The sequence below is a fragment of the Anolis sagrei genome, chromosome 5, assembly GCF_037176765.1.
Source record: "Anolis sagrei isolate rAnoSag1 chromosome 5, rAnoSag1.mat, whole genome shotgun sequence".
Classification (NCBI taxonomy): Eukaryota; Metazoa; Chordata; class Lepidosauria; order Squamata; family Dactyloidae; genus Anolis; species Anolis sagrei.
In genome coordinates, this window is record NC_090025.1 from 161,614,141 (window position 1) to 161,852,012 (window position 237,872).

Genomic DNA, 237,872 nt, shown 5'->3' on the forward strand with positions numbered 1-237,872 from the left:
TTCCTCTCCATAGTGTTACTTTGTGTCCCTTTACTGCCTCAAACTTCTCTTTCGATAAACCTTTCTTCTCCCGGGCTGCAGATAACTGCCGGCCCTCCCGGAATGCGATTTTCGCATCCCGGGGAGGCCGAAACTGCACTCCCTTAAACAGCGGGTATGGAAACCCTTCGGGGCCCCGTATCTGCGAGTCAACGGATCGCTTCTAAAATTGTGTCATTCTTCTCCTGGGAGAATTCTAATACTAATGGCTATCTTAGTTTTGCTCTGCTGCCCCGGGAATAACCTTTTTAGCCTCTAAAACCCCAACCTGGCGTCCAGCTGTTTTTTCAAAGATGTTGCCTTGCGGGAGCCTCTAAATTCTAGCTCGATATCAGGAGTTGAAGTCCAAAACACCTGGACGGCCCAAGTTTGCCCGTGCCTGGTCTACTGGCTGTTAGGAATGGTGGGAGTTGAAGTCCAAAACACCTGGAGGGCCCAAGTTGGCCTGATCTACACTGTAGAATTAACACAGCTTGAAATCACTTTAATTGCAGTGGCCCAATGGTATGGAATAATGGGAACTGTAGTTCGGTGAGGTACTAATACAGTACTCTTTGGCAGAGAAGACTAAAGATCTTAAACTACAACTCCCAGGATTCCATAGGATTGAGCCCTGGCAGCCAAAATAGTTGTCAAACTGCGTTAAGTCTAGAATGTAGATGGGCACAAAGAAACAAGGAAATTCCGTCTTCTACACAAGGTCCAGGAGCCTTCTCTAGTCTAGAACCCAATTGGTAAGGAATGCTGCTTCCTGGTGCCTTCCTCAAACGGCTTCAAACGTTTGGTTATTAAAAACTACAACTCCCATGATGCCTCGCGACAAAGGCGGCTGCGTCGCGAGGCACGAAATTGTGACCTCCCCCTCCCGCTGCCCACCCGCCTCAGTCTCTGAGCCACCCCTGGCTGCACGAGGAGGGCCTCTGGGAGGACGAGGAGGAGGACCAAGATCCACTCTGCGCAAGCGCAAGAAACAGAAGCGCTAAGACAGCGAATCACCATCCAGGAAACAAAACTGCCGGCTTTCAAATCCTCCGCCTCCTGCTAACGCCATCCTCCTCCCCCTCTTCTCCAGAGGCAAGAGCGCGGCGACGTGAAGGGCTGCGATCGGGGGACTCCGCAGGTTCGTGGGTTTGATTTATTGGAGCACGTTTGACTAAACGGCGGAAAGAAGCGTGGGAGGGTGAGTTAATTATTTTTGTTCCTCTGAAATAAAGTTTCCTCGCGTTTCCCGGCAGTTTGAGGAAGGAAAGACACGCTGGCGTTTGGCCCCAGGGCTACACGTGTGGGCGCATCCACACGTCGTCACGGTACACGTGTCCTGGGCTATTACAGACCGGGATTGGAAAGCCTATCCAAAACTGATCAGTTTCTTCCGTGTGTGACGTCACGCCCCGTGGGACCAAAGGCCTGGGCAAACATGGGCCTTCCAGGTGTTTTGGAGTTCAACTCCCATCATTCCTTACAGCCTCAGGCCCTTTCCTTTTCCCCCTCAGCCGCTTAAGCGGCTGAGGGGGAAAAGGAAGGGGCCTGAGGCTGTGAGGAATGATGGGAGTTGAACTCCAAAACACCTGGAAGGCCCAAGTTTGCCCATGCCTAGTCTACACCGTTGAATTAATTAAGTTTGACACCACTTAAGGTGTCTCAGTGGTGTGGTATCATGGGAGCCTCAACAAACTACAACTCCCATTGAGCCTTGGCAGTTCAAGCAGGACCAAACTTCATTAATTCTACAGTGTAGATGATTATATAAATGATGACAAAAATAAATTGGAAAATGCATAGGAAAGGGATAGTAGTAGTAGTAATAATAATGCTCAGATGATTCATTGGAACTTGTGCCACAAATACCATCTGCCTGTCACAAAGAACTGGTGGGATCACAAGCCGGGAAAAGTTACAGAGAATGAACATGTCAAACTCCTCTGGGACTTCTGGATTCAGACAGAGTTTTGGAGCACAATACTCCTGACCTCATGAGTATGGATCGTCGATGTTGCAATCCCAGGTGACAGCAGGATTGAAGGGAAACGACTGGAAAAGCTGACACGATATGAGGATTTAAAGATCGAACTGCAAAGACTCTGGCACAAGTCAGTCAAGGTGGTCCTAGTGGTGATCGGCACACTGGGTGCAGTGCCTAAAGACTTTGTCCTGCACTTAAACCCAATCGGTACTGACAAGATTACCATCTGCCAGCTGCAAAAGGTCACCTTACTGGGATCAGCACACATTATTTCCCGATACATCACACAGTCCTAGACACCTAGGAAGTGTCTGATGTGTGATCCAATACAACAGCCAGCAGAGTGATCTTGTCTGCTATGGACTCATCTTGTTGTGTTTCAAATAATAATAATAACAATAACAACAACAACATTATTTGTATTCCACCCTTTCTCCCTGAGAGGACTCATGGCGGATTCCAGCATAACAATGGCAAACATTCAATGTCTTCATAAAACACACAATACTAATACGAATAGTAGGGATATCAGATCAGCCCCCAACCTCATAATATTTCGTAAAAAAGTTAAAACTTGGCTTTTTGTGCAAGCTTTCCTAAATGCAGTGTAGCAGACAAACTGATCTTTGGAACAACTGGACAATGCGATGAGATAATGATTTTAGTAATGAGACGCTGAGGATTTATACTTTTATGGGTTTTATTATTTTATTTAATGTTATTTATGCTAAATGTATTAATTGTTTTTACGTTATTGTGAATATCAAATTGTGCCATTTGCCCTGAGTCACCCTTGGGCTGAGATTGCAGGATATAAATATGGTAAATAAATAAGGAACCCCCAGTGGTGTAGTGGGTTAAACCGCTGAGCTGCTGAACTTGCTAACCGAAAGGTTGCAGGTTCGAATCCAGGGACTAGTGTGAGCTCGTGCTGCTAGCCCCAGCTTCTGCCAACCTAGCAGTTTGCAGTAGATCAATAGGTACCACCCTGGCAGGAAGGTAATGGTGCTCCATGCAGTCATGCCAGTCACATGACCTTGGAGGTGTCTATAGGCAATGCCAGCTCTTCGGCTTAGAAATGGAGATGAGCACCAACCCCCAGTCAAGCATTGTTAATGTCAGGGGGAAGCCTTTACCTAGTAAGAATAGTGAGGAATCAGGAGCGGCTCATTGCCTCCATATAGTAAAAAAGTTGATATATGATTCGTGATTTCCATGAATAATTAAGAAATAATGCAGTTGCAGTCCTTTTTGAATTTCAGAAGCGATCCTAGTTGGATGTATTGTTGAAGGCTTTCATGGCCGGAATGACTGGGTTGTTGTGAGTTTTCTGGGCTGTATGGTCATGTTCCAGAAGCATTCTCTCCTGACATTTTGCCTGCATCTATGGCAGGCATCCTCAGAGGTTGTGAGGAGGTCTGTTGGAAACTAGGCAACTGCTAGACCATTAAATCCTAATCAAGGTGGCCAGTTGAAACATTCACACCTACCTCAAACAGACAAGAGTTCTTTCTCCCACCCTGGACATTCCATAGATATATAAACCCCATTTTCCTAGTTTCTAACAGACCTCACAATCTCTGAGGATGCCTGCTATAGATTCAGCTGAAACGTCAAGAGAGAATGCTTCTGGAACATGGCATACAGCCCGGAAAACTCACAACAACCCACTGATCCTAGCTGGCCTTGTGGATTAAGCGCAAGTAAAAGCCAGTAAATACTACACAATACTGGTCCTATCAACTACAAATGGGCTGCTCCATCTCCAAATTGCATTTCTGACAATGCAGCCAAACTCTGTGGGTCAGTGGAAACATGTGAGGAAAAGGGACCTTTTGAAATAATGTGTGTTTAGCGCTTTGAAAGAGATTACTAGCAGTTTTTGTATTGTGCTCAGAAATGCTACACAAAGCTGTTGTACTGCAGTTGCAAAGGGATCCCTTACGTAAACACAAAGTACACTACAAAACCATTATTTCCTAAAGCTGCCACTTGATTGGGTTACTGTGAGTTTTCTGGCTATATGTCTATGTTCCAGAAGCATTCTCTCCTGATGTTTCGCCCACATCTATGGTAGGCATCCTCAGAGGTTGAGGGGTCTGTTGCAAACTAGGCAAACTACATTTATCCAGCATCTGCTAATCCCCATGAATGCTGGTTAACTGAGGCCCCTTCCACACAGCTGAATAAAATCCTACATTTTATGCTTTGAACTGGAATATATGGCAGTGTGGTCAATGATAACCCAGTTCAAAGCAGATATTGTGGGATTTTTCTGCCTTGATATTCTAGGTTATATGGCTGTGTGGAATGACCCTGAGTCTACTGTAATGGATAAAGGCAATTCTGGAGGTGGAGGATGAGGTTCACAGCTGGCATTCCCTCTCAATTCAGCTTTTCTCCAGAATCATCAGGTGGCAATGTGCTGTCGAAGGTTTTCATGGCTGCAATCATCAGGTTGCCTCCATCCTAGACATTTCACAAACATATAAACCTCACTTCTGGTTGCTGGATAACTGCTATTAACAACTGGCCTAGCTAGTACTATACCATATCATTAACTTTCTATTGACTTGTTCATGATATTGGAATACTTTAATTGAAAGCAAATTAAGTCAAAAACAAACATAATGTAACATTTCTACTAAAAATAATTTTGTTTTATTTAAAGTATTTCTTCCATCTATTTGCTGGTTGCTTGAGAGTCTGGTTAACTGAGAGTCTACGGTATATTGAATCAACTTTCATAATGATCATCAATATTTTTATCTTGACTACTCTCAGCTTGTCAAGTCCAAGTTTAAGTTCTCTACAACTTCCCCAAAACAAGACGGCAACTGTTATTTGTGTGTGGAAAATTGTCAGAAAATTAGGACATTCCCTCTCAGTGGTTTCATGTCAGTGGTGAATACCTGACATGGAGGAAAGGGGCAAGATGGAACGCAGAGGAACTCTGTAGCTCAGAATTGGCCAATTGCAGCACGCCGTGGGGGTTTATTTTCTGCCCCTAGAATCTTCTACAGGCCGTCCCCAAGTTACAAACATCCGACTTACAGGCCACTCATAGTTAAGAATGGGGGCGAGACAACAGGAAGCGAGAGAAATCTATTCCTAGGAAGGGAAATGCACCCCTGAAAAAGTTATCATGGGAAAAAGGTGTCTCCGCTGAAGCTTTATCACTTCCACAACAAACCGCATTTTTCAAAATCCAATCATCACAGGGACAGAAAGTGAGGTGAAATCTTCTGAAGAGGGGCACAGGCAGCAAAACAAACACCACAAGGGTGTTAACCCTTCCCTATGCTTTCCAAAACACACACAGAATCTAACTGTATTGTTAATTTTGTTACTTGATTGTGCTGTATTGCGTGTTTTATATCCATTGGATATATTATTGTTTATTCTATTTTATGTAATTATGGTATTGACTTATTTATGTTGTAAGCTGCCCCAAGTCCCCTGGGGAGAGGGGGCAAAATATAAATTAACTTCTTCTTAATCTTATTCTTATTATTATATGGCTGGAGTTACACTTTTTAAAAGTATCTGTTCCAACTTACATACATCAGCTCACTCACCCCAAGTATTGCAACATTTATACTTAATATTTCTTGTTTTACCCCAGCTTCTCCTGATTCATGCTTCTGATATTCCATATTTCTATGTGTTTTGCTGCTTCAGGCTTTCCTTTCAGCTCTGAGCACATCACCAACTGACTGTCCTTTCAGTTTGAGTCCAGTTGCATCATTAGACGTCAGTGGCTACTTGTAGTTGTCCTCTGCTGAACCCCAGTAGCTTCCTGAGTGTCTTTTGACCTGAAGTTTTCAATTTCTGGCACTGTTGCTTGCTTCATCATAAGGTTTTCATGGTAAAAGTCATTCAAAGCAGGTGTATCATGCCTCCTTCTGCAGATTCCTAACAGGTGTTAGTTATGGTGCCACTGCCATTATCTCTTGAGAGATCCTCCACCAGTGTCTCTCTCATGCATCTTACTAGTCCGTCTGTTTGGCTCATTTTAGTTTGGCTCCTCAGCAAAAAACTATCTGGTGTGGGAGGCCATACCCGAGTACTGCTGGCATCTGCATAACCTCTTGCTTCCAGGAGCCCACAATCCCACCACAATGGAAAGGGTGGTGCCAAGGCTGAATCATTGCCATGTACTTAACTTGCTGTAGTAAGCTGCCTTGAGCACGTGGAGATGCAGGTTATAAATGTGTTTTTGAAAGACCAACATAAATACTTGAAAGGATTACCACTGATCACAGGTGCGCTGCTTGCCTCTGGCATTGTGTCCACCGACGCAAGGAGTATGTGAGCTGACAAATGCGTCTATTGATGCCCCCAAGTTTGTTGAGATGGCCACATGCCAAGTAGGTTGCTTACTTCCCTATTGATCTTATATAAGAAAAAGCCGCATCTCATTAGTAGTAGGGCAGAATTTGATATGCCTGCAGTAGGCTGATTATTTTTTAATTCTAAATGTACTTGTCAGTAATGTTGTTTAAGAACATAAAATGCAGTTTATTGGATTAGACCCTGCTTTTTGGTATCTTACACACAGCAAGCAATTATATGCTCATAGGAAGGCTGTCTCCTGTTATCTCTTCCCAGAAACCAGTATCCCAGTTGGGTATTGTGTTCCAACCTGAAGATTCTGTTGCATTTGGGTCTTTTAGCTAAAAACCATGTGTCAAAGCAACACATCAGGTCATGATTCAGACCTGAACACAGGTGCTTTAAGATGTAGTTCACATAATATTAATGCCAATAAGGTATAATTAGTTCTGTAAGGGAATGTGATATCTCAAGTCTAAAAATAGTGTGAAGGTGATCTTTCAGAATGCTGTAGCAAAGATATTGCTGTAGACATGCTCTGAAATGATGAGAGAAACAGTATTTCTTAATATTTAGGCAATAATATAGATACAGAACATTTTGAAATAATAACAGAGATTGCATAAGGGGCCTCAAGGGTCATCTGGTCCAACCCCCTGCCCAGTGCAGGATAATAATAATAAAAATAGTAATAATAATAATAATAATAATAATAATAATAATAATCTTTATTTATACCCCGCCACCATCTCCCCAAGGGACTCGGAGCGGCTTACAGGAGGCCAAGCCCAACAGAACATCAATAAAACAAAAAGCAATAAACACAAAACAAGAAATACAATACAATTAATATAAATCACATATAAACAATAACCAATAAAGAACAACACATAAGGATTTAAAAACCTGTGGTCGGGCCAAATGTAATAATTAAAAAATTTAAAATTTAAAAAATAAATGCTGGGCATGAACGAGGTAGGATATATCTGGTATAGGGTTTTAAAAGAGATGAGGGAGCGCAGCCAATCCTAAACCTGTAGTAAAGTGCATTCTGAGGACATATTGCTGGGAATTTTCCTTATTCTGGGAAAGTGCACTGGACCAGCCACGTTTTCAGGCTCCTCATAAAGACTGCCAATGTTGGGGCATGCCTGATGTCCTTGGGAAGTGAGTTCCAGAGTCAGGGGGCCACCACCGAGAAGGCCCTCTCCCTCATCCCCACCAATCGCACCTGCGAAGGATTGTCTAGGATCTATATTATTATTATATATATTATATTATAACTTTATTTGTACCCCGCTAGCATCTCCCAAGGGATTCGATGCGGCTTACAATAGGCCGGAGCTCAACACAATACAACAACACAATACATAGCAAATAAAACAGTTAAAGCAGAAAAACAATAGCAATAGCAATACAACTGGACATTATTAAAAACTGAGTTGGCCGGAGTGGGGTACAGGGTTAAAAGTGCTGAAGTGTCGGAGGGATATGGGATTAAAATATAAGTGCAGTGTGCAGTGAAGGTGATCTTGACTCTACTAAAGTGCTTCTGGGCTTTGGTAGTGGGGTTCCTAATCTGAGAAGGCACGTTGGAACAGCCAAGTTTTCAGGTTCTTTCTGAAAACCGCCAAAGTAGGGGCCTGTCTGAGATCTTTCGGGAGGGCATTCCAGAGGCGGGGAGCCACCACAGAGAAGGCCCTGTCCCACGTCCCCACCAAACGCGCCTGCGACGTGGGCGGGATCACGAGCAGGGCCTCTCCTGATGACCTGAGTGAACGTGTGGGTTCATAGACTGTGATGAGGAGGACCTTCTTGCGGCAACCCCAGAGGCACTCCAAGTGGCCAGATACTGGTCAAAGGACATTTAACCAAATACCAAATTTACAAAATCTGTGTGGTTTTTTTTTCTTTTCTTTTTTTTCTTTTTAATCTCTGTGTTTGTTTTGCTCTGTTAGAATTGTAATACAATGGTTGCTGATGACACGATAAATAAATATAGACTGTGATGCGGTCACGCAGGTAGGGTGGTCCCAAACCGTTCAGGGCTTTGTAGGTAAGCACCTGCACCTTAAATTGGGCTCGGAAAATAAACGGCAGCCAATGGAGCTCCTTAAACAGGAGGGTTGACCTCTCTCTGTAATGGGCCCCCGTTAACATCCTGGCTACTGCCCGTTGGACCAATTGGAATTTCTGAGCCGTTTTCAAGGGCAGCCCCACGTAGAGCGCATTGCAGTAATCCAGTCTGGAGGTGACTAAGGCATGGACCACCCCAGTCAGATCAGCCTTAGCGAGGTACGGGCGCAGCTGGCGCACAAGTCTTAGTTGTGCAAAAGCCCTCCCGGCCACCGCCGACGCCTGAGCCTCAAGCGTGAGCGATGAGTCCAGGAGAACTCCCAAGCTGCGGACTTGTGGCTTCAGGGGGAGTGTAACCCCGTCCAACACAGGTTGCCACACTATACCCCGGTCTGGTTTGCGATCAACCAGGAGGACCTCTGTCTTGTCGGGATTGATCTTCAGCTTGTTCGTCCTCATCCAGATGGACACAGCGGCCAGGCACTCGTCTAGCACCCGAGAGGCCTCCTTGGAATTAGGTGGAAAAGAGTAGTAGAGTTGTGTGTCATCTGCGTAGAGATGGCACCCAACTCCAAAACTCCGGATGACCTCTCCCAGCGGTTTCATGTAGATGTTAAAAAGCATGGGAGATAAATAGAGCCTTGCGGGACCCCACAGGTCAAAGGCCAGGGGTCCGAGCAGGCATCTCCTAGCTTCACCATCTGGGTTCGTCCCTCCAGGAAGGACCGGAGCCACGACAGGACCGTGCCCCCAAGACCCATCCCAGAGAGCCGACCCAGAAGGATACCATGATTGATGGTATCGAAAGCCGCTGAGATGTCCAAGAGGACCAGCAGGGTTACACTCCCCCTGTCCAGTCCTCTACGGAGGTCATCCACCAAGGCGACCAAGGCTGTCTCGGTGCCATGACCAGGCCTGAAACCAGACTGTGCCCGATCCAGGTAATTGATGTCATCCAGGAAGCCCTGGAGCTGGAGGGCGACCACCCGCTCCAGCACCTTACCCAAAAAAGGAAGATTGGAGATCAGTCTGTAATTGTTCAGCACTGTAGAGTCAAGGGACGACTTTTTTAGGAGTGGACGAACCACAGCCTGTTTCAAGTTAGATGGAAAAATCCCTTGCTCCAACGATGCATTAATGATCAACACAAACCAATCAACCAGCTCCTCCTTGGCAGATTTATTGAGCCAGGATGGGCAAGGGTCTAGAGCCGAAGTGGTCGCCCTCACAGCCCCAAGAACCTCCTCCACGGTCTCAGGAAGAACAAGCCGAAAAGAATCCCACAAAATTGGACAAGCAGATGCCTCGGTCACCTCCCCTGGCACTGCGATGAGATTGGAGTCGAGCTCAAGACGTATCTGGGCAACCTTGCCTGCAAAATGGTGTGCGAAATCGCGACACTGAGCTGCTGTGTCGTCAGAGATCTCGTCCACCACAGGTAGGTGAAGGAGCTCCCCAACAACCCGAAACAGCTCTGATGACCTATTTGCTGCAGACGCTATCCGGGCGGTCGTGAAAGATTCCCTGGCCGCCCGTATAGCCACAGAGTATGCCTTAAGAGAGGCCTTAGCCCGTGCTTGATCAGACACGTCCCGAGATTTCCTCCACTTGTGCTCTAGCCCCCTTCTCGTGTGCTTCATCGCAGCCAACTCCTCGGTAAACCAAGGAGACGGCCTGTCATGACGCAACGAGACGAGGCGTTCGGGAGCGATCGTGTCTATCGCCCTGGACATCTCCCTATTGTAAAGATCGACCAAGGCGTCAACAGGATCGCCAGGTTCCATGGCAGGAAGAACCCCAAGATTCCTCAGGAATCCATCCGGATCAATCAGTCTCCTGGGGCGGACCATCTTAATTTGTCCTCCACCCCTGCGAAGGTTGGGGGTCGCAGCAAGCCTAAAGCTGACCAGATAGTGATCAGACCATGACACTGGAAGGATGTTTTGTTCTTCCACTCTGATCATTCCACTATCCGCCACAAAAACTAGGTCAAGAGTATGTCCAGCCTGATGGGTGGGTCCTGATATAATTTGTGACAGTCCTATGGTCGTCATGGCGGCCATAAAATCCTGAGCTGCGCCAGACAAAGAGGTCTCAGCATGAATGTTAAAATCTCCCAACATCACCAAGTGCTGGGAGACCAGGGCTGAATTAGAGACCACCTCTGCTAGCTCAGACAGGGAAACTACTGGGTCGCGGGGTGGGCGGTACACCAGCAGAAACCCCACACTGTCACGGTTCTCCACCCTCAGGTGGACACACTCAAACCCAGGAGCTTGCGGTACAGCGCATCTGGTCACGGCGATGGATTGCCGAAAGACCACTGCGACCCCTCCTCCCCGCCCCTCTTGTCTGGCCTGCTGATGCACCCCGAAACCCGGTGGGCACAGCTGGGTGAGATTTATTCCCCCCAGCTCATCCAGCCAGGTTTCCGTGATGCATGCCAGATCCGCTCTCTCATCCAGAATCAGGTCCTGAATGGCAGAGGTCTTACCATTAACGGATCTGGCATTGATCAGCAGGACCTTAAGACCGAGGGGACTGCCATGGCGCCTACCACTTCCTACCTTCTCCAGGGTCGCAAGAACTCTGTTGTGCTTCTCCCTGGGATAATGGTGACCCAGGATCTCTAGCTAAAGCACCTGTGTGTTCAGCCCACAAGTAAAACATAAAATGCTGCCTTGCCAATTTAAAACTGTACCATTTCTCTATATTCTGTCCTGACTACTTGTAAAGCATCAGTTCAATTGTGACGCATCAATTCCTTTAAGAGCAATCCATAATCTTTCATGATCTATACAGTCAGCCTTTGCTATAATCTCTAAGACATAACAGTAGGCAGTGTTTCTTCTGATATATGGTGTCTAAATACCCTGAAGGCATCATATCCCATGTGAAGCACAGGAGAACCAGGCCTGGGTAGTATTCGGGTGGGGAGGTTCTCAAAGAATGCCAAGTGCTGTAGGGTATAGTTCATAGGAAGGCAGTGGCAAGCTATATTTAAATATTCTTTGCCTAAATAAACCCTATGAAATGCACGTGGTTGCCATAAGTCAACAGAGAACTTGAAGGCTTATGCACACATAGGCAAGAACAAAATCTGGCTACCAGTATTAAAAAATTCTAAAATTGCAACAGCAAAAACAGCAGAGAGAAAAACAGGCAGGGACATCTAATCACCTTTCAAGAAGAGTTTGCTCCAGGCACAGTCAGCCCATTGTATGCTAATCAAGGTGGTCAGTTGAAAGATTCACACCTAGCCCAACTTACAAAAGCCCTTTGTCTCACCCTGGTCATTCCACAGATATATAAACCCCTTTTTTCCCAGTTCCAGCAGACCTCACCTCTGAGAATGCTTGCCATAGATGCAGGCGAAACGTCAGGAGAAATGCCTCTAGAACATGGCCACATAGCCCAAAAAAACCCACAAGAACTGAAGAACTTCTTTGTTTTCATAGGTCATTCTAACTCTGTTTTGGTGCCACACAAACCAAAACTTTCCTTTTCCTCAAAGCAAAAGGAAATCAATTACTTTCATTATTAGGCAATGTCTATTACTTTATTCCTTTTTTTAAGTTTAAATTTGTATTGTTGTGTCACATGATGTCAGATTTGGGGAAAACGCTTTTCTGAAGCAGGGTTCCTTGTTCAGGCTCATTCTAGGTTTGCCGGTGCCTGCAAAAGAACCTGATCATAGTATATGGTTGGGCAAATATTTATTTCCTATGCCACTGACAGAAGTAGATATCAAAATAAGTAATCCATTTTTGAAAATAAAATTAAAACATGTTGTATTTTCCCCATTACGGAATTTTTCTGACTACATTCCAAGTATTAGAATACTTAATTATGAAGGTGAGTTGTGTGGCAATCAGGAATTGGACAGGAGGAAATAGGTATGTGTTGAATAGATGTGAAGCAAATGTGGATGTGAGCTCCTGGATTCTGCTTGATGGTGATTTCTTTCCTCCAGCCAATGTGTTTGATCCCTTGTTCTAGTTCTTCCCGTCTTGTACTTCCAGTCCTCTGTCGAAACATGCTGACTCTGAATGCTAAACCAAGCTGCATTATTTATGTGGAATTTAGCAGAATCATTGCGAGATACACTAGTAAACTCTGACCTCTTTTCAGTGGCTGTTTTATAATCCATGACTATTAGAACTGGGTTGGGCAATTTTTTTATCCTTTTATTTTCTCCAGTGATGCGTGGCATGGTTTGCTTGCTTTGATTTATATATGTAAATATTGCTGTTTTCACAAGATGTATTCACAAGGATGTTAGACTGTTCTGATCGCATCTGTTATTTTCTGGCAGCATTGTATATGAGGTTAGGAAGTAAGACCTTATTATCATGTTGAAGTTTTAATTTTATAATGACTTTACCCACAGTTTGAAAAGATTGTATTTGGGCTACAACTCACAGATTCCATCAGCTGATGTAGTCCAGATTGACCATGCTGGCTGGTATATTCCGGGAGTTATTTTTCCAAATCCTGGTTGCCCCCTTGCCTTACTTCTTGGTGTGCACAATCTCTTGCTCTCCTTTTATTGTGCACACCAAAAGAGAAAAAGAGAAAAGAGCAAGGGTTTGAACTATACAATCCCTTAGTTGTGAAACAACATGTTCAGAGTACTTAATCATAATTTTGGCTGCCTGACATCATGGTTTGTCACAAAATGGCTAAAATCTACTCCCTAAGAATTGTCCTGCACATTCCAAATAAATGATAGATAATTTTTCCTTTTCTTCTCCCAGCATACTTCTCAGTTGGTGACAGCAAAGGTTGGCACAATCCAGAAATGGCCTCAGAAGACATTACAAAATTGGCAGAGTCACTTGCTAAAACCCAAGTGGGTGATGGACAGCTGAGCTTCAAAGGCAAGAGTCTGAAGCTGAACACTGCAGAAGATGGTAAGAGAAATAGCACTGCTGCTGGTGTCATTGTTTGTCCTCAAGAGAATAGATCTTGCAAAAGTACAGCCCAGAATATGTGAGTGGTTTGGGAGCTAGACAATGCCTCTGGGAGAATACAATTTTCATTTCTTGTAGCCACAAACCCAGTGGGTGACCTTGGGCAAGTCACACAGTCTCAGCCTTAGTGGGAGGCAATGGCACATACCTCTGAAAAGAAATTCCTTTGAAAGCCACATGATAGGGTTGCCTTGGGTCACCATAAATTGTTAACAACTTGAAGGCAGACAACAACAAAATTATTGGATTACACTTCTGTAAACATGAATTTTGGTTAGAAAAAGAGTAGATAAACTGCGGCATCCCAAATACTTTTGTATGTTAATTGTTTTATGTTAATGATAAGAACAGATGGGTAGAGGAAGACAGCTTACATTTCCGAACAGCATCTCCCCCTATGAACCATCTTGGAGATTATGATCTTCTGGGGAGGCCCTTCTCTTGGACCCACCTCCTTCACAGGCACAACTGGCGGGAACGAGAGACAGGGCCTTCTCAGTGGTGGCCCCTCAGCTCTGGATCTCCCTCCTCAGTGAAATTAGATTAGTGCCCTCCCTCTTGGCCTTCAGAAAAAATGTAAAGACAAAGGGACCAAGCCTTCGGGCACTAAAGTAATGCAGTACAAGAAATTAATAGGACATAAGTGCAATTGGCGATAGAAACGGCTTCGGATTATAATTCTTGATTTTGTGATTTTAATGCTATATTAAGATGTTTTAAATTCTATATTTTAATTTTAAATGTCTGGTTATATTCTATTTTTAATATGACTGTAAGGTTTAATGTATATGTTATCCTTTTAGTTATTTTTTGGTTTGTATATATGTTGGCATTGAATTTTACCATTACTTGTTGTACACCGCTTTGAGTCCCTCCCCCCCGGATGAGAAAAGCGATATATAAATGCAGTAAATAAATAAATAAAAGAGCACTGGACCACATTTAGACCCTTCTTCCTATATACACACATCCAGTTCTCTCTTTTCAGAACTTAAACTGACTTTAGTTTGTGCTTTAAAATCATAGTGGGTTCTGGTGAAATAGGACTTACACAGCTCAAGGTTTAATTGCTGCAGACTGCTAGCACTGGAAGTAATGGAATTCATGCTCAGGGAAATAGCTTGTGTTTATTTTGGTTTATTATGCCGATATATATATATTAACCTGAATCAGGCCCAAGGGCAACCAAATGGGATAATGATGCCTAAATGATTATTTGTCAGTTTTTGTATAACTATAGTATAGTAATCCAATCCCTCAGTCTCATATTTTAAATGAGTTGAAGAAAGCATCACATAGTGTCTGAAAAAGAGACTCACAGATCTTATTTCCAGGGTCTCAAATGTCTTGTGGATGTAATAGAACTCATAATAATGTATTTCAAAGTTCAGTCAGCTATCATGGTTCTGTTTAATTTATATTGTTCTAGTATCTGGGTTATTTTGCCACAAATCACTTTTCATATTTTTGTTGCTAGAAGATAAGGAGAATTATGCTGAAATTGGGTGATGGGAAGGGGGGGGGCTGCAATAAGGATATGGAGTGGAAACTTCAAGGAAGGGTGGATACGACTGAAGTAGTGTTGGATTCTAAGCAAGCCTTTCACTTTGCTCTCTTCTCATTGATGAAGGCAGGTCTTTCAGCATAATTCTCCTTGTCTTCTAGCAACAAAAAATATGAAAAGTGAAAAAAAAATTACCTGTCATCATCAATGAGAAAAGAGCAAAATAATTTAAAAAAGTGAACCGTTCCACATTTCCAGATTCATACATTGGTTTCTGATCCATATTTTGTAATCAGATCGTTAGGATGGATGATTTAGAAGCAATTTTTCCAGTTTGCTCTTCCATGACAAAATTACTAGTTATAAAAGGGCAGAGAAGGTGAATTATTTAGAGGGTGTTTTCTAAGGTTTCACAAAACTTTTGTAAGGAGCATGGCATCTCTGCCCCTCCAGTTGTTACTGAACTGCAACTCCTCTAATCTCTTGGACACACTATTAGGGATTGTTGGGAATTGGGCCAAACTTAGTCATTGTTTCTGCAGAGCTTTCGAAACACCCATATACCTCAACAGTCACTATAAGTACTGAAGTCTTAATTTTAGAAAGACATAATACTTTTCTTCCTCCATGCAGCTGAAGAAGTGATTAAAGAGATTGAAGAGTTTGATGGTTTGGAAGCATTGCGCCTAGAAGGCAACACCGTGGGAGTGGAGGCAGCAAAGGTCATTGCCAAGGCTCTAGAGACAAAATCTTTACTCAAGGTGAGAATACTTATAAATGAAGAATAGTGGAATAGTGGAATAAGGTCTGCCTTGTATAGTTAAGCATTCTCCCTCTTCCTGGCCACCAGACCTCATTGTTTTCTAGTTGTATTTATTTACCATATTTATACCTCGCCCTTCTCACTCCGAGGGCGACTCAGAGCGGCTCACATATAGGCAACAATTTGTTGCCACACAAACATACATCCAACAAAATCACATATAATTAATGAAGGATTCCCTTCATTTAGTGGCTGGGCAGGATGAAGACCAAGCAGGCATCCCATTGGCTTCGTTCCTGCAGCTAGCATCGGGAAGAAGACATTATCCTTGATTTCTGTAGATCCCACAGGAGGTCTGGGATGATGTTTTCCTTCCGGCAGAATGGAGCTGGCTTGCTCCCCTTATTGTCTACCGGCCACTAAATAGTCATAGGTAGGAGTGATCAGTTCAAAGAAGAGGCAAGTGGCTTGGATCATACTGAATGGAAGCAATTATTTTCTCCAGATACCGCAGCCCAAAAATTACACACATAGGTGTGAGTTGCAATTACCCCTGCCATTATCCTCTTACAGTTTCAGTTAAACAAAGTACTGGTGTGGAGATATGTCTAATACTTACTCCCTGGTTAGCAGGTGAAGGAGTCTTAAAACTATTTGGTGGCATAATACAGCTGCATTAGCTGTATTGAATTGTATAAGCATTCTAGCAGCTTCCACAATTGAATCTGAAAAATGCAAATCACAAAGAAATTAGTTTTCATAAGCACCGCTCTATTAACCAGGTGGGAACCTGAAGTTGCAAAGTCTATGAAGATTTCTCCTTCATTGCAATCTATATTGTAAGGCCAAATATCACTACATTATTTGGAGGAACCTGAAGAAAGGGCAAACTGGTAGTGTAAATACTGATCCATATCCATTGTTCCAGAAAATGTTATTTTTCCAAAGAATCAACAAAATGTCAGGAAGATTGTGCAGTAAACTCTATGCCTACTCTTGCTATAGGAATTATTCTACAGCCGTTTCCTCTCTTTTGCTGCAGATCTCCTAACCACTTGTACATGACAAATGTAACTATTTCTAGGGGAAGGCTGATGACTGTATGAATGAATTGTATTTTGAGCTTGCTGCTGTGCCCTAATTTGAGTAATGAATAAAACAAGAGTCTTGCTGATGCAACTTCTGTTATCAAAGTTTGTTTGGGAGATGGGATGGGGATGAAAACCTTTAAAAGATGTGTGAAATATTTTTAAGCTGGATCACAACCTAATTGAGGTAGCAGAGGTTTTTTTGTAATGGATGATCGCTGGGCACATAGATATTTTGTTTCCATTTGAGGCTTTCAACAGACAGAGATGCAAGCAGAGTTCTTTTAACGATAACAAGTTTGTTTCCTGATAACATTTCTTGTCAAGGGTTAAAACTTCAATAATGTTTCAGAGTTTGTATCTATCTTAAACTTATAATCTTTAACTGTTTCTTCATAAATTATATTGTTTCATATCTCTCTCTCTATAATAACAGTTTACTTTCAAAGAAACACAAGCCTCAACAGTTTCTAACTTCCTAACATTAGCTTCTGCACTCAACACTGACTTCTAACAGTGTCACGGCTCAACTGACTTCTCTAATTGTCATCCTATTTAAAACTGAACATTCTAAACCATCACCGAGTCAGTCACATGACATGCAGCCCCTTCCACGGCTTTAGGTATATAGAGATGAGGTAACTGCAAACTACCAATAGACATATACTTCAGAATATAAATTGACATATTACAAAATAGACAAACATCAAATAGAGGAGGCTAGTGAAGGTTGTTTCCTCCAACAGTTTAAGCATATAATATATATATAATATGGGGTTTTTTTTTATTGTAGAAGTGTCATTGGAGTGACATGTTCACTGGGAGACTGCGGTCAGAGATTCCTCCTGCTCTGGTAAGTACAACTTTGGCTTTTAATCTGATCCTCTTGTCAACTTCATAATATTTAAAACGCGGGGGGGAGGGAAGGTGATTACAGCCAGTCCAGTCCCTGAGTTACAAACATCCGACCTACGTACGTCTCATAGTTACAAACGAGAATGAGACAACAGGAAGTGAGAAAAATCTACCCATTGGAAAAGAAATTAATTCCTGAAAGAGTTATCATGGAGGAAAGTGTTTGTACTGAAACTTTATCACCAATCCTTGTTTCTAAAACAAGACATTTCTCCCCAAATTCCAGTTATCACAGGGACAGAAAGTGAGGTGAAACCTTCTATATGTTAAGTTCTAGAACATTGGTTCTCAACCTGTGGATCCCCAGGTGTTTTGGCCTACAACTACCAGAAATCCCAGCCAGTTTACCAGCTGTTAGGATTTCTGGGAGAGGAAGGCCAAAACATCTGGGGACCCACAATTGAGAACTACTATGCTAGAATGTCATACGCTCCTTTGTAAGAAGAGTTGACATAGTCAATTGACCTTAAGGCTCTCTTGCAGATGTCTCTTGGAGATGCCCTAATTACTGCTGGCTGCCAGCTAACAGAACTGGACCTGAGTGACAATGCCTTTGGTCCTGATGGGGTGCGTGGGTTTGAGCCCTTGCTGAAGAGCCCAGCCTGTTTCACGTTACAAGAACTCAAGCTGAACAACTGTGGGATGGGCATTGGCGGTGGCAAGGTAATGCATATTTCCTTGGTCCTTTCTAATGCATAGTAGAATCTTGGGTTCTGATTTCCCTGGTGACTTGTTTTCATTCTGGTGTTACTATTGTAGGTTGTTACCCTGATGGAGCTTCCATAAGCTGTTCGGAAAAGTGTATTTGGAGGGGAATATATTGCCTTGTTATGGCTGCTCAAGAAGAAAACTTGACTCAATTCTTTTACTTGCTGTAGATCAGTGGGTCCCCAGATGTTTTGGCCTTCATCTCCCAGAAATCCTAACAGCTGGTAAACTGGCTGGGATTTCTAGTAGTTGTAGACCAAAGCACGTGGAGACCCACAGGTTGAGAACCGCTGCTGTAGAGTATTCTTGGAAGTAGCAAAAGATTTCACTTGTCACAAGTGGTTAAAGAAGCCCTCTTCTGGGAAAGTATTTAAAGAAATAGAAGATATAATGAACATTAAAATAGAAAGAAGTCCTAGTATAGCTTTATTATCATTATATAGTAATAAACAATTGAAAAAAGAGGATAATTATAATTAATAATAATAATAATAATAATGATAATAATGATAAAGAAGCGATAACAAATGTATTAACAATAGTAAGACTGCTTATAGCAAGGAACCGGAAAAAGAAATAAATATACAAGTAGAGGAGTGGTACAAGGAAGTATTGAAATTGGCAATAAATGATAAGTTGACATGTATATTAAAAGTTAAAAGAGGTATATGGAAACAAAGTGATTTTGATATATATGGAGAAAATTTATTGAAAAAGGATTAAAAAATAAAGAAGGAAAGTTACCTCCACAAGAAGAATTGACATTTTGGACAGATGATATGTAAAAGCTGTGGCTTGGGAGGGGGGAGGGGAGCACAGTGGTGAGGGATAGATAATATGTATAAGCAGAAAAATAACACTAGATGCCAAAAGTATGGTAGGTTGTATTGAATAATATGTATCTGCTGTAAAACAAACAATGTTTAACAAATATATTAAACCATGATAAAATAATAAAAAATATTTTAAAAAAGAAGCCCTCTTCTTATCTCACATGCAAGGTAGTATGAGCTGAGGCCACATTACAAAACGATTGCCTTTTACTGACTTAAGCTACCTTCATGATGTTACAGTTTGCAGTTGCCTTGAGAGATGGGTAAAGTTTCTATGTGACCTAAAGGAATAAAATCTCTCTGCCCAAAATGAGATTTTATCATTGTAAGCAATCTAGTAATTTCTGTTGTTGTTTTTGTTTTGTTTTTTTTTAAGATCTTGGCAGGAGCTCTGAAAGAGTGTCACAGAAAGTCAAGCGCTCAAGGCAAGTCTTTGGCTTTGAAGGTATTTGTAGCTGGAAGGAACCGCTTGGAAAACGATGGTGCAACTGCTCTTGCTGAAGCATTCAGTGTAAGTACAGAGAACAAGGGCTTGAAACAAAATTGTTTAACTGGATATTTGTTCCATGAAATGGGAAGGTTTTCCTATGTTAAGATAGCCAGATGAATATTCTTTGAAATCTAGCATAATTAAATGCTATTTGTCTTTTTAAAAAGATTTCTACTACTCTTTCTTGCATTGAACAGTTTAGGGTGGTGGGCAAATTAGCTGAAGTATCAGATACTGCTTTATGTCTAGCTATTGATAGTACTGATGTCACAATGGTTGCTTCAGTGGAGCATCAGCGAAGTCCTTTTACTCTTCCATTCTGGTGTAACATAGAGAGTGTATTGGACACTGTATTGGTCCAATCGATAGGAACAGCACAGCAAGAGGAAGTGACTATTTGTGTACAGAACTATCTCAATTTACAAAGCCTCTGACATAGAAGATCTTTCTAACAAAATCTTTGATGTCTGCCCTGCTCCCTCAGGTTATTGGGACTTTGGAAGAGGTTCATATGCCACAAAATGGAATCAACCATCCAGGAATTACAGCCTTAGCTCAGGCCTTTGCAGTCAATCCTTTGTTGAGAGTGATCAATCTGAATGATAACACTTTTACTGAGAAGGGAGCTGTGGCCATGGCAGAGGTGAGTTCCTTTCAGTTACAACTTTGCTTGTATATATTAAAAGCAATTTGGGGTTACAAGTCCTAACAGATAAGAAGCTGCGGTCCCCTTTCTCCTGCGTCTTAAGAGACTAAGTAAGAAAGAGTGCTGTACAAGGAATTTTGGACATAGAAGCCCAAAAAGTTATAGCCACCCTCAATAAAGTTGCCAACCTAAAATGACTGAGTCAATATAAATGTACCTTTCAAATTACCAACTACCTAAAAAGGCAAATGCCGAAACATTTTAGGGAGGTATTCACTCAAACTAGATTCGATCAGCTTGATACAATGGTCAGATATCAGAGATTTAACAGCATCTCTTATAATGAACGGATTTCTATCTGCTGAGCTCCTGAAATTGAGGATATAGCACGCATATTATTTGATTGTAAATTGTATCAGAAGATGAGAGACTTCTACCTTGGTCCATATATCACACGGAAAGTGTATTGGGAATCTCACATCAGAACAACATATTTTATGTGTGGCCAAGACCCAAAATAACATATAAAACAGCTCTGTATTTAAGCAAAACAATACGTTTAAGAACCACAGATGTGGGGCTGATCGGGGTAAATTGTAGGGGTGATAAGGAAATATGATGTACATTCTCAGATTTTTCATATTTATTTACTGTATTGTTATAAGTGTCTTATTTTAACTTACTACATAGAGTGCAATCAAGTTTTATCAAGCCTGGTTGTTTGATATTGTGATATAGCCTAAGGGCTAATCAATAAAATTATTATTATTATTATTAATATTATTATTATTAAGTCCTAACAAGATGTAGGAGAAATCACACTTCTGTCAGCATTTTGTCTTTCATCTACTGAATTTTCAGTTTCCTGCATTCTTTGTCCTTCTCAGACACTGAAGAAACTCCGACAAGTAGAAATCATCAACTTTGGTGACTGTCTGGTGCGTTCAAAAGGAGCTGTTGCTATTGCCGAGGCCGTTAGTGAAGGACTTCATAAACTAAAGGTATTAATTATAGCTTAGTCTTGTACAACTCTATTATTAGGCAACATAAAAATTAGCTGTTACTTATTTGGGAAGACATAGTCATTTCTGTTGTATGGAGAGGGGTTGTAAAGTAGAGAAATAATGATGTGTCTGGTTGGCAGTGCTCTTACTGGATTTCAGTTGAGTCAAACTGTAGCCTTAGTAATTTGAGCATTCCTATAAAACCATTCCTTTGTCTTTCAGGAGCTCAATTTGTCCTTCTGTGAAATTAAAAGAGATGCTGCTTTGATTATTGCTGAGGCTACCGAGGACAAATCAGAGCTGGAGAAGCTAGATCTCAATGGTATGGAAGAGTGTTGGTGACAATGTGCTCTAGCATTAACTAGGAGCTTGCGGCAAAACTGTCAGCTGGTTATTTCAGATAGTTACATGAAATTGTCCTAGTTCCTTCTTCAAGCTCCTCTTTTGCTTGACAAATTCTGAATTTATTACCTGCTCCATGTAGCTTTCCTTCTGAGGTTTCTGTGATCTCGTTCGGAGCTTCTAAGCTATGTAAATTTTCCCATCGTTTTTAGGGCCTGGCCTTGTGCAGGTCTGTTTTAGTCTTTGCGAATATTTTGTACTTTCACAACAGCTTAACTGATATGTGTCAAGATTGCAACACATGCAGTTATATTATGGATGTTTTTTTTAATGAAAAGTCGGCAGTTCGAATCCGGGAAGCAGGGTGAGCTCCTGTGTGTCAGCTCCAGCTTCTCGTGTAAAGACATAAGAGAAGCCTCGAACAGGATGATAAAAAACATCCGGGTATCCCATGGGCAACGTCCTTGCAGACAACCAATTCGTTCATACCAGGAGTGACTGGCAGTTTCTTAAGTCACTCCTGACACACACACACACACACAAAACCTGACCTAGCAAACCTGCTTCATTTGAATTCCTTTCGGAGAGCTATTTATTTGTTTATTTATTTTGTACATTTCTATCCCACCCTTCTCCCCACAAGGGGACTCAGAGCAGCCTCACCTAGGCATCAACAATGCTTACAACATATACATCAAATAATACAATAAAACAGTAGAATATCTTAAAACATCAAATACATCAGCCAATACATTCATTTACCAGATAATATTAAAATGCCAGTAAAACCAAAAATCAAACCGGGAAATCCAGTGTTGCAACCCAAATTCCTTTCCTATTGTCACTACCATCTAATCAAACACCTGGCCACAGAGCCAGGTCTTCAGGAGGGAGGTGGCCAACCTGATGTCCTTAGGGAGGGAGTTCCACAGGCGGGGGGCCACTGCCGAGAAGGCCCTGTCTCTCGTCCGCACCAACCACGTGGTGGACGAGTGATGGGATCAAGAGCAGGGCCTCTCCTGATGATCTTAAGCTTTGTCATGGTTCATAACAGGAGATACGTTTAGACAAGTAGTCTGGGCCAGAACCATTCAGAGTTTTAAAGGTTAAAACCAGCAAGTTCTATACTTGGGCATCCAGGTGAAATCAGAAGGCTTTTGTCAGTAGTTCTTTTATACCTTCTAACAGCTGTAGAGCTCTGTCAACGTATGTTTCTATTTTCTTTTTATAGGTAATTGTTTTGGAGAAGAAGGCTGTGAACAACTTCAGGAGATCCTTGAAGGTTTTAACATGGCAGAAGTGCTTGCCTCCCTAAGGTAAAGAATAAGGAGAAGTTAGAATAAGTTGATGTTACAAGGAAAGTGCTAGTGTACTTGTAATCTCCTTGTGAGATTCCAGTAGGCAACAGGCCTCTTCTTATATCTTCATGTATAGCTCTCAGATTTTCTAGTGCAATTTAGTGTTGTGACTCAGCTGGAATCTCAGAGTGATAATGTCAGTGACTCTGATGGGGATGATAGGTTTCAGATGCACAGTCAGGTGCAAAGTCATGATGTCCCTGTGTTAGATGAAGAAGACCAGGAACAGGGGAAAGAAGTTCAGTTGTTTCCCACAGCAAGGGATGACGCTGGGGAAAGTGAAACTTCTGAGAGCCAGGTGGAGTCAGGAAGGGAAGATAATTCTCAGCCTGATAATGAGGGAAAAAGCACTAACGAGGAAATTGACCTTGATGGAGCCGGAGGCTTAGATAGAGCTAATTGGTTGGAATTTAAGCTCCGAAGGAGTGTCAGGATTGCCAACAGGCAAGAGAGGGAGGCTCGGGGCCATAGAAACGCCTTTATGTTGTCCAAAGGGTATTAAATACGCTGTTTGAACATGCCTCACAGAGCAACTTCCCGCTTCATCCAAGAGACTTTGGATTTATCTTGCAGATTTCATGTTCATGTTTCAGGACATTGTCATGTTCTCATGGGACTTTGCCTTGCCTGTGTCTTCATGGATCTTGTTTGCCTACGTTACCTTGGATTGATCTTTTGAAATATACTTTTGCCTTTCTGAACTTTTTATCCTTTATTTTAATAAACCATAAAGACTATTGCTGGTGTGTTCTTTGGTGTCTTAAGAAAAGTGATTTTACCCTGAGGTGCGACACTGAGTATAAGTAGTATTTCTTAAAAGTCTGCTTGTCTGGCAGTGGTAATGATTTTACTGTTGTTTCTTATGTCCATCATTGCAAGAATGTGACAGAAGAATGAGATTAGTTTTATACTATCCAACTCCATCTTTTGGCTTCAGCATTTTGCTCTTAAAAATCTGCATTTCACATATGCGTCCTGTGAACGACTTGTTTGTTACGGCCGTCATTCATGATTGGGTCTAATGAATCATTGCTGATGTGGCAAAAATCTGCTTTCTATGTCTAAACAATATGGGAACATAAGGATTTGTTTTGCAGTTAATAATGTTTCCTGGAAACATCTGAGAGTGGGGGTGTTCTTAAAACATAGTGCATCTTGAACTTTTTTATGTGAAAAAGTAGCAGTTTTACCACTGCAGCAAATTCAGAAGTGGGGGACACGTGGGGGAAATAGAAATAGGTGAGATCTGGCTATGTTCATTCCCTCCTTACCAGCAAACTCTCGAGATCACACCAGCACTCAGAAGTGGGCCTTGACTTCACAATATTACTGGATAACATCAGGAATGGGTGCTGAGAGTTGAACCCCATCCCTGAATTCTATTTAGGGTTGAGTTGAGTGGCAAACATTTCTGTCCTTGAATAATTTTAAGGACCAACACTCTTTGGAATACATAGCAATTTTGCTAACTAGGTAGCTTTTGGGTTATTGTAGGTTTTTCGAGCTGTATGGCCATATTCTAGAAGCATTCTCTCCTGACATTTCACCTGCATCTATGGCAGGCATCCTCAGAGGTTGTGAGGTCTGTTGGAAACTAGGAAAATATTTGTGGAAAGTCCAGGGTGGGAGAAAGAACTATTGTCTGTTGGAGCTAGGTGTGTATATTTCAATTGGCCACCTTGATTAGCATTTGATGGCCTGACAGTTTTTAGATGTGGCTTGTTACTGCCTGAGGGAATCCTTTGTTGAGAGGTGATTAGCTGTTCCTGTTTGTTTCTTGTCTTGAGTTCCCCTGTGTTTGAGTTTTGTTCTTTATTTACTGTTATAATTTTAGAGTTTTTTTTAGTACTGGTAGCCAGATTTTGTTCATTTTCATGGTTTCTTCCTTTCTATTGAAATTGTCCACATGCTTGTGGATTTCAGTAGTTTCCCTGTGTAGCCTGACATGGTCATTGTTAGAGTGGTCCAGCATTTCTGTGTTCTCCAATAATATGCTGTGTCCAGGCTGGTTCATCAGGTGCTCTGCTATGGCTGACTTCTCTGGTTGGAGTAGTCTGCAGTGCCTTTCATGTTCCTTGATTCATGTTTGCGCAATGCTGCATTTGGTGGTCCCTATGTAGACTTGTCCACAGCTGCATGGTACATGGTAGACTCCTGCAGAGAAGATCCCTCTTATCCTTTGCTGAATATAGCTTTTGTTTTTGTATCATTTCTTAAAGTGTTGTTCCTCCGAATAGCTTTTACATCATGCAAGATTATTTTTTATCAGTTAGGACTTGTTTTTTTAATTATGAATCTATAAATCTGTAAACTATTATGTGCTAAATATCATAAATCTGTGTATGCAGTGTGTACAGTTATTTTTACACAAATTGTTCCACATAGTGATGATGAAGGTGAAGATGATGATGACGATGATGATGACGATGAAGAGGAGGAGGAAGAAGAAGATGAGGAGGAGGAAGATGATGATGATGAAGAGGAAGAAGAAGAAGAGGAACAACAACCTCGGGTTAAGGAAAGGGGCCAAGGAGAGCAGGAATTGCATACACCTCAGAAAATCATAGACACACATGTAAGTACATTGCTTTTAGATTAAGAGAATAAAATACTGTACATCTGCACATTGCTGTGTGGCAGGAAACTGCTGAAATTTCAAACCAGTTTTCTGTGCAAATATTTCCATTTCCAAAAATACATTGTGGATCAAATTGATTAATGAATACAACATTAGACAAACTTCAAGCTTTCAAAGTTACTTTCATAAGTGTCTGGGTAGCATGCATACATCTATAAGTGATGTAACTGCATAGCTATTTAAGTGTCCTAAAGTTGAGTGCATTATCTCTTTCTCATTCTTTATCTTCCTAAAACCTACGTAAAGAAATATATGCTTTTCAGATGTTATATCTTGCCAAAGTCAGAAGTGCGCCAGAAAAAATAATTTCTGAGCTTGAACTTGCTTGAAAATAGCATTTGAACCATATCAAGTGTACTTTTTATAATGTGCTTATCTGGTCAAATATGTAAATTCACATACTTTTGATTTTTCAAATTACATCTGAGTTATTTTGTTAAGAGTTTATACATAACATCACAAACTTTTCAGTTGTGTCAGCTAAATATGTCTAACATGCTACATCAGACCTCCTTTGCTTTAGGGCACTTAATTTATTTTTCTTGAAAGGCTACATCATGGATGATAGGTTTGCATGGAGTGGCAAGCCAGGGCAAGACGCCATGCTGGTGCCCACTTGCTTTCTCTGCTAGTGAGAACAGCTGAATAAACCAGGGCATGTGCTTTTCTGGTTTGTTCACCATCTGCATGTCCTTTGTTGCATTCTTGCAAGCTAGATAAATAACCCATGTTGTATTCCTTGATTATTTCTTTGGCATTGTGGGGAGAGAGAAACTGGATTGTAGCATTCAGAAGTAATAGTAAACCATGAAAGTAAGATCTATCTTTTGTTCACCTGCTCTTCCTTGTTTGCCATTCTCAGGGTGGCAGGCAGGAACAATCCACCAGATTGGGGTTAAGCCCTCTGTGTGCCAACTAGGCCGCAGTCCACCATTTTAAAAAAGTTATTCTCATTAGGACCACTTTCCTCCTCCGTCTGTTTTAAATATCCTGATTAGAATTTCTCTCTTTCCATTTCAATGAAAGAGAGGAATAAACATTTAGAAAAATAAATTTTTTGTTTGATTTTTTTTTTCGTGTCAGGAGTGACTTGAGAAACTGCAAGTCACTTCTGGTGTGCGAGAATTGGACGTCTGCAAGGACGTTGCCCAGGGGACACCCAGATGTTTTACCATCCTATGGGAGGCTTTTCTCATGTCATGAATCCTATTGGTTAATCTCATTTACAGAAGATCCACTGAATTATTTTTTGAATGGTGTCAGCACATATATAAATTAATGCATTGATTCCACAACTAGTTTGGGGAACAAATATTATACATGACTTAGTTTTACTATTAGTGGGAATTTTCCTTGATTATGTTGATTTGGATCTAGATTTAGTCATACTCATTGAAAGCAATGATGTTTAAGTTAGCTGTGGTTGCATCTAGATCCAACTGTTGCAGCCACTTCTGTTCTGGATCTGCTTTTTTCTTTCACTTTTAGTCCGTAACAGCTTTTGGTGAAAAGTGCTGATTTTCAGAGCTCTCTCTTTCCAGGATCCTCCTCCAGTGTCTTCTCCTCCGCTCCCTTCTGTGGATGTTGGAACTTTCTTAGCTTTTCCATCTCCAGAAAAGCTCTTGCGACTGGGCCCCAAGTGCTCAACATTGATAGCCCAGCAGGTAAGCCATTGGAGTTTTCCGCAGTTGTAAGTAAATGCTCTCTCTGATCAAGGTTATTGCTATCACCTTTTTAGCTGAAGTTGAATCTAGCATTTGGCATTTGGCATTTGGTTAATTCGGTGCAATGAATGTAATGATTAAAGGATTGGTAATATGGATGACGAAACTGGATCACGATTTTAGTCAGGAGATGCATTGGATTGTTATTGATGTGCGAATATTGTGTATTATGCTTTTATGGTTTTAAATTGTATACTGTTGACTGTTGTATTTTGTTGTAAACCGCGTTGAGTCGCCGGCTAGGCTGAGAAACAGCGGTATACAAGTATAGCAAATAAATAAATAAATAAATAAATAGCGTATCTTGTAGGATAGTCAACTTCCTGTGTCCGCTAATGATGCATCTATGGATTCAAGCTTCCACACCTTGAAGATAAATTTGTTTTCAATTCCAAAAAGCAAACCTTGATTTTGCATTTTATGTAAGGGATGCCATTTTACTATACCATTGTATATAATGGGATTGGAGCATCCACGGATTTTGGCATCCACAGGGACTTAGGGAACCAAACTCTAGCAGATAGCAAGGATTCATTGTGTCTGTCACTGCTATATAGCCTTAAGTTGCCGATAGGCTGAGAAAGGCAGTATACAAGTATGGTAAATAAACAAACAAATAAATATAGAATAATGTCCTGTAAATATAAAAGAAAAACATTAATCTCCAGATGCTGTAAAGGAGCAATGCACAACCACGTGTGTTATAAAATTGGGGACTTGTACAGGTGTATTAAAGTAGAATAACAATTGAAACACAATTGTCCCTTTATGACAGCGTTTCTCAATTTGGGGGTTGGGACCCCTGGGGGGGTCATGAGGGGTTTCAGAGTGGTCGCTAAAGACCATCAGAAAACATATATTTCTGATGGTCTTAGGAACCCCTTTGGCAGAGAAGGCTGAAGATCTCTCCACCTGTCCTTCTCTTCCTTTTTGGAAACACACAACAAATCCTCCCACCAAAATCCCTCCTCCGCTGTGATTATCCAGCCTTGCAGCCAGCCTCTCAGAGAAGGGCTATTTCTGAGACTCCAAGCAGAGAGGGGAGAGCAGGTGTGCTCAGTGCATGGCAGCATGGTGCGCATGTGCGGGTGAGGGAGAGAGTGCGAGGCATGGGGAAAGTTTGGCCCAATGCTATCATTGGTGGGGTTCAGAATGCTCTTTGATTATAGGTAAACTATAAATCCCAGAAACTACAACTCCCAAATGTCAAGGTCTGTTTTCCCCAAACTCCACCAGTATTCACATTTGGGCACATTGAGTATACATGCCAAGTTTGGTCCAGATTCATCATTGTTTGAGTCCACACTTCTCTCTGGGTGTAGGTGAACTACAACTCCAAAACTCAAGGTCAGTGCCCACCAAACCCTTCCAGTATTTTCTGATGGTCAAGGGAGTTCTGTGTGACAAGTTCGGTTCAATTCTATTGTTGGTGGAGTTCAGAATGCTCTTTGATTGTAGGTTAACTGTAAATCTCAGCAACTACAACTCGAAATGACAAAATAAAACCCCCAACCCCATTAATATTCAAATGTGGGCGTATCAGGTATTTGTGCCAAATTTGGTCCAGTGAATGAAAATACATCCTGCATATCAGATATTTACATTACAATTCATAACAGTAGCACAATTACAGTTCTGAAGTAGCACCAAAAATAATTTTATGGTTGGGGAACACCACAACATGAGGAACCATATTAAGGGATCATGGCACTAGGAAGGTTGAGAACCACTGCTTTATTACATTGAAAATAATTTTAAATCAAAATGCTTCATTTGAGATATAGAAATAGGCCCATAAATGCTGTAAATAAATAAATAATCACCCTGCATCATTATTTGATATACTTTGTCCATAGAAATCCAGCTGTTGCTTTTTTCCCCCTTTTTTGTGGAAAAGCTTCCTCACTATTGTAAAGCTGGAGTTTTGTTTCTTTTAGACAGATACATCTGATGCAGAGAAAGTTGTTAAGGTTTTTCTGAAGATCTCCTCTGTCTTCAAAGATGAGATACCAATAAAAACAGCAGTAAATGAAATAACAGGTAAGCATTTATTTCCTTTATCCAAACCTGATCACATTCAGGTTCTTAATAATCTTTCCCTTTTTGGGATCCTTACTAAGGATGGAAATTGAGGCTTAACACATCCTCTCTATATATAATTGTTGGACGGCCTGTTGTTTTTGAGAGCCAGCATAGTATAGCAGTTGGGATGCTGGACCGGGACTGAGGGGGACCAGGGCTTGAATCCCTGCTTGCCATGTGGCTTGAAATTTTGAATAAAGAAGCGTGTCCCTGAGAAATATCAGTCTAACAAACAGGAGACAGCAGGAGAGAAAGAAATAGATACAGACCAGTAGTTCCTAACCAATTTTTTGCCCAGGGACCACTCTCCAATATTAGCACTAAAAAGGTTACAAATTAGTTTGGGGTCAAGTTTAGATTCGGTTTGGTTATTTGAGGCACTGATTCAGAAAATTGCATTGGATAGAACACATCCACTCTAGTTTTTGATACAGAACATACACTATCCAGTAGTCGCCATCTGCTTGCCCACAGAAAACCATATTTAATAATCTAGAGCTAATGTGGTAGTAGTAATCTTTAGTGGGTAGACAGCCTCTGCTCTCTCAACGACCCCACTATAAGAGGGTTTCACGAGACCAGTCACTCTCATTGCCATATGGTGTCAAGGCAACGGTGTAGTAACAGTGAGGCTGCGGACTATATTTTTGTTTCCTGTCGTAGTCACTGCGAATCGTACATTTGGTAATCTCTGCACCTGCGCAGCACCATTCGGCAGGCGCAGAGATTACCAAATGTACGCATTCGCAGGTGACTACTCAGGAAACTACAGTTACAGGTAAGCAACTTATAATTCTTGTGGACCACAGGCTGAAAACCACTGATTTAAACAAAGAGCGGAATGGGGGAAGGGTTTTTCCTGTCAACTAACTCATCTGCCTATCTATTTCCTTGACGAGGACTATAAACTTGTGCAGGATGTGGTTGACTTCCAACAATAAGTCATAATAAACTTGGAAGAGCCACAATGTGCACAACACACACACACTTGTGTTTAGTAAGTTCCAAGTTTCATGTGATCCTTGGTGGTAATATGTAACTTGCAGAAGTTGTTGCAAGATACCTCCCCATCTTGGTGGTATGGGCATACCAAATCACCTTCTCTGTCTTCTGAGGAATCTGTATAAGGACCAAGTAGCAACAGTAAGAACTGACCATGGAACAACAGACTGGTTCAAGATTGGAAAAGGCGTAAGGAAGGGTTGTATACTCTCACCCAACCTATTCAACTTGTATGCAGAACACATCATGAGATGTGCGGGGCTTGACGGATGCAAGGCTGGGGTGAAAATTACTGGAAGAAACATTAACAACTTTAGATATGCAGATGATACCACTTTGATGGCCAAAAGCGAGGAGGAGCAGAGTAGCCTTCTAATCAAGGTGAAAGAAGCAAATGCAAAAGCTGGGTTGCAGTTAAACATAAAAAAAACCCAAGATTATAGAAGCCAAACTGATTGATAACTGGCAAACAGAGGGAGAAAACGTGGCGGCAGTGACAGACTTTGTATTTCTAGGTGCAAGGATTACTGCAGATGCAGACTGCAGCAAGGAAATCAGGAGATGCTTACTTCTGAGGAGGAGAGCAATGTCCACTCTCGATAAAATAGTGAAGAGTAGAGACATCATACTCGCAACAAAGATTCGCATAGTTAAAGCAATGATATTCCCTATAGTCACCTATGGATGTGAGAGCTGGACCACAAGGAAGGCTGAGCAAAGGAAGATAGATGCTTTTGAACTGTGGTGCTGGAGGAAAGTTCTGAGAGTGCCTGAGACTGCAAGAAGATCCAACCAGTCCATACTTCAAGAAATAAAGCCCGATTGCTCATTGGAGGAAAGGATAGTAGAGGCCAAGATGAAGTACTTTGGCCACATCATGAGGAGACAGGAAAGCTTAGAGAAGACAATTGTGCTGGGGAAAATTGAAGGAAAAAGGAAGAGGGACCAACCAAGGGCAAGATGGATGGATGGCATCCTTGAAGTGACTGGCTTGACTCTGAAGGAACTGGGGGAGGTGACGGCTGACAGGGAGCTCTGGCGTGGGCTGGTCCAAGAGTCAGAAACAACAACAAATGAATAATAACAAACGCCCCCATCAGATTTAACCAACATATCCAGTGTAAGAGATAATGGGAGTTGTAGTCCAAGCCTGCATAACCTCCCTGTCTGATAGAGGCTGCCCTATGGATATTACTAAAAAATTGCTACATGACACCTGTCATGTAGCAATTTCAACTGCAGTGGCTCATCAGAGAGATTACTTAAGTGGCTTTAAACATTAAAAGGATCAGCATGGGTTCAATCTCAGAGGAAGGATTACTCCTTATAATAGGCACCAGTCCACTCTACGCCCTGCCCTATCAATGGCAAAGGGGATTTTGAGAGAGTAGCGTGGCCATGGGGCACTCGGTGATCTCAAGAACTGCAGTTGGAGAATCAGTCTCCAGGGGTTAATATTTCATATGAATGTTTTGCTAATTTCTTGTCAATATTCTGGTTGTCCAGTGTTGTGATTGGAGGCTCTCGTGCCTTTAAAATGGAACCTGCCTCTCTCTCTTTTTAGATGCCGTAATGTCAGCAGCATTTTCATCAGCTACCTTCAATTCTAATGCTTTCATTACCAGCCTCTTGATTCACATGGGATTGCTCAAGGTGAGAAGAGAGGGAGGTGAATTATCATGACTGTGTTGTGCGATCTGTATGCATTTTTTTTTTGCATCTTTGTTGTGAAAAGGACAGATTTATCAATGATCTCTGTTTGAGGAACATATTCTTGTCCTCTTGTCCAGACAAACCTACTTTGTATATCTTGTGGTGAGAGATACTGTGAAACTAGTCTTAAAACACAACTAATGTGATGGCTTGTATATTTTAATCTGCTTTTGTTCCCCACCTTGGATCATGAGGTGGGGAGAGGCAGGTAAGAAAAGTATGATTACCAACCAATCCAATAAGCCTTTGCTGGCATATTATTATTATTATCATTATAATCATTATTGGATATCCTACATTGAGGTAGCTATTTTCATAGCATAACAGAAAGCATGCACTGCACAAATGCAAATTAACAACTTTGCATAGACAAAGCATGGATCAAGCAATGGTTGTGCCAAAAAAATAAACAAGAAGGTATATCTTCAGTGTCCCCAATAGATGTACTCTTATTGGGAGGGGGGGGGGGCGTAAAGTCAAGCCAATGTGGCAGTTACATTTCTCTCCTTCACCGGTTCTGTAAGGTCAGGAGAAACCCCTGGGTGGTAGTTTTGGAGGATGTTCAGTTTTAAATGCCATTTTAATTGTGTTTATTGTATTTTAACTTTTGTATTTTATATCACACACACAACTATTTAATTGATTTTTTTTGTATTGTATCATTTAAAATTGTCATTAGATTGTGTGGTTGTTAACCGCCTTGAATCCCAATAGGGAGAAAAGTGGGATATAAATAAATTAAATAAATAAATAAATGGCATAGGCCCTGTAGTGCTCCCTTTCTCTTGCTTAGGTAAAAGCATAACTAGGATTATATGAGATGTCTCCCTGTGCTTTGAAATGTTTGAGGCGGGACTTCAGGATGTTTGCAGAATATTTGCAATTCAATATGACCAAAAGGAGGGAGAGAGCTGTTGCCTTTAGATAGGCAATTTGCAAGTCAGAGCAAATGTTTCTGGTGTGTCCCAAGTATCGTTGTTCATTTCTATCTGACTCCTTCTTCCACTTTCCAGGGAGAAGAAAAAATAAAGGATTTTCCAAGTCTTCACGGCCCTCTGATGGCATTAAATCATATGGTCCAGCAGGATTATTTCCCAAAGTCACTCGTCCCAATTCTTACGGCTTTTGTCTCAAAGTAAGTATTGTGGATCCCAAATAGAAAACCTAACAGTTAGGCTGCAATCCATCATCCCCTCAGCATATTGTAAACATTCACATGGGGACCTACACAGGGCTCCTCTGATTTACTAAGAAGTTGGCTCATAGGCAGCAGAAGTGCAGGAGCATCTGGCCACATTCCCACAGCCAAATGCAGAATTATGACATTAGTGTCAAAAACCCCTGGAGGACCCAAGCTGAACTCAGTAGCGATCTCATTATTTCACATTTCACATATGTAGTGAAGCATTTCTGTGGTTCAGATTGCTCCCTCGTGGCCCAAAAAAAGGACATCCATACATAGGAAAACGGTGCACATGTAGATAGATCTGATTCATTCACTATATACATTACTGTTTGCTAATACCACGGTTTCATGGCAAATATAGTTAGTGGCATTGTTGTATTAAATATTTGTATTTTAAAAGACATTTAGACTCAGACTTTTCCTCTATTTCACAGCTACTTAAACTGTGGGTCCCGATCCCAAATGGGGTCCCTTAGTTTAGCTCAAAGTTGGGGTCATAAAAAAAATTGGCAACAGTAAAAGGTTTTGATGCCACCCGTTCACACAAATCTGGTAGGAATAATATGCAGTGTTTACAGTGGACTCTGCAGAAAATGCTTTGGTTGTACTCCACAAAAAGGAAAATCAGCCTGTTTTTCAAGCCTTGCCAATGCCAGCCTCCTTTTTAAGCATGTTGTGTTACATAATTTCCTATAGAGCATGTGTGTCACATCCAGGCCCCATGGGCAAAATGTAGCCCTAGATGTCATTTTAGGCGACCCTCCAGATACTAGGCTATAACTCCTGTATTCCTTCTCATTAGACATTATGAGTAGAGTTGATAGGGGTTGTGGCACACTGACATTGGAAGACCTCAGTTTGTTCTGTTTAGTCAATTATTGGGATTAGGATTTAAATACAAGGCTTAAGAATATGATGTCTGACATTAAAATATCCTTTAACCTTTACCCAAGTGTCTGACATTAAAATATCCTTTAACCTTTACCCAAGCGGGACCCCAAGTGCTGTTCGGTTAGGCAAAGGTAAAGGTTTTCCTCTGACATTAAGTGCAGTCCTATCTGACTCTGGGGGTTGGTGCTCATCTCCATTTCTAAGTCGAAGAGCTGGCGTTGTCCGTAGACACCTCCAAGGTCATGTGGCCGGCATGACTGCATGGAGCACCGTTAGCTTCCTGCTGGAGCGATACCCTTTGATCTACTCACATTTGCATGTTTTCAAACTGCTAAGTTGGCAGAAGCTGGCCCTAACAGCGGGAGCTAAGGCTGCTCCTTGGATTTGAACCTGCAACCTTTCGGCCAGCAAGTTCAGCAGCTCAGTGCTTTAACCCACTACCCCACTGGGGGCAGTGTTGGGTTACAATTCCCATTACAATTCCCCAGATCACATGGCAGATAATTAAAAGTGATGAGAGTTGTAGTTCAATAACATCTGGGGTACCGAACTGGGTAAAAACAGGAGGATTCTAAGGCCCCTTCCAAACAGCTGAATAAAATTTCACATTTTCTGCTTTGAACTGGAATATACGGCAGTGTGGACTCAGATAACCCAGTTCAAAGCAGATTGGGCTTGGCCTCGTGTAAGATGCCCCGAGTCCCTTTGGAGAGATGGAGGCGGGGTATAAAAATAAAATAATAATAATAATAATTACTATTATTATTACTATTATTATAGTAATATTGTGGGATTTTCTGCCTTGATATTCTGGGTTATATGGCTGTGTGGAAGGGCCCTAAGGCTAGAGAACATCTCATTCAGAATTGTAGGTCTTAATTGCTTTTGAGGGCATCTGTTGTTTGAATCTTAGTGCAAGTGAAATTATCATCCCCTTTATATTTCCATTTTCTTTTGCCAGACCCAACCACGCTTTAGATTCCTGCTCTTGCGCGCGCCACTTGCTGCTACAGACGCTCCACCATCTCTAACGCCGAGGCATCCCTGCCCTTCCTTCCTCCACGTGGGACATGCATCAGAGCACCCTTAGCCTGGAAAGGCAGCAAAGAACTTATAGGCGAGGCATTGTCACCGGGATGCCTGGTTGCTTTCTGCGAAAACAAGATTTGAGGAACTCTGCCATGTGTTTATATTTTAATGGTTTTGTGTTTCTTTTGTTGTTGGTTTTTTAGCTCCCTCTTTCCAAAGCGAACCCTGCATTTCCCAGTATCTCTCTCTTTTTGGAGGGAGGGGGGCATGGTTTCTCTTTCTCTGAGGGGAATTCTCCCTCAGCTTTTCTACATGCTGTTTTGCTGAAATTTCTGCTGTTGTCAAAGCTTAGGACTTGACTAAGATCCCAAAATATATTGTTAAAAGATAGCCTCCCTTGGGGTAATAGCGAAATTTTTGCATATTGCTTAATTGCTGCATTGTGTTCTCAGTATTCAGGTTTTTTCCTTCAGGCTTAGACCAGCACCAGTCATAAAACAATTTTGCCTTTTTGGGGGCTGTTTCTTAGCACTGTAGGGCCTTCAAAATGTATAGGATATGCTGTATATAGTCTTAATTTGGGGATATTTCTTTGCCTATTTGATTTTCATGTGTAAACTTTCATCCCCATCAATTTTTTTACTAGAAGGACTGATTATGGTTGGCCTGTATAAGATGTTTCTTCACATACATAAATATGTGCCCAATTAAAAAAGGTTTGGTTCATAATGAGCATAATCAGTTGTGACTCTTCTTCTGATCCTTTTCTATTTATCATTTCTCTTTCTGCTGCTTCTTAACTGATGAGATTTATTGTTTATGATTTGCCAGATTCTGTAAAACTTGTGGGCAGTGATTCCATAAATGAAACTAGGGTTAATCAAGCAGATGTAGAATTGAAATAAGCAGAGTCCTTCATATCACTGAAATAGTAGTAACTATTTCACTGCCATTTTAGCTATGTTGGAGCCCAATTTTATTGCCATTTAACTATTTTCCAGTTCAGACTGAACTTCATTGCAGTTCATTGTGTTTCTTCTTTTTTTACATTCTGCTTCAGAATAAGAGAAGGAAGCATGTTTTTTATCTCACATATTTTGTCCTGTCATCATTACGCTAAAATGTGTCCTTGCAATGGGACAAAAAGAAGGCATATATCTAGAAAAACCATTAGAGTAATTTCCCTGCAATGGATCAGATATATGTAATTGCTATATGTTTCATAGGCACTTACATGGGAACATTCCTTGTGGACTGTTTTAAAAGCAGATATAGAAAACTAGGGCTATTCTGATTGCCTGTAAAAGCAAATAGTGCTGCGTGCACTGTATAGATTGTGGTGGAAATAAAATCACATGTCGTTCACGTCTTTTTTTTTACCTTTATACTGCAATATTATTAATATTACATGTAATATAAAATATATAATTATTAGTATGATATTGTATTACATTATAATATTATCAATATTATATGTATATACAATATATTATATTATTAGAACAGTGCAGGAGACAAGGTGGAACTGTCCTCCTGGCCCCCTCTCTTCACTCTGGTCTTTTGAGGTTTTGTGCATTGTAACTCCTAGTCATTTATGTAAATGAGCTTAAAGACTTCAAATTTTATTTTCTTTTAAATCAGAGGCTCACATAGGTTGGTGTGGATGGAAATCTGGATGGCGAAATAGGTCTGCAGTCTATATTTTCTTCAGGCCATTGACTGGCAGCTGTCATATATATATGCTGATCATCCTCTAAGCTCTCGTAAACCGGCTCCTCTTTGGTTACCTTGAACTGAGCAATGCCATGGTGCTGAGAAAGCTGTCCGTCTTCATCGTAGTAGCGCTGAAACTGGATCGGTCGGAGCCACCACTTGTAAGAGGCAAAGGCGGCCAGGGCTATCAGTACCAGAACTGTAAAACTAACACTAATTCCCAGGACTAAGTTGAAGTGCTGAGATGGAGTGTGGGTAGCAGTGTGCCCCGATGTGCATTGCTGGGCTGCGGGAGCCTCGCACTCCAAAAGGTTCTCATTTTGGGGAATAACACAAACTCTGTAATTTGTCCCTGGTTGCAGATGGTGAAGCTCAACTTCTGTTAATCTACCAATTACTCGCAGGATATGCTGATCCACAGGAGACGTGCATCGTATTTCAAACTGGTCATGATCTCCAGAGAAAGACCATGTAACCTCAAGGACAGTGTTCCCTTTTGACCTTGTGCTGATGTTACTAATATGGTCAGAGAGGCAAGGATCATAGTTCTCCAGTCCATTACGATTATGATAGGTGGTTGATTTTATGGTGGCATCATTGTGAGCAGTTGGTCCTGCTGTGGAGGTCATTGTGTTGGTAATCGGAGTAGTAGGAACTGTAATAGGAAACGTGAGAGCAATTGTGGTTGAAAGTTCCTCACTAGTTGTAGTTGTGGCCTTCAGCATATTTGCAGATGAAGTGACTGAGTCAGGCACAGTGTAGAAAGGTGGGCAAGTCAATTTTTGTAACTGCAGGAGGGGAAAAAAAAAGAATAAACATTGTCTTTTGATGTGGTGTACAATCCTATCTCTAAGGTTAGTTTTTAAAAGAAGATTCTTGCTCCAGACTGGTATGTCACAATTAAATCAGATATATAAAGTGTTGCTCGGTTGTGCTGGAAATGACAACATTCATCAAGCCTTCTCTAGCAATCTGTTAGTCTATGATCTTGCTGCTTACTGTTTCCTGTATGTATGTTCTGGTGTGCAGCTTCCTTTACTCTTTGGTTTCTGAGAAGTTATAGAAGTTTCTGAGAAGTGCACTTTTTCTCTCCTTTTGACTATGTGACCTGTTGATAGCTGTTTTGTTAAAAGAGAGATGTCCTGACCAGCTGGCACAGGGAACCACCTTAAAGGTATTTGAAACTGGACTGATAAGTTTTTGGACCTGTGTATGCTAAACACACAAAAGTTAAGAGTAAACCAAATATGTTATTTCTATCAAAGTCTACTTTATTTTTGTCTCTTGAGTGCATAATATGAAGCAAATTGCTTTATAGGAGAGTACTTTTTGGGGGCATGATATAAACACTTCTAAAGCTCTGCTGTTTTTATGCACTGGCAAACCTCTGTTTTTCTGACCAATCAGAGATTGTTGGTTATTGTTAGAGGGCTGAGCTTTAGCACAGCTGGTTAATCACCAGCAGCAATAAGATCACACCCATCGAAAGGCTGACAGTTTGAAGTCCAGTCCAGGTTGGGGTGAGCACCCAACCTTCAGCCCAGCTCACTGTCTACCTAAGTAGTTCGAAAACAGCTGTGAGCTGTGAGTAGAGAAATGAGGCACCGCTTAAGCAGGGAGGTATTTTACGGCACCATAAAAAGGAAATACCAGAAAATGCCGATGATTTAAGGAAGGAGGAAGTCTGTAATCAAGGGCTCTTCATAATAAAGGATAGAGTGACAGAGCCCCCCTGTGGCCGGAATCAAGTACAACCTCCAGGACACAGAAGTTGGGAAAATGTCGACATATACCTCTATCTCTTGTCTGTCCTGTCTGTTTAACGGTATTGAATGTTTGCTGTGTATGTGTTCCATGATCCACCCTGAGTCCCTTTAGGGGTGTGAAGGGTGGAATATAAATGCTATAAATAAATATGAGTGACTGTTAATAGAGGAAAATATAAATAAATATTATTAGTTAATATAATATGTAAAATAAATAAATAAAATATAAATAAATATTATTAGTGACTGGTAATAGGGTAAAATATACAAAATAATTATTCCATTTTCATGCTTCTTTCAGTTGTCACTAAAAATTATCCATCTCCAAGGTTCAGATATATTAGATACTAATGTACGAAATTGCTATTCACTATCAGTCCCATTAAAGCAGTATTTCTTTACCAGAAAGCGCTTCTTGCTTATTAAAGGAAGGGGGAAATCAAAATGTAATTAACAAATAGTTAAATATTTAATACCAGACAGAGGAACCAGAGCTGAAGGTAGGATGTGAATATTTTAGATAACAGAACAAGCTGTAAATCTTTCTGATTTAAAAATCTTCACACATACATTACCTTCCCTAATGAAAAAATGTGGATGTGTGCGACTTTTTTTCACATGGAAGAGAATTTGAGGTATTGTTAGGGCAAAAAGGAGAAGGTTTTAAAAACCTCTAGCAAAATATAATTTTGCTTTTTCTGTGTATTTTGCAGTAGATCTTTGCCACTGTCACCATAAAGACAACTCCAAGTGATTTTTTAATTCAAATCCAAATATTTATCTAATCTCTGCTAATGGTAGGTTTTTGGTATGGAGGGAAAAATGCACACTATCAAAAATAGTAAAATGTATTAATTCATGTGTCTAGGATGTAATACTACGATTAGTTTTAAGTTCTGAAATATAATTTTGAAAAACAATGAGGTTAAAACATTAGGCCTCAAACCTCTGCAAAAGCAATGAGGTTTGACTAATAGTGATAAACCTTAGTTACAGTTGCTAAGGAAGATTGCATGTTTCACAGCTGAATATGAATATCCCCAATATTGGAGAGGGAAAACCAGATTGGTGTTCTGAGAGCCAATAATTTATATTGTTTCTTGGGTAAATACCAAAAAAGTAAAGCCTGCTTAGTATACTTAAGTATGCATATATTTTTTGCCAAAAGGTCATGGACAAAAAGACAAGAAGGTCAGATAGCACTATTAGAAGCAGTTGGAAATATAAATAAATAGAGAGTTGGAAAATAAAACAAATAAGAGATAGGAAAAAAGTGGTATGAGAAGAACTGCTGAGTTGCTGAACTTGCTGACCAAAAGGTTGGAGGTTCAAATCAGGGGAGTGGGGTGAGCTCCCATTGTTAGGCCCAGCTTCTGCCAACCTAGCAGTTCAAAAATATACAAATGTGAGTAGATCAAGAGGTACCGCCTTGGCAGGAAGGTAATGGTGCTCCATGCAGTCATGCTGGCCACATGACCTTGGAGGTGTCTATAGACAACGCCGGCTCGTCGGCTTAGAAATGGAGATGAGCACCACACCCAGAGTCAGAGTTCAGTAGCTCAGTGATTTAACTCGCTGCGCCACCAGGGGCTCCATGGAGAGATAAAATGGGTTATAAATAAACATAATCTTAATTTAAAATTTGGTAAGTCAAACAACACTGGCCAACACACAGTTTGCTACCTCAAATGTTAACCATTTCTAGATATATTTGACCAAAAAAAAAAAAGCACCAGTTTCCCATATACCTTATTTTTGAGATACAAAACATAGGCCATCTACCAGTCGCTGTCTGCTCGCCCATAGAAAACCATGATAATCATATCTAAGAAACTAGAGTTGATGTGGTCTATCTCAGGCATGGGACCAGCTGTTAGGAATTATGGGAGTTAAAGTCCAAAACACCTGGAGGGCCGAAGTTTGCCCATGCTTGGTCTTATCCAATGCAATTGTCTGAATCAACGCCTCAATTAACCCCAAGAACAGGACTACAAACCAGGACGCAAAGGGGGAAAAACCCTTTTGATTGAGCTGTGATTGCTAGACTTTCTATCGACAAATGTACGGTGCTGCTTCTATCTCCAGTGCAGTGGTTCTCAACCTGTAGGTCCCAAGATGTTCTGGTCTTCAACATCCAGAAATCCTAACACAGCTGGTGAACTGGCTAGGATTTCTGTGAGTTGTAGGCCAAAAAACCTGGGGACCCACAGACAGAACCATTGCTGTCGTGCCAGCAATTGCTTACCTCTACATTCACCAGTTGTTGTCCACGAAGAGCACTTGGGGAACTGCACTCCACAGGGCTGCGGTCTTCTTTCTTCACTTTCTTCTGCCAGGTACGAAGCCAGATCAAGTTGCAGTCACAACACCACTTGTTCCCAGTCAGATACAACGTAGAGAGATACTTCAGAGATGAGAGGGAGGGCAATGACTCTAAGCTATTGTTCCTTAAACTCAAAATTTCAAGCCTGCGCAGCCTTTTGAAGCTTAAGCTGGAAGCATCCTCCAGGTCCAGGCTTTCTAAGAAGAGCTCCTTCAAGGAGCCGAGCTTCCTCCCAAAGGAGAGCGACGTGAGCTCCTTGAGGGGGTTTCCACTGAGATGAAGGACAGAGAGTCGGGCAGAATTGCCAATTGCAACGGGCACGCTCTTCAGCCTGTTCCAATCCAGGAAGAGGGTGCGCAAATTACGCGGCAGGGCCTTGGCTGACAAGTTGACAATAAGGTTAGCACTGAGGTGAAGTTGGTAAAGCTGCTGGAGACCACTAAGGCCCACGTCTGAAAGTTCAGTCAAGAGGTTGTGGCTTAAGTACAGGACACTCAGCCGTTTCAGAGGGGAAAATGCACCTAGAAAAGAGAAATAACATGTTGATTGGTGAACCCAATATTGCCAGGCTATTATTTTTAGTCAACCCACCCTTGTTCCTATTGTGACAGAAGATACGGCAAAACTCACACAGTCCTTCATGGATTTTTAGAAGATAGAATAAAACTTGCAGTAAATGACATTAGCAACACTGGTGTGTGCTCAGCATTGCTAATGTCATTTACTGCAAGTTTTCACATTCATAATGGACTCTTATTTGTTCCAAAAATTAACTTGTGTTTGCCTTCAGTTAAGAAATCTCTGGTCTTATAATTATGGCAGGCTGACATTTTTAAAAATCACAAGAAACTATTTTTTTAAAGGAAGAAAACAAGAAAAATAACAAATAGCACCATCTTTATTGCAAATTAACTTGATTTCCCATCAAGGGAGAATGTTTGGGTGGTAGTATTCTGGTTTACTTGTTTTAAATCTTTGAAGAATACAGTCAACCTTCTGCAATGTTTCAACATTAATATATTGTTCTGCCCCCACGCTATCTTAACTATTTGGAAGGTGAACTGGCTGCACAATGAACAGATAAGAGACTTTATAGTTGGATCAATTTATTAACTGTCAAGAATTTTAGACTTGATCTCCTCCTGAGTCTCACTACAAAGTCTTTACGAGGAGAGGTAAAATACGGTATTTAAAATATAGACATAGTTATGGCTGAACTGAGGCTCTTGAAACTTTATTTTCCCTACGTGAGTGTGCTGTGAATGCGCACTATTGGTACTTCTGCGCATGCGCAGCTTTGCTCCGGAATCTTCAGTTAAAAATTTGAAAGGACTGACGGTTGGCCCCGCGCACGCTCCCCAGTACATTATAAATAGGACGCGGCTGGTCCAACCGCCTCCAGATCTCTTCATCCGCGCTAACAGCAGTAGCTCGGAATTCTTCTTTGTCTAGCGCTAAGCTATTCAACAAAATGGCAAATACTAAAGGTTTTAAGCGTTGCTCTTCCTGCCAGAGCAACTTTCCTGATAATGATGCACATTCTCTGTGCATTGCTTGCCTGGGTGAAGGACATTTGTCACAGGCATGTTCAATCTGCCAGTCCTTCACCCCGAAGACACGGAAAAACCGGGAGATTCGTCTGAAAGCCGCCCTTTATGAGCGGGCACTTCTCCCTGAACCTCAACAACATAAAGAGAAAGTATTACCTGAGTTGGCGATCCTGCATGCGGCCTTGAAAAAGCCAAAGTCCAAAAAGGCCGTTCAGAGTAAGGCGGCCTCGGCGAAGACGGCTGGATCCAAGGCCGCGCGTTCGCTGTTAGTTTCGCCCCTTAAAGGGGCAAGAGAGTCCCCTCCTCGTGGCTGTTCCGCTGGGTCAGCACCGGAGCCGACCTCCGCACGCCTCGCGCGGGCTCAGGAGGAAAACGAAACAGAAAGGGACTTGGAGTCGCAGACACGCCCCGCGCGTGCGCAAAATGAAAACGCGACTCCCCCGATGCCGACGCTCTCGGCGCCGGCTCCTCCCACTGTGTCAGCTGTTGGTCGTGGGGAGGAGCCGGCTGGCGCGTCCCTAGCAACGCTTCCCTCGACGTCGGGGATGTCCGTTGCAGCTGCCCTGACTCGGCGCCGGGGGCGCGCACCGTCGCGTTCCAATAATAAGAAGCGGAGGCGCCAGGAGTCGAGCTCAAGTGACTCCTCCTCTTCGTCTTCAGCCACAACTTGTTCGGATTCCTCCTGCTCTGCGAGGAAGCGCAGGCGTGCGCGCGCACGCAGAGCAAGATCCCTTACTAGAGCTAATGTGGAGGAGCACAACGAAGGTGGACGCCCCCTTCCTCACCCGGGAGTGTATGAGATAACTCCCCAGGGGCGTCTTGTTTATTGCGGTCCTCCCCCTGCCTGTTCTGCTTATCGTAATGCAGACTATGGACCCAGGAAACACAGTGGGAAGAGTGTGCGAGGTAGAGAACTCCTCCCTGTGCACCATGGCCATCAGGGTGCTTGTTGGGATCAAGGACATACACCTCTCCCATCGATTGCTGAGGACCTCCCTCCAGTAGATGATGATGACTCTGATTCTTCAATTGAGGTAGTGGACTCACCCATTGCAGACAAGGATAAAAATACCAACGCAAAGCGCATAGAGGACTACAACATGTTTGCTCAGTTGATTAGCAGAATGATAACTGCATTGGACATTCCAGCTCCAAAGCCAGTTTCAACAGTGGAAGATCCAATGTACCCTTCTGAAGAACAGGACGGTTCACCATCCTTGCTGCTTCCAACCCTTCCTTATTTATTGAAACTGACTAAGGTCCCCGATGTGGCCCCGTCGGCTGTTCCCGCAGTGCCAAGGAGGGTCGACCTTCTGTACAAAGTAGACTTGACACTAGCAAGCTGGATTGCCCATCCTACACAGCCGAATACGGTGGTGGCGGAGGCAGCTAGGGCAAAGAGACCTAAGAAATATTCCATAACGCCACCAGATAGGGAGGGCAAGAAGGTTGACTCACTTGGGAAGAAAATACATGTGGCTGCGGGTTTACTTGCCAGGATGGCGCATTATGCTACTTACTTTAGTGGATACCAGAGTTTTCTCTGGAACAATATGTTGCCCCATATTAACCTCCTGCCACCTGAGGACCGTCGTCTTCCAAAGGCGTATCAGGCCGAGGCATTGATACTATCTAGACTGCAGAAGGACTTCGCCAAGCATATGGCTGAGATATCGGGCAAGCTCTTTGCCACTGCCACGGCCATACGGCGACATGCTTGGCTGCGCAGTTCTTCATTGTCAGAGGAGAGCCGCTTGTTGGCGGAAGACCTTCCCATGACTGAGGAAGGTCTTTTTGACCCAACAACGGATGAAAAGATAAAGCAATCCCGGGAGGTTTTGCATGCTGCCAAATATCCATATCAGTATCCGTACCCATGGCAGCCAGGTAACTTTCAGAAGCCTCGGTGGCAACAAGCCCAGCCCTATAACCGTAGAGCGAATTACAGTGGATTTAACTCTAGTCAGGGCAATCGGAATAATTCCTCAAAATTTCAAACTGGCAGAAAACAAAATTATTACACAAAGCCTAGATATCAGCCATATCAATCTAAGGCTAAGGCCGCAGGTGGCACAAGACGTCGTCTTTGACGATTCCAATGTTGATGTTATCTGTAGCCCAAGGGGTGGCGTAAATGCCTCCATTAAACAAGTCAGTTACATTTGTTATAAGGATAGACTTCGGCCTTTTGCTGGGGCCTGGGCTGCGATAACTACTGATAGGTGGGTCCTCAAGATAGTTGAGGAAGGTTATTCGATAGAGTTTGTTTCGCAGCCCCCGTTGGGATATATAAAAACCACACCTGAGTCTCCAGCACTGCTGGAAGAAGTTGAAACCCTTTTGGCTAAAGGGGCCATTTCCCCCGTTGATAGTTCAATGTTTGATAACTGTTTCTTTTCTCGTTACTTTTTAGTGACTAAAAAAACAGGTGGTTTGCGTCCAATTTTAGATTTAAGAGGGGTGAACATGTACATTGATGCAAAGAAATTTCGGATGGTCTCTCTTCCTATGATCCTCTCTCTTCTAAATAAAGACAGTTGGTTCGCAACCATAGACTTAAAGGACGCATATTTTCATATTTCCATGGCAGAACATCATAGGAAATATCTCGCCTTTAAGGTGGGCGTTAAGGCTTACAGTTTTAATGTATTGCCTTTTGGCCTTACTACGGCCCCCAGGGTTTTCACCAAATGTATGGCGGTAATCGCTGCTCACCTCAGAACTAGGGGCGTTACGGTGTATCCATACATAGACGACTGGCTCTTGGTGGCAGACACGCGGGAACGCTTACAACTGCACATAGACCTAACTATTTCTCTTCTCCAGTCTTTAGGTCTCGTGGTAAACAGGGAAAAATCACATCTAGTACCTGTCCGCAAGATCCAGTTTATTGGAGCAATCCTGGATTCAATCCATCAGAGGGCGTTTCTGCCAGAGGACCGATTTTCGTCCCTCAAGTCTTTGGTTGTGTCTGCCCTGAATTCGAGGAAAGTGTCAGCAAAAAGGATCCAAGTCCTGTTAGGGCACATGGCATCTACGACTGCCGTTACGCCTTACGCCCGGCTTCGGCTAAGGCCCATTCAAAATTGGTTTCTGTCCGTTTTTCGCCCTGGCCTAGACAACCCCCATGTGCGGTATTGCATTCCGGAGAAGGTCCGGCGTGCCCTTTTATGGTGGACAGAGCCGGACAATGTGACTGTAGGCATGCCCTTTCAGGGCCCCGATCCATCTGCCGTGGTCACGACGGATTCCTCCATGAAGGGATGGGGCGCACATTACGAGGGTTTGACTGCCCAGGGTGTCTGGACACCAGAGGAATCTGTACATCACATAAATGTTCTGGAGTTATTCGCCGTAGAAAAGGCTCTGAAATCCTTCGAGATGGCATTGTTGGGCAAGGTAGTGCAGGTGGTCACGGACAATACTACGACAATGTTTTACATAAACAAACAGGGGGGAACAAGATCACAAGTTCTGTCACGCCTAACAATGCGCATCTGGAAGTGGTGCATAGCCAGAGAGATACACTTAGTGGCCGTACATCTCCCAGGGGAAGAGAATGTCTTAGCGGACAATTTGAGCAGGGCCCCCATGGCCAACCACGAGTGGTCTGTCAATCACAGGGAACTCAATACGATCTTCAAGATCTGGGGTTTTCCGACAATAGATCTTTTTGCGTCACAGGAAAACGCAAAGTGTCCCCTTTATTGTGCCCGCAGGAGGGCGGACTTCACCAGGGGGTGCCTAGGAGATGCGTTTCTACGCAAGTGGAGCAACGAATTTCTGTATGTGTTTCCACCATTCCCACTGCTCCCGAAGGTCATCTCAAAGATTCGGAGGGACAACGGGGACTGTATCCTGGTGTCGCCATGGTGGCCTCGCCAGCCATGGTTTGCAGCCCTCCTCGATATCTCCAAAGGGAGGTACAGGAGGTTTCCAAACAGGTTAGATTTGTTAACATCGCAGAACGGGAAGGTGCTTTACCCAGATGTCCATACATTGAGACTGACTGCCTGGAGGATCGCTCCAAGCAGTTAGGAACTTCCGACAAATTGTCTGCCCCAGTTAGGGCCATTTTAGACGCAGCGCAAAAACCATCTACAAAGCGCTCGTATGTGTACAAGTGGACACGCTATTCCCAGTATATGAAAGGAAGAAATCTAGACCCTGTAAATGCCCCAATCTCGGCGATTTTGGATTTTTTAGTCTCCTTGTCTAGTTCAGGATTGTCCTTGTCATCACTTAAATGTTACCTGGCGGCCATGTCATGGTATAGGAGGAAAGAGGGATTGCCATCCCTTTTTTCTGAATATTTGGTTAAGCTTTTCCTTAAAGGGTTCAGTAATGTTAAGCCAGCAGTGACTCCAATAGTTCCTTCGTGGAGCCTGGAGGTTGTACTTTCATCCCTTCAAGGTCCTCCTTACGAGCCATTAGCCACGTGTGATATATCGCACCTCTCTTGGAAGACCGCCTTTCTGGTGGCGATAACATCGGCCAGGCGTGTTAGTGAGATTTGCGCCCTAAGATCGGATGAACCTTACCTCCGGTTCCACAAAGATAAGATCGTGCTCCGCACGGACATTTCTTTTCTTCCCAAGGTGACGTCTTCCTTCCACATGTCCCAAGAGATAGTTTTGCCAGCCTTTTTTCAGTCACCCACTTCCCCTATGGAGCGTGGTCTCCACTTGCTGGACGTGCGTCGGGCAGTGGCTTTTTATCTTAATAGAACTAAAAGCATGAGAAAAACACCAAGGCTTTTTGTAAAATACAGGAAAGATGCCTGTGGCCTCCCTGTTTCTACTCAACGCCTATCTTCTTGGATAGTGTCTGTGATCAAGTTAGCTTACAAGAAATCGGGACGTGAGTTGCCGGTTGGTGTGAAAGGACACTCTACAAGGGCGGTGTCTGCAACAGCTGCCTTTTGGAAGGGTGTGTCTTTGGATGCCATATGTCGCGCTGCCACCTGGTCCACCCCGCTAACATTTGTGTCACACTACAAGTTGGATCTACAGGCCAAGAAGGATGCTGCTTTTGGTCGTGCAGTGTTGTTTTCTGCGGTGGCATGACTCCCGCCGTCCAAGGTGGGTAGCTCGCTAGTCTTCTACCAATAGTGCGCATTCACAGCACACTCACGTAGGGAAAATAAGAGGTTGCTTACCTGTAACCGTAGTTTCCCTAGTGATGTGCTGTGAATTCGCACGGCCCCGCCCATCCTCCCCGCAGTTTGTCATGCCTCCTCCTTCTGACTGCTTTAGCGGCGGAAGAGATCTGGAGGCGGTTGGACCAGCCGCGTCCTATTTATAATGTACTGGGGAGCGTGCGCGGGGCCAACCGTCAGTCCTTTCAAATTTTTAACTGAAGATTCCGGAGCAAAGCTGCGCATGCGCAGAAGTACCAATAGTGCGCATTCACAGCACATCACTAGGGAAACTACGGTTACAGGTAAGCAACCTCTTATTTCTTCTTATTGTCTCTTTCTTGTATAGAGTTCAACTGTCACTAAAGTGGTCTAAATATGTAACACTGGCTAGACTTGAATATACTGTAGAGTCTCACTTATCCAACATAAACGGGCCGGCAGAACGTTGGATAAGCAGAAGAGATTAAGGAAATGCCTATCAAACATCAAATTACATTATGATTTTGCAAATTAAGCACCAAAACATCAGGTTTTACAACAAATTGACAGAAAAAGCAGTTCAATACACGATAACATTATGTCATAATTACTGTGTTTACGAATTTAACACCAAAATGTCTTGAAACAGCTGTGGATCCAAGCGGGAGGCAGACTACATAGGAAAATGCAGAACGTTGGATGAACCAAGGTTGGATAAGCAAGACTCTACTGTAGATCTGACTGGACTTGAATACAGCTCTGACTAGACATGCTATTTGCAGCCCACCTCCAGCCCCAGCCTTTCTCTCTTTACCTTTCAGTCAGGAAAAGGGTTGACTCTTCCAAAAACCAGAAGTGCCTTGCCAGAGGCTCCGCCCCTGAGGGGATTCTTAAAGGGGCAGGGTGATAGAGGCTGCAACGAGGCTGTCTAGACTGACCCCCAGAAACTGTATATAACTATTAATCCCTCTAACAAAAAAAAAGAGCTCCAATAGGGGTAAACAGTGAGGGTCTTCATGGACATGACATCTTCTATGTATATAATAAAAGTCAGTGTTTGTATGCAGCGGGAGGGAGGGCGGTGTATGTATGTGGCAGCGTTCTGATTGGCTGCCACTTTCACAGGCCACTGTGGCGTGCATGAGCGACGAACATGGACCAAAATTGGCATACATAACCCCCATGACCCCCTTTACATCCTGGTGCGGTTTGGGGGAGTTGGAACACAGATTATGGGATTTGTAGTACCTTAAAATGCTTGGGCAACCACAGACCACTGTGGTCCCCACCAAAGACAGATCAAGACCAAACTTAGCACACAGAGCCCCCATGACCTTTTTATGCTTATGAACACTTCTAGCCCCCAAACCTCCTATCCCAGCCTCCTCAGACACTTCTGGTAAATCCTTGAGGGCTGGCTCTGCCCTGCTAGACCCCAAAGAGGAAGCCACCTTCCCTTTTCAACATTGGCCCAAAGAAAGCAGCTTTGGCCAGGGTCTTTGAAAAGGCACTGTCCTTTTACAAGGTAAGGCCCCACCATGGGGCCTTACCTTGTAAAATAGTGGTGGAGTTTGGGGAAGGTTGACCCAAGATTTTTGAGAAATATAGTTTATCCACATCCTTATGCATTTTCTAATGGGAGCATTCATAAAAAACAAAAGCAAAGACTGAGTTTTTTTCCTAAGACATAGCATAACAAATGACAAAACATATATTGCCTAACATCCAAAAACAAACAATACCCTTTTCAAATAACACGGGCACTGCCAGGTCCCCAAGCTAGTATATGATAAAATGGAGCCCCTGATGGCGCAGTAGGTTAAACCGCTGAGCTGCTGAACTTGGTGACCGAAAGGTGACTGATTCAAATCCGGTGAGCAGCATGAGCTCACGCGTTAGCCCCAGCTTCTGCCAACCTAGCAGTTTGCAAACATGTGAGTAGATCAATAGGTACTGCTCCAGCAAGAAGGTAACGGCACTCCATGCAGTCATGCTGGCGACCTGACCTTGGAGGTGTCTATGGACAATGCCGGTTCTTCAGCTTAGACATGGAGATGAGCATCACCCTCCAGAGTCAGTTAGGACTGGACTTAATGTCAAGGGAAAACTTTTACCTTTACTATGTTTTGTCAAAATGGAAAATTGGAAGAAGCAATAGTAATATTCTTCCTCTTCTCCCTCTCCACGAAGAAAACAATCTCCTTCTCGGGCTGGCCAGGAGGAGCCATCCACTACAACTGGGCCTCACCCCCGCCTGCTTCGCTCCGACCAGAATGGCAGGACCCATGGTTCCTTTTCAGTTGAGCCATTCAGGCCCCTCTTCCTTCTCCAATCCTGCCTAATTAAACGGTCATGTTTGCCCTTCTCTGACAAACCATTAAGATATGGATGTTAGTAAGGATAAATAACAGGGAAAAATTAGGAAAGATAAGCATAAGATATGTTTCTTGATAAGCTGCAACCCGATTTTGAAAACGAGCTCAGAGGCAACATCTCCAGAGTGGGAGAAGAACATAGCAGTAGCAATAACAGCTCTCCCAGCAAGCTGCAACTGTCATTTTGATAATGAGCTCAGATGCCTTCAAAATGGAGAAGAACATAGCCGTAGCAACAATAGTTCTCCCAGCAAGCTGTCACTGTCATTTTGAAAACAGGAGCTCAGAGGTGATGCCTCCAAAGTGGAGAAGAACATTGTAGTAGCAATAGTAACTCCCCTGAAAAGCTGCAACTGTCATTTTGAAATCAGCAGTCATTTCGAAAACTGAGGTGCTTTCTTCTCTCCCTTAACAAATTGATTTAGAGAATAGAAATAACTTTGGAGGGTGAAAGACTGAAAGAGGAATAAGTCATCTCCATTTCTAAGCCGAAGAGCCGGCGTTGTCCGTAGACACCTCCAAGGTCATGACTGCATGGAGCACCATTACCTTCCCGCCAGAGTGGTACCTATTGATCTACTCACATTTGCATGTTTTTGAACTGCTAGGTTGGCAGAAGCTGGGGCTGACAGCAGGAACTCACGCCCATCCCCGGATTCGAACCTGTAACCTTTCGGTCAACAAGTTCAGCAGCTCAGTGCTTTAACCCACTGCGCCACCGTATATATAATATTTTGCTGGTGTTGACACCCTAACTCCTGCTTAATATATAGAAATTTGATCCATTTCTACACAGGATGAAAGAAAGCCTGAAATAACCAAAAGCAGATAAGAAATTTCAGTCTAATGACCATAATACAAGCAAGTATGTGTTTCACTAATCTGTGATTTGTTCCATGTGTCAAATATGCTTTCCATGCTATATAAACTCTAAGATGTTTAAGAATGAAGAAGAGAAGAAAACAAAGATATGTCACAATGCTGCTTGAATAGCAGTACCTGGTGAAAGAGAAGTAATACAGTTGTGTTGCAGATGCAGAAAAACAAGATTGGTCAGATTTTCAAAGGTCCCCACTGGGATCTCTTCCAGGAGATTGTTGTCCAGATAGAGATGGTGCAAATTCATCATGCCCTGAAATGTTCCTGGCTCAATTCGGTGCACTCTGCTGCTTCCAAGGTAAAGGCTGGTGAGTTCGGGTAAACCTGGGAATGAAGTTGCTGGCAGACGGTCAAGGTGATTGAAGCGCAGGTCCAACTCTGTGGTGAAATGTGGGAGGCCAGTGGGCACAGAAGACAAGCTGGCGTTGGAGCAGCCTATGAACCGCTCTGTGAAAGAGCAGGTGCAACTCAGGGGGCACTCAAAAGCATCCAGAAGCGCTAAGTGAGCAAAGATCAACATCCATAGCAGCAGCAGGGCCATATTCCACCACTGAGCCATTATTCACTGTGCTGGAACTGCAAAGAAGATGGGGAAAGAGTTAGGTAAATACATTTGAAAAACAAGCAAAAGCTAGTGCTTGTAAAATCTGACTCTAGACGCCAAGTCAAAGTAGAGAGAGATTTATTTGGAATTAATACCTGAAAGAGGTAATGGGCTGGATGAGAAAAACAAATTGAAACTGAATCCAGACAAAACAGGTGTGTTTTGAGGACCGAAAGATGATTATGTACGCACTGGTAACCCCACATTGGTCTACCTTTGTACCAAGCTCAGAAACTCTAATTAGTTCAAAACGCAGCACCCAGATTGGTCACAAGAACATCTAGGAGTGAGCATATTACACCTATACTATAAAGTCACTCCACCGGTTGCCAATTAGTTTCCAGGCAAAGGACAAAGTGTTGAATTTGACCTTTAAAGCCAAATATGGTTTGGGTCTGGGTTACCTACAGAAACACCTTCTTCTGCACAATCTGCCCATTAGGACATTGGCATCCGCTTGTGTGCAACTACTCCAACCAGCCAGAATCCAGAGGATTTTTTAATCAGTCATCACATGACCGTGGAATTTATTTTTATTTATCGCATCAGAACCTAATTGAGAATATAATTACAATGCATACAAAAATTACAAACAAAGTTAAAAGCTTGGCATTGTACAAAATTTCCTTTGACCAGAAGCTTGAGGACATGAAAGAAGCCTCCCCGCAGGATAGTAACACATCCTTGCGTTCCCTGAGCAACGTCTTTGTAGACGGCTGATTCTCTCAAACCAGAAGCAACTTGCACCATGGGACCAAACAAACAACTGTGGAATGACCTGCTGGAAGAGATTCAACAGCTAGATTGGCTGTTAGAATTTAAGACACAATTGAAGACACATAACTCCCGGCAAGCTGACCCAGTCAATTTTGTTAATTTTAATCTTCATTTAATCAGTAGATTTTAGCTCTGTGTCTTTTGCTGTATGTCTTTTTAATAATGTTTTATCTCTTGTTTTAATTATGTTGTATCCTGCCCCGAGCCAAAGGGAGAGGCAGGTAATAAATAGTTAATAATAATCCACAAAACATGTGACAAAAATATTGGAACAAGTTATTAAAAATTCCTAATATACAGACAGGCACAAAGGAAAACGCACCGTGGAAAACAGCAGATAGAAGAAGCAACATTATCTTAAAAGTAATCATTGCCACTGGACATAATAAATTACAAGTCACATAGGAATGAGTTTATCTTGCTCAAATGGCAAAATAAAGGCCTTATCTACACTGATCATTTAATGCAGTTCGAAACAAATGTCAAACTATGGCAGCAGCCAGGTAATAAACTACCAAAAAGTGTGCGAAAGAAAGTCCTTCATGTAGCATCAGTGCTCTGTGGTTTGTGTAATTATCACCTGAGCCTCAAACTGGTTCCAGGACTTCCTATGCAATCATCTGCACAGTAAAACCACTTTCTTCAATACCATTTTGAAACTGCATTAAATGATCAGTGTAGATGAGGCCCAAGTCACTTTTTGAAGGCAGCATAATAAACATAGAGCACTCATGAGTAATTATTTATAGTTATTATATTTAAAGTTACTTTGAAGGGCATTTATTGGACGTCATAAAACGATCCTCCTCCAAACCTTATAACTTATTAATCCTACACTTTCTGACAAAATAAAATAATGGGAAGTGTTTGTTAAAAATTAAGAACAAATTAGCGAGTGACACTAAGAGACAGTTGGCAGGTACTGTAACGGACATTTGTTACAAACTACCTTTTAAACAGCAGAAAGAGTATTTTCAAGCAGCTATTCAACACCAGTAAAAGAAATCTCAGGGAAACTAACAGGAAGAGGGTCTTATGCCCCATTTCCTGCTTATACAGATTGCTGAATCAGTATATTTTAGCTGTAAATGTTGTCACTGATTGAACAAAAGGAGGAAGCTCTCACACCACGACTTGTGTACAACTCCCACTCCATCTTTAATCTTTAAAAAATGTATTGTACCTGTGTATGAACAATCATTTTGATTATATGATAGCATCCAACTTCCCAGTTTATTAGGGACAGTCTCACTAATATTCTACCATTTCATTTTCTCAGTTGCCCTCCCATTCATTTGCTATTCTGTTGCTCTCATATTTTATTGTGTTAGAGCAGGGGTCCTCAAACTTTTTAAAGAGATGGTCAGGTCACAGTCCCTCAAACTGTTGGAGGGCCGGATTATAATTTGGAAAAAAAAGAATAAATTCCTATGCACATTGCACATATTTTATTTGTAGTGCACAAAACACTTTAAAACAACACAATAATTAAAATGAAGAACAATTCTAACAAATATAAACTTATTAGTATTTCAATGGGAAGTGTGGGCCTGCTTTTGGCTGATGGAATGGGATTGTTGTTATTGTTGTGTGATTTCAAGTCGTTTCAGACTTAGGTTGACCCTGAGCGAGGGCTGGGTAAATGACCTCGGAGGGCCACATCCGGCCCCCGGGCTTCAGTTTGAGGAACCCTGTGTTAGAGGAAGCATCTCTGTAGTTAGACTCCAATTACTTAAATGTTGGGAAAGGACAGACAAAAGTTAACAAAACACTGGCTTATGTTTAGAAACAAAATCCCATCTATACCTATGTTGCCCATGCGGAGAACAGTATATATGATCCAAGCTTTAAGTATACATACTACTAGCTTCATGAGACACAGCAAGGTTTATTTAACATGCATAAGTTTACACTAAAAGGAAAAGAGAGAAGATATTTGAATTCAAATAATTGGTGAATTCTGATGAATAGCAAGTGAATGTATATTGTTTTAGAGTGCTGTTCTTAGGGTCCAAATATTACTTTCAGTGCATTAAAAGGTAAAGGTAAAGATTTCCACTTTACATTAAGTCTAGTCAAGTCCGACTCTGGGGGTGGTGAAGGCATTGTCCATAGACACCTGCAAGATCATGTGGCCAGCATGACTGCATGGAGTCCTGTTACCTTCCTGCCAAAGCAGTACCTATTTGTCTACTCATATTTGCATGTTTTCGAACTGCTAAGTTGGCAAAAACTGGGGCTAACTATGGGAGCTCACCCCGCTCCGCTGATTCAGACCGCTGACCTTCCGATCAGCAAGTTCTGCAGCTTAGCGGTTCAACCCACTGTGCCACTGCGACCCCTATTTGAGTGCAATACTATTGATCATATGTTTTGCAATATACTCTAAAGAGCTCTGAGGATTCCTTGCACCTTCATCAGCAGGATGAGAAATAAAAACACAAGGAAAGGCTCTTTCTAAATATAAAAATCTTTAGAGTAATAATATGGCTTAGCACAGGTGGAGTATTTGTGACTAATATTGCACAGCTGATTGTTTTATATAACATAATCTTTAGGGAAAATAGCCATCACACACACAATTATCAAATAATTTTGAGCAAAACTAGTTTCACATACCTGCCAGATGCAAAAATAACGCATTGCTAGAAACAACATGATGATTGCTAAGAAACAATGGAGTTAATGATAAGTAATCCAATTGCTGCATATTAAAAGATGAGTCTAGAAGGGCTCTGATTTGATAAGAGATATTTATTCCTGCTTGAGTGGACCATACCATTCAGATACTGGTTTAATAGTTGACATTGATTTCATCATGTCCAATCCTGATATATTTAGATATTAGTAAGATAGGAATTTTTAATAAATTAATAAATACTTTAATCCGGATAGACTCCTTATCCACTCTGCTATGCAACATTGATTTTAACCATATCCACTGTTATTAATCTGCCAAACAACCCCTCTCCCATTTTCCCAAACCACTTGCTTGTTATAATGCTAAATGATTGTTTTGGAGAGAGCGCACCAAATCCTGTGTGATCTTGGCTGCTAAGCAGGGTCAGCCCTGGTTAGTACATGGATGGGAGACTGACAACAAATTCTAGGTGCTGTAAACTACATCTGAAAGGAAACTAGAAATATTCCTTGTCTATGAGATTAATGGGGTAACCATGAGTCAACAACTGACATGAAGGCACACAACTGAATCAAACGCTAATTTCCTCTCTGCACTGTCTTCTCTCTGTTTGTTCTTTTTTACAATAATTTTATCATAACCCATCTGAGAACTAAATATCTCTTACCTGAACAGTTGTTCCTTATAGAGCTAGTACTGGAACCACTCTGCAGCTGAAATGCCAGACCTGCATCCTCCTTCCTCCCTTTCATGGTCCTCATTGAGCCACATGGTCCAAAGGAAACCCCAATGAAGCATCAGGGTTTCCTAGTATTGTTTTCTGGTGCAAACGGGAACTCAGAAGGCCTGGGGGAGAGGAAGACGAACCCCATCCCCCTTAAAATAATATATACATTTCAAAGGCAGTCCCCAAGTTACAAGTGGCTCATAGTTAGAGTGGGACTGAGACAACAGAAAGTGGGAGAAATCTACCCCTTGGAAGGGAAATTCAATTCTGGAAGAGTTATAATGGGAAAAAGGGGTCCCTGCTGAAGCTTTATCACCAATCCTTGTTTCCACAATAAGCCAAAATTTTATTTTTTTTAATTTTTAAATTTTATTGAAAGATGGTGTGATTACATGGAAATTTGGAGAATATTGTGAAGGAGATAGAAAAGTAGGAAATGAAATAGAGCCAGGGAAGGGGGAAAAAATAAGCCAAAATTTTCAATCAGTAAAATAAAAATCAGTAAAACAGAAATCTGCATTTAATTTTATCAGAATTTAAACATTTTATTGGCATGTATATGCATATTGATATGCATATGTATACATACGAGGGATATCTGGAAAGTAAAGTTACAAGATTTTTAAAAAATACAAATAATGAACATATTTTAATAAAGCTTATATCTATTGTAGCATACGTATTACATTATTTTTCCACATAATCACCATTCAGTTCAATACATTTCATCGTCTGTGCGACAGGTTTTTTGATGCTTGTGTCATAGAAGTCTCCCACCACCTTTTTCAGACAGTTTGCCACTTTGATTTTCACCTCCTCGTCATCGGAAAAGTTTTTTCCACCAAGGTGTTCCTTTAATTTAGTGATCAGATGATAGTCACTGGGTGAGAGATCAGGGCTGTGAGAGAGGTGGCTTAAAACATCCCAACCACATGAAGTCAACAACTCTTGTGTTGCATGAGTGGTGTGCAACATGCATTGTCTTGAAGGAGACAGATTCCCATTGTCAGCATCGATATTTGTTTTGGATGGTTCTGCAAAGTTTCTTTGTGGTCTCAAAATATCTTGCAGCATTGTTTGTTTCACCTCTTTCCAAAAAAATAAACAAGCAGAACCCCTTTTCTATCCAAAAAAACTGAACGCAGCAGCATTCATGCCCTTAGCATTCAGGTAGTGTATTATAGCACAAACTTCGCACTTGGTGGGAAACTGAATGAGGACGCTCATCTCTAACCTTCACCACAATGCCAGTTGATGAGCTACTGACGACCGGCACTGCTCATTCACTTCTACTGACTTCCCGTTACATGGCAGTGATACCAACTTCCACCTGCGAAAATTCTCTACGAGAGCTATGTACCTTGTAATCTTGCTTTCAGGATAACCCTTGTATGTGTATGAGATAGATAGATAGATAGATAGATAGATAGATAGATAGATAGATAGATGTGATAGGTAGGTAGGTAGGTAGGTAGGTAGGTAGATAGATAGATAGATAGATAGATAGATAGATAGATATTATAATGTCGATAGTTTGGCAATATATTAATTATGATTATCCAAAATGCAAGAAAAGTGGGCAAGCTATAAGTTCTCCAATAAATTTTAGTGGACAAGATAAACTTGCAAACAACTGATGGACAGAGAAAATTGGATCAGCCCAATACATCTCGGGAAAAATATATATTACCAGATAAACCTTTTTAGTTTTACAATCAAAAGAATTCCTTTAGTGAATCACTCCAATGAAACACTAAGAAATAAAGTGGGGCATTGTGGCATCATTCCACTCCTCAGCCCTTCATTGGCTGCAGGAGGAGTTCAGGCACCATCTGGGTGCTTTTGCACAGCCAGTGCCATGCGTTTACCGTGCTCTCAATTGTTGTAATTCAACACTTTTAACATATTTTTTTATTTTTTACTTAATTTTTTATCAAATAGATTTTAGCTGTGAGTTGCCTTGGGTTGCATACAGAGGGAAAGGAGAGGTATGAATGAATTAAGGACACAGAACAATGGATTCGGAGGGGGGGGGGGGAGATGTCACCTAAACATGAAGAAGCACTTCCTGACAGTAAGAGCTCTTCGGCAGTGGAATATGCTGCTCCCTCTGAACTAGGTGGGATGCTCCTTCTCTGGAGGTTTTTAAGCAGAGGTTGTATGGCCATCTGTCTGGAGTGCTTTGATTGTGTTTTAGACTGGATAGCCTGTGTGGTCCCTTCCGATTCTAGAGTTCGGTGATTCTATTACATTCCCTGAAAGAGTCGTTTTGGCTTTTCTACCATGGCACAACATTTCAAAAGAGGGGCTAGTAGCAATTCTTGGCCTAACCAAACCTCATTTACCAGTGGCAAAAGCAGCTATCACTGAATGCTTTACAATGTTACCGTTTCTGTTGGTAGATAGTCCTGACTAAAGCAAGAGGGTAACTCAGCCAAAATTGAATCCACATGTTCTATCTAGTGGTGCATCTGTGCTGTAGGATTAGTACGACCTGACACCACGTCAACTGCCATGGCCCAATGCTATGGGATCCAGTGATTTGTACTTTGGTGAGGCTCCAACACTCTTTGGCAGAGAAAGCTACAGACCTTGTAAAACTACAACTCCCAGTATTCCATAGCATTGAGCTGTAGCAGTCAAAGTGGTGCTAAACTACATTAATTCTCCAGCGTAGATGTGCCCAATCACAAATAAGACGTGAAGGCACTATCACCCTCTCATTCATGCATCCCACTTTAACTGATATACACATGGCCTCCAAGGCTGAAAATGATAGAGAACTTGAATGACTAGCAACCATTTAGCTATATGTATATATGCTCAATGTGATTGAATGGATTATATTGTTTGGGGTTTTTATTTTATTTCAGTGGCATAATAACTAAGATGCCATAGGTATTCGTGTTCTAGAGGAAGCTACTCCTTCCCTGCCAATGTTATTTATATTCGTGCATCCAAGAACTAGTTTGAATTACCAATTATTCAAATAATAATAATACACACACACACAGACATAGACATGAGCCTCTGACTAGCTGTGGCTGGAGCCTTGAAGGCTGTCCCTCTGGATGACTCCCCCCTCCCCTCCGTAAACTACGGCAGGCTAAACTGCGCATGCGCATGACTACCTGGCGGCTTTGGTGATGAAACACCCCAGAGCAGAGTCGGGAGGAAGCGGGGATGAGGTCAGCTCTCCCAAAGACAGGAATGAGCCCCTTCATTTGCATACCCATCATCCATTGCGGCGATCTACACGCATGTCGATAAGAGTTTATAGACACGACTCTTCATATTATTATTATCATTTAGTATCGTTCGCTATATTTTATTTCCAAACATTGTCTTTTCCGAGTCGGTTTTGTGTGCTCTCCCTCACTTCATTGGTCGTGGCCAAATTCCTGGTGTCTGCGCCGGGAGGGGTGCAGGTATACTCTGGTTTCTCTTCAGATCGTATAAATCTTTCGCCTTTTACTAAAGATTTCCGTGGAGAGGAACATTTATGAGTTTGTACTCAATTTTTTGAGGCTCTGCTTTAGCGGAGCTGTCTTTACATTGTCAAAAATAGACTTGAGATTAGTAGGAGTGAGACTAATTACTTAGATTGAGCATGCTGAAATCTGAGAATTAAGTGTTCTGAGGGGGGAGTGTTTGGGAAGACCTGCTATGGTGCCTCTTAGTACTCCTTGTGAAGTGTGCAATTATGTTCTCACTGGCTTAGTGTTTGGTCTTTTGCTGATGCTAGTTGTAAGTAGTGGTCATTCCCATGACCCCATTAAAATGTGTAAGGATGGAGGTGAACTATAGCTTTCAACGTCGTGGGTCACTTCCCCCAGGCAGGGTTCGCCAGTATTCGAAGTTCGACATGATCTGCCTGAATGCCGTGATCCAGATCCATCATCAATTCAAATCACAATGCTCTCTGGATGTGGGTGAATGTGGCACACTCTGTTCCTGTCGCATGGCAGGAGGGATCTTCTTTTTCTATCCCATCGCTGCTACCAATTGTAAAAGAAGACAAACAAATGACTATCTATCTATATACACATACATACACACACACACGGGAGCCTCCAGTAGCGGAGTGGGTTAAAGCGTTGAGATGCTGAGCTTGTTGACCAAAAGGTCACAGGTTCGAATCCAGGGAGAGGCGTGAGCTTCCACTGTCAGCCCCAGTTTCTGCCAACCTAGCAGTTCAAAAACATGCAAATGTGAGTAGATTAATAGGTACTGCTCTGGCAGGAAGGTAATGGTTCTCCATGTCACATGACCTTGGAGGTGTCTATGGACAATGCCAAGTCTTAGGCTTAGAAATGGAGATGAGCACCACACCCCAGAGTCAGACACGACGACTTAATGTCAGGAGACAACCTTTACTTTTATATATATAATACACACACACACACACACACACACACACACACACATACACACAATCCATATAAATAAAAATGTAATGTTAGTTTGTCGGATTAACATAACTCAAAAACCACTGGATAAATTGACACCAAATTAGGACACAATACACCTATCAGGCCAATTAGAGTTTTTTTTTTTTTTTGTCATGTCAGAAGCAACTTGAGAAACTGCAAGTCGCTTCTGGTGTGAGAGAATTGGCCGTCTGTAAGTACGTTGCCCAGGGGACGGCCGGATGTTTTTGATGTTTTATCATCCTTGTGGGAAGCTTCTCTCATGTCCCTGCATGATGAGCTGGAGCTGATAGAGGGAGCTCATCCACACTCTCCCCGGATTCGAACCTGCGACCTGCCGGAACAGGGGTTTAACCCACTGTGTCACTGAGGGCTCCAGGCCAATGAGTGACCATCACTCATAAAAACACTGAAAAATACAGTGGAAGGGACTGAAAAAACAAAAAAAAAACCCAAAAGACTCTACAGCGCATGCGCAAAAATGACTCTCCCAGCAAACAAAACAGACAATAGCATATATTCACTCTCTTCTGGACTACAGCTCCCAGCATCCCCTAGACCAGGCCCTTTAGGAGAGGAGGATGATCCAAATGCAGTGCCTCCAAGATGCAAGCTTTCTTCTCTTTGGATTTCTTTCAGAGCATCCCAACTTCCTATTCCTGGACTGCAACTCCCAGCAATTCTCCAGATAGATAGATTAGATAGATATGTAGGTAGATAGGTGGATCAGGAGGACTGCTGGGAGTTGCAGTCCAAGAATATGTAGAGAAGGAAGAAAGGGGAGAAAGAGGAAGGGAAAGAAAAGGGGGGGGGGAGAGGAAGAGAAGGAAGGAGAGAGGGAAAGAAAAAAAAGGTAAGGAAGAAGAGAAAGAAAGAAGGAGAGAAAGAGGAAGGGAATGTTTGGCCACAGCAATGCGTGGCGGGTACAGCTAGTATACATATAACCAGGGCAATGAGGAGACTAAGGTAGTGGTGGTGCGTGTTGCTGAGGCTTGACTTTTTCAATGTTTTTACCTGAGGCACTTTTTAAAAGGAGGAACTCATTACCCCAACCAGAATCCTGTCTTCCAATATCTTCAGCCGCCTTCTTATGAGGTCAATCTTCTCCTCAACAAATGGACATGAGTCTTAATTATAAAGAACTGATCAAGGAAATATTTATTCAAGGATTCACAGATGTACAAGGTTTGATGGTTATTCTGCATTCCTTTCAATGTTGTTACTGTTGACTTTGGTTAACACAAATAGTTGTAACAGTTTCCAATATAACTTTCAGTGTGGCTTTTACTTCCACCAGACTGGTTGTAAACTTATTTCACTGCAAAGTATCTCTTTTCTTAACTGAGAATTCAAGGCACTGGCTTGCCTTTTTCTCCCTTCAGCTATCCCCACTGAAGTTATAGATTACTAATAGGGTTTCTTTTCCCCTTAGCTCACGAGCTAACTGCTAATTTAAACAGGTCCAATTGACTCTCTAAACCAGTGTTTCTCAACCTGGGGGTCGGGGCCCCTGGAGGGGTCGCGAGGGGGTGTCAGAGAGGTCGCCAAAGACCACAAGAAAACACATTATTTTCTGTTGGTCATGGAGGTTCTGTGTGGGAAGTTTGGCCCAATTCAATCATTGGCAGGGTTCAGAATTTTATTTGATTGTAGGTGAAATATAAATCCCAGCAACTACAACTCCCAAATGTCAAGGTCTATTTTCCCCAAAACCCACTAATGTTTACATTTGGGCATATTATGAATTTGTGCCAAGTTTGGTCCAGATCCATCATTGTTTGAGTCCACAGTGCTCTCTGGATGTAGGTGAACTACAACTCCCAAAAATCAAGGTCAATGCCCACCAAACCCTTCCAGTATTTTCTCTTGGTCATGGGAGTTCTGTGTGCCAAGTTTGATTCAGAATGCTCTTTGATTGTAGGTTAATTATAAATCCCAGCAACTACAACTCCCACAGGACAAAATCAATACCCCCCCCCCCCAATCCCACCAGTATTTAAATTTGGGTGTATTGGGTCTTTGTGCCAAATCTGGTCCAGTGTATGAAAATACATCCTGCATATCAGATATTTACATTACTATTCATAACAGCAGCAAAATTACAGTTATGAAGTAGCAATGAAACTAATTTTATGGTTGGGGCTCACCATAACACGAGGAAGCATATTAAGGGGTCATGGCATTAGGAAAGTTGAGAACCACTGCTCTAAACACACAGGCTGGAAGCTCACAGCAACGCATGAAAGCTTTTGTCAACACAATTCCCAATTGCTTTGGATTGCTGCTGCTTGAATGCAATGCAATCTATATAACAACAGTGGGGATATGTATGTGGTGTATGTTGTTGGTAAATTTCTTATTGGCTCTCACTCCCGGAGAGCCCTGTGACACCCACTGATGAGGGATCTGGACCAGTCTTGGCACACAGACCTCCCCCCCATGACAAGCAGAAAATACTGGAGAGCTTTGGGGAGGGATTTACCTTGGGTGCTGGGAGTTCTAGTTCACCTTCTTCTGAGGAGTGCTGTGATCCTAAATGATGACACATGCGGACCACACTTAACAGGCAGGCCCCACTTTGAATACTGGCGGGATGTGGAAGGAATTGTCATGCAGACATATCATGACCACCTTTGAATACTGGCGAAGCCTGAGGGAAGTGACCTACAACGTTGGGAGCTATAGTTCACCCACAGCCTTAAACAAAGAATGACTACTCCTTATAAATAGCATCACAAAAGGCCTAACCCTGAAAACTATTCAGTATATAATGGCACACCTCACATGGAGGAGGGAGACTAAAAAGATCAAGGGTCTGGAGAACAAGCCCTATGAGGAGCAGCTTAAAGAGCTGGGCATGTTTAGCCTTTAGAAGAGAAGGCTGAGAGGAGACATGATGGCCATGTATAAATATGTGAGATGAAGTCATAGGGAGGAGGGAGCAAGTTTGTTTTCTGCTGCCCTGAAAACTAGGACGTGGAACAATGGCTTCAAACTACAAGAAAGGAGATTCCATCTAGACATAAGAAATTCCTGACTGTGGGAGCTGTTCAGCAGTGGAACTCCCTGCCCCAGAGTGTGGTGGAGGCTCATTCTTTCGAGGCTTTTTAACAGAGGCTGGATGACCATCTGTCGGGGTGCTTTGAATGCAATTTTTCTGCTTCTTGGCAGGGGTTTGGACTGGATGGCCCATGAGGTCTCTCCAACTCAAGAATTCCATGAAAGTGACAGTAAGAACCACCACACCATAGTCTCCCCCCAAGTACTTCCTCCAAAGAACATCTCCCAGAGCACCAATAAACTGCAGGAGTAAGACACATGTCAAACCCAATAACGCTGCAATAGGATCCTAATTCCACAAATCTTGAGTCTATTTTTGACAAGGTAAAGGCAGCTCCGCCAAAGCAGAGCCTCAAAAAATTGAGTACAAACTCATAAATGTTCCTCTCCACGGAAATCTTTAGTAAAAGGCGAAAGATTTATACGATCTGAAGAGAAACCAGAGTATACTTGCACCCCTCCCGGCGCAGCCACCAGGAATTTGGCCACGACCAATAAGGTGAGGGGGAGCACACAAAACCGACTCGGGAAAGACAATGTTTTGAAATAAAATACAGCGAACGATACTAAATGATAATAATAATATGAAGAGTCGTGTCTATAAACCCTTAACACATATCGACATGCGTGTAGATCGCCGCAATGGATGATGGGTATGCAAATGAAGGGGCTCAGTCTTACCTTTGGGAGAGCTGACCTCATCCCCGCTTCCTCCCGCCTCTGCTCTCGGGTGTTTCATCACCAAAGCCGCCAGGCAGTAATGCGCATGCGCGGAGTTCCTGGCGTAGTTTACGGAGGGGAGGGGGGAGTCATCCAGAGGGACAGGCTTCAAGGCTCCAGCCACAGCTAGCCAGGCGTATATGAATATATGTCTGTGTGATTATTTTAACAATTGGTAATCACAACTAGTACTTGGATGCGCGAATAAAAACAGCATTGGGAGGGAAGGAGTAGCTTCCTCTAGAACGCGAATACTTATAGCATCTTAATTATTATGCTGCTGAAATAAAAAACCCCAAACAATATAAGCCTTTAAATCACATTGATCATATATACTTATAGCTAAATGGTTACTAATTATTACAGTTATTTTCAGCTATGGAGGCCATGTCTATATTACTTAACTGGGATGCATGAATGAGAGAGTGATAGTGCCTTCACGTCTTATTTGTGATTGGGCACGTCTACACTGGAGAATTAATGTAGTTTAGCACCACTTGTACTGCTACAGCTCAATGCTATGGAATCCTGGGAGTTGTAGTTTTACAAGGTCTTTAGCCTTCTCTGCCAAAGAGTGTTGGAGCCTCACCAAAGTACAAATCACTGGATTCCATAGCATTGAGCCATGGCAGTTGACGTGGTGTTAATTCGCATTAATCTCACAGTGCAGATGCACCGCTAGATAGAACACGAGGATTCAAGCATGGCTGAGTTACCATCTTGTTTCAGTAAGGACTATCTACCAACAGGAACTGTAACATTTTAAAGCATTCCGTGATAACCGCTTTTATCACTTGTAAATAGTGACTGAGAGGGAAAAGGAAAGGACCTGAGGCTGTTGTTGCAGCATGAGAGGAATTATAATATCAAGAGAGATCCTTTCTGGAGAAAGAAAAGTGTGCTTTTTTCCAGCTGGGACTCTGGTGAGGAGCTATGTCCAAATTCAAACCAGAGTGCCCGATAAAGGCGTCGTCTGTGCCTTTTATAACTCTACAAATTTTCCGCCTCGCTCCTTGTCCGCGACGGGGGCCGCTGCCGAGCCGCTCCTCTGCCACAGACCGCCCGCCGCCTCGGCCCGACTTTGCCCGACGCCGCAGCCATGATTATCTACCGCGACTGCATCACCCAGGATGAGATGTTCTCAGACATCTACAAGATTACAGAAGTGGCCGACGGACTCTGCCTGGAAGTGGAGGGAAAGATGGTGAGCAGGAAAATAGGCGAAATAGATGATGCTTTAATTGGTGGAAATGCGTCTGCTGAAGGTCTAGAAGGTGAAGGGACAGAAGCCGCAGTTATCAGTGGCGTTGACATTGTAATGAACCATCACCTTCAAGAGACAAGTTTCACTAAAGAGTCTTATAAGAAGTACATCAAGGACTACATGAAAGCAATCAAAACCAGACTTGAGGAAACAAAGCCAGATAGAGTAAAGCCGTTCATGACAGGGGCAGCTGAACAAGTCAAACATATCCTTGCAAACTTCAAAAATTACCAGTTTTTTATAGGTGACAGCATGAATCCAGATGGCATGGTGGGCTTGCTGGATTTCCGTGAAGATGGCGTGACCCCATTTATGATTTTCTTTAAGGATGGATTAGAGATGGAGAAATTTTAACAAGAGATCAGCTCTTCTGGATCACCCATCATCATTATAATTGGCTGCTGCTCTATATTCATCAACAACTCTACAAATGCAAGCAAACAAAGAAACATGCTTCTACATACATTGACATCAGTCACTACGTCACTTTAGCATCATAGAAATATCAAATTCTATCTTCCAATATGCAAAAGGCATTTCTCTGTATTTCTTTCTAAAGAGCAGCATACAGCTAACAGCTTACATTCATCAATCAAGGGGCCTACTTTGACCTGTCAGGAGGGAGGGAGATAGGCTCCTTACTTAGAAGTTAGAGGCTATATTGTACCAGTCTCTGTAGAATGTATAGATAACAGGTCCCCCTCTTCTCCCCGTTTCAACATTCCTTCCCTGTCCTGCTGGCTTTCTTACACAGAGAGAACCTGATTTTTCTATACATTTAAGTTCTTGTCAAGTACATACAATATATGCATAAATAAATATCTATATTTCCAATATCTCCCTATCACTGTTAGGAATGGTGGAGTTGAGGTCCAAAACACCTGGAGGGCTCAACTTTGCCCATGCCTGGTCTGTACACACACATAATTTCATAACATTGACCCATGGCAGTGAAAGTAGTGCCTAATACTGTGATGGCGAACCTATGATGTGTGTCAGCACTGACACACATAGCCATTTTCGACGACACACAGCGCATGTGGACGCATACAGAGATGTATGGGGCCCATGCCGAAAAGGACTGCAGGAGCCGAGGATTAAACATTTGCTGTATTGTAGTGTAGACAGGGGTGGTTCAACGCATTACGCAAAGTAAGCATTTGCAGTATAGTTGATTTTGCCCAGGGGCGCTCTTGAAGTGCTCTTGGGGGAAAATAGACCTTGACATATGTGAGTTGTAGTTACTGGGATGTATAGTTCACCTACAATCAAAGAGCATTCTGAACTCCACCAATGATGGAATTGAACCAAATATGGCACACCGAACTTCCACGACGAACAGATAATATATATCCGTGATTGGCTGGGGGGGGGGGGGGCAAAATAACAGAACTCCGGCACAGAGCGTCTAGTTCTGGGACTTCCGGTTAGGCCGTTAGGGGATCTTTGACCTCACTTCCAGCCGGCAGAGCAGGGAGCAGCGGAATGCCACGGGGGACGCATCTCTCGGGGCCCTGTGATAGCTATTACCAGCAACACATAACCACAGTAACCATCATCCAATCTACTGTTCTGGGGTGTTGTGGATTTCTAATTGACCATTATTACTGAGATAAGTGAGGGGGAGGCTGGGAGAGGTGAGGACCTGTGCTATGGGTGCCGTTTCCCACCATTAATAGGCAGGTTAGTTAAAGAATTCCCCCTCCCCCTCATTTAACTTAGTTCATGGCAACCCACACAAGTTAAGTAATATCAAGACCAACAAAAGGGACTGACTGATTGATGAACAAAGAAATCACTAAGCAAGTAAGTTAAATAATTAATTTTTGGTTTATTAAATACAGTTATATGTTACAATTATACATTTTTCTTATTTAAACTATAAATATTGCAAAATTATGGTTATTTTCTTGAAGTGACACAACAGTCCACATGAAAGAAAGCTAGGAGTGGGTTGCTGTGAATTTATTTTTTTGGCTGTATGGACATGTTCCAGTAGCATTATCCCCTGAGGTTTTGTCTGCATCTGTTGCAAGCATCCTCAGAGGTTCTGAAAATGCCAGCCACAGATGCAGGTGAAGTGTCAGGAGAGAATGCTACTAGAACATGGCCACAAAGCCCAAAGAATCCCCTCACAGCAGCCCAGTGATTCTGGCCATGAAAGCCTTCGACAATATAGATCCAAGGGAGACATAGTTTTAAATATAATTTTAAAGGATGCTTCAAATGACTGTAAGTCCCACATGTCCTGATTTATAGAGGCCTTTGTCTGCAAAAATGAAAGAGCTGCCACAGGGAGGTGGATATTATCAAGGATTAATTCAACAGAGTAGAACTGGCTAGGTAACACTCCAATTTCTCCTAGCCACATGAAGTCTGTATTTGAAATCGAAAAGTAGATAAGACAGCGAATCAGGGTCAGAGGCATGAAAGGATAATTGTGCTATTGTCCTGCTTGTTAGAATTATAGAAGAGCCAATGAAAATCTGTATTAGCCAGCTTAGACCAATTAAATAATTGATCTTTGAGCACTAATGAGAATTTGCTTTTAATTTTCTGTTAAAGTTATAAAAAAAGCCTTGTAACCTGTTTCAGGGTATAACAGACCTTTTAGTGCAGTGAGCACCCTACTGTCGCCTATTGTTTTGGCCCACAATAAACAGCTTCTGCAGTTGGAATCCATCTTAGGACATATGTTCCTTTTTGCTGCCCTCATGAGCCCAAGGGGCTCATTGTGCAGCATTCTGGAGTGCTGGTGAGCCATTGCCCTTACAGATGTAGGCATCTTAGTAGACCACAAGCTGAACATCAATAGTGTGATGCAGCAGCTAAAAAGGCCAATTAGCCTAGAAGACTAGGCTATGGAGCAATGGATTCAAATTGTAGGAAAGTAGATGCCACCTAAACATTATGAAGAACCTGATAATTAAGAGGTGCTCAACCGTGGTATATGCTGGATGTTGGAATGTGGTGTATTCTCCATCTCTGGAGGCTTGTAAGCAGAGGCTGGATGGCCACCTGTCGGGAGTGCTTTGATTGTGAGTTGGTGGTGGGTCCTTGTGGTCTCTTCCAACTCTATAATTATATGGAAGCAAAGCCATTGTACAAGGAAAGATAGGACACCTTTTGCCAAAGTAATTATATGCAAATTACTCTTAATTCCAACATGTTATTTCTTCTTCTTTTCTGTTTTTGCAATGCATTAAACACACTGGAGGAGGAGATGCAGGGCAGAGTATCTTTTAGAACAAGTTGGGGAACTTTGGTCCTCCAGCAATACTTTATCATTGGCCATTCTAGTTTGGAGTGGAGGAAACTGGAGTTAAACATCTGTACGACCAGTTTTCACATTCCTATTAGGGTTTCATGTGTGCATGCCTGTCTGTGTGTGCCTATATCTGACACCAAATTAGCTCCAGAAGAAGGATTTTTTGACTTTGTGTAATTATAGATTGGCAGCCTGAAGGAAGAAGCAACACATACCAGTTTTACTATATAACATGAGCTTCCTTGTTTTTGTTTTCGTTTCTTATACAGTTTGCTCAGCTCAATACTGTGACAAAGAATCTAGTGTTAATATAAAGATTAATAGCCCATTAAACATGCCTCCCACAGCATCTGCGGCAATTGCAGGCCACACAAATAGCTATGAAGTGTGAGAGAGTGAATCCTTTTTTCCCCTTCGGTTTTATGGTGAATGTTCAAAAACAAAGGACTCTTCAGTGCACAATTTTTGTTTAATAAACGTTTTTTGAGATTGTTCTGAAAGTTGTCATACTCTTACTTTCAGTCATTAAAACATCTCAGATGTATTCCAAGCAGAAAAAGAGTATCTTCACCATATGGGAAACAAACTGCTTTTTGATCTTTCTTCATTGCCTCCAGTTTCTTGAACCTAGTGGAAAATTCCAGCCTTGTAAAACACAGTTCCTCTCCGAGTCAGAAACTCTCAGAACAATCATACATTGAAGAACAAACTATCTGTTGCATATTGAATTATGGGAATATTTAGAAAGAACACTTTATTTATATTCCGCTCCATCTCCCTGAGGGGACTCAGAGCAGATTTCAACATACACAAACGAGCAAAAATTTAATGCCTTTAATACAGTGAGAAACAATGACACAAATACACGAACAAAGGTAAAGGCTTCCCCTTTCATTTCTGGCTTCTGGAGGTGGTGCTCAACTCTGGCCATGGGAAGGTGCTCTTTTTCCATTTCCAGGCCGAGGAGCCTGTTGTCTGTAGACACCTCCTTGGTCGAGTTGCTGGCATGGCTGCATGGGCAGCTTTATAACCTTCCCACCGAAGCAATCACTTTTGATCTACTCAATTTTGCATATTCTGGAACTGCTAGGTTGGCAGGAGCTAGGGCTAACAGCGGTAGCTCACCCCGACCTGCAGGATCAAACTGCCAACCTTCTGATCAGAAGTTCAGCCACACAAAAGTTTAATCCATTGCGTCAACTGCTGCCCCCCATGAATGATGATGATGATGTTTATTTATACCCCACTTTTGCTCTCCACAAAGGAGGCTCAAAATGGTTTAAGAGGTTGTTCAATCCAAAACTACGGTACTTTGATGAGAAGTGAGCAAGACTTTAGTCTGAAACATAGGAGACATACAAACTCCCTCTACGTCCCACCTCGGAGTCTAAGATCCTCTGAGGAGGCCCTGCTCTCGACCCCATCTCTATCACAAGTGAGGCTGGCAGGGACAAGGAGCAGGGCCTTCTCGGTGGTGGCCCCTCACCTGTGGAACTCACTCCCCGGGGAGATTAGAACGGCGAATTCCCTTTTTTCTTTTAGAAAAAAACTGAAGACCTGGATGTGGGACCGGGCATTTAGACATTCTGGCAGCTAAAGAAAGACCTTGATGATGAGCTGGAACTGACGAAACGGAATGGATTTACGGAACTCTGTGTGCTGAGCATAGGATTAGTTTACTATTGTATTAGTGTATTGTTATGTACTGATGATTTTAATTTGTTAACTGTTTAAGTGCTGTATGTATGTATATTTGATATAGGCATCGAATTGTGCCTTCCTTTGTAAGCCGCCCTGAGTGCCCCCTCGGGGGTGAGAAGGGCAGGGTAAAAGTAACTGAAATAAACAAACAAATAAATAAATAAAACTGAGCCCCAGACTAAGAAAGAAAATACTATCTCTGTGATGCTTCCCACCAGCACCATTAGTAACAAACCCTGGCTCAAACTAAATGGGAAGGCACAAAAACGGGCAGCCGGAATGAGGAGCAGGGCAATGAAATATGCTTCCACCATCACCATCACTCCCTGCCTCTGAAATCACATCAGGACGGATGTCCCTCCACAAAGCCTGCTATTTCTCTGCTATAGAACTTACTTCTTCTTTTGCTGGTTTAGTCAACAATGCTGGGTATCAAGAGGAACTTGCCAAAAATTTGGCCCATCGGTTGAAACAGATGTAAATCTTGTCAGGTGGATCAATAACTAGTTGCAAAGCCACCTTCAAAGAGTTGTAATTAATGGCTGCATTTCAAATTAGAAGACAGTCTTAAGTGGGTTGCCTCACAGTTCTGTTTCTGGTTAAACACTAGGTCAGTGGTTCGAATCTGGGGAGAGTGGGTTGAGCTCCCTCTGTCAGCTCCAGCTACCCATGTGGGGACATGAGAAGCCTCCAACAAGGATGGTAAAACATCAAACATCCGGGAGTCCCTGGACAACATCCTTGCAGACGGTCAAGTATCTCACACCAGAAGTGACTTGCAGTTTCTCAAGTCACTCCTGACATGGGAAAAAAACATCAAAGTACTAGATGTTAAAAGGACATTGAGGTTATTGTTGATCATAAAGTGAACATAAGTCAGTGGTGTGATGTATCAGTTCTTGAGGAACACATGCAGAAGGCTTCTCTTGTGCTGAGGTCCACCTAGTGAGCTTCCTGCAGGTAAGTGACAAAATTAATCAAGAAATAGGTGATGGTCTTACAGAAGTGTCTCTAGGGCAGTTTAATGTTCATGCATATATAGAATTGAATGTGATAATTCTATAGCAATTTAAAAGCTTATCTCCAAGGCTCTACATGGATGCATTTTTACAATCAGAACTTACCTGTTTCTGCCCAGTTTCTAAGTAACAGCTGATGGGTTAATAGTCTAATCCTATACAGGTCTACTTAAAAGTAAAGCTCAGAGCATTTAATAGGCTAATGCCCAAGTGCATGTTTATAAGACTACAGTCTAAAGTGAATTTTGGCAGGAATCTGAGTGTGTGTGTGTGTTTGTAAGGAGGGGGAGAGGGGGAAAAACACTACCGTTGAACAACAGTTCATTCAGCTTGCTTGTAACTGCAGAGGTGCATACCAGGAAAATTCACAAGATTCTTGGAGGTTTTTTTCAGCGAAGAGCTCTTATACTAATATTTTATTCACTTCATTATCTTCATGTGAGAGAAGAACTAGGTAAGTTATGCAATATCTTTAGAAAAGGTAAAATGAAATAGATTTATTCAGAGAAGAATCTGTTAGTTGTGTTTTAGGATTTTGCTGGGGAAGTTTCCTGGTTGAAGAAAGTCAAGGTTCCTGGATACCGACTGTGTTTCTCCACCTCTCGCACATAGAAATTAGGTAGCTGTGCAGTCGGTCATTTTAAATTGTTGAATAAATTGCCAGGCCTCCAATCATCCTGGAAGTGAGAGAGATCAGTTAGCATCTTGCAAGCGGTGTATGTGCGGCTTCATTCTTGAAGGTTTCCATCTTAAAGAGTCTTTTGTATTTTAAGAAGAGAACCATACGGACAGAATTGTCACTCAGGAGATGAATTTACTGAGGTCTAACATCACTAATAACACTTCTTTGGTCTCCAGCTGGAATTAAATCCCCAGTTTGAGATAATATTATCCTGTTTTTACCCTCATAACGTAGTAAAACCTGCATATTGGCGTACTCAATGTGGTAGGCGGGAGACAGGTAAGTACTGTTGATTTAAAATAGACAAAAGCATATCAATTGGAGGGGAAGTCTTCTGCAATAGTTATGAATGTTTAGTTTAAGAAAACAATAATCAGCTTGCTGGCTTTTTATGAGGGCAAAACAACTATTTCCCAAGTCACCATCTGGGAAAAACAGGACCAAAATGTTATACTAAGGGATATGTAGTTTTAAAAAGGGAATTTTCATGGATGCTTCAATGACTGTAAATCCCCTATGTCCTTTGTTTGCAGAGGGTACTGACAGTATGAGAAAACGTTGCTGCAGTGAGGAAGTTACTTTTCAAGGACAAAAGTACATCAGGACAGAACTAGTTAGCTTGTACTCCCCTAATTTCCCAGCCGCTTAAAGTATCGACCTATAGATACTTTCTAACTGAGTGTTCATGGCTGGAGAACAATCAGTGCCATTGTTAAGATCCCACAAGTGCCTTCCTCTATGTTATTTATGGAGAGCCAATGAACATCTGTATAGCCAGCTTAGACCAATGAAATTATTGATTACTTTTCTTACTTACTTACTTACTTAGGCGATCCCTCATAGCTTGAGGATGATGGTCCTTCAAGGTGATGGTCCTCTTGGTGGCGGGTCTGTATGTGGCTTTGGAGCCCTATTCTTGATCCACATGTTCTCCCGCAGTGAGGACATCGGTTTCCAAGTGGAAGGCGGTCCCAGCCAAGGTTGGCTTGATGTGCCTTCCTCTTGGCATGTTTCTCCCTTTCACCTTCCATTCAAGCCTCTTTGAATTCCGCAGCACTCCTGGTCACAGCTGACCTCCAGTTAGAGTTTTCAAGGGCCAAGGCTTCCCAATTCTTGATGTCTATGCCACTGTTTTTGAGGTTGGCTTTAAGCCCATCTTTAAATCTCTTTTCCTGTCCACCAACATTATATTTCTCGTTCTTGAGTTGAGAGTATAGAAACTACTTTGGGAGGTGGTGATCGGGTATTTGCACAATGTGGCCAGTCCAGTGGAGTTGATGGCATAGGAGCATTGCTTCAGTGCTGGTGGTCTTTGCTTCTTCCAGCACATTGACAGTTATCCGCCTGTCTTCCCAAGAGATTTGCAGGATTTTTCAGAGGTAACACTGATGGAACCTTCTAGGAGTTGAGTGTGACGTCTGTAGACAGTCCACGTTTCGCAGGCATATAGCAGGATTGGGAGCACAATGGCTTTATAAACAAGCACCTTGGTCTCCCTACGGATGTCCCAGATCTCAAATACTCTCTGCTTCAATAGGAAAAATGCTGCATTTACAGAGCTCAGGTGGTGTTGTATTTCAGTATCAATGTTGACTTTTGTGGAGAGGTGGCTGCCAATCCCTCTAGCATTGTAAAAGGCGAAAGATTTATACGATCTGAAGAGAAACCAGAGTAGCATTGTAGAGGGATTGGCTGGTGCCTTCTGGAAGAGCACTTTGGTTTTCTTTATGTTCAATTGAGAGGCTGAGCTTCTCGTATGCTTCTGCAACAGTGTTTGGAGTGGCTTGTTGGTATTTTTCTGAAAGAGCACAGGTTATCATTAGCATATTGGAGTTCTATAACTGATGTTGTCATGACCTTGGTTTTGGCTGTCAGTCCGCTGAGGTTAAATAGCTTATCATTTGTCTAACAGATGATTTCCACTCTGGTGGGGAGCTCCCCATCAACAAGATGAAGTATCATAGTGATGAAGATGGAAAATAAAGTTGGGGCAATAGCACATCCCTTTTTGACACCTGATTCTACCTTAAATGGGTCACTTTGGGAGCCATTGCTGTCCAAGACGGTTGCCATCATGTCATCTGTATACCATGTCATCTGTACACCAATGAGAATGTGTCTTTAATTCTCTGTCTAAGTTATAAAAGCCTTGCAGCCCCATGTGGGGGTGTGACAGACCTTTTTATGCTCCATGATTCTGTCCCTATTGCTTTGGCCCTCAATAAACAGCTTCTGCAGTTGGGATTCAACTTGTGGTGTGTCTTCCATTACATTGCCCTCTTGAGTCCAAGGGACTCCTGGTGACGTGCAGAGAGCTGGAGGAGCGTCAGAAAACCATTGCCCCTACAATACCTGAGACAGGACAACACATTGAATTTCTCCTGAAAGTCAAGATGCATAGTAAACTAGGACACTTGAGGTGGAAAAATGTTGGGATTAAAGATGTAATGGTAATAATTACATAATCCTTTGCTGTCCTTTCAAGGTAACCACAATTTGTTGTCTGTGGTGGCTCCCTCATTTTATTCTCATGTTAGGACCAAAGAAAATAATGAGGACATGGGGATAGCACAGGGTTGACCCAAAATATTTTGCTGCCTGAGATAGAGCAGCAAAGGTTTCTACTAAAGTCAAGATACATCATACTCAAAGATTTGTTAATTGATGTTGACACAAAGTACAAAAAAAGCACCTCTTCCTTGCTTGTGTGGTTAACATTATAGCCACACTGCATGATTGTAGCATTATGATTCCACATTAACAGACACAGTTCCATCCTATGGGATCCTGTAGTTTGATGGGGCACAACAGGTTCCTGGCAGAGAGTTCAAGGGCTGCAGTTGAGGAGAATGTATTAATTATGATGTTATAGTTATGTGCCATCAAGTCGTGATTTACATCAGTTCTCTGTGAATCTATCACTGGGTTTTATTGGCAGAATTTGTTCAGAGAAGGTTTGCCCTTGCCTTCTTCTGAGGCTGAGAGAGCGTGGCTTGCCCAAAGTGGGTTTCCATGTTCAGGTGAGGATCTTGACCCTGGTATCCTAGTGTTTAAGTCTAATAAAATAATAATAATAATAATAATAATAATAATAACACCCACTAGGGAGCAGAGCAGAAGAGAAAACTGTTAAAAGAAGGCTCTCCGTGGACAGTTCTTGGAAAAAATTGAGAGCAAAATTGACAAGGAAAAAAACATGGATGTGACTCACAAATGAAACTTTGAAAAAAGGAGACCAAGGGCCTGATTCTTGCAGCCCAAGAACAAGCAATTAGAACAAATGCCATCAAAGCCAGAATTGAAAAAGTCGACTACAGATTCCAAGCATAGTCTCTGCAAGGAAGCAGACAAAATGATGGATCACATAGCTGCTGCAAGAAGATCGAGCAGACCGACTACAAGCAGAGGCATAATACCGTTGTGTCACAAATAACATCTGCCTGTGATAGAGAACTGGTGGGATCACAAGCCTGAAAAAGTTACAGGAAACAAACACATCAAACTATTCTGAGACTTCCGAATTCAGACTAATAGAGTTATGGAGCACAATACTCCTGACCTCATGATCATGGGAAAAAAAACAAAGTATGGATCATCGATGTTGCAATCCCAGGTGACAGCAGAATTGACGAGAAGCAACTGGAAAAGCTTACACGATACAAGGATTTGAAGATCGAAGTACAAAGATCGAACTGTCACAAGCCAGTAAAAGTGGTCCCAGTGGTAATTAGCATACTGGATGCAGTACCTAAAAACCTTGGCCTGTACTTAAAAAAGGCCACCCTACTCAGATCTGCATGCATTATTCACTGATACATCACACAGTCCAAGACACTTGGGAAGTGTCCAACGTGCGATCCAATACAGTAGCCAGCATAGTGATCTTGTTTGCTGTGTACTAATCTTGTTATACATTTAATAGCTAACAATTTGTTGCTCTTTCATGCTTACAAATAAAGTGAGTCTGCCTGCAGTAAGGCAACTTTCAGGACTGCAGACTGAGGACACAAGGACAAAGGAAGCAATGTGGAAAGAAGGCAAGGGAAAGTAAGGAAATGAACCTTTTGGCTCCAGACAGTTCATTCCGAAAATAGTATTGTTGTACTATGTAAAATACCCTAAAATAACAGTGCCCATTGAGGGGGCTGTTATATACATACATTGTGCTACAGAGTTTTTAGTTTGTGTGAGTATGTGACCAAAGAATGTTTATATCGGTATAATTTTACGTATTTTCTCTAAACTTCCTGTTGGCCTGAGATTGATGTTAACCTGCTGCTCGCCTAACCCAGCAACCTCCTTGATTTCACTCTTACTCTCAAGCTCCCTGTCATCCTTTCTGCAATAATTGCAGGGCTTTTTAAGATACATCAGGTCTCTATTTAAGAAATATAGACTTTTAAACACTTATTTCTTTGTAAAGTTAAATATACAGAATATGGTAGAGGATTAATAGTAAGTAGGAAGCAGCAGTGTCAAATGCTACAGCCTGTGATTTTAACCAGTTCTGATTCATAAGAAATAGAAACAATCGCCATCATGTCAAGGTTTGTTTGTTTGCAATGCGATGGGGCAGGAAGAAAGGTCTGGTAGGGAAAATCTATTTGGAGCCAAATAATTTGCAGAAATATCTTTTGAAAGGAGAAAAAATTTCCAAGGATTGAAATATACACTCTCAAAACAGTGAGCACAGAATGATGATGGTGATTTTTTGCTTTGAGGTGAAAACAATTTGGGGACAGGTTAATGATAAATTCAATGGGATATCTGAAGGGGGTCGTAGCTAGCTGGCTTGAAGAAAATGAAAATATTTTTTGCTTTAAAGGAACACCTTCAACACACACTCCTAGCACAAAAGTTAACTTGTTTATTGTTATTCAAGTACAGCAGCCTACCCCTTGACCTCTTATTTTCTAATGCAAATATGTAAGTGCTGTACTTGTTCAGTATTGAATTGGCTTTGTTCACGATGACTAACTAATCTAACAAAAGAAATCTAGAACGTTGGGAATGTTCAAGGCAACAGGATGACTTAATCATAGAACATCTCCATTCTTTTACAATTGGTTCAACCTCATTTGGTTTCCTTTATTCTGTTTCAGAAAATATATTTGCAGACTCATGGTTGTCAAGGTAAAATATATATCGGGGTCCATGCATCTCCTCAAACTTTGATGTGATACATACCGTTATGTGCAATCAAAGTCATCCTGCATTTTAACAGCTCCTTCTACAAAGAAGAAATTAATACAAAGATAGTAGAAATGACAGTATTACCCCTCCCCCCAAAAGAGGTAACAATTCCCCTAAGACACTATCTCTAACCTGGAACAAAATAACATATTAGACAGGTTTCAACATGACACAGTGGCCTGTTAAGTAAGAATTTAATATTATGTTCTATCTGTTGTATTTGTTGTTGAGCCACACCTCCCCCCACCCCAAAGATTTATAGAACACCAGGTGGCTTCAAGATATATGATTTTTTGAATTAAAAACTTTTTCATAGGCCTGGAGTTGCAAAATACTAGGCACTGGAATTGACTTAGTAGTAACTGTACCCTACAAAATTTTATCAAACCTAACCATTTAATAAAATTAATCCATGTGATGATTTTTGTGTAACTTGTCTCTTTTATGTACTATGTTCATTCCTTATGTACTATGTTCATTCAAATGAAATGTATCAAAATGTATATAGAAGGCAATCACCTCTCCATGCCCCTAATTTACATAATCACGTGAAAAAGGAGATGATGTCCAGGATCCCTCCAGCCATTTCCCAAGCCAGATAGCTATTAGATTCTTTGTGTATATATGTAGATAGATGATCCCCTTTGTCAATAAAACAAGGTCAGGATTTAACTTGAGTCTGCTGCTCCTGTGAAAGAGGGGCTTAGATGTGAATTCGTTAACTCTCTATGCTGGACGTCAAGCCCTTGTCTAAATTCACCACCTTTGTCTTTTGGGTCTTGCAGCTTTGTTTCACAGGGAACTGGACACTTGAGTTAATCAGAGACTCATCAGCATATCCAAACCATTATTTCCTCATGGACTGTGCCTTCCCAAGGGGTGTCTCTGCAATGGTTTGGTTATTTGAACTGCCCAACCATCAGTTGTTGTTCTTCTCACCACAAGAATCTCCTCCTGCAAGATGTGACAACAAGGGAAGCCCCAGCCAATCCGACCGCATACCCTAGCCTGCCTTTTCCCAGCCAATCAGGGGAGGGTGCAGGTAGTCTGAATAGCTGTCAGAACTGTATAAAATGTAATGTATTTCTCTGTAAATTCATATTTGCACCTTTTGATGCAAATTGCTAGCACTTGCATCCTTTTTGGCCTAACTGTAACAAACTACTGTTGCCTTCAACCTGGGGAGCTTGTTTCTCTGCCCTGACTGATTTGCTTTAGTGGATGCTCAATGGGCACAGTCCTCTCTAACTGTAATCCTAGCTAAACTTACTACATATTGACTAAAGCTGCAACAAAATTATCTGCAATCACTCCCCTAAATGACCATTCTGTGGCTGGTGGAAAGGCAGGGAGGTCAGAAAAGCATCTGGCTATCTCCCTGTATAGACAGTCATATACTAGTTACACCACTCATTAAGACTTATGGGGGACTGCAGTGGATCCCAATGGAAGATGCCATCAGTCATTGATGAAAGATGTTGTCTTCGAGAGTGGCATATTCTCTCTGAAGGCTTTTAAGCAGAGGCTGGTGCTTTGATTGTGTGTGTTTGTACATAGGCAAATTAGGTTGGATTGGATGACAACTGGGGGTTCTCCGGATCTAGTGAAATATAAATTGCCTTGGAGTCTCCTTCTCAGAAAGTGTTTGAACTGAGGCTGGATGGCTATCTGTTGGATATTTAGATTGTGTGTTACCGCATGGCAGGTGGTTTCCCTAATAATAGGGTTGGCCAAGATCTGTGGAAATGTCAACCTTACCCAATAAAGTTATTTTTTATTTAGCTACTTCCCAATATGTGGGCCTCTGCAAGCCTTCTCCTGGCAGCATCTCTGCTTGTTGGAAATATGGTTGCCGAGCGCTGCCCACGAATCTGCATCTGTGATCGCGTCAAGTATCAAGTCATGTGTTTGAACAAGAACCTCACTGAGGTGCCAGTTAACATCCCTCAGGTCAGTCTTTAAATATTTGAAAGGATGTCACATTGAAGAGGGGCCAAGATGGTTTTCTGCTGCTCTGGAGACTAGGACACAGAGCAATGGATTCAAATTGAAGGGGAAAAAATTCCAACATTAGGAGGAACTTCCTAACAGCAATAGCTCTTTGGCAGTGGAACACGCTGCCTCCTCGGAGAGCGGTGGAGTTTCCTTCTTTGAGGGTTTTTAAGCAGAAGCTGGATGGCCATCTGTTGGGGGATGCTTTGTGTTTTCTTGCACAGCAAAATGGGGCTGGGCTGGGTGGCCCTTGTGGTCCCTTTTAACTCTATGATTTTGAGGCCACTTCCACGCATATGTATAAAATCCCACATTATCTGCTTTGAACAGGGTTATATGACAGTGTGGACTCAGATAACCCGGTTCAAAGCAGATATTGTGGATTATTGGCCTTTTTATTCTGCATTAAATGGCTGCGTGGAAGGGCCCTGAGTGGTGAGGCAAGGGATACATCAAAATAGTGAGTCCTCATGAGGTTGTTTTCTCTTGCTAACCTCTCCTTCAGACTTGAAACTTCCAATACAAAATGTGGAAATGGCTGTAGCTTTTCCAACAGGGTCACAAGAACTGGATTCCTATGAGCCCCTTACCATCAGTTATCTTGGCTAGGCTGCTGGAGGTTGCAATCCAATGACCTCTGAAGGGCTCAAGGAGAGACAATTAAGCCAGAAGGATCTCTGTGACCTTCAGATCTGAGTAACAACAAATCCTTCTATTTATTTATTTTACTTGTGGGAGTTGAAGTCCAAAACACCTGGAGGGCCTAAGTTTGCTCACGCCTGGTATTGCGAACTTTCTTAAATTTGGAATTGGTCCAGGAATAAGCAAACCAATACTCTCATATTCTGAACTTGCAGCCTAAAATAAAATAGAAATATTTTTAAACATCCATTTTATCTCCCCCCCCCCCAAAAAAAAACCCTCAAGAGGCTTCTTAATACAAGGAAAGCATAATACCTATAGATCTACTGAGCTTCAGTCAAAGGAGAATTAACATTATAATTAGATTATCCCTACATCAAAAAAATGGGATTTACTGGGTTAGTTCCAGATCTAGGGAGACGAGCCACACAATAAAAGGAATAAATTCATTCAGGCTACAAGAAATAATTGTTGGGGCAGATAATGATATGCTTTTTATAAGCTTTAATATAGATTACTTTCACAGATATATAATCTGTTATATAAATTTGAGGGAATCGGTGATCTTGTCATTTGAACTTTGGACCAGGATATTGGGAGACTAGAGTTTGAATCCCCAATTGGCCATCTTTATATTTTATAACACACTGGGGAATTTCTAGAAGCAATGCTTTTGTAATTAATAGTGGACAGTTAATTGTGGATGGTGCTAACATTTTATCTGTGTAATATGCAGGTAACTCAAAGATTTGACCTTCGCCGTAATGAAATCAAAGTCATCCCTGCAGGAACATTCCTCCCTATCCCATATCTCACCCACTTGAACCTTCAGAAATGCAAGGTGGAAAGAATTGAGGAGGGAGCCTTCAGAGGATTAGGACGTATGGTTTACCTCAATCTGGCCCACAACAATATAGCCTTCATTTACCAGGAGTCCTTTGATGGTTTGTCTTCTCTTCGACAACTAATGCTAGAAAATAATCACATTGAAGAAATAATGCCGGGAGCTTTTGGACAGCTGGGCTTCCTCAACTTTCTTAATTTGGCCAGAAATTCTTTGGTGTATCTACCAGATATGGTCTTCCAGGGACTTCACTTGACCAAGTGGATCAATTTGTCCCATAATTCCCTCAATGTGCTTGCCAATGAAGCCTTTGGTGGGCTACCAAATCTAAGGAGGTTGAGCCTAGACCATAATGAACTGCAGTTCCTTCCCACCGATGCACTGTCTAGACTGTCAGGTACAAACAGGTTGGACTTAGGACACAATCCCATTGCTTATATCAGTGAGGAGGCCGTTCAGATGGCTTCTCTGAAACAACTCTTCTTGGACAACATGGTCCTTCAGGATGTCTCACACAGAGCTTTCACCAAGAGCCCTCTGCTTCATACCCTTGACTTGCACAACAACCAGCTCCTTGTGCTGCAGCCATTGACAGAAATGGCCCATCTGAAAAAGGTCAACTTGACAGGAAACCCGGTGCTTTGCACTTGTTACATGCGGCCTTTCAAAGAGTGGGCTGCCAAAAAAAGGATACACGCCGACGTGGTGTGTGCTGGCCCAGTTAGCTCCAGAGGAGAACATCTGGAATCTTTAAGGCCAACAGATATGACGTGTAGGGATCACGCCTTGGAAGAGAAGTTGCTTCCTAGTATGGCCACATTCACCAGGAGCTCCGAGGAGGATGCTGTAAAGTGTCCAAAAGGATGTACCTGTTCATCAGACTACCAGCATGTTAACTGCGACCGCAAAAATCTCCAGAGCATCCCCAAAGGATTTCCTAGCAACACCCAACTCTTGGACATGCGCCACAATGAGTTCCGCTCCATACCCAAAGACTCCTTCCCGGGCTTGAAAAACCTGACATCTCTTCACTTACAGAACTGCAAGATTGAAACCCTGCAACCCGGTGCTTTCCAGGACCTGAAAAGCCTTGTGTACCTTTACCTCTCAAATAACAACATCTCTTCTTTAGATGCGGCTGTTTTTAAAGGAACCGCCCAGCTTGCTTACCTCTACCTGGATCACAACAGATTCACACACATGTCCCAGGGTGCCTTTCGCTTCTTGCCCAACCTCTTTGCCCTTCACTTGGAACACAACTCCATCAGCCAAATTCCAGATAATGCTCTTTCTGGGATGGAAAAGCTACACTGGCTTTATCTAACGGGAAACCGCATTGCTCAGGTGTCTCCCAGGGCTCTGGGTCAAGCCAAGATGCTGGAGAAGCTTCACCTAGATGATAATTCTTTGGAGGAAGTGCCCACCAGGTTTCTCAGGGGACTGCCCACACTTAGTGAACTGAAGCTGTCCAAAAACCCTATAAAGCACATCAAGGACAATGCCTTTCTTCCCGTGGCAAGATCATTGCAACACCTCTACCTGGATAATACAGGGCTAGAACAGGTAAGCTGGAACAGGAGAGTTGGAAGTTGCATTGTCACATATGAAAAATTCGGGGTCTCTAAGACCACTTAATGTGGCCTCCTAGCCTCCCACAGCTTCGCACTTCTGCCCTTGATGGACCCATGGTTGGTCTTTTTGATAACTTCCATTGAGAGCTGTATCACACTGTTATGCCACTCTATTCCTCTTTAACTGTAGTGGCCATTCTATGGGATTTAGGGGTTTGTAGTTTATTGAGCTGTCTTGATCAGAATAACTACTCCTCCCTAATCGTGGATCAGTATGATTTTCAGTTTTGTATAATGACTTGAAATCATAAGAATAAGAACTTGAGAAAGCTAGTCCTGTAGACTACAACTATCATAAGCCACCAGGCATTCTGTTCAAGGAACACTGGGAGTTGCTACCTAAAAATGTAAGTTTTCCATGCTCTGATGATAATGCATTGCTGTTGTGAATGAATTCCTCACATACAACTTTTTCTAAATTTTCAGATTTCTTCTGGTGCCTTTGCTGGTTTAGGTCCAAAGATAAAAAGTATGTACCTGGAGAAGAACAAAATGCACACTGTGCCTGATTTCAGTGCCTTTACAGCTCTGGAGGTCATCAACTTAAGTGATATACCATTCCATTGTGACTGTCAACTTCTCCCACTACGCAAGTGAGCCATTAGCTTCTATTATTGGAGAATAACTATGAGGGGAAGGGGAATACTTGTTTCCCTCATTTGACCACTGTGATGTATTAGTTAAAGAGGAGTGAGGAAAATATTGCCAATATTTAGCCCCCAGTCCCCTTTTCACAGCTACCAAGCTCCCAAGTATTCCCTCAACTTTCATATTTCACCTAAAATGTTCATTATTTGTGTAAATTGGTTGAAAGCATGCGGTTTGCTTTGATTTTCCTGTCAGTATGTAATGTTTTCTGGTGTGAAAATAACTTATAGTTTAAACCAGGGGTCCTCAAACTTTTTAAACAGAGGGCCAGGTCACAGTCCTTCAAACTGTAGGAGGGCCGGATTATAATTTGAAAAAAGCATGAATGAATTCCTATGCACACTGCACATATCTTATTTGTACTGCAAAAAAAAAAAACCCTGAAAAACAATACAATAATTAAAACGAAGAACAATTTAACAATTATAAACTTATTAGTATTTCAATGGGAAGTGTGGGCCTGCTTTTGGCTGATGAGATAGGATTGTTGTTGTTGTGTGCTTTCAAGCCATTTCAGACTTAGGTTGACCCTGAGCAAGGGCTGGGTAAATGTCCTTGGAGGGCTGCATCTGGCCCTCAGGATTTAGTTTGATAACCCCTGGTTTAAACTGTATGGCTTCAGTAATGCATGGGCTAAAACAATAGAGATGTGGAGAATTGGTAGAGTGACACTTGTGAAAAGGAACTCTGAGCTGTGTAATGTGCTCCATGCTGCTTGCAAAGATGTGAAGGGACATGATCGGAGATTGTCTTGTATATTTTGTAAATAAAAGATAAAGTACCACTTTGGTCCTCCAGACATTTTGAAGCTCTTGTCAGCTTGACCAGTGGCCTCTAAAGTCGAAAATATCTAGAAGATCAAAGATTATGAACCCTTGCCTTGGAGAAAAGGATAGAAATGTAACAATTAAGATATCTGATCTCTGGAGTTGTAGTCCAACGTTCAAACCCATTGACTGCCTTATTGAATTCTAATTAAAAACTAGGAGAAGTTTTTTCCCCCAATTACAACTTTTAGAATCTCCACTTAGATTGTGGAACTGTAGTTCAACTTAACTTTCCTAAAGTTTTCAAGAAACTGCTTTCACATTTAAGTTAAGTAACTCTGAAAATATCTTTTGGAAGGCTGGGAAAAGAATAATGAAGACCTCCAAATGATATTGGACTGCACATCCCAGCAGCCCTACCTAGTAGTAAAGAATGATGGGAAATGCAGTCCAGCTGCATTGGGAACCATGATTCCTGTTCCTAGAAAACCTTCAGTGCTTGGATCAAATACGGAAAACCACAGAGAATGAAGTAAGATCCACTGATTATGACAAGCTGATATACTTAAGTTCTTCTCTTGCTTTAGAACAGTGGTTCTCAACCTGTTTGTCCCGAGGTGTTTGGCCTACAACTCCTAGAAATCCCAGCTAGTTTACCAGCTGTTAGAATTTCTGGGAATTGAAGGCCAAAACATCTGGGGACCCACAGGTTGAGAACTACTGCTTTAGAAAAATGCAGTATGGAGTCATTTAATGAAAGCATTATGACCCAGGAGCTACTCACTGCTGCATGACTTTTACCAATAATGGATCATCTAGCTGAGTAAGAAAATGCATTATATAGCTGAGTGACTATAAATATAGACTGCATTCAAATTTCTCACATTTTCCTCTTTCTCAGGTGGCTTGACAAGCTGAACCTGAGAGTAGGAGCCACGTGTGACTCTCCAGCTGCTGTACGTGGCCAAAAGGTGAAGCGCACAACTGCCTTCCAAAATTGCCGTGACTGGAGTACCAAGAAGGCCAAGCGGACCAGCTCAACTAAGGCCAAAACTAAGGTTGCAAGTAGGTCTAGTAAAAGGCAGCAAGCGGGAAAAAGACAAATGAGAGCAAGCAAGAAAAGCAAGGCATGAAAGGAAGCAAACCAATATTGCTGAAGGAAACCTCTTGATCTTCTCATCTATTAAAAAATTAAGTTGGAACAGCTAGTATCATCCACACTCATGGCCTACAAATTCACTCTGCTAGAACATACACTTCTTCAAAGGAAGAAAACAGACTTAACGTCATTCAACATTTGGTGAGCCTAAGATGTTAGAGAGTTGGCCAGCAGAACTCTGTGCAAAGATTTAAACAAAAATATATTCAGCAACTTTCAACACATTATAGTTGAAATATACGAACTGTTCAAAATACAAGGATATGCTTGTTTTGTTCTGCTTGTCAGGAAACAATGGAGAGTGACTTTGGAGATATAATAGAACATGTCCCTTGTTCTTTTAAACATGTCCTTGTACCCAAAAAAGGCCTTTCCCCCAAAAGGTTAGAAGTTTCCTTTTTTTAAAACAAATGCTTTGATCTTCTGAACTGCTAAATGTTATGCTCATTATTAAATTATCTGCTTGTTCTGCATTTCTACTCAAGCAACAATTGTATTTTGAGGATTCTTTAATCTAATTCCTTTCCTACAATGGGATTTGCCTTTCCAGTGGATATTGCATGCTTGATCAACATGGTCATTTAGCACAACTCTATGAGTCCATTCTTGGTGAATGACTGGTAGCTCCAGTCCTGTTAGGTCAGATTTTAGACAAGTTTCTTTATTAGACTTCCTCTCCAATAATTCACAGAACATTCTGCATCTATGTATGTGAAACTTTTTGTTGTCTGCACATGCTTAAACTAAATGGTATATTTAATTTTAATAGCAAAAATGTTAAGTCAAACACAATTTAGATATCCAACTGCTGATAAAAAGATAACTTCTATACTGGAGATAGCTAGGAAAAGAAAGATGTAGCTATCAATTCTTTATGCCAATGTGTGGGCTGACTTATAGCAGTCCTATGAACTTCACTAAGGTTTTCTTAGGCAAAGACTCAGAGGTAGTTTTATCAGTTCCTTAATCTGAAATATAGCCTACGCCACCGGCTATTTGTTAGTATTTATCAGGGCTGGCCTTTCTTAGCTTCCAAGATCAGACAGCATCTGGTGATTTTAGACATAAAAATTAGGCTTGTGCAATTCGGCTGGAGAGCAATCCATTTTTGGTATCTGAATTTCGTTGGGTACCCAGATCTGTTTTCAGGAGCCTCCTGAAAATTGACTAATAGAAAAATATGTTTTCAGCTAGGCAGCCGAATGATCCGGGAAGATTCGTCCAATTGGGAACAATGGGGAACTTACAAGGCTCCCCTTTCCATTCCTGGAATCCTGTCCTTTCTTCCTTTCAAGGGGGCCTGAGTTTGAGCAACGGGGTTAAGGATGCACCCTTCCTGGGCTCCTTTACTTTCTTCCTTTCAAGGGAGTCTGGGTTGAGGAACGGGTTAAGGAAGCATGAACTATGTACTCCCAAATAGAAGGGAAGCTTCACCCAGCAGCCACATGAGCAGTTTCAGGCAGAAAAAAACATGGCAGCTGAGCCCTTGCCGTTATAGCCACCCAGAGAAGCCAAAGAAGTCGAAGGAAAACAGTTAAAACGAATTGGTGCACAGGTCTAATAAAAATACTGCGTAGTACAGGCATGGGCAAACACCTGGAGGGCCAAATTACTGGTGTAGTATCATAGAAGGCGATAGAATGTACTGTACTCATAAATCAAAATAATCAAAAGTGTGGAACCTCTCACTCAGGAAAAGTTACATTTGGGCTCATACACAGTTATGATAGCAAAAATGATGACATCCTACAATGAAATTTTCTGGAAGATATATTGGGAGGATTAAATGCAAAGAGAGAAAAAACGTGAGTTTTGAACAGAACTGTGGAAAATCAGAGTTTGAAAAGAGATGAGGCTGTTGAACTAGACATGAGAATCTTACATGATAGGTGGTCTAAAATAACAAAAGGCTTCCACAAACCAATATGAACATAAGGGAAAGCATGGGCAGCAATGTTTGCAAACTTTAGCATGGAAGAGTTACAACCAGATTTCAATCATGCAAACAGGGCATTACTTTTGAGTACGTACATATGCTTTGGATGGCCGCCTCTTATTGAAAGCGCCATCTCACTGCAGGAATGAACATACAATGGAATGAATTCACCCACGACAAGTGTGGCATTTCCCTTTCAGGAGGTTTTTTTTTTTAAAGACCAGGACCATATGATGAGAGGACAGGCCTTAATTGCAGGGCAGTTGCCATTGTAGGAGCTTGGCCTTGAGTCTCTGATTCAAGTCGGTTTTAAATTCTTTCACTAGTTCTGGCACAAATCACACATGCCATTATCTACAGAAAGAATATTGCTAGGAAGCCCATTGTTAGTTTTAATTTATAATGCACTCTTTAAACTAACACCTAAAGGTAACATAATATAAGGTACTTTGTTACATGTGTACCAAATGTAAAAAGCAAAAGCATTAAATCACACTGAAGACAGACTGGCGGGGGGGGGGGGGGGGACGGGGACGGGGACACACCAGCAAAAACACATGGAAGAAGCCCTTTTCCCTTCATGTAAATGTGCATAGAATTCCTGCTGTATGAAACACCTATTTTTATTCTTTAAGAGTTCTATTTTTGCCTTGTAATTATAGTTTGTATAGTTTGGATGAATCTAATACTGAGAAATAAACATATTGAGCTCTAGAATACTTAAAAATGATTTAGTGGCCATAACTGAAAAATCCCCAAAATTTGCATGAAGAAACATGGCGTTTTTTTGTTTTCTGGGGAAAGTGGATCACTGGTATTCTATGTAGGAATAGAACAGACAACAAGAGCACTATAGCATATTGAGATCCATCTTGAAATCACGTCTACAGTACAACCCTGTGCATGTTTCCTCAGAACTAAAGCTATGTTCAAAATGGAGTTGGGTGGACATATTTAATAAAAATAATAATGATGATTAATTTATTACCTGCCTCTCCCTGCAGATCAAGGCAGGATGCAACAGCATTGATAGGAGAGATAAAATATTATTAAAAGACTTACAACTAGATACAGAAAGTTAAAATACAAGAAAGTGTGTGTAAAGTAACATCTTAAATACATCAGGGTCTGTTTTGGAATAAAGGTAAAGCAAAGGCGGCAGTTTGGAAGCAACACCAGAGGTAAGAAACCACATGGGCCAGAAGGAAGAGGAATGATGCTTCCATTTTGCTACTTGTAAGCTGTACTCTGACATCTTTCTGGCCCTTAGTCCTCAAACTGTTCTTAAAACATAGAGTGCTTAGTCATTGTGCATTATCTTGAACTCGTTCAAATATCTATGATGACCACAATCCTCAAACTCCTTTAAAGCACAGATAGAACTTAATCATCCATATGACACTGCTGCTCTAATTTAAAAAACAAACCTGCTCTAAAGCATATATTATTTAGGAACACAGTGCAGACAGGTTCTAAGCCACAGTGCTGTGTGTGTGTACAGACCATCATATTCCAAGGTAAAAAACCATCTTTTTGATGGTATCATTCTAGCACCAGGAAGAGCCAAAGCAGTCAAAAGGCTAAACCAGTAATAATCTGTGAATCAAAAGGACAGAAAACTCTACTTCATAACTTATGGACACACAACTTACTTTTATCGGGATCCTTACCTTATCTTGACTCCAAAAAGTTTTCTTTCTTCATTTCTTCTAAAGACTCTATTTTCTTTCAGATACAGAATCTCTTCTCCACTAAGCCTTTTTTACAGATTTTATTAATAAAATTTGAGTTTGTACAGAAAAAGAGACAAAAAAAAACTACACTGAGCATCTTGAAAAGTTTATAGTTCTTTTCCGATTTCCTCCTTTTCAAATGCCATTTAATTCAATTCATAGTAAAAGAAGAGAAAATGGAAAAACAATGGTCCTCTACTCCAGCTACTATCTTTTCAACTTCTTTCTAATAAAAAGCCATGATCTAAAGTAGCTTTATAGGAGCCAGGACTTCAAGAACATAGGTATGTTTATCACTGTTTAAACATGTATATATTTGTATTTTCCTCTTAAAAAAAAGAAAAATAAAAAGGGAAAGGGAAGGAAAGATGTTACAATATATGTACATGGTTGATGGCAGCAGCTCATATACTATTTAATTATCTTCATTTTTTTACCATTTGAACAAAGCAGAATGAGAAGAAGAAAGCATGCAACAAAAAGGGGGAAATAAAGACAATTTGAGAGAGAGCTGTGATGTGACTTGCAGCAACCACCTCCAACAACACTTTTAATACTGTAGTCCTGTAATTCTTTGGTGCACACATGGATTCTATCGTAAGTCTGAACTGCCTGAGAGGACTGCCTCCTCACTTCATGAACATAAAGCTTCTTGCTCAGTTCCTTGCAATGCCTCTTAGAAAGGCACTTTTTGCATTATTCTGTTTGATGTGTCCTGAGAACTTTATGGGGCGAAATCATATTCTACAAAAGAACTTTAAACAGCTCTAAAACTGTTTTGGACTACTGCCCATGCATCACGAGGGATTCTGGGAGTTGTAGTAAAAAATAAACTGTTACAGCCCCAAGTTTTTGTTTAAGCTCCCAAAAGAGGCCAGTGATTCCTTCCGTGTTTTTCCAGGTACTCCAGAGGACTCTGGAGTCTTTTCGCTGCCTGGTATTTTAATCCACATCTTCATCCTTCAAGTAGCTGAGAAGCATTGGTCTTGCTGGAGCTTTTGTTGCCATGCTGACTGATACAGGGAACCGTGAGGTTTCAAAATCCGATATTGGGGCGCAAAGGATTTCTTCTTTCACCTGTTTATTGACAGCTGACAGAAAAACAAAAAGAGGTGCACAGCAAAAAGACATTATAATAAGGAAACAATTCCCAGAGCTATTTTACACAGTAAAGGGAGTGGTAAAACATGCACTTGGTAAATGCCAAAGATTCCTGCCAGACAAGGGAAGAAAAGAAAAGAAGAATCACATAAATACAAATGCATCCCTATTCAAAGATCCCATCAACATTGTACTGAGATAATGAATAATAAATGGGCCTGTATATTACAAGAACCACCCATGAATTTCCAGTCTTCATTTTGTTGGGACTACAATAAGAAAATTACTTTCTATTTTCTAAACAGAAAATAAGGAGTTTTGGTCCTTATTGCAGCAGCAAATGGATTCTACACTGGATATGACACTTCAGTATAGCATGTTTGCAGTAATGCTAGTTTCAAAATTGCCACCAAATCACCAGAGACAAATTAAAGGAGGTATTTTGGATCAAGACATTTAGGAATTATGTAGTTGTTATCAAAACATTAATGTCAATACTGTATCTGGTAGTAGTTTTGCAATAGTAGGGCTTGCTTTTACTAAAGCTGGTTCTGAGCAAAACATGGATATTTCTTTTTAATTCTTTATACATCAAAATTTTGTTATACATGAAATACCTTCATTACTCTAGAAATGATACTTGAATCTCATTCTACTAAATAATCACTCCACACATTTTATTTCATAACTCATCCTAAACATCCTACTGTTTGATATAGTAAAGCTCTTCCTTTTGGAAATTGCTTAAAGCAACATCCCTGGAACTGATATGACACCATTTCTCCAACCCACAGGAAGCTAATGAGATAGCATGTGTAAATTAGTATTTTTCCTAACATTCATGAAGTGGCACATTTTCCTTACTTCCACCAGAAGCTGGTTTTGATGAAGTCTTGTTCACAGGCTGTGCTTCCTGCTTTGATTTTGAAGGCTCTATTCTTGAAGCAGCTTTTGTTTTCTCCTTTGCTTTTGGGGCAGCAATTTTATTGGCTGCTTGTTTGACGGGACGGGCTTTAGGAGTCGCCTTTTTCCCTTGGCAAATAGAAAGAAAGAAATCATACATTCGCCTTGTAATAATTTATATTTTACATTCTTACTCTGTACTTCCTTCAAAGAGTGCTGGACAGAAATACAGTAAAACCTCTACATAAGAATGTCAGGACATAAGGATGTTTTAACTTGAACACATCCTCACTCAGCCTAGAGTGACATTTTGACATCCAAACACCATTTTGACCTACGAACAGTGCAAAAGAGGCCTCTTGGCTCTCTAAACCAGTTCTAACAGCAAGGCAGAGAAAAAAAATCTGGACTGGATTCCTAGCTGGAGTAGCTCTGGCTCCTCTTGCTGCAAGGAAGAAACTGAGCTCCATGTGATTGCTTCCCCTGAACGTTCTGGGAGGAGTCCAATCCAGAGACTACATTCCTGAGATAGCAGTCCATCCTGGTGAAGCAGAGCTTCAATCTAAATGATAATAATAATAATAAACTTTGTTTATACCCCGCCACCATCTCCCCAAGGGGACTCGGGGCGGCTAGTACTGTATGTTTTGCTCCAATAAGAGAGAGGGAGAGAGAGCAAGAGGGGGAGGGAGGCTGGAATTCAAGTATGAAGAAAATGATGTTGTTTTACCTTACTGTACACTGGCTAACACATTTTGTTGCCTCAAATGTGCTTCCTTGCCATAGTGGCTGGATGAAACCAAGCACTGCCTATCTCTGAACATTGTATACATTATTTGCTATTTATAAAGTGAATTTTCTTATTTAAAAACATATAACAAAAAATGTGGGTGATTTTTGGGGGCCCGGAGCGGATTAATATCATTTCAATAGGGAAGTTCGCTTTGGGGTAAGAATGTTTTGACTCAAGAACATGGGTACGGAACGAATTTAATGTTTAAGTTAAGACATCACTGTTTTGCCTGGTTCTTGCTGAGATGAAAAGATTGTGATTTGGCTATACCGGGAAGTAGGTTTCTGAAAGGAGATATCATTTCACTGAGTGCTTCTCTGTTTTTTTTAAAGCCCTCTAACCAGAAAAGTAGGGAACAGGAAGAGTGGCTTTAAACTAAGCTGATCCCAATGTGTTAGTTTTCTGCTATGATGTGTGAGTAGACAGCAGCTCCATGTTACAATCAAAGATACTCACTAGAGCAAGAGAGGAGAACTTCTGGAACATCAGATTTTGGGGACTACAACGCTTGAAAATCTTAACTGGCTCCACAAAATTTCTAGGAATTGAACATCTGGGGAGGGGGGCAAACACCCTCAGTTCCTAGGCAAAATGGCCAATGGATAGAAGAAACAAAAAGATTCCCTTCTCTGCCATATAGGCATTTCCTGCTTAGATGCTGAAATGTGGAGGGAGAGGGGCAATAGGCAGCAGCTTCCCAACAAAATTGCTTTACACTATAAGACAGATACAGTCACAAAGAAATTGAACGAAGATATTAAATTTAGCACATCCTAGGATTATATGCCGGTGTAAACAAACCCAAAGGATGTTAACAGTATGTTAACAGGCATAATCCTGGAGCACCCTAAAGATCCGACAACGTTTTTAATTACAAATCCCATGCACATCATTTTTGCCATCATCCTCTATACTCAGTTACAGAGTTAGTGTTAATCTTATCATTCGTGAAGTCAGAGATTTTGCTAGCCGCTCTTTGTTCAGATACTGATTTCACAACAAAGCCTTCATGGATAAAAAGCTGGTCCAAACCCTACTTACGTTTCTTTCCAAATGGCTTTCTCTTTCTCTTTGGGACCTCTTTGGCTGGCACAGGGGACATGGGCTCTACTACAAGGGAAAAAAAGAGACTGTATTTATACAAAGTAAAAAATTCACTTTGAAGACATTGCAAGAAAGTTTCTAGATAAAAACAATTGTGATTAGCTTCAACTGCAGCTTGACAGGCACATATTATGTGAAAAGGGAGGAAGTTGAAAAGGGAGGTCAGGAACTGACAGTCCTTTCGTTCAGGCCTCCACGATTATCCTATTTCCAGTGTTTTCTCCTGTTGTATTTTTGCCTGATATATTTGCAATGGAGTACATGAATTAAGGAATGCATCCAAAAATCCAGAATAGTCCAAAGTGAGTGGATTGGGTGACTGTGTGATCAGCTGCACTTTCCAATAGCACATTCAATAAATAAACAATTTCTATCACTACCACATACATTCCTAGTTAATGTCAGGAAACAGAATGCAGACATACCATTTGTACTTTTTAAATATATTTTCACAAATAGGTTGGCTAAAAAGTTTGTTTAAATTTAAACACACCCACACATAGCCCAAAAAGGCTCAGGATATCATACATTGTACTGCCTTTAATATTTCATTCTAGAAAGCAAATCATTCAGGCAAGTGGTATCTAGTTAAGTAGACAGAACTATGATCTAAGACAAAATTAAGATTCAGAAGCATGAACCTCTGCTGATAGTAGAGACAAGTAACACTACAAAGTGACACTAAAGGAAGAATAACACTACAGGTTATCCCAGGAATGGGCAAACTTCAGCCCTCCAGGTCTTTTGGACTTCAACTCCCACAATTCCTAATGGCCGGCATAGGAATTGTGGTAGTTGAAGTCCAAAAGACCTGGAGGGCTGAAGTTTGCCCATTCCTGGCTTATCCTCTTTGCAATTACTGGAACCATGATAAGGAAAGCCACAAAACAAGGGCAAAACCTATCTTGGTTAGAGAACCTTTCTCCCAGAATATTTCATTTCCACTGTAGCTGCTAAGCTCTGGCATTACAATGTTCTGGAGCTTTTAAACTTGAGAAGATTTCTCATGCACAACAAAAAGAAGACCTTGTGATGGATAATGCAGACTGACGATCGTATTACGCTAGAATAAAAGGTTTATTCTCTTACCTGAGGCCACTGGTGGCTGCAGTTGGAAGCCTATCAGTTCACACCAACCCACAGGATAGATATCAGGGGACTCACAGTCAACCCACTGGTCATATTCACTGTCCCATCCATCAAAGTGGATTTTGAGGAGCCGATGGACCACGCGCTTCACTGTTGCCACACAAATCAGCCTGGGCTCCATCAAGTCTACAGCTTCCAGTTTGAAACCCACCCTGAAGCCATGATTTGGGCAATCCTAGAGTGAAGAGAAACAGAATAAATCCAAAGCTAGGTTTATACACACAAACACACACAAAACATACAGTTGTATACCTCCAAAATTCTTAGGCAATCCAATTCTAAAACATCTTTTCTAATATTTTATTATTTATTTATTTCAGGCTTAGAATCAAGATGGCTTACAAGACACCAACAAAATAATTATCTTACAAAAGTTAAAAAGGAATTACATATAATAAAATAGTTAAAAGGCTTACTGTATTTGAGCTGGTTTCCAATAAAAGAGGGACAGATTAAAACACTAACACAAAACAAAACAACACACCCTATATCTTTATAGTTAAAAATTGACACTGTAAGGCAATAAAGAAGTTTGACTATATAAGGCATACTTTCCTATTTCTTTTTAACTTTGCCTACTGTGAAATACCTGGGTGTATCCACTCTGGTTGAGTGATGTTGTAGTTCTAAGTACAAAATATGACTCATCTTGTACTTAGCAATATAATATGAATGTATTTTAATATGTAAATTGTTTTGTGCTTTGATATTTTACTGGAATTCAATGTCTTGATAGATCCCATTTTGGGTGAAAAACATAAAATAAATAAGGATGCATTTTACACCTGATCCCTTTCATTAACACATATTTTGATAACAGGACCTTCAAGACTCTGTCAGAGGAACCAGAATTCTTTACATTACTCCCAAAGTATATGTGTATCAAAACAAGACAAAATGGCACTTCATACGGAGCTGTCTGGTTTGGAGACATGCTGGTGCTTCTGTTCTCACCTTGATCCACTGTGGGGTACTTACCATGTTAAACAGACGTGCTGGTGCAGCTTCTGAATCAGTATCTTCTAGATAACTTTCCCAGTCAAAAGTGTTGGCATCATAACCTGAAGTATGAAGTTGGATGTTACTGGAACAAGACAGTGGTAGAACCATTCCCACCCTGCAAATCAAGACCACCAGAAAAACTACTGGTGGCATTATTTGCTCTTCCTTTACAGAAAAATGCAAGACTTCTATGGCCTATTTTTGTGTGGGTAAAAATGCTATGGGAAAATCTTGGAGTACAGCACTATGGAGTTTACGGCACTACAGAGCATTTGTACAATAGCGATTTTGCTCCCAGAAATCACCCCACTAAAATTTTGAGAGATTTCTCAAAGTACCATACCAAAAGGCCATTCATTTCCCATGGCGTGGATTTTTAAAGGGGGGGGGTTGGGGGTGTGCAATGAGTAACAGGTGAATATCACAGATAAAAAAGAAATTGCATTCATAGTGAATTCTTTTTGGATCTAATATGTTAACTGTGTAAATTGTTGCTTCCAGGCTCTGATCTCACCTTTTGGGAAGGTCAGCTCAATGCCATTCTTCATACAGAAGCCAGCAGGGAAAATGGAATGCAAGGAAGCATGGTAGCAAAACCAATCTGAGCCATCTCTTGAAGCCACACCATCAATACCAATCATGAGGTAACCATCTAAAAGGACCTGAAAATAGGAGGGAAAAGAGAGCTCACACTCAAGTCTTTCATCCTGAAGCTCTTTCTATTTAAAAATGTCACCAGAGTAGAGAGATGGACTAATGGAGGTGGATTGGATTAGGTGCTTAAGGCCCCTTCTACACTGCCATATTCTCCAGATTATCAAAACAAATAATCCACGTTATCTGCTTTGAACTGGATTATATGTGTCTACACTACCATAATCCAGTTTGAAGCAGACAATCTGGATTTTATGTGGCAGAGTAGAAGGGGCCTAAGATTAACAATTTTGATACTCTCCATGTCTCTGTCAAATACTTTTTCTTGCTTTTCTTTCACAGGAAAAACCAAGAAAACTAGTGAAATCCAAACACGTTAAAATTATAAAATACTGAATACAAACAGTAACATACTGAGACTCTTAAAAGTTAAAGTGGCAGAACAGAACATGATTATTTAGAGAAGGAACTCCAAAATCTCATAGCAGGGCTCCTTCTGTTTCTGTAACAGTTCCGGTTGTAAACCCAAAGCTTACACACCAATACTTCAGACAAACTATGCCAAGAGCATCTGATATGCAAGGAGAAAGTTTGTATTACTGTGCTTGGCTATAATTGCTCTCTTTTTTTCTCAGACCAGCATACCTTGTAAATAGTAGCTACACAGATGTTGCCCAGATTCAAAGGGTCAATGGCTTCCAGTTTCATGCCCACTTCAAACCAACTGCCCCCTGGGTAGACAGCACGCACCTAGAACAAATTAGAGAATGATATATATGTATTGTTTTTAAAAAACTGAGAAGCTTGACTCAGGAGACCAGGGGCTCTAAATTTATATTTTGTTCATCTACGGTTCTGCTGGGTGAGCTGTAGTTTCTCCTTCACTAGCTGCTGTATGGAAAGTACAGTGACCCACATCATTGATGTTGCAAAAGCAAATAAGATAAACTCAGTAAAGAGTGTTGTCAAAGGCTTTCATGGCCAGAATCACTGGGTTGCTGTGAGTTTTCTGGGCTGTATGGCTATGTTCCAGAAACATGCTCTCCTGATGTTTCACCCACATCTATGGCAAGCATCCTCACAACCCCTGAGGATGCCTGCCATAAATGTGGGTGAAACATCAGGAGAGAATACTTCTGGAACATGGTCATAAATCCCAGAAAACTCACAACAAAGAAAAGAGTTTTTATCTTGTATTTCTTCTCCACTGAACCTGAAATATAAGAAAATAGGTCTTAAGTAAACCTACTGGGCAAGGAATTATCGACTGTCATTAAAATGTCCAATATAGTCTAAATAAACAATTGCTTTTTCAGACACTAAAAGTATGTTTTTGAATCAAGACCTTACTTTCTTTTTCCTGATTTCTACCTGATTTCAGCTCACCCAGATGTTCTATGCCATCTCCAGAGAGTCCATTGTTCTGAGCATGAACTCCATGGAAGCTACCAACTTGTTTCATATATGAGGAGACTGATAGGTCCACAAATCATAGTTCTGGGAAGGGTGCAGAGTTTTCCCCTCTCCCAATCAAACACTGACCCAATGATAGTGATGGACACAAGACCCTGACGCTTTCTTACCTTTTTAAAGAGATATGGGACAGCATCACAGTAAACCTTCCGGAAGGTAGGGTGGTTTGCCATCTCACTGCCCTTTTCTTTGAATAAAAATGTATAAAATAATATCATCAAGAAAAAAAGGATGAATAAAGCTAGTTACTTGTTATCTTTGATAAATGAAGCAATTTGTGATTTCAGCAATATATCAGCCTGGTTCCTTATTCTCACAGCCAGAAAAATTGCAACAGATTTCTACATACAGTTATGTATCGTGTCTTGGAAGAGAATAATTACATGAATACTGATATAAGAATAAATGTCTACATGAAAAAAGCTTTGAATTAGAGGATGAGCAAATTAGGTGCACGAATTAACTAGTTCATTTGGCAATTCAGAAAAGTGAACAGGAAGTAATAAAGATGCCTCTAAGGTATGTACACATGCTGAGAATAGACAAGACATACACAATCTGGTGACACAAAAAACATTTTTAACTTACACCAACACTCACCTGCTTTCTTTATGAAATGACCAACTCTTTTGGACCAGCCCACAGGGTGAATTAAGGGAGTCCACATGTGGCACCAAAAATCATCATCACTGTCCCCGTCCTCATAAAGGAGTCTCAAACGGCCACCAATCACACTGTCCACTACAGCCACACGTGTCTGGGAAACAAGGTTCTTGTCTACTACTTCCACTCTCATGCCTTGACGAAAAGGATATTTCATGTTCTCAGTCATCTAAACAAAGATGAGGACAATCACTACTGTGTTCCCTTTTGTATAAACAGCTGCCCCTCAGTACATCAATCACTATCTGTACTTTCATGTTTTTCCTTCCGCATTGCAGCCTCACAGCTATTCTTGAATGAGAGATGCCACACCAGTCAAGCAAAATCTCAAATCAGATTTGATTTTTCCTAACACTTTCCTTGACGAGTTTGTCTAGTTCAGAGCATTTAGATGTATCAGGTGGTGTTATAGTTTATGGTATTTTTAAAACCTTTCCTGCCTTCTAAAACCCCAGAGCAGGGTACAGAGTGTGTCTTCTTTTTGTCATTACAGCAACTTTATGACGTTGGCAGAGATCACAGAGTATGGCTGGCCGAAAGTCATCTATTGGAAAGAAAGAGCACTCCAAATGATCAAGGGACAAGAACAATTCCCTTACAAGACATATTGTGATGTTGGAGGCTTTTTAAGCTTAGGAAAAAAGACAAATAAAGGAGGGAAATGTAAAAAGTTACATGTGATGAAAGTGATCAGGAGAAATGTGATTCTGTCATAATACTAAAACCCAAGGTCATCCACTGAAGCTGAACAGTTCAGGAGAGATAAATTGCAGCACCTGTTTTCACAATGCAGAGGTAAGAACTGTGGTACTGATTGCTACCTTCAATAGTTTTAAAAAACCCTGAGCTTCTATTTGTGGCAGATATGTACAGGGTGAGGCAGCATAACTTCCTTTTTTTAAATGTGTGCCATTCAGTCGGTTGAAGACGTAGTGGAGCGCTAGTGGTCTCGTTCAAGAGGCGGGAGTATAAAGTTTTGTCCTGACACAGTTCGGTCACCATCATGCGTTGCAACAGTGAGGAGCATGCTTTTTGCTGTTGAGGCCTACTTTTCGAGTGGATTTGGAGTGGCCGGCCCGCTCTCCAGATTTGGCACTTGTGATTTTTTTTCTATAGGTTTTTTTTTTAAACCCTGTGTTTATGTGAACTGTCCAAGGACCCTACAAGATCTGAAGACCAACATCCAGGAAGAAATTGTCAACATAACGCCTGCTATGCTGGCAAGAGTCATGACAAATGTCAGAAATTGGTTTACTCAGTGTATGGAGAATGGAGAATGGGGGATGTCACCTACCTAATTTGATCTTCAAAACTACGTAAAACAAAACTTTAGGTATGCACCTACATTATAAAAAAAATTGAAAAAAATCTGATTCATACAATGGGTTTTATTAAGTTTTGAAAAAAGGAAGTTATCCTGCTGCACCCTGTATTTCCTTGCATAATAGAAGAAGTATCCCTTTGAATACCAGTTGCTGGGCAGCAAAACCGGACAAGTGCCACCACCCTATATCTTGTTTATGGGCCTCTCATAACATCTATTTGAATGGTATATTGGAATCCATATCCTATGGTCTGACTGTACATTTTGGTCAAACAGGCAATACATAAATTCAATCCCGTAAGGCTCTTACTGACTTATGGCTGAATAAGGACTTGAACTAGACACAATATGGTATTCCTATCACTATACAATAACATCCTTTTTACTTGGAACTAAAATGATCCAGTTAAAACTTCAAAACCAACATTAGTTGATTTTCCCCATAAGCACCCCACACGAAGGTTTATGTACTACATCTCTGGCAAATAGGTAAAACAGTTTGACACTATAGCTGCATACTATGATGTCCTGCTGCAGATTATATGTCTGGTACAAACGCATTAGGTGTCCTTAAATAAGCCACTCACTTTTTGGACCCTCCATCTAGAATGTGGGGTCAATGCTGATCAAATTCAAAAGGTAACTTTCAGGTTCAATGAGGTAACAGAAAATAAATACTTAGAGCTGTTTTTTAAAACTACAGAAAAAAAAATCATATATTATAAAACAAGAAATATTCAGCCAAATCACCATAGCTGTGCTTATTCAAAAGCAGGCTCCATAGACTGCAATGGGACCTATCTTTCTGTGTGTTTAATTTCTTTTAATAATTAAACACAACATCAAATTTGAGCTATTAATAAATAACTTAAACACAAAGGCATTCTGTGTCTCTATATATGTGAAGATAAAAACATCTTATTTTGTAATTCAGTGGCAATCCATATTTATGCAGTGGAACTTATTTTAAAGCAATCTTGCAGCTTTTAATAATATAGTCAAGGCGAAAGATTTATACAATCTGAACATAAACCAGAGCATATAGTCAAGGTCCTGAAGGTGTAAAGCGTCTACAAAGGGAAAGTATTCTTGACGCTCACTGCCTAATCTCCTTTCTCTAAGCCTCAAAAGGAGAGAGCAAAAGGAAGTAGTAGAGCATAAGGCAGCCGGCTCCCTTGTCCCCTGCAACCACTAAACAGCCTTTTACAATGGACAACCAGGAGATATAGCAATTCCAAATAAGCAGAGCTGTGGAGTGCATGTTTAACTCAGAAGCTCGCAAAACCTGTACAAGCTCTTCCTTATATCCGCCATCTCACTAGTGAGAGGCACAGATAAGGTAAGAAAATCCCTTCTGGCCAAAAAATGCTTTTCAAAACATTCCAGCAGGGGGAGCTTCTTCCTCTCTTCTCTCCACAGAAATTATAGCATATCTCATATACACTTCCAGAGGAAAGAACTGCGTCTGAGACAAGGCAACGAAAACAATGAATTAAAATAGGACTTTGTTCTTTATTTAAAAGCTTTTGGAGCTAGAGCACGTTATACCAATACATTGTTTCAACATCTAGATGAGAATTCAAACTACTTTACACCATTCTATGTTTCCAAATGCTTTGAACTCCATAGTAAAAGGTTTAGGTTTCCATTTGACATTAAGTCTAATCGTGTCCAACTCTGAGGGATGGTGCTCATCTCCATTTCAAAGCCGAAGAGCTGGCATTGTTCGCCGATGCATGGATGCATACCTTCCCACCATGGTGGTACCTATTGATCTTTTCATATTTGCATGTTTTCGTCTGCTAGGTTGGCAGAAGCTGGGGCTAACAGCGGGAGCTCACCCCTTCCCAGATTTGAACTGCTGGCCTTTTGGCCGGCAAATTCAGCAGCTCAGCGGTTTAACCTGCTGCGACACTGGCAGTTCCTGAATTCCATAGTTATAAATGGCATAACCAAACCCCAAGATTTGACATACTTAAGGGCCCTTTCTTCCATGACCAGGTTAACCTATACGTCTGTCTCCACCACAGTTTCTAGGCAGACATAGGCTTTATAAATAATCTTCAAAAGGATGGACAAATAAATATATGTTAAAGAAGGTTTCTTCCTCACCTTTATATGGAAGTCCACTGGGATGGTTCTGGATCCCACAAGCCTTTTCATGAGGTACTCCTTCCAGTTTGTGAACTTGGAATGTATTGCTGCCCAGAAAAGTATTAAGAGATCCAACATAGTTAAGCTTTTATACCTTCAATAGTACACAGAATTACACAGAGTTACTTCCCCAATTTTATGGGTGAATTTAAAAGCCTCTTGAAGGTTCTTAGTTTGCCCACTGATAACATTCACCTGCATGCCCTTTATTTTCAAAAACACCACAAGGTCCTTGAAGGGGAGATTCAGCATCATCTAAATTCAATCTAGAGCTTGGATACATTTTTTTCAGACAGAAACTCCCAGACATTACAGTCATGCTGGCCAGGGACTTCTGAGTGTTGTAGTGTCACAAATGTCATTCTTCCAAGCTCTAACTGCAACATACTGCTGCCTTGAATAAGTACACAAGTTTTCCAATCATGGCCTTTGGACTTCAGTATGTATTGTTTTACACACTTCTATATATAGTTTTATATGTGTTGTATTATTTGTTGATAGAAAAGGAGGGGTAGGTGAGGGGATTTTAGTCCAGAAAAGTAACTTCCTCTAACTTTGGATAACACTGAAGATACTTACTCTGTGGGGGGACCAAGATTTTACTGTTAATGGCACACCAGCCTATAGGGTGCACGTCCACAGTGCCCAGGTTGACCCAGAAATCATGGCTGGAATCATTCTCAAATCCTTCGTAACGTAGCAGTGCCTTGTATCCTACCATGATTGAATTTTGAAAGAAAAGGAAATAAATAAATAGATAAATAACCACTGTAACCACTGTTTTCTGACAACTGTAACAAAGCGTTCTGTAGGAAAACTTCTCTGCATGTCAGAATTCAGAAGAGTTACTCTTTTCAGACTCCAACTCTCAGAATCCCACAGATAAAATATATATACCTAGTGGGTTCTGGGAGCTGTAGATTTTATCATACTATGTTTCCAAATGGCTTAGTTCACGTAGAAAGTTGTAGTCCAGTAACGCAACTTTCTGAATCTGTATCTCAGGGTCTGGGCCATTACATGTCTCCTATCACAAGGCTTCTGTCAGTAGTTTTCAAAAACTGTTTTATAACCCGCTGTACTTTGCCCTGCAGCCTAATATAGTCTAATAAAAGCATTCCTCAATCTTATGGTTGACACACAGCACAGCATGGCAATAATCTCCTCATGGGTAGGAGAACATATTGCACCCATGTTACAGTTTCCCTCCAGTTTAGCATCTCCACAAATTTACTGGTTAATTTGGACACAGATCAACGCACCAAAGCAATACAACAAATGGTCATGGAAACAACCATGAAGAGAGACGACTATAGAATTCATTTATATGGTAATACTCCCAGTGAAGAAAGCATGTAATCTTGGTTTTATTTCTGACTCTTCTTTATCTTTTATTCCTCACATCCAGTTTTCAGTGAAATCATGTATTTTTCTTCTTTGTAATATTACCCAAAATGAAGTATTTTCTAACTGCTTCCTCTGCAAACTTAGAATCTTGGTTATTTCTCATTTTGATTATTGTAATATTTTTGAACTGGATTTCTATTATTTCAAACTATCCCTCAGTTTCTATCCAACATTTTTCCTGTCTATTGGTGATCACTTTTGATATCTCATCATTGATTGCCTGTCTCTTTAAAGATTTAGTAAAAGTTTCTTGCTTTAACATTTTAAGCCTATACAACTAGCGTCCTCCTGTCTTTCAGCCCTCATTTCTGCCTAGCAGCCTACCACTTCACCAGAACTTTGCTGTAGGAAAACTACATTTCCTCAAACACTCCAAGGTTTTCTCTTCCTTGGGTTGGCTTTATTCTTTTTCATTTGCTGCTCAATATGCCTGAAAGTACATCCCTGAACATTAATGAACTGCTGTTTCCTTAACTGTTTTCAAATCTCAACTGAAAACTTTGAACTTAAGTTTAATATTGTTTTATAACTCTATTGTATGCATTTGATAGTTCATTTTTATTGTATTGCATTGGATTTTTGTATTTGTATCTAGATAATTCATTTTATAATTGTATTGTATTACTTTTATATATTTTTTTCTTTCTCTTAACTTTTTGTGTGTAATTGGATTTTATCTACCTCCTTCAGAAGACCCACCTGCAATCTTAATCACAGAAGCAATCCAATACACACGACTGGGAAGGACAGCATCAGAGTTCAACACTTCTACCTTCATTCCTTTTATTACATCCTCCCACTGGTCATAAAGAGGCACCTGCAAGATGGAAAGTTTGGCGAAGAATGAAGCCGTTTGGGGAAAAAAACATGAAATGAAAAAGCATAGAAAGAACAGAAAATCGTTAGCATTATTTATATATGTTTATATTCAAGATGGCAGGATAAGTGTATATTAGAACTGGTATAGTAGATAATTGGTAGATATCTATAAAGATGTGAGATGTGTATTGTTTTTGACTCCATTTCTAATCCTGACGGAATCCAAAAGTCCAGGAAAGGAGAAGTGGCATGCGAAATCAAAGGGAAAATATTTCATTCAGACAGTGAAAGGGTTTTATTTGAACTTTTTGTTGTTTAAACACAGAATTTTAAAAATCAAGTAACAAAATACTTCTTGAGATCCTTAAGGAAAAGTTCTATAACAACACGAGGAGCTTTCAACACTATTACTGGCAAAAGCACAAACATCTTTAGGTTTTTAATTTATTGTTCATATTTTAGTTTGCAGAGACCAGCTGAGACTCAACTACAACAGCAAAGGGGGGGGGGGGATAATTCTCTGGATTGTGCTGATTTCAGTTCCCATGACTCTCAACCACAAGCCATTTTGTCGGCAACTAAGGGGAGTTAAGGGGCCAATAACATATGGGACACTCCATGATCCCTAGGCCCAATTTAAAATAAGCTATTAAGGTTTTCAATGTAACTGTTTAAAGACATATTTATTGTACATACACCAGATGCTCAGTTAACCAGCACCCATTGGGGATTGGTGTAGATGATGGATAAATGTAGTTTCTGGTTGCTTGGGAGTGTCTATTAAAAATAGGCCTAATTAAAACTATATCCTGTACTATATCATATAATAAACTCTGTATTGACTTGATATTAAGACTGAAGTACAAAAGTAAATGAAGAAAAATGCAATATAATTTCAGCTAAAATTATTTTCTTTTCATTTTTATTTAAAGCATTATTTCTCTGAGGTTTTTGCCAGTTACTTTAGAGTTCGGGTTGTTTGAGTTCCAGTTGACTGAGGCCCCATCCACACAGCTGTATAAAAATCACACTGAATTGGATTACACAGCCGTGTGGACTCCAATAATTTAGTTCAAAGAAGATATTGTGGATTATCTGCCTTGATATTCTGGGTTATATGGCTGTGTAGGAGGGCCCTGAGAATCTACTGTAATTCTTCCATAAGCTGCCCTACATGTGATTCCAAATTTTTCCCATGGAACTCTACACAAGGAATCTTTTATGTTCATTATGGTTTTCAAAACCATCCTGGAAAAGCACAATCAAGCATCCCTATAAAACAAAACTGAAGCTACTCAGGTTCTTCCTGGGTCTCTCTTATTTAGAGAGGTTGATTAGCTTCACAGACCAAATCTCTGGCACAATCTCGAGTGGTATAACATCACCACTAATTTTAATTTGGAGTCAGAAATAATTTTCTGGCAGTTTGGGAGAATGAGGGCAACCAAACCATCATGTCCTTGTAGCTGTATTGATGGTTTAAGGGAAATTTTGAAGGCAAAAGAATTTTAAGACTGAAAAATAATGTTAAAGTAAATGGAGCTTATGGAGTCTCTACTGGTGGGCAGGGCTTCAGGAACTGCAAAATAGCACCACACACATGCCACACTTTCTGCATTTCTGTTTTTTTTTCGTGTCAGGAGTGACTTGAGAAACTGAAAGTTGCTTCTGGTGTGAGAGAATAGGCTGTCTGCAAAGACATTGCCCAGGTACGCCCGGATGTTTTGATGTTTTACCATCCTTGTGGGAAGCTTCTCTCATGTCCCCGTATGGGGAGTCGGAGCTGACAGAGGGAGCTCATCCGCACTCTCCCTGGATTCGAACCACCCATCTGTCGGTCTTCAGTCCTGCCAGCACAAGGGTTTAACCCATTGCACCACTTCTGATACAGCACAGTATATTAGGGCATGGGGGAAACCATGAAGTACTCACATGTTTGAAACAGCTAACGGGTGCAGCCTTGTATCCATGATCTTGCAGGTACGTTCCCCAGTCAAAGCCTGAAATGACAGCTGTGAGAAAATATAAGAGACTATCATCACATCTCAGTATAAAAGGCTCAAGGCTGGGAAGCAGATGCAGTGAAATGTGTCCAATTACAAGACATGTTGATGTCTTGGAAAAGCGTCCTGTTACAGTAACAGCGCACATGTTTTCAACATGCAATGAAACCTTTATCTAGCATAAACGAGAAGGGTAATTAAATTGCAAGTATACTGAAAATAAAACAGGCAAATAGCTTTTCTAATTCATGTCCCAAAAACAAGGTACATATAAGCCAGACTGTACAAGGAGATCATTTAACCTAAGATCAGGAGCAAGACTCCTCCTCCATCTTACTGTGATTAAGCATTGCACAGATAACAATATCAAAGGCAATAGATAGGTCTCCAAATGGCTGACAGTCCTTTTCCATACAGACGGAGAAAGATAACATACTATATTCCTTCAGGTGAAACCACGTATCAGTATACTTTAAATGGATTCTTTAGGTTTGCAATCTTCATCTTTACATGTTAATCTAACTGTAGATACTGTGGCTTTTAATATGTTGTAAGATTGTTTTTGGAACTTTTCTGCTAAATATAACCAGGTCCCTCACGGGGCTTCTTTCCCTGACCTTTGATCATTTTGATTACCCCTCTCTGGACACGTTCTAGCTTGTTATTATCCTTCTTGAATTGTGGACATAGTATTCCAGGAGAGATCTGACCAATGCAGAATGGAGAGTGACTATTACTTCCCTCCATCTAGATACTATATTCCATTCAATGTAGTCTTAAATAAATTGGCTTTTTAAGCTCCAGCATCACATTGTTGACTCATGTTCATCCTCTTGTCCACGAAGATTTTAATCCTCATTTGGCACTTTGCCCCAATACAGCAACATATCTGCTGAGCTTTCTGTGAGAAAAAAAGTGGCATTACAGATTGTGGGAAGCATGGGCTTGAGGGGGCTGAGAGATTTCTGCTGAAAAAGCCACAGAAGAGTAGCTCTAAGGAGATAACCCTTGGTTCATTGTGGGCTCAGATAGGCCCTGCTAAAAAGACCAGATATTTCACAAGTTGCGCCCGGGTTCTGTGAGCACATCTGCATTGTAGAGTTAATGTAGCTTGACACCACTTTGACTGCCATTGCTCAATGCTATGGAATCAAGGGAGTTGTAATTTGGTGAGATACCAAGACTCTTTGGCAGAGGAGATTTAAGATCTTGTAAAATTACAAATCCCAGGATTCCATACCATTGAGCCATAGCAGTTAAAGTAGTGTCAAACTTCATCACTTCTACAGTATAGATGCAACCCATGTCATTGAAAATATTCCTCAGAACATTCTGCCATTCTGTTTGGGATATACATGATAACAATAGATAAAAATTATCTGATATTCAAAAAGCTGTAAAATAATGTGGTATAATACTGTGAGAGTTGAACTAGGGGTGCATCTACACTGTAGACCAATGGTTCTCAACCCATGGGTCCCCAGGTGTTTTGGCCTACAACTCCCAGAAAGCCCAGCTAGTTTACCAACTGTAAGGATTTTTGGGAGTTGAAGGACAAAACACCTGGGGACCCACAGGTTGAGCACCACTGCTGCAGACTTAATGTAATTTAACCCCATTTTATCTGCCATGAGTTAATGCTATGCAATCCTGGAATTTGAAGTTTAGTGAGGCAACACAAGTGTCTGGCAGGGAAAGATGAAAAGTTTATAAAACTACAACTCCCACGATTCCATAGCACTGACCTATTGTAGGCTGAAGTGCTGTCAATGCATTAAGTACACAGCCATTTTGCAAACCAGCATTATGCTCAAAAGATTTTTTTAAAAAAGAAAACAAATTATTTCTATTTTTTACAATGTAAAGACAGCTCTACCGAAGCAGAGCCTCAAAAAATTGGTTACAAACTCATAAATGTTCCTCTCCACGGAAATCTTTAGTAAAAGGCGAAAGATTTATACGATCTGAAGAGAAACCAGAGTATACTTTCTGCCTTCACAATGCAGCTACCAGGAGTTTGAAAACTTCTAAAAATGAAAGGGTGAACATAAAATGGACTAGGAAAAGATAATTCTTTGAAACAATAGAGGTTAATCATAGTTGCAAAGCAAATTAAATGACAATAGTATCAACAACCATGTTTTTAAGCCCTTAAAACTTATTGACATGCATGTAGATTGCCGAAATGAATGATGGGTATGCAAATTAGTCGGCTGAGTCCTGTATGCAAATTAGTTGGCTGTGGGTCCGCCACACTCTGAGTCAAAATACTGAGCGAACAGCCCTTACAGCCAGGAAGTTCTTTCTAATGTTTAGATGGAATCTTTTTTTCTGCAATTTGAATGCATTGCTTGGCATTCAAAAAACATGCTTGCCCCCTCCTCACTGTGACATTTTTTCAAATAGTTAAACACAATTATCTCAACATTCACTTATCCAAGTTAAACATACCTAGTCTAAGATGTTCCTCGTAGCTTACAAATGTAATCACTTCTTTGGACTCTGGACTGATTTTTGTTGTATTATTTTTATTTTATTATTTTATATAAGTATTTTTTTATCATGCACATAGTTCTGATGAACTCTCTGTGTACTCCACAGCTTGAAACAAGTAACAGAGCTTACCGTCCTGACCAGTGAGTGTTCCATCTGCCAACTGTCCTGTCCCCTGTGTATGGAGAAATGCCCCAATTTTAGCAGACCAGGCTGCTTTGTGCAAGACTTTGGCTTTTTTTGTGGGTGGCTTTCCCTGCAAAAATGTAACAAAACAACACATAAGAAAAAGAAGGTGTCCATGTGTCAGGTAGAGACAAAAAAACATTCAACCATTAAACCAGAAAAGTTCCCTTATTAACGTTTTTAAGGGTAAGTACAGGGAGACCTTATAGGACAGGAAGAAAATGGAACTCTGTAATCCATCACATAGCAAATTCACATTAAAAAACAGGAAAAAATCACAATTATTTATAAGCTCCTTAATTTCTTTATCGAATAAACTCATCTCCCTTCCAAGCTGCTTTTATATGCATAGATTATGCAGTACCATTAATTCTTCTTCTTCTCTCCAGCTAGTAGCCCCATTATTTTCTTCCCCTCAAAACCCTCTTGTCACACAGGAATCTAAATTTGAAATAGACTACCAGCTCTGGTTGAGCAATCACAATTCCTAATGCAGATAGAAATCACTACTGCAAGCATGAGCTGCCTATACAAAATATTTTCCTTGTCTGTGTGTAATTAGTCAAGCTGGACTAACCACCAGCCCCAAGTTTCCTAATTAGAATCATGCACTAAGGATTTTTTTTTAAAAACCCCACTGTACAAAATAATAGATTGAAAAGATCAGGGCAGCAGTGAAGGGTCTGTAGCCTTCCATACATTGTGAAATCATAGCAATTTTTCTACAACTGTCTAACATAGCTACACCTCAGGAAACTGATTTAAATTGCGAACTGGAGGTTTTCTAATCCCGGAGAAAAGCAATTCCCAAACATTTCCAAGTCTACCCACTTCTATCTGCTGCAGCCTCTTGGCACATGTCTCATGATGCCAGAAGTTCTTATTTTGTAGGACAATTACTTTTAAGATGATAAGAATACACCTAATGGATCACACCTACTAGTCCACCTTTCTATTTAAACAATAGACAACCAGGTGCCTAAGGGAAACCTGCCAGTGTGAAATGAGGGCCAAAGCACCCTCCTTCTTATTTTCTGTTGCAAACAGCCTTAAGTGGCACATCTCCTTCAATACTAGAGGCAAAATTAACTGCTAGTACTAATAATTTCTGCCAATAGCCATCTTCTCTATGAATTTGTCCAAATTGATAGACATTACTTATATTGACTTTCCAAATTATTTCTTCATGTCTACTTATACTCAGTTTAACAATTAGTGGTGGCTTTATCAAATGAGTCTTTCTCACCTGCAGCCTTGCCAGGATACTGGCCTTCTTGGAATTTGAAGAGTAACTTCTGGAGCAGGAGACACTGCAGAAACGTTTGGTCTTGGAGAAAAAGGCATCTTTTGTGCCCACAATACCACACATCTCACAGATAGCTGAGGGAGCACAAATACAATAAGCCTCAGCAGTGCAAAACATACATTCTGTCAGGAAAGCATACGCTGGCTGGATATTCTAAAAGTTTAATGGCCAAATTCTGCAAATAGAGTATATCAAGCTTGGTTGATTGGGACTATTTCCTCTAAACTTAAGAAGAACTCCTTCTGCTACTGCTAATGCCATGTAATGATTAGGGCAATTCTAAGCACAAGGGTTTAAAGCAGGGTATCATGTTAAGACACAATTCAGCATAGTTGTAATTAATAACTAATTACTGTTACTAGTTAATAACAGCAGTTCTTGCTGCTCAATCATCTGAATGAACAAACTGACAAGGAAATGGATAAAGCATGATCCCACAAGGAATTAAAGGCTATCAATAAAGTATTTTATTACACTAACTACTAGGAGTGTGAATCAAGCTAGAATGAAAGTGCATTGCTAAGGGTATCACACGCAAAGATACAAAAGCTTCCATTAAAATTAAAAAAAGATTAGTATTAAAGATTCTGTAACATTCCTTTTTCCCACCTTCCTTCCTCCATTTTAGACTGGAAGAGAAGAATATGGCTACTAATATTGCTACTTTGTTGGAGGCTAAGGGCATTGCCCAGAAAGTAGCAAAGTACAAAATGCATTATGGATTTTTTCTTATAATACATGGTCTTAATTCCAAATGGTTACACAAAGCTACGTTAATCAGAAACAAGAAAAATGATATAATTTTGGAAATATGATACAAGACCCACTGATTCAGTGCAACTTCAGTAACTAACAAGATTTCTCTGGGCCTCCTCTGCCATGCTATCACAGTTGTAAAGTACACTTCTCTTTAGAGTACAATTGATGCTGACATGGGTATCAATTCTCTCAAATTTTAATAAAAAATGTAATTTAATATGTTAAAGGAAACATTTCCCACTAAATAATTCTAATCCCTCTCTAAACAGAGCATAGTTGCTTAATTAGTTATGGGCTTCTTTGACAACTAAATAGAGCACCAAATACCTGGCTCAGATCCATTATCATCTGACACCCGGGGAACAGGTGTTTGGGACTTTGAAGGGGACACAGGTATTTCCCCAGCTTCTCTATCCCCTGCTTCATTTTCACTAGAGTCTTCCAGATAGGATGTACTGGCACTATCTGCGCTGGTGCTGTAACGCCGACAGCTGTCATAACCCCCAAAAAGATCCAAGTCATCATCCTCTTCCTCCTCCTCATTCCGCTCAAAAGATGAGACTTTCTGGAGGGCAGGAGGTTCCAACTAGCAGTGAAACAGACCAAAGGATTTTGAAACATCTACAGGTAACAACACATAACAAGTAGAAAAGAGACATTCACTTCAGTTAACAGCAGAATCACCCCAGTGGCCAGCAAAGTAAGAACTACTGATGCTATGTATTGTTTCTTAGATACGTTTTATTGATTGGCCTATTGGCCGTATCAAAACATTTAACACATAACACATTTAACACATAGTCATACAACATACAACGCTCGGTATAAAAGAGGTTAAAATAAACAAACTGTTGGCAGGTCCCGTTCAGGTCAAGTATCTGTGTCACCTCCACAGTTTACCCCAATTGATTCTAAATGTGCAATTCTCAGCTGTGTTACTTTGAATAGAAAAAGGGCTGTTTTGTGTGTTATTTTAGGATTCTGGCCGGCCAACAAAAATGAAGTTTTAATATGTGGATCCCAGTGTGTTTTGTGAATGATGCTATGTATTGGGTCTCATGTCTCACAAACAGAAGTATTTGTATGAATATAAAGAAAACACAACTGATATACATACAGTTGGCCCTCTGAATCCAGGAATTCTGCATCCAGTTTATGGGCAGCCACCAAGAAGGCTCCCTCTCTCGTTCCCACCAACTGAGCTTGAGATGGAGGTGGGACTGAGAGAAGGGCCTCTCCTGAAGATCTTAGGGCCTGGACAGGTTCATATAAGGAGATGGAGTCTCCTTACACGCCTGGACCTGAGCTGTCTGGGCTTTACTTTGAATTATGCCCGAAAACAAATTGGTAGCCAGTGGAGCTGGTGCTACGAGGGGGGGGGGGGGGGGGGGCTTGTCTGTTCCCTGTAGCCAACCCCAGTTATCAACATGGCTGCAGCTCTTTGGACCAGCTGAAGTTTCCGAACACTCTTCAAGGGCAGCTCCACATAGAGCACATTATAGCAATCCAGACGATATGTAGCTAAAGGATGAACCACCGTGGCCAGATCTGGCTTCTCAAAGAACAGGTGCAACTGGCACACAAGTTTTAATTGTGCAAAGGCTCTCCTGGCCACTGAGTCCAGGAGAATCTCCTAACTGTGGATCTGTGTCTTCAGGAGAAGTGTAACCCCATCCAACACAGGCTGGATCCCTATTCCCTGATCTGCCTTTCAGCTGACCAGGAGCACCTCTGTCTTGTCTTGATTAAGTTTCAATTTGTTTGCCCTCACCCAGTCCATTACTGATGACAGACACTCGTTCCAAAGAAGAGAATTTTAAAGATATTACCATATCCAATCATTGCACTCAATATAAAAAGGACAGAATAATAAACAGCAAGCCAGTATCAAAAATTGTTTCCTCTCAAACATTCAACACAATATGTTCAACACAACATACCACATTTTGTGATATCATTACTCTGGCAGATCTACAATGACCCACTAATCTGGGGCCAATCCCAAACCTGAAACACATATAATTGAATTCATTTTTTCATATTGCCATACATTTTTCCATCTTGCCATACAAAAAATTGAACTCATTTTTCCACCTTGCCATACAAAGGATATAACTTTGTCCAGATGTTACATAAGAGTGGTGGTACATTCCATAGCAGATTGTCCTTCTAATTATGCTATTTCCTCAGGTAAGCATTCTTAGGACTTCTTGGGATAAATTACCATAGGAGTGAACTGGATGGCTGTGGGGGGAATCAACTGTGGATTAAGCACCTTCTCTGCTAATCCAAATCTATAATAAGGTTATAGCATTAATTAGGAACAACCAAAATTTCCTGAAATTTTCCAAAATCAAAAATAGTCCACATGTTTGGATAAGGTAGTGCCATCTTTGCTTCCTGATAATTCAAAGTACACAAACTTTGTTTCATTCACAACATTAAATTCTTATATAACGTTGTCTTCAGGACATATGTACAGGCATTCCCTAAATTAGGAACAAAATAGGTTCTCTTGGTTTGTTCTTAAGCTAAATTTATATGTAAATCGGAACAGGTACATTTTAAAATGTAACTCCATCTCTCTCTCTCTCTCTAACTATATATATATATATACTGCGCTTTGGATAGCATAAGAAAGGGCTAACATCCCTGTGGAGTTAGTTTTGCTGCCTGTGCCCTGTTCGTAAGATTTCACCTCACTTCTGCCCCTGTGATAATCAAGATTTTGAAAAATTTGGCTTGTTGTGGAAACAAGGTTAGGTGAGAAAGCTTTAGTGAAGACACCTTTTCCCCATGATAACTCGTTTAGGAATGAATTTCCCTTCCGAGGAGTAGATTTTTCTCACTTCCTGTTGTCTCATTCCCATTCTTAACTATGAGTCGCTTGTAAGTTGGATGTTTGTAACTTGGGGACTGACTGTATAAAATGTTTATTAAATATAAATAAAATTCCTTTTAAGCCATGGGTCCCATCTTCAAGATATTATGTATGTGTATGGAAATATGGATATTCCAAAATAAAAAAAAATGAAATCCAAAACATTCCGTTTTCCAAGAATTTTAGATAAGGGATACTCAATCTATACAAGCTTTTAAAAATGCAAATATCTTCACTAGGTCAAACAAAAATTAAGCATGCATGCAAAGGCAGAGAGAGGAACTTATTTCATCTTAAACTAGGACTTTATTTTATCAGCGATAATGTTCCCATTAACTGAAGACAAATTATCCAAACTGATTTTTTTTACTTGCTTTGACTTAGTAATAATAATAATAATAATAATAAGTTTATTTGTACCCTGCCACCATCTCCCCGAAGGGACTTGGATTGGCTCACAGAAGCACTGTGAAGTGCCGTATATAAAACAACAATACACAAGCATATAAACAACAATATAAGTCTAAGAACAACGAACACACATAAAAAACCCATCTCAAAAAATTGTAAAATTTATAAAACGCAGTAGAACTTATCCCCAAATATGTATCTGGAGATTAAAGACACTGTGATCTTCACAGTAGATAAAGGCAAATGTTAAGTTCTCAAATGATCTCTTTATATTATCAAATGGAGAAATAAATGTTATTGTCATTCTCCTTAAAGACTATATATATGCGATGAATAAACTTTTGCCTTGGTTTTCACAGAATTTTGAGATTTTTAGTTTGGCCCCAAAAAGCTATTACAGGTTGAGTATCCATTATCAAAAATGCTTAAAATCAGAAGTGTTTTGGATTACTGATTTGGATTTTGGTATACTGTAGACTCTATTACCTGGAACTCAAGCAACCGGCAATAAATAAAGAAATAAATCCAATAATAGTGAATTCACAAATCTGTTTTTACAATACTGTACAGTAAAACTGTGTTACATTGAGCTTGTATTTATTTACTTTTAATTACTGTATTTCAATAATATTGGAGCCCCTGGTGGCACAATGGGTTAAACCCTTGTGCAGGCAGGACTGCCGACTGAAAGGTTGGCGGTTCAAATCTGGGGAGTGGGGCAAGCTCCTGTCTGCTAGCTCCAGCTTCCCATGTGGGGGACAAGAGAGAAGCCTCCCACAGGATGGTAAAACATCTGGGTGTCCCCTGGGCAACATCCTTGCAGACGGGCAATTCTCTCACACTAGAAGCAACTTGCAATTTCTCAAGTCGCTACTGACATGAAAAAAATTAATATCAAGTCAATACAGAGTTTTTGGTATGGCACAGTGTGGGATATAACAGGCATGGACAAACTTTGGCCCTCTAGGTCTTTTGGACTTCCAGCAACTCCCATAGGGCCGAAGCTTGACTATGCCTGACATCTTTGCTTTGCTTTGCAAAGATCCCAGGCATGGGCAAGCTTTGGCCCTCCGGCCCTCCACCAGACTTGAAGCGATGTTCCTCCGCTATCAACTCCGCTGGACCAGCCACGTTGTCCGGATGCCTGACCACCGCCTCCCAAAGCAGTTGCTCTACTCCGAACTCAAGGAAAACAGAATGTTGGAGGACAGGAAAAGAGATTGAAAGATGGGCTCAAAGCCAACCTTAAAAACTCTGGCATAGACACCAAGAACTGGGAAGCCCTGGCCCTTGAGCGCTTCAGCTGGAGGTCAGCTGTGACCAGCAGTGCTGTAGAATTTGAAGAGGCACGAATGGAGGGCGAAAGAGAAACGTGCCAAGAGGAAGGCGCGTCAAGCCAACCCCGACCGGGACCACCTTCCACCTGGAAACCAATGCCCTCACTGCGGGAGAAGATGCAAGTCAAGAATAGGGCTCCACAGTCACCTATGGACCCACTGCCAGAACACTGAACTTGGAGGACCATCATTCTCGGACTATGAAGGATCGCCTAAGTAAGTAAGAAGTAGTGCCTGGAATATAGTATTCATTAGGCCTGTTTTTAATAGTCTCAAACAACCACTGAATTTACCTGGTCTTAATGGAGAACCTGCTGTATTTGCATAAACGTAAAGAGACAATCTAGGGCCCTTCCACACATCCATGCAACCCAGGATATCTAGACAGGAAATTCCACAATATTTGCTTTGAACTGGGTTATCCGAGTCCACACTGCCATATAATTCCATTCAAAGCAGATATTGTGGGATTTCCTGCCTTGATATTATGGGTTATATGGCTGTGTTGAACGGCCCTTTGAGATGGGACCTAGGCCTAAGCAAGAGATTTCATACTGAAGGCGATTTTATGCACAATATTTGTAATAATTTTTGCATGAAAACATACTTTGTGTATCCACAATCACAGGGAAGCAAAGGAGTCCCCGGCTCATCCACTCGTGTTGAGTATTTTTGGATTTCCAGGCGAGGGATGCTCACTCAACTCGTAGCACAAACCTCTCTGCCTTTTTGTGACATTCCCTTTGGCCAAGGAACACGCAACACGGAAAGCACCGCCAATGCTTTCCCTAGGGATTCATTGAGGAGGACGGAAGCTGCCTCTCGCTTCTCCACCTCGCACCAATTTCCCACAACAGCAGCAGCAGGCTTGCTTTACCTCGCTTTCATCCCGCTCCATGGCTTTCTTCCGCCCCCTCTGCAGAGAAGCGGGTACTATTTACCTCAGGCACCAAAGCAGCGCGAGCGCGAGTGCGAGCGCGCACGAGCGCTTGCGCATGCGCCCCCCGACTCGCGGGAGGCACGAGCCGCCGCCAGGAGTCAGGGCAGCTTCGCGGTCCTCGAAAGCCCATTGGCTTAGGCGCGTTCTCGCTTCCGCCAATGGGAAGAGAGGATCGGCGGTGGCAGCGGAAACACTCCGAGGGAGGGAGGAAGCCACACGCCCGCTGCCCCAAAGCATTTCGGGAGTTGTATTCCTGACCTCGCTAAAGGTTGAAGAGACGTTTGGAGGATGTCCAAGCAATTTGGTTTTGGCCCTTGAAAGGAAAACGGTCATGGTCCCTCAGTTCTGTTGTATGAGAATGGCTCCAAAGGGGGCAAAGGGAGGGAGGGAAAGGTCACCTGGACTTTGTGTTCCGGCTTCATTGGCTTCGTATTCACGACATAGACAAACAAACAGCGAGGGCAGGCTGCATTAACTTGCCATTATTAACTCCCCTTTCTGAGGGAGAGGCTTGGCCAGGCCTGAATCCCTCCCCATTGTGTGTTGTTGTTCATTCGTTCAGTCGTCTCCGACTCTTCGTGACCTCATGGACCAGCCCACGCCAGAGCTCCCTGTCGGCCGTTACCACCCCCAGCTCCCTCAAGGTCAGTCCAGTCACTTCAAGGATGCCATCCATCCATCTTGCCCTTGGTCGGCCCCTCTTCCTTTTGCCTTCCACTTTCCCCAGCATAATTGTCTTCTCTAGGCTTTCCTGTCTCCTCATGATGTGGCCAAAGTACTTCAGCTTTGTCTCTAGTATCTTTCCCTCCAGTGAGCAGTCGGGCTTTATTTCCTGGAGGATGGACTGGTTGGATCTTCTCGCAGTCCAAGGCACTCTCAGAACTTTCCTCCAACACCACAGCTCAAAAGCATCGATCTTCCTTCGCTCAGCCTTCCCTAAGGTCCAGCTCTCACATCCGTAGGTGACTACAGGGAATACCATGGCTTGGACTAGGCGGATCTTTGTTGCAAGTCTGATGTCTCTACTCTTCACTATTTTATCGAGACTGGACATTGCTCTTCTCCCAAGAAGTAAGCGTCTTCTGATTTCCTGGCTACAGTCTGCATCTGCAGTAATCTTTGCACCTAGAAATACAAAGTCTGCCACGGCCTCCACGGTTTCTCCCTCTATTTTCCAGTTGTCAATCATTCTTGTTGCCATAATCTTGGTTTTTTTGACGTTTAGCTGCAACCCGGCTTTTGCGCTTTCTTCTTTCACCTTGATTAGAAGGCTCCTCAGCTCCTCCTCGCTTTCGGCCATCAGAGTGGTGTCATCTGCATATCTGAGGTTGTTAATGTTTCTTCCAGCAATTTTCACCCCAGCTTTGCATTCATCCAGCCCCGCACATCGCATGATGTGTTCTGCATACAAGTTAAAAAGGTTGGGTGAGAGTATGCAGCCTTGCCGGACGCCTTTCCCAATCTTGAACCAGTCTGTTGTTCCGTGGTCAGTTCTGACTGTTGCTACTTGGTCCTTGTACAGATTCCTCAGGAGAGAGACAAGGTGGCTTGGTATGCCCATCCCACCAAGAACTTGCCACAATTTATTATGATCCACACAGTCAAAGGCTTTAGAATAGTCAATGAAGCAGAAGTAGATGTTTTTCTGAAACTCCCTGCCTTTCTCCATTATCCAGCGGATATTGGCAATCTGGTCTCTCGTTCCTCTGCCTTTTCTAAACCCAGCTTGAACATCTGGCAACTCTCGCTCCATGTATTGCTGGAGTCTTCCTTGCAGGATCTTGAGCATTACCTTACTGGCATGAGAAATAAGGGCCACTGTACGGAAGTTGGAGCAGTCTTTCGCATTTCCCTTTTTTGGTATGGGGATATAAGTTGATTTTTTCCAGTCTGATGGCCATTCTTGTGTTTTCCATATTTGCTGGCAAATGGCATGCATCACCTTGACAGCATCATCTTTTAAGATTTTAAACAGTTCAGCTGGGATCCCATCATCTCCTGCTGCCTTGTTGTTAGCAATGCTTCTTAAGGCCCATTCAACCTCACTCCTCAGGATGTCTGGTTCTAATTCATTCACCACACCGTCAAAGCTATCCTCGATATTGTTATCCTTCCTATACAGATCTTCTGTATAGTCTCGCCACCTTCTCTTGATCTCTTCAGCTTCTGTTAGGTCCCTGCCATCTTTGTTTCTTATCATACCAATTTTTGCCTGAAATTTACCTCCAATGTTTCTAATTTTCTGGAAGAGGTCTCTTGTCCTTCCTATTCTGTTGTCTTCTTCCACTTCCATGCATTGCTTATTTAAAAATAGTTCCTTATCTCTTCTGGCTAACCTCTGGAATTGCGCATTTAACTGGGCATATCTCCCCTTTTCACTGTTTCCTTTTGCTTTCCTCCTTTCTTGGGCTACTTCCAGTGTTTCAGCAGACAACCATTTTGCCTTCTTCGGTTTCTTTTTCTTTGGAACGTACTTTGTTGCCACCTCCTGAACAATGTCGCGGACTTCTGTCCATAGTTCTTCTGGGACTCTGTTTACTAAATCTAGTCCTTCAAATCTGTTCTTCACTTCCACTGTATATTCGCTAGGAATGTTAGTGAGATCATATCTAACTGGTCTGTGTATTTTACCTGATCTCTTTAGTTTTATTCTAAATTGGGCAATAAGAAGTTCGTGATCTGAGCTACAGTCAGCCCCAGGTCTTGTTTTCACCGACTGGATGGATGTCCGCCACCTTTGGCTGCAAAGGATGTAGTCAATCTGATTTCGGTGTTGACCATCTGGTGAGGTCCATGTATAAAGCCGTCTTTTAGGTTGTTGGAAGAGAGTATTCGTTATACACAGCGAGTTTTCCTGGCAGAATTCTATCAGCCTGCGTCCCGCTTCATTTTGTTCTCCCAGACCATGCTTGCCTGTGATCCCAGTTGTCATTTGACTTCCCACCTTGGCATTCCAGTCTCCTGTAATGAAAATAATGTCTCTTTTTGGTGTATTATCCAGTAGGTCCTGCAGATCCTCATAGAACTGATCTACTTCTGCTTCTTCAGCAGCTGTGGTTGGGGCGTATATTTGGATCACTGTGATGTTGAAAGGCTTTCCTTGCACTCGAATTGACATCATTCTGTCATTTTTTGGGTTGTATCCAAGCACCGCTTTAGCGAATTTCTTATTAATTATGAAGGCTACTCCATTTCTTCGATGTTCCTCTTGTCCGCAGTAGTAGATCTGGTGGTCATCTGATGTGAAGTGGCCCATTCCAGTCCATTTCAGTTCGCTGACCCCCAGAATGTCTATCTTTAGTCTTGACATCTCACCAATAACAACATCCAATTTGCCCTGGCTCATAGATCTTACATTCCAGGTTCCTATGGTGTGTTGATCTTTAGAGCATCGGATTCGTCGTTCGCCTCCAGTACCGTCGGCCGCTAGCCTTCCTTTCGGCTTTGAGCTAGCTGCGTCATCACATCTGGGGCTAGTTGAACTTATCCTCTGCTCCTCCCCAGTAGCATTTTGGCCATCTTCCGACCTGGGAGTCCCATCTTCCAATGGCATACCGACATATCTCTGGTTGTACTGGTCCATTTAGTTTTCTTGGCAAGGATACTGGAGTGGTTTGCCATTGCCTTCCCCAGGGATCACGCTTGGTCTGACCTCTCTGCCACAACCGTCCCGTCTTGGGTGGCCCTTCACGGTTTCGCTCATGACATCATTGAGGTGCTCAAGCTCCAGCGCCCCGACAAGGCGGCGATCCTTTGCTGGAGCCCCATTGTGTAGGGCTCATTTAATCCTAATCATAATATGTGGACAATATTGGGTTTTGGAATATTTGGATCTTTAGATAACAGATTAGCAAAGAGTTATACACAGGTTATATAAATAAACTAGCTGTCCCCTGCCACGCGTTGCTGTGGCCCAGTCTGGTGATCTGAAAAATAAAGTAAAGAGAAAGTGTTGGTTTCTGATTTACGAGGGGTATTTTTTAAGTAAGGTCCGTTTGAACGTAAGTACACAACGAAAGTTTATTTCAAAAAAGTAAATTTATTTTCAGAAAGTACATACTTCACTCTATTTTTCGACATAGTTGCCAAGTTTAGGACACTAGGACACTAAGATCATCTGGGGAGGCCCTGCTCTCGGTCCCACCTGCATCACAGGTGCGCTTGGCGGGGACGAGAGACAGGGCCTTCTCAGTGGTGGCCCCTCGGCTGTGGCACGCCCTGCCTGCAGATATCAGATTGGCCCCCTCCCTGCTGGCATTTCGGAGGAAAGTGAAGACCTGGCTGTTCGAACAAGCATTTGATTAAACAGTGTTATTGAACATAGGAATATGGAATAATGGATGACAAGACTGGATTCTGATTTTACTGTTGAGGCGCTAATGATTGTTATACTGATGTTAATGATTTATGTGATAATTGTTTTTAATTGCCCTATACTTGTTTTGTGATATTTTGTACTGATGTTGTTCACCGCTTTGAGTCGCCTGAGGGCTGAGAAAAGCGGTATAGAAATAAAGTAAATAAATAAATAATAAATAATAAATAAGTTTGTTCAAACACTTATCATACCTCTGAACCAATTTTAAAATACCCTCTTCATAAAAACTTGCCACCTGCTCCGATAACCAAGAGCTCACTGTAATCAAAGAAGGGCGACCGGAGCAGTCCTCATCATGGACGTCACGGCCATCTTTGAATTGTCGTACCCACTTACGCACTTTGTTTTCACTCATAACGGTATCACCATACACTTCACAAATCTGTCGATGAATTTCTGCAGCAGGCAGGTTCTTTGCTGACAAAAACCGTATCACTGAGTGAACCTCACATGCGGAGGGTGAGTTGATAGTCTCAAACATTTTAAAAGCACAGAACAGAACCGTACAGGTTAGATACAGAGCGGAAACTGAGCACAGTTGTTCCCGAGGCATGCCGGTACACAACGCACGCTCTCGTTGTGGTATGCGCGCAAACTACTAGTGTCTACAACAAAACGGACCTTACTTAAAAAATACTCCTCGTATATAAAATTTCTTTTGCTTGTGGGTAAACAGTTTTTTTGTTTCTTTGTCAGTGTTGAAGTAGATATTGTTTAGTTTGTCTACTCTGGAACATGCAACATATCATTGTCCTTCGTTAGGAGTCCTTTCAAATCTTTGATATTATGTCATATATGTGTGTGTGAATCATATATCTATCTATATCTCTGGCTGGCTTGCTCTCTGTCAGAAGGGCTTTGATCATGTTTTCTTACTTTGCTGAAGGGAGTTGGGCTGGGTGGCCTTAAGTATTTTCTGTTGGTCATGAGGGTTCTGTGTGGGAAGTTTGCCCCGATTCTGTCATTCGTGGGGTTCAGAATGCTCTTTGATTGTAGGTGAACTGTGAATCCCAGTGACTACAACTCCCAAATGTCAAGGACTATTTTCCTCAAACTCCATCTGTGTTCATATTGGGGTGTATTGAGTGCTTGTGCCAACTTTGGTCCAGATCCATCATTGTTTGAGTCCACAGTGCTCTCTGGATGTAGGTGAACTACAACTCCAAAACTCAAGGTCAATGCCCACCAAACCCTTCTAGTGTTTTCTGTTGGTCATGGGATTTATGTGTGCCAAGTTTGGTTCAATTCCATCGCTGGTGGCGTTCAGAGTGCTCTTTGATTGTAGGTGAACTATAAATCCCAGCAACTACAACTCCCAAATGACAAAATCAATTTTTTGAGTGATGGTCACTCCTTGTGTAGTGAGATGTTTTGTTACCAAATTTGGTGTGATTTCTTTCATTGGTTCTTTTGTTTTTAAGGTACTAATTATGCACAGAGCATTTATATATATATAGATGTAATGTAATATTGTATTGTCGAAGGCTTTCATGGCTGGAATCACTGGGATGTTGTAGGTTTTTTCGGGCTATATGGCCATGTTCTAGAGGCGTTCTCTCCTGACGTTTCACCTTAATCTATGACAAGCATCCTCACAACCTCTGAGGATGCTTGCCATAGATGCAGGTGAAATGTCAGGAGAGAACACTTCTAGAACATGGCCATATAGCCCAAAAAAAGCCTACAACAACCTAAATATAATATTGTCACGGTCGCTATTACAAAAAGTGCTATATATTCCCACAACATTCTGATGATTCCTGTTGTACCTCTGCTCTTTGTATTATTTTATTTGTTCAAGCTCAAAGATTATTGCCCGATTCGTTCCATATGTTTTTCCCTTTTACTCTGGCTATAAGCCCTTTCCATTTCTACTCCCAGTTCTCCTTAGATATCCATTTGTATATTTAATTTTTCTTTCAAGTGATGTCATCTTGAAGAATATAATTTGATAAATATTCATACCATTTTAAAAAGTTCCAGCTTCCTTTGCTTTTTCTATTCTATAAGGCTACTGTTGCTTGGGTTGCTGCTATCATGTTTTTTACTGTTTTCGCCCCATTCTTTATTTCCACCTCTACCTTGTATTTTCTGAACTATCCTCATTTATATTTTTGGTAATAGATTCTTGTTTTCTGCTGTGGTTTGTTTCAAGGTCCCTTATGGATACTAAAATCCATGGATGTACAAGGCTATATATATATAGGGCCGGAGGTTTAGCACAGCTAATAAATCACCAGCAACTAGATCGAAGTTCGAAGCCCCAGGGCGGCGTGAGCGGTTGACTGTCAGCCCCTGCTCACTGTTTACCTAAGCAGTTCGAAAACAGCTTTGGCTGTAATTAGAGAAATTAGGTACCACTAAAAGTGGGGGAGGTGTTTTACGACGCCATAAAGAAAGAAGATCAGAAAATACTGGGCAACCAAAAAGGAAGGAGGAAGTCCTGACGGCTCTTTGTCATAGAGAATGGAGCAACAGCAACCCCTGTGACTAGACTCACCTTCCTTGGCACATACGCACAAAGCAGCTGGATACTGAGTCAACAACACCTCCCTTCTGTTCTGTCAATCTGTGTATTGTCTGTACAAAAGTGGCATTGAATGTTTGTCGTGTATGTGTGCTGTGATCCGCCCTGAGTCCCTTTCGGGGTGAGAAGGGCAGAATATAAATAAAGAGTTGTTGTTGTTGTTGTTATTATAGCAGAATTGAGCTTAAATCAGGCAAAGTAGAATAACTCCTCCAAGATGAACTCAACCACCTAAACTGGACTTTATAGGCCAATGGATATTCCACCTCAGACATCAGAAGAGCTGCAAGACTGAGAATAAGCCACAAGAGTAAAGACAAAAATCCACCCAGAGGAAAAGTGTTCTTGCCATACATGAAGGGAACCACTGACCACATAGGGAAGCTGATGAGGAAACACAACGTACAAACTATCTACAGACCCACTAAGAAAATCCAACAAATGCTACATTCAGCAAAGGACAAGAGGGATCCTCTCACCTCTGCAGGAGTCTACCATATACCATGCAGCTGTGGACAAGTCTACATAGGGACCACCAAATGCAGCATTGCCCAAACATGAAACAAGGAACATGAAAGGCACTGCAGACTAATTCAACCTGAGAAGTCAGCCATAGCAGAGCACCTGATGAACCAACCTGGACACAGCATATTATTTGAGAACACGGAAATGCTGGACCACTCTAACAACCACCATGTCAGGCTACACAGAGAAGCCATTGAAATCCATAAGCATGTGGACTATTTTAACAGGAAGGAAGAAACCATGAAAATGAACAAAATCTGGCTACCAGTATTAAAAAAACTCCAAAAATTATAACAGCAAAACAACACTCAAACACAGGAAAACTCCAGAGGAAACAATTGGGGACAGCTAATCACCACTCAACAAAGGATTCCCCCAGACACTAACAAGCCACACTAAAAACTGCCAGCCCATCAAATGCTAATCAAGGTGGCCAATTAAAATATTCACACCTAGCTCTAACATATCAGAGTTCTTTCTCCCACCCTGGACATTCCACAGATATATAAACCATTTTCCTAATTCCAACATACCTCACAACCTCTGAGGAAGCTTGCCATAGATGCAGGCGAAACGTCAGGAGAAATGCCTCTAGAACATGGCCATATAGCCCGAAAAAACCCACAAGAACTGAGTGATTCTGGCCATGAAAGCCTTCGACAATACATTGAACCTAGAATAACATTGACTCCAATACAGGCCTGGGCCAACTTTGACCCTCCAGGTGTTTTGGACTCCAACTCCCATACCGGCTGTTAGGAATTGTGGGAGTTGAAGTCCAACACATCTGGAGGGCCAAAAGTTGGCCCATGCCTGCTTTAGACAATAATACTTCGGGAAAACCAGCACTCTGACATTTCTTTTGTTCCTCTTCTGTTGCTTGCTTCCCTGAAATCAAGTCTTTTGAAAATATCAGTTCTAGACAGAGATTAAATAGGATTACTATTGTGGAACGTGTCTAGTAAGGAAAGAAAATATGGCTGTAATAGGGCATTGGCAGACCCAGTTCTTTCAGATATTGTTAAATCAAAACACTTTTGTTAAATAAACCATACTATCATTTAGCCCGAGAAGAATCTCAAATTTCACCTGGACACAGGAGGGATGATGGTGGAAGCCAGGTAGAGAAATCTTGAGTTTGGGATGGTACAACAACACACACACACACCATGCCAGGCTAATGTTTTTGTGAGCAGAATGAAGCAACCCTACATTTTAGTGTTGTCGGTGAAAAGTGGGATAGAAACAATTGTAAGTTTGCTTAATAATAATAATACTTTATTTATATCCCACCCTATCTCCCCCCCCCCCCCCCCCCCCCGGATTTAGAACTGGCTTTCCTTCTGGTGGGTTTCCCTTTAGGGCAGTTTTTTTTTTTTTTAGTAAACACCATCCCTTCCCTGATTTCATCCTATTTACAGGTCATTATGAATTATGTAGTTTATAATGTGAATAGTCTGGATTAATGATGTGACTAGATTTGGTCTTTCATGTAGTCTATGACGTTTATTTCAAATATCAGAGACTCAGCCACAGGGCAGATTAATATTAGGGATGCTACAGCTTCCTTTTGAGTTTTATTTCCCACCATGGCTCGGATATTGTGTTGTTTCAGTTGTGGAAGTAGCAGAAACCATCCCAACCCCCTCTTGTGCATAACTGTGTTCCTCCAGCTGTATTATTATTTTTTATTATTATTAGAAACATAACAAGATTAGTATGAAGTAAACAAGATCACTATGCTGGCTGTTGCATTGGATCACACGTTGGACACTACCCAAGTTTCTAGAACTGTGTGATGTATCGGCGAATATTGCTTGCAGATCAGAGTATTATTATTATTGCCTTTTGCAGCTGACAGATGGTAATTTTGTCAGCACCGGTTGGGTTTAAGTGAAGGCCAAGGTCTTGAGGCACTGCATCCAGTGTACTGATCACCACTGGGATCACCTTTACTGGCTTGTGCCAATCTTTGAATTCGATCCTCATATCGTGTCGGCTTTTCCAGTTGTTTCTCTTCAATCCTGCTGCTGCTTGGGATTGCAACATTGATGATCCATACTTGGTTTTTTTAACACAATCATTAGGTCAGGGGGATAGTACTCCAAAACTGTTAGTCTGAATTTGGAAGTTAGTTACATAACAAAATTAATACACAGCAAACAAGATCACTACGCTGACTTTTGTATTCCATCATACATCGGACACTTCCCAACTGTCTAGGATTGTGCCATGTATCGGTGAATAGTGCATGCAGATCCAATTATTATTATTATTATTATTACTACTACTACTATCTTCAGATTTTGTCACTTTAGCCAAAAGTTACAGGATAAGCAATTTGAAAACCTATAGAGGGCCACAGTTGTCCATCGCTGACCTAGAGAAACAAAAGAATGAAAAGGAGAATCTTGCACTCTTATCAGAGCTAGTTATTTTGAAAAAGTAATTTATGGTAGTTACACTTCCAACCTCCTCCTCCTCTAATTACTGAAACACAGTTTGTTTTCTCATTATTCAAAAACTGTTTAAATAAATGGATATTTAGGAAATCAGAATACTCCCGAGCTTCTGACTTGTGGTACAAAACATATCTAAGCACTGAGATCAGACTCCTCCCAACTATAAGAAATAATTAAATCACAGCTACACCACAAAATAAGTGACATGAATGTATGATGTTACAAGCAGTATGTTATTGAAAAAGCAACTAAAAGTAACCTATGTGTAACTGGTACTTTCCCCACTTTGGCTCATATGGATGGGATCCTGTTGGTGACTCATGCAGCCTTAACCTTCTATACGCTCTCTACGTGGGGCTGCCCTTCAAGACGGCCCGGAAGCTCCAGCTAGTCCAGCGCGCGGCAGCCATGTTGTTAACCGGAGCGGGACGCAGGGAGCACACAACGCCCTTGCTGTCCCAGCTCCACTGGCTGCCGATCTGCTACCGGGCCCAATTTAAGGTGCTGGTGTTATCCTACAAAGCCCTAAACGGTTCCGGCCCAAAATACCTTGAGAACCGCATCTCGGCCTACGAGCCCACGAGGACCTTGAGATCATCTGGGGAGGCCCTTCTCTCGGTCCCGCCTGCCTCACAGGCACGCCTGGCGGGGACAAGAGAGCGGGCCTTCTCGGTGGTGGCCCCCCGGCTATGGAACTCCCTCCCTGCTGAAATCAGACAGGCGCCTTCCCTCATGGCCTTCCGCAAGGGCCTGAAAACCTGGCTCTTCGAAAAGGCCTTCAACTAAGTGCTATGTTTTTGGAATGACCACCGGAATGGACTATGACTATGAGATTGATTATGACCCCAAACAAGACGAAGCGGATTTTTAGTTTAATTAGTTGTGTATTAGTAAGATGTTGTGTTATGGTCTTGATCTATTGTAAACTGTTGTCTTTTTTATGTTCTATGTTCTGTACACCGCCACGAGTCGCCCTCGGGCTGAGAGTGGCGGTTAACAAGTGCAAATAATAAATAATAATAAATAAATAATACCAGCAGTGTTTTCTTCTATACAGCAGCACTTAAACTGCAGCATATGGTGCATATGGGCCTTTTTTTTTGCTTATAGCAGTAGGTATCCAATATCTCCTTGCATAATGACCATCCTGTATATAAATAAAATTAGAAGACACCAGAGGATGTATCCAGTCAGTGGTCAGCAAAGACCCATGCAGCTACACAACTGCAGCTGGTGCATGCAGGCCTTTTGCTGCTTTCTTAAAATTCAGAGGTGAGGGAGGTAGGATGCCCCATGCCTTCAAACCTGTGCTGTGCAATTAGCACAAGTGGAAACTCACCAATGATCTGCTGGTGGAGATTTCTATTCCAGAGGCATGATACAGTATCTCAGCCTATAGGTTCTGCTACTCAGAGCCAGGGGAAGAAGCATGGGTGGTACAAATGGAATTATCTTAATACAGTAGCACTAATATCAGTGAAAAATCAAAGCTTTTTTAGTCACTGAACCAGTCTTTCCTTTCCTGTGCCATTGAGGAGCTATGGCATGCTGCTTCCGTTACTGCTCCATTGAAGGATCTTGTCTGCATGTAGAAGTCCACTTTATACTGAACATTCTGGAAGTCCCCAAGTTACAAATGTCAGACTTACAAACGACTCACAGTTAAGGACGGGAGTGAAACAATAGGAAGTGACAGAAATCTACACCTTGAAGGGAAATTCACTCCTGAAAGAGTTATCCTGGGGAAAAGGTGTCTCCACTGAAACTTTATCACCAATCTTTGTTTCCACAAGCCAAATTTTTCAAACTCACAATTATCACAGGCACAGAATGAGGTGAAATTTTTTGAACAGGGGCACAGACAGCAAACAAACACCATGGGGGTGTTAAATCCTTCCCAATGCTATCCGTATGTATGTATCTATGTATATGTGTGAATTGCAGCACTTTAAAATGTACCTGTTCTGATTTACATGCAAATTCAACTTAAGAACAAACCCACAGAACCTATCTTGATTATAACTTGAGGACTACCTGTAGTGTGTTCATTCCTGGAGAACTCGGGACTCCTTGGTGTTCATTGGTTGGACTTGCTTTCCTTGATAGTGAAAGCCTTTTCATATAGAAATGTATTTGGCAGGCCTTTCTATAGATTGGCAATACTATCCAGTACCTGTCAATGGCAGCATAGTCTTGGGTGGTCATACAGTACATTACATCTATATGCATGTGTTACACACATATACAAACAATGATTTCCTGATATTATGGCCCAGTTGGGAAAAATGAGACACATTGATTAGATGCTACTTCTTTCAAAGTTATTCAATTCAGTACTGTCAGCCTTTCTAATATTATCTCTAGGTCCTTCAGTGAAACCTATTCCATTGGAAGTTGACCACAGTCAGACTGGAGGAACTAGGATTCCTAGAGAAGTGTTCTCCAATTTTTTTAAAAAAATGCAATTTCCTACATTTGTGAGGGTCCTTCCCTCTAACCTCAACAAATGTGAAGGGGCTACTAGAATTAACTCCAATTTTCTAGAACACAAGTGTCTACCTGTTCTCCATGTTCACCTCTCATAGGGAGGGAAGTTATCATTATAATCTCCTCCTTAGACATAACTTCATTTTAGATAACTCTATTTTATCTATGTTTGAGACTTCAGGTTTTACAGCACGAAATTACCAACTTTGTTTTTACTTAACCAAAAATTAAATATAGACTCGAAAACATTAGGCATATTGTAATTCTACTGCATTAAAGCACACTAAAGAACTCAGCATTATTGCAAATTGCTGATATATCTAGATCAATGATTCTGGGGACTCTCCACTGTGCCATGGAAACTCACTAAATGAGCATTGGGGAAATTACTCTCTCAGTCTCAGAAAAATCCCATGATAAAGTCACCATATTCAGAAATGACTTGAAGGTACAACAATAATGCATCACATTGCTGATTACAAAGAAGATGTATGCTTTGAAATCCAGTCCAAGACAATTTAAGAGTTATCATATTCAGTTCGACAGTATTTTTTCTATAAAAACTATACACTACAGTGATGTCTAGTTTCATAATATAAAATATCCTGTAAAAGTACTGTCCCTTCAATGTACAAGACTACAGATTAACATATGTGCATTTTAAAAGGTACAATAAGGCAAGTATTTTCTGACACTTAATTGCTACATGAGAAGAAATTTGCATACCTATATGTTATATCAATTTGGATAATTCTGAATGTACAGTTAAGTCAAGAGTGTCTGGAAAGTTGTTTTACTTTTGATCCAGGACCATAAAGCACTTAAATTGAAATTCTTCACAGTCAGTTGTGGAACTAGGATTGTAGGTTCCTCATGGGAGCTGCCTTGGGTCTCATATTGGGAGACAGGCAGAATATAAATACATGCATTTTGACCTGAAGCTAACTTATTAATGATTTTGGACATTCACTCTTAAAAGATTGTAAAGCCATGCTCATATTGGACTGTAGACTGAGGGTTCATTTTAAATCAAAATATTTGGCAACTACTAGAATGGAACTTTGTAAAAAACTATACACTAGTAGTTGCTGAAGATTTCAATTTTTATGAAGTACCATTATTATATTTCTAGAACATCTTTAAATACTAACACCTTATCTCTTGGTTTGGGAGTGAGACTTTATGACTAGTAATTAATTTAATATTTTAGCATTATAATAAAGTGTATAAATATTATCCTTTGTCTTCTGGAACAATTGGGTGTTCAGCCTATTTCTCTGCCATTCCAAAATGAAACTGTGCCAGCACTGGGTTTCAGAGTCTAAATACAGAATGAAAGTCTGACTTTGATACTGAGCCAATCCACAAAAGGATACAAGAATCTGAGGATCATTTAGAAAATTTTATCCTTACTAGTTTGCATTGGCACTATCTATGTATTAGTACTTAACATGAAAACTTCTGTACATCCTCAGAATTACCCAAATTAGCAGCAACGAAAATGCCTCTGCAGATTCCTTATGTCATTAGGTGTAGCTAGATATTATTCTACCCAAGTGAGTGGGAATGAAAAGCTTCAAGTGACTGTCACTTGATAAAGTCTTCAGTTTTCACAGCATTCAAAGCTGTTATTGACACACTTAGACTTAACATATTTCCGACATGTCTGAAATTTCAATTATATCCCAACTCTTAATGAATCTGCTGAATCATGAATTGGTATAATCTAATGTTACAACAACACCTAACATCTCATTCTGCTTCAATGTCCACAACACTAAAGCACTAAAGCATGTTCTGCTAGCATACCTGAAAACAAAGTACTATCTGAATTATGCAGACAGTATCACACTTGGATATTAAAAAACTCTTAATAGTTGTGCAAGTGGAAACAAATGCAGAATTATGTAAAACTGACGCTATAATTGTCATTACAGCCTAAATACCCATCTTTTTGTTTAAAAAAAAACCCCAACCTAACAAAACAATATAATACATGAAATAGATTTCCACATTTTTTTTTTTGCAAAAGCACATCATCTTCTTTCCCCATTTTAAATAAGTATCAATAGTAGGGAAAGAAGGGAAGCATTAAAACCAGTCTGTCTCACACAGTTTATTTAACAATAGGTAATAAGAAATCAATTAACAGTCTATACAGTGATCGAAAGTTCATATTTATAAGTAATCAACTTTAATTGCATGATTTACAACATTTTGAGGGTTTTTTGCTTTCTATTTTCAAGTTTTACAGAAAATGGAAGAGGAGGAAAAGGGAGGGGAGGGAAAGAGAAAGCAAGCATAAAGAAGAAACCCCAGGGATTTTCTCTCAGGTTAAAATTATACCCTTGGAATGGTTTCTTACCCTCTTTATTTTTCTTTTGTTAGATGTAAAAATAACAAAAAATTCTTTCAAGAAAACAAACCACAATATATATACTACATCCATTTGGCAGCTGCCCCCGTGTATTTGCAAAAAAGTTGTTTTCTCTCTACATGTACAAATTTTAATACTTGAAGTTTAAGCTCAGACTCTGGTATAGAAAATTCTTGGAGGACAAAAGTAGACTTCGGGAGGGAGACCGGGTTACTTAATAATTTTACAGTTTTTAAAAGAACTGACATCTTTCCAACCAAAGAGGAAAAAATGGTATTTATCTTTAATATATATTTATATATATATATATATGCACTGTATTTTTAAAGCAACATTCACCCTTTTTGTCCTCCAGTTGTAGGCAATGTTCTATTTTTGTTTTTGTTTCATTTTTGTTTTTTTTGCAGTAGACATGAGGAAAAACAGAATAGGGGAAAAAGTTAACCATCTGCTTCAGTAAATTATAACTATCAATATTACATATTTTCATTAATTTAAAAAAAATAAAACCTAATGGAGGCTAGAGAAGGAAGTTATTTAGTCAGCAGCCAAATAACTGCCCCCCTCCCAAGCACCTCCCCAACGCACGCGAAGGGAAAACAAAAACAAGAAAAAGGACTGGTTATGAGCCCAGCCATAACAAAAATATATTTTCTTTGTATTCTATTGTCCCTCAGGTTCATTTAGTTGGTTTTGTAGTTTTAAAACCACAAACTACTGCTGCAGAATTCAGATGTATTCCAGGGAAAAATGTTCTGCTAAGAAAGATTAAAAAAAATTGTCTTCAGTACAAAAAGTCTTGAGAAAATAAGTTTTTTTTTGCTCCCAAAATGCTACAATGTGTTTTAGTGTATGTCTAGTGTACTCTGTGAAAGGTTTGAGTTTAAGTCTGAATTATCTGAGCTGAGTCCCAGTTCTGTGGCACTTGCACCATGAAGACCCGCCATGCCTGGATTATTTGCAAGCTGAGAAAGCATTGCACTCTGGTCCGGGCTGGCAAAGTGCCCTTGATCCATGGGATTAGCCTGGGCAGCTACCAGTCCTGGATGTGGGGAGCTGGTCTGTGGGGAGACGTGGTGGGGAGAAGGCTGTGGCTGCATCCGAGGGGAGGGACTGGAGTGGGGGGGCTGGGACTGGGGCCGTGGTGAGGGGACAGGCTGTGGCGAACGCACTTGGTTGGTGAGTGACGATGGGATCTGCTGGCCTTGTAAGTGTGGGGACTGGGCCTGGTTTGGGAGCATGTGTTGCTGGGGACTCATGGGATTGGGCTGAGCTGGTGATCCCATCTGCTGCTGGAGTAGTCGCTGCTGGAAAGCTTGCTGCAGGCTCGATCCTGTTTCTGCACTCATTGCTTGTGGAAGCTGGCTCATTTGTCCCATGTTTCCTTGCTGCAGTTGCTGCATGTGGTGTTGCATCCTCTGCTGCTGTTGTTGGGGGTACCCGACTCCCTGCGGCTGTTGGAACTGGTTATGGTTGGCCATGCCAGGACCCAACCCAGGGCCTGCACCTTGTTGCTGTTGCTGCTGTTGCTGCTGACGTTGCTGCTCCATCATTTGATGCCGCCTCATTAGGAGATCCCGGAACTGCATGTTCATTGGCTGTGCCTGAGGATTCATTCCACCCATAGCCTGCTGGGGTGGAGGCTGCTGAGGTGGTGACTGCTGGGGCATGCTGGGCCTCTGAATACCCGCTTGCATTGGATTCATGTTTTGCATGGCTGGATTTGGGTGCACACCTTGCTGCCCTGGCATAGCCTGTTGCTGCTGCAGCCCTGGCTGCCCCTGAGGCATTCCAGGTTGCCCTTGCATGCCCTGTGGATTCTGGTTCCCAGCATACTTGGCAGCCCGCTGCTTGATGAAAGCAGCTAAAAGTTGAGGATTGGAATGCAGGATGTTAAGCACCTGCTGCTGCTGCATGGGAGAGCTGGGAGACCTGAGAGTCCGCAGCAGGTTTTGTAAGGCTGCCTGGGGCAGAGGACTTGCTTTTGACTGAGCTGCACCTGGTACTTGACCCATTCCTGGCTGTGGGGACATATTGATCGGCTGCCCAGGCTGGGCCATTGACATCATCGATTGTCTCTGCATTCCCTGCTGCAACTGCTGAGGTTGAGGCAACCCTCCCTGGGCCCAAGCTGGCTGCTGCTGAATTCCCGTTGGTCCCATGCCTTGATCAATGTGGCCACCGGGACCCCTGGCCATCTGAGGTGGTGTAACACTCATCGGCTGTATTGGATTCATTTGAGCCATCTGGTTTGGGTGTTGAATTGGCCTCTGGAAGATAGGACCATGAGCCATCTGCCGCTGGTGATCTGCTACTCGTTGTATCTGCATGGCTATTTCTACCGCAGCTGCAGGAGGACCCTGGATAGGCGGCTGAGCAGTCTGAGGAGTTGTCGGAGGAGTTACCTGGTCACCAGCTTTGCCTTGAGACACAGTTCCAGGAGGTTGAATTCTTGAAATATTAAATGGAGACATGTTACTTGGAGGCTGCGGCTGTGGCTGTGAGGGAGGCTGGGGTGGAGGCTGTGGCTGCGGGGTCTGAGGGGTCGGTGGCTGCTGTCCTGTAGGAGTCGTTGGTGTAGCTGGTGTTGGTGAAGGCAACCCCTGCGGCTGGCCTACTATGCCAGTCCTCTGCATGCTTGCCATCCTCCTGCGGAGCATCTGAGCTTGCTGCAAACGGTGCTGAAGCTGTTGCTGGCGAAGCTTGTGTTTGATGTTGAGGCAGAAGGGCACTGGGCACTTGTTCTCCTGGCAGTGCTTAGCATGGTAGCAGCAAAGGGCAATAAGCTGCTTGCAAATTGGGCACCCTCCATTCGTTTTGCGCTTGCAGCCTTTGGTGTGTTGCACAACCCTCTTCATCTTCTGACAGGATGGCAGTGAGCAGTTGGCATTGCGACACTGGCAGGCATGGACCAGAGACTGGATACAGCGTTGGATGCTCAGGCGGCGGGAATCCCCGGGGCTCTGTGTGGTGGCTGTCTGTTGGTTGTTGCTCTCATCATCAATACCAAGACCCAGTTTCTCCATCTTGTGCTCATGATTTTTAGTGTTATAGCAGGTGATGCAGAGGTCATAATCCTAAAAACAGAGATGATTAATCAGAAAACTGTCCAGTATCAATGCACAGCTTTTATCAGCAGACAACAATGGTTGCTATAACCCAGTTTTGATATTAGGCCATTTCAATCAGAAAATGAAGAATATTTCAGACAACAAAATGGCTGAAATATCTGGAATTAAAAATTATTTTACTTGATGTAAGTATCTATGTCCAGAGACAACAGAAAATACGATCTGATCACTGTAGAATTATAACAGTTTGATACCATTTAAACTGCCTTGTCTCATGGTTATGGACTCCTGAGATTTATAGTTTTGTGATATATTAGCCTTCTGTTGCAAAGTTCTGATGCCACACCAAATTACAAATTCCAGAATACTGTAAAATAGAGCAATGGCAGTTGAAGCAGTGTCAGACTGCTGTCATTCTGCAGTATAGATAACACTCCAAATGGAAGAATATATCATTATTACTATACAATGCTCAAAGGAAAGTAGTACAAAACAGGGTTAATATAAAGAGCAATACAAGCGGATATCTACTATTTATTCCACGAAAAGGCAGTTTAGCAGTAATCTCACATTTGTCATTAAACAGGCATTGCTATGGAAAGGAAAAGAGTAAACACCTGGGTAGAAAAAGAGCTTGGAAATGTTATGCTTTTTGAAGTACACAACTCAATCTCCCAGCTAACTTGATGACAGGCCACATTAAACACTTGAAGACTAAAGAACCTTCAACACTTTCAATACAGGCCAGACGTACCTCACAGACTGTGCAATGCCATCTTGTCTCCACATGGTGCTTGCACTCATTGCAGGTATAAACAAATCGGTCCTGACTCTGTGTGTGCAGCTCTACCAGCATACACATAGTTGACCACATTGCTCTTCGTAGTGAAGAAAACTCAAGGTGTTTGTCTCTAGCAAGGGTGAGGAAGGCATCACGCCCATCCATTAAGTCACATGGAATAAGTGGGTCCGGTTCAATAATGGGAGGCAGTGAATTGGCTTGAGGGCCAGCAATGAGACGGATCACAAAGAATACCTGAAAAAGAAAGGAGCCATTTGAGATTCTATTCTTTGGATGGGCAGGGCAATACATTCACCCTCAGCTATATGATACTTGCTGTTTTAGAGACAGGAACTTCAGTATGAAATGTCTGGAAGAAGTCAATAATGTAAGGATGGAAAACAGATCACAAAAGCTTTGCATTTTGTTGAAAATTTGAGGAATGACCTCATAACTAGGAGCAAAACACCTTTGTTTATTAACTGAATCCTGAAATGTGTAATCTTAATAATCCAGCCACAAACAACAGCAAAAAAGTGTGACTGATAGAGGCATAAGTAAAATTAGTATGGTTTTGTGTTACAGGGTGCTTGAAATGGGGAGATGCCCATTAACAATATTTTGTGTTGGCTGTGTGGGGGTAGGGAGAATGTACTCTAGTCCAATACCTAGTCAGCATATTTGATTTAAAATTTCATAGCCGTATTTTAAATAAAACAAGGGTTTTACTTCAAGTATTAGAACAAAATGAAGTCAGGGTTATTTAACCACTCTAGTGACTCTACAACCAAAGCAATGCCCCCATGTGATCATAAGTCTATGCTATCCTTGACTATTTTTCCTAAACCATTACCGTAACCTTTTTCTCTCATTTCTCCTGCTCTATTTATTTAAATTGTAAACTGATGAATATAGTTTACACTGTTCATGTCACACAATACCCCAGAATTTGGCAAACATGTTCCAGTTTTAAATTTACAAAAGACAGGTCTTTAACAGCCACATAAATTCCTTTTATTCCTTCAATTCTCCAGGGAATCAGATTGTTTCAATTTTAACTTATTTAACATAAATGGAAACATATGTGCTACTTGTTATTTTCAAAATGTGTCAAAGAGCATCTTTCCCCTCACTCTGTCTGCATATGTGTAGTCTATTGCTCATTAAAAATTATATTCACTGAACTTTCAGATCACTGGTTTGAATTAGTAATGGATTCAATTTGTCTAGATGCACATTAGAAGAGAATTCATATTTTTCCATCAGCTCCACTCAGATTGTGTGTGCTGCATTTATTTTAGATTTGTAACAGGTTACCCTATTCCAAAACAGCCACTGAAACTTTTTTTCATTTGGTCTTACCTCCTTGTGCTTCTCCATAGTGGCATACAGTTTCTGGGAAAGGTCATTGGAGACATTGGGCATTCCAGGCTTCTTTTTATTTCCACGGCTCAAGCTACTCTTATTTTTACTAGTCTTTTTGTTATTCTTCTTTTTGGCATTTTTGCTATCTCCTTTGCTAACCTGGAAGAGAATCAAGAATTCAGTCAAATGTGAAAATAGAAACATACAGGAGTTTACATTATCTTAAATGACTATACTATCAAACAGAGGGAACATAACAAAACATCTGTTAGTGCAACAGCCCCAAAATCCACTGAGAAAAGAGCCCAATAAGCCAAATGGAGCCAAACAAGGGCAAAGATTGGGACATGGAATATCATCTGGGACATTTGACAAGCAATTCCTCCCTACAGTCATGACTGGGAAATGTAAATGGGAAAGTGCTACTACACCCATGTCTTGCTAATCGGTTTTCTAAAGTCACGTGGATAGATGTCCGTGTTAACAGAACATTGGATCTATTATTGCTTCGCTCCAGCAACACTTTTCTTATGTTCTTAATGTAAGTAACACATCTTTGGATTTAGTCCTTTGCTTTGTCTTATTAGACAACTTACAAATACTTAGTGATTCTGGAAAGTGGGACTTTTTGTTTTTCATGCAGTTTCCTAATTTTACCAAAGAAAGGATACCAATAGCTAGCATAAGATATTTCCTTACATCAGTGCTCTCATTGCTAGTGTTCTCTTCTCTCTTCCGCTCTTCCTCCTCTTGTTCTAGCTCCTTAATGCTTTCTTCTAGAACATTTGGCCAGAAATCCCCCTCAAAGTAAGGCAGTTCTTTTGCACTTGTTAGACGGTCTTCTGTTGCCTGCTTAAAAATATCCTGCAACACAAAATGATTGATCAGTACAAGACATACAAAAGACAATACCAAGCACAGAAACATTCTGAGGCATACAGTTGGCCCTCCATATCCACAGGTTTTGCAGCCATGAATTCAACCAACCATGGCTCTAAGCCAGGGGTCCCGAAACTAAGGCCCGTGGGCCACATGCGGCTCGCCGAGGGCATCTATCCGGCCCGCGTGGCCTGGCCTGGCCTGGCGCAAAGCCCCTTGCTGCCTCGCGCCGCCTGTCGGCCCTGGCAAGCAATGGAAGCGGCGATGCAAATTACCTGCCTCACGCTGCCCCTCGTGCAAGCCAGGCAAGGGAAGGACATCGCGGGAGAACAGGCCATGAGTAGCAGCTTCCCTTGCCAGGCCAGACGGGCAGCGAGAGGGCTGTATGGAAGGGCTCTGGAGAAGCGCCTTTCCAAACAAGCACATCTTTAGTTTGCCCTGTGGAGCGAGAGAAGCCTGGCTCGCCTCTTCCTGGAAGGAGAGTTGAAACGGAGGCCGAGGCCTGGCAGGCCCTCCTTCTCGGGTGCTGTTCTCCCCTCCCCCACCAGAAAGGCCGCCTCCCTTTCCCTCTCCCTTCCATCTCCTTGTGCAAAACACACTGGTTCCCCGTAGCAGAACCAGCCCAGGCTCCTGGGACATAGGAGGAAGGGAAAGGAAGGCAGGAAAAGCCCATCGAGGAATTCTGAGGTGGGTTCTTGTCTTGGTTTTATCTGAGCCCCCACTGCCCTATATTCCAGTTCAAAGCAGATATGGTGGGATTTTCTGCCTTAGTATTCAGGGATATAGAGATGTATGGAAGGGCACCCAGATCCACACAGCTCTATATCCCAGAATACCAAGGCAGAAAATCCCACCACCATATCTGCTTTGAGCTGGGTTATCTGAGTCCACGCTGCCTTATATTCCAGTTCAAAGCAGATATGGTGGGATTTTCTGCCTTAGTATTCAGGGATATAGAAATGTATGGAAGGGCACCCAGATCCATACATCTCTATATCTCAGAATACCAAGGCAGAAAATCCCACCACCATATCTGCTTTGAGCTGGGTTATCTGAGTCCACACTGCCATATATTCCAGTTCAAAGCAGATATGGTGGGATTTTCTGCCTTGATATTCTGGGTTATACAGCATGAGGCAAGTGAGAGGATTGGGCCTTGCAAGAGGCCAGGCTGTGCAGTACAGCCTCCCTTGCCTGGCTTTCATGATGGGCAGCACGAGGTAGGTAGGTTGCACTGTGCCGCCTCCCTTGCCCGGCCTGCACGATGGTCCGGCCCTCCAACGGTCTGAGGGACAGTAATCTGGCCCCCTGTTGAAAATGTTTGGGGACCCCTGCTCTAAGCTATTCCACAAGGAAATTTCAGAAACATTTATTTTGCTGTGCACCAAACCCTTCACTGGTGTTCAGGTGCTACCCTGCTTTAGCCTCCTGCTATTTCACAGATTCTCAGGGTCTCTCTAGGACTCACTTGAGTTGTTCTGTTTTATATATGGAACACCATTTTACTATGGTATATAATGGGACTAAAGCATCCATGGATTTTAGTATGCCCATGGGGAGTGTTGGGAATTGAACTTCAGGAGATGATGTGTATGTGTAAAATTCCAGCTGTTTTCTCATGCACTCCACATTAAAGAACAACTAGTTTTTCCAAATTGTTGTTCCCTCTATACTAGTGAAAACAGTTTTGGGAGCCTCTAATTGGGAAGCATTTTATGCTTCAAGAAAAGAGGAGATTTGAAGAGGGAATTATATCTAGCCTTCCCATTTTGTTTCGACTATACTCCAAATTCTTAACTTAACCCATCATAAATGACTTTCCAAACTGGAACTTAATCCTGAGTCAGAAAGTTTTCCTCTCCCTGGCTTACAATTTGTTTTGAGGTTTTTAACAGTGGGGCTATGGGAAAGTTACATTTTTTCTGTCTAGCAAACAATCTTGATGATGTCTTACTTCTATACTGGGAAAAAAGAGGGATAAAGTAAATAAACTAACAATAACTTTTCAAATATTAAATTTTAAGTAATACTTATACAAATGATGATATCAAAAACATTTCCAATTTTATGGAAATAAACCTATTCCACTATGAAGAGGGTATAAGGACCAAAAGGGATACTATGTTCAATTCACAACTAACCTTATAATCATGGACTATGCGCTCTGACACAGATTTATCCAGCATCTTTTTGTACCACTCCTGCAGCCGTTTCGGTTTGGGTATCTTTTGGTCAGGTGGATGACAATGGAAAATGTAATCATCTCCTTCACTAGGTGGGCAGGCCCAGATATGTCCAGTTGTATACCTAATAGTGTTTAAAGAAAACAAGACAATTATTAGCACCAGTAGGAATGCTACCTCACTGAGTTGCTAGCTTTTCAGGAGCAAGATTTCTTTTTTTGCAATAGGTCTAGGAAAACTGAACTCCCACTAAAAAACTAGTTGTTTCTCCCCTCAAACCAGAAGAACTCAGATACCTACCTCAGACACACACACATCAATTGCAAAAGTAATCTTTTATAAAACAAGATCTCTTGGCTTGCTTTAAATAGAAATGGCTGGTTCTGGAGGAGTCCAGAAATATAATTATCCTTTAAAAAGAATAGAAAAACATACTGTTTTGAAGGCAGCAGCAGTCTAAGCGCTGCAAAAATGGGTGGGAGGGTGCATGCAACCTGCATGTTGCTCACTCTTATTGTACAACAACTAGCACAATTAGAGGTAACATCCCAATGTTTAATCCAAGGACTTTAGCTACTTCAGATACCTTCAAATGATTCACTTGGTTTCTATGACAGCAGTCAGAACAACTACTCACTCTGCTGACAAGATTACATTTGTAAGTTAGTAGTTTGGGAACTGTTCCTCTGCTTTAATACCATCGGTGTAGTCACTACATAATGGATAATTTTCCCCTCAAAGATGTACTCTACAGGTGCAACAAGTAATCTTACCTTGAAGTTCTTGCTCTGCATTTCTGTTACACTAAAATGCAACATCTTCAATCAATTATGACATTACAGACACTATGAAATAAGATAAACTTACCCCAACTTCTTAACATACTCTAGGTATCCTATTAGTATTTCATGATATACAGCAGTCCTCAAGCATTTAGGGCGGAAGAAATGAACACTGTCAAGGTACGATATGTATACTCGCCTAGATAAAGAACAGAGAAAGCTTCTAAGTTTCAGCTGTCACCATTTTGCAATGTTCAAACATTTTTATATTCAATTTTTTATATTTCAAGTATGAAGTCAAAAAAGTACTATTTGTGTTAAGGTGAAATTAACCCTTGAGGAATGTGCTCTCTTTTGTATTTTTTCCTTTTGTTTGGCACTAAGCAAGAAGCTGATTGCCTACTCAAGTCAATGCTTTATACATTTGAATTGGTCTTTTGAGCTTTTGTGGGTTTCTCATAAATTTGCAAATTTGTAGCTGCCTCTACTACTGGTCTCCAGACCTTCCTCCTACTGTATCCTAGGACGATGACATTGATGCAGTGTAGTCATCCTCTGCCTCCTTTTCTGCCATCAGCCCCTGCAGTCCATGGTGCCTCTGATCTCTTGAACTCCATCTGGCAATGTTAAACCAAGGCCAGTTTAAAAAAAAAGGGGGGGGGGTATGAGGGAGAAAGACTAATGGAATCTAGTAGTGTCGATGTTTTTGAAATCTCTTCTTTCTTTCCCACTTGGTCCCCATCCCTCTCTATCCAGCTGGCCTCAGCTTAAGATTGTGTGTGTGAATGTGTCTGTGGCGAAGGGCTAGTTGATATTGCCACGAAAGTTGGAGACCTACTGAATGTATAGCAATCTCGCTTCTCAAAATACAGCTGACTTGAACACAAAGAAAAATCATGGTTGAGATTTAGGAGAGCGAAACTGCAAAAGAACTGTTTTGTCTGATCTAATATCTTGCATTTGGATTTGCAGCATGGATAAAACTGCTTTCCAATACTGGTTTGTAAATCAGTGCTAACCGTATGTTCCAGTCTCGACAAAATGCAAAACTATGACTTGCCTGAAACAAGAAAGGTAACTGCACAAGCAGAAGAGAAGAAGGAATGTGCAATGCCAGATAATTTGGACTCCTTCAGAATTCATGTCAAACCATGGATGATGTTTGGACCAAACTTACAGATATGATGAAAGAAATGATTTCTCTAGTAACCAAGTCTTACAAAATGGCTACTCTCAGATAAGCAATTCTTAAATATAAATTCCTATTAATCTGTTCGTATAAAAACAAAGGAAGGGAGTGTAACCTCATCAAGACAAACCAAATTATTTATTTTAGCATGAATTTCCATGGACTAAAATCCCATTTATCTGAATGTGTGGTCAAGGGCCCTCAAGAACTTTGGCCACTTTGGATTCCTTGGTTGCAGGTTTTCAGCAAATGTCTACATGCTCTAGTTGAGTCTTTTTAAGAAGGAAAAAGGAAGAGAGGAGACAGGATCGTTCTTCAGGTGTTGCTGTGGAGCTTTGCTGCCAATTATCAGTAGGAACCTGTCTCTTCTCTGCCTTTCTCAAGGATAAGGGATCACAAAGACTTCCTCAGCTGTTAATATGGAAGCACTTACTTCTATTGTGATGATGGGAAAACAAACCTGGTGACCAACATGTTTGGCTAGGCCACCAAGGCCAGCCAAATAATGCACAGTTCCCTCAAGAGAAGAATATAAAGGTACAAGCACCTCGTATAAACCATTTTTGAAAGAAACAGGAGACACCAAAGTATTTTATTGTAAGTAGACAGAACCCAGATATAATACACAATTAAATGGTGTGTTCCACAAAATCAGACAGAAAAGTCTTGCCTTCAATAATAAATCTGACAGATGTAGTTGAAATGAGCTGACATATTCATGCGTTTCTTAGAAGCCTGAAATCTTTACAAAGCAAAAATATACTATTAAAAGAATAAAAGTTATCAAAATGTAGTTCCTTACCTCTGGTTGGGTTGAGGGCAGTCTGACCCATATTCCTGAACGTGCATTCCAAAAAAGCACAAATCTACACCATCAATCTCTTCAAAAGCAAAGAGGGCTTTTGTTCGATAAGGGAACTGTTCTGCCATCTCTCCGCTATCTACAAACCTGCAAAATAGAAAATGACAAAATTTTGAACTCTTTTAGAAAGCAAACATGATACAATTAAAAAAACCACATTTTTTTAAAAGCGTCACAGAATTTTGAAATGGGTATTACCTCACAGATAATGTTTTAACAACTATTTTATATTTTAATCATTTATTGTTACAACTCTGATGGTTCTACTATTTGTTAAAATGTGCAACACCTTGTTCTGACTGCAAAGTGGAATATAAAAAAGACAGAAATGAAGAAAACCGTAGCTGAATGTACAGATATGGAGTACCCTGTTAATTTCCTTGATGTGCTTATGTTTAGCCACTCTCACTGCCTAGCCTTTCACAAAGCTTTTCATTAGATCTCATAATTAATATGCTAAATCAGTTGCGATGTGACCATTTCAGACTTTTATTATCTCAAGTAAATGTAATTTATTTATACTCAATGGAAAGGGAACGGATAACATTTTTGCATTAAAAAGATATAGAGCAACATAAAAGTTGAAACATTGTTTTCTCTTTCATTTGCTAGGAAGGATAGAATAGTATCTGATACTAAATATTAATAGTGAACTAAATCATCTTATCATAAGCACATCTGATCAGTGCAACTTACTTTCAGAATCTACCAAAAGTAGGAAATTATTCAAAAGAGAAAAAACAGCTTTGGGATACTCCAGGATTTTTCTCTGAACCTGAAGATCTAGGTTTCAGAAGGGACAAAGCATGCTTTTGCACAGTTAAAGCTAGTGCGCTAACTTTACCTGTTCCTGGAGAAAGCGGATCTGACTACAATGATACATGCTTTGGTTACATCCCGGTCGGACTTCTGTAATGCGCTCTACGTGGGGCTGCCTTGAGTACTCAGAAACTTCAGTTGGTCCAAAGAGTGGCAGCCAGGTTATCAATTTAGAATAGCTGCAGGGAGCATACAACTCCCTTGTTGCAACAGCTCTATTGGTTGCTAATTTCCGCTGGTTTTGACCTATAAAGCTCTATACAGCTTGGTTCCAGGTTATTTGAAAGACCATATCTTTCCTTATTAACCTTTTAGAATACTACAATCATCTACAGAGGACCTTCGCTTCGTTGCACCACCCTCTGTAGTTTGTTTAGTGGGAACAAGGGTCTGGGTGGCTGTCCCCAGACTCTGGCACTCCCTGAGACCAGGATGGCCCCATCCCTGCTTGCAGGCAGGTAAAAACATTCCTCTGCAACTAAGCATTTATGGGTATAAAGTTCTAGTGCATTTTAATATTCAGTGGTTTTAATGACACAAATTGTTTATTTTTATGCTTATATTTTAGTGCATTATTATAATTATTTTTGTGTATTTATACCCCGCTTCTTCTCTGCCAAAAATACAAAGCATAAATCAAAACATTTACATTGTTTTATATCTATTGATAGCTGTCTTTAGTCTCCATATTGGGAGAAAGGCAGATAAAAATAAAATAAATTGAAATGAAGATAAAGAGATATTATTGATTAAAACAATACTACCAATGCTCTTATTATCAATAAAAAATAAATAAATAATTTGCATTGTCTAAACATTAAAATACAATGATTCAAAGGAATGTATTACAATGGTTTAAGTCTTAAAATTAGTAATCATACCTTGCTTTCATTCCTGGCTTAACTTCTACAGTTTTTTCTGAAGTATGAACCACCCTAACAATGACTTCGCCTGACTCAGGATGATTTTGTCTTCTCAGGAACTCATTCACTCTGTTCTCCAAGAATGTACCAAGTCTTGTAGTTGGCAACCCTGTATAAAAAAGCATTAATATACAGTTCAATAAATAACCCAGGATCAGAATAGCCTATGCAAGTATACCCTTAACTCACAACCTCAACCATTAAAATGTGCATCCATTCGCTATTAGTTATCAACTTCTGACCCTCAGTGTCTCAATTAAGGGCTGAGAAGTGATCTATTATTGAAATACCACTATTCAATAAAAGTGGCACACTCAATATTATGTAAATGTCCAATATGCTCACTATGAAAAATGATGTTTTTAGCTTTGTCCTAAAGGAAGAAAGGTAAAATTTACAAGCCTAAAGCACACTTTTGTAGTTGCCAAAAGTGGGTAGCCTATGTCTCTGGAAAATGCACAAGCAGGGAATAAAAGCAAAAGTCCTCTCATGGTCTCTCTAAGACCGCCAGACCTATTCACCATGACAGTAAGACTTTTCTTTGAGCTAACAGACTACCTAGTGGAAGAAAAGATACTGGTAGACATCTCCACAAAAACACTTTACATAGTAAAATTTTAAAAGGTAGATTCTGTCCTTAGGAATTGAGAAAGGAATTTAAATTCAAACTACACTCAAGAAAGTAGCTTCTCCAGCCTGGTTCTCAATGATTCCAATAAATCCAGGAAGCTTTAATTATGGAAAAAAGCAAACAGATGTTGTAGCTCATCAATCTCATATGGTGGGTTTGTTCCCTTTTTAGAAATATGGAATTGAAGAATAAGACTTCAATTTTTAATGTTTTCCACATTTCAAGGATGTATGGAAAACCGGGCCTCCTAATTACACCTTGTCAGTACAAGTTACCAAGGAGTAACCAACAACCATGGATTTGTATGTTAGTCCCTGTTTTTTAAATATAAAATAATCAAATATAAAATAATCAGTTTATACCAGAACAGAATATGGTCCTGAAAGGACAATGTTATTGGAAATGTGTTAGTAGTATAAATGGAGCTTCCCTGATCAACAGAATATTCTTCAATGCAATAATTTCTACAGAGTAAACATCTTAAGGGAAAGGAGCAGGTAGTTCACATTATCTATCCTGTGTCAATCAGGCTGTAGTCCTGAACGTGTTACGTGGCATTAAAATCAATGAATTTAAAGGACATTACTGCCAATTGTGCAAAACACACCAACCTGTGAACTTAATCAAATGGTCAACAAAGGACAAATGTTCCTATAGTCTTTCAGATATTGACATCAGAGAAAGGGTCTTCTGAATTGCTCCATCCAGGCTCATTCCAAAAGGAAAATCACTTTTTAGAAACATGCATATTTTATTTTACGGTTTAAATTCCACAGGAAACTGTATTACTTGGCTAGACTGGGCATGGCCAAACTTTGTCCCTCCAGGTGTTTTGGGTTTCAACTCCAGTAGGCCGTTAGGAATTGTGGGAGTTGAAGTAGTTGAAAACACCAGGGCCGAAGTTTGCCCATGCCTGGGCTAGAGTGAACATTTGTTTGCCATTTCTGTAGTTTAATTTTTATAAGACATTTCATGCTGTTTTTATCATAGCACTGCAAAGTCAGAATAACCAAGTCATGAAAGCCATCACTTACGTCTAGCACAGAATTTATTCTCTCTTCGGGTTCGCCCACTTTTCTTTAAGCAACCATCACAAACAAAGCTAAAAAAATAAATACATAATTGGAATTACTAATCCAAATATGTTTTCCCAAGTCTGACTAGTACAGTGGTTCTCAACCTGTGGGTCCCCAGGTGTTTTGGCCTACAACTCCCAGAAATCCCAGCCAGTTTACCAGCTGTTAGGATTTCTGGGAGTTGAAGGCCAAAACATCTGGGGACCCACAGGTTGAGAACCACTGGACTAGTATTTTAACAAGAACCCAATAGTGATTTCAGATTTTTGTTTAAACAAATGTAATATATTAGATTTTGAACATAATTTTGTAATTTATTATTTGTAAACTATCGGTCGTTGAAAGGACACATTGCTCAATACATTTCACCACGTAATCACACGTAAGCAATGCATCAATTTCAATGTGACGAATACATATTATTATCATTCCTAAATTGCTACTCTTGCAAAGATAGTGAGCATGAAATCCACTTAGCCATTACAATGGGATAGATAATGTGGAAGATACTGTAGTAAATTGTGTGATAAAGGGCAGCTGTGTGTCTCCTGGTATTTCTTTAGTAAGGGATCTATAAGAATGAGAAAACCAAATCTTTCATGATTTAGGTTACAGAAAGCCCCCCCCCCCCCCGCAAAATTACACTGCGCCCTTGGTAGCTGCTAAGATTTGGTTCCAGGATCCCCCATGGATACAAAATCCATGGATACTCAAAATCCCACTATATACTGACTGACTGCTCCTTGGACGATGACTTAAACCGGCAACTGTTGACTGTTTGATTGTCTTTATACTGTTTTTACTGTTTTATTGCTATATTGTTATTTAAATTGTATATTTATGTTTTAGTTGTGGGCACCATGGGGTGCCGGTTTGTTAGCCGCCCTGAGTCCCTCTGCGAAGGTTGAGATGGGACAGGATACAAATGTCAGAAATAAACGAATAATAAATAAATACATACAATGGCATAGTAAAATGGTGTCCCTTATATAAAATGGAAAAATCAAGATTTATCTTTTTTGGATTTTCCCTTTCAGAATAGTTTCAAGGCATGTATGGTTGAATCCATGATACAGAGGGCAGACTATATACAGCAATATGTTAGTGAATTTTCAAGAAAAGCCCAGTCATTTTCACCATAACAACCTTCATACAGGTTTAAAGGCAGACATTTTCCAAAACATTTCAAGAGAATTGTAACCAGAGTTCGCTTACTTTTGCAGACAAATGCATCAATATATATAGTCAATGTACAAGACTGTAAAATAAAAGCAGCAAGCAACTCACCCAGTTGGCCAGATAATCTCATTGTGAAGCACACAAATCTGGTGCATTTTTCTTCCACACTCTATACATTCAACAAATCTGGAAGAACAAAAACATAAACAATATAGGATAGTGTCAAAAGTAACAGGATATTTTAAAAGTTTCACTGTGAGACTTATTCCTACAGACTAGAAACTAGATATCTCCCCTATCAATCAATTGAACATACTTCTTAAAAGAAGACAGAGGTAAAATTCCTTAACAGCTACCTAACAAATGCACTGCAATTATTTCATGTATAAATTTTAAAACAGTGCTTTCCCTTATAGGTTACTTCAGAAGGTACCCAGGTCAATTCATGCATACATAAAAATGGAGGCATTGTTTGGGAATACTTTTTAGGCAGAAAATGTTTTCTTCATCAGATAATGTAAATCCCATCTTTAAGATAGTAGGCTATGAGAAGGAAGTTAGACCCTAAATGGAAAGGTACCTACAGTGATAAGACTACTGGAAAAGGATTCTTCAAAGTGATCTACACACACACACACACATATGGGATAATATGTGTATTACTTACTGTTCGGGATCCAGTGTGTCATTTTTTCTTTTTGAAAATTGATCTTTATTTATTGTTCTGGGGAAAGAAACAAACAGGTTTCATTATGACAAGAATTTTTTAAAAAACATCTAAATGTCTGCAGCAGATTTCTGTATATTTCAAAGGAACATTCCAAGCATATGCTTCTTCATAATGGTTTAGAAAAAAGGGAACACAGAAAAAACAAGAAGACAAAACATCATCAACCAGTATTAATGTGATTTTTCTGTCCAGCTAGCCACAGAAGTAAAGAAAACTTTCAAGGAACATTGCAACAGGATTTAAATAAAGTTCAAAAAGCCTGAAACACACTATTCTTAAATTGACACTGCTATTCCTTTGAAAATGATTCAAAACCCAGATCTAGAGAGCACAATATTGTGACCAGAGCTATTTTTTTCCTTCATGAGGCAAAAGAGGCACAAACATTTGTACACATCTATCATATAACTTCTGGCAATCCAAATCCACCCTCTGTCAGCAGCATATAAGGGTAAGGGGGCCTCTCTCTGCTGTATTCTATGATGTGAATTAATTTCAATAATGCATTATTGTAGGGCAGCCTTTTAAGGCCATTCAGAAGCTTCATCACTCGTTTTACTATTTATTAGTAATAAAAAGGTTTATCAATCTACATTTAAAATTGTAACACAACTCTAATATTGGCATGGGCAATATAAGGATAGGAACAGAGGAAGTTTCCAATTTAGCCAGCCTTTCGATGACTCTTTTGAGTGGAATGTTGTAGCCCTACATAGAGACACCAAGTAATGAAACTAGAGCATCCTGTATGAAAAGCAAACATTCAACCCTTGGTCTAATGTCTCCTTCTTTGGTCTGGGTCTCCAAACTAGTCTTGCATCATGAGGTGGGCAAACATCAACCTGTTTTGATCTAGCTTGGTAGATGCACCATGTGGCTTCAGACAACTAAACAATTTGCTTCTAAGTTCAATTCAAAGTGCTTAAAAGAAACATGTTCTCTGACACAGGATTGCGTCCTCTCTGAGATCTGCTTTTGAAGCTCTTTGTCATACTGATAGAAAAGCCCATAGGTTGCATGTAGTCCTCAAGGTGATTTTTAAAGAAATCTTCTCCCATACCATCTAGTGGTTGGAATTCTGAAATGGCTTTCCCCTCCTCCCTGTTGCTGGATCCAGGAAAGACCCTTTTAAAATTAGGAAGCAAACAAATCCACTGGCTAGAAAGAGATTTTCTTGTTCTCAAACAACTCTGACCATGGATGCAACAAAATTACTCCCTATGACACAAGGTGCATAGGAAACTTTTTAGAACAAAATATCACCCCTATTTTTTAATGTTTGTGCATTAGGAGTGTGTGGCCCATGAAGGAACCAATGCGGCCCTCCAACCAATGGCAATTGTTAAGCCTCTTTCCAAGACTAAGTGGATAAAAACAAAGGAGCGATGTTTTTATCAATGGTATTTCATATCTGAAAGATTCCTATGGGTGAATTTATGAGTCAGATACCTCTATCATTATTTAAGTACCAGAGTAGGGCTTTTTTGTCATGGTGAAATTGAATTGTTGGTGTGTTTTAATATTAGCCAATTTAATCTGGTCAATAGCTTACTGTTTAATTGGTTGATTGTGGTTTTATTTAGACATTACATTTTGTTCTTAATTTTTAACATTGTTTTGGTGGGTTTTTTGTTGAAGAAACTCAAATTAATTTATCAGAATGGAATACCAGAGGGCCCCCTTCCATGCAATGAGAGCCTCAGAAGACAGGCTACAATTATCCCAATGAACTGAAATATGGCATGTGACTCTAAGGCTACATTACTTCTAGGGACAGTGGCCTAGATATGGAATTATCTAGAAAATCTGGACTGGTTAAAATTCTTATGTTTTTTAGAAAGCTGGCACACATCATTTTTTTTAGAGTGCACATGCCATTCCACAAGAATAACTGATTTAAAAATTAGCTTTCTTAAAATCACGTGCATTCCACTGAAAATGTTTTAAAGAGGATTTAACTACATGGGGTATACATTTAGTACAGAAAGGCCATTTTATAATGTAACAGATAAAAATGAATTATCTAATTGCCTGTATAAAACAACATGTCAAATATTAACATTCTGTTTGATATGGCAAAGTATAATATTCAACAACAACAACAACAACAAAACTATATTATGGTCCATGGACCCACAGCTGTTAAGTAAATAACGTACAGGAGTTTACAGATCCCTCATAACCGGGGAAACAGACTATACAGACACATACTACACAGTGTCAGGTAATATTCTGATCAGAGACTAGGCTCATTCTCAGTCTAATATTAATCAGACATAGCTTTAGGAATTAATTTTATATCATTCATATTTTTTATTTACTATTTAAATATTTCCCAAATTAACTGGGATAATCGTTACATATGAATGAAGTGGTATTTCTTATTCTCTCAAAAATACAGCCCAATGTTTTAAAGCAATGAGCTTTTCTGTATTTTTCAACAAATGCCTTTCTTTTGATTCCTCCTGCAACTGCCACAAAGTATTAACATTATGTTACATCTTATTCTAAGTGGCTTATATTTTCTTTCAAACTGGCATTTCTACTATGATGTGGCATTTCTACTATGATGAGGCTAATCATACAATGACTGGGGGTGAGGGTAACATAGCTACTCACGTTTGTGGTTGTGATGGGTCATCCCCCAAAGCAACGCTCTCCCCTTGGATTTCGTTGAAGCACTTCTCACAGAAATGATACCTGTCGGCAAGAAGGCCATATTTGGGTGAACTGTTCCGTCCACACAACACAGCCCAAGCCAAGCAACGGAGTCACCAATCACATCAGGCCAAGGAGGGGGGCGGGAGCAGAGAGCAGGTCATCAACGGCGACAGGGACATTCAATGATGAAGATTTATGGGACCCAGAGTTTGTGTTTGGTTGGTTTTTTTTGGTTTGTTTGGTTTGGTTTGGTTTTTTTGCAATCAAAGCCAAGTGCAGACAACGACAAGCATGAAGGAGAAATAAAAAAACAATACACAAACACAAACAAAGAAATGGGGGTTTGCAGGACGAAAAACAAAAACACAGAATCAAGACAGGACAACACAAAGCAGAAAGCCAAGGCAAAGCACAGATTAGCATTAAATCTCTCAAATGGGATCACAAGCAGCAAATTATAGCAAATAAAGTGAATTCAATTTCAGTTCTCCTCATTTCAATAATCAATGCTACATAAAGCAAAGAATGAAAATGAAGAAGAAAAGGGGCAAGAGGAATTGCTGCCCTGACACTTGCACCAGGGTAGCAATTTTTTCATAAAGACATCTGCCAGGAGAAGGCTAAAAAGAAGCAAGAAGAACTGATCTTCAGAATAGGTAGACAGAGCACTGTCTTTCCCTCCTGAAATGTTTGTCTGCAATATATGTTTAAAGCAGTAATTATAATCTGAAATGCAAAAGACTACTGCACAAGTATGCTTTCAATATGTGAAATGATAACGTCCATTAATTTGTTGAGATATTAAAAGGATTGCATCTTTATTGGGATTAAATTTGAGTGTTTTTTCTTGATGTTTTTAACCCTCAGAATGTACAGAAACTTCAGCCTTTTCACTGATAGGTAAGTTAATTTGAGCGCACAAACACAACAAAGGGGAACAAAAACAAAAACAAAATTGCGACAGTATCTTAAAGCAAAAGAAAACCAACACTATGGGAAATATAGTTGCTAAGGAATTGATCACTTCCTTATGGATTCCCCTTTTTCCAGGGCGTAATATAATGTTACTTGTGTACACTGACGGAATGATAGAAATGCCAATACATTCAAAAGGACAGGATCTAGATAAGGACACCAATATCATCTGTCTAGTGAGTTTGGCTTACACAGAAAATTGTTTGTGATATTTCTGGAAAAACTAAAAACAATGGGTTTCAAGTAGATGTTATTGTATGCCTTCATGTTATTTCCATCTTATGGTGATGCTCAACTGAACCTATTACAGAAGTGGTTCTCAACTTATGGGCCTCCAGGTGTTTTTGACTACAACTCCCAGAAATCCCAGCCAGTTTACCAACTGTTAGAATTTGTGGGAATTGAAGGCCAAAACATCTGGGGACCCATAGGTTGAGGACCATTGTATTACAGGATCGTATTTTCAAGATCTGTTCAGTGGGGACTGTCTTAGCTTACTTTCTTTGGGGCTGAGAGAATGTGACCCACCCAAGGTCATCCAGTTGGATTCCATGATTGAGCAGAGATTTGAGCTCTAGTCTCCAGAGTCTCAGCTCAATACTCAAACCATCATATATATATATACTGGCTCTCTGAAGCAGCAGTTACACAAATAATATAAAATTTGAAGCTCACTTTTTAAAGATAGAAAACTCAATTTCCCCTTTCAGATTCTCACTAAAATAATATGCTTTGCAGTAAGGACAAAAATATAAGGGGGTACAAAATGGTTAGAATATCTCCTAATCTTACGTCTTCTCAATAGACATATGAATACATTTTTCTAATCAGATATTTGTTGATATGGAAGCATAAAACTAAATTTCTTCTGTGGGGAAAGATTTAATTATGTCTCAATAATTAAAGATCCCAGGCGCATGCACAGACTACCACAGAGATTCTAACTTTTAAAAATGGAGAAGAATGCCAACTCAAGAAGATCTATGCTCCAATCAGTAAACATGCTGCTTTTTAATTTGCCTATTAAACATAACGTTCCAACCATTATAGCTGTGGACAAGACAACTGAATGAATATGAACAGAAAAAAAACACCTGGGGGCGGGGGGACTGAAGCCAAAAAGACAGTGACATCAAAATGCAGGCATGCATGCTTTATGCCGCTTTGGCAAAGAGTAAAAAGGATAAAAAGTTTGTTGCAACAGCATATATATGCAAAAGCATATATATATATATATATATATATACATTTTAAATGTTTTAATTGTTTTTATAATTGTTTTAACTGTATTTTGATAATTGTTATGGCATCGAATTGCTGCCGACTGTGAACTGCCTTCAGTCGCCTCTGGCTGAGAAAGGCAGTATATAAATGCGGTAAATAAATACATAATAAATAAAGGATTTATATAAATATCCTAATTCATTGAAATAGCGGGGGGGGGGGGGGGGTGCTGTTGCTATGGCAAGGCTGCTAAAGGTTTAAGAGGGTGCCTGTCTCCATATACCACAATTTTTACAACAGACACAAAGCAGTACCAAAATGCATTCTTACCTGTTTTGGTAACTGTAATATGTAGCATCCCTTGGGATTGTGCATAACTGTTTTCCATAGCAACATAATGTCTGTGGTGAAAACTCCAACTGCAAAGAAAGGGGAAATGGGGAACAGGTTGTTTACTGATATCCAAGGAGCTTTGGTGATCAGAATGTAGTCTGAACTCAAAGGGACCGACCATATCCTGTGGGTCATGTGGCCCAGGTGAGCTCTGAACCAAAAGTTTCAACAGACTTAATACTAGAAGGTCCTGAATATTGCTTTGTGCAGGAACTATATGTTATCTTAAGAAGTACGGTGGTTAAGAGGCGATAAATACAGGAGTCTGTATTAAGATCATGAATTAAGAATTTTCAAATTGTCAGAATATATTTACAGTCTAAGACATAATAAACTGTGTTTTCGAAATTCATGATCAACATTGCTTACATATAGAAACAGCTCATGGTCTCACTGAATATTCTGTGGGGCTAATTAATGCATCAAATACTAATACATTCAATGTTTTCCAACTCGCCTCCAAAATGATTTAGAAGCACTGACTTAAGTAATACATAAATATATATGGACAAATCAGAGATAACAAACTTCTCATGCCCTAGAGGACTTGTTTGAACGCAATTAACACAGTCTAGTGGATGGAACATGCAGTCAGTTCTCAAATAAGCAGCAAACATTAGATAACTTCAGAATACAATTTCAATAATGCATATTGATCTATAAGCATCAAAAACCTTTGTGTTCATTATCCAAGTGTTGATTTGAATTTGTACAACAGTTTATCCCAGAATCAATGTCAGATCAGGATGGGGGGGGGGGGGGAGGTCAATTTTTTCTAGGTTATCATATTTGATACCCACACAGTCTGCTCAAAATTGTCAGAAGAATTTTTAAAATAAGGTACTCAATTATTTTGACAACTAGTATAATTTCCTGACATAAAACCAAGAAAGTCCTCCTCACCTTTCGTCCACAGCAATATCCAAGGCTCTGCATAACTGGATCAATTTCCTGCTCAAACACCTCTGCCAACTTGGAACAGTACTTATACACTCTAGATGTTTTGCGGTTGTAAAGCCAGGCATTATTGAACATAAGCCAAATGTCATCAACATATTGCCAGGGCTCCTGATACTGTCCTGTGTCAAGCTTCCTCTTGATGGTAGAAAGATCCATGGGATTCTTCACTATATCAAAATAATCCTGAGCAAAAAAAGGTAACACAATTTAGAATTCTAAATCCTTGGTTGAAGGTCTGGGATCTCATTTTCTTCCAGTTGAAGCTCCCAACATTTGCCTAGCAAACATTACTAAATTAAACCTTGAGAAATTGTCTGCCCATCCCAGAAATTAACTGTAATGAAACTTGCTTCTAGCCAGTCAATGAGAATGACCAATTCTAAACTACTAATTTCCAAACAGAAATAACATAATCTTGTTCTGAAAGAGATTTGTCATGGTTTCTCACAGATATTGTAATACAGAAAGAAAATAAGAGCTATATGACTCTCTAGATATGCACAATATCTGCTTTATATTAGGATAAATCAAATTCTTTTATTGTACACTTACAGGAATTCCTAGTAACTGGGGATCCACAGGCTGCCTGAAGGGAAGGGACTCAGGATCCTGACGGTAAAGTGCCTCTAAAGTTGGCATAAGTGCCTGCCTCAACTCTTCTGGCTTGAAAACTTTAAAAAAAAGACAAAGAATTTTAAAGTAATTAACTGAATTAGGAATATGTTATCACATAAAAACAGTACTTCTTGCAATGTCTTCAAGCAATTTCCAGTGCTAGATGTAGTCCTAACTTGTAAAAGTCAGTCAGAAGTGTGTTATAATAATACAGGTAATCTAATACAATTTACTGAAGGACTAATATATACAGTAATTATCCAGCTATGCTGATATTGAACAGCAAATTTCACAGGACTACCTTCCAAATAAGGTTTCACTAGCCAAAAAAGCAGCATTCTACATAAATTTTGTTACTAAAATATTACATAGAGGTTCAAGTTTCTGAACTTGATGGAATTACTTGGCTTCTGTAAGTTGCTGGTCGGAGGAGTTTAACTTACTTTTCCTCTTTGACTGTCCTGACGCTGGTGAAGATTGAGTACCTGGAGTACTCGGTCTTTCCTCTTCCTCCTTCACCTCTTGCTTCACTTCTGGTTTCTTTTCTTCTTGCTCTGTTGGTTCAGGTTTATATTCTTCTACCATGGATTCTACTTTAACCTGGAATCAGATAGTAAGAGCTTTAGAAGGAATTTATTTAATAACAAAATGCTGTGTAGTAGGGAAGGGTAATGTGCAGTCTGCAGACCATATATAATATCAGCCTACAGGATATGAAAGTCCCCACTTATCAATTACAAATGCAGCAACATGTTCTTGCCATTCTATATTATCAAAGAAGGAGCTATGTTAGTTTCTTGAAACATAAAAAGGATAAATTAAAGGGAATAAAAAACAGGGCAATTCCTCTAAGATTAACTTTTTAACATTTTTATATGAGCTTTTATGAATATAAACCCATTATTTGGGCTCAATCATTGAGTAGTATTAAGGCTTTGGGTATCAAACATATTTATACAGTTGTGGAAATGAGATAGACTGTAACAGAATGCAGAAAGATGCAAACCATGACTCTTGCTCTAAATTTTCAATGGTCTGCATAAGATAGTAGAGATCTTTTTTATTTTTAGTGCTGATGTGTGAAAGAAATAAATTTGCTTATCAATAGTCGGTTTCCACGGGTTCAAATCCATGAAATTCATATAAAAATAAAAACCAGTTTGTCTTAAAGCTGCTAATATATTGCTATAATATCATTTGCTGTTGGAATTTTAGCAGCAAACCATGGCTAGAGTAATGGTGGTGCTGCTGCTCCTTCTTTAAAAAAATATATGCGGAAAAAGCAAAAATGCCACTGTCATCAACCGCTGATTCTGCTGTACATGGTTGGCTGTTTCTCACTCTGCTTTTAGTCAAGTTCTATGGGAAGAATACTTATCTAAAAGAATTGCCTCTGCTTCAGCACAGGCAATTTTCTAGGCCTCCTCTAGCACTCTCAGAGAGTTTAAAGACCTAAAGCCAAAATGTAAGAAACAGCCAGAACTATATAGCAATTATTGCTGCTGGCAGAGAGGACAGAATATAGTCATTTTGCCTTCAAGGGGTAAGGTAGGGTGAGTTCTTTCCCACATCTTCATCTGTGTTGTTATCCTCCCTTGATGAAACAAGGATAGGGAAGACACTAGTGCATGGTAGAATTGGGCCCCTTTCTCCTTTCGCTGCAATGAAATTTACCATATAATCATTGTTGGAAAATCTGACAAATCAAAAATATCAGTTTCTTATATATTCAAATTAAACTGTGCATTTTTAATACTGAGTCATATAACATGACCACCAAACGTACAACTTTGAAGTCCTTACATTTTGTTTGCAAACTTTCTTGATTTACAAGTCAGAATGGTAGCAGATGGATTGCTGGATCTGGATAAACCTTGATTAAAACTCATGCTCAGGTATGACATAATTAGCCTTGAACTATTTATGCTCCCCTTTACTGTACTGTGGATGAAATACATCATGCTGAGCTTTTGGATGTGTAACAGGATCAAATGTAATAAAACAAAATAATAATCACTAGATCAATCCACTGTGCATTCCACAAACTCACCTCTGGTTTTTCTTCCATTTGCAGATCTGTCTGTTCTGACTCCTCCTCTTCCATTTTAACTTCCATTTTGATTTCAGGCATAGGTTGTTGTTGTTGCTGCTGCTGCTGCTGCTCAGGAGCAGCCTGTTGAGAGTTGACATCTGCACTGCTGGCAGATGGTGGGTTTGATACTTGCCCATCAATATTTGCGCCTGCCTGTGAAAGCTAAACAGAAAACCCAACATTTTAGATATACTGGGGTTTGAGTTCTTGTAAACCCAACATTTTAGATATACTGGGGTTTGAGTTCTTGTAAAAATTGCATTTTTTAAAAAAAATTGCTTCATCTTGTGTTTGTGTATTGTTGTTGTTGTTATATTATTATTATTATTATTATTATTATTATTATTATTATTATTATTATCCTACTTTTTCTCCCTAAAAAGAAACTCAAAACAGTTTACAGTCAACGAATATAATACAATTGAAAACTTAAAAGTATGAAAATATTAAACTAGAATTAAATATTAACAATATTAAAAGTAAAGATGTAAAAGCCTTAAAACAGATTAAAAATCTACTCATAGCTAAAACCACAGCACCCCCTGTTCATATACTCAGTACTATATACATTACTTTGAAATGTTGCTTGCTGAAGAAAGTACAAGTGCTAAAGTTCTGTGTTCTGTTTTGCTCATCCACAAAATCATTGGCATTAAAGTAACAGAAAAGAATTTAGCCATTTATATTGTGTACCCCAAAAAAATCACAGAAGCATTTCAAACTCAGTAACAGCTATGTCTCCTTACAGGTGTTGTAGGATGCTGAGACTGCAGTGCTGCTGTTGGGGTGGGTACAGATGCAGTGGTGCTCTGCTGTGAAAGAGGTTGTTGTGGCAGCTGCTGCTCCGCTGAAGGGGTCACAGAGACTGGAGGCTGCACTTGTGGAGTCAACTGAGTCTGGGGAGGCGTTGGAGTTTGTCTCTGGGGAGGATGCATAGTTTGAGGCTGTGGTCCAGATGCCATTGCTTGAGACACTGTGGCAGGAGCAGAAGCAATTGTCGTTTGTGGTGGTGCTGGTGGCTGTTGCTGTTGTTGCTGCTGCTGCTGTTGCTGGGGTATCAGACCTGGGGGTGTATGGTGAGGTGTAGGAGTACGACTTGGTACTGGAGAAGGAGAGTTTCTATGCAAAGTAGACTGTGGAACAGGGGGGCAATGAATATGGCTCCCTTGGGAACCTGAAGCCACAGCAGGAGAAGTCACAGGACAAGAAGAGCTGGTCATTTGTGCCTGTACAGAAGAAATTACAACTATTGGTTTCTGAATTCATTCAACATTTGATTCGAAATTCACTTTAACAACTCACAGTATTATCAGTTTTCCATCCCACCTTGTATTTCTGATTTGGTGGTAGTATACTTGGAGAATGTGTAGAGTTCTGGTTCTCTACCATCCACTCAAAGCTCTCTAGCTGCTGATTGCTATTTGAGATGAAAGTGTGAACAACTTTGAAGACATTCTCCAATGAGAATATGAAGAATTAGGAGGAAGGTGGTCCCCTTAATTACTTAAAGATGTCACTATCTAGTCTGTATGAAGCAATCTATTTCCTTTTTATGAAATCCAAACATACAGAGAAAACACCATTCCAAAAGTCTACCAGTGGCACTTCAGTCAACATACTTGAGAAGTTGGAGTCTGACTGCCAGGTTGAGTCATAGGCGTGTTTGTTGGATTCATGCCAGGTGACAATGCAGGAAACTGGTTCTGCTGCAGAAACTGACTTTGATTGGAAGGCTGTCCAACCCCTTGCTGTTGCATACGTGGGGAAAATCCCATCTGTAAGAAAATATGTACAATGAAGTAATGGAATACTGTGCCATTTGCTTGTATCTGTTTAATACTCAAATAGTTCAGATTGCTCTGACATTGAAAGGCCATCACAATATAGTCCATTTACTGCAACCCCTGACATTGAAAGGCCATCACAATATAGTCCATTTACTGCAACCCCATTCCCTTTCTCACATCTGCAAATCAATTTGTTCAAACTATCAGTACAAGAGGCCTAAGTGGGACTCCCTTCCTATTATGATCCCAACAACTCAGTAAATCCACTCTTTGAAGATTTCCTACACACCTTATTCATAGGAACCTAAAGTAGAACTGAATAAAAGGAGAAATTGACTCTATACACAGAAACACTTTGGACATCACAACTCACTGAAGATCAACTGACCTGGCTCATGGTCCCAGTCTGGCTTAGTTGTGCAGGGTGCTGAAGGGGAGGAGTTTGCCGGGGTCCAACTGATGGCATCTGCATGTTCATTGAGCCAAACTGATTCATTCCTGCAAGTTCACATGTTAAAACAAAGTCACTAGAATGTTTGTGTCATACCACACACATTCATGTGTGAGAGAAAAGAGAAGAATGTTATAAAATGGGTAACACAGAAGAGATGAAGGATGTCAAGTGAAAGAAGTATTGATATTAGGTAGAAAGAAATACATAAGAGACATTGATTAAGTAGATATAACTAGGATTATTAATTTATGAAAAGTACTTATGAAATACAGTGAGAATGCAAGGAGAGTTTAAGAGAGACACAATTTAGTGAAATGTCAGAAGAGAATGCTTCTGGAACATGGCCAGAACAGCCCGGAAAACTCACAGTAACCCAATAATTGGATGGATTGGGGCAGCAGAGAATGGTCAAACTGACTGGCAGTTAAAGCATGATTGAGCATTGGCATGAGCAAAATGTGATTTCAATCAAATATTATTTAGAAAAGACTATTCAGGGAATAAAAGCTGGTTTCTTTTCTGTCAGGAACGCATATCTGCTCCACAAATTGTGTTGAATTTAGCTGCATCTAAATAGCAACCATTTCTTTCATAAACCAAGAGATCATTATTTCAGAAAATCCAAAGTGCAATTATTGTTGTGAAACACATCACAAACCCATTTTTTAAAAACTGAGTGGGATAGAAAGGACTAATTTAATCTTGAGTTTCTCTTTTGCATTCTCCAGAGGAAACAGAAGATGAAAGTCCTGCTCATCTAAGTTGCTTTGGCTCTTTTTCTCTGAATTCTTACCTGGTGGTGTCTGCATGCGACTCATCTGGTTTGGCACATTGGCACGGATCATATTTGGGTCAGGAAGAGGACCATCTGTAATTAGGTGAAAAAGCCAGTGTTATAAAAAAAATCTACATTTCTAATACTTTATTAAACAAAACAATAATTGTAGTGTCTTAGTTGTATAAGATAGTTGTATAAGAAAATATTTTAAAATGTCCTTAAAAATGTATCATTTGCTCTAAGATTATGCTTTTATCTATATCTATATCTATATCTATGTATATAATAAAGGTGAAAGTTTGTATGCAGCGGACAAAAGTGTGGCGGTGCAACGGGAGGAGTATGTGCCAGTGTTTTGATTGGCCAGCCTGAAAGTTTCAACATTCTGATTGGCTGGGCAGCGGTGCTATTTGCATATGGTCTCTTATTGGCCAGCTTCAATAGGAGCCCCTGGTGGAGAAAAGAGTTCATGGAAGAAACGGGGACATGAGAAGGAAATTTGCATATGGTCTCTGATTGGCCAGCCTCAATTCCCAGATTCCGAGATGACAAAGAGAGGAAAGGAAAGGGCCAGAGGGGGCTGAGTCAGAGAATTACCAATACAGACCAGACTTGGCACACAGAGCCTGCAAGACCGACTCGACATCCTACTGCAACCATGGATGATGGGACTTGCAGTACCATCACTCACATTCTGAGACCGCTGTTAACCTCATCCAATGACTGATCAGGACCAAACTTGGAACATAGACCTTCATGACCCACTTTACGTCTGGTGTGGTTTGGCCGGGGATGGACCATGGATTATGGGACTTGCAGTACCTTTGCTCAATTCTTGAAGCCACTGCAACCCTCATCCAATTACCGATAAAGACCAAACTTGGCATACTGAGTCTCCATGACACACTCTACATCCTGCTGTGGTTTGGAGGAGGATGCACCATGGACGATGGAACTTGCAATACCTGCACTCCCTTCCTAAGACCATTACAACTGCCAACAATGATGGATCAGGACCACAATTTACACAGAGACCCAGCATGACCCACTCTACATCCTGGTGCGGTTTGGAAGAATTTGACAATGGATGATGGGACTTGCAGTCACTTCACTCACTTCCTGAGACCACTGAGACCCTCGCCAATGACTGATCAAGACTAAACTTGGCACATGGAGCTTCAATGACCCACTCAACATCCTGGTGCACTTTCGAGGAGGACAGACCATGGATGATGGGACTTCAAGTACCTCCACTCCCCAAGACTGCTGCAACCCTCACCTAATGTCCGATCAAGACCAAACTTGGCACACAGAGCCCCCATGACCCACTCTACATCCTGCTGCAGTTTTGGAGGAGGACGGACAATGGATGATGTGACTTCCAGTACCTTCACTCACATTCTGAGACCTCTGCAAACCACATGCAATGACTGATCAAGACCAAACTTGGCACATAGACCTCTCATGACCCACTTTACGTCCTGGTGTCATTTGGAAAAAAATGGAGATGGATGATGGGACTTGCAGTAACCTCACTCACTTTCTGAGACCACGGAGACCCTCGCCAATGACTAATCAAGACCAAACTTGGCACACGGAGCCCCAATGACCCACTCTACACCCTGGTGCAGTTTGGAGGACAGACCATTGATGATGGGACTTCAAGTACCTCCACTCCCTTCCCAAGATTGCTGCAACCCTCATCAATGACCGGTCAAGACCAAACTTGGCACACACAGCCCCCATGACCCACCCTACATCCCGGTGCTGTTTGAAGGATGGACGATGGATGATGGGACTTGCAGTACGTTCACTCACTTCCTGAAACCATAGCGACACTCATTCAATAACCAATAAAGACCAAACTTGGAACATAGAGCCCCCATGGCCAACTCAACATTCTGGTGAGATTTGGGGGAGTACAGACTATGGATGATGGGACTTCAAGTACCTCCACTCACTTCCTAAGACCTCTGCAACACTCATCTAATGACCAATCAAGTCCAAACTTGGCACACAAAACCCCCATGACCCACTCTCCATCCTGGAGCAGTTTGGAGGGGGATGGACCACAGATAATGGGACTCACAGTAACTTCACTAACTTCCTGAGACAACTGCGAGTCATATAAATAACTGATAAAGACCAACCTTGATACACAATTCCTTTCTCAAATAACCCGGGCAGCACCGGGTCCCCAAGCTAGTATATAATAAAGAGTGTTTGTTTGTATCGGACAGAGGAAGTGCGGCGGGAGGAGTATGTGGCAGCGTTCTGATTGGCTGCCGCTGTGGTGCTATTTGCATATGGTCTCTGATTGGCCAGCTTCAATAGGAGCCCCTGGTGGAGAAGAGGGTTTATGGCAGAAACGGGGCATGACAGAAGGAAATTTGCATATGGTCTCTGATTGGCCAGCCTCAAATGCAAGATTCCGAGATGAGAAAGAGAAAAGGAAAGGCCGGGGGCTGGGTCAGAACACTCCCAATACAGACCGAAATAGGCACACAGAGACCCCATCACCCACTCTACATCCTACTGCAGTTTGGAGGAGGATGAACCATGGATGATGGGACTTGCAGTACCACCACTCACATTCTGAGACCGCTGTTTACCTTATCCAATGACTGATCAGGACCACACTTCGCACAGAGACCTCTCATGACCCACTTTACGTCCTGGGGTGGTTTGGCTGGGGATAGACCATGGATTATGGGACTTGCAGTACTTTTGCGCAATTCCTGAGATCACTGCAACGCTCATCCAATTACCGATAAAGACCAAAATTGGCACACTGAGTCTCCATGACGCACTCTACATCCAGGTGCAGTTTGAAGGAGGATGCACCATGGACGATGGGGCTTGCAATACCTAAACTCCCTTCCTAAGACCATTACAACTGCCAACAATGATGGATCAGGACCACAATTTACACAGAGACCCAGCATGACCCACTCTACATCCTGGTGCGGTTTGGAAGAATTTGACAATGGATGATGGGACTTGCAGTCACTTCACTCACTTCCTGAGACCACTGAGACCCTCGCCAATGACTAATCAAGACTAAACTTGGCACATGGAGCTTCAATGACCCACTCAACATCCTGGTGCAGTTTGGAGGAGGACAGACCATGGATGATGGGACTTCAAGTACCTCCACTCCCCAAGACTGCTGCAAAACTCATCTAATGACCAATCAAGACCAAAGTTGGCACACAGAGTCCCCATGACCTACTCTACATCCTGCTGCAGTTTTGGAGAAGGGTGGACCATGGATGATGGAACTTCCTGTACCTTCACTCACATTCTGAGACCTCTGCAAACCTCATCCAATGACGGATCAAGACCAAACTTGGCACATAGACCTCTCATGACCCACGTTATGTCCTGGTGTTGCTTGGAAAAAATTGGAGATGGATGATGGGACTTGCAGTACCTTTGCTCACTTCCTGAGACCACTGAGACCCTCGCCAATGACTAATCAAGACTAAACTTGGCACATGGAGCTCCAATGACCCACTCTACATCCTGGTGCAGTTTGGAGGAGGACAGACCATGGATGATGGGACTTCAAGTACCTCCACTCCCTTCCAAAGATTGCTGCAACCCTCTTCTAGTGACCAAACTTGGCACATAGAGTCCCCATGATCCACTCTACATTCTGCTGCTGTTTGAAAGAGGATGGACTTTGGATGATGGGACTTGCAGTACCTTCACTCACTTACTGAAACCACTGCGACCCTCATCCAATGACTGATAAAGACCAAATTTGGCACACAGAGCCCCCATTACCCACTCTATATCCTGCTGCTGTTTGTAGGAGGATGGGCCATGGATGATGGGACTTCAAGTACCTTCACTCACTTCCTGAAAATAATGCAGCCGTTATCCAAAGACCAATAAAGACCAAACTTGGCATACAGAACCAACAATACCCACTTTCTCTAATAACCCGGGCAACGCCGGGTCCCCAAGCTAGTCTATAATAAAAGTCAAAGTTTGTATGCGGTGGAAGTGCGGCGGACGTAGGGCGGAGGGATATGTGGCAGCTTTCTGACTGGCTGCTTCTGTGGTGCTATTTGCATATGGTCTCTGATTGGCCAGCTTCAAGAGGAGCCCCTGGTGGAGAAAAGAGTTCATGGCAGAAACGGGGACATGAGAAGGAAATTTGCATATGGTCTCTGATTGGCCAGCCTCAATTCCAAGATTCCGAGATGACAAAGAGAGGAAAGGAAAAGGCCAGAGGGGGCTGAGTCAGACAATTACCAATACAGACCAGACTTGGCACACAGAGCACACAAGACCCACTCTACATCCTACTGCAGTTTGGAGGAGGATGAACCATGGATGATGGGACTTGCAGTACCATCACTCACATTCTGAGACCGCTGTTAACCTCATCCAATGACTGATCAGGACCAAACTTGGCACATAGACCTCTCATGACCCACTTTACGTCCTGGTGTGGTTTGGCGGGGGATGGACCATGGATTAAGAGACTTGCAGTACCTTTGCTCAATTCTTGAGACCACTGCAACCCTCATCCAATTACCGATAAAGACCAAACTTGGCACACTGAGTCTCCATGACCCACTCTACATCCTGGTGTGGCTTGGAGGAGGATGCACTTTGGACGATGGGACTTGCAATACCTGCACTCCCTTCCTAAAACCATTATAACTGCCAACAATGATGGATCAGGACCACAATTTACACAGAGAGCCCACATAACCCACTCTACATCCTGGTGCGGTTTGGAAGAATTTGACAATGGATGATGGGACTTGCAGTCACTTCACTCACTTCCTGAGACCACTGAGACCCTTGCCAATGACTGATCAGGACCAAACTTGGCACACAGAGTCCCCATGACCCACTCTACATCCTGGTGTACACTTGAGGAGGACAGACCATGGATGATAGGACTTCAAGTACCTCCACTCTCTTCCCAAGACTGCTGCAACCCTCATCTAATGTCCGAACAAAACCAAACTTGGCACACAGAGCCCCCATGACCCACTCTACATCCTACTGCCAGGGGCTATTCATGAATACATATGCTGTGGCTCTGTGACATTGCCACGTTGTTGCAAACTAAGAAATAAACAAATCCATGGACGTAAAAACTGGGATCATTGGGCGCCCACAGTACGCTCTGGCTTGGTAGAACAGAAAATGAAAACGACGAGATCTGGGTACTAAAAACAATAGTTGGCCACCAACTTAACAGGGTTTTTTGTTTTGTTTTGTTTTTGAGAAAAGTATACAATCAGTCTTATTCATTTACTTGTTTCATTCACACAAGCAACATCTAAATCACACCATATTGTCCTACATGGTATATGTTACTTAGATTTTTGAATAGAATGGAAACCATAGACCAATAATGTACATATAGCACACTTACTTGCTGTCATTCCAGGCTGTGGCTGCCCCATAGGCCCTTGATTCATAGGGGCTGGTGGCATGCCCGGGGGATTTGGGATCATGTTCTGCCTCTGCAATCTTGTCCTCCTTTTTTCCTCCAATTCCTTTTGGATTTTATAAATCTTCTCTGCTAATAAATGGTAATACTCTGCCTATAGTGGGGAATAAAAAATAACATAAAAACTGAAGAAATTATCCAGCTGTATCTTCTTATGATGCATTTTTCTCATTGGAAGTTTGTTTTTATGCAACACTAGTAAAATGCTGATCATTTGGAAGGGTGGTCTGAATACACACAGAGAGCATTTACAATACAATTACTTAGACTGGGGATGGGGGTTTAGGAAAGAGGGGAAGTAAATGGCCCAACTCCCTTCGGGGAGAGAAGGGCGGGGTATAAATATAGGAAATAAATGAATAAATAAACTCTACCCCCTGCCACTCCCCCCCCCCTCTATATTACTGAATGGTATCCAATTACTCTGATCCATAAAGAAAACCTATAACAACTAAGACTGCACGTCTGCATAACCCCAGCCTGCATGCTGAACCTAAATCATTCTAATTTGTTTCATAGGTAATGGAACCGTATACAGGTAATGACTCATTGGCATTGCGGAAGCATTCCTTCCAAATGATGTTTCAGATGCATGCTACAATGGTGGAAATACAATTATTTTAGTAGATGTACAGAAAAGATAAAAGATTAGAAATAATATGTATATAAAAAAGAATATTCACTACAATAAATCCAATTCCAAAAGAGTTATAAAGTTTAACAGCTTACCCTACTATTTGCTGATTCATACATGTCTCCTTCTACTTTCCGAGCATAAGAGACAAGATTTGCCATGCGCCTATCTTTTAGTGCTGCAGGATCAGGCGTTGGAAATATGGCTTGTACTCTGCACACACACACACACACACACACACACAAAAAACAATGGGAAAATTTCTGAATATACTAATGGCCTCCAGAATATTTGTGTTTGCAAATCAACTTATCAATATTTTAATAAAACAATAAGCAAAATGCAACTTTTATTTTTCTACTCAGGTATTTAAAAGAAGATTATATAATAATGCATATCACTGTTATTTGCCCACTTCCTTCTAGGAACATTACGTAGGCAGCTGGGCTAATGAATCCACTTCCACCGATCCTGACATATTTAGAAGTCCTCAAAGATTAACCACCATGGCCAAACAAAAGGAAGAAAACAAGAAATAATAATAATGCATCCTACTGAGAACCAACCCAAGCACTTTTTTTACTTTGTAAAGGAAAACTGGAATCCAACCAGAGCAGGGATAAATTGTTAAGATACACCATACTTTATTCTCAGTACACTGTCATCAACACCTAAGTAAAAGCTACAAAATAAACATAGGATGACATATTTAAAGTATGATGGCAAAAAAGTAAAAATGTTTTTTTCTGTATTCACTGAAAGTTCAAAAACCAAATCACACAAGCTCTAATTCTTTGAGAGCATTTGAAGAGGTTCCACCCGAGTACTGAAGACTGCACAAAATTATCAAATGTGCAGCTAGAATCTGTGCCAAATTATTGGGGGGAAGGACATCCTTTTTTTTTGGGGGGGGGGGAGGACATCCTTTTTTTTCTTTCTTTTTTTTTTTGTCGTGTCAGGAGCGACCGCTCCTGTTGTAAGAGAATTGGCCGTCTGCAAGGATGTTGCCCAGGGGACGCCTGGATGATTTCTGATGTTTTGTCATCCTTGTGGAAGGCTTCTCTCTTGTCCCCGCATGAGGAGCTGGAACCGATAGAGGGAGCTCATCCGCCTCTCCCGGGATTCGAACCTGCGACCTGTTGGTCTTCAGTCCTCCCAGCACAGGGCTTTAACCCACTGTGCCACTGGGGGCTCCTGCAAAATAGTATTTCTGTTCCCTCCTCAGTGAAATTATTCTTCAGTCCCCAAAACTGAAGCATTGCAATGTTTAAAATTGTTCATATCAAAGGCTCTTTTATTTGCTGTGCCTGCATTTCCTTGATAATTTTGCCTGACCCTCTTCTTTGGATATCTGAGTTATATTCAACTGAAGATATAGCAATCCTACAAAAAATTAGGAAATGATAGACATCTTATTTAAGGTGGGGCAAAGATGATCTTCACCATTAGCCTTTTCTCTGATTTAATGTTGCCATGGCCAGGAGTGCACTCCCAGCTTTCAAGAGAAGATACATGGCTGCCTTGCTTTTACTTTCTATGACGACAGGAATAGTGGTCCTGGAAACTTCTAAGAAAAAAAATGAGGTAGGCTACAACATTCATTGGATATATCTACCCATCACAGTATCCACCTAATTTCTTGTTAAGATGGGAAAAGTATGAAATTGTGTCTTGATTGAACGACCGCGGTGTAGCAACAGCATTGGGAAGCAGAATAGATTATATGTTACTGGGACTCATAGAGTAAAAGTATTGTGCTGATGTACATTACACTATCACGTCTAGTTGCGGAAGCATCATCTAAACAGACAATTTTTTGTTTTGCATGTTGGCTCAATACAGGCACAGCTCACATTGTGATTTGTTCCCTTCCCCATAACATATTAGAAAAAAAGTTTGATATAAGCAAGACTAATGGCTGTGTCCTGACATGAACAAAATGACTACAGGGTAAACTGTCATAGTGATCAGGCAGTACACAGTACTACTCCAAGTCATGCCCAGTCTTCTGATTTATCAGGATAAGTAAACTAGACCACTATGACAGATAAGGGTCATACAACTGGGCCCTCTTAGTTGTCTCTCTCTCAGTGATGAACCCAACAGTTCTGTATAGTTTCTTTTTGCACCAAATGATTTAGTAGGTTAGAAAGAAATTTGGAACACGGCTTACATATTGGTTTTGTCATATTATTTTTTCTTAATCTCAGTTTTGTCGTATTATTTTTTTCTTAACCTGGTGTTGTGTAACTCCCCTACGCAACACCATGAACAGCGATTGCAGAAGTTTTATTTTTTAAAAATCAATAGATAGAAATGCCTCAGATGCATCAAAGACTCTTCAGACAGGGAAAGTGGAATCCCGAGATCCCACTTTATGGCCCATGAAGTCCCCTCCCATTAACTTCTCATAATATATTTACATTTAAAATTTCAGTGAGCTTTTGAGACAATTTTCACCACAAAAACACCTGAAAAATGGTGAAAATGCTCTTCCATGCATACCCTGAACTGCTCATCTAAAGCACTTCTTTGTGGCCTCCATAATGACAATTGGAAGTCAAAGAAAGAAAATGGATGGACACATGTAGTCTTCTGGCACATTTGCCCACTCCAGTATACATCTTTTGCTATTTCAATTTTCATAAAGTGAATTTAGTGATCAATACTTACAGTTTATGAACAAGGTGATTTCGGAGGTCCTGAGTAATATCTTCATGCCATGGTTTTCGAATCCCGATGCCAGATGGATGAGTTGCAGTTGGCATGGCCCCTAGACTGGCAACATTGGCATTTTCGTTCATCATAGGGCTGAAAAATGAAATGAAGCTGCTAAGTGATAGTCAAGGTAAGATATTTTGGAAGACTATAGTCTATTTATGTATAGATTCTTAACCAAAACCAAACAGATAAAGAGGTGAGTAGCATCTATAAAAAAGTAACTTTGGCTTTTCAAAGAAATTTCAGCTCTACATTATTTTCACATGTAAAACGAGTCTAATTTAAAACCTGATTTAAACTTCTGAAATTGAAAAATTTACTGATGGGGCAAGGGCAGTGATAGTCTAGGAATAAAAACATGCAGAATTCAGTCTAGTAAACCAGCTACAGCTCTATCTGAAGAAGGCAGATTTGCCTTGGAGGTTCCACATAATAAGAATATTCAACCTAGATTATTACCATTTGCTCAATGGGGCCGTCTACAGATTGCTGATGACACGATAAATCAATAAATAAATAAATAAATGGGGCCGTCTACAGGGGCTATGCTTGTGTGCACCCTTTTCAGAACATTTGGACTAGCAGGCATATGGATTTTTTTTTCAGTGGAGGTGTCTTAATTAGGAAACATAATATCCACTGGAGTGTAGGAGAAATCATATGCAGGCTTCACAAGATACCTAAAATCCATATCTATTCTCCCTGGCTTTTTCCTAAGGTTTTTATGGGTCTTGCTTGATGGATTTTTGAGGGCATGAATGATTTTAATTTTCTTATTTGGTTGTTTTTGGTGTTATTGTTTGCGTTTTTTTAATGAAGTTATTAATTTGATTTTGATTGTTTATTCTTGCTGTTCTGTGAGTTTTGTAAGATATGTTTTTTGTTCTGTAAGCAACCTTTAAGCACCCTCAAACTGAAATTAAATTAGTCAATCAAGATATACTTGACTGAAGTTGGAGCTTCATGGCCCTGCTGCAATCCTTTCCCACTCAACAAGCATCAGAAATAAGAGTATTCAAGAAGCAGCAAATTTAAACTGATTTCTGAAATGCATCTATTCATTAGAGTTCATTTTTCATGGCACTGAATTAAAATCCCTAAAACCTTCACACACAGCCCTATTCATATTATTTGTAATAGCCTATACACAATACGCTGTACAACAGTGGTGCACAACCTGCAACCCTCATTAAGTACAGTTTCCCATTCATGCCATGTCTTAACTCTCCATCAGGAAAGTTCATTACTTGGGGAGGGGGATATATTTGTGTGAATACCTCGACCCAGCATTCTATGCAGACCTCCAGGTTGAAAAGCTTCTGGATCATGCATATCATTAGCAAAATGCTCCCAAAAACCAGAAAAACAGTTCCTCAGCAACATTCATATGCTTACATTTTTCAATCATTATAGAACTGGTTTTTCAAAATCTTTTAGCAAAACCACTTGAAAATTCAGAACAAATAAGATGACAAATGCCAAAAAGGATGGCAATTAACCATATTTTGTCTTTAACTCTCTTTTTTTTGTAAGGTTTATAAGTAAAGGTGAAGTCCTGTGGCTGAGAGAACACAGAGTACCCCAACACTACTCCAAATATACTGAACTTGAATTCTGACCATCTAATAAATGAGAACAGATCTATTAAAGCCTGTATGCCCCATGACTCCAAAAATGACATATTCCACTACCACCTCCTCAAAAGAACTCACGTTAAAAATCTACATTTTGCTATTGCTGTCCTATATGTGTACAAGGTTTTAGTGACTTATTTGATTAATGCATTGTTCAAAAAGCATTATGCATAGAATTAAACAAAAATCAACTTACTTTTGAGAATTCATAGCTGAATGCAACATTGATTCAGGTATCAGACTTTGGGCTTGAACGCCAACACCTCCATTCACTCCCATGGGATTAGCATCTAGGTGAAAAATGGGTGGGAGGGTTAGCAACTCATGTTTCAGCATAGTTTTTTATTGTTTACTGTAGGTAAGTATTTAAGACCCTTGACACAACATTAATGTGTTTCAGGAATTCTACCACATTATGATGTATTTCAATTGCTATTAAAAAAGTGATATCTTTTTAATCTAGACTGTTACATTTTTTCATTTTTTATTACTTTAATATTTCACGATTGCCATCTCCTTTGTTATTTTTACTGAAAAATGGTACCAAAACATAGCATTTGTAAATTTGCAAAATGATGAAGTTCTATTTATTTAAAGAATTTATATTCCGCCCTTCTCACTCTGAAGAGGACTCAGGGTGGAGCACAACATATAAAAGGCAAACATTCAATGCCAAGACATAGACTGTACACAAGAAGACAATGGATTCCCACCAATACAAAAAACACAAATCCACTAAAAGTTGTGGTACATAAATCACAATGGTCGATATTGCCTAACAGTTTGTATATTACAATATTCAACAAACGTCAAAACTAAATGGTATAGGCATAACCCAGTATATAATGAACAACAACCAGTTGTTTACAAAGATTACACATACATAACATAAAGAGTCTTTTGGTGTAAAGACAACTTGTCTTCAGGGCATAAGATCCCTTGCTTAAGAGTAAGCGTACTGTAAACAACTGGTTATTGTTCATTATATACTGGGTTATGCCTATACCATTTAATTTTGCTGTTTGTTGAATATTGTAATATACAAACTGTTAGGCAATATCGACCATTGTGATTTAAGACATAGACTGTACACATACATAAACAATAAAATTATTTATTTCAACATTAAAATCCACTGTTTAAAACTGTCTCAATCATCTAGTAACTTAACATGGCATCTCAATCCTATAATCCCATTATTTTCTTGTAGCTTTTTCTGAACAAATTCAAATTATTACCTGTACTAGACTAAATGGCTATTATGATGATAGGAAGTAGTGAAGGAGAACTGCAAGAAATTAACAGGAACCGTTGAGCTCTGATTTAGCTATAAAACTATCACGGTTTCCATTTTACTGTCATGCTACACTCCAGGGAACCTCAAGAACCTCCTTTTGTTGCAAAAAAAAAAAGTCTTTCACCACTTTCTTTCTCCCAAAGAATGTATAATTTAGAGGAATAAGAATATTTAATAAAATTCAAGGATCTGTGGCCACAAATAATTAGATGAACTTACTTGTGGGATTCATGGGGCGAAGACCTTGTGGTGACTGTCCCTGTTGTTGGCTCTTCACTTGAGCTTGAGTCTGGGTTTGCATCTGGTTCCCTTGATACGTCAGTCCAAGAGCTGCATAAGCCCTTTCAATAGAGCTGGGGTCAATCTGGTTAGTAGCATTTAAATTGGGTGTCGTTTGTTGTCCAACTCCTACGGATCCAGAATTGCCAAGTCCCACTGCAGCACCACCTAATAATGCTAAAAGAAATGAAAACCAACATGAAATGTGTTTTTTAAGCACTACAAATGGCACTCTGTATCCATGGATTCCATCATTCATAGTTTTAATGAGAATATATATATGTATATGTATGTATGTGTGTGTGTGTGCGTGTATCTCTCTCTCTCTCTCTCTATATATATATATCTTCATTCATTTATTAATTTCAAAAAAACAAACCTTGATTTTGCCATTTTATGTAACAGATGCCATTTTACTACACCTTTATATACAATGGGACATTCACAGATTTTGGTATCACGTTGGACTTCTAAAAAAACGATTTTGACTATTAAAAGAAGATACAAGTCAACTGTAGACCATCATGCTTAAAGTTTAGTGATAAATTGATCAAAACTGCTGCATTGCACTGTGGCAATACAAGATTTCAATCAATTGAGTTGTGATTATAAACAAAAAGGAATATCACCAATGTCAAGCTGCATTTTATGGAGGGAGAGCAAATCTAAAGAGATAGTTTATACTAATGGTTTTTTAAGGAAATTAAAGCAAAATACTCATTTAATAGTCATGTATTCTTCCCTTTTATATTGATTTAATGTAATAGTACCACTGTAGTCTGAATAATAGTTCCTTTATATTCTATGCTTGCCAAATCACCTTTGGAGTACTGTGTTAAGTTCTGGGCACCATATTTTAAGGAGGACATAGACAAATTGAAGAGGGTTCAGAGAAAGGCAACAAGGATGATAAAGTATGGAGAATAAAAAAAGAAGAAACATTAAAGAAGCTGTACATGTTCAGCCTGGGAAGAAAAAACAAAAGGGTGACATGACTGCACACTGTAAACACCTGAAAGTCTGTCACAGAGAGAGCAGACCTGTTCTCCCACTGCCCAAGAAACCAGAACTAGACCCGATGGTTTTAAGTTACAGGAGGATAATTTTGATAGTATTTGGCAAAATGAGGTAAAATGCGAGAACATGTTAATTTTTTATTAATCCAAGTGACCAAACATGATTTCTTAATTATAAGACGAAGAACAAAAGAACTTCTTACATTGTTGATTTCTTTTGTCTCCAGCATTCTTGAGAGGGAGACACACCGGACAATCATGCCGTGTACAATTCTTCCAGTGTGATATGATTTGTCGTGAAGATGCACAATGAGCCACTAAAAGACAGTTACAAATGCTGGGTTATTCGTAAAACAGATCTGCTGCTGATGTCTAAGAACTCATCACAATTATTTGAAAGTGATTATAGAAATGTAACTTTGAAAATTCCTGGTGATGTTCAGAATCACAAAGACTTTTTCTGGTCCTGTTTTGACTCATACTGTAATCAACTAGACTTCTTTTTGGACCCATCTAATTGAAGAGGAGGTGAATATTTCTTTGCAGTTTGCAGAAGGCTGAACTGTTACAAGATTATTAATCCAATTGCACAACAAAAGTCCAAATTGACAGCTAAGGCTTTTTTTAAATTTCTTATCATGACCTTGTAAAATTGTAAGAAGTATAAATTACTACAATCTATTCTTTTATTCAACTCTTTTCAGACTGTATTCACTTTGCATTGTAAAATGGTAAGATTTCCAATGGGTCTTGTCCTGGGGAATTTTACACAACAGGATCACAAACTTCTTGGAAATAAAAGCTTCACTCACCTTGGCAGGATTTTCCAGCCTGGCAATGTGTCATGTGGTTAAGAACATTCTTCATGGTTCGACAATGAGGGAGGTTACACTGTCGAACCTCACCATTTGCTTGTTCCCGCCGCTGACATTTGTGAGCATGCAAGAGGAGAACAAGTTGTTGCTGAATAAGCTTCCGTTTTTCTGGGTCTGCAGTAGGTGCTCCTGATCCCATACCCTGTGGGGCAGTTGACACCATTCCAGCCTGCTGAACTGGAGGAGTCTGCTGTTGAGCCTTCAGAGGGAAAAGAAGGAGATACAAATAGAAATCTGTTATTTATTTATTTGACATATCTCCTGCTGTTCTTCCAAAAGTGACTCAAAGCATTTTAGAATATAAATTAAAAAAGAATATCTAAAACAATATGGAGTGTCAACGTTTTTTAAAAGATGTAAGTAATACATTTTAATTTTAAAACATTTAAACTATACATTACTTAATAAAAAGCCGCAAATAGAAATCTATATGTTGATGTAAGTCAAAAAGACAGAACATTCATCAGAGAACTAGGATCACTCATCAAGCTGTTTACTAACGTGGAGAAAGAAAATCTATGCTTTAATAAGGCTAACTTAGAAACTCACCATGACAGAATTATACTGAGCAACAAAACAGGATTTCTGACTTATCCTAGTTTACTGTGGATCACTTTGTTTCACTCCTCCAGGCAAATACAGCCAACCAGAAATTGTCATCCTATTGTGATATCTTAAAACACCATCCTTTGTTTCCAAGCAACACATACTTGTTGTTGGCTTATGTTTCCTAGCTTGCTTGAGAGCAACAAATCAGAATCTTGGCCTCAGACATCACATTTCTAGTAAGTTTTTCTGCTTGTGCAAAGCATAAGAACACCAGCTGCATCCACCACAATGGTCTCATTCTATATGGATTCACCTATATTCAGAAGCTAAATAGAATGACAGATAAATCTTTATAGATATACAGTATCCCTAAAGCCACAAACCAAGTTAATACCAAATATAGAAGAATTATTGAATATTTCAAGTCACCAACAACCAACACATGAAAAGACTTAGTACCACATGGAAAATGATAGATTAAGCACAAGAGTAACACGTGGTGCACAGGGTATTGCCTATACAGTACTTCATAATTCTTACACAAGTTTAATATTTAAATCAAACTTGTGTGAATTATTCACAATAAAATGCCACTGAACTCCATAAAACTTGTGTGAATTATTCACAATAAAATGCCACTGAACTCCATAAAACGTCCATGCTAGGGTGCATAAAGCAGATCATTTTAAAAGAGAAGCATGAACAAAGGTACAATAGTACAAATTTTTAGTCTGTGAATAAAAATTACTGACAGGTAGAAGATGGAATTAAAATTTAAAAAATAAGCAAGTAGAATGATGTATACTGGTCTAATAACATCTTAATAGGTAGCCAACAAAAGCATTAGCACAACAAAAGTATCACCTTTTCATGTTTTTCAAAATTAAGTTTATTCTATCTTATTGCAGATGGCTATATTCTTTCCTTACTGTATCAAGTTCAATCCAAGATGTCTGAAATAATCTAAATAGAAATTTCATTTGTTGACTAGCTCTTAAAACTGTTACCTGTTTCATCCATTAAATCTTTAGCTGATGATCAAATTATAATACTTGGAACAGAGTTGAGGGAAAGCATGTTTATCAAGTGAAATATTATCTAATTTTAATTTGTATTATTTTACAAAAATGGAAAAAATGTATTTTCTTTCTAATTATAACAAACAACTTAAATTACACTTCATTATCTTAAAATATTATCTACTTCAAGGCCAATATAATATGCATGTTTACTTAAATTTTATGGGTTCAATCCATCTGTTAAAAATCAGATCAAGCAATTTTAATTTTTAGGATTACCAATATTAAATAGTATAAAAGTTACTTAACCACATTCTCTCTAAAACTTAATCTGTACACCCAATACAAACTGGATTTCAACCAAAACTGGTAACATAATTTAGCAGAACAATATGCCTTCATTACAATGTACTTAATTACTGCAATTCATATTCATATTGTAGTGTTTTTAAACTGATTTTCACCATATGGGTTATAGTGTGCAAGACTATACTGCCACTTAAAATTGTTAAATTAGCTGCATTTGTTTTTAACCCTTGTAAGCTGCCTAAGCTAAGAGCTGAACCAAATGAACAGCTTTGTTGCTTACTGATATCTAAGGTTATACTTGAAACAAAGGTTGAGTACCTGACGTTCCAATAACAAAAGATCACTAGAGTTTAAATATGAAATCTTATCAAAATGTAAGCCATTAAACATTGCACTTTTGAACTACTAATAACCTACAATATGTAGGTTAGATGCATTTTTAAAATATATCTTATTTGTTTTGTCAAAATAGATATTGAACATTGTATCTGCCATTGTCTTGTCCTAGGAAGCGTAAATAATTTTCCTGTATTTCTTTGCAAATACTGCGCAAATGAGGTTCACTAAATCTTTTTTGGGTTCCAATATTTCTTTAGAAAGATTTTACTATAGCATTAACAGGAACTCCAGGAGTCCAGAAATTAGTAAACTGTGGTTTTTCAACTGATCATCTTTGAACTTACATAAATGTCTCATCTGTGTGCGCGCACTGCATCTTTCAGAAACTTCTGAAGTTATGCAATGTGTTTTGTAAATACATATTTTAATCTGTTCATAAGACCAGCACCATTGCCCCAGGTGGCACAATGGGTTAAATCCTTGTGCTGGCAGCACTGAAGACCGACAAGTCAAAGGTTCGAATCTTGGGAAAGTGCAGATGTGCTCCTTCGGCCAGTTCCAGCTCCCCATGCGGGGATATGAGTGAAGCCTCACACAAGGATGATAAAACATCAAAACTTCCCCTAGGCATCCCCTAGGCAACGTCCTTGCAGACAGACAATTCTCTCACACCAGAAGTGATTTGCAGTTTCTCAAGTCACTCCTGATACAAAAAAAATGTTCCCAGCTAAACATTCAGCTAGCAGGATGCTAAAGCATCAGTAAAGGAGACAGGACAAGGAGGGTATGAGTGAAACTATGAGAGTTCACAGATGATCACTCCAAAAGCCACAGTTACAGGCAAGCAATCCGTTCTTTTGGGAAAGGTATCTGTGGCTCACAGCAAGCAAGCTTCTAACCATAGCAATAAGGAGTGTGATGTGACACAGAAGAAAAGAACAGTCCTCCCAAAAGCAGCCTCCATCCAGCCTATATATAGGGTGACATGAAAGGAATATCAGGTCTGAGGACTACTTTGTTCTTAAGAAAATGGAATTAAGAAGGACCAGCTCTTAAGGCTCAGAGCTGATGTGACCTCCTGGCTGAAGTTATGGACACCAAGAAAGTGATTTTCCAAGACAGTAACCAAAGTGTTTCCTTGAGAATTGAGTGAGAACCATCTTGAGTTTCCAGTGAGTTACAGGTCCTATCACTGGTGGATATAGATTTTTATTACACCTCAGGAACCTCTTCATTAAGGGGTATAGAAAGCAAGGTCTGCCAGAGTTTTGGAAATGCTAAATGACTGCCAACGGGATTGATGAAAGAGAAAGGCCTATATCTGAAAAAGAAATGAAAGTCCAGAACATGACTAGACTGCACTCCTGCTGGAGAGCCACTGAAGTGCTATAAATCCAAATAATTAGTTCCACTTAGAAGAGTATGAATGTCAAATAGATGGTCTATGTGCTGCCTCAAGCATTCATCTGGGAGAGACTTAGTGGGACATCCAGTCCAACCCCCTGCCAAGAAGCAGGAAGTTCAACATTCAAAGCACCTCTGACAGATGACCACCCAGCCTCTGTTCAAAAGCCTCCAAAGAAGGAGCTTCCACCTCACTCCGGGACAGAGAGTTCCACTGCTGAAACAGCTCTCACAGTTAGGAAGTTCTTCCTAATGTTCAGGTGGAATTTCCTTTCCTGTATTTTGAAGCTAGTGTTCCATGCCCTAGTCTTCAGGGTACCAGAAAACAAGCTTGCTCTCTCCTCCCTATGACTTCCCCTCACATATTTATACACGGCCATCATGTCTCCTCTCAGCCTTCTCTTCTGCCAGCTGAATATGCCCCCAGCTCTTTAAGCCGCTCCTCATAGGACTAGATACTACAGGAAGCATCTCCAACCAGTCAGCTTGAGTGTCTACAGGTCCAGATACCTTATCCTGCCTCATTAATGAGAGCAGGACAGAGCGACAGCCTCGGAAATGCTCCTCAGGACAGGAAGATCAGAGAAGCAAACCACTGAGTTATCAGAATACACATCTGTCCTGACATCTCTTGGAGAGATGGGGAAATGGTGAAAAGCATTCACAACAAATTTCAGAATTAAACAGACCTCCTTCGTCAAATAGGAGATCCTGGGTAATATCTCTGATCTGATAGGCTGGAAAATGAAGTCAGCCATGATAACTGAGTGCAATAGCAGTAGCAAAGGATTTTCTGCTACAGTTAGTAGCATGGTACTTTGTGGTAATCTGCTGGGCAGTGAGCCTGTGTATTTCTGTCCAGAAAGCTGTAAAATTGCAGTTATCCTCTGACGATTTATACATGTATGGAATAATATTTCCCATTAGGAATTACCATTTACACTATATAGATACCTTGGAAGAAAAAGAAATGTTAAAAAGGATTTCTGGCCCATGGTATCGACCCCTTTCTTTCTATATTTACTGGCAAAAGACCATTTCAACTAGCAGTGTTCACGGCTATAGAATTTGGCTTTGAGTGGTGGAAGAGTCACTCAGATTCTATTTTCTGAATTATTAAGGGAATCAAAGATGCACATAATCTAGGGCTTCCTGGACACCTGAAATATAGAAGCACTGAAATGGAGGCTGGGGAGGCAACCTGGCTGTGTTCATTAAAAGATTGACTCTGACAAGGATTTTGTTTGCTTCACTCCAAGAATGGCTTTGGTAATTCTAAGCATCGGATCTGCAAAGGTCCAAATATCATCTGCCGAAGAAGCCAGATCATATTCACCAACTCAGTCTGATGGAAAAGTCTCTGACAGAAAAGTCTGATAATTCCAACCATTAACTTGAATTCCCCTCAGAGCTGTACGAATTGAATTGTGATATGATGTGTGACTGAGAGGCTGGTAGAAGCTGGTTCCTATTAACCTCATCTGTTTCTCATGGTTCACTATGAGAAATCGCAAGGCAGTGTGAATGTCCAATACTAGATAGTCTCGAGTGTGGGCAACCAACACTACTTGGCGAGCACTTGCAAGGTAGTGCATAATTCAAAAGGCAGAAAGGGGAAGGAAAAATTTAGATATGAAAATAAATGTCCTTTAAACCCAGAGTTGCAAAGCAATCACTCTCCTGCACCAGAGGAAGGATCACAAGAAGTATAACCATCCAGAAGTGTCTAAGCTGAATAAAAACATTCAAACTTCTGAGAGGATGGTACACAATCCCCCATCTTTCTTGGTGACAATGAAATACTGAAAAAAAGAATCCTTGGTACAAGTGAGAAAGTGGACTATGTTCTAAGGTCCCGTTAGCAGGGGGTTTTTTTCACCTCGTCTCTCACCGTGGACAAAGGAGAATTCAGAATCAGTGGTGGTGGAACAGCCAGTGTTAACCGTTGGCTGTTCTGAAATCTACCAAAGAAAACATCTACCAGATTCAGGGAAGATTTAGCAATGTGTATTTTGTGGTGGATGAGATCTTGCATGACTCAGGAGGAGGAGGAAAACCCTGTCTGTTAGCAAGAATAAAAAGGCCTGTAGGTACACCTAATCTCCAAGGAAAGCCTACTGAAACAAGATTCGGGCTAGTGAGATGGAATCCAAATTTCTCAGCAGAAGATCTAATTCTTTGTACCCTTCAAGGTGTTCATCAGTTGCAAAGTTAAAAAGACCCGCATTATCAAAGAGAAAGTCCTTAAGAGTAGAATGTACTTGCTGAGATGAAGATCTCAGTCAATTATGGTCTTCTCATTACAATTTGCCAAATATCAGGCAATGGTGATCTGCTGAGAGGAAAGAGTGTGTGACTTATTATGAAACATGATAAAACATGATTTCTATTTTTCATGAAGAGGATGATTCAAAAAGGGCAAAAGCTTTTAACACAAGAACTGCTTATAACCAGCTATACATCGACTATTATTGGCAATGTGGAAAATCAAGGTTGAGTTGACATAAAACTTGCAAAATGTTTGGTTTTTTTTCATTCATGTCACCTAGTGTGGAGTGCAATTTTTGTGATGATTTTGCTTGTATGGACCTGCTATTTGACCTGGGATGTTGCACAAATCATTCAGTGCCCATCTCTGTAATCAATCTTCTTTAAGGTTGACTATGTCAAAGAAGAGAAGCAGGAGCTGGCACCTGACTCTAGATCCAATAGTTGATAGAATCTTGTATTCCAGGATCAAATTGTAACTTGAAGGACCAACCCATATGAAGCATCAGGTCCACAAAAGATAGAACATCCTCCGTGGGTGAGGCAGGGTTGGACCTTGAAATAAGGGCAAACAAGGGAAACTGCAGTTGGCACCACACAAGAACCCAACCCCAAATCCGAGGATTTCATGGCACGAGTAGAGTGAGCTAGAGATTTCCTGGCCAAGGTATGATGTTTGAGAGGATGGACCTGCTGAACTTTAATAAAAGGGGACCAAAGATTGATCAGACGGAACCAGTGCAGCTGTGGATGGATGAACAGCCGACTGAGACAGAGGAGAAGAGCAAGGAAGGTTTTTAAAATCAAGTCAGGGTATGTGCTGTGGTTTTAACTTTGAATATGTTTTAATCAGTTTTTATAGATTTTAACTGTGAATTTTAATACCATTGATATTTAATTCTGTTTTAATGATTGTATATTTTTAGATTTTAAATTGTACAGAAATGCTTTTAATGTAAGCCGCTTTGAGTCTTTTTTATGGAGAAAAAAAAGCAGGGTATAAACAAACATAGTAAACATAATAATAATAATAATAATAATAATAATAATAATGACAATTGACACTAGGAGGTTGGGACAGAGATGGTCAATACATGGCACAATGGGACAGACAATGATGCTGATACGAATGGTGGCACTTTATGTCTTGTAAACCATGATATTGCCAGTAATTGTAGTCGTGACAATATGCTGGAGAGGATGACATTTTGAAACACCTGTACTTGGAGTGATGTCAATGATGCCTAATAATTACAATTATTATACAATACTAACGTATTATGATATCTTAGTACAGTGAGCCTTTCCAAGAATGCACATCTGTAGTAATGATGCCTTAGCACAGGGCAATGATATCAGAGGCCCTGGGAACAACAGTACTGAAGTATACAAGAGTAACATATGAAGATGAAGAAGAGGAAGAGAGCTAAGGGGAGTATCAGCTTCTCCATCTATGGTGAAAAATGGCATAGTGGCCAGTTCATCAAAGCAGGAACTGGGGTTAGAGGTTCTTCTGTAGTACCCTGCTGACAGTGCACAACAGCTGAAGGTGTAGGTTTTGCAAAGAATAATTGATTCCACCACCTATACAGAACATGAAGTCACACAAACAAATCAAACTGGGGAAATGGCCATAGGGGTTTGCACATTGAAACAGGTCTGTCAGGTCTAAGCCACAATAGGAGCAGGGATATTAGTGATAAATCTCAGGGAGAGCATTCTACTCAGGTGGGGGCAATGCAATGTCCAAGGAAATGTTCTTAAGGAAATGTTCTTAACCCTTTATATTTTCTATTCTTATGGCACTTTTATTGGTGTTGAGCAGAAGTTGCTTCCCAGCATAGTTTCTACAGGCTTCCCCAGAGTTAAAGTGACACTGATATAATCAAGGTCAAACCATGGGATGGTCTTGATGATGGGAAAATCCATCAAAGCTGACGTGAAAACCCACAAGAGGTGGTTTGTTCAGGGATGGTCTGTTTGACTGGGATTGAAGAAGTCTTCATAGAATCATAGAATCAAAGAGTTGGAAGAGACCTCATGGGCCATCCAGTCCAACCCCCTGCCAAGAAGCAGGAATATTGCATTCAAATCACCCCTGAAGTATATCATAAGGATATACTTCAGGGCAACTCTAACAGAAAAGTCCAAAGCAACCTGCTCTGAATTGAGTGACTTATACTTTATGAGTGAGGCCAAAGCCACATAGAGAAGCTGCTGTTGTGGAGAAACTGAGAGTTGTGCCCCTCTCCTAGGGACAAAAACATTTAAGAGTGACTGTCCTTTTCTGGAATCTTGCCACTGCACAAGGTGAATCCTTTGAAAGAATAGAGGAAGATCAGAAGGCCCTGAGGGCACAAACAGTCAGAAAACATTTGAATGTAGCAACAAGCGGATACACAATCCAAGAGATTTTGCCAGGTAAATCCAATGTCAGAGTCAGAAAGAAATTGTAAACCAGAGAACAAAGCTAAAACACACAGAAAGGCAAGTCTAAAAAGCTGTACGCCAAAGTCATAGAGAACCAAAACTGAGGAAGCACTAAAGACTACTTCTCAACTAAGATGCTGTAAAGGTGGATGAAAAGAAACAGTGTTTAGGCAGAAACCACAATGGCTTGTCTAATATTTTATAGGCATCATCATTACCAACAAATTTTATAAAACTTTTCAAAGAAATGAAAGATTTCTGGGAAAAATTGTATTTCAAATTTTCCACTACAAATCATTGTTTAGTATTACAAAGTATAAATTCAAACTGAAATAAATAGAAGTCAAGAGCATAAACAGAGACAATTTAAAATTCAAAGCCTACAGACTTTCAGTATTTCGATGCTCAGCAGTACTAATGCCTCACCACAGACGAAATAAACAATGTATGTATATACACAGCACATTTAAAAAAGCAAAAATAATTCAAAAAATCAGATAATATTTTAAAGGGCCAAAGAAAATAAATGACATTTCCTAATGCAAAAAGGCAAAGAAGGATGTTGCAAAGACACTGTACTAGGAGCTTGTAAACCATCTTCACTCAGAAATAGGGTATTTGTAATTTAAATAAAACTGTTTTATAAATGGCTCAATGCTGAAAAAAATTCAAAGCTTTGAGATGCTCGATGTTGTTGAATACAGACTTGGATTTTTCTACAGAAAAGCTAGGTGCAGTAAGTGAAAAACAAGGAAAACATTTCCATCAAGACACTATGTAGACGGAAAAAGTGTAACAAAGTTGTTTGAACTTTAATATGCTATAGGACTACTGCTGGATGCTGTATTGTGAAAACTGGGAAGCAGGGCACAAAAGGGAAAGCGAAAGACAAAACTTCGCTGGAAAAAGAACAAGAGACTACTTAGGCTAGATCTACACTGTCCTATATACCTATGATCCCAGATAATCTGCTTTGAACTGAATGATATGAGTCTCCACTGCGATATAATCTGGGATAAGAAGATAATCTAGGATCAGATCCTGGGATACAGGACAGTGTAAATCCAGCCTTAGTCTTTTGAACAACGTGCAGATACACACAACCATTTTTTTAGTTTGTGTAAATAAATATTTTCTGAACTGGACGCAAAATAGGTTTAATGTAGTAAATTTTTATAATCACATATTAAAACATAAAAATGTCAAAATCACTTGTGAAAAAAAAGTATGCCCCAGCCATAATACGTCTCAGCCACAAGCAAACAATAGCACATTGCACAAGTTACTAGGAAAGAAACAATGGGGAATCCTAAATAATTTATGCAACTGTTTGATGCAAGAATTACTACCTACCATGTTAGGCATTACTGAACCAGGCACTGGCTTCTTGTCCATTGGGAACTGAGGCAAGCTGTTGGGCAATACCGGCTTATTCTGCATCTGAGGACCAAGCCCACTGGCTCCAATTGGTTGTCCAGTGTTCTGGCTGTACGGTGGGACATAAGGACTGGGGTTGTTCATCATTCCCATCTAGAAATTAAGAAATGATAGTTGTTTAGAGATTTCCATTTTCCATTTGGTTGATCTAACAAAACATTCCATAGGTAACTACTGTTTTGGTACAAAAAATAAGGTTTCAGTACACTGTAGGCAGCAAAAATCTTGACCTGCATATTTACTTAAGAGCTTTGTCTCCTCCCTAAACCCACTTATATGTCAATCTAACTAATAATAAAGAAATATTTGCCACCATTCTGTACTATAATTATGACTATTTAAATTTCCCTTTATTTTTTAAAAAGCATAATTTAGAAGATGTTCCAAATCTCAGATTCTATTTCTAGCTGATATTTATGTTTGGTTGTTCGATAATTTCACAAAAGAACATATCTCTGAATGAATGTAAAGCCAAGCAACATTTTCAGTTTTATGATCAACTACTGAGCCACTTTCTGTTCATAGGTCAGGCAAAAAGGTGAAGCTTAAGATTTGATGCATCACATTTATGATGCATCAAATCTTAAGATGTGATAAACATTAGCATGTATATAGAAATATAGTTTGATCTGGCAGTTTCATTTACTTCTCATTACCAGTCATAATAAAGGTAGGCAACCTTGCATCCTTCAAATATTTTTGATATCTCTCACAATTCATGATCTTGATACATAGGCAGAAGGTAATTATGGGGTTGCCCATCACTCAGCAATAGGACATTATTCCAATCGTTACCCTTAGATGTATGGGTATTGTTAATTCAAGGCCATTCAGAAGTAATAAAAAACATAGATTTAAGTCACTGATGTAGCTTAGATGTCCCACTTTGTACTCCAGATACATCCAAACTTCAGAAAATTTCAAATGTCTAATCAGCTGCTGTAAACAATCTGGGCCCTCCGGTGAATGGGCCTCCAAGAGAACATACATTCTCTCACAACTTAAAAACCAGGATAGTTTTCTCCTAGGTTGTCAGGTGGGTATTTTATCTTGCAATACTTCTATCTGTATATATGTAGTAATTATATCTCTTGGAGATGGGAACTCAAATCCTATGAAAAAGATAATTTACATTTCATAAACACCAGAAAGTTTTTATACACTATTGTTAATAATATTATGCACAAAAACCAGTTTGCATCCACTGAAAGCAAAGGTGTGTCACTATTTCAGCCACCCATGTAGAGGATTCTCAAGCATTTCAAACTTTGGCATTCATGATAAAGAATGTTCAACCTATTTTTTAAAAAAAATCTTCTTTTTCTCCCCAATTCATTTCTTGTCCTGCCCTTCCAATTCTAAGTTTATCTTTTATTAGCTACATTCCACTTAAAATATTTTATTCAAAACAACTAAGGAAGTCCATTCACTTGGAAAACAAGGCAATCTCAAATTGTTAGTCCTCACTACAGGTGTGATTTACATAACCATTGTCTTACCATTAATCAACTGGGTCTACTCTGAAGCCCAATGTTCATGTTTTCTAGATGCACTACAATTTACTAAGGAACACACTATTTCCTCCCGTGCACCCACAAAATTGATTTTTTTTTTTGCTGTTCATGATCAGCAATTATAAATTTAGTTTTAAACAGAATTTTAAATGAATACAAAGCAGGATAGTAATATCTAGTAGGTTCAGGAAATTATCACAGCAGGGTATAACAGATCTTCACTGGTTCCTAATAGAGATGGAAAAATATGAGAGAAATTGGAACTTCTATTCTTCTCCAGCCATTTTACCCCAGAAAAATGAAAAAAGTGTTTCCGCAACATTTTTATAATGAAAAATAAAATATAAAAACAATACATTCAAACACACACACACACACACATTATCATACCACACCTTGTTTTAGTTTCCTTTTTCAATACTTCTTATGAAAATTAATGCTTTATGTTGATCTGATATTATGATTGGAGGAAACAACATTTTCTACTAAAGCTGATTTTTATTGTTTTTGTCTCTGGTCCTAACAGGCAAAATCAAAAAAGTTCAGTTCAGGACACTATAGCTCCAAAGCAATTAAATTTAGTGAAATAAATTCAATTTCTGATTATTATCTGTATGGTACTTTTAATATACCAAACATGATCATTTAATGCCAGAACAGATCATACATTTTCTGTTCCTAAAGTTAAAAAATCAATCTGTAAAAATCCTAATACTGCATTATTTTCAGATTTTTTAAAAATTGAATTTCTCACTCTTCTCCCAATTCCGAAAATACTGTATTGTAATATCTCAAAAAAATTGGAAATTCTTAATTTTTATGTTAAATGTGCAGACTAGCTGCTTAGCCATTAAAAATGACCTTCAGTATCCTGCGAATATGGCTGGCCTTGGTTGAGTATCTCCAAACAAGTCAACAGCTATTTCCTTCTTCTGTCTTCACCTCCAAGCTGGAGAAGCCAGCTACTGCTCTGCACCAGGAGACAGCTTGACACTCATCATATCAAATTCTTAATAAAAGGGTAATATAAACAGGCATTAGATAGCTGGTCTATATGTATCAGCATAATCCACACTGACAGAAAGGGTTCTCCAGGGTCTCAAATAGAACCCAAATATGTTAATGATTCAACTTGGACCTCTGCATTCAAGGCAAGTGTTTACAATTGAACTATGGCACTTCTAAAATGGAAGACCTTCACCCCTAATAAGTAAAAAAAATACCTTGTGGCCCATTTATTATTTATTTATTTATTTATTTATTTAAATCTTTTATAACCCGGTCTTCTCGACCTCCGAAGAGGGACTCAGGCCAGCTAACAGCGGAAAATTCATATACACATAGAATAAACATAATAGCATCATAATACATTAATACAAAAATACATTAAAATATAGATAATTTACGATGCAGGATCTCCCAAAGAAGGTATGATCCATCATTCTTTAAGTAGATTAAAAAAAGCCATAATTTTCTCTATGTCCCTCTATGAAACTGAACAGACAACTATGGCTTTTATTAGTGTATGCTCCAAATATGTTTTAATATTATAAATATAGATAATAAAGTAATTTTTAAAAAAGAGACATTTGTACACTAAGATTTTACAATATATGTATTGGTTTTAATCAGATCTAAACTACCTAGGGTGTAACACTACCTCATGTTATCTAGCTGCAAAACATCAGAAAAAACAAGAATTCTACACTGAATATATTAGAGACTAGCCGTCCACTGCCACACGTTGCTGTGGCCCAGTCTGTGAATATGTGCTTTGTGTGTGTATATGTGTATATGTGTGTGTATATATATTTTTCATATTTGTGTGGTTTTGCGCATGCCTTGTTTTTTTTTTTTTTGGCCTTTTAAGTCTTTTCTGCTGTGTTTTTCAGTGTATATATGTGTATGTGTGTGTGTGTGTGTGGTTTTGCGCATGCCTTGTATTTTTTAAAATAGCTTTTTAAGTATCTTCTGCTGTGTTTTTCAGTGTTTTATGAGTGATGGTCACTCATTGGCCTGATAGGTGTATTGTGTCCAAATCTGGTGTCAATTCGTCCAGTGGTTTTTGAGTTAGGTTAATCCCACAAACAAACATTACATTTTTTATTGATAATAGCCATCCCCTGCCACGCGTTGATGTCCCAGTCTGTGTATATGTATTTTGTGTGCTGTAATGTATTTTGCATTTTTGCCTATTTAAGTCCTTTTCACCGTGTTTTCCAGTATTTTTATGAGCGATTGTCACTCGTTGGCCTGAGGTGTCTTGTGTCCAAATTTGGTGTCAATTTGTCCAGTGGTTTTTGAGTTATGTTAATCCCACAAACATTACATTTTTATTTATATAGATATGTTCATTAGCCACAATCTATTTTATGTGGAGATCTCATTTTCAGCAAAGATAAGCTTTTAAAGTATGTCTGAATCACAGGTTGTCTCTGGTTACAATTCTAAGAGCCTTCATTAGCATTATTAACAAGTTCCACTGACCAAATAAATGTGCACAATTAAGAGGTCCATCTATATCTTAACTATAACTCCTATACTGTATATTTTTACTTATTGCTTTACTATTCTTGATAACAGTACATACAGTTTTGCTGCCAAAAAATTAAAACATTTGCCAATACTGTACTTTGAAAAATCTACATAATGCAATGTTCCTTATGAAGTGTGGAGTAGGCAGTATAGTAGGTCCCTACCACTAGAAAGCTGAAATAAATTTAAGACATGTAGTTTTGAGTAACAATAATAATTTGGGGTGCTAGCTTTGATTATTTAGTTTTAAAGACGTAAGAATCAAGTTCCTCACCTTTCCTACTAGTGGAAAACAGAAGCCACATTTTGGCTTCTAGCTATATTGTTTAGTTTGCTCTGATTCACTCTCAGTCAAAGTTACAAGGTGGCTGTCTTTTTGTAGCTCGAACTTAGACCTTCAAATATTACTATACCAAACAGCCTAGCCTAAAATCTATAGGCAGGAGTATTCTTCATTATTAAAGGAAGTCAAAACATGCACACCAATTCATAATCTACAGGCAGCTTGAATATTTGCAGTCAAGTTTTATATGCATACAGATAGTCCCCAGGTTACCAGCAAGATAGGTTCTTTAGGATTGTTCTTGAACTGAATTTGTATGTAAGTCCTGGGAAAAGGTGCCTCCACTGGTGAATTTGTAGTGTAATTCCAGCCATTTTTGCAGTTTTGGGTAGCATGGGGAAGGGTTAATACCCCTATAATGTTTGTTTTGCTGCTGTCTGTGCCACTATTCAGAAGATTTCACTTCGGTTTCTGTTCCTGTGAAAATTGGATTTTGAAAATTTGGGGTTGTCATGGAAACAAGGAATCATGAAAAAGCTTCAGTGAAGGCATCTTTTTGCAGAATAAGATTTCAGTATCCACGAGAAGCCATGAAACCAAATCCCAAAAGATATTAAGGGCTCGCTGTACATTTGTATTGTTTAGATTTACTACAATTTCGAGCATTTTAAACATGATTTCGCTGTTTCATAGCCAATCAAGACTGAACCTGTGTGTCAAATGTGTGGCAGACCTCATCAATTAAAGCATTTTAATTTGGTCATTACTCAAGAACCAATGAAACAATTCTAAATACCCACAAGAAGCAACACTGCAACATCTGCCTGTGTTTTAATTCACAAATATATCAATCAAAACAATTTTTACTTTGAAGATTCAACATAGTAACCAATTGACTGCAAGATTGCTTTTATACAATATTTGTCACTGTTACATCTAGGGCAGGCATGGGCCAGCAGGACTGGGCTGGGAGGGAGGGGGTATTCACACACTGGGCAGAGCGGGCCACTGAGATGTAGGGCCCTGGAGAAGCCAGAGTAGGGCAAGGTTTGAGTCATCCTCTGGTTGTCCTCCCAGCATACGGACAGGGCTGCTTGCGGCAACTGCTCCGATCTTCCTCACCCGATCCTTGGGCTGTCCTCTTGGCATTATGCCAGGAGGAGGGCAAGACAAGCAATGGCTGAGTGTGCTCTGGAGGGCTCTCAGTCACCACGTACTTTCATTGAGCTGTCCTTGCGACATAAGGATGGGGCCGATCACAACATCCTTATGTCAGGAGGGTGAGACATGCGGTGGCTGAGAGAGCTCTCAGCTGCTGTGTGCCTTCCTCCCCATCTTTTTGGCATAAGAATGTGGTGGATCACCATGTCCTTGTGCCAAAAGGACAGGGAAAATGAGGAGGGCCTGAGGTAAGTGCCCAGGGGGTTACATCCAGCCCCTGGGCCTTAGTTTGCCCGTGTGTGATCTAGGGAGTATCCAGCATTCTATTTGTAACTCCACAAATGTGTGAAAGTACACTACACAATAACAGTAATCAAAAGTGTTGAGACTTACTATATGGAAATGTTTTCGTTTCCATCTCAACATTTTAAGTTCAAAAGCTTTTTAAATGTAACTGAGCCCAGAGTCAACAACCTAAAATGCAAGGATACCCCAATAAAAGTATCATGCTTGCAAAATAAAAAAACTGCCCTCTTGTAGAGATCAACTGTATATTAAATTCATAACTGAAACCATCTTCATTATGTTTTGGATCATCCATTCCTTGCATCTCACACTTTTACTAAATGAAGTGTAAAAGCAGTGACTGTTAACTTATGTAGAAAGATCATGGAGTCCACGTATCAGGCAGAATCCATTCTTTACTTTTCTACAAATAAACCAAATCACTTTATTGTGCTAACTGTAAACTAAGAGTGAACTTCTCAGATACTTAATCAGTAGAGGAAGTTTAAGCAATACATTAGATGAACCTTCCAAATCTGTTGTGTTTATTTTTTTACTACAACTTCCTGACCGCTGGCCATGCTGGTTAGAGATTATGGGAATTGAAGAGGTTATCAAATTGGAGAGGTCTGCAATAGGTAAAACTTGAAATGTAAGATACTGCATCAGACAACTGATATAGTAAACTCTGTACTGTCCATATCAATTACTACTTGCCTTAGGATTCCAGATAAGAAACTAAAATGCCAGGATCTGAACCTTGGTTCTTCAACATGCAAAATACATGGGCTACTACTGACATATGTTCCTTTCCATAAATGAGATCATTTATTTATTTATTTATTTACTGCATTTGTTGACCGCCGTTCTCAGCCCTAGGGCGACTCATGCTCCTGATTTCTAATCTTAATAATTCCCATACTTATTAGTTGTGCCCGAATTTACTGCTACCATACTCATAGTCAAAATATATGCACCTACTGGGCCCATACCTTTTTCCTGCCTGTGCCACACCTAGCAGGAATCGGGCTTCCAAAAAAGCTTCCCATGCCATGAAAAAGTACCCTAGAAAGGATTTTCAAAGGGGACAGGTGCTATAGCTGTGCTAAGAATAATTAAACCTTACCTTACCTGTGATCCTCCCCGCTCTCAAATTACTTTCCTAACATTGAAATTACGTATCAAAGAGAGTTTTCCCTCCAATCTTAACTGCAGCATGGCTATAGGAAAAGCTTGGGTAAGAAAGAAGGTATGGCCTAACTAACTATTGGCCACAAACCTGGTACAAAGCTGATGGTTCATTACATCCAAACTATAGTTCTTCATCCATGCTATATTTCACTGGTGGGAGACACCAATGTATAAACTTCAACAGGAAGCTGAAGGACCCTATATCACATCAATTCCCACACACACATCCCAATTTGAGGGGGGAAAGAAATCAGCCCTCAAATACTCCAAAAGCACCCCGCAAAGTCTTTGGAGTATTTGGGTTAGTACCAAATTTGAAAAGGGTTCTTGTACTCCCTTTGTTTATTCCAGGCTCACACAGCAGAATAAAAAAGGGGTACAAAAAGCAGATGGTTTTAAAGAAGCACTTTCTGTTTGGCAAAAAAGAGACCTTGGAATAAAAAGGCAAGGGGTTAAAATTCTCTAAAAAGCAAAATGGACAATGTCTATCTGCCACTAGTGGCCATTTTGATGACACAATTTCTTTTGACCTCCACACAAAGTAGTAGGTATGGGGAGCCTCAGACGGAAATGGCTTTGAAAAGCTGTATTTTCTTTTCTCTCACTATACTGGAAAACTACAATTATCCAAACAATAAAATAAAAATGACTACCCATGTTTTATTTTTAAATTATCTAAAATCACTAGAGCAATTAATTTGAAATTGTTACTTGATAGTTTTGTAAAAATGATTATTCACATAATCTAGCTTTGTAACAAAAAAGCAAAACATTATAAAAAGTTATACTAGATAATCACAATGCATGTCCTTAGCTGTTTCCAATACTTTCCTCAAACTTATCTGTAATACTGGATTTAGGACTTTCCAAATTAATTTTTAATTGTAACTGGATGCCATGCACGAAACTAATTTTTAATGAAAATACACCTTAGCATTACACCAGTTTGACAAGATATATTAACATGGTTACTGAATGCTGATCATTAATAAAACAGGACAGAGTTCTGATCTAAAGAATCTATTTTAGTTTATTTTAGAAAGGTAGGTTGTAAACATGATTGCTGGAGTTGCCTGAATAAGATTGGGAACTGTGAGACCCACTAGATGTTCTTGGACTGCACATCTCAGCAGTCCTACCCAGCATAGCCAGTGATGACAAATGATGGGAGATGCAGTCTGACAACAGCTGGAGGGTTTTATGATTCCCACCTCTGCACTAGAATGATAGAAACTGTTGATGCCATCAACCCAGTGTAATAAGAAGACAAATATTTACAGGTACTGGTTATTGTACATGATAATTAAAGATGGATTAGTGTCCATTTCAAAAGCCATATTAAAATAAGTATTTATTAACCACAACTCCAAGAGCCTTGCAGACAAACCAATGCAACAAACGAGGTCTAAGAGCAGTCACAGAACAGACAATGGTCTGTATTCAGTGATTACAGGTGAACACAGCAGTTATTCCAGATATACAGAACAGGAATATATTCCTTAAAATACTCAAAATTTAAGAAGCCTCTTTAGGTGTAGCAGTTACAGCACAGATTACACTGGGATCTCCCACTGCAAAAACAAAATTTATTCTTCCATCATCCATTAAAAAGAAAATATAAGACTCCAGCCCCATGGCAAAATCTGCTGGCTCTTCTTAACAATGGTTCTTAGAATAGAGACTTATTCCCTAGCTTTAGCAGTCAAGAAAAACTATAGGCCTTACACGGACAAAAGAAATTATAATAGTAAAGGCAAACATTTGCTAAATGCCATGTTAAGTTTATAAAAGCTAAACAAAACTTTTGTTTTTAAATGATCTGATACTGTAAAGTATACTGGGTCTTTAAGAGTCTACTAGAAGATATGCACATGAAAACAAATGGATGAAAATGCATAGGTCTTAATGTCCATGGATATAAGCTATCCCGTGGCATCTAATACATGGGAACTGTACTCCTAATAACAAATTGAAAAAGTTACCATTTGTATTCTAACTTCAGGGTCTCACAATAGCTAATGATAAGCACAGGAGCTTAGGAAGTTGCTTTACATTATTTGACACAGTTGACAACAGCTTTTCAGACCATCAAATCCTGTCTATAGGTTTGAAGGACTGTTGAACAGTTATTAAGTTATGAATCCTATACCCGCCAAAGCACTTTATCCCAGTACATGTAAACCTGCTGTTAAATTCAAACTATGCCCTTAAAAAATTGTTTTGTTTTGTTTTGCCTAGAATAACTATATCAGTTCTCAGAGTCAGGACATCAGAAAAGTCCAATCTGGTTTTCCCCCCACTACTTTAGGTGTTACACCTATCTAAATTGCAGATCTAAAGAGCATTTATAAAGTGACGTATAAGTTTCATTATTAGTTATGTTACATTAAGATAACATTATCTTCAAATAGAAGACTTCTATATTACAGCTCAGACTTATCCAAAAGGAACCAAATTTTATAGGAATTAAAAAAAATTCTGATATGCATTCTCTTGCTATTAAATGCAATTTCCCAAGGTCTGTACTGAAGTGATTTGATAATATTTTGAGAAGTCTGATCTGTACATAATTTTCTACTCCTAGTCAACAATGTGCTGCTGCCTATAACTCATTCTTTTAGGATTTGGTACCTTTTGGAAACAAACTCCACGAAGATGTGAGATAAGATTTCCAAGTAATCCCAATCAGCATAGCCATAGTGGCTGAAGACGTAGAGATTTGAAATCCATCACATGTAGAATGGACCACTCTTAAGAGTAGAAATAAGGACAGTGTGAATACTGTTCAACCCACAACTTTTGTGACACTAGCTAAAAGAAGCAATTTTCATACAAACAGCATTTTCAATTGTACCTAAGCTACAACTGCTTTCACTTCCAAAGTATCACAGAATTTTAAAAAATCTCTAGTTTCCTGCCCATTTTTTCTAGACTTAGAGTTATTAAGGGCAGATGGTTGGAGAGAAACATAGATCAAACACATCTGCTGTCAGCTTGTACCAATTCCACCTCAAAAAAGTGAAACCTGGGCTCTCTGCCAATCTTATTGAATGCACTATAGAATATCAGCCTCCATTTCACGTTTCTTCTTTAGCAGGCTTATAAAGAAACTTTGTGTCCAAATGACATAAAGCTAAAACTAAAATGTTTCCCTTTCTGCCAATCCAACAACAGCAACACCAAATTGCACCTAAAAGATGTGTTAAGCACCAACTTTTTTTACTACCCAATTCTAAATCAGAAACAACCCCTTTCATATTTACAGTGTTACAATGTAGGCTATGTTAGAAGATCAGCATGGTGTAGTGATTTAAGCAGTGGACAATAACTCTATAGTTTAAGGTTTGTTGTGTCTGCTAAGCCATGGAAAACCCACTGGGTGACTCTGAGCACATGACACTCTCTCAGCTTCAGAGGAGGGAAAAGCCAAACCTCCTCAGAACAAATTTTGTTAAGAAACCCAAGTGACAGATTTCCCTTAGGGTCACTGTAAATCGGAAATGACTTGAAGCCACACAACAACATGGTTGTGTTAAGGTTGACCACTGATAAAAGAAATCACAGATAATTAATTGATCTATTTTATTAAACCAATAATCTCCTGCACACTTTTTACAAACAGCTGGTGCTGTGTTCAATGGAACTGTCTTGAGAAAAATGCACAGGGTTGGGCTGTAGATCTGCATTTACTTGAATGGAGTAAACTGAATGTTTGGACATTGAATGTTTGCCTTTTTTTTGTATAAACTGCCCTGAGTCCCCTTAAAGAGGGCAATCTAGTAATAAAGTATTATTATTATTAAACATAAAGTACAGTCACCATATCTGTGGGGGTAACAGTATGATAATAATAGCAAATCCTACTTAATGAACAACTTCTGGAGGAAGCATATCATAGTATATAGTGCTAGGGAACCTAAGAAATTCATAGAATGGACACTGCTACAGTGGAAGTTGATCCTAAGCATTGCTAAGGATCAACTTCCAACAGAAAAATACAACAGAGTCACACTGGAAGATCTAGGAAATTAATAAACAGGACATTTTTGTCAGATGCGGCCAACTGAAACTGCAGGTACTGGTCTCGAAGAAATTGAGCCATACTCAATGTGTTAAAATGAAATTATGTGAAAATAAATCTAGTTTTTCAATCACTTTAGCCTGTATTACAGAAGGCATTGTTTAAAAATGCATTTCATTGTGTGGAGAAAGCAGCCACATCCTTCTTAAAACAGTGTCAGTCACATGCAATTTTTCTCAAAACAAAATCATGTTTTTTAAATTCAATTATGAAATTAAGCACAGAATTAAGCTCTTTTCAGGCTTAAAGGAACATGGCTGCTTCCGGTCATCCGCCACCTAATACTTACAGCAAACTAAAATGTACAGGGCCAAGATTGAGAAATTCAAAGTATACACTTAGTTCTGTTCCACACCAAAAATGTTCCAATTCACATAACCTGGGGCACCCATGATCACTGTTCCCCTCCCTTACAAAAAAAAATTCTCTTGAAAGGCTTGGGAGACTGCAAAACACACAATTGAACATATGTGGAAGGCTGCAATAGATAAGGGAAGAATGACCCAATTTATGAGAAAAGAAGCACTTTTTCACACAGCCTTCTATAGGTCTAATGCTATTAAATCAAATTACAACTGTTACGCAGAAGCATGCTAGCCAATGCTATAGCCATACATTTGGAAGTAAAAAACTATTCCAGTTATATTTAAGGACAATTTAAGAAAAATACATCTGTTACTACCCTGAATGAATGAAAATCATTCCTTAAAAATCACTATGAACTGCCTCTGTATGTAAATAATATAGCAAGAACATTGATCCAGATAGATTTTTTTTCAACGTAACAGGTAAAAAAGGATGCAACAGAATTTTGCTTTTGTTACAGAGTAACTTATACTTTTCACCTAACTGAACATTTGCCAGTTGAGTCGTTTAAATGTATTCCAGAGACTCCTTTCATTGTTTTCTTTCAAAATATGTACAAGTTGGTCCTAAAATTACTTTTCTCAACTAGATATTGTTTTTAAAAACTTCATTTCAGTTGATCAGAAGTATCAGAAGTCTCCAACAGCTTTTACGATTGCACAGTACACACCAAAAAGGAATTATTGGTGCCATGTTTTTTAGGCTTGTTCCTGGGGCTATTGGGGGTGCTGATTCAGAAAATTGCACTAGCTCTAGTTTTTTAGATATGGTTATCATAATTTTCTATGCATGAGCAGACGGCAACTGGTAGATGACATATGTTCTGTATTTTTAAAACTGCAAGCAAGCAGGTTTAATTTGTGTTTTTAAAAAGTCCAAAAACAAATGCATATATTTTGAACAATTAGAACTGGAGTGATTGCATAACATGAAAAAAATGGCGTAAGTGGAAGAAACCTTTAAAAAGAAATGTTCAACTAACACACCAAACAGTACTTGTACTATCCCATTAAGTTCCAAGTTTAAAATCTAAAGAATATTGCACAGAAATCTGAAGAGATCATTTTCCTTTGCAGCCACTCAAATTTGACATTGGATGAGCTGAAATTTTTGCAATCAACAGAAATAAGTGTAGCAGGAAAAAAAATGGGAGATATTCAATGAGAAATGTTATTGAGTAACACTGCATTACTGCTGCCGTGCTTCAGAAAAGACCCTGCTTTACTTACAGTTAACAAGTTAACAATCCCTTTCAGGTAGAAAAGCTTTGTTAATATAGATAGGTTTCCCTTGATTAATTAGTAAAAAATGACTAAGCATGTACATTGTTTAACGTTCTTTTACATGGGTTAAGATTCTAAAAGTCTAATTATTTTATAGTGTAAGATGGGCATTAAGTGATGCCCAACCAAGGTTAGATTTTTGTTCTGAAATACCAGATTTCACTTAGACATACGATTTATTATTTGTATCTGTAGCAAATTTAAGGTTCTTGTACTATATTCAAAGCCCCTTCTGCCATAGAGACATCCAAATGATGAACTATGTTACTAATATGGTAGTTTATTCTGCTTATCTAAATGGTCATCAGAGTACACCAAATACTTCCCTATTGAGATTTCTATCCCACACTGTTGCAAAGACTTGGACCTGGTAACAAACTACTGTAAATAAAAAACAAGGTAATTTCATAACTAATCTGTTTTTACCTGTGGTAATTTCTAGGGCCTCACAGATATCCATTGCATCCTCCTCAGTTTTATGACATCTATTGTCAGATCCATCCAATCCAAGATGGAAGCCAATTTTAGCTCAGTTGACTTCCTCTACATACACAATGCTCCAACACATTGGGGCATGCCAGAAATGATATTATCCTATATTTGCTCTCCATTTTGGCCAATTGTCAGCCTTTTCTCACATTTACAGGGTTTCTTGGACAGCAACCTAACCCATCAGTATGGGAAGCGGGTCTGTTCTTTGAATGAAACTTTTCCCCAAAACACATACAAAAACTACATGTGTGGGATTATTATTATTATTATTATTATTATTATTATTATTATTATATTTCTTGCCCGCCTCTCCTATGGCTTGAGGCAGGTTATAAAACAATTAAAATATATAAGCACAGCAAAATACTACAAATACGCACACTAAAATATACCTCCATAAAAGTTACACACCAAAACATATTCTACAAAATACATACTAAAACACACAAAACAGAGATCAAACAAAGTACACTTATAATTCATGTTTAAAGACTGTCTGGGTAGGTCTACAGGAAGAGATAGGTTTTTAGATGGTTGTGAAAGTCCGACAGCTCACATAGCTGTCAAGAGTTCTTCTGGAAGGTTGTTCCACATTCGTGGGGTGGCCAATGAAAAGGTCCTCTGTGTGGTAGTTGCCAGTTGGAGCAGACACACCCCCCCCCCCCCCAGAAGACTGATATATGTGGAGTGGATTCTATGGGAGAAGGCGATCCTTTAGGTAGCCTGGATCCAAACCATGTAGGGCTTTAAAGGTCAAAACCAACACCTTGTACTTTGCCCAGAAACTAATTGGCAGCCAGTGGAGTGGCTTTAGGATAGATGTGATATGCTCACTCTTAGAAGTTCCTGTAACCAATCTGGCTGTCGTATTTTGAACCAGCACTCCTGACCATCTCATCAACCTGGGCTGACATTTGGAGAAAGAGATCCAGGAGAACTCTGAAGTGGTGAGCAGTCTTTCAGGGGGAGCTCTTATAAGCTCTGGGACTGCAAAAATAAAGTTCTGGGTGGCATGTCACATGTAGGTTCTATTTTTTTCCAACCTGCATTAGATGCAAATAATGATGAATTGGGAATCAGAATCCCAGGTGTCCTCGTTAGTCTAGTAATCTAGTGTTTATACCACTCTGACTCTCCACACCTACCAGTATTAAATTTGACTACTAACCTAGAGGAAGGTTTTTGCAAGTCTAGGGAAATAAAAAACTGCGTCAGGTCTAGTTTCTTAGATAGGGTTATCAGATTTTCAATGGGTGGGCAGATGGCAACAGGTAGATGGCATATGCTCTGCACCTCAAAAACTAGAGCTGGTAGGAGAAAACTTTTATCATTTTTGGAATCAGCAGGTCAAATACACCCAGACACAGGGCTAAAATATGAGGCACCAAAATGAGTGTTAGCAACAGCTATTCATTGCATATTTTTATTAGTATGCTCCTCTTCACTCACATTTTACTGTTTCCATTATTATTGGCGTTAAATTTGATCTTCCATTCCTAAGGAAAAAATATTATCACTTGCCTTCAAGTTGGGTTACTCATGGCAAGCCTATCTTCAGGTTTTCTTGGAAAATTCATTGAGAAATAAATGGCTTCCCAATTTTTCCCCTAAGCCTGAGAGAATGAGTTGTTCAAGGTTATCTAGTTGGTTTATCATGGCTAAGCAGGGAACTGAACTGTAGTCTCCTAGAAACGTAGTCCAACACCCACTAAGCCAAGCTGTTTCTCAATAAAAAATAACTTCCTCCAGGTAAAACTTACGTATTTGTGCATGCTAAGAACTAAATCTAGGCCTTTTATGTGTAAAACATATGCTATGCCTCTCAACAACAGACACCACCACCCCCAACAAAATCTGGCTAATTAAAGAGAGAAGTCATATGTGATGATTATGGAGAAGACAGGCTTTTCTTTTTGGCACCAAATGTCTATGAGATTTGTCAAACTACACCACTGCAAACAATACAGATTCATTTATTTTCTATGGACCTCTTTTTTTAAAAAAAAAAATCCTTGGGATTTAATAATAACATTATTATGTCATCTTACTCTTCCAAATCTTATAAGTAAAGGATTTCTTGTGAGAATTCCAGGCTTCTGCGAAATCTCAAAACACAAAGAAACCCTGGACCTCTAGAACTCTTGCAAAACCAGGCAAGCAATCTTCATTAGAGGTTGAATCTAACTGCTTTCAAATCAGGTGTACTGTTCACTTTGGGATTCAAAGTATAGGGACTGGCCATGCTCACGACCCACCTCTGAAAAATTGGTGTTTAATGTGTGATCTGTGTGTTCAAACTATACTTATAATTACAGGATTATCAGCATCCTGTGATGCTCATACAGGACAAGCTTTATTACCCTGAAGTAAAGAGTTAAGTAAAGAGGCATTGTTCATTGTTCAGGAGGCGGCAACAAAGTACGTCCCAAAGAAAAAGAAAACCAAGAAGGCAAAATGGTTGTCTGCTGAGACACTGGAAGTAGCCCAAGAAAGGAGGAAAGAAAAGGAAACAGGGATAAGGGGAGATATGCCCAGTTAAATGCGCAATTTCAGAGGTTAGCCAGAAGAGATAAGGAACTATTTTTAAATAAGCAATGCATGGAAGTGGAAGAAGACAACAGAATAGGAAGGACAAGAGACCTCTTCCAGAAAATTAGAAACATTGGAGGTAAATTTCAGGCAAAAATTGGTATGATAAGAAACAAAGATGGCAGGGACATAACAGAAGCTGAAGAGATCAAGAGAAGGTGGCGAGACTATACAGAAGATCTGTATAGGAAGGATAATAATATTGAGGATAGTTTTGACGGTGTGGTGAATGGATTAGAACCAGACATCCTGAGGAGTGAGGTTGAATGGGCCTTAAGAAGCATTGCTAACAACAAGGCAGCAGGAGACGACGGGATCCCAGCTGAACTGTTTAAAATCTTAAAAGATGATGCTGTCAAGGTGATGCATGCCATTTGCCAGCAAATATGGAAAACACAAGAATGGCCATCAGACTGGAAAAAATCAACTTATATCCCCATACCAAAAAAGGGAAATGTGAAAGACTGCTCCAACTTCCGTACAGTGGCCCTTATTTCTCATGCCAGTAAGGTAATGCTCAAGATCCTGCAAGGAAGACTCCAGCAATACATGGAGCGAGAGTTGCCAGATGTTCAAGCTGAGTTTAGAAAAGGTAGAGGAACGAGAGATCAAATTGCCAATATCCGCTGGATAATGGAGAAAGGCAGGGAGTTTCAGAAAAACATCTACTTCTGCTTCATTGACTACTCTAAAGCCTTTGACTGTGTGGATCATAATAAATTGTGGCAAGTTCTTAGTGGGATGAGCATCCCAAGCCACCTTGTCTCTCTCCTGAGGAATCTGTACAAGGACCAAGTAGCAACAGTCAGAACTGACCACGGAACAACAGACTGGTTCAAGATTGGGAAAGGCGTACGGCAAGGCTGCATCCTCTCACCCAACCTTTTTAACTTGTATGCAGAACACATCATGCGATGTGCGGGGCTGGATGAATGCAAAGCTGGGGTGAAAATTGCTGGAAGAAACATTAACAACCTCAGATATGCAGATGACACCACTCTGATGGCCGAAAGCGAGGAGGAGCTGAGGAGCCTTTTAATCAAGGTGAAAGAAGAAAGCGCAAAAGCTAGGTTGCAGCTAAACGTCAAAAAAACCAAGATTATGGCAACAAGAATGATTGACAACTGGAAAATAGAGGGAGAAACCGTGGAGGCCGTGACAGACTTTGTATTTCTAGGTGCAAAGATTACTGCAGATGCAGACTGTGGCCAGGAAATCAGGAGACGCTTACTTCTTCGGAGGAGAGCAATGTCCAATCTCGATAAAATAGTAAAGAGTAGAGACATCAGACTGGCAACAAAGATCCGCCTAGTCAAAGCCATGGTATTCCCTGTAGTAACCTACGGATGTGAGAGCTGGACCTTAGGGAAGGCTGAGCGAAGGAAGATCGATGCCTTTGAGCTGTGGTGTTGGAGGAAAGTTCTGAGAGTGCCTTGGACTGTGAGAAGATCCAACCAGTCCATCCTCCAGGAAATAAAGCCCGACTGCTCACTGGAGGGAAAGATACTAGAGACAAAGTTGAAGTACTTTGGCCACATCATGAGGAGACAGGAAAGCCTAGAGAAGACAATTATGCTGGGGAAAGTGGAAGGCAAAAGGAAGAGGGGCCGACCAAGGGCAAGATGGATGGATGGCATCCTTGAAGTGACTGGACTGACCTTGAGGGAGCTGGGGGTAGTAACGGCCGACAGGGAGCTCTGGCGTGGGCTGGTCCATGAGGTCACGAAGAGTCGGAGACGACTGAACGAATGAACAACAACAAAGAGGAACTCTTACAAAAAAGAGACAACCGGAAATCCTTCTTTTCAAAAAGCCATTATTTGACCTCCAGTGTAGTTTTAATGTTAGACAGGCTAGATAACATATGTTAATAGTTTTATCATCACATAGAATCATTTTATAGGTAAGAAATCAGTGGAAGATTTTGTTTTGTATCATGTACTGTGAGTAGACACAAACTCTTCAAATTGATTGAAAACACAGGAACTTCCACTTACAGTCTCACCTCCTTCTTATTGTGCACCGATAAGCTCACAAACATTCATAAAATGCATTCAAAGTCAAATTAAATGCCTTTAACAACTCTATTCTCCAGGAATATTATGAAGTATTTTATTTTTCAAAAGTTTGATCACAATAAAGTATTCTTGCCTTACCTTGTTCATTACGCCACCAGGCTGAGGTCCTCGCAAGCCTGCCTGTCCTCCCATTTGTGGAGAACTTTGCTGCAGTGTTTCGGCCAACAAGTTACCAGCATTACTCATTCCTGGGTTTGGATACGACATGTTGGACCGTCCTCTCCCAGCTCCAATTGAACCGTTCATAACTTGTCCCTGCATCATTCCTTGTCCATTTCCTGCAGTCAACATACCAGGATTCATGCCAGCATTTATTCCTGCATTCATTCCCATTCCAGGCTGAGTTACTGGACTGTTTACTGCTGGCATCATTCCTGCAGTGGATTGAGTTGATGGACCTTGATTTGGTCCACTTGCACCCATTCCCAAGTTTGAAGATGTTAATGCAGCCTGTGCCATAGGGCTTTTGACCATACTGTTTAAGATTCCCATTCCAGGATTGTTCTGTTGAGATTGGGTGGCCATGCCCTGGCCTGGACCGCCAACTCCCATATTAAGATTTGGTGAGCTACCAGCTCGTAGTAGTTCAGACAGCTGTTTGTGTTTAGAAGCAGCATCTTGTGCCATACCAAGGCTAGTTGGAAGCTGGTTAATGTCACCGCCATTGGTAAGTCCCAGTTCTGTGGAGTTAATCAGTTCATCTGGTAAATCATGTTCCAAATCAAAGAGGGATCCGAAATCTACATGGGAAGAGGCAAAAGAGGGAGTTTAGCAGATTGAACAGATTATTTCAGAAAGACAAAAGTAACTTTTCAATACAGACATATTATCATTTCACATTTAATTTGCTTTGTAAAATATTCATTTTCCCCCAGAAAATCAATTTTCCCTCTGTGAAAGAGACATGGCTGAGAAGCAATGAATGGGCCGCAGTGACCTGAGTCTCCTGAGCTTCTCAGTCCACTACAACCCACATTATACATAATAATGTATTTGAGGGTTTTTATCTCTATTTCTGTTGGGATTATTAATTACAGAAGGAGTCTTCAGTTAGAAAAAAAGTTGTTACCTTCCATTCATAAAGCATGTCAGAAATTCAAGGCCCCCAGCAAGACTTATAAATACAGACTAAGACACACCAACATTAACTCCATACTGAAAGGAGACACAGAACAAGGGAACACTAATTTGTAAGGTCACATAGCAAGTTCACAACTGAAGTGAGATGAACAAATACTTCAGAAGTGACTCATATATTATACCACATGAAGTCTTCCCATTTGCAAGTAGTAATGTCTTGCCTGCCCAAAAACATGGCTGCCCAAGAACAAGAACAGTATCCCCTCCTTTTTTAGAGTCCATGTCACTCCTGGGCTCTCCAAAAATCCGAGAATCCTCCAACTATACACCCGAATTTATTTTCTGGAGATAAATTACTTGTAAAAAGTCCAAACTGCTGCCTGAAGAAGAGATACACCTTGAACACACACACCTATCACCCTAAGCACCTTACCTTAAAAACAAAATGGCTGAAAACAGACTGCAGAAAAAATAAAATTAAAACCAGAAAGTGGTTTTATAACATTGCTGTCTCTGCTGCCAAAACTGAGAGATCTTTCAAATCCTATGTTTAATGACCACAGACTCCCTAAAACACTTGACAATACTGTACAGCCCCAGTTGTATGGGAGACCACCCATGAATCCCAGGTGATATAGACTATATTTCAAAGGAAGGTGGCACCAAACCTCCTCCTCATAGCCTTAAAAGTCCTATAAAATCCATGGGGTCACCTTAACTCTGCAGGAAACTTGAAGAAACACACACACAAGCATGAACACAGAGTGAAGTGACATCCAAACGAACACACAAAAGTACAGCAACTGAAAATTTTGACAATGCAAAAAACATCTCTGGTCTACAGCAAGCAAACAACTGTTCAGTATCCAACCTAAGGATACAATAACTCTTGCAAATTTGCTTTGTAAATTTGTAAAATGTAAGTTTGTCATCAAACTGAATCCTAAAGCATCTTATGCAAATCTTCTACCTTGCACATCTATATAATTTCTTAAGTTCAATCAATATTTTAAAAGTATGATACAGCACAATATTCATACCAGAATGTGCAATACTGGTATTTTACAGCTACTCCAAACAGAAAGTGTGCTTATATATACTTAATGCTAAGAAATTAGCATTCAGAACATTCATAATATGTTCTGAGTCCTTAGAATTTAAATGCTGCAGGTTTCAACAATCAGTATACAAATCTGCAAATGGGTTAATGTAGATATCCATTACAATTTGATCAAGTAGCACGTGAAATAAATGACAGCAATTACACTTCAAGCATTTCACCAACTCTTTGCTTGGTCTGGACTTGCAGGACTTTCAGTTTGATAACTGGCAGGATCCAGACATTTCTAGCCAAAAAGAACACTAAAAACAGCTACAGACGCATTTGTTCAAACCAAACTGAACATGCAAAAACTTGCTCTATTTAATTTTACTTGGATATGACCTAAGTTATATATCCATATCCCATAATAATATCCACTAATCTTTGAAAGACCAAGACATTCCTAGGTTTTACTGGTTTGTATCTTCGGCAATATATATTCCAATCCCCAAGAAGAGGGACACACCAAGGATTGAAGTAACAGACTACTGCCTTAATTTCCCAAACAAGGCAACTTTTGTTTAAAGTTCTACAAGGACATTTAGGATATGTGGACTAAGAAATGCCAGAAGAACAAGATGAGACACTAGGATTCATATTGAGAAAACATAATGGCTAATGGGGTACACAAAAGAATTTCAGAAGGAAATTAGCCTGCACTTGATACATGATAGCAAAGCCTTTGATTGTGTAGAGATGATGAAAAACTATGGAAGAGAGAACTGATCATCCCGATTGTCAAAATATTGGACTACAGTCATCTTAGCATATGGAGATACATAATGATTTCCAATTGGCAAGAGGGTCAGGGAAGGCTACATTTCTACCCTATCTCCTTAACTCATATGAACATGTCAAAAGGTGAATGTGTCATACGTAAATAAAAATTAGACTCTAAGGAAACAGGTGTGAAAAGAGTTCTAGAGCATATCAAACCTTGGAAGCCAAGGTGACTGAACTGAACTGGTATACTTTGGGCATATCATGAGAAGACACGACTCACTAGAAAAGACAAAAATGCTTAGGAAGATAGAAAGAAGAGAAAGACCACATTATAGGTTCAGGACCACAATGCATAAAAGCCCTAGCAGACAGCCAATACACAGCAATAATAGGAAATGCAATCTAAAAGATCCAGAAGGTGTTAGGTTGAACTATTAGTTCAAACTGATCCTATTTTTGCCACAATGCTCTTAATTATTAACTGATTAATTTTTTGAATAACAAATCTATACCTGAGAACAATATAACTAAGAGATGAAAAACATGGACATTTGGCAGCAATGGAAAACAGTATCTGTGCAAAACTTGAAAAATTGCATAGGACTGCTGAAACACAGAGCATCCTGAGAGCCAATTACAAAAGGCAGAAAGTGTCTGGTACTTGAGTCTTAGTTTTAGAACCAGTGTGGCACAGTGATTTGTATTTTGAACTAACACTCCAAAAGACAGGTTTGAATCTCCACTCAAGTCATGAAAACTCACTTGGGCAAATCATATTTTCTCAGCCAAAGAAAAATCAATAGCAAACTTCCTCTAAAGTTTGGTGGAAACTGAAAAATATGCAAAACATCTTTATAAAATGTTTATAGTAACTGTGATTCCAGCCTATGCTGAAATGCTAAAGCACAACTTTCCAAACTGTGTGTCAAGACACGTTTGTGCGCCAGCTGCTATGGTAGGTAGGTAACAAGAAACCTCCAGATCTATTGGAAATAAGCAATAAATCATGTGTGTGTGAAAGGTTTTCATCTGATAGATATGTTATAACCCTTTATATTTTGTTATTACAATTTATGTATGTGTCCATATCTCTTTTAATGGCTTGGTTTGCTAGTAAAACTGAATTACTGTGTCACAAAATGATGCATGTCTGAAAAAGTGTGTCACCAGTATGAAATGTTTGGAAAGGTCTGTCATAAGTTTTTCTTCAGAGGATGCTTACTATTGACTTTCTCTTTGGTTGAGAAGGTATGATTTGCCCAAGGTCATGCAATGGGCTTCATTGAATGAGTGGGGATTCAAACCTACCCATTGGAGTGCTAGTCCAAAATGCAAACCACTATTGCCACACAATGACTCAGGAACCAGGTGCTTGCTGCCCTTTGTTGTTATATACTTTCACAATGATTTCACATTATAGCAATCCTATCCTCAGGTTACAGTGGCAAAATAAGTTCAAAGAATGTTTGCCTTTGCCTTATCCAAGGTTGCTCAGTGAATTCCATGACTGAATGAGGATTCAAATCAATGTCTTCCATACCCATATATTAACTCAGTTCAACCATCTTTGAGTCCCTTTATCGGGAGAAAGGCAAGATAAAAATAAAATAAATATTTTATGCGTTCTACTTCTTGTTACAAATAGTTGTACAAGTTACTACACTTTGAAGAATTCTAGCACCTTGACCATTTTATTGTATCAGATAAAACATTGAAGCTACAAAGAATTGAAGTGCGGGGGAGTAAGTGGGGATAGATCAAATACAACGTGCTGTGTTCTGAAATATTTTTAAGTTCTTTGCAAACATTAAATTATAGGTATGCTTAGAAATTACTGTAAAAAGTTTACAAATTCAAGACATTTTAACAACATCTTAACCATTTTATTCATAACCCTAAAATAAAGTAGATTTAGAATCCATTGATCCAAGAAAATAGATCCTGGGACAAAAGAACAAGCAAAACATCTCAGAACCATCAGCATTAAAAATTAAATTTTACCTCATTACCTCAAGAAAAAGAAACCTGGACACATAGATGAGCAGAATTATGTATTTCCAACTGCACAGGGTTTATTACAGAGATACTGACCAGGTAAAAATCCTGAGAGGAACACAACTGCATTGACCTGGAAGATTTTCAACTGTTCCCCATTTAGCAGCTTTCCTCTATGGAACCATGGATTACTTTCTTAAGTTCAGAAGCCATTTTTAAAGCAATGGTTGTAAGGTTGGTTTAACAGGAAAACATAGAGGAAAGCTACCAAATCTTACCAATTGGAACCAGCACATTCTTGTACTCTAAGATAAGAAATATGAGCTTTAACCATACAGTTACAATGCAATAAGTAGTAGCCAAAAATTAACATGCTACTCACATTTCAGAAGCACACAAGCTAGAACTGATTCAGTGTAAGGAATTGTCTCTTTTACACCTTACAGACTGAGATACTAAATCAGCAGAAATATGTGGATTTCAACATACTTAATTACACAAAAATGACTGAGAAAGTAAAACTGCACCATGTATTTCAATTCTGAAAAGTATTTGCACCCTGGAATCTTTAATTTTTTAATAACTCTGGAAGTAATCTCAGCATTTATTATCACCATGATCAGTCCTCTCTGAATGCTTGCTCTTCTACGTCTAGTTATGTTTACTGGATTTTCTTCCCATTTAACTCTTAGCTGTAGTCCAATGCACATTTGCATAGAATTGTATCTCTATACAATTTTATTTCTGTCAAGTATGCAGAGGACTGAACTGCCAGTCCAAATCTTGTACTGTACTTTTGCAAGATCAAAACAATTGCACCCCTGATACCAGACAGATCCAAGTCTGATACTGGAGCATGTAACAGGTGAGTTCTCTGCAAGTGTTTTGGGTTCTAAAGAGTGCAAATTAGTGTTTGAAATAAATATATGAATTGCTTCCCATGCTCATTCTACTGAAAACACACAAAGACATCTCAATATCAAACATCTACCATGTATACAATAAAAAATTCAGGTATATTACCCTTTCAACTCCAGAGAGAAAGAAAACATACTATGCCTAGTCTGTTCATAAACCTTTTTAAAAATTAAATCACAAAATTTACAAAAAGAATGTATCAACAGAAAGCACAAAAGCTGCAACCCATCTGCAGTGCAAGCCCAATGGATTGCAAGCAAACAGAACAATCTATGTTGCCTTCCTTCATTCCCTTCCTCTTCTCCTAGTTCACTATGCAAGCAATATGGATTTCAGACAGGAATTTATGCTCCTGGTGAGACCTCCCCTCTATTCTTCATGACTATTTCTTTTTGAGGAAAGCAGTTCACTCTGAAGCTGCTAGAACCCTTGCTAGAAAGATAGAAATGGCTCCCACAAAATGATGAACTGCGACCCAACATGCCTGAAAGAGAAGGAGTTCTTTGCCAAAGTGTAAACCCTTCTGAGGACAATACAAGCAGAAGTGTCTCTGTGTTGTACTTCTTGCAACATGAACAAAAACCTCGCTACAGTGCCAATGGTTTTTATTTGTCTTCAGCAAGTAAGGAAGAGCTAAAGCTAGAAATAATAATCTTCAGGTCCATCCCAGTGAAATCACAACACAAATGAACCACTAACTTCATACATCTATAGCGGTAGTGGCACTAGGGCTGTAAAATATTTCACTTGGACCAACATATTGATTCATTTTGCTGTGACACAACACTCCCCCCCCCCACAAAAAACAAATGGTTCACTTCTAATTTATAGCACAATGTATTGAGTCCACTTCCCTTTCAAACTACCACAACACCACTGAGGTTTTCTCTACCACACCATTTTGAGCATACAGGAAATAATATATTATTATACCTTTTTATTATTATTACTATAGCTACACTTGAAGATCTGCTGTTATCTATGATGCTATGGTAATTTTAAAAGTTGAAGTCTTTTAGAACTATCATTTAGTTTCTGGTGTTGGATGCATCTGTTTGGAATCTCATACAATAGTTTGTTTTGTTTTTTAATTACAGGACATTTAAATCTGATATCTCATTTTAAACATACCAAATACTTATTTAAAATACATCACTATGCCCTAATAAAGAAAAATTGTATCAGTTTTAAAAATCACAAAATGTACTAGAAATTCTGTTTTATAAAATGAGCTGAAAAATAATTCCAAAATCAACACTCACAGAAACTTTAATGATAAAATTGAACATTTATTTTCATATTCTATATGGAATCAAGATTTTTAAATCTATGAAATGATTCAAGCATAACAGAAGAATTACTCTTGCATTTCTCTTCAAATACAGTATTTTGGCGATTCCAATGTTTCAAACAAAATGTATACACATGATAATACAAGGCTGCAAGAACCACATCTCATGCTTATAATTATTGTTAACATGAACATGCCCATCTACCAACCAAAGATAGTGGCATTAATTTCACATGGTGGTCTCTAGCCCACAAATCTCTATGCCATAATTCATCTCACTTTGCCATCCTACGTATGCCTATACTTTTTTTCTAAGTCAAGAGCTGCAATTCCATGGTAATCTCCCCAATCTGCTCCCTTCTATAAGATGGGGTAACAAGATGGATAGATATGGAGCATTATTTTATATTTCCAACAGGATGTCAAGATGTAGTCCCATACTTGGATTATAGATGTAATCTTTCAATTGTACAACTATCCTTTTCTACTATATTGCTCTACCTTTGCAAATTGAATCTTTCAGCATTATAGGAATACAACACTTCAAAATTATTCCAAATTATTCATATAGTTTTGATACACTGAGGTATTTTTTTTTAAGAATTGAGTATGTGACCCAACAAATTTATCTTCAAACATAAAAAATATCTCAGAGGAGATCAGCAAATTTAAGGAACAACAGACAGCAAGAAAGCTTTGCAACTAAGCAGAAGCACCAGCTTAATTTTATGGATCAAAAAAGATGAACACTTCCTGCCTCTAGAATATTTCTGATTATACTACTGTATTTTTGTAAGAAATGCTTTTTGTGCAACTGAACGCATCTATAGTCCAATTATTAGAACATTTTCAAATAAAGTAAATTGAAATTATTTTTCAAGTTACCTACTGATAGTTTGAAACTACCGCTAAGGTTTTTAGCTTGTATTTTGTTCATGTGATTGTCTGAGGATTTAATGCCTTTTCAATGGTACCTAACAAGTACCTAAACTTTTATACTTCTCTTTTGGTTCAGTACCTCAAGCAATTCAATGTCTTCTTTCATGGCTGTAGAATCTAATATAGTATTGCTTTAAACACATTTCTTCATGTTTACTTGGAGGTAAGTCCCTTCTGTTTCAAACAGAACTTACTTCCATATGTACTGTTATAGTTCTGCAGTAGTGGGATAAGATGCAAAGTTGACTTCCAGTGAAGAAAGGGCTTCTTCTGTTAACAAAAAGAGTGTGGCTGTAGCAGAGTTTCCCAACAGGGAGAAAAGTGAGACAGCATAAATTTCCAGTATCTCCCTCCATCATCACCCTACACACTGCTCTGGAAAACAATCTAGAATAAGAGATGAGAAGAAACTGGAACTGGGGAGGAATCATCAAAAATCACTTTCTCCACCAATCTGCACAATCATCCAGTTCATAAAGCCAGGCCCAACTCCTAGCATCTTTGCATATTATTTAATAAGAGTAAGTTTGCTGAAATCCCAAGATTTTCAAGCGCACACATACAAATATGTGCCTCTTGAAAACTACTCTTAAAACACCACTAACCTTTATTTTTCATCTTCCTTGCTTAGAAGAAAGCAAAGAAATGTTAATGTAGAACTACTCACAGAAAGATTTAGCTAGTTCGTTTTAGGTAATTGAGACATATTTTAAATAATGCCAGAAATATCAAAAATGCTTTTTAAACTCAGTTTGGTAATATAAAAAAGAGAGAGCAGACTGTGGATGGTAGAAAACCCTGACCATATATATACTTCACAGAGTTCTATATGTCGGATTTTTTTAAAGTCTGACAATATCCAAATTCAATAACCGAATGGTATATCTCTCAAGACAAAAACGCAGTGGGCTTTGGCAAGCAAGGCTGAAAAGTTATTCTGATATACTTAAGACTGTAATCTAAATATGTCTCAATAGTCAAGCAGTTGCTATTCAAAAAAGCAGATGAATTCTCAGTGAGTACTTTTTATTTTTTCCCCCATGGGAAGTTAAACACTAGTCTACAGACATTGGAAAACAGAACTTCTGCTGCAAGATGTCTCTTTACTACAATACCCAAAGCCTATAGCGTAAAGTTATTACATGTCTAACCTGCCTTGACCTATTGAAAATATTGTCTGAAAGAAATACGATTCAGCTGGGTAAGTCAAGTTTGCTCAGGAAAGATGTGAACAGTTTCCCTCAGTGTACACTCTTTTTAATCTCACAGCACTAAAACTAGAGAGGCTGTATATGTAGCCAGTCTTAATGCTCACCCTGCACTCTCTCAATTTCTACTTCAAGAGCCAAGGGACAATCACAGTCTTCTCTGCCAATATGCCATGTGGACTCCCAGATCCATAGTATCCACCAACAGAAACTGGTCCTATGTTCAACTTGCCTGATCTGGAAAAGTGTTACAAAATCATAGTTTTCTTAAGCGTAAGACAATATGAAAGCCATTGTTCTTGCTGGGTGGTCATGGAGGCAGAAGTGCAAGGATGAAAACTGGAATAAGCCTCCTCCACAGTGCTGGAACCATGAATACTTGCAACAAGCAGAGAGAAAGGGGATGTAAAAGATAATTCCTATTCAAACTTACTATATGGTCTAGAGCAGGGGTCCTCAAACTAAGGCCCAAGGGCCGGATGTTTCCTCCAAAGTCATTTACCTGGCCCTCGCTCAGGGTCAACCTAAGTCTGAAACTACTTGAAAGCACAGAACAACAACAATCTTATCTCATCAGCCAAAAGTGGGCCCATACTTCCCATTGAAATACTATTAAGTTTATATTTGTTAAAATTGTTCTTAATTTTAAATATTGTACTGTTTTTAAGTGTTTTTTGCACTACAAATAATATATGTGCAGTGTTCATAGGAATTTGTTCATTTTTTTCAAATTATAATCCAGCCCTCCAACAGTTTGAAGGACTGTGACCTAGCCCTCTGTTTAAAACGTTTGAGGATCCCTGGACTAGAGTCATGTTGATTGGCTTATACTGTACTAGAGCACTGATTCATGCATTAAGTGCTTGTCTGTCTGATGTTCCCCTCCTCCACATGCTCATTTCTCATTTTAAAAAAACCCAAGTATCTCCTTATCTACAAACTCCTACAAAAGTCAGTCAACAAAAGCAAAAATATAAACCTTAAAAGAAAAATGTCTGCCTTATAGCAACTTCAAAGACAAAACAGTGAGCAATATGATTGATCTGATCAATTTGATATTGATAACAGATAACTGAACACTCATGGAGTGCAATAAGTATTGAATAAAGCATATCACAGTAATTCAATGGTTTGGAATGGAGTATATGTAGTAGCTGTGATGGCCATGCAGCAAAATACAACAAAATACAGAAACAAGTTATATCTTCAGTCAATTCCAAAGCATAAAATGAATCATGTAAGCTTTCAGAGCTTCACTGGCTTCTTCGTAAGGCAAAGATGTTAAAAATCATATATGAGAAAACAGGTGACGATGTGATAGTCACTGGACTATGTTCTGTTCAAGATGTTATTCTGTTATCAGTTAATATGGTATTGAGGAAGCATGTTTTACTTTCATTAGCTAGTATCAACAGATAGAAAGCAGGTATTTTCAAGATGAAAATGATAGCTGTAATCTGCTCTATATAAATAAGCACAGGCAATGTATTGCAATGTGATCAAGTGCACATTATAACTAATCAGACCCATCACTTAAGATCCAAATAGTCAAACAACTTGTATCTAAATGAACCTTAGGTTTGATTTAAAAAAAACAAGAGTTATTTTCTATGTGCTATAAACTCATTTGATACTAAAATAACTTTTTAAAAAGCATCTGGAGAGGGAAAGAGGACAGAATCATACCCAATGGGGCTTCCTCAAGACTTCAGACATGCCTCATACAACTTTTTAAGTTTTTGAACTATAGAAACCAAATTTGTGTGTCATTCCAAAGAGGTTCTGAGCGTATGCTACACTTAGAAACATTCTGTAATAACAAACAGGAACAAATTAACAGAAACAGTTTCTGGGAGACAAATAATGTGTTAGCATACTAGCATCAGATTGGGAATCAATCACACTCCTACCATCAGAAATAGATTTTCAATTCAATATATGCCTCTTATCTACTTTGCTTCTCATTGACTGAAATATATATTAATATATTTATGTATTTGGATGAGGGTCTAGTTTTTTACTTAAAGAGTTCTTCATATATCTTAATTGTGGAAATACAATGAATTGTAAACTTGCATGTTTATATATGACAGGCTGGCAACATGCAGCCCACCTGATGTCATTGGAGTGCAACTCCCAGCATTCCTCAGCCAGAAGCTTTACTGCTTTGGGATGAGGAGGGCTGCAGAGCAAAATCTAAATGCATACATTCTGAGCCCCCTTCCCATTTTTCAGAAATAGGCAAGCTGGTGTCCCCCAAATGTTTCAGATTTTATTTCCTACATACTGGCTGGTCATAATGGCTGGCATTTATGGGAGTTGAAGTCCAAAACATCTGTACAACATTAGACCACCAATTTCTTCCTTTCTAAAGGAGACATAACTAATCTGAAAACAGATAATGTATATCTGAACTGAAGTTTTTAAGTACAATCTACTAACTTTATGGAAGCACCACAGTTTAAATGTTTTTCTGTTTACCTCAAGCTTGTGCTCTAGTGTTTTCTGTTGTGCTCATACAAATATAAACTTTGTTACAGTTATGTTATTAAAATAAGTTTCTTTAATCTGCAATATATTACTAATTATCGTATTTATTCTTGTGCTAATCCAAGACCCTAAATACAAATGTAAATTTACCAAAAGCCTTGCATTCCTCCCCCCTCTTTTTCCATAGGCCTCATGGAATTTAGCATATACTTTAAATGTTCATAACTGTTGTGTTCTTTCCAACTTACGGTGACCCTAAGGCAAAGCTATCATGGGTTTTCTACTGTATATGCCTTCAAATTTAATATCTTGTAGACAAGCACAGAGCAAGAAGAGAAATGAAGCAGCTACAGCTTCTACATAGCTAGAACAAGATGCAGCACTGTGACGCAGCATAATGGGGAAGAGGCTAGTAGTTTGTTTCTGAAATGAGGCTTACTACGATAGCACATGTTAGCATTTCTTTGTACAGCTATGTTCTGAACACTGTAAATCAGAGCCATTGCTTTCCAAATGCAATAGTTTGTACAAATACAGCCTCCAGGATAACAATTATTAGAAAGTAAATCCCAAAGATTCATACTCTAGGATGTTAAACATATTTAACACTTAAATAAAACTAAATTATATTTCATCATCTTTAGTTTGCAATTAGTACCTCAGTGAATATTCAGTCTAATAAGACACCATTTTATTTTATAATGTGTAATAATTTAAAAAAAATCAGAATTATAAAGCAAGAGTTACCTTAAGAATGCAGGTAACAAATCAAATAACCACTATGATATGCTCATAGTGGTTGAAACAGGAGATAGAAACTGGAGTGGCTTTCTCTCTCTTTCTAAATATATAGAGGACATTGTTTCTTAAAAAGAGCCTAAGCTACCTCAAGTTATCATTGGGGGAGGGGGGAGGTGTCATACCTGAATACATCTATGTCAATACTGAATAATTACTGGTGAGTAATCCCATGGAGTGCAACAAAACCCATGTGCAAGTGAACATTTATAGGTTTGCACTGACTTGAAGTGGAATTTTATTCCGTCTGTTCAAAAATATCATTGGAAATGCTTCCAAGGAAGCATGCACAAACCGCAATCTTAAGAGACCAGTGGCATGTTTTGTTTCTATCTATACTGTGAGGGAAAGTGATACAGTGTAAATCAAAATACTACTCTGCAATACAATTCAGAGAAACACATACTGCCTTGCCTTTACAGTATGTTTTTTTCTTATTATTTACCTTTGGAAACAACTCTAAAGATGGCTTCCAAATCTACTTTCCCACTAGTAATATGGAACCTGTTGATTTTCAGGTAAATTTAGCATCCCCAAAACAGCTCAACCAAAGCCACCAAATATTACCTCTGAAATGCTAATCTTGCTGGAAAAGATGTTAAGAAAAGAAAAAGATGTCTGTTTAAGTGATAGCTCTACCCAGCACTAAACAATTAATACAAGAAACATTCAAAATCATGCCAATACAACCAAGCAGGATTCAGACAAAAACATATAAATATTCTCTTGGCTTTTACACAAGATCAGCCATTTTCCCCACTTTCAAATATTCAGAAGAATCAACAAGTTCAATGAATAAGACTGATTAATTAATAACCACAGTCCCCAATCTTTTTTTTGGGGGGGGGGGGGGGGGGGAGAAGCCCTAAAACTATGGCATGGGTTGATGATCATTCCTCAGAAAAGCAACATCCAAATTACCTATGCAGTCGCTTTCATTCCATAGTGATACCATTCCCTGAACCTATAAGGGAACCAGTAAGCCTTGGTTATCACTTCTATGTTCCCTACTATAATTCCAAGTTTCAGTTCTTTCCATCCAAACTCACAGGCCCATCAATAAACCCATCATTAAAATATAGGAAAGACAGCTAGATGATTTGTCCATGTCCTCATAAACGTAGCAAGACTATCGGAATTTCAGACATTTTGGACTCACAAAGAAACAAACATGCAGTTTAAGAAGAGAATCCATGTTGTTTTCAATGCAAATCTGGTGAAACTGCTTTGACAAAAATGCCAATATGAACACTATTCATCTACATTGGCTACATTCCATTTAGTGGAAATGAAACAAGCAATGGTTCAAATCAGAATATTGATAACATTAAGGAGTAAGGAAGGCTGGCACTGAATGCCCTGTTACATGAGAAAATGAACATACATCCACACTATGATATATACCAGGCATGGGCAAATTTTGACCCTCCAGGTGTTTTGGACATCAACTCCCACAATTTCACAATTGTGGGAGTTGATGTCCAAAACACCTGGAGGGCCAAAGTTTGCCCATGCCTGGTATATACTGTAGCACAAGGCATTGTACAAATACTAAGAGACAGTGTTAACAGAGGTTTCAAGACAACAAATGGCCACACAGGTAAACCACACTATGATATATACCAGGCATGGGCAAACTTTGGCCCTCCAGGTGTTTTGGACATCAACTCCCACAATTCCTAACAGCCCACTGGCAGTTAGGAATTGTAGGAGTTGAAGTCAAAACACATGAAGGGCCAAAGTTTGCACATACCTGGTATATACTGTAGCACAAGGCATTATAGAAATACTAAAGAGAAAAATGGCCAAACAGGTAAACCAGCCAGTATAGATCCACACTATGATATATACCAGGCATAGGCAAACTTTGGTCCTCTAGATTGTTTTGGACTTCAACTCCCACAATTTCTAACAGCCTACTGGCTGTTAGAAATTGTAGGAGTTAAAGTCCAAAACACCTGGCAGGCCAATGTTTGCCCATGCCTGGTATATACCATAGTGTGGATGTAGTAGAGGGCCAAAGTTTGCCCATGCCAGGTATATACTGTAGTACAAGGCATTGTGCAAATACTAAGAGACAATGTTAACGGAGCCTTCAAGACAGCAAATGGCCACACAGGTAAACCAGCCAGTATAGACTGGCTTTCAGCCTCTTCAACGATATGAAAGGCAACAGCACTGAAACCCCACAACTGATTAATGCAGCCAAGTGTAAAAGTGGGTTCATAGAAGAGCAAGAGGAGAGACTACATGGGAGCAAAAGGAGCCCAAGAGGGAAGAGAAGGCTCCCAGAGTGCAGTGAGGGAAAACGAGGGGTATCTCTCCCCAAAACTGACCTGTGCCATCGCTTGCAGAGACAGAGAGAGCCGGTGAGGAGAGTTTAGGCCTCTTGGCTGAAGGCGGGCCCGACTCCACCACATTCTCGGCCATTTTTAATTCTTTTTTAGACAAACAGAGCCCAAATTGAAGACGGGGATCGATCTCCAGTGCCGCAAAAGCCACCTCCTCGGATCAGGAATCAAGTGAACAACAACAAATACGAGAAGAAGAAGAAGAAGAAAAGAACAAAGTTCCTCTTTTTTCTTTCTTTTAATGCCCCTCGGGATCTGTCTCCGTTGGGTAGCAGCAGCGACTAAGAGGGGAGAAAACAGAGATGAAGAAACAGGGTGTGGAAGAAGCAGCAGCAGCAGAAGCAGTCTTTTTTCTCTGGATGCCACAGAGGATCAAAAAGAGTAACAACAAGGGAGCAGGACTTGATGGGTTCCCCAAGCCGGCTCAAATCCGGCTGCGGGGCTGTTGGGGCTTCCTCGCGGCCGCCAACGCCACCATCTTCATCGCCATCCTCCTCGGGGGGGTCGCCGTGGAAGCCAACGCCGTCGTCGTGGTCGCCTCCTCCTTCTTCTTCTCCTCCTCCTGCTGCCTCTTCTCCGCCGCCATCAACCTCTTCCTCCTCGGCGTCGTCCTCCTCCTCCTCATCGCCACAAGGAGGCGGCGGGCGAAGGAGGAGGAGCGGGGGGGAGGAAAAGGCGAAGGAGAACCGTCCCCGCTTCCCCGCCGACGAGATGGCCCCCAGGTGGAGAGGGAGGAGAAGGAAAAGGGGGTCCCCGGCTCCCCCTACCGCCGCCTCCCTGGCCGGCCAGTCAGTCACTACCAATGGCTGCAGGAAAGGAGGATGAAGCAGCAGCAGCAGCAGCAGAGAAGTCCCAGGAGTCCCCGCTTCACATCTTGTTGTGCAGGAACAAGGAGGAGGGGGTTGTTGTCCCGATGGAGGGAGGGAAGGAGGGAAGGAGAGAGGGAGGAGGGCTCTTCTTCCTCTTCTCTTCCTCCTCTACCTTTCCTTCCTTTCTCTCTCTCTCTCTCTCTCTGTGGCAGGGTACCCCCCTTCTGGTCAGGCGGAGGGATCGATCCCAGAGGAGGAGGAGGAAGCTAGGACGGCCCCTCCCCCTCCCTCTCTCGCTCTCCCTCTCGCTGCCTCTTTTCCCCTCCCCGGAAAGAAGGAGGGCGACTGGCTAATGGAGAGCCAGGAGGAGGCGGAGGGAGACGGGGCTCCGGAGCCGAGGCGGCGGCGGTGGTGGTGCCTCAGGCGTTTCTGCTGCTACTCGGAGGGCTCCGTCTCCTGCCCGCCATGGAGGGAGGGAATGGAGGAGGCGCGGAGCCAGGCCACAGGCCCCAAGCCCTCCTCCTTCGGCGCTGTGGGTGGGGTCCCAAGCCCAGGCCGGGAGCAAGACGGGTCGGCGACGCTCTCGGCTGGCCTCGACTCTTCCCTGAACCGAGGAGTGCCCGGATCTCACTCAGCCGTCGTTGCCTTCCTTCCTCCTTTCTTTCCCTTCCTTCTCTCCCCGGTCCCCCTTCTCTCTCTGTCTCTGTCTCTCTTTCTCCGTCCTCTCTCTTCCCTCTCTTCCCTGGAGCCAGTCGCGCTCTCTTCTCTCTTCTCACACACACAAACAAAATGGCGGCTGTTGTTTCTTCACTCTCTCTCTCTCTCTCCCGATTCCTCCGAGGGAAGCCAAGCAGCCGCGGCCGGAAATGAGCCAAGAGGGGGGAAAGGGGGGGCGTGGCCAAAGAGGAGGGAAGGAAGGGAGGGGCAAAAGGGGCGGGGACGGCACGCAGGCTCGCGCACACAATGGAACGCGCGCGGGGCGGGGCCCGAGCTCGAGCCCGAGCCGGCTGCGGTCACGAGGCGAGGGTTTAGGCCACTCCGCTCGCGCGCTCCCCCTTCCGCAAAAAAAAAACAAAAAACCCTGCTCGGCGATTTAAAGGGGAGGGCGCGCGCACGCGCACATCTCTTCCCCTTCTCCCTTCCTCCGCCTTTTTTTCCGTCGGCCAAAATCAGCCGCCAGGTTGAGATTTTAAGGATAGGCCTGTTGTAAAAGGAGGGAGGGGGGAGGGAAGGAGGAGAGTGAGGCAGGCTGGGAGGAGGCCCCGCCGCAGGGACCGCAGAGAGAGAGAGAGAGAGCGAGGCCCCGTATAGATCTAGATATACACACACACGTAGGGATATTATCCAGATTGTGTGCTCTGCCTATACACTGGCCATCGTAAGAATCATAAATCACGGCGCAGCCTGAGGGCGGAGGGGCAAAGGCCTCCTTCCCCTCTTACGCCATTCTCGCCCTGCTTTCCCTGCCAGGACCCAGGCCTCTCCCTTCTGGGATAACAGAAGGCGGCCTGGCAGCCCAAGGTGTCCCGGCCTCCATGCTTGGCCTTCGGGCCGGTCCCGACTGAGGCCGAGAGTGTGTGACGCCGCCCAAGGCCGCCCCACCACACCTGCTGTCTGGCACTCAACACGAAGCAGAGAGTCGCCCTCTCTTCCGCGATCACCAGGAAACCAGAGTATGTCCAGGCGGCAAGAACGCCCTGTTCTTCCTGTGTAGACTAGTTTCTCCGGAACACACACAGCAACACATTTCCCCCACACTTAGAATTAGAGAACCCCATTTTCTCTGCTCAGCCTCAGAGGCGAAGAAGAGGCGGTTTGCAGGGCCCCATCTACAACAACAATAATAATAATGTCACAAATACCACCTACCAGCAGTAAAGAACTGGTGGGATCATGAACCTGCAAAGGTTCATGATGGGCCTGTTGTAAAAATGAACACACAAATGTGAGAAATGAACACGTAAAAACACTGTGGGACTTTCGAATCCAGACTGACAAAGTTTTGGAACACAAGACACCAGACATCACGATTGTGGAAAATAAAAAAAGTTTGGATTATTGATGTCACCATACCAGGGCCCCATCTACAACAATAACAACCATAATAATAACAACAGTCCTAAACACTTAGGAAGTGTCTGACGTGTGATCCAGTACAACAACCAGCAGAGTGATCTTGTCTGCTGTGGACTCATCTTGTTGTGTTTCTAATTATTATTATTATTATTATTACTATCAAACATGAACATGTGAAAACTGTGGTCAGCCAAGAATACATTCAAAAGGTCTGAAAAATTCTCAAAAGCAAGCTCAATGGAGGCAACACCATCAAGGCCAAAAATACCTGGGCCATACCTGTCATAAGATATACTGCTGGCATCATAAACTGGACACAGAACTGGACAATTTGGACAGAAAAACAAGAAAATTCATGACTGTAATTCACTACATCCTCGCAGTGATGTTGATCAGCTCTATCTGCCTAGAAAGTCTGGGGGCAGAGGACTTCTACAAGTCAAAGAAGAAAAACACGTCCTGGCAGAATATGTAAAGGAAAGCCAAGAACCTGCTTTAATTGAAGTCAATAATCAGAAACTTCTCAAAGCACAGCAGACAAAGAATCAGTACAAGATAACTGCACTCCAAACCAGAGCTGACAGCTGGCACAACAAAGCATTGCATGGGCATTTCCTTGACAAAATTGAAGGAAAAGTGGATAAGGAGAAGACCTGCTTATGGCTCACGAATGGAACCCTGAAGAAGGAGACAGAAGGCCTGGTTCTTGCAGCCCAGGAGCAAGCCATCAGAACAAATGCCATTAAGGCCAGGATTGAAAAATCAGCTGATGACCCAAAATGCAGACTGTGCTATGAAGTGGATGAAACCATTGATCATGTCCTCAGCTGTTGCAAGAAAATCGCACAGATGGACTACAAACAGAGGCACAACTCTGTGGCCCAAATGATTCATTGGAACTTATGTCACAAGTACCACCTGCCAGTAGTGAAGAGCTGGTGGGATCATAAACCTGCAAAAGTAGTGGAAAATGAATACACACAAATACTGTGGGACTTTCGAATCCAGACTGACAAAGTTTTGGAACACAATACACCAGACATCACGATTGTGGAAAAGAAAAAAGTTTGGATTATTGATGTCGCCATAGCGGATGACAGCTGCACTGAGGAAAAACAACAGGAAAAACTTGGCTGTTATAAGGACCTCAAAATTGAACTGCAAATGCTCTGGCATAAACCAGTACAGGTGGTCCCAGTGGTCATCAGCACACTGGGTGCCGTGCCAAACAATTTGGTAACAATAAACATGGACAAAATCGCGATCTATCAACTGCAAAATGCCACTTACTTAGATCTGCACACATAATTTGAAAATACATCACACAGTCCTAAACGCTTGGGAAGTGTTCGACTTGTGATTTTTTGATATGAAATCCAGCATATAGATCTTGTTTGCTGTGACATACTGTGCTTTTGTGTCAGTAAAATAATAATAATAATAATAATAATAATAATACTCCTGACCTCACGATTGTGTTAAAAAACAAAGTATGGATTGTCGATGTTGAATCCCAGGTGACAGCAGGATTGAAGAGAAACAACTGGAAAAGCCGACACGATATGAGGATTTAAAGATCAAACTGCAAAGACTGTGGCACAAGCCTGTCAAGGTGGTCCCAGTGGTGATCGGCACACTGGGTGCAGTGTCTAAAGACCTTGGCCTGCACTTAAACACAATCAGCACTGACAAAATTACCATCTGCCAGCTGCAGAAGGCCACCTTACTGGGATCTGCACGCATCATTCGCCGATACATCACACAGTCCTAGACACTTGGACACGTGTGACCCAATTCAACAGCCAGCAGAGTGATCTTGTCTGCTGTGGACTCCGCTTGTTTCAAATAATAATAATAATAATAATAATAATAATAATAATAATAATGGAGCTCCCAGTGGCGCAGTGGGTTAAACCCCTGTGCCGGCAGGACTGAAGACCGACAGGTCGCAGGTTCAAATCCGGGGAGAGGCGGATGAGCTCCCTCTATCAGCTCCAGCTCCTCATGCGGGGACATGAGAGAAGCCTCCCACAAGGATGATAAAAACATCAAAATCATCCAGGTGTCCCCTGGGCAACATCCTTGCAGACGGCCAATTCTCTCACACCAGGGGCAACTTGCAGTCACTCCTGACACGACAAATAATAATAATAATAATAATAATAATAATAATAATAATGTTCATCATTGCAATGAACCCACTGTCAGTAATTCTACAGAATTACTACAGGGCTGTGTGGAAGGGCCCTAGGAATGGCCCTTCAATGCAATTTGATAATCAGCTTCCAGCATCTATAAATCACAGAAAACTGTTCTCTCACATTTAAAAAGTTGGGTTTTTGTGTTTATTAAGATTTATATAATACCAATAGATAAGAAACAACCAAAATAGCAACGTTTTTATTTTAAGTGTTTCACTTTCATGGAGGTTCTGTGTCCCCAGTCCCAGGGCCCTTCCACAGAGTCATATAACTCAGATTATCAAGGCAGGAAATCCCACAATATCTGCTTTGAACTGAGTTATCTGAGTCCATGCTGCCATATATTCCAGATATTTTGCCTTGATATTCTGGGTTATATGGCTGTGTGGAAGGGCTCCCAGTGAATGCAGAGGGCTGACTGTGCATTTTGTAACAGGTATGGACACATTCACTCTCAAATAGCTTTGAATGTAACTCTAAGAAGTCCTCTCAAACATAGTCAAATGTAAAATATTATGGTAACTATAGTACAAAACCTGTGACGTTCAAAATTCCTCTAACCCTGTGTTATATGACATCACTCTTTAGTGACTTTCTTCCTATCTAGATGGTTGTTCTCAGAAGGTGGTGACAGACAGCTGTTCTGCCCATGTCTGCTGCCTTGTGAAATACTTCAAGGTTACATCTCATCTCTCCTCTTTACTATAAAATTGAATTGAACTGTTAAGAAAATACATAAAAAGACTTAGGCTAAAGGGTCATTCGAATGCAAGTGAAATACTTCTGGTTTCTACTATCCAAATACTAGGAAAGCAGTACAAGTTATAAAGCTATGTCTATAGTCAGTACAAGATGATGGGGGCTAGCAAGTTTAAATCCTGTTTAGACAAGACAGATGCTTGTATATGAAGTAGTTCAATCTATTTTAGATAAGGATACATTCTCCAAGAGAGCAGTTTGGTAGCTTGAAAGTGTTCCTGGATCAATTCTTTTCCCTGAATGTGTAAATGACAGCAAAAAACAGGAGCTTTTTTAACCAGCATTAGTCACTTTACCAACTTCTAGTCTTTTCTAGATAAAATGAAATAGCCTCAGTCACACTATGCTCCTTCCAGGCTATTGTAATTCTGGAAGCTTTAATTGGTTGAAAGGGTGACAGCTATTTTTCTCAGATTTTAATTCAAAATCTCCCAATAACACCATGTAACAAAATTTGAAAGAAAAAAAATGTTCCTTGTTTGAAAGTGTTATTTCCTGTTTAATTGTGCAGTACTTACTTTGGAAGTAGTTGTTATACTCCAGAAACTTTGTTTTTGTGATTGCCACAAACTATGTTTAATTGGGTTGTTGTGTGTTTTCCAAGCTGTATAGCCATGTTCCAGAAGCATTCTCTCCTGATGTTTCACCTGCATCTATGGCAGGCATCCTTAGAGGTTGTGAGGTCTGTTGGAAACTAGGAAAATGGGGTTTATATCTCTGTGGAATGTCCAGGGTGGGAGAAATTACTCTAGTCTGAATGTAGCAATTTGCCACCTTGATTAGCAATTAATGGCCTAATAGTTTTCAAGGTCTAGCTTCTTTCCTTAGTTGGGAAGTGATTAGTTGGCCCTAATTGCTTCTTGTCTAGAATTTCCCTGTTTTTGAGTGTTGTTTTTATTTACTGTTATGATTTTATCGTTGTTTTAATACTGGTACAGATTTTGTTCCTTTTCATGGTTTCCTCCTTTCTGTTTAAATTGTCTACATGCTTGTGGATTTCAATGGCTTCTCTGAGTAGTCTGACATGGTCATTGTTAGAGTGGTCCAGGATTTCTGTGTTCTCAAATAATATTCCGTGTCCAGGTTGGTTCAATAGGTGTTCTGCTATGGCTGACTTCACTGGTTGAAGCTGTCTGCAGTGCCTTTTATGTTCCTTGGTTTATGTATGTTTAATTAGTTGAGACTCTTATGAGATATTCATTGAAAAACTATAGCAAAATGTGTTGTGGAATGTCTCACAAAAACAAAGTTTTGCTAATAAACTTTTCAATATTTTTATGACAGTACCAATTAGGAAATTACATTTACAACCAAGGAACAAAAATCAAGTTACTGGTGTAATTCATCACCTCCATTGGCTGCATATTGACTTCCAAACGCTAGTGTTAGTTTGGTATCTCTACAAAGCTTCAAATGATCTAGGGTCCAGGTGGCCTTTCATTCCATTTATTCTCTTCATGAGCATTAAATTAAATTCTCTGCCTTTACATTAAATTAACTCTCTGTCTTTGCCCAAGGGACTGAATGAACAAGAAATTCTTCACTGTGGTATTGTCTTCTGTTCTACCAGTCAAGATCCAGTAGCCACCCTCCTTTTGTTGTGTACCTGCCAGTGTTCTGGCAAATTTAAGGCCAACCTATCACAGGGTTTTCTTGACAATATTTGTTTATAAGGGGTTTATAAGCCATGGCTTGAATTTTATTTTGTTGTGGTAAAACCTAAGGACTTAATCACATTTAATCACATATACTCCATTTATATCAGTATGCATTCCATATTTTGTTTGGACTGGATGCATATGGTAGGATGCCTACTGACCCCACCATACACAATTCTTACATTGAGAAAATAATATGTTTGACTCATCACATCATGAAAGGCTGACTCCTCTTAATCTATTTTAATGGCTTCCGACATCACTTTTTTATTTGTATTTTCTAATTTGTACAGTGGAATCTCAAACGACTGTTCTCACAAGATTTTAGCTGACTGAATTAATACTCATCTTCCGATCACATGTAAAAACAGTTTTAATTTTTTAATAAATCCGAATAGAATCCTGTATGCAATTACTCTGGTTCTGCGACATTTTGCAGACAGATTCAAACAGATTACTGACTGAATGGGGCAAACATCATGTGATAGGATCCACATTCAAAGAGTCTCAGAAACAGAGTAAAACGCAATGTGATAAGGTCCTAACTGGAGTTTGTCCTATCATGGATGCAATGCTAAGATTAGTAAAAAAATAGATTAGTAAAAAAATTGAAGTGAAAACTTTTGGGGTCTTCCTCATGACCATTTGAAACAGAAGGGATGCAAACCAAATGTGCACACAAGCAACATTACATTTTGATTCAGTATTCAATAACACAGATTTTACCTGAAAAGGAGTACTTGTGGTTGTCAAGGGTAGTAGTCCAAAAGCGTAGCCAGAGCCCAAATTTGGAAGAGTGTTCGAGTTAGATTTGAAACATTATGGATTAATATTATTCAATATGGATTAATACGGTAATATTTTATGTGGTGCAGTCGGTTAAACCAGCTGAACTGCTGAACTTGTTGATCAAAAGGTCTCGGGTTCGAATCCGGGGAGGAGCATGAGCTCCCGTTGTTAGCCCCAGCTTCTGGCAACCTAGCAGTTCAAAAACATGCAAATATGAGTAGATCAGCGTGAAGGTAATGGTGCTCCATGCAGTCATGCTGGCCACATGACCTTGGAGGTGTCTACAGACAACACCGGCTCATTGGTTTAGAAATTGAGATGAGCACCACTACCCAGAGTCGGAAATGACTAGACTTAATGTCAGGGGAAAACCTTTACTTTACCTATTTTCTGTGTGGATTTTTAAAAGCAAGCCTAGCCATAGCAACAGCAGAGTAATTTGTTAAGAACATTTAGTTGACTGAAATTAAAAATATTATATTGTGTCCCATCAAGATGGAAACATATCTTGTTTCCACAATATCTATATTCCACAATAAAGGAAATAATACTCTTAATTGATACTATTCCCACAGAATATATTCTATGTATTGTAAGAACAATAACAATGTTGCCTGTAATAGAAAGCAATATAGTCTAGTCACCTTTCTATTTCCCATTTTTCTTGTGTGTGCAATGTGAAAAATAACATAGGAGTTTGCCATGATGTATATACATTCAGAAATTTATGTCCCACCTGAAGACAGCTAATAATAAAACCAATATTCAATAAAATTACAAATATAATTAGGGGCCATTGTGGTGCAGCGGGTTAAACTGCTAAGTTGCAGAACTTGGACAGTTCAAATCCGCAGATGGGGTGAGCTCCTGTTGTTAGCCCCAGCTTCTGCCAACCTAGCAGTTTGAAAACATGCAAAAGCACTGTTACCTTCAGTGGGAAGGTAATGGCGCTCCATGCAGTCATGCTGGCCACATGACCTTGGAGGTGTCTACAGACAATGCCAGCTCTTCAGCTTAGAAATTGACACACACACACATACACACAGACTCAGAATTGACTAGACTTAATGTCAGGGGAAAATCTTTACCTTCAAAAATAGTTATAAGGACATGGGCACAGCAGATAAAACACTGCATCAAATGCACGCAATAAAAGCTGCTTGAATAGAAAAGTTATAGCCAAACAGCAAAATACCATCAAAGAGGGTATCGGGACAGTTCTCAGGGAAACGAATGCCAGTGTTTAACCGTATCTGCTAAACAGATCCTTCCCCTTGGGCTCCACAGCATGTTTTGACTATAGTTCCTCAAATCCTGGGGTTCAGGCAAACTACTAAAGGAAGAGATCATTGCTAAAGTGTGTTGCACTTACCTGTTTAGGGGTTTAATGGTAACCACTAACACCTTAACAAATTGCTAGCCAGTGCAGCAGAAGAGGCATGATGTGATATTTTAGGCAACGATCTGTGATCTGACAACAGCATTCTGGACTGCGGTAATTTCTGAAGACTCAATATTCTGATGTAGGATAGGTTGCTGTGAGTTTTCTGGGCTGTATGGCCATGTTCCAGAGGCATTCCCTCCAGACATTTCACCCACATCTATGGCAGGCATCCTCAAAGGTGGTGAGGTCTGTTGGAAACTAGGCAAGTGAGGTTTATATATTTGTGGAATATCCTGGGTGGGAGAAAGAACTATTGTCTGGCAAGTGTGAATGTTGCAATAGGCCACTTTAACTAGCATTGGATGGCCTTGCAGCTTCAAAGCCTGGCTGGATATATTGTGGTAACAAAGTACAGATGTAACTGGTTCTCAATTATGTATTTAAAATAGAATTCCAATAAAGTGTCATTTTCATTATATTATTAAACCATATTGGAATGTCTTTCCCTAATTGGATTAGGAGCTATGCAGTAAGATTTGATTTGGACCTAGTAACTACACTTCTTTATTTACCCACAGTTGAAGGTTTTTAGAAATAGGGTGGCATCATTTATTTAACTAATACTAGGGAAATATTCGTAGTAAACACAAATCACTACTATGGGCAGTTGCTGTATTCTCGCTATTAACAGAGCACAGAATACATGGACAGTGAGTTAGATTCTGCTCTGACTTGGACCAATAATGTTATCTTCTTTTGTAGAAACCCAACTAAATTTAATGTTTTTTTCTTGTTTGTGCATTGCCAATAAGCCTGTTTTTGTTTCTTCATAGAAGGTATAAATCTTATATATTACCACCACTGTAGTCATCAAACTGTTTTCAGCCTAACCACTTTAAACATTGGCATTAATTTTAAAAATAGAGAGGGAGGGAGTAGAAAAGCAAACAAAGGCTTTTCATAATTCTTAACAGACATACCTGGTTACCTCGTGCCATAAACCACTATGTCAGACTAGCTGAACAGCTCTGAAGTGGCTTTACTTAAATTGTATTGTGACATATTTTCAGTGAAAAACATTGCCCATCTGATAAATTCCACGGAGGAGAGAGACTGTAGAGCAGGCATGGGCAAACCTGGGCCCTACAGGTGTTTTGGACTTCAACTCCCACCATTCCTAACAGCCTCAGACCCCTTCCTTTTCCCCCTGCAGCCAGGAAATCAGGAGACGCTTACTTCTTGGGAGGAGAGCAATGACCAATCTCGATAAAATAGTGAAGAGTAGAGACATCACACTGGCAGTGAAGACCCGCATAGTAAAAGCAATTGTATTCCCCATAGTAACCTATGGATGTGAAAGTTGGACCATAAGGAAGGCTGAGCAAAGGAAGATAAATGTTTTTTGAACTGTGGTGCTGGAAAAAAATTCTGAGAGTGCCTTGGACTGCAAGAAGATCCAACCAGTCCATACTTCAGGAAATAAAGCCCGACTGCTCATTGGAGGGTAGGATATTAGAGGCAAAGATGAAATACTTTGGTCACATAATGAGAAGACAGGAAAAATTGGAGAAGATAATGATGCTGGGGAAAATGGAAGGAAAAAGGAAGAGAGGCCAACCAAGGGCAAGATGGATGGATGGTATCCTTGAAGTGACTGGCATGACTTTGAAGGAGCTGGGGGAGGTGATGGCCGACAGGGAGCTCTGGCGTGAGCTGGTCCATGAGGTCACGAAGAGTTGGAAGTGACTGAATGAATAAACAACAATATAAGATGCTTATTTCTTAAAACCTACAAATAGTGTGATCCATGACAACATCAAAATCAGAACCTGAGAAGTTATACATTGAGAAGTAGTTACTTAAAGGGGTTTTTTTTGCCCCTGATTTGTTGTTATTTTCCATCAAATTGACTAAACTGTGACGTGCAGGAGATAATATTGTTTACAGGGAGATGTGGGTAGGAGGGATCTTATTTTCCTTAAAGTAGCACCATTACAAATTAGTACTATAGACCTAGAGAAAAGAAATGAAATTAAGGAAATAATGTGAGAGAAATATTGTAGGAGGATTCCAGCAATTTTGAAAATACATCCTAGGGATCTGAGGGCCCACTCACATTCAGTTACACATCCAATGGCACAAGCAAGATGTCCACATATGAACAGAAATTAACCACTTTTCTGGTGATTTTTCTTCCAAGACAGGATTTGAATGGGGAAATGTCAAGAAACATCAAAAAGTAAAATTAAATGGTGCAATATAAATTGGTTAAAAATCACCAGTCTGAATAAATAATCACAACTGTTAAAAGAATTCTAAAACATCAACAATACATATCAAAATGTCTTTAAATCATATTTTAAAAGTACATTTCAAAAGTAATTGTAACAGTTTACCTTTTTCATTAACAAAAGTAACTTTTCTCCTGCTACGTGAGTTACTGTGAAATATACCATAATTATACTCCTCCTATGACTAGGTGTGAGTTACTTGTAACTCAGAACTAACAAGTCCTGCTTAAAGTCACAAAGAATTAAGGATAACCAATAAGGTAACAGGAGGAATATTGCTATAGAAAAGAAACTACATAGCCTGATAGAGGAAAGGACTAATGTTTAAAGTATTTGCTTTCAGGAGCAAGATTTCCTTTACACATTTCCAGCACATATGTTTTGATATATGTCAGCTATGTATCTATTTCCAATTAGTGGTGCTGGATGATCAAAACCTGCACAAACATTCCTTTATGTAGTAGAAGATAGAATTTTGGATAAAGATGTTGGTAAATGTAATCAAATGTAATCAACAATTTGATGGTACCAGGTTGGGAAAGATTTATCTGATCCAATCATAGAATCACAGAGTTGGAAGGGACCTTGTGGGCCATCTAGTCCAACCCCCTGCCAAGAAGCAGGAAAATCACATTCAAAGTACCCCCAACAGATGGCCATCCAGCGTCTGCTTAAAAGCCTCCATAGAATGAGCCTCCACCACACTTCGGGGTAGAGAGTTCCACTGCTGAACAGCTCTCACAGTCAGAAGGTTCTTCCTAATGTTCAGATGGAATCTCCTGTAGTTTGAAGCCATTGCTCCACGTCCTAGTCTCCAGGGCAGCAGAAAATAAGCTTGCTCCCTCATCTATATGACTTCCTCTCACATATTTATACATGGCCATCATATCTCCTCTCAGCCTTCTCTTCTTCAGGCTAAACATGCCCAGCTCTTTAAGCTGCTCCTCATAGGGCTTGTTCTCCAGACCCTTGATCATTTTAGCTGCCCTCCTCTGGACACATTCCAGCTTGTCAATATCTCTTCAAATTCTGCAGCACTGCTGGTCACAGCTGACCTCCAGCTGGAGCGCTCAAGGGCCAGGGCTTCCCAGTTCTCAGTGTCTATGCCAGAGTTTTTAAGGTTGGCTTTGACCCAATTTTTAAATATCTTTTCCTGTCCACCAACAATAAAATCCTATGAAGTTAATGGGGTTGCAATAGGTTAACAGGTATATTGAAGGTATATACATACACTCAAGCCTTGGAGTAAAAGATAATATATAAAGGAAATGCTGAAGTTTATACAACAAATGCTAAGTATTAAACTTCCCCTCAACACATCCTTCAGAAGTTGAAAACTTTGTTGCCTCTCCTGTGTAGTTCAACTTATTATCCATTTCAAGAACATAATTAATGTATATTAATTTAATGGTGCCTATTGTATGTTGTTTCATCATTTACCCCTTCAAATCTTATGATTTAAATAATGTATAAACATTTACAGTATTTGAAAATCTTGTTTATTTTTTTCCTCTTTCCTGAGGGGCTCCCCATCATTCTAGCATTTGTGATAACAAATCAAGTACATAATAGCTACAGAGCAAAGCCATACAGGGATAATTTTTTTAGTGTTAAATTTACCATTCATCTCATGTAAATACTGTATTACTGCACATCCTGTAATAGGTTAACATCTCATTGACTGACATTTTAAATTAAAAATGTAGCAAACACAGTTAATAATATCCAATTTCTCATGCTTCACAGCATTCAGAGCCCCCCCCCCCCCCCCCCCCCAAACACACACATATATTCAGGAGGCCAGGAAAACACATTATATGCTCTGGAGCTTTCAGAATTATGGACATATTTTCCTTAAAAATTAAATTGACACAATTTTATACAAGGCAACAAAGTGCTTGCACACTATGGAGGGCTATGATTGATTCAGGTTACAAGAACATTTTCTACAGGTATTCCTGTCATATTGTTTTATCAATTGTCTGCAATTGGTACAGACAGACCCCAAGTTTTGAACAATATGGTTTGTTCTTAAGTTTAATTTGCTTGTAAGTCAGAACAGGTACATTTTAAGTATAACTCTAGCCAAAGGTTCACACCTCTGTGGCGTTTGTTTTGCTGTCTGTGCTCCTGTTCAGAAGATTTCCCCTAACTTTCTGTCCCTGTGATCAGATTTTGAAAATATGCTGTCAAAGTCTTTCATGGCCAGAATCACTGGGTACCTTTGAATTTTCCGGGGATATGGCCATGTTCCAGAAGCATTATCTCCAGATGTTTCGCCCACATCTCTGGCAGGCATCCTCAGAGGTTGTGGGGTCTGTTGGAAACTAGGCAAGTGAGGTTTATATTTCTCTGGAATGTCCAGGGTGGGAGAAATAATTCTTGTCTGCTTGAGGCAAGTGTGAATGTTGCAATTGGCCACCCTGATTAGCACTGAATGGCCTTGCAGCTTCGAAGCCTGGTTGCTTACTGCCTGGGGGAATCCTTTGTTGCGAGGTGTTAAAACTCTAAAATCAGGACAGTAAATAAAAAGGAACACTCTAAAGACAGAGGAATTCCTGACATGAAACAATCAGGGATCAGGGCCAGCTAACACCTCCCAACAAAGGATTCCCCAGGCAGGAAGCAGCCACGGTTTGAAGCTGAAAGGTGATTCAATACTACATTCAATAAAACATTCACACTTGCCTCAACCAGACAAGGGTTCTTTCTCTCACCCTGGACATTCTAGAGATATATAAACCTCACTTGTCTAGTTTCCAACAGACCTCACAAACTCTGAGAATGCCTCCCATAGATGCGGGCAAAACGTCCAGAGAGAATGGCCATACTGCCCAGAAAACTCACAACAACCCAGATTTTGAAAAAATTGGCTTGTTGTGTAAACAAGGCTTGGTGATAAAGCTTCAGTGGAGACACGTTGTTTCCCATGGTAACTCTTTCACGAGTGAATTTCCCTTCCGAGGGGTAGATTTCTATCACTTCCTGTTGTCTTCACTATGAGTAGTTTGGAAGTTGGATATGTGTAACTCAGGGCCTGCTTGTATTGCGCTTATCACTTTGCTCTGTTCAGAAGAAAGTCATATGCCTTCATAACTACTGAGTCTCTATGCAGATAGAATGAACCTACTCCCAAACCAATTATTTCTGAACAGGTGTCAAATGGTAGGATTAATAATCAATTTACTGGCCCTTACTTGCCATCTTGAGCAGACTTCCATTGCTCAACCACTATCATAACTCCTCCTCCTGTTAATTCTCTCCCCTGAGTCTGTGTTCAAGATATTCTGTTATTCTAGGTAAGGGTAAACTCAGGTCTGGGGAGCAGATGCAGTCCCTTGGCCTCATTTCTCAAGCCCTCCTTTCTCTCACCACCCTATCCTTCCTTCCTTCTCTTTTCCCTTCCTCCTTTCCTCTTAGGGGTTATTTTATTTATTATATCAGGAGTGATCGTATCCAATGCCCTTTGACCAGTAGCTGGTCAGTTGGAGTGCCTCTGGTGTTGCTATAAGGAGATCCTCCATTGTGCATGTGGCAGGGCTCAGGTTGCATTGTAGTAGGTGATCTGTGGTTTGCTCTTTTCCACACTTGCATGTCGTGGACTCTACTTTGTGGCCCCATTTCTTACAATTGGCTCTGCATCTCGTGGTGCCAGAGCACAGTCTGTTCAGCACCTTCCAAGTCTCCCAGTGTTCTGTCTGCCTAGGAGGGAGTTTGGTATCAGCCGTGGGTAGAGGTTCTGGGTTTTAGTCTGCTACTTTTGGACTTGATTTCTGAGGTGTTCCTGCGAGTATCTCTGTAGATCTTAGGAAGCTCTTTCTTGATTTAAGGTATTGGCATGCTGGCTGATATCCAAACAGGGAGTGAACTGTTCGGATATCATTCTGGCGGATGTTTAGCTGGGAGAAGAGAAGATAGAGAGGGAACAAGATAACTGTTGCACTCCAGACCTGGAAAGCCCTCTGACTTTAAATAACACACAGCTGAGTAAAAATGCAAGCAGTTTATTGAAGATAATTAAAAATTAATAGCAGTAAAAAAAACACTCAATAAAAACAGGTAAATCCAATTAAGTAGAAAGATAAACAGAAACAAATAGTCCAGGAAATAAGTTTATCAGAGTTCATGAAAAACAAATACAGAAACTTTCAAGATAAAACTCCAAAACCTGAATCATGAAATCAAACAAGACACTTCATGCATAAATCTATCCAGGGAAGGCTTCCAAGGACCAGAAAGGGTGTCTTAACTCAATTCCAACATTGCTTCATCTGACTATAGATTCTGTATTTGGCACTTTTATCCCTTAATCTACTCTATGTCCCAAGCGGCCAGGAACGGATTTCGTTTCAGTCTTGACTCTGTTATCAATCTCTCTCTCAGTCTGGCAGTGTCAGAGAGATTGGTTTGTTTGCCTATGCTGACTGAAAATATGCCTTCTATCTAAAGGCGCATTCATTTCTGCAGCTAGCCCAGGTGCTGAGCTTTTCTCAGGCTCAAAAGCCTGGGAATTCTCTGGTAGTAATTCAGGCCCTCTTCCAGGGATCATACCATCATCCCCAAACCCTTCAGGAACATTCTCATCAGAAAAGACACTTTGAACAGGAATCCCACTGTCATTCTCTGTATCTAGGGCAACCTCATCATTAGAAACATAATTAGGTACATGACCCTCAGCAACATCATTGTCATTCCCAACACCCAGAGTACCCTGATCATTAGATACAATCACAGGCTGAACAACAACAAGAACCATTTTTCAAGATTTAAAAGGGCGTCCCATTGAAGAGGGGGGAAACCGATATTCTGCAGCTGTAGAGACCAGGGCACAAGGGAGCAATGGTTTCAAATCGCAGGAAAATAGATATGACTGAAAAGATTAGGATGAACTTCCTGGAGAGTGGCATAGGCTGCCTGGGAGTGTGGTGGAGTCTCCTTCTCTGGAGGCTTTTCCGCAGAGGCTGTCTATCGGGAGTGCTTTGACTGTGCCTCCTTGCATGGCAGGGGGTTGGACCGGAAGACTCTTCCAGTTCTAGGATTCTATACCAGGAGTAGGTAATATGGGGTCTAGCTGATACACCTTTTCTCTCCACCATCTCATCCTGACAAAGAACAACCCTTTTAGGATCCAAATGTTTCCTGTGTTTCCTTCACTTTCTGCCTCCGAAAAAGAAGAGGAAGGGGAGGAAAGGACAAGGAGGGGGCTTGGTCCCTCCCAGCCCGCCCATCCTGCTCCAGCCCGCTATGTGGCCCCCAAGTAAGAAAGTTTTCCCATGCCTGTGTTATTCACTCACAGCTTTGGGTAGATAATCAACTGTGATCAATTCTCACTGATAAACAAACATTGCATCACAGACCAGAAATGCTGTAGCAAGAGACACGAAGTTTTAATACCAACAATAAAGGACACAGTTCCATCTGTATTTTTGAAGTAAATTTCCCAAGATATCTTCTTTTACTGTTTAATGGACAAATATCTGTCAAAACAAAGGATACCTAAGTAGGGGAAGCGAATATATCTGGAACAGTATTTCTAATATCTTGAAAACAGCAAATACAGAGCTTCTCATGTCTGCATATCAGTTCACAAATTAGTAATTCAGAATATAGTTTTGGAAGTGAGTCATACCATACAATTTTAATGGTAGCACCTCCCTATATGAATCTTTTCCGAACTCACTATAAAGTAATTTCAAAATGAGATACTGAATTAAGGACCTCCCAGATTCAGGCCTTAATGTGAACCAAAGTGCATCAGAAAAAGATGACAGTCAAGACTCCAAACTGCCATACAGGCTTGAACATCACACTTTCTCTTTTGGCAAGTAGTAAATTAGTTCTCTGTAATTTCCCTTGTGAAGTACATGAAGCTGAGGTCATGACTGAATCCTATGAGAAAGGAGAAGCTGAGAGCAAGCGATTGGTCCAAGAACACCAATTAATTTAATTAATATTTAGTCTCCTGACATAAATTCTGAATCAATGTGCTGCACTGGCTGAAGTGAATTGGAGGATGCTCTCTGGAAAAGATCACAAAAAGCAATAAGACAATAAAAAAGGAGTTAGGAATAAGGAATTCAAAGTGCATTAGGAAAGTAGAGAGATGTGAAAATGTAGCATACAATTCAGTAGCAGTTAATGGCTGAATTGTGTATTGCTGAAACACCTATTCATCGCTGCATTTTGTGAAGAGAGAGAAATATATGATTGCTGTGAGTTTTCTGGGCTGTATTGCTATGTTCCAGAAGCATTATGTTCTGACGTTTCGCCCACATCTATGGCAGGCATCCTCTGAGTTTTTGAGGTCTGCTGGAAACTAGGCAAGTGGGGTTTATATATCTGTGGAATAATGTCCAGGGTGGGAGAAAGAACTCTTGTCTGCTGGAAGCAAGTGTGAATGTTGCAAACTGGCCACATTGATTAGCATTGAATGGCTTTGCAGCTTCAAAGCCTGGTTGCTTCCTACCTGGAGGAACCCTTTGTTGGGAGGTATTAGCTGGCCCTGATTATTTCCTGCCTGGAATTCCCGTTTTTTTGGTGTTGCTGTTTATTTACTGTCCTGATTCTAGAGTTTTTGAAATACTGCTAGCCGGATTTTGTTCATTTTCATGGTTTCCTCTTTTCTGTTGAAATTGTCCACATGCTTGTGGATTTCAATGGCTTCTCTGTGTAGTCTGACATGGTCCTTGTTAGAGTAGTCCAGCATTTCTGTGTTCTCAAATAATATGCTGTGTCCAGATTGGTTCATCAAGTACTCTGCTATGGCTGACTTCTCTGGTTGGATTAATCTGCAGTGCCTTTCACATTCCTTGGTTCTTGTTTGGGAGCTGTGTTTGGTGATCTCTATGTAGACTTGTCCACAGCTGCACAGTGTGCAGTAAAACCTCACTTGCCTAGTTTCCAGCAGACCTCACAATCTCTGAGGATGCCTGCCATAGATATGGGCAAAACATCAGGAGATAATGCTTCTGGAACACAGCCATACAGCCCAGAAAACTCACAACAACCCAATGATTCAATCCATGAAAGTCTTCGACAAAACAGAAAAAGTCAAATTACTTACATAAATAATGAGGGCAAGGAACCCAGGTACCAAGGATGATCAATAGTTCTTCTTTGAAGGCACTGATTTCATGTATTAAACTAGTACAGGTTTGAAGTACAGCTTTTCTTTAGGGTAGTGCAAGTAATGACTGTGGATCATACACATTTACAAAGATCATATCTGCACTAGAAATGTGTAACAGTTTCAGACCCCTTGCATTCTGCTTTCTCTTGCTCAAAGAATATATGTAGTCCCTGAATTACAAACATTCAACTTCTAAACAAGTCATAGTTGTGAGACAACAGAAAGGAGACAACAGAAAGTGAGAAAAAATCTACCCCCAAGAAGGGAAATTAACTCCTGAAGGAGTTATCATGGGGGAAAGTGGTTTCTACTGAAGCTTTCTCACCAATCCTTATTTCCACAAGAGGCAATTTTTTTCAAAATCGAATTCTCACAGTGATAGAAAGTGAGGTGAAATCTTTTGAATAGGGGTACAGACAGCAAAACAAACACTACAGAGGTGTTAACCCTTCTCGATGCTATCCAAAGCTGATCTATCTATCGATCAATCAATCGATCTGGAATTAGACTTTAAAAATGTACCTGCTCTGACTTACATATAGTCAACATTTATAACAAAGAATTTTCAGTAACTTAGAATTATAATTTTATCAGTACTGAGAGAAATAATTATAATTTTTAAATATATTGATTGATTTTTAACACTAGCAATCTTTGAAGCTACAAGGCCATTAAATACTAATCAAGGTAGCCAATTGCAACATTCACACTTACCTCAAACGGACAAGAATTAATTCTCCCACCCTGGACTTTCCACAGATATATAAATATCACTTGCCTAGTTTATAACAGCCCCCTCATCCTCTGAGGATGCCTGTCATAGATGTGGGCGAAATGTCAGGAGAGAATGCTTCTGGAACATACAGCCCGGAAAACTCACAGCAACCCAACTAGCAATCTAATTTACAATCAACATTTAAAAGAGGGGAAAAAAACAGAGGGAAAACAATGAAAGCTATGGCAGTTAAAGTGATGTTAAGCTCTGTGAATTATCCAGTGTATACACACCTTTGGTGTTTTTAAAGTTTCAAACCCAAATATTTTTGCAGTGCAGATCTGCCCTAGGTTTTCAATTCCCTAAATTTACTTTGGATAGAACCAAAGTTATCTGGGTAGTAACATTAATATTATCATTTATTTACATAGCACTATCACTGTACATTGAGCTTTACATGTAATATAAGAACAACAACAGAACAACAACACCTAGGTCCCTGCCCTTGGTCTTACAATCTAATTGAACCAAATAGGAATTATTTTATGAGAGACGTACATAATATTGCAACCTAACTCTTTGCCAGCTGAGGATGACTGCCATAGATGTGGGCAAAACATCAGGAGAGAATGCTTCTGGAACATGGCATCTACAGCATGGAAAACTCACAGCAACCCAATCTTTCTTTGTTCTTCCTTTTTTTGCTTGTTGCCAAACTACCAGCCTTTTGTGGCAGTGTCACAGGGTTATTTCTCTGTCTTTTGTTAGACAAGCAGTGTGGATATTACAGTGTAAGCAAGTACATTTTTAATTCCTACAATATCTACACTGCAGTTTTTTTCACTTATAATGGACTGCTGGATTAACAACTGAATGTGGTGATCTCTCTCTCACACACACACGCAAGGAAATGGGATCTCTGCTTGCTGTCCTGCTGCCCTTCGAGGCCGTGCCTTAAATGGCTGATCCAGGCAAGGCAGCCCTGTTCTCTTCCGCCAAGTGAGCTCCCTCCGCGATGTTGCTTGGCTTTGCCTCTGACTCTGTCATGTACACTTAGCTATACTCTTTGATGCTATTTCTTCATTGCATCACTTTGGAAGTCTGGTTGCTATAGCAACTGAGCACAGCTTTAACAATCTGTTTGTGGTCCACCTATTTCAAGTAGACATTATTCTGATTTTTTTTTCATATTTCAACGGTTGCTAGTTAGATATGTAGCGTAAAGAGGTTCAGTTCTGTTTGCTATGGCTTAAATGGAGTCGATTTGTTCAGAGCGGAGGTCATGCTTACATGAGCTAATCACCTTAGCAAGATATGGATGCTTCTTTTCACATCCAGCAATTGATTTGAAGACATCCACTCTTATGACATAATTATTACAATTTCAACAGAAAGGAAGAGACCATGAAAATGAACAAAATCTGGCTACCAGTATTAAAAAACTCTAAAATTACAACCGCAAAACAGCAGAGAGGAAACAACCAGGCACATTTTAACACCACTCAACAAAACATTTTCCCAGGCTCAGCCAGGCCTTCAAATGCTAATGAAGGTGGTCAGTTGAAACATTCACACCTAGCTCCAGCAGAGAAGAGCTCTGTGCCCCACCCCAGCCATTCCACAGATATATAAACCCATTGTCCTAATTCCAACAGACCTCACTACCTCTGAGGATGCTTGCCATAGATGCAGGCGAAACGTCAGGAGAAATGCCTCTAGAACATGGCTCTATAGCCCAAAAAAACCCACAAGAACATAATTATTACTGTTGGTAGTTTCTCCATTTCAGTTCCCTCTGCTCCTGCCATTTACAATTTTACTCACCTCAAATCTATATAAATAAAAATGTAAATAAATAAAAATAAATAAATAAGACCTCACAACTTCTGGGGATGTGTGCCACAGATGCAGGCGAAATGTCAGGAGAGAATGCTTCTAGAACATGGCCATATAGCCCAAAAAAATCTACAGCAACCCAATGTAATGTTCGTTTGTGGGATTAACATAACTGAAAAACCACTGGGCGAATTGACACCAAATTTGGACACAATACACCTATCAGGCTAACAAGTGACCATCACTCATAAAAACACTGAATATCACAGCAGAAGAGACTTAAAAAGCCCAAAAAACCAAAAAAAATACATTATAATGCATGCACAAAACCACATATATACGCAAACAAACACACATACACATGCACAAATATATACACACACGTATATGAATATATATACACACAAAACACATATACACAGACTGGGCCACAGCAACGCATGGCAGGGGATGGCTAGTCATCTATATGAATAAAAATGTAATGTTCGTTTGTGGAATTAACATAACTCAAAAACCACTGGACGAATTGACACCAGATTTAGACACAATACACCTATCAGGCCAACGAGTGACCATCACTCATAAAAACATGAAAAACACAGTGACAAAAACAACTCTAACCCCAAAATGCTGTTATGAAGGCTGTTAGGAATTGTGGGAGCTGAAGTCCAAAACCCCTGGAAGGCCAAAGTCTACCTGGTCTACACCATGGAATTATTCCACAGCATTGAGCCATGGTATTTAAAGGGGCCTCCATAGGCCATCAAGCCCAACCACTTTTTGCAGCAAAGGAAGACACCATCAAAGCCCTCCCGACAGATGGCCATCCAGTTGGAAAGGAGCCCCAAAGGCCATCCAGTCCAACCTCATGGGGCAGTAAAGGAAGACACAATCAACGCCTACCCGACAGATGGCCAACCAGTTGGAAGGGAGCCCCAAAGGCCATCCGGTCCAACCCCCTTTGGCCCCTTAAATGTGCGTATGTGTGTGTCTGACCATCCATCCATCTACCTACCTACCTATGTTCTATCCATCTACCTTCTGTTCCATCTATCAATGTCCCTTCCATATGTCTCTTCTGTCTATTGTTTCATGCCTGGAATTCCTCTGTTTTCTGAGGGCCACAGCAATGCGTATAAATAAAAATGTAATGTTCATTTGTGGAATTAACATAACTCAAAAACCACTGGACAAATAGACACCAAATTTGGACACAATACACCTATCAGGCTAACAAGTGACCATCACTCATAAAAACACTGGAAAACACAACAGAAGAGACTTAAA

General features: G+C 40.3%; 6 protein-coding genes and 3 non-coding genes across 12 annotated transcripts; 4 read left to right on the plus strand and 5 right to left on the minus strand.

Moving 5' to 3' along the window:
• The first annotated feature begins 949 nt into the window (after positions 1 to 949).
• Positions 950 to 36,040, plus strand: RANGAP1 (Ran GTPase activating protein 1). Of its 2 annotated transcripts, none has more exons than XM_060777117.2 (16): positions 950 to 1,219; positions 13,171 to 13,326; positions 15,524 to 15,651; positions 17,535 to 17,594; positions 18,140 to 18,319; positions 19,574 to 19,708; positions 20,172 to 20,330; positions 21,221 to 21,334; positions 21,560 to 21,659; positions 22,911 to 22,995; positions 25,423 to 25,612; positions 27,217 to 27,339; positions 29,337 to 29,439; positions 32,048 to 32,136; positions 33,210 to 33,331; positions 35,235 to 36,040. In XM_060777117.2, the coding sequence occupies exons 2-16, from the start codon at positions 13,215 to 13,217 to the stop codon at positions 35,302 to 35,304; spliced, it is 1,770 nt and encodes a 589-aa protein (XP_060633100.2). In that variant the 5' UTR covers positions 950 to 1,219; positions 13,171 to 13,214; the 3' UTR covers positions 35,305 to 36,040. The 2 variants fall into 2 exon arrangements, with proteins under 2 accessions (XP_060633100.2, XP_060633101.2); XM_060777118.2 differs by having other exon boundaries at positions 950 to 1,159.
• Positions 36,041 to 36,747: 707 nt separating this feature from the next.
• LOC132775981 (chondroadherin-like) lies at positions 36,748 to 55,865 on the minus strand. Its single transcript, XM_060777116.2, has 4 exons — positions 55,717 to 55,865; positions 51,148 to 51,603; positions 41,027 to 41,625; positions 36,748 to 37,803 (listed from the first exon to the last, which is right to left on the minus strand). Exons 2-4 carry the CDS (start codon positions 51,584 to 51,586, stop codon positions 36,940 to 36,942), a joined length of 1,902 nt encoding a protein of 633 aa, XP_060633099.2. The 5' UTR covers positions 51,587 to 51,603; positions 55,717 to 55,865; the 3' UTR covers positions 36,748 to 36,939.
• A 3,341-nt stretch (positions 55,866 to 59,206) lies between these two features.
• On the plus strand, positions 59,207 to 59,322 carry LOC132777386 (U5 spliceosomal RNA). The gene has a single exon (XR_009631672.2). It is a non-coding gene; the product is annotated as a U5 spliceosomal RNA (small nuclear RNA).
• Positions 59,323 to 63,598: 4,276 nt separating this feature from the next.
• LOC132777387 (U5 spliceosomal RNA) lies at positions 63,599 to 63,714 on the minus strand. The gene has a single exon (XR_009631673.1). It is a non-coding gene; the product is annotated as a U5 spliceosomal RNA (small nuclear RNA).
• Positions 63,715 to 64,984: 1,270 nt separating this feature from the next.
• LOC137097198 (translationally-controlled tumor protein homolog) lies at positions 64,985 to 65,669 on the plus strand. The gene has a single exon (XM_067469177.1). It carries the CDS (start codon positions 65,086 to 65,088, stop codon positions 65,602 to 65,604), a length of 519 nt encoding a protein of 172 aa, XP_067325278.1. The 5' UTR covers positions 64,985 to 65,085; the 3' UTR covers positions 65,605 to 65,669.
• Positions 65,670 to 66,732: 1,063 nt separating this feature from the next.
• Positions 66,733 to 85,269, plus strand: CHADL (chondroadherin like). Of its 3 annotated transcripts, none has more exons than XM_067469178.1 (5): positions 66,733 to 67,056; positions 78,896 to 79,063; positions 80,484 to 82,154; positions 82,649 to 82,815; positions 84,539 to 85,269. In XM_067469178.1, exons 1-5 carry the CDS (start codon positions 67,033 to 67,035, stop codon positions 84,768 to 84,770), a joined length of 2,262 nt encoding a protein of 753 aa, XP_067325279.1. In that variant the 5' UTR covers positions 66,733 to 67,032; the 3' UTR covers positions 84,771 to 85,269. The 3 variants fall into 3 exon arrangements, with proteins under 3 accessions (XP_067325279.1, XP_060633097.2, XP_067325280.1); XM_060777114.2 differs by lacking the exon at positions 66,733 to 67,056 and adding an exon at positions 71,539 to 71,692; XM_067469179.1 differs by lacking the exon at positions 66,733 to 67,056 and adding an exon at positions 72,768 to 72,900.
• Positions 85,270 to 88,855: 3,586 nt separating this feature from the next.
• On the minus strand, positions 88,856 to 115,380 carry L3MBTL2 (L3MBTL histone methyl-lysine binding protein 2). Its single transcript, XM_060777113.2, has 17 exons — positions 115,265 to 115,380; positions 110,086 to 110,344; positions 108,940 to 109,073; positions 107,640 to 107,763; positions 104,944 to 105,023; positions 102,892 to 103,009; positions 101,365 to 101,499; positions 100,744 to 100,832; positions 97,245 to 97,476; positions 96,755 to 96,831; positions 95,817 to 95,921; positions 95,032 to 95,179; positions 94,494 to 94,576; positions 93,456 to 93,690; positions 92,304 to 92,372; positions 90,431 to 90,598; positions 88,856 to 89,556 (listed from the first exon to the last, which is right to left on the minus strand). The coding sequence occupies exons 1-17, from the start codon at positions 115,283 to 115,285 to the stop codon at positions 89,408 to 89,410; spliced, it is 2,226 nt and encodes a 741-aa protein (XP_060633096.2). The 5' UTR covers positions 115,286 to 115,380; the 3' UTR covers positions 88,856 to 89,407.
• Positions 106,883 to 106,998, minus strand: LOC132777385 (U5 spliceosomal RNA). The gene has a single exon (XR_009631671.1). It is a non-coding gene; the product is annotated as a U5 spliceosomal RNA (small nuclear RNA).
• A 14,427-nt stretch (positions 115,381 to 129,807) lies between the features above and the next one.
• Positions 129,808 to 216,631, minus strand: EP300 (E1A binding protein p300). The gene is made up of 31 exons (XM_060777112.2): positions 214,924 to 216,631; positions 200,122 to 200,783; positions 182,102 to 182,278; positions 172,368 to 172,629; positions 171,759 to 171,872; positions 170,480 to 170,716; positions 169,160 to 169,253; positions 167,282 to 167,419; positions 164,704 to 164,821; positions 163,897 to 164,068; positions 158,508 to 158,582; positions 157,649 to 157,758; positions 157,093 to 157,248; positions 156,220 to 156,699; positions 155,432 to 155,635; positions 153,825 to 153,981; positions 153,319 to 153,437; positions 152,710 to 152,949; positions 151,744 to 151,832; positions 149,173 to 149,253; positions 146,491 to 146,547; positions 145,932 to 146,009; positions 144,603 to 144,670; positions 142,896 to 143,046; positions 141,136 to 141,282; positions 139,230 to 139,343; positions 138,321 to 138,486; positions 136,000 to 136,164; positions 135,298 to 135,459; positions 133,909 to 134,190; positions 129,808 to 133,160 (listed from the first exon to the last, which is right to left on the minus strand). Exons 1-31 carry the CDS (start codon positions 215,015 to 215,017, stop codon positions 130,929 to 130,931), a joined length of 7,401 nt encoding a protein of 2,466 aa, XP_060633095.2. The 5' UTR covers positions 215,018 to 216,631; the 3' UTR covers positions 129,808 to 130,928.
• Between the last annotated feature and the right edge of the window lie 21,241 nt (positions 216,632 to 237,872).

What these genes read in the sequence shown, in the direction of transcription:
- RANGAP1 (XM_060777117.2), top strand. Translation starts at nt 13,215, where the DNA reads ATGGCCTCAGAAGACATTACAAAATTGGCAGAGTCACTTGCTAAAACC. An exon ending in GCTGAACACTGCAGAAGATG is followed by an intron (nt 13,327 to 15,523) that starts GTAAGAGAAATA and finishes TCCTCCATGCAG; the next exon opens with CTGAAGAAGTGATTAAAGAG. An exon ending in GGAGAAGCTAGATCTCAATG is followed by an intron (nt 21,660 to 22,910) that starts GTATGGAAGAGT and finishes TTCTTTTTATAG; the next exon opens with GTAATTGTTTTGGAGAAGAA.
- LOC132775981 (XM_060777116.2), bottom strand. Translation starts at nt 51,586, where the DNA reads ATGGCTCAGTGGTGGAATATGGCCCTGCTGCTGCTATGGATGTTGATC. An exon ending in TATTACTTCTCTTTCACCAG is followed by an intron (nt 41,626 to 51,147) that starts GTACTGCTATTC and finishes TCTCTTTTCTAG; the next exon opens with GTGCATTTTCCCCTCTGAAA. An exon ending in AACAACTGGTGAATGTAGAG is followed by an intron (nt 37,804 to 41,026) that starts GTAAGCAATTGC and finishes CCCCTCCTGCAG; the next exon opens with TTACAAAAATTGACTTGCCC.
- LOC137097198 (XM_067469177.1), top strand. Translation starts at nt 65,086, where the DNA reads ATGATTATCTACCGCGACTGCATCACCCAGGATGAGATGTTCTCAGAC.
- CHADL (XM_067469178.1), top strand. Translation starts at nt 67,033, where the DNA reads ATGAACAAAGAAATCACTAAGCAA. An exon ending in ACAAAGAAATCACTAAGCAA is followed by an intron (nt 67,057 to 78,895) that starts GTAAGTTAAATA and finishes TTTTTTATTTAG; the next exon opens with CTACTTCCCAATATGTGGGC. An exon ending in TGCCAGTTAACATCCCTCAG is followed by an intron (nt 79,064 to 80,483) that starts GTCAGTCTTTAA and finishes TGTAATATGCAG; the next exon opens with GTAACTCAAAGATTTGACCT.
- L3MBTL2 (XM_060777113.2), bottom strand. Translation starts at nt 115,285, where the DNA reads ATGGAGCGGGATGAAAGCGAG. An exon ending in TCATTTCATAAAGAAAGCAG is followed by an intron (nt 96,832 to 97,244) that starts GTGAGTGTTGGT and finishes TTTTATTCAAAG; the next exon opens with AAAAGGGCAGTGAGATGGCA. An exon ending in GCAGCCACCAGTGGCCTCAG is followed by an intron (nt 92,373 to 93,455) that starts GTAAGAGAATAA and finishes TTTCCCTTGTAG; the next exon opens with TAGAGCCCATGTCCCCTGTG.
- EP300 (XM_060777112.2), bottom strand. Translation starts at nt 215,017, where the DNA reads ATGGCCGAGAATGTGGTGGAGTCGGGCCCGCCTTCAGCCAAGAGGCCT. An exon ending in GTTCAGTAATGCCTAACATG is followed by an intron (nt 172,630 to 182,101) that starts GTAGGTAGTAAT and finishes TTCCCTCTGAAG; the next exon opens with GCTCAACAGCAGACTCCTCC. An exon ending in GGCATTGCACAGTCTGTGAG is followed by an intron (nt 133,161 to 133,908) that starts GTACGTCTGGCC and finishes CTCTGTTTTTAG; the next exon opens with GATTATGACCTCTGCATCAC.